This window comes from Haematobia irritans, chromosome 2 (assembly GCF_050003625.1).
Source record: "Haematobia irritans isolate KBUSLIRL chromosome 2, ASM5000362v1, whole genome shotgun sequence".
Taxonomy (NCBI): domain Eukaryota; kingdom Metazoa; phylum Arthropoda; class Insecta; order Diptera; family Muscidae; genus Haematobia; species Haematobia irritans.
This window is the reverse complement of record NC_134398.1, coordinates 89402198-89686499: the sequence shown is the minus strand read 5'-3', so window position 1 is coordinate 89686499 and position 284302 is coordinate 89402198. Positions and strand designations below refer to the sequence as shown.

General features: G+C 34.7%; 4 protein-coding genes, 1 long non-coding RNA gene and 1 pseudogene across 6 annotated transcripts; 4 read left to right on the top strand and 2 right to left on the bottom strand.

Annotated features, from left to right (window-relative positions):
* Window positions 1-45969: 45969 nt before the first annotated feature.
* On the top strand, window positions 45970-46834 carry LOC142224747 (uncharacterized). Its single transcript, XM_075294533.1, has 2 exons — window positions 45970-46645; window positions 46755-46834. The coding sequence occupies exons 1-2, from the start codon at window positions 45970-45972 to the stop codon at window positions 46832-46834; spliced, it is 756 nt and encodes a 251-aa protein (XP_075150648.1).
* An 8949-nt stretch (window positions 46835-55783) lies between these two features.
* LOC142224746 (uncharacterized) lies at window positions 55784-60731 on the bottom strand. The gene is made up of 3 exons (XM_075294532.1): window positions 60002-60731; window positions 58813-59619; window positions 55784-55827 (listed from the first exon to the last, which is right to left on the bottom strand). Exons 1-3 carry the CDS (start codon window positions 60729-60731, stop codon window positions 55784-55786), a joined length of 1581 nt encoding a protein of 526 aa, XP_075150647.1.
* Window positions 60732-63932: 3201 nt separating this feature from the next.
* LOC142225733 (uncharacterized) lies at window positions 63933-65924 on the top strand. Of its 2 annotated transcripts, XR_012719390.1 has the most exons (6): window positions 63933-63989; window positions 64109-64275; window positions 64340-64445; window positions 64511-65033; window positions 65099-65462; window positions 65527-65924. It is a non-coding gene; the product is annotated as an uncharacterized LOC142225733 (long non-coding RNA). The 2 variants fall into 2 exon arrangements; XR_012719389.1 differs by having other exon boundaries at window positions 63940-64275; window positions 65527-65923.
* Window positions 65925-85265: 19341 nt separating this feature from the next.
* LOC142224745 (uncharacterized) lies at window positions 85266-86012 on the top strand. The gene has a single exon (XM_075294531.1). The coding sequence runs from the start codon at window positions 85266-85268 to the stop codon at window positions 86010-86012; it is 747 nt and encodes a 248-aa protein (XP_075150646.1).
* Window positions 86013-142647: 56635 nt separating this feature from the next.
* Window positions 142648-272418, bottom strand: LOC142223207 (uncharacterized). Its single transcript, XM_075293061.1, has 5 exons — window positions 271891-272418; window positions 184406-184620; window positions 184219-184330; window positions 143028-143342; window positions 142648-142961 (listed from the first exon to the last, which is right to left on the bottom strand). Exons 2-5 carry the CDS (start codon window positions 184610-184612, stop codon window positions 142795-142797), a joined length of 801 nt encoding a protein of 266 aa, XP_075149176.1. The 5' UTR covers window positions 184613-184620; window positions 271891-272418; the 3' UTR covers window positions 142648-142794.
* LOC142227581 (uncharacterized) lies at window positions 163188-164227 on the top strand (annotated as a pseudogene).
* Window positions 272419-284302: the final 11884 nt, after the last annotated feature.

The window sequence follows — 284302 nt, the reverse complement described above, 5'->3', positions numbered from 1 at the left end:
CCCGTTCACCGTGAAATACAGGAAGGGGTATGAATGTCGTTGCGGTCGCTCTCACGTCAACCCCGGGAATCCCTACTACGAGCGGTGGAGGAGGTGGAATCAAATTGCCCATGGATTAACGAGATGTCGGGTAAGATCCAGGCCAACCCCGAGCGATACCCAGATTACCAACTCGTCGGTAAGCAATTATACCCACATTTTCAAAGGAATGCCGCCGATGAAGACAATACTCCATGGAAACTCTGTGTTCCCACTTCACTTCGGGATCGAGTCATGCGGGAAATCCACGACCAACGGGAAAACCACGCGACATCTGAGAATAAGGAAAACAATTATCCGGGTGAGCAGCCGCTACTACTGGCCTAAAATGAACCGGGACATATCTAACTACGTTCGGACTTGTGAGTCCTGTCAACGCTACAAGCATAGCCAAACTGCACCGGCTGGGAAAATGCTGGTCACCATTCCTGAGGAAGCATGGGCGACAGTATGCACTGACTTCGTTGGACAATTACCGCGGACAAAACACGGGAATACCATGCTCTTGGTTTCCATTGATCGGTTCACCAAATGGGTGGAACTAGTCCCCAGTCGTAAAGCGACTGCCCAAGGGTTTGATCAAAGCTTTTTGGGAACGGATACTATGTCGCTTCGGTGTACCCAAGGTCTTGATCTCGGACAACGGAAGTCAATTTACCAGTCGAGCGCTTTTTAAGTATCTGCAGGACGTAGGCGTTCATCATCAGTTTACGGCTCCCTACTGCCCGCAGGAAAATCCCACAGAGCGTGCCAACCGCACAGTGAAGACGATGATTGCACAAATTGCGAAGAACCAGCACAACCAGTGGGACGAGCATCTGCCAGAAGTTACTTTGGCCATCAATTCGGCTGTCGTAGAATCCACCGGCTACAGCTCAGCCTACTTGGTGCAGTGTCGCGAACCATGTCTGCCGCAAGCGTTATACGACGAAGTCACGACACGCACTGGAACCAGGTCCAGGAAGCCTGAGGACAGGGCCAAGGAGCTATATGAAGATGGTGCGTACTCAGCTAAGTAGGGCGGCCGAGGATAAACGTAGGCATTACAATCTTCGGAGGAGGCCATGGAAGCCAGTGAAGGTATCGTTGGCTTGGGTTCGACAACACCGTCTGCCATTGCTCCTTGTAATAAGCCTTGGTATCTTCAGGAGTGACGTCAACGGATGAGCCAGTATGGAAGAATCGGGCACGAATCGTCGATACCAGGACACGACCCCCCAGGAAACGTCATAACTCCTTCGTGTCTTCGTTTCGGTCATTTCTGTTATCGCCGCGATATATTCTGGGTCTGTATGGATACCTTCTCCGCTGATAACATGGCCTGGGTATCGAGTCTCGCGCCGGAATAACTCGCATTTTTGCAGGATTGATTTTTAGATTGGCTCGATGTAACCGCTGCAATACTTCGCGTAACTTGTTCAGGTGTTCCTCCAATCTTCAACCAATTATAATAATATCGTCGAGGTAGGCAAACGCGTAAGGTTCCAGATCTGGTCCGATAACACTACCCAAAGCGCGCTGGAAAGTGGCTGGGGCAGAATGCAAACCGAATGGCATCACCCGCCATTGATATAATCCTCGGCCGGCTACCGTAAAAGCGGTATATTTCTTGCTGGCCTCGTCCATCGGTATTTGCCAGTAGCCATCTTTCAAGTTGAGACTGCTAAAAAATTTGGCTTCTCGAAGGCGGTCTACGATGGACGAGATTCGAGGCAATGGGTACGCATCTGGTTCCGACCTGCTGCTCAGATGCCTGAAGTCCATGCAAAGTCTGCAGGTTCCATTCTTCTTCTGGGCCAACGTAATTGGCATACCTCAGCTTAAATGGTCGATCATCTTTCAAGACGATTCGGTGTGTTGCGATTGTCGAGGGACCATGTAGGCTATGGAACTTCTGTAACTCACCTTCCAGGAAATTCCTAATGTGTGTGTCGTCGTGGCTGGGTTGATCTCCTGGAACTGGTGTATGAGTATCGGCGGAGTTTTCCGCAGTAGTCGCCAGCGCCACCTGCGTAGTCGAAATTGGCTGCGTCGTCAAAGACTCTCGTGACTCAGCGAGACACCGGTGGGGAGTCGATCGACACCAAATGTGCACGTTAGACCCGCAACCTCTAGTTGGGTCTGAGAATTGGCTAAAAAGTCCAGTCCTATTAGCACGTCTTCGTTAGATTCGATCATCACCAGAAATCTCGTGTGTATGCGTTTGTTTCCTATTTCAACGGGAAGTTCCACCGCTTCGTTAATGCGGCACTGGGATCCATCTGCTAGCGTCACGTCGGTTACATAGGGAATTAGGGCACGTTAAATATCACTGCAGCCCACGAACGTTCGGTTGACAAAGGTTGCGCCTGTGTCGATCTCCGATCCCGATGGTCGCCACTTATTTATTGGATTCTACGCGAAGCGAAGTTTTTATTGGAGGGTTTCCTGGTAGACCTGCTGACTCGCCCCCATCTCATCCTGGGCGGGTCCTATCCCCGTTTCCGGAATTTTGTCGGCAGCAGTTGATCGTTCGGGCTCCTCGTCCTCCGCATTCCCAGCAGAAAAGGAGTACGTTTCGACACCCAGCGGCGTAATGTCCGTTTTGACCGCAACAGCGGCAGGCTGTGCGTGGGTTGAAGGTCTCGGCCGCCCTCTGGGGTCCCTTGGCTGGATCGAGTCGTCGGTGATGTTCCTTTGTGTGAGTAGCGAGCCGCGGTAAACTCTCCAGATCTTCGGCGAACTCGATCAATTCCTGAAGGTTTAAGAAAGCGCGCCTTCTGATATACCAGAGGTACTCCGGTAGCGCGTTGCGGAAAATGCGCTCGACCTTCTGTTCCTCGGAGAGGTCGCAGTGACGCATAAGGTCTTGCATTGCAAGTGCGAAGTTCTTAAGGGTCAAAAACTCCTCTCGGAAATCGTTCCAGTTCATCCAGTGTTTGATGGCAGTACGGTACCACACCAGTGCTCTTCCAGCCAAAACTTCCGGCATCATTTTGGGTAAGGTGTTGACGTCCATCGCGTACATGAGAGCTAGTTCTTCCAACCTCTCGATGAACTCCAGCGGGCTACGCTTTCCATCGTAGTGGACTCCCCACTTACGTACCTGATCTGCGATCACTCGAATGTCTTGCAGTTGGGTTTTGTCATTGTCGCCACGCTGGGAGTTGGTCCCTACGGGTCCAACGGCCTGACCTGGCGGGGGTAACGAATTCACCGCTTCCTGTTCCGTTGCATCCATGCTCAGAGCCGTCAGTGTCATGCTTGGCTTGTATCCTCTCTGTATATTAATAAAACAAAATGACTTCAGCATTGGCTGTTAATAACAAAAATGAGAAAAAATAAAATAGTGAGGTGAAAACAAGTGCAACGGCCTTCGCCGTTACAAAACTTAAAACAATTAACTGTAGGTATCATTGTCTCCTAATGGAGATGAATTTGTTATATGGGACTACTAATATAATATATTGATATACAATATAGTTATAAGTTTCTATTACATGTACACGGATGAAAAAGACTGTTTTTCATATGTTTGGCTATAAACATTATATGTTTGGAACACAAATTTTTAAACACAATATTTTTGAGTGCAAGCATATAATGTTCATAAACTAGCATAACATGTTTGGGACATATATGTTAATATGTTAGAACATATTATGTTTGGGACATAAAATGTTTGTAAATATAATATGCTTGGATGCAAACATATATTAATTTAGAAATAGCCTATAAACATATATGTGTTTAGTAGCTTGGAGCGCTATTTAACAGGGAGCGATATTGAATTAAGTTGGTGGTTGTTGCTTGTTATTACAAAATTAACATTTTATTTTTCCTTGGGCAATTGATCAGCTACTTCTTTGATCCTTACAAACTGTGTGGTCCGCTGTTCGAATCCCCGTCCGGCAAAAGGTAAAATTAAAATAAAAAAGTCATAAAATTGAATAATTTCTTCTACAATGTTTGTATTACAGAAAAAGGTGCTAAGAACTAAAAAATCTCGTGGAAGTGAGAAAGATGTCGGGGAATATACAATTGGGCAGAAACAAAATTTTGAGCATTCAGGTCGAAAACCTATGTTGTTAGCACCTATATTACCTGTTTATTTTCATAATTCATTATGATTGTGAATATATAAATAAATAAATAAAATTTTGAGCACAATATTGTTTGGGAGAATTTTTTTAAGCATATAATATTTTTGGGTGCAAAATGCTTCCAAACATATTATATGGTCACATAATAACATATTGTTTTTTGGAAGACAACATTATTGAATTTGGATGCAAAAATACAAAATGTTTGGAACTTAGACTACCCAAACATATATTGTTTAGACCAATATGCTTTCAAACATATTATATATAGGTAGAGATCAAACATATAAATGTTTGGGCAATACCCAAAAATGTATATGCTTGAAGCAAAATATGTTTGGGAGTATATGTTACAGAAGCGATTTTTTGTGAGGGTGTATGACATCGGTAAATAAAATTAAATAAAAATAAATAATTTATAGATATAAAAACTGCACTTCTTTCATTTAAAAAAAATGATAAATTACAAATTGGATGTGGGTACCGATATTTATAGCGGGATCAATTTTTTTCTGTAATTCGATTGTAGGTACTCCGAGAGTTGATTGACACAACAGAATGCTGAAAGTACTTACAGCAGAATTTAGAATTTAATCACTGTATCAATAATGGATATTTTCCTTCTGTGTGGAAAGTTGCAAAAATATTGCCGATTAAGAAAAAAACGGATAGTGATGAACCGGCAGACTTCCGTCCGGAATAACTGATAGTCTGTAAAGCGCATAACATTGAGAAACTTTTCGAACATTATCTAAGGGAGAAAATAGAAAATGGTTACATAAGTGATCCAATTCCAATTTTCCAATTTGGCTTCAAAAAATGTTATTCCACCCAACATGCACAATTTCACAATGATATAATTTCAAATCTCAACTATAAAAAATGTACTGTTGCGTTGCGCTAGACATTCAAAAAGCATTTGATTTTGTATGCCATATGGGAATCTTATGCAAACTTGTTGAATTGGAAACTGACCCGTTTATTTTGAAAATGTTTACCAGCTATTTTACGAACCGAAAATTCTCCGTAAATATTCAAGGGATATCCTCCAGCTTAGGCGAAATAATTAGCGGGGTACCTCAGGGCATCGACATGGCCCCATTTCTCTTCAACATTTTCCTGAAAGATTTTCGACACACTCAAGAGGACTCACAGGCGATTCTATATGCAGACGATTGTCTCATTTACGCCAACAGCACTTCTCCGGCAGATGCGCTAGACAAAGCATCACAACACCTCTAGCTTAGAGATTTCTACGTAAAGTGGGGAATAACAATGAATGCATCAACATCTGAAGCGATATGTATAAGAAACGCTTTTGGTAAATGTCCCAGGTTTGTGATTCCTGAGAGCAAAACACTGAATCTCACACTAAATGGCATCGAAATTCCCTTCGAGGCAGAAATAAACTATCTGGGATATCTTACTAAAGTTCAACACTCATGTCCGATTATCACTGAAAACGACAAAACGTATACTTGGGTCATTCTCAAATATAAATACTTACCTAAAAAAACTAAGCTCCTACTATACAAAGTAGCCATAAGACCATAAGCGTAGGAAGGCCTCTGGGGAGGGGGCCTAGACCCCCCAGAAAAATTTTAGCCCCCCCCAGAATTTGAAAACCTATTTACGATTTTACATTTTTATAAAAATTAAACAAGTATATACTCGTACAACGCACAACGTTCCACTAAAGACTTTCATGCACAATCGAATTACATGGGTTTAGTTGAATAAAAAATAGTAATTGATATTAAAACTATTCTTTCATAAATTAATATCTTAATAATGCTGCAAAAAAGCGTCTCCAAAAAAGAAGTGAAAATGTTCTTTTTGGGTCTGGAAGTGGTACAAAATTGGCGGAGAAGCGATGAATGTAATATGAGCTTGTCATAGAACGAATGTCCACCGTTTCAACAAATTCAATGTTTTGAATGTGAATTAAAAATTTTGTGATATTTTCCCAAATAAATAATTTTTATACTTTTTTATGATTTTTAATGCATTCTAACGGTTGTGAAGACCTTTTTGGAAGTGCTTTTAAAGTTGTGCCTTTAGAACAACACCCAATTTTTTGCTGGGAAAAGATCAATGGATCAACCACAGAACTGGTACAGGACTAGTCCCTGGTGTGTATGGACCAGTCCCAGTTCTGATCAAAACGTATGGAAGGGACCGTCCACTTTAACATGGGTTTGTCATTGACGGAGTAAACTTACATTTTAGGACGCGTCTTGTACTCATCCCAAAGGACACGTCCTGGGACAATTTAGCAGGAGCAACCCATAAACAGGTCCTCAGGAACCAGTCTCGGACAAACTCTTAGAAATCTCTTTCAATTTGGGCTCCTAATCGAACACGAAATGAAAAAACCAAAAGGTTATTCTGATAATTTATTTATTTATTAAATTTAACTTAGCTTATATAAATATAAGGCAAGTATAAAGAAAAAAGAAATAGCATTAGCTACAAAGGCTATCAGCTAATATTCTGATAATTTTATTTCACTAAATGTGAAAATTGCAACTAACTGGAGCACAGGTACCAGTTCTGTGATAGGTCCGTCAGTGGCAATTTGCACCAATTTCCCGTAGAGTACTTTTAGTTGCTTTATTATAAATTGATTGTCGAGTTATTTTGATGTCTATGTCTTTATTCAATTTTATGAAATAAAACATTAGTTGAACCTATAAGTTCAGTCTATAATGTTTTAGCTAGGGGGGCTATAGCCCCCCCCCCTAGGAAAATTGTCTAGCTACGCTAATGCATCAGACCAATGTTGATATATGGATTTCCAATCTGTTTCACTATCTCCCCGACAGTGGCAAATGAATTAGAATTCTTTGAACGGAAAATATTAAAAAAAATGCATCAACAAACATTACCAAAGCCGTGAAAAAAATTATCCAACTCCCATATATATGAAACATCTGGAGTCTAACCATTATGTAGGTACGCCCTCGACCTCCAGCGATCATTTATTGAGAGGCTTGCCGCTCATGAAAATGAATTGTTGAGCACAATTTACAACATTGAAGGAAATTCTAATTGCTCTGATTCTTCCAACCGCCGATTGGAAGGTTGGTCGTTTGGATGAGGTGGATGGACCAAGACGACATGCGGTGTTTATATTAAACATATCTTCGGTCTACATGGGACATGATAGGGATATGCCACCCTGTGCCGTTAAGACCTTAGTTGAGGAGTCACTAAAAACAAAGACAAAACTCATTATGGGATGCGATGCAAATGCACATCATAGTATTTGGGGAAGTAGTGATACTAATGCAAGGGGAGAGTCGCTAATAGAGTTTATTTTGCGTACTAACCTGGTAGTTTGCAATAAGGGAGATGCACCAACCTTCGTCACCAGGAACAGACAAGAGGTTTTGGACGTAACGTTGACCTCTCCGGAACTGAATGATAAGATATCTGAGTGGCAAGTTTTGAGGGAACATAGCTTCTCAGATCATCGCTACATCAGTTTCAGATTGGCTGTTCGTACTTCAAAGACCATATTTCCGCCAAATGTTAGGAAAGCTGATTGGAATAGGTATAGGGAATCGTTCAATTTGATGATACCGGAAATGCCGGAGACAAATATGAGCACTGTGCAAGATATCGAACACGCAGTGGAGCGGATTACTAAGGCCTTCAACATTTCACTGAAAGCTGCTTGCCCTAGAGGAAAGCCAAGGAAAAAAATCGGCCGCCATGGTGGACTACGGAGTTAAGTAATATGAGGAAATCCTGCAGGAAGCTCTTTAACAAAGCTAAGTCCACAAGAGCTCCGGAGGATTGGGACACTTACAAGATGAATCTGAGAGAATATAAACGAGAACTGAGAAGGTCTCAACAAAACTCTTGGGATGATTACTGTAGCAGTATTGAGAATACGTCAGAGGCTTCCAGACTACGGAAGGTACTAGCATCCACTAACACCGCTCCAGGTTTCATTAAAACATCGGAGGGAAATTGGACAACGTCCAGTGAGGAGACGTTGGAGGTACTTTTGGACACACACTTCCCTGGAAATCAGACGGTTGAACCCTGTTCCGGCGGTGTAACAGAGGCTCAGCGATCATTTCCTATCGAGGAAATTGTGTCGGAATCTAGAATAAAATGGGCTCTAAATAGCTTTGGACCATTCAAATCCCCCGGACTTGATGGAATTACTCCGGCGGAGTTACAGGCAGTGGCTGAAAGAATTATCCCCTGGTTGACGGTGATATATAAACGATGTGTAAACTTAGCATATATTCCAGAAAAGTGGAGGGAAACAAAAGTCGTCTTCATACCTAAAGCAGGAAAAGCCTCTCACTCGAGTGCGAAGGATTTCCGACCAATCAGCTTATCCTCATTCCTACTTAAGACCCTGGAGAGGATGATAGACATGTATCTTAGAACTAGCGTGGATTCAAGTTTGCTCTCGAAACGACAACATGCATTCTCGAAGGGCAGGTCTACTGAGACCGCATTGCATGAACTGGTCAGCTTTATTGAAAGCTCACTATCTGTCAAAGAATACACAATCGTGGTGTTTCTAGACATCGAAGGGGCGTTCAATAATGTCCATCCGAGCTCGATATTAAATGGACTGACAACTCTGAATGTTGATCCAGGTATACTTAGGCTGTTAGACGAACTTCTAATAAAGAGACGTATTTCAGCCACACTAGGGCAAGCAAACATACAAAGGTATGTGAACAGGGCCACTCCCAAAGGAGGAGTTCCATCACCTCTTCTTTGGAATGTTGCTATAAACAACCTTCTGGTTTCTCTAGAAAAAGAAAGGATAAAAGTGGTGGCATACGCAGATGATGTGGCGCTAGCAGTCAGGGGAAAATTCCCATCCACAATCAGAGATATTATACAGAGAGCTCTCCGGATGACTGAGAAATGGGCGAAAGATAATGGTCTTGGTGTAAATCCAGCAAAGACAGAAATAGTCATGTACTGCAAAGATCGCAAAACTCCCACGGTTAGGCCCATTTCCTTAGGGGGTACTGAAATTCCCTTTGGTGAGTGTGCAAAATACCTTGTGCATTGGCTATACACGGCAGTGGTTAGACCTATAATGCTATATGGTGTTGTAGTCTGGTGGCCGGCACTTCAGAAACCGACTTGTTTAGATAAAGTTCAGCCTATGGCGAGCTTATGTATCTCAGGCGCATTTAGTAAGACAGGAACAGACTCCCTTAATGTCATGCTACATCTATTGCCTTTAGACATTTTGGCCAAACAGTCAGCTGCAACAACGGCTGTGCGGTTGCGCGAGCTATCGCTGTGGTCGGAAAAAATGTACGGTCATAGTTCGGTCCTCAAAGTAATGCCCGATGTGCCTAACGTAGTGGATTACACTCTGGCAAAACCACTTTTCGACAAAAAAGTTTGAAACTCTAATTCCCAACAGTGAGGCGTGGTGTACACAGACCCCGGGGAATAAAAGATATATAGATTTCTATACTGATGGCTCCAAATTGAATGGACAAGTGGGGTTCGGAGTATATTCTAAAGATCTGGAAATTCGAATAGCGAAAATATTACCTAATCACTGTAGTGTTTTTCAGGCTGAAATATTGGCAATAAGAGAGGTGGTGAATTGGCTGAGAAGTAATGTTCCAACAAATATTGGCATTAATATATACTCAGACAGTCAACCTGCAATAAAATCCTTGGACTCTGTGTTCCTTAACTCAAAAACGGTCATAGACTGCCGCAAATCTCTCAACGAGATGGCTGAGCAGTACAATATTCACCTAATATGGGTGCCTGGTCATAGGAACATACCGGGGAACTGTGAAGCAGATGTGTTAGCAAGGCTAGGAACTACCTTACATATTCCAGGGGAACTAGAATCTGTTGGTATGCCACCTGCAAGCTCTTACTGCGTGAGAAGGCTGTTATGATGGCCAATATTCGATGGGAAAATTGCAAGGGTTGTAACGACACCAAGCAAATATGGCCCCATTTAAACTTAAACCGCACACTAGATATGCTAGTGTTCTCAAGGCGTCAGATAGCACTCCTAATATCTGCTATAACGGGTCGCTGCCTGATAGGCGAATTTGCAAAAACTATAGGTGCGAAGTATAATGACTATTGTATAAGCTGTTATGACGTGGAGGAAAAGGAATCAATTAAACACCTCTTGTGTGAGTGTCCTGCTTTTTGTGTAAGGCGTAAGCGAATTTTAGGAGCATATAGCTTTAGATTACTGGCTGACCTGGAAAACGTTAACTTAAGCAGTTTGTTAATGTTTTTGGAGCAATCTGGTTGGTTCCACAAAAGTAAATAATAGAGAAGGTTCAGTGGTTAAGACTAGAAGTGCCCATATGTAATAGGTACTTTTAGTTAAATGTGGTATCACAATGGACTGAATAGTCTAAGTGAGCCTGAAATTTAATCGGGCTGCCACTTTAACCTAACCTAACCTAAATACCTCTCGTCTGTTGCTATCATAAACGAAATACTTGACAATGAATCAGCCAATCTTACCTTCCGCAATTCTTCCAGAAAACAACACCTGGAAAACATAGAGTATAAATGATGATTATAATTAACTCACTTTTATAACCTAGTCTGTTAGAAGAAATATGTGGAATTATTCATTTTAGACCATCAGTCATATTACAATACTTACGTACCTAACCTATGCTCATGTATATTCGTTTCAACTGTGATACTAGTGTTAAAAAAAATACTTACCATTGTACTCTAAAAGTTATTATATTCGCCTTCGTCGCTAACATATAATTTGTTAACTCGTTTTAAGTGTTTGTAGTCGTCGATTTAGTTTTACTTATTTATTTATTTTAACTACAGACACTCGCGCTTTGTAAGAAAGGTTAGGTTAGGTTCAGGAATTATTATATTACTATAAAGCGATATTACTATAAAGCAAGAGCTATTTTTCATTATTTAACACTGTGTATTAGAACTAGAGGTGTGCACGTGACATGCGTGAGTCGTGAGTCGCGACATATTTCGTGAGTCACGATATTTTTCGTGAGTCACGTATTTTTCGTTAGTCGCAACATTTTCGTGCGTGAGTGTGTGTGAGTACAAGTTTTTTTCGTGAGTGTGCGTGAAACCTACCAAACAATATCGTCCGTGAGTGTGCGTGAGCAAGATATTTCCGCCGTGAGTGTGCGTGAGCGTGAGTAAAATATTACTCACGTGCATACCTCTACTGTCGACCCGTCTACAGGTCGACTAATTGGGCTTAACTCTTGGTCATTGCCCAAATTTATAACTCCAGTCGATACCCGTCCACTGGGCCCTGAAGTTAGCAATTCAAATACCTCTAGGTTAGGTTCTATACCCCCAAGAAATAACATCGGGAGATCGGTCTATATGGGGGCTATACCAAAACAAGGACCGAAACAACCAATTTTCGACACACAAATACCTCTAGGTTCCAATTTCAGGCAAATCGGATAGAAAATACGGTATCTAGAAGCCCAAGTCCACAAATCGGGGGATCGGTTTATATTGGAGCTATACCAAAACATGGACCGATATAGCCGAACTTAACCTGCTTGGAGACAAAAAACGTGTTTTTGCAAAAATTCAGCAAGATAGGTTTATTATTGAAGGCTGTAGCGTGATTACAACAGACATGCAGACAGACAGACGGACATCGTTATATCGTCTCAGAATTTCTCCCAGATAAGGAATATATATACTTTATATAGTCGGAAATCGATATTTCGATGTGTTACAAACGGAATGACAAAGTTATTACACAAATAAATAAATAGTATTAAAATTGGAGTTCGGTCGGAGCAGGGATTGAACCCACGACTCTTTGCATGCAAGGCGGACATGCTAACCATTGCTCCACGTGGCAAACATATGCATGTTTCTGTTAAATAATTTTTTGTTTGCATCGGCCCGTCGGCGCCGCAGACTACATAAATATAACTTATAACTATAATTGTCTACTGATTATATGAGGAAATCCAGCTCTTTAACAAAGCAAAGTCCACCAGAGCTCCTGAGAATTGGGACGCTTACAAGAATAATCTGAGAGGATACAAGCGAGAACTGAGAAAGGCACAGCATAACTCTTGGAATGATTGCAGCAGAATTGAGAATACGTCCGAGGCTTCCAGACTACGGAATGTACTAGCATCCACTAACTCTACTCCAAGTTTCATTAAAACATCTGAGGGCAATTGGACAACGTCCAGTGAGGAGACGCTGGAGGTACTATTGGGCACACATTTTCCTGGGAGTCAGACGGTTAAACCATGTTCTGGCGGTGCCACAGTGGCGGTCATTTCCTATCGAGGAAATTCTATCGGAATCTAGAATAAAATGGGCGTTTAATAGCTTTGGACCATTCAAATCCCCCGGACCTGATGGTATTACTCCGGCGGAGTTACAAGCAGTGACTGACATAATTATCCCTTGGTTGTCGGCGATATATACAGCAGTTATCAACTTAGCATATATTCCAGGAAAGTGGAGGGAAACAATCGTCGTTTTCATACCTAAAGCTATGTACTGTGTTCAGTTTTCAAGCTGAAACTCAGCTTGTTTTCACGGTTTCTCTTTTAAATTAATTAAATTATAAATAAAAAAAAAGTGTTCACAATCAATTCCTTAGATCTTTTCCATTCATTATTTCACAAGACTTTATCAAAATATAATCATTTTCAAACATATTTTTGTATTTTTAATTTAGTGTTTTGGTGAAAAATACGAACATAGTACTTACCTTAAAGCGGGAAAAGCCTATCACTCGAGTGCGAAGGATTTTCGATCAATCAGCACTCCCCAAGGAGGAGTTCTATCACCTCTTCTTTGGAATGTTTTTATAAACAAACTTTTGGTTTCCCTAGAAAAAGAAAGGAAAAGTGGTGGCATAGGCAAATAATGCAAGGTGTGCCTAACCTAGTGGATTACACTTTGGCGAGACTATTTTTCGACAAAAAGTTTGAAACTCTAATTCCCAACAGTGTGGCGTGGTGTACACAGGGCCCCGGGGAATAAACAATATATAGGTTTCTACACTGATGGCTCCAAATTGGATGGACTAGTGGGTTTCGGAGTATATTCTAAAGATCTGGAACTTCGAATAGCGAAAAGATTTCCTAATCACTGTAATGTTTTTCAGGCTGAAATATTAGCAATAAGAGAGGTGGCGAATTGGCTGAGAAGTAATGTTCCAAAAAAATGTTGGCATTAATATATACTCAGACAGTCAACCTGCAAAAAAATCCTTGGACTCTGTGTTCCTTCACTCGAAAACGGCCATCGACTGCCGCAAATCTCTCAATGGGATGGCTGAGAAGCACAATATTCACCTAATATGTGTGCCTGGCCATAGGAACAAACCGGGGAACTGCGAAGCGGATGAGTTAGCAAGGCTAGGGACTGCCTTACATATTCCAGGGGTACTAGAATCTGCTGGTATGCCCCTGGATACCTGCAAGCTCACAGTGCGTGAGAATGCTGTTATGATGGCAAATGTTCAATGGGAGAATTGCAAGGGTTGTAACGACACCAAGCATATATGGCTCCATTTAAATTTAAACCAAACACTAAATATGCTAATGTTCTCGAGACGTCAGATATCCTTCCTAATATCTGATATAACGGGTCGCTGCCTGATAGGCGATTTTGCAAAAACTATTGGTGCGAAGTATAATGACAATTGTATGAGCTGTCCGGAACTGAATGATAAGATATCTGAGTGGCAAGGTTTGAGGGAACATAGCTTCTCAGATCATCGCTACATCAGTTTCAGATTGGCTTTTCGTACTTCAAGGACTATATTTCCGCCAAATGTTAGGAAAGCTGATTGGAATAGGTATAGGGAGTCGTTCAATATGAGGATACCAGAGACAAATATGAGCACTGTGCAAGATACCGAACACGCAGTGGAGAGGATTACTAAGGCCTTCAACATCTCACTGAAAGCTGCAGGAATATGAGGAAATCCTGCAGGAAGCTCTTTAACAAAGCAAAGTCCACCAGAGCTCTAGAGGATTGGGACGCTTACAAGAAGAATCTGAGAGGATACAAGCGAGAACTGAGAAAGGCTCAGCATAACTCTTGGAATGTTTACTGCAGCAGTATTGAGAATATGTCCGAGGCTTCCAGACTACGGAAGGTACTAGCATCCACTAACTCCGCTCCAGGTTTCATTAAAACATCGGAGGGCAATTGGACAACGTCCAGTGAGGAGACGCTGGAGGTACTATTGGACACACATTTTCCTGGAAATCAGACGGTTGAACCATGTTCTGGCGGGGCCACAGTGGGTCAGCGGTCATTTCCTATCGAGGAAATTGTATCGTAATCTAGAATAAAATGGACGTTAAATAGCTGTGGACCATTCAAATCCCCCGGACCTGATGAAATTACTCCGGCGGAGTTACAAGCAGTGACTAAAAGAATTATCCTCTGGTTGACGGTGATATATAAAGGATGCTAAACTTAGCGTATATTTCAGAAAAGTGGAGGGAAACAAAAGTCGTTTTCATACCTAAAGCGGGAAAAGCCTCTCACTCGAGTGCGAAGGATTTCCGACCAATCAGCTTATCATCATTCCTACTTAAGACTCTGGAGAGGATGATAGACATTTATCTTAGAACTAGCGTCGATTCAAGTTTGCTCACGAAACGACAGCATGCATACTCGAAGGGCAGGTCTACTGAGACCACAAGCAAACATACAAATGTATGTGAACGGAGGCACTCCCCAAGGAGGGGTTCTTTCACCACTTCTTTGGAATGTTGCTATAAACGACCTTCTTGTTTCCCTTGAAAAAGAAAGGATAAAAGTGGTGGCATACGCAGATGATGTGGCGCTAGCAGCCATCCACAATCACAGATATTATACAGAGAGCCCTCCGGATGACTGAGAAATGTACGAAAGAGAATGGTTGTAACGTGCCAAAATCGACTTAGCGCTTTTTACATACAAAAGTGACTTGGTCCATTTTGCATTACATTATTAAAGCTACCTACGTCACCCAACAGCCAACCAACCAACACTACACACACGCATAACACACCACTATGTCATATGATCAATCATTTATTACGTAAGGGTGATTTTTGGTGATAAGAAATTAATTGTTATTTCATTCAGGCAGTGACAATTCGGAGTCACTTCGTTGTGTGCCCTACTTATATTTTGGCCGTTTTGTCGACCAAAGGCAGACTCGGATAGGCGACTAACTGAGACTTCGGACATCTCCAGCATCTACTGTATACAGATAGGTGCTAATCGTACTACGAGTGGTTCATTGCACATCGTCCCGCTCGAAGTTCGGTAATACTTTCTTTGCGTCGTCTGTGGAATTTATTCCCACACGCGAAATACATATAACACAGAGACCTTCGGGCCTACTGTTCCCCCACAGAGACCTTCGGGCCTACTGTTCGCTCGTAGACTAGCTAGTAGCCGTAGTAGTAGTTTGCATGATAGTCGTCAGTACTACTAAACACCGACCTTGACCGATTACCGACCCGAAGCTGATCCCGACTATCACTCCACTGCCAACACCGAAGCTAGCCCCGCAACCATCATCGGTAGCGAAAGCATCCGAAGCAGAAATCAACTCCCACCAACGAAACCCTACCACGAACACCAAGACACCAGCCAGAACGCCAGTACCTGATCACAAAATCCCAATCATCCAGCGAACCATCAACAGACAACGACCGATATCAATCACCGAACCGAATCCCTCATCAGTCAATATCCAGCGTACCAAAGTCGCCATAATCACCGACCGCCTACAAATCCAATTCTTCAGCATTTGCGGCGAACCAACGAACACCATCACACCAGCGAGTATACCCGACCATCTACAACTCAACGAAGTAACGAATGTCCGTCCCATCATATATCAAATATATTAGAGAGATTATTGAATATCACACAAGTAGATTACAAACAATAAAGCTGAATTAATTTTTCCACTCAAGAGAGTTAACCACTTGTGTTCTTATTCCGAAAGGTTTCGTAGGTCCTTACGGAGACCTTGGAGGCGACTGAGCTTACCTCAGCCAAAGATAAAACCCCGTTACAAATGGCGCCCGAGCAGGGAACACGTTCCGAATCCCACTGCGGAAAACCTATACCAACCGCCAGCGAGGGAGAACTGAGTCCAGCATCCGATAATTCTCTAAATATAGAATCACTTGGATGGATCTACTTGCTGAGAAAGGAGCAGCTCGTGGAGCAATGTCGAAGGGCAGTAAAGACCACCGACGGCTGTACCGTTGAACATCTGAGGAAGCAACTGGCCAGCTTCGTCAAGACAAAGAGGCTAAGGGCATCTTCGAAAAACTTGCTACGAGACATTGAAAACGAGTTAAAAGCCGAGGAAAAAGCATTGGCCACCGCCGAAACGCTGGAAGTCACGGAGAGACCAAGGCGGCACGACCCCCCCGACTATGAGATCATGTCAACAGTCCAAAGGTGGGATCTCAAATTCACCGGTGAGGGGGATCTTCTTCCCAGCGAACGGTTATTCCCTACACTTCCTGTGGTACTACAGGCGAATGCCCTTAAATGGTATCGGGTCAAAAAAGACGACATATTCTCTTGGAAATCGTTTCGAACATAAGCCGAAAAGTTTTTCGTGACCCGGAGATATTTGTCGCAAATTGAACAGTAGTTCTACAATCGACGGCAAAATCGGGAAAGAGCGAAGGATTATATTATCCAAATAGTTACCACAGCAAAACAACACCCGCAGTTGAAAGACATGGATCATTTGGAGAGGATATACGAGGGCCTTCGGCCAGAGTACCGACATTACGTGGGACGCCACGATTTTAACACCATCGACGACCTTATAGCCCTCGTAGATGACTTCGAGCTGCTTAAGCGAGATGAAGCACGTGCCGAGCGGCCTCACACATCACATAGTGACTTAATTGCGAGAAACATATGATCGTCGCCGTCATAGCTGTAAAGGAAAGGGTCACATCCGTCACCTGTGCGTAAGGAAGGGTAATTTATTCTGCTCATTTTGTGGCAAAGAGAACATTTTATCTAAGGACTGTAGTTGTCGCATCACTGACACTACCACGATCGACTGCCATGGCCGATATTTCTTGCGAGTCAATGTCCATGGATTACAAGTCAATGCACGGGTGCCTCGCTCACGTACATTGACGAAACACTAAAACAGCACTTGGAAGACTCTGGAGTGAGACGAAGCTCTGCAAAGACTGAGGTGCAATTCGCCGATCAAAGGACGACCATGTGCCTGAGGAACTATCGGGTCGAGCTTTTATTTGATGGCGTGGCCACAACAGTAACCGCATCTGTCATCCCAAACCTCGCAAAGCCAATAGCCAATAGTCGTCACACAGAATCAAGCCCAAACCTTACATTGCCTCGTTAGTCGAGAGTTTCTATCGCCCGAAGAAAATAAGGAGTTCTCGGACCTCATCCGAAACCACCGACAAATCTTCGACACCCTGAGGGGCTTGTGCACTGTGACCAAGCACACCATCCGGCTCCGACATGACACCCCCATAAATCAACGCTTCCACCCTCGCAACCCTACCATGATGTCGATCATTCACGAGAAGGTGGACAAATTGTTGGCTGAGGACCGAATCGAACCACCATACAGTGCATACAGCTTTCCGATTGTACTTGCACGTAAGAAACAAGGTGGATGGCGAATGTGCATCGACTACCGACAACTCAACGCAGCCAGCCAACCGGATGCCTATCCGCTACCTCAAATTAACGCCATACTCGACCAGCTAAGGGAAGCTAAATTTATAACCTCACTCGATCTGAAAACGGCTACTGGCAGATACCTCTCGAAGACTCGTCAAGATAGTATACAACGTTCACCGTGCCAGGAAGGGGACTGTTTCAATGGAAGGTCATGCCCTTCGGGCTACATTCGGCACCGGCCACCTTCCAACGAACTCTAGACCAAATCGTCGGCGACGATCTTTACCCTTTGGTCTTCGTTTACACTCGACACTGTATTCCGTCGCTTGCAGAAAGCCCACATGGTGGTGAACTTTGAGAAATGCGATTTCGTGCGCACTAGCATTCGTTATCTTGGGCACTTGGTGACGACCGAAGGTATACGAAGCGACAAAGTTATAGCCATACGAAACCTTCCGCCGCCAAGCAATCTGAAGGAACTGAGAAGAATCCTGGGGATAGCGTCATGGTACCGAAGATTCGTACCGAATTTATCTTCCCTATCAGCCCCGCTGAATCGTTTGCTAAAGAAAGAGGTTCGCTGGCATTGGGAGGCTGAACAGAATGATGCATTTGAACAAATAAAACAGGCCTTGACGGAGGCACCCGTCCTCAGCTGCCCCGACTTCACCCATCCTTTCGTGCTGCAGACCGATTCGAGTAAAGAAGGACTAGGCGTTGTTTTGTTCCAGAGACACGGCGAGAATCGCTTACGCCACCCGCACACTAACCGACCCAGAAAGAAAGTACTCGGCGACTGAACAAGAGTGTCTCGCCATTCTCTGGGGAATTCATACGATGAGGTCTTACCTTGAGAGGTACAAATTCACCGTCATTACCGATCACCACTCTTTGAAATGGCTCCACAATTTACAGAATCCCTCGGGACGATTGGCCAGATTGGCACTCGAGTTACAGCAATCCGACTTTGATATCGAATACCGTAAAGGAAGTTTGAATGTCGTGGCCGACGCGCTTTCGCGAGCACCCTTGCCACACATCGAAGATGCTTCCCTATTAGCCGTAACTACTATTGACTGGTACCATAAAATGTTCCGGGCAGTGACTGATAACCCCAAGAAATTTCCCGATCTACAAATAACCGACAACGTGCTCTACAAACACATTCCTCGCCAAAACACACACGATACACAACCAGAGTGGAAACGATGCGTGCCGGAACAACACTATGATGAGATAACAGCTGGGCATCTAGGCGTGTTTAAAACTACAAAACGAATTCAAGAGCATTACTATTGGCCTGGGATGACCCGAGATATAAGGGCATATGTGCGAAGCTGTGAGACTTGCGCTCGCTATAAACCGAACCAGGGAGCGCCCTGCCGGCATATGCAGACTATACAGTGTTTTCCTCCATGGGAAGTCGTCTGCGCTGATTTCATGGGGCCTCTTCCCCGCTCTCCAAAAGGAAACACATCACTGCTGGTTATAATTGACAAATTCAGCAGATGGGTAGAATTGATTCCCACTCGCAATGCCACAGCACATGACTTCGTTAAAGCTATGCAGGAAAAAAATTATTCACAGGTTCGGATGTCCGAATATATTCCTAAGCGACAACGGAGTGCAGTTCACTAGCCGGGTAATGAAGAACTTCCAAGAAAGGGGAATCCAGCACCACACCACGGCATGATACGCCCCCACGAGAACCCCATTGAAAGAACCAATAGGGCAGTGAAAACAATGATGGCACAATACACCGGCAATGATCATCGGCGGTGGGACAGTCATCTGTCAGAGATAAGCTTCGCCATAAATACCGTCGACCAAGTTTTCCCCTGCCGAAGTGTTGTTCGGTCGAAATATTCAGGCATCGAACCTTGCCCAAACTACCCGCGACAACGCAACAAACGACCCTGCAAGACTGACCGAACTATGGTCAGCCGTGGTCGTTAATAATAAGGAAGCTTCCAGAATCCAACAAAGACACTACAACCACGGGCGCTGGAAATGGACTCCGGCGATAGGCTCACAAGTATGGAGAAAGGAACGACCCCAGTCATCAGCCGCCGATAAATTCATCCATAAATTGGCTGAGAAGTATTCGGGGCCCTATATCGTGTCTGGGCATGTGCATCCCAATATTGTTGAGTTAACGGACGGCAAGGTCAAGTCACTAAAAGTCCATGTACAAGATTTCGTATTTACCAGTCGTATCTCGTGAAAACAAATAATAAAAAAAATATACCTAAACATACATATATATATCATAGTAAGATAGTGGGCAAAAATAATAAAATACCGTTACCTTTCTTATAAAAGGAAAGTCAAACTCTGGTCGGAGATCATTCTATCCTGGGCCACCAAAGAGTAAACATGATACGCAAACCAACAGCTCCACGTAAACCTCCTCATAAAAATAATAAGCCGGTAGAGGCTGCACCACCGAAACCCTATATGCCGCCGACGGAAGCGCGCCCTAGGGTGATAAAAAATTTACAGCTGGTGCCCCCTTTACACCCTCTGGCTATAATGAACAGTACTCGGAAAGTTACTCTACAGAGTAATTCATGCGAATTGCCATCATTAGAGCCAACCGACCACCAAGTGCCCCTCCAAACAGAAAAACCGTCATCTGCGAATGCCGTCGGAACCAGTCAACTTGAAACGGCCCACCACCTCTCACCGCATTAAGTGTTACCGATGGACCAAATAAAAAAAAACGACGGAAGAGGGTCCAACGCCGTCTGGGACAACAAACATATCGGCCGCACCAGCGCCAAGCCGACTAGCCAAAAAGGGTAACAATAACTCCCCAACGCCGGGAGAAATTCCAGAAATTACTCACGATCCACCAACCCAAGAAGGCGCAAAAACATCAGCAATATATGCTGACGAAGGGAAAAATGCCGCCCGTAAAAGTGACTGTCCTGAACCTAACCCACGCTCGCCTCCGCTGTCGGGGACAGGAGTGGGTAACCACCATGACAATTAGCAAGTCTAACTAAGCCCCACTCAAGATAGAAATACGTTGGCGGGAATGTAAACTCGATTTACCGCTTTTTACGTACAAAAGTGACATAGTCCATTTTGCATTACATTATTAAAGCTACATACGTCACCCAACAGTTAACCAACCAACACTACACACACGCATAACACACCACTAGGTCATATGAGCAATCATTTATTACGTAAGGGTGATTTTTGGTGATAAGAAATTAATTGTTATTTCATTCAGGCAGTGACAATTCGGAGTCACTTCGTTGTGTGCCCTACTTATATGGTGGCCGTTTTGCCGACCAAAGGCAGACTCGGATAGGCGACTAACTGAGACTTTGGACATCTCCAGCATCTACTGTATACAGATAGGTGCTAATCGTACTACGAGTGTCTCATTGTTCGAAGTTCGGTAATACTTTCTTTGCGTCGTCTGTGGAATTTATTCCCAGACGCGAAATACATATAACACAGAGACCTTCGGGCCTACTGTTCCACCCCAGATACCTTTGTGCCTACTGTTCTACCACAGAGACCTTCGGGCCTACTGTTCCACCACAGAGACCTTCGGGCCTACTGTACCACCACAAAGACCTTCGGGCCTACTGTTCCACCACAGAGTCCTTCGGGCCTACTGTTCCACTACAGAGACCTTCGGGTCTACTGTTCCACCACAGAGATCTTCGGGCCTACTTTTCCACCACAGAGACCTTCGGGCCTACTGTTCGCTCGTAGACTAGCAAGTAGCCGTAGTAGTAGTTCGCATGATAGTCGTCAGTACTACTAAACGCCGACCTTGACCGATTACCGACCCGAAGCTGATCCCGACTATCACTCCACTCACGACACTGAAGCTAGCCCCGCAACGATCAACGGTAGCGAAAGCATCCGAAGCAGAAATCAACTCCCACCAACGAAAACCTACCACGAACAGAATCTGTCACCGAACACCAAGATACCAGCCAGAACGCCAGTACCCGATCACAACATCCCAATCATCCAGCGAACCATCAACAGACAACGACCGACATCAATCACCGAACCGAATCCCTCATCAGCCAATATCCAGCGTACCGAAGTCGCCATATTCACCGACCGCCTACAAATCCAATTCTTCAGCATTTGCGGCGAACCAACGACCACCGAACACCATCACACCAGCGAGTATACCAATTCCCGACCATCTACAACTCAACGAAGTAACGACTGTCAGTCCCATCATATATCAAATATAAAGAGTGATTCTTTTGAGGTTAGGATTTTCATGCATTAGTATTTGACAGATCACGTGGGATTTCAGACATGGTGTCAAAGAGAAAGATGCTCAGTATGCTTTGACATTTCATCATGAATAGACTTACTAACGAGCCACAACGTCGAATTTTCAGTGAATGGGCCCTAGAAAAGTTGGCAGAAAATCCGCTTTTTTATCGACAAATTTTGTTCAGCGATGAGGCTCATTTCTGGTTGAATGGCTACGTAAATAAGCAAAATTGCCGCATTTGGAGTGAAGAGCAACCAGAAGCCGTTCAAGAACTGCCCATGCATCCCGAAAAATGCACTGTTTGGTGTGGTTTGTACGCTGGTGGAATCATTGGACCGTATTTTTTCAAAGATGCTGTTGGACGCAACGTTACGGTGAATGGCGATCGCTATCGTTCGATGCTAACAAACTTTTTGTTGCCAAAAATGGAAGAACTGAACTTGGTTGACATGTGGTTTCAACAAGATGGCGCTACATGCCACACAGCTCGCGATTCTATGGCCATTTTGAGGGAAAACTTCGGAGAACAATTCATCTCAAGAAATGGACCGGTAAGTTGGCCACCAAGATCATGCGATTTGACGCCTTTAGACTATTTTTTGTGGGGCTACGTCAAGTCTAAAGTCTACAGAAATAAGCCAGCAACTATTCCAGCTTTGGAAGACAATATTTCCGAAGAAATTCGGGCTATTCCGGCCGAAATGCTCGAAAAAGTTGCCCAAAATTGGACTTTCCGAATGGACCACCTAAGACGCAGCCGCGGTCAACATTTAAATGAAATTATCTTCAAAAAGTAAATGTCATGGACCAATCTAACGTTTCAAATAAAGAACCGATGAGATTTTGCAAATTTTATGCGTTTTTTTTTTTTAAAAAAGTTATCAAGCTCTTAACAAATCACCCTTTATTAGAGAGATTATCGTATATCACACAAGTAGATTACAAACATTTATCAATAAAGCTGAATTTTTCCACTCAAGAGAGTTAACCACTTGTGTTCTTATTCCGACTGACTGAGCTTACCTCAACCAACGATAAAACCCCGTTACATGGTCTTGGAGTAAATCCTGCAAAGACAGAACTAGTCATGTAATGCAAAGATCGCAAAATTCCCACGGTTAGGCCCATATCCTTAGGTGGTATTGAAATTCCCTTTGGTGAGTGTGCAAAATACCTTGGCGTTATTCTGGACGGGAAGCTGAAGTTTAAGCTTAATATTGAAGAAAGCGAGAAAAGCCACGGTAGCTTTATACTCGTGCAAAAAGGCAATAGAAAAAAGTGGGGACTATAACCGAAAATTGTGCATTGGCTATACACGGCAGTGGTTAGACCACTGCCGTGCAATAACGGCTGTGCGGTGGAATATCTTGTTGAGTTCTTTTTATGAATTTGTATCTTAAATGTTGAATTAAAATTTGAAATACATATGAGCTCTGTTAACTAACATAGTATATTGTAACGTATTTGTGGATTTCATTAGAAGATATATAAACATTGTAATACAACACTGACAGCTATCGGCGAAATGTCAAAATGAAATGAAAGAAGTTAGTTGCTTTTACAACCGAAACCAACAAGACGTGTTTTTCTGATTTCATAACTTTTTAGTTGTCCGCAAATTTTAATTTTTATATTTTTTGAAAACGCCTTAAAATAGCTTAAGGCTCAACATTTTGGCACACGAGCAGGGACAATAAACTAAAAATTATTAAATAATTTTGATAAATTATTTCAAAATTATTATCAACTTGTTAATTTATTGCAAGTCACTTTCAGTTTAAAACACTTGTTGTTGGTATTCGCAAAATCGTGCATTTACCTCGTGTTATTGTACCAATGCCACGTCGCTGTCGTAATTGTTATCCACGAACCCAGGAATGAGATTCGTCAGAAACAGAGGTAAAAGTGTAATAAGGATTATTTGTGTAACAACCCTAAAATCTGTAATTTGATCAGGTTTTGGAGATATTCGAAATATAATCGAAAATTTAATACGCATTAAGCGAGTTGAACAAATAATACTGATTACACTTGAGTGAATTCACATATATTTAACTATATTGGATGAATGCCTTAGAGGAACAAACTCCAAAGAGAAAATCAAAAAGGTTATACACACAAAAATTCAACCGACCAATAGCACATTATTTGTTTTAATACCAATCCTTCTCCTTTGGTATGTATTTGTAAAATCATTTACATTTAACGCACAATTCGTCTGTGAAGATTTGTTAATTTTTTGTTGTTGAAAAGTTAATTTAATTTTCTTTTTTGCTTAGTTATTTTTTTGATAATTTCACAAGTTGTTTTTTGCTGTTGTTATCACTCTTACAGTTTCAATACCGATTCGTTCCTATTGTCATTTGATCGATTGCTTTAGTTGACATATGCACATGAGTGCAACTATCAATGCCGTATCACTCAGATGGTTTTGTACTCATTGTTGAAGTAAATTGAGTATTTACTAAATGTCATTGTCTCGATTGCTTTGAAAGAATTCGGCTTGTAGATAAAGAGATGCAACTTTAACATAACAGCTTAAAGAAATATAATAACAAGCAACTTGTAGTGTAAACGGTATTATATGTATGAATCAGCTGTTAAGTAGTTTGAGAATAATTGCATTTTTAATCAGCTGTTTAGTTATAAGTTTAGATCATATGTTATGTTTAAGGATTGTTGTTTATTTTTAAGGATAAATATGAAAACAGAATTAGAAATTAGAAATACCGTTATTTAAGTATAAAAGATGAACAATTTTCAATAAAGTCAATCATGTCAAAGTCAGTTTTGCAAGCCTAAACCGGCATTTTCTATTTAAATAATTATTTTTGCTGTGGCACCTGGTTGTGCCTGCAAAGGAAAACAAAAACCCTTATTCTGCCCGTGGCGTTATTAAGCGCCGGCAAACCCGATAGGCAGGCAATTTAAATGTAAACACTACAAGAATTCAATACATCTTCATCCACAACACAAAAATATAAACGACGAACATTTCATGGCGATCCTTCTTATTTCAACCGTCGAACGGAACGGACGTGTTTTTTAATAGCGGATAAAATCATCGTAATAAGTACCTACTACGAATTTCAAGTGTGGTGGGATATTAGGCCACCATGCAGAGAAATTCAAAGACATCCACTGGGTTGCTAACTTCAGGGCCCAGTGGACGAGTATCGACTGGAGTTAGAAATTTGGGCAATGACCAAGAGTTAGGCCCAATTAGTCGAGCTGTAGACGGGTCGACAGGTGGCGACAATTTGACAAGTCGGACCTTTTCCAAGGTAACGGCATCAAAAGGAGGTAATCCCTCACGAAAGAGATTCAAAGAACGCAGAAATGCTTTGTTTATCCTAAAGAAATTAGGATCAGTCGACCCAAGCACGTTGTCGGCTAAACAAAGCGATTCCTTAAAATGGGCTCAAGGAATTCTTGAGGCTGGAAAAAGGGAACGATCACCGGATGAGCTGCCATCCTCCAAAAGGGATCAACGATCGTTTGCCTCAGTTGCTAAAGACAGCCTTGTGATGGCTATCATTAATAAAGGAGCATTGGACGGTATGGTTCCAAAGCAAAAATGGGGGGAAATTGAGAATGCTTTGTCTGGCGTCTACTCACAGGTGCTGGAAAAGTTTCCCGGCCCAGATCCTCGACACCAAGAGGCTGGTTGGTATCAAGGACGATTTAAGCTAGTCGCATTTGAGGACCAGAGGTCTATAGAATGTTTTAAAGCTGCTCTGATACTAATTGGTGAAGTTTGGGAAGGAGCTGCTCTAGAGTTAGTCGAGAAGAAAGACATACCGGCTAGACCAAGAGCACATGCGTGGATACCTGCAAACCCTCCTGACCCTGAATCTATTTTAAATAGACTGAAACAATGCAATCCAGATCTTCCAACAGCTGATTGGAAGGTTGGCCGTTTGGATGAAGTGGATGGGCCAAGACGGCATGCAGTGTTTATATTGAACACTCAGTCTTTGCCACATCTAGCAAAGTCCCAGGGCCGTGTATGTTATGGCTTTCATTATATCCAAATGAAGGTGTATAAAAACGATCAGCTAAAGGATTCAGAAATGGACAAGCCACTGTCTGAATCAGAAGTAAGCGGATCCTCTTGCGAAGTCGAGGGGGATACCAAGACATTTGAAGACATGGATAGATACCGTATGCGCGAGGAGGCTTCTACTGCCTCAGAACTCACCAAAGTTGAACCTATGGTTATTGCGAGAGTCACCGATATCTCTGAAGAGGACATTCTTGATGACTCGATTGAAGCGGCTGATGTGACGGTTGTTGAATAAGGCTGCATGTGCTGCCTTAAAAGTTCTCCTGATGAAAGGGGACATAGATATAGTTCTTATTCAAGAACCATATGTTTATAAAAACAAAATATGTGAATTAAGTACTCCGGGGTTCAAACTATTGCAGTATAGTGGTAATGATGTAAATCGAGCCTGTATAATTGCTAAAAACGAGCTCAACTTGTTTCTGCTTCCTTCAATGTGCAATACAGACACTGTCGTTGCCAGTTTAGAAATAGCCAAATGCAAATATTGGGTATCTTCGGTCTACATGGGACCTGACAGGGAGATGCCTCCATATGCCGTTAAGACCTTAGTGGAGGAGTCACGGAAAACAAAGACGAAACTCATTATGGGATGCGATGCGAATGCACATCATAGTATATGGGGAAGTAGTGATACTAATGCAAGGGGAGAGTCGCTAATAGACTTTATTTTGCGTACTAATCTGGTAGTTTGCAACAAGGGAGATGTCCCAACCTTTGTCACTAAAAACAGGCAAGAGGTTTTGGACATCACCTTGGCCTCGCAAGAACTGAATGAAATGATATCTGAGTGGCAGGTTTTAAGTGAACACAGCTTCTCAGATCATCGCTACATCAGTTTCAAATTTGATGTTCATATCACCAAGATCATATTTCCGCCAAATGTTAGGAAAGCTGACTGGAATAGGTATAGGGAATCGTTCAATATGATGATACCGGAAATAACAGAGACAAATATGAGAAATGTGCAAGATATCGAATACGCAGTGGAGCGGATTACTAAGGCCTTCAACATCTCACTGAAAGCTGCATGCCCTAGAGGAAAGCCAAGGGGGAAACATCGACCACCATGGTGGTCTACGGAATTAAGTAATATGAGGAAATCCTGCAGGAAGCTCTTTAACAAGGCAAAGTCCACCAGAGCTTCTGAGGACTGGGACGCTTACAAGAAGATTCTGAGAGGATACAAGCGAGAACTGAGAAAGGCTCAGCATAACTCTTGGAATGATTACTGCAGCAGTATTGAGAATACGTCCGAGGCTTCCAGACTACGGAAGGTTCTAGCATCCACCAACTCCGCTCCAGGTTTCATTAAAACATCGGAGGGCAATTGGACAACGTCCAGTGAGGAGACGCTGGAGGTACTATTGGACACACATTTTCCTGGAAATCAGACGGTTGAACCATGTACTGGCGGTGCCACAGTTGCTCAGCGGTCGTTTCCTGTCGAGGAAATTGTATCGGAAACTAGAATAAGATGGGCGCTAAATAGCTTTGGACCATTCAAATCCCCTGGACCTGATGGAATTACTCCGGCGGAGTTACAAGCTGTAACTGACAAAATTATCCCCTGGTTGTCGGTGATATATAAAGGATGTATCAACTTATCATATATCCCAGGAAAGTGGAGGGAAACAAAAGTCGTCTTCATACCTAAAGCGGGAAAAGCCTCTCACTCGAGGGCGAAGGATTTCCGACCAATCAGCTTATCCTCATTCCTACTTAAGACTCTGGAGAGGATGATAGATATTTATCTTAGAACTAGCATCGATTCAAGTTTGTTCTCGAAACGACAGCATACGTACTCGAAGGGCAGGTCTACTGAGACCGCACTACATGAACTAGTCAGCTTTATTGAAAGCTCACTATCTGTCAAAGAATACACAATCGTGGCGTTTCTAGACATCGAAGGGGCGTTCAATAATGTCCATCCGAGCTCGATATTAAATGGACTGACAACTCTGAATGTTGATCCATGTATACTCAGGCTGTTAGACGAACTGCTAATGAAGAAACGTATTTCAGCCACACTAGGACAAGCAAACATACAAAAGTATGTGAACAGAGGCACTCCAAGGAGGAGTTCTATCACCTCTTCTTTGGAATGTTGCTATAAATAGCCTTCTGGTTACTCTAGAAAAAGAAAGGATAAAAGTGGTGGCATACGCAGATGATGTAGCTCTGGCAGTCAGGGGAAAATTCCCATCCACAATCAGAGATATTATTCAGAGGGCCCTCCGGATGACTGAAAAATGGGCGAAAGACAATGGTCTTGGGGTAAATCCCGCAAAGACAGAATTAGTCATGTACTGCAAAGATCGCAAAACTCCCACGGTTAGGCCTATTTCCTTAGGGGGTATTGACATTCCCTTTGGTGATTGTGCAAAATACCTTGGCGTTATTTTGGACAGGAAGCTGAACTTTAAGCTTAATATTGAAGAAAGGGCGAGGAAGGCAACTGTAGCTTTGTACTCGTGCAAAAAGGCAATAGGAAAAAAGTGGGGACTAAAACCAAAAATTGTGCATTGGCTATACACGGCAGTGGTTAGACCTATAATGCTATATGGTGTTGTAGTCTGGTGGCCGGCACTTCAGAAACCGACTGGTTTAGATAAAGTTCAGCGTATGGCGTGTTTGTGTATTTCAGGCGCATTCAGCAAGACAGGAACAAATTCCCTTAATGTCATGCTGCATCTATTGCCTTTAGACATTTTGGCCAAACAGTCAGCTGCAACAACGGCTGTGCGGTTGCGCGAACTATCGCTGTGGTCGGAAAAAGGTTACGGTCACAGTTCTGTCCTCAAAACAATGTCAGATGTGCCTAACGTAGTGGATTATACTTTGGCGAGTCCACTTTTCGACAAAAAGTTTGAGACTCTAATCCCCAACAGTGAGGCGTGGTGCACACAGACCCCGGGGATAGATTTCTACACTGATGGCTCCAAATTGGATGGACAAGTGGGTTTCGGAGTATATTCTAATGATTTGGAACTTCAAATAGCGAAAAGATTACCTAATCACTGTAGTGTTTTTCAGGCTGAAATATTAGCAATAAGAGAGGTGGCGAATTGGCTGAGAAGTAATGTTCCAAAAAATGTGGGCATTAATATATACTCAGACAGTCAACCTGCAATAAAATCCTTGGACTCTGTGTTCCTCAACTCGAAAACGGCCATCGATTGCCGCAAATCTCTCAATGAGATGGCTGAGCAGTACAATATTCACCTAATATGGGTGCCTGGCCATAGGAACATACCGGGGAACTGCGAAGCCGATGAGTTGGCAAGGCTAGGGACTACCTTACATATTCCAGGGGAACTAGAATTTGTTGGTATGCCCCTAGCTACCTGCAAGCTCATGCTGCGTGAGAAGGCTGTTATGATGGCAAATGTTCGATGGGAGAATTGCAAGGGTTGTAACGACACCAAGCAAATATGGCCCCATTTCCACTTAAACCGCACACTAGATATGCTAATGTTCTCGAGACGTCAGATATCACTCCTGATATCTGCTATAACGGGTCGCTGCCTGATAGGAGATTTTGCAAAAACTATTGGCGCGAAGTATAATGACTATTGTATGAGCTGTCATGATGCGGAGGAAAAAGAATCAATTAAACACCTCTTGTGTGAGTGTCCTGCATTTTGTGTAAAGCGCAAGCAACTTTTAGGAGCATATAGCTTCAGATTACTGGCGGATCTGGAAAACGTTAACTTAAGCAGTCTGCTAATGTTTTTGGAACAATCTGGTTGGTTCAACAAAGAAAAATAATCAAGAAGGTTCAGCGGTTAAAACTAGAAGTGCCCATATGTAATAGGTACTTTTAGTTAATGTGGTATCACAATGGACTGAATAGTCTAAGTGAGCCTGAATCTTAATCGGGCTGCCACTTTAACCTAACCTAACCTAACCTATGGCGATCCTGCCCAACACGGACCAGAAAAAAATACCAAATATCGTTCCAGCTGCGCTGAACGTGGGTCCCAAGAAGTTGACTGTCGAAGATTATTTAAAGAGACAGCAGCGAGCTGCGGAAGAGCGACTGGCCCGTATACCACCGACACAAAAACCCAAACACAGAAGAGGTGGAAGAATTGTGCGATTGCGTCGGGAGCTGGCTGCATTGAGAGAACTGGTGAATGCAGATCCACCACCACCTTGGAATCGTGCATGCGAAATTTGGCAAAGAATTGATGAGCTTGAGACACAGATGCCAAAGAAAAAACCAACAATGAAACAATAAACACCATAAAACTCAACACTGATACACATTTTGTACATATATCATATTCATTTATTTATTGAAAAAATATATATAAATCACAATGAATTGAATTCATTATTGTTATTCTTAAAACTATGATATTGAAAGATTTTTATTATAAAATTAGAAGAAATATTTGCAAAAGCACACGCGAATGTAAAATGATCGTCATCAAAACACGAAAGTAAAAGTAAAACTTCAAATATGATGAATGGTAATCGATTATCGAATACTAAATAATCGATTATAACGTAAAAGAGGGTTTACACTGAATAGGGTTGTAAAATATTTGCTGTTCACACTTAAAGTTTGTCGTTCACAGTGTAAAATTTTGTGTTCACATTTGTGTTTTGCATTCACACTTGAATATAAATTTGCGTTCACACATAAAATCTTGCATTCACATTTTAATGTTCACACTGGAATTACATATATTTGAATTTCTAACATTTTAAAGGAAGTCAGATAGTAGAAAAAGAAAAGTGTACAATATAAAAGAAATAGTATGATAAGAACATTTGTATAGTTGCAAAAAAAAAGTATTGAAAAAAAAATTGATTTAATGGAAAAGTTAAAAGAATATATAAAGGAATTAGAATTATTGAAATCCAATTTAAAGAAAAGTAAAAATAAATTGTTTGCTGCAAATTATAAAGAAACTAAATTAGAAAGATTAAAGACTTTGCAGGATACGGTGAATGATACTGTTTTTGATTGTAAAGAATTAGCTGAATTGAAAGTTGAGTTTTTTGATTTGAAGGAGGAAGTTGAGTTACTGATTGAACAAGTTAAAGTAAAAGATATCAAGGATATAAGGAATTTACCAACTATGGCTCAGTTTGATATATCAATGGTGGGTAAAAACCTACAAGTATTTAAGGGTTCATTCAACTATTTGGAGGATTTTATTGCGCAGTCGGAATTGCTGCATGACCTACTACGAGATGAAGATAAGGAAATATTCGTTAAGTACGTCTACAATTTCAAACTTACGGCTCAGGTAAGGAGCACTTTAGGCCGATCCAATAGACCGACAACGTTCGCGGCTTTGAAAAAGGCATTAGAAGACGCTTACCCTAATCCTAGGTCTATACAACAAATTTTAACAGAGTTAGGAAATACGAAACAGGGCAATTCTATTGGCAATAAGAGAGGTGGCGAATTGGCTGAGAAGTAATGTTCCAAAAAATGTGGGCATTAATATATACTCAGACAGTCAACCTGCAATAAAATCATTGGACTCTATGTTCCTCAACTCGAAAACGGCCATCGATTGCCGCAAATCTCTCAATGAGATGGCTGAGCAGTACAATATTCACCTAATATGGGTGCCTGGCCATAGGAACATACCGGGGAACTGCGAAGCCGATGAGTTGGCAAGGCTAGGGACTACCTTACATATTCCAGGGGAACTAGAATTTGTTGGTATGCCCCTAGCTACCTGCAAGCTCATGCTGCGTGAGAAGGCTGTTATGATGGCAAATGTTCGATGGGAGAATTGCAAGGGTTGTAACGACACCAAGCAAATATGGCCCCATTTCCACTTAAACCGCACACTAGATATGCTAATGTTCTCGAGACGTCAGATATCACTCCTGATATCTGCTATAACGGGTCGCTGCCTGATAGGAGATTTTGCAAAAACTATTGGCGCGAAGTATAATGACTATTGTATGAGCTGTCATGATGCGGAGGAAAAAGAATCAATTAAACACCTCTTGTGTGAGTGTCCTGCATTTTGTGTAAAGCGCAAGCAACTTTTAGGAGCATATAGCTTCAGATTACTGGCGGATCTGGAAAACGTTAACTTAAGCAGTCTGCTAATGTTTTTGGAACAATCTGGTTGGTTCAACAAAGAAAAATAATCAAGAAGGTTCAGCGGTTAAAACTAGAAGTGCCCATATGTAATAGGTACTTTTAGTTAATGTGGTATCACAATGGACTGAATAGTCTAAGTGAGCCTGAATCTTAATCGGGCTGCCACTTTAACCTAACCTAACCTAACCTATGGCGATCCTGCCCAACACGGACCAGAAAAAAATACCAAATATCGTTCCAGCTGCGCTGAACGTGGGTCCCAAGAAGTTGACTGTCGAAGATTATTTAAAGAGACAGCAGCGAGCTGCGGAAGAGCGACTGGCCCGTATACCACCGACACAAAAACCCAAACACAGAAGAGGTGGAAGAATTGTGCGATTGCGTCGGGAGCTGGCTGCATTGAGAGAACTGGTGAATGCAGATCCACCACCACCTTGGAATCGTGCATGCGAAATTTGGCAAAGAATTGATGAGCTTGAGACACAGATGCCAAAGAAAAAACCAACAATGAAACAATAAACACCATAAAACTCAACACTGATACACATTTTGTACATATATCATATTCATTTATTTATTGAAAAAATATATATAAATCACAATGAATTGAATTCATTATTGTTATTCTTAAAACTATGATATTGAAAGATTTTTATTATAAGGCCGGTATGCACCTCTAGCGAAAAATTTCATTCCCATAAGAAATGCATTGCTATTTATGCTAACGAAATTTTCGGTAGCGTTCAATTTCGTAAGCTGGTACGCACTACTAATGAAAATAACAGGGTTGTCAAAAGCATATTTTGGCAGCAAACATTTAATTTATTACAATCATTGTGTGCGTAAGAGTTTTAAAAGGTCTGTAAATAATAAACAATTTATTTGAGAAATATTTGGAACATATATAACCAATTTTTAAAAGCGATTAGCTGCTTTACAATTTGTGTACACAGCCCTGTTTTTTTGTTGTAGACTTAAATAAATTTTTGCTACCGAAAATTTCGCTAGAGGTGCATACCGGCCTATAAAATTAGAAGAAATATTTGCAAAAGCACACGCGAATGTAAAATGATCGTCATCAAAACACGAAAGTAAAAGTAAAACTTCAAATATGATGAATGGTAATCGATTATCGAATACTAAATAATCGATTATAACGTAAAAGAGGGTTTACACTGAATAGGGTTGTAAAATATTTGCTGTTCACACTTAAAGTTTGTCGTTCACAGTGTAAAATTTTGTGTTCACATTTGTGTTTTGCATTCACACTTGAATATAAATTTGCGTTCACACATAAAATCTTGCATTCACATTTTAATGTTCACACTGGAATTACATATATTTGAATTTCTAACATTTTAAAGGAAGTCAGATAGTAGAAAAAGAAAAGTGTACAATATAAAAGAAATAGTATGATAAGAACATTTGTATAGTTGCAAAAAAAAAAGTATTGAAAAAAAAATTGATTTAATGGAAAAGTTAAAAGAATATATAAAGGAATTAGAATTATTGAAATCCAATTTAAAGAAAAGTAAAAATAAATTGTTTGCTGCAAATTATAAAGAAACTAAATTAGAAAGATTAAAGACTTTGCAGGATACGGTGAATGATACTGTTTTTGATTGTAAAGAATTAGCTGAATTGAAAGTAGAGTTTTTTGATTTGAAGGAGGAAGTTGAGTTACTGATTGAACAAGTTAAAGTAAAAGATATCAAGGATATAAGGAATTTACCAACTATGGCTCAGTTTGATATATCAATGGTGGGTAAAAACCTACAAGTATTTAAGGGTTCATTCAACTATTTGGAGGATTTTATTGCGCAGTCGGAATTGCTGCATGACCTACTACGAGATGAAGATAAGGAAATATTCGTTAAGTACGTCTACAATTTCAAACTTACGGCTCAGGTAAGGAGCACTTTAGGCCGATCCAATAGACCGACAACGTTCGCGGCTTTGAAAAAGGCATTAGAAGACGCTTACCCTAATCCTAGGTCTATACAACAAATTTTAACAGAGTTAGGAAATACGAAACAGGGCAATTCTATTGGCAATAAGAGAGGTGGCGAATTGGCTGAGAAGTAATGTTCCAAAAAATGTGGGCATTAATATATACTCAGACAGTCAACCTGCAATAAAATCATTGGACTCTATGTTCCTCAACTCGAAAACGGCCATCGATTGCCGCAAATCTCTCAATGAGATGGCTGAGCAGTACAATATTCACCTAATATGGGTGCCTGGCCATAGGAACATACCGGGGAACTGCGAAGCCGATGAGTTGGCAAGGCTAGGGACTACCTTACATATTCCAGGGGAACTAGAATTTGTTGGTATGCCCCTAGCTACCTGCAAGCTCATGCTGCGTGAGAAGGCTGTTATGATGGCAAATGTTCGATGGGAGAATTGCAAGGGTTGTAACGACACCAAGCAAATATGGCCCCATTTCCACTTAAACCGCACACTAGATATGCTAATGTTCTCGAGACGTCAGATATCACTCCTGATATCTGCTATAACGGGTCGCTGCCTGATAGGAGATTTTGCAAAAACTATTGGCGCGAAGTATAATGACTATTGTATGAGCTGTCATGATGCGGAGGAAAAAGAATCAATTAAACACCTCTTGTGTGAGTGTCCTGCATTTTGTGTAAAGCGCAAGCAACTTTTAGGAGCATATAGCTTCAGATTACTGGCGGATCTGGAAAACGTTAACTTAAGCAGTCTGCTAATGTTTTTGGAACAATCTGGTTGGTTCAACAAAGAAAAATAATCAAGAAGGTTCAGCGGTTAAAACTAGAAGTGCCCATATGTAATAGGTACTTTTAGTTAATGTGGTATCACAATGGACTGAATAGTCTAAGTGAGCCTGAATCTTAATCGGGCTGCCACTTTAACCTAACCTAACCTAACCTATGGCGATCCTGCCCAACACGGACCAGAAAAAAATACCAAATATCGTTCCAGCTGCGCTGAACGTGGGTCCCAAGAAGTTGACTGTCGAAGATTATTTAAAGAGACAGCAGCGAGCTGCGGAAGAGCGACTGGCCCGTATACCACCGACACAAAAACCCAAACACAGAAGAGGTGGAAGAATTGTGCGATTGCGTCGGGAGCTGGCTGCATTGAGAGAACTGGTGAATGCAGATCCACCACCACCTTGGAATCGTGCATGCGAAATTTGGCAAAGAATTGATGAGCTTGAGACACAGATGCCAAAGAAAAAACCAACAATGAAACAATAAACACCATAAAACTCAACACTGATACACATTTTGTACATATATCATATTCATTTATTTATTGAAAAAATATATATAAATCACAATGAATTGAATTCATTATTGTTATTCTTAAAACTATGATATTGAAAGATTTTTATTATAAAATTAGAAGAAATATTTGCAAAAGCACACGCGAATGTAAAATGATCGTCATCAAAACACGAAAGTAAAAGTAAAACTTCAAATATGATGAATGGTAATCGATTATCGAATACTAAATAATCGATTATAACGTAAAAGAGGGTTTACACTGAATAGGGTTGTAAAATATTTGCTGTTCACACTTAAAGTTTGTCGTTCACAGTGTAAAATTTTGTGTTCACATTTGTGTTTTGCATTCACACTTGAATATAAATTTGCGTTCACACATAAAATCTTGCATTCACATTTTAATGTTCACACTGGAATTACATATATTTGAATTTCTAACATTTTAAAGGAAGTCAGATAGTAGAAAAAGAAAAGTGTACAATATAAAAGAAATAGTATGATAAGAACATTTGTATAGTTGCAAAAAAAAAGTATTGAAAAAAAAATTGATTTAATGGAAAAGTTAAAAGAATATATAAAGGAATTAGAATTATTGAAATCCAATTTAAAGAAAAGTAAAAATAAATTGTTTGCTGCAAATTATAAAGAAACTAAATTAGAAAGATTAAAGACTTTGCAGGATACGGTGAATGATACTGTTTTTGATTGTAAAGAATTAGCTGAATTGAAAGTAGAGTTTTTTGATTTGAAGGAGGAAGTTGAGTTACTGATTGAACAAGTTAAAGTAAAAGATATCAAGGATATAAGGAATTTACCAACTATGGCTCAGTTTGATATATCAATGGTGGGTAAAAACCTACAAGTATTTAAGGGTTCATTCAACTATTTGGAGGATTTTATTGCGCAGTCGGAATTGCTGCATGACCTACTACGAGATGAAGATAAGGAAATATTCGTTAAGTACGTCTACAATTTCAAACTTACGGCTCAGGTAAGGAGCACTTTAGGCCGATCCAATAGACCGACAACGTTCGCGGCTTTGAAAAAGGCATTAGAAGACGCTTACCCTAATCCTAGGTCTATACAACAAATTTTAACAGAGTTAGGAAATACGAAACAGGGCAATTCTATTGGCAATAAGAGAGGTGGCGAATTGGCTGAGAAGTAATGTTCCAAAAAATGTGGGCATTAATATATACTCAGACAGTCAACCTGCAATAAAATCATTGGACTCTATGTTCCTCAACTCGAAAACGGCCATCGATTGCCGCAAATCTCTCAATGAGATGGCTGAGCAGTACAATATTCACCTAATATGGGTGCCTGGCCATAGGAACATACCGGGGAACTGCGAAGCCGATGAGTTGGCAAGGCTAGGGACTACCTTACATATTCCAGGGGAACTAGAATTTGTTGGTATGCCCCTAGCTACCTGCAAGCTCATGCTGCGTGAGAAGGCTGTTATGATGGCAAATGTTCGATGGGAGAATTGCAAGGGTTGTAACGACACCAAGCAAATATGGCCCCATTTCCACTTAAACCGCACACTAGATATGCTAATGTTCTCGAGACGTCAGATATCACTCCTGATATCTGCTATAACGGGTCGCTGCCTGATAGGAGATTTTGCAAAAACTATTGGCGCGAAGTATAATGACTATTGTATGAGCTGTCATGATGCGGAGGAAAAAGAATCAATTAAACACCTCTTGTGTGAGTGTCCTGCATTTTGTGTAAAGCGCAAGCAACTTTTAGGAGCATATAGCTTCAGATTACTGGCGGATCTGGAAAACGTTAACTTAAGCAGTCTGCTAATGTTTTTGGAACAATCTGGTTGGTTCAACAAAGAAAAATAATCAAGAAGGTTCAGCGGTTAAAACTAGAAGTGCCCATATGTAATAGGTACTTTTAGTTAATGTGGTATCACAATGGACTGAATAGTCTAAGTGAGCCTGAATCTTAATCGGGCTGCCACTTTAACCTAACCTAACCTAACCTATGGCGATCCTGCCCAACACGGACCAGAAAAAAATACCAAATATCGTTCCAGCTGCGCTGAACGTGGGTCCCAAGAAGTTGACTGTCGAAGATTATTTAAAGAGACAGCAGCGAGCTGCGGAAGAGCGACTGGCCCGTATACCACCGACACAAAAACCCAAACACAGAAGAGGTGGAAGAATTGTGCGATTGCGTCGGGAGCTGGCTGCATTGAGAGAACTGGTGAATGCAGATCCACCACCACCTTGGAATCGTGCATGCGAAATTTGGCAAAGAATTGATGAGCTTGAGACACAGATGCCAAAGAAAAAACCAACAATGAAACAATAAACACCATAAAACTCAACACTGATACACATTTTGTACATATATCATATTCATTTATTTATTGAAAAAATATATATAAATCACAATGAATTGAATTCATTATTGTTATTCTTAAAACTATGATATTGAAAGATTTTTATTATAAGGCCGGTATGCACCTCTAGCGAAAAATTTCATTCCCATAAGAAATGCATTGCTATTTATGCTAACGAAATTTTCGGTAGCGTTCAATTTCGTAAGCTGGTACGCACCTCTAATGAAAATAGCTCCGTTCGAGAACCCGATAATTTTTGATAATTATTACAAATTTTTACTGGAAGTCGTTCGTTTACACCAAAACGCCAACAAAAGAGAGCCGGAGAGAGACAACATTTGACAGTTATGAGATAGAGAAATTGCAAGTTTTTGCTAGAGATTTTTTCCCCAGTAAAATCTTGCAAACCATAGCATAGTTTGTCAGCTGGTTTATGATAACAAACAAAGTACCAATACAATGTACATGTTCGGCAACTACGATTGGAAGTTAAATATACAGGATTTATTTTTTGTTTTCAATGTTTTAGCAGCTGAAATTTTCAATGTGCAAATAGTTACTGGATACCGTTCGTGTACTTTTCAGCAATTTTAAGCAAAGAGTGTAAAATACACTCTTACTCTCTTGCTAGTTTTTACTGGATATTTTTTACTGGAAAAGTACGCGAACAGACCTAATAACAGGGTTGTCAAAAGCATATTTTGGCAGCAAACATTTAATTTATTACAATCATTGTGTGCGTAAGAGTTTTAAAAGGTCTGTAAATAATAAACAATTTATTTGAGAAATATTTGGAACATATATAACCAATTTTTAAAAGCGATTAGCTGCTTTACAATTTGTGTACACAGCCCTGTTTTTTTGTTGTAGACTTAAATAAATTTTTGCTACCGAAAATTTCGCTAGAGGTGCATACCGGCCTATAAAATTAGAAGAAATATTTGCAAAAGCACACGCGAATGTAAAATGATCGTCATCAAAACACGAAAGTAAAAGTAAAACTTAAAATATGATGAATGGTAATCGATTATCGAATACTAAATAATCGATTATAACGTAAAAGAGGGTTTACACTGAATAGGGTTGTAAAATATTTGCTGTTCACACTTAAAGTTTGTCGTTCACAGTGTAAAATTTTGTGTTCACATTTGTGTTTTGCATTCACACTTGAATATAAATTTGCGTTCACACATAAAATCTTGCATTCACATTTTAATGTTCACACTGGAATTACATATATTTGAATTTCTAACATTTTAAAGGAAGTCAGATAGTAGAAAAAGAAAAGTGTACAATATAAAAGAAATAGTATGATAAGAACATTTGTATAGTTGCAAAAAAAAAAGTATTGAAAAAAAAATTGATTTAATGGAAAAGTTAAAAGAATATATAAAGGAATTAGAATTATTGAAATCCAATTTAAAGAAAAGTAAAAATAAATTGTTTGCTGCAAATTATAAAGAAACTAAATTAGAAAGATTAAAGACTTTGCAGGATACGGTGAATGATACTGTTTTTGATTGTAAAGAATTAGCTGAATTGAAAGTAGAGTTTTTTGATTTGAAGGAGGAAGTTGAGTTACTGATTGAACAAGTTAAAGTAAAAGATATCAAGGATATAAGGAATTTACCAACTATGGCTCAGTTTGATATATCAATGGTGGGTAAAAACCTACAAGTATTTAAGGGTTCATTCAACTATTTGGAGGATTTTATTGCGCAGTCGGAATTGCTGCATGACCTACTACGAGATGAAGATAAGGAAATATTCGTTAAGTACGTCTACAATTTCAAACTTACGGCTCAGGTAAGGAGCACTTTAGGCCGATCCAATAGACCGACAACGTTCGCGGCTTTGAAAAAGGCATTAGAAGACGCTTACCCTAATCCTAGGTCTATACAACAAATTTTAACAGAGTTAGGAAATACGAAACAGGGCAATTCTAGCATGACATCATTTAGGGAGAAAATTTCGGAACTTTGTGATGAGCTCAGCAGGTTTGAAATAGGAAATTTAACAAATCCGACTCAGGACACTAAGGATGCCATTTACAAGGCAAATGAAAATATGGCGTTAAATGTTTTTATGAAGGGTGTAAATTCTGAATTTAAACCAATATTATTGGCCAACATGCCGTCTTCACTAGCTGAGGCTACTCAAAGGTGTTTGACAGCTGAGAAAAGCTTAGGCATGGAGACGAGACAAGTTTTTCCGGTTCATAGGTCTAGTGGAGGTCATACCTACTACAGGAATAGATACGAGGAAAATAATACAAACAACACGAGATACGGTAACCGAAACAACAGGTACGATAACACACATTACACTTACAATAATAGACGCAATGACACTAACGATTACCACAGTGGTAACAGACACAATGTGAGCATACATCAAAGAGGAAACTCTCGCCATATTAATCGGCAAAATCATAATAATTATACCACATATGCTAATGGAAATGGCAATAATAGTAATAATAATAATGTTGGAAGTCGCAATTTTGGTGGCAGAGGCCGCACATATACGAACAGTGGTGGAAGAAACTATCGAGCTTTTCCTTGTACGTGTGAACAGGAAAACTCAAATGGCCGGATGACACAGGAAGTCATCCAAGGGGCCCAAAATTAAGGATATTTAATATTGAATAAAAAACAAATGCTTTTGTGACACTGAACTGCTCAGATAAAATGTTAACATTCATGATAGATACTGGTGCAGATATTTCGATATGTAAAGTTCAAGACTTTATGAGGATAAATACACGAGACACAGCAAGGTTAAGTGGGATAACCAGAGAGGCAATTCAATGTATTGGAACATCAAGTTTACGTTTGAAAATGGAGGAAGATATCATTGTGCACAATTTCTATGTTGTTGATTTTCCTATTCCTACTGATGGAATAATAGGAAGAGATATTTTATCAGAGTATTTATGCAGAATCGATTTTGAAACGTACACAATTGCATTCAACGTTAATGACAGAGATGTAGTGTTACCCATGAACTACAGACCAGTGACTCACCGCTGTATAACCATACCATCAAGATCAGAAATCATTTTGCCGCTAAACATTAAAGTTGAAGAAGAAAGTATTGTACACAACAAAGAATTAGCAGAAGGAGTTTATCTAGCTAATTGCATTATACCAGCACACGGGGTTGTTCATGTTAAACTGCTGAACTCCACTGACAAAGATGTAACTATTGATAATATTGATTGTGAAGTGAATCCTTTAAGAGATTATCACGTCTGCCATACAACCACTGATCAATGCGAGAAAAACACCACTAGGTTGAACACTTTATTGGAATCATTGGATATTGGTACAAGTGATCCAGAGGCTAAAGAGTCGATTATAGATATCTTTGCAGAATTTCAAGATATTTTCCATTTACCTGGAGAGAAGCTTACCGTAAACAATTTTTATACTCAACGCATTGAGACTTCAGATTCCATTCCAGTTTACATAAAAAACTACAGACTCCCACAGACACAAATGGGAGAAATTAAGAAACAGGTTGCACAACTTTTGGAAGACGACATAATTGAAGATTCTGTCAGTCCTTACAATTCACCATTATTGGTTGTACCAAAGAAATCCACAGATGGGCAAAAGAAATGGCGTTTGGTTGTTGACTTTAGGAAACTCAACGACAGAATAGTAAATGATAAGTTTCCACTAACCCGGATTGAAGACGTTTTAGACAGACTTGGAAGAGCTAAGTATTTCTCAACACTTGATATGACAAGCTCGTTCCACCAAATAAATCTTCACAGCGAATCACGTCCACTCACAGCTTTCTCAACTGGAAATGGACATTATCAATTCAAACGTTTACCATTTGGTTTGAAAATTTCATCAAATAGTTTTCAAAGAATGCTAACAGTTGCTTTAAGTGGTTTAGATGCATCCGCTTTTCTTTACGTGGATGACATCATCGTTTTTGGATGTAGTCTCAAACATCACAACGAAAATTTGCGGGATGTATTTCGAAGATTGAGAAAATTCAACCTTAAATTAAATGCAAACAAATGCAGTTTTTTGAAACCGGAGGTAGTCTATTTGGGACATCTCATAACGGATAAAGGAGTGAAGACTGATCCAGCCAAAGATGAAGTAATAAGACGATATCCGGTACCAAATAACGCTGATGAAGTCAGACGATTTGTAGCCTTTTGTAATTATTATAGGCGCTTTATACCGAACTTTGCCGATAAAGCAAAATGCTTGAATATGCTTCTGAAAAAGAATCAGAAATTCGAATGGAGTTTACAGTGCCAAAATGCATTTGAAACTTTGAAGACTAGTTTACTTAAACCTCCAGTACTACAATACCCGGATTTTTCACAAACTTTTATATTGACGACAGACGCATCTAACTATGCTCTGGGAGCAGTTCTGTCTCAAGGAGTAATTGGCAGCGATTTGCCAATTTCGTACGCCAGCGCTACTCTATCAAAACATGATTTAAATAAACCGGTATTAGAAAAGGAACTCCTTGCCATTCATTGGGGAATCAATTTTTTTAGACCCTACCTTTATGGCAGAAAATTTATAGTTGTGACTGACCACAGACCACTTGTTTCATTGTTCTCACATAAGAATCCATCTTCTAAGATGACACGTATTCGAATGGATCTATGTGACTATGATTTTGAAATAGTGTACAAGAAAGGGAAGATGAATACAAATGCTGACGCTTTGTCAAGAATAAACATAAATAGCGAAACTTTGAAAGCGATGATTCCCACTTCAATCGAGCGAGACGCTCACGTCCTAGCCATTACTAGAAGCATGCAGAAAGAGTTGCACGCACAAAGACATAACGATGACACCCATAGTGATGAAGTACCAATTTCAAAGCCTGATCAACTTTTAATTTGGGAATGCACATCACCCACAGATATACGAAACATGAGAAAATTCGAGTTTATACCGGATATGCAGAGAAAGAAAACAGTATTTGAGATAAATAATAACAATGTATCTGTGATATATAGCGATAATCCATCGAACACTAAGGTGACTTTGGAGAAACTTATATTGAAGATGCAACAGCAAAGAATAAAAGAATTAGCGATGAACAAAAATGATGCATTGTTCAAATCCATGGCCATGGAAGAATTCAAAACAATCATGAATAACCGAAGAACCGAAAAGAATAAATTGCACACATACACAATTGAAAATAATAGCAGAATACCACGACTCACCACACGGAGGACATTTAGGAGTCCGCAAAACATTACTGAAATTAAAACAGCGATACATATGGAAGAATATGTCAAAAATGGTCAAGAGATATGTCTTAAGTTGCCCACAATGTAAATTGAACAAACAGACTAGACACACAAAAGAAACACTTACGATGATAGATACACCAGGAACAAGTTTTGAAACAATATCAATAGATACAGTAGGTCCATTAAGGGTTTCTAATAATAACAGGTATATTTTAACTATACAATGTGAATTAACAAAGCATGTTGTAGCATATCCAATGGAGACAAAAGACGCGAAAACTGTTGCGAAAACTCTCGTAGAGAAATTAATTTTAATTTATGGGAATTTTAAAGTTCTAAAGTCAGATAAGGGTACAGAGTTTACGAATCAGCTGATGGCGGAAGTATGTCGTTTATTGGATATAAAGCAAATATTTAGTGCCCCATACCACCACGAGACATTGGGTTCAATAGAGCGAAATCATAGAGTTCTTAACGAATTTTTATTAAATTTCACCAAAGATGATGAATGGGACTCTTGGATACCATATTTTACGTTTGCCTATAATACTACACCACATGTTGATACTAATTATTCACCATATGAGCTAGTTTTTGGTAAATTACCTTATTTACCGAACGATGAGATAAGAAAAGCAAATAAATGCTATAATATGGATGATTACGCCAATGAATTGAAACAAAGACTTAAATATTCTCTTGCTAAGTCAAAAGAGTATTTAGAGAAATCAAAAATAAAGAGAGTTCATACTAACCAAACTTCTAATCCACTTATTTTGAAAGAAGGCGATTTTGTACTTTTACGCCAGATGAATAGAAAAAAGAATCAATCACCGTATCTAGGCCCATATGAAATTGTAAATAGAGAGGGCGTAAATAGTTTTATAAATGTCGATGGAAAAATAAAGAAATTCCATAATAATATGTTAAAACCATGGAATTATTTAACAATGAATTCAACCTAATTATATATTATGTATTCTTTAAAGAAATTTTCCACTATGATGATAACACAAATGATTTTTTTTATAACAAAGAATTAAAATGTAACTGAATTTAATAATTTAATATTTGTAAAAATAATTTTTTCATATGAATATTCAAAAATTATTTTTTTTATAGGGTGAGGGTGTAGTGTAAACGGTATTATATGTATGAATCAGCTGTTAAGTAGTTTGAGAATAATTGTATTTTTAATCAGCTGTTTAGTTATAAGTTTAGATCATATGTTATGTTTAAGGATTGTTGTTTATTTTTAAGGATAAATATGAAAAAAGAATTAGAAATTAGAAATACCGTTATTTAAGTATAAAAGATGAACAATTTTCAATAAAGTCAATCATTCAGTTTTGCAAGCCTAAACCGGCATTTTCTATTTAAATAATTATTTTTGCTGTGGCACCTGGTTGTGCCTGCAAAGGAAAACAAAAACCCTTATTCTGCCCGTGGCGTTATTAAGCGCCGGCAAACCCGATAGGCAGGCAATTTAAATGTAAACACTACAAGAATTCAATACATCTTCATCCACAACACAAAAATATAAACGACGAACATTTCAAACTAAAGAATTGCGTTAGATTCTATTGCTAAGATTTTAATGGAGAAGAGAGTATAATATAACTGTTGATTGATTGTTGATTAAAGAGAAATTCATGTTTATTATCTTGTCAATATTTAAATTTGTGTTTGTCAGCTGATTCGGATTATAAAGTGTGTGCCAATATTTATTTCATTATTTCTTTTAACAACATCGTTTATTGTTACAAGTGGTTATTAGATTACATTTGCATTTTTTGGTTTTTATTGTGTTCACCGATTATCAAATATGGCTGGTGGTAAAAAACACCAAACTGCTGCAGGATCAAGCAATTTGATACCGTTGATTCAGAGGAAAGCCAAAATTGTTTAAAATATTACTCGAATAAAAAAATCTATTATGGAGAAAACTATCTCTTTCAATCCCTATGAAATAGATTGTCGTTTGGAAATTCTTAAAGATTATATAGCCAATGCAATGGCTCTTCAGTCAGAGATAGAGATTCTCGACCCTACTAACAACGATAGAGCTGATCTTGAAGATTTATGTGTGTCCATCTCTGTTATTGAGTCTTCAAATACGGAACACTAGATCAAGTTTCGGGGATAATTCCCTTATGCAAATACAACAGCCAAGGCTACCAAATATGATATTGCCTAAATTCAGCGGAAAATATTCCGAATTTAAAAATTGTATGAGCCTTTTTGAGAATTGAATTCATAACGATCCAACCTTAACCGACATTGAAAAATGTAATCACTTAATGTCATGTTTATCTGACGAAGCTTTAGGTACCGTGAAAGCTTTCCAGATCTCTGAAGAAAATTATCCAAAGGCCCTGGCAAGTTTAAAAAAGTCTATGATAACGATTGTTTGATTTTCTTAAAAAATATTTCTAAACTTTTTGATCTGCCAGAGATCAGTAAACCTTCAGCACCAGCTCTCAGAAATATGATTGATACTGTATCAGCTTTATACGACTCACTTTTGTCCATTGGCGACGATGGCGATGGCGACTTCTTCGCTATGAATGCGAATCTCAAGTAGCAAGAGGAAGTGAGAAATCTTCACATGATCTTCCATCAGATCAACCTTCTACATCTCGAGCTTCTGTAAATCATGCTGGCTCAGAATAAAATATAATCCTTGCTACTGCGGTCGTTAAAGTGAAAACATTTTCCGGACAGTATGTTCTAGCTAGAGCACTTTTAGATTCCGGTTCTCAGGCAAACTTGATTACGGAAGACCTTGCCCAGAAAATCAGAATCCGACGAGAGACGGCAAGATTAGATATTAGCTTGGTCGGTGAAATGCCAAGACTTTCGAAATCGCGAGTCGAATTGTCTATTATGTCGAGAGTTAACTCATGTGAAATCACTTCCAAGTTTTGGATAATGAAGTCTATCACAGGTTTCCAACCTGATACTATGATTTCTCGCGATGGTTGGTCTATACCAGAAAATATAATTTTAGCTGACCCACGTTTTGATAAGCCGCAAAGGGTGGATATGTTGATTGGGGGAGGTTATATTTTTGACCTTTTAAGTGTCGGCCAGATACGTGTGGCTTCTGATTCAAACTTTCCAATTTTACAAAAGACCATGTTAGGTTGGATTATGGTAGGAAAGTTGAATGGGTCAAACACGTTCAAATCGTATATTTTCCATTCAGTGGTGCGAAAATTCTGGGAAATGGAATCGCTTCCAAACGAACAAATTGTTACTGAAGAACAAAGAAAATGTGAGGAGGTTTTCATAAAATCGGTTCGCCGACTTCCATCGGGGAGATTTAGCGTCTCATTACCCTTTAAATCGGATCCGAACATTTTGGGTTCGTCATATGAGACTGCTAAACGACGTTTTTTGTCTCTTGAAAGGAAGCTTTCAACTGAAGGTGTAATGAGGGAGATGTATCATGCTTTTATTAATGAATACATAGATCTAGGACACATGTCTTTCGCTGAAAGTTCTATTCCGGACTATCCTCACTATTTCATACCACATCAGCGTGTTTTACGTCCCGAGAGTACGTCGACGAAGCTAAATCAGATCTAATGATAGACTTTAACGCACCAGTATCCAAAGTCAAAGTACGCAATAGTTAAATTGTTATTATTCTGTTGAACTATTGCTAGGTGTCCAGGCTTATCGCGGTTATGTCGTTTTATCCTGTATTTATTTGCATCCTGCTTCATTTCCTGCATTACCTGCTTAACAACTTCTTTCACTGGGTATGTCAAAGTTACCAACCGCTCAACCTCTGTTGCAAAGTCTTGTAGAGAATCGCTTGATTTCTGGACTCTTCCTCTTAACTTCATACTGCAGACGTTATGTTCTCTACCGTACTTGCGTTGAAGTGCCACTATGATGAAAAGTGGAAGTGGTAGAATAAAACAACCGATGCGTACGAGTTTAAAAGAAGAAAAAAGATTATTTTAATGAAAAAATTTCTCTACGAATCACATACAAAATACAGAAATTCAAAGACTACTAGACGAGGAGTAAACAAGTATAAGTATTAAAAAATTCATTTTCAACCGTTCCCCTGAAATTGTAATACCATTAGTTCCGAAAAAATATTTAAAATTAAAAATAAAATTAATTTTAAACTAATAGTTATTTTAAGCCAAATTTATCCGTGAATATTTTCAGTTTGTTCAACACAACACCTTTGGTAAGCATATCAGCTATCATCTCATTTGTAGATAAGTGACGAAGTACAATCAAATTATCTGACAACCGTGCACGAATAAATTTAACATTAACATCTATATGCTTTGTACGTGATGAATATGCATTATTATATGCAACATGAATTGCGCGTTTGTTGTCACAATGTAAAACGTCGACGTTTTGTTGCCCACGAAATTGCTGCATCTTGAAGTGTGAAAATGTACCCAGTTGTTAATCGCCTTTCATCTATATCACTTGCCCAGTACGCATCATAACAATGATTTTTATTAGAGTAAACAAGCCCTTTATCAAAAGTACCCTTAACCCTTTCGACCCTAAAGTTGCCTGTGGGAAACTTTTTGTGTTTTGAGACTCACTGTCAGCGTTGTTTTTGTTTTTGTTCACAAAACTGTAGCGGAATCGAAAGCTACAAGATTTTCTTCAAGTTGAATACAAAAATAGCTATGTTAATTTGGTTGTCCATTAGCATTTTTTTAAATTAGTACGCACGTGCCTCAAGAAAAAATATTTGCGAATTTGGAAAAGGGTTCGAAAATTACAACAAAAATATTGAAAGTTTTTATTAAATCTGTTGTAGTACATATCAAATTACAAAAAACCTACATGTGAGAAATGTTTAAATTTGTAAAGTTGCCTGTGGGCAACTTTGGGCAATTGTGGTAGTAAAATTACATATTTTTGGACCTAGAGAAAACAAGGTTTGAAAAACAATAATATTGAACGAATTTTGAACTACGATTGGGATGTTCCAGGGACGAGGAATGCGGCGTTGATGTGGATGACATTTTTGCAGTGCTGGGGAGGAATTTGGAAGGAATCGTAAAAAGGGAGGAAGCCATATATATCGATCTTCATGGTAACATACTGGTGGATTAACACGAATATTGGGTTTTACTATTATACTTTGGTGAATTACGAGAATTTTATTGAGCTACCATGTTCCGATAATATTCGGGAATCACGAGATTTGTCGTGAATTACGAAAATCTTTGTGAATCGTGCGGGAGCGTGAGGCATAAACGTTGTTATTTCGTGAGTGTGCGCGACTTTTCATTTCGTGAATTTGTGTGGGCGTGAATTCCTACCCACATGGCGTGCGTGAGTACAAATATTTCTTCGTGAATGTGGCGGCGCGTGAGTGATGCGCACTCCCGTGCGCATCCAAGTATATATTTACTGTAAAAATGACAACAAACTTTAAAAAATCCAATAAAACGTAATTCGTCTATCATTACAAAACAAACCATTTTATAGTCACAATTGCCCAAAGTTGCCCACAGGCAACATTCTCTACCGCCCAAACGAATGGGCGTTGAGACCCGAAATTTTGGCTAGACGCTTCTTAAATGATTTCAGCATGATTAAAAGCATAAAAAAAATTAGCGATACCGATAAATATTCGGGGTCGAATGGGTTAAGATAACGCATTACTCTCTTGCCATATCTGCTCAAAACATTGACAATATAACATGTGTGTGAAGTTAAATTCGAATTTAAAATTGCGGCAGAGGCCTTGGCCGAGACACAAACCAGCACCATGTATGTAATTTTAAATTCGAATTTAATTATTTAAATTCGAATTTAATTTTACAAATATATCATTTTATTGAAAACGCTAAGAATTATTAAATGGAATTTGATAGAATTCGTTAATGACGGACCTAAGTATCCTTAATTCGATCAAATTTCTCACAAAAATAATTTAGAAACCGGCAAAATTAAAATTTTGTTTAACAAAAAAAGGGACAACTGTGCCAAAACCGTTCGGGGTTCCAAAACGAAACTACCACCATTGGATAGGTCTTAGTGCGTACTATTCAAATTCGAAATAATTTCATTAGAAAAGTATTTCAGAAAGCGGAAAGCGGAAAATCAACGAGGCCACTGTGCGAAAACCCTTCGGGGTTCCAAAACGAAGCTACCACCATTGGATAGGTACTATTCAAATTAGAAATAATTTCATTAGAAAAGTATTTCAGAAAGCGGAAATTTGAAAAATATTTTCCGGGGGAATTTTCACAAATGAGGCCAGTGTGCCAAAACCCTTCGGGGTTCCAAAACGAAACTACCGTACTATTCAAATTCGAAATAATTTTATTAGAAAAGTATTTCAGAAAGCGGAAAATTGAAAAATATTTTCAGAGGTAATTTACATCAACGAGGCCACTATGCGAAAACCGTTCGGGGTTCCAAATGTTAAAGAAACTTTTCTATATATTGTCAATATTCGTTTTTGTATAAACACAATTTTTTTTTCTGATTCAACCACGAAATTAATTGATACACCTAATTATTTAATTGAAATGTCTTAAATCGCGAAAATGGCATTAAAAAATTGCATTAAAAAAATGAAAAAAAAAATTAATTTATTTCTTTCTTTCAATTAATTTATTAACTAATTCAATTGAAAATTTAATTGATGTTAGTTGCAAAACTCATTAAAAATGTAACTATTTTCATTCATTAAAAATGTAACTCATTAAAAATTTAACTATTTTCAATTACATTCTTAACTGACTGTTTTTAATTTGATTAAAAAATTGTTTGTTTGAAATAAATTTTTAGTTAAAAATTAAACAAAAAATGTCCATCACTTTGTTAATTACTTAGCCTTCTGAGTTTAATTAAAAGGCTATTGCTTCAATTAGTTTTCTATTTTCCATTTTGATTAAAAAGTTAATTGTATCAATTAATTTTTTAATGAAAAACCGTCTTGGTTATATTTTTTTTCTGTGTAGAACTCACACTTTGGGAACAAGTGATATTTATCAATAAACTTTTATGTTGACTGCGTTTGAATGCGAAGAAGTAAAATTTTGCAATACTTTTACAAGAGAAAATATCGCAAAATTATTTGCTCCAATCAATTTTTAATTAATTTTTTTTCTATCACGAAAATGATAATATCAATCATCTATAACAACTACAAAATTAGTCGTTCCAATTAAATTTTGTAATAGATTTTTATTTTACTTAAATAAAAAATGAAATCAAATAAATTGTGGTGAAATAGATTTTAAATTATTTATTGGTTGTATTTTTGCTGTGTGATGAAGATTTTGTTGATTCGTGGTTCCGAATCGCAAATTCAATTAAATCCATTGGTTCAATTAAAAGTGTAATTGAATAAGATCGCAAAACAAAATTTTTCACTGAAGCAAATTTTTTCAATTAAAAGTGTAATTGATTAAGATCGCAAAACAAAATTTTTCACTGAAGCAATTTTTTATTAATTTAATATTTTCCTTATGAAATTTAATATTTTTCTTATGAAATTGCTTACATAAGGAAATAGATAGAATAAATCACAGAATTAATTAGAAATTACAAAAATAAATTAATTAATTCGGAATTTACAATCAATTGTAGTGTTAATTCAACTAATTTTTAAATTAAGCCAATAAACTGCTTATCGTATCATTACTAAAAATTAATTAATTATATATAAAGACTATTTTATCGGAACAACCATTTTTCATATTCAGCATCCGTCTGTGGAACTCCCTACCATCGAATTTGCAAACAATTAGCAAATCCTAACACTTTCGAAATAAACTTAAATATTTTCTTAAACTTTCTGAATTTTTAGTAATTAAATTTTTTTTATATATTATTGTACTTATTTATACATAGACTTTTTCTTTTGTTAATTTAACATTATTTTTCATTGTTTTGTGACAAAATTACATTCTGCATCACAACTTGAAACTAGTACTGTCACTTATAAGATGTAAATCTTGTTGTGCTGGTTTTTCAAATAAAATAAATAAACAAATAATAAAATAAATTACTCATTTATAACTATTTAAACTTTAAAAATAATAGTTCTTTTTAATTGGATCAATTAATTTCGTGATAAAAAATAAACAAAAATGTATGTGCAAAACCCTAAAAATTAAATAATTATATATTGCAAAATTTTCGATTATATTTTGCATTGAAAATACTTTTTATTCAATAAAAATTGTTATTAGTATTTTATGTTTAATCATTTTCTCTTTTTAATTTTGTAATTAATTGGGTCTTCAACTTTTTAATTGGAAATATTTTAGAAATATTTTTTCTGTGCAAGCATTTCACTTTAAGGTTTCTTGTAATTTCATAACAGTGCATACACAGAAAAAATACCATCAAAATATTTCCAATTAAACTTTTACTTGAATTTAAAAAAATATTCAATTAAAAATTTAATTGGTTCAACAAATTTTTAAATTGAAATAAAAATAAATCACAAAAATTAATTGTATAAATTAATTTTTTAATTGGAACAAACAATTTTTTAATTGATACTATCATTTCAATGGTTTAAGAAATTTCAATTAAAAATTAATTGGATCAATTAGTTTTGTGATTGAATACAAAAAATATTTTTTTCTGTGTATGACTGATTCCGATTACAATTGTGGTTGGATTTTTTTCTGGAATTTGTGAATATGAAAATATTTATAAAGAAACTACAATAATTATTTCTACTATATTTTCAATTATAATTTTAATTGCACAGGATTTTTTTTCTGATTCAATCTCGAAATCAATTGATTCAATTAATTTTCTAATTGAAATTGATTCAATCACAGAATTTGAAATAAAAAATATTCTTGGTTAAAAAGTAATCGCTTTCTTGGCACTGTCACTTAATTTTTAATTGATTTAATTAAAAATTTGATAGATTTTGGCCCCGTTGATGTAAATTCACTCGGAAAATATTTTTCAATTTTCCGCTTTCAGAAATACTTCTAATGAAATTATTTCGAATTTTAATAGTACGCACTGACCCCTATCCAATGGTGGTAGTTTCGTTTTGGAACCCCGAACGGTTTTCGCACAGTGGCCCCGTTGATGTAAATTCAGTCGGAAAATATTTTTCAATTTTCCGCTTTCTGAAATACTTCTAATGAAATTATTTCGAATTTGAATAGTACGCACTAAGACCTATCCAATGGTGGTAGTTTCGTTTTGGAACCCCGAACGGGTTTGGCACAGTTGTCCCTTTTTTTGTTAAACAAAATTTTAATTTTGCCGGTTTCTAAATTATTTTTGTGAGAAATTTGTTCGAATTAAGGATACTTAGGTCCGTCTTTAACGAATTCTATCAAATTCCATTTAAAAATTCTTAGCGTTTTCAAGAAAATGATATATTTGTAAAGTTAAATTCGAATTTAAATAATTAAATTCGAATTTTAAATTACATACAAGGTGCTGGTTTGTGTCTCGGCTAAGGCCTCTGCCGCAATTTTAAATTCAAATTTATCTTCACACACATCAATATAACAAATATCTGGACGTGTAACATTCGCAGCAAAAAGTAAATAGCCTATTGCCTCCATGTATGGAACATTCTGAATGTACTCTCTTTCTTCATTGGTTTTTGGACAAAACTCTTTAGATATTTTCTGACTGCAATCAAGGGGTGTACTTATGGGATTACAATCATCCATTCCAAAACGTTTAAGGCTCTTTATATATTGCGATTGGTCCAGTTTAATTGAATTTTCGTATCTTGTGATTTGAATTCCCAATACTGTATTAGCCATTTTCATTTTAAAGTGTTTGGTTAAAGATTTCTTGATATTTTCAATTGATTTTGTCTTATTCGAGAAAATAAGAACATCATCCACATAAATGACAATGTAGGTAATTTTATCATTTAATACACGATAATATATGCATTGATCGACATTACTTCTTGTAAGACCCATGTTCAACAGTATTTCATTCAACATCTCGTTCCAGACACGACTTGCTTGTTTAAGCCCATATATCGATTTTTGAAGCTTACAAACTCTGCCTGAGCCATCGTTCGTACCTTTCGGCTGCTCCATTACGAGGGCGGTTCGGAAACTTCTTAGCCTATCAATGAAAGAGAATAGTTAGTTTTTCAAAAATATTTTTATTTTTCAATATAATCTCTTGAAACTTCAATACACGTAGTCCAACGCTTTTCTAGCAATTCTATCCCTTGATTAAAATAGTTTTCCTCAAGGTCTTCAAAATAGTGGTTTACAACTGTAATTGCATCTTCATTTGCGGTAAAACGCTTCCAGCAAGGAATTTTTTTAGATTTGGGAACAAGTAAAAGTCACTGGGAGCTAAATCAGGAGAATAAGGTGGGTGGTCAAGCAACTCGTACTTTAATTCGTTGATTTTAGCCATTGTTAAAACACTCTTATGCGCTGGTGCGTTGTCTTGATGAAAAATTATATTTTTGTGTTGTAAGCACGTCCTGGCTTACAACACAAAAATATAATTTTTTTTTATAATTTTTATATAATTTTTTCTCGAATTTGTACATTTAATTGATCCAAAAGGTTGCAATAGTACTCTGAATTTATCGTTTTACCCTTTTGCAGATAGTCAATCAATAAAAGTCCCAAAAAACCGTTGCCATAACTTTACCAGCCGATTGAATTGTTTTTGCCTTCATTGGGGCACTTCCTCCAGCTTCAGTCCATTGTTTGGATTGCTTTTTGTCTCTGGAGTATAGTGGTGAATCCATGTCTCATCAACAGTTATGAAAGGACGCTTAAAATCCATTTTATTTCGCTTAAAACGAACCAAACAAACTTGAGAAAAGTTCATTCTTATGCGTTTTTGATTGACTGTTAACAAATGCGGCACCCATCTTGCAGAACGCTTTTTCATCTGTTGTTCTTCATGCCAAATTAAATGGACTCGATCATTTGAGATGCCCATGATATTAGCAATTTCACGCACTTTTATTCGTCGATCGTATAATACCATATCATGCACTTTGGCTACAATTGCTGTTGTTGTTGCTGTTTTTGGACTTCCACTGCGTGGTTCATCTTCAATGCTTGTACGACCACGTTTAAATTCAACAACCCAATTTATTACTGTTGCATATGAAGTAGCACTTTCACCTAACACATTCACCATATCATTATGAATTTCTTGTCCCGATAAACCTTTTTTATGTAAATATTTAATGACAGCACGCATTTCTAATTTTTCCATTGGAAAAAAAATTGCGGATGCGTCGTTTTTGAACACCTGTTTCTATATGAAGGAGTTGCCAGATCGAACCAAAATTTAACATGTGTTCATAACAGAGATGAAAGTTTCCAAAACACTTAACTTTTTCCTGTTTATATCGCACTTTTTGTGCTAGGCTAAGAAGTTTCCGAACTGCCCTCGTATATCTCCTCTTTCAGATTACCATTCAAAAAAAGCAGTAGCTGCATCCATTTGGTGAACCATTAAATTATGCCTTGCTGCTTGTGCCACGAGATATCGTACGGATTCATATCGTACGACAGGGGCGAATGTTTCATTATAGTCGATCCACTTTTCTTGACTATAACCTTTGGCCACTAGTCTTGCCTTTCGTCGTTTTACTTCACTGGTTTTGCCCATTTTGGTTTTAAATACCCACTTTGAAGATATAACATTCTTATTAGGAGGTAAATCGGTTAATATCCAAGTCTTCTTTTCAATAAGTGAACTCAATTCATCATCCATTGCTCGCTTCCATTCATCGGTAAACTGTGATTTCATCACATCTTTTACATTCGTTGGATCATCAGACTCAAAGTCCAAAGCACTGATTGTTGGTAATTCTTTTGGAACGACGAACTTGGTCATGAGTATTTGAATTTCTTGCCTCTTGAATATTTGGTTCCGCACCACTCGATATTTGAGTTTCGATCACATCACTTACATTCGGTTCATATTCAGGCTTTGTGCTATCATAGAAATCTTCTTCGCTTGATGAGGTCTCGCAACTACTGTTTCTTAGTTCCTCCATTTAACTTTCGGTAGGCAATTCTTTTGGATCATTTGATCAGTTGATAATCCGGGTGATGTGGCGATTCGGTGTTGATTGTTGATTCGTTGTTAGGTTAGTAACAAAACTACAAACTACTTGCCGAACCTACTAGTGCAAGCAAGCTAATAGCCGAAGCTATTAGTGCGGAAGCAAGCTAATTGCGGAAGCAAGCTAATTGCTGAAGCAAGCTAATAGCCGGAGCTATTAGTGCGGAAGCAAGCTAATAGTCGGGAAATGATTAGTGCGGAAGAAAACTAATTGCCGAAACAATTAGTGCGGAAGCAAGCTAATAGCCGAAACTATTAGTGCGGAAGCAAGCTAATCGTCGGGAAACGATTAGTGCGGAAGCAAGCTAATTGCCGAAATAATTAGTGCGGAAGCAAGCTAATAGCCGAAGCTATAAGTGAGGAAGCAAGCTAATCGTCGGGAAACGATTAGTGCGGGAGCAAGCTAATAGCCGAAGCTACTAGTACGGAAGCAAGCTAATAGTCGAAGTGCGGAAGCAAGCTAAATGCCGAAACACTTAGTGCGGTGGTAGAGTTCCTGTCGCTTAATGTGAACTGACTGCGGTCGTGTCACTCGTCTAATATGTAATGACTTATTCGTAGATACACCAAAGCTTGCAAAATAGCCACTTATTGTCTCAGGCAACCAAATCTCGAAAATATTGATTTCTATCGCCGATTACAATGGATCAAAGTATGGCGAGTCATGCTGTGATAGGAGAACTACTTGAATAGAAACGAATATTATATAAATAAAGAAAAAATCTAATAAATCATCTAAATAAGATTACATGCAAATTAATTTCACACTTAAAAATAATATAAATGTAGGTTATTTAAGGGAGTTGGATTCGTGAATTACGTTATAATATATCCAATAGCCAATTCACATTAGTTTCGAAATCTACTAAAAGTGAATTTTAAGTCTCTCTTTTTATGAGGCAAATGGCATTTGAAATTTAGTTTAAGTGCATTTTGGAAGTGTAATGTGAATGAGGTATAAGAAAGCATTTGTTTATTTATTGGTTACCTAGTTTTTGCTGGGTATGGGCACAATTTTTTTCTTGGTTCGTTAAAAGAAATCGGAACGTACGAGGAATAAGTCAAAATATGCTGGCAAAGGAAATTAAAAAAATGGTGGAAAATATGCAAAAATTACAAAAGGATCTTCACAAAAATAACGGAAGGGCACTATATTCTTTTTAGAGTTGGGACAGTAAAATGAAAAAAGGAGGAAATAGTGAAAAATTAAACAGTAAAATGTATACAAACAAAGTTAAGTTCCTCTTTATTAATAAGTAGGCCAAGAGGAAATGACGGACACCTTCAAATATAAAACTAGTAAGTAAAGTCTAAAGTCGGGCGGAGCCGACTATATTATACCCTTCACCACTATGTAGACAAACATTTATGTTACCATATCAAATACTTAAAATTTGCTGGGAGCTACACTCAAAAAAAAAAGTGAACTCTCTATTTCACTAAAGCCAATTTAACTTTATTTTAGTTCATAGAAATATTATGTTTGGATAAAGTTTTCTTTACTCTAATACTTTTTTGTGGACGTTAGTTAAATTAACTAAATCCGAGGAAAAAAATATACTCAAATGAAACATAAAGATTAACTAAATTCGTGTCTTCCACAAAATAGTTCAGAATTTCTTTAAATTTGTAAATTTTACCAAAAATGAGTCCATCGTGAACTTCGTATGTCACTAAAGACATTCTTGCAATTTTGAACTCCAAGTTTTTTCTTCAAACTACAAAATTTTCTTTAACAAGTGAAAAAACTTAGTTATGTCTAATAAATTTTCTTGTATTTGTGGAAAAATATTTACTTATTTTTATGACATCGGCGTGATGCCAACGTTTGTAATACTGTTTAGTTAAAATTTTCTACAAATATTCAAAATTTTCTAAAATTAACCGAAAGTTTTCTTCCTGTTGGGTTCACTGTTTTTTCAGTGTATATAAAAGTTTACATTTCCAGATACAAATACTTTTAATGGTAACAATTTTTTGTACTTCTACAAAAACTCTAGAATTAAAATTTAAATCGGCTAACGCGCTGGGATGAAACACAATGTAAGTAAAAAACAAGTAAGGAAAGTCTAAAGTCGGGCGGGGCCGACTATATTATACCCTGCACCACTTTGTAGATCTAAATTTTCCATACCATATCACATCCGTCAAATGTGTTGGGTGCTATATATAATGGTTTGTCCCAAATACATACATTTAAATATCACTCGATTTGGACAGAATTTGATAGACTTTTACAAAACCTATAGACTCAAAATTTAAGTTGGCTAATGCACTACGGTGGAACACAATTTTACTAAAAAAATATGGGAAACATTTAAATCTGACGCAATTTTAAGGAGGAAACATTTAAATCTGACGCAATTTTAAGGAAACTTCGCAAAAGTTTATTTATGATTTATCGCTCGATATATATTTATTGCAAGTTTAGGAAAATTAGAGTCAGTTTTACAACTTTTCGACTAAGCAGTGGCGATTTTACAAGCAAAATGTTGGTATTTTGACCATTTTTGTCGAAATCAGAAAAACATATATATGGGAGCTACATCTAAATCTGAATCGATGTCAACCAAATTTGGCACGCATAGCTACAATGCTAATTCTACTCCCTGTGCAAAATTTATTTATTTATTTATTTATTTATTTATTTAGTTCATTCCTAATACAGCAAGACTAATATCTTATTAACGTAGTACTAGGATAATGTGCGTTATGTGCATTAATAGTTAGTACATTTAACTTATTCAATACTAATTTTAATTTAAATATAAAAATATTCTATAGTTTAGTTCTTAACATAGTAATAATTTAACACAATTTCAATAATAATTTTTTCAATCTACGAAGAATTTTGTAGGAAGTTTTTTAAACACGTTTTAAATTTAGCTGTGTTGGCGATAGTTTGAGTATCGTTTGGTAATTGATTCCAGAGACGGATAGCTCTAACATAGAATTGTCTTTCCGATATTTGACTCCTGTGGAATTGTTGAGTTACATTTCTGCCTCTCCTTGATCTAGAGAAGGTTATCCTTTCATAGAGGTAGCTCGGTTCTTTTGTGTATATTATTTTATGGAAAAAGGAGAGAATTCTATATGTTATATAGCATTGGAACGGCATGTTATATATTTGATACGCATAAACGGAAATTCTATCGAATCTTCTGATTCCATAAACATATCTGGCTATATTGTTGAATGTTTTTGTGAGTTTGTCAGCGTCCCTAACATTACAACCAGCAAAAATTTCGCAGCAGTATGTAAGTGTAGGAGTTAAATATGTTTTTGCCAATAGCATTCTGATTTTGAATGGAGTAAAATATTGTGTTAACCAAAGGTTTCGTAGCTTGGCATATACACTTGCGCACGCCATGGTTATATGGTCAGTCCAACTGAGATGTTCATTAAATACAACTCCCAAATTTTTTGCCTTGGGTACAATTTCAATACGGGTGCCCCCTAGGTGTATATTGACATCTCTAATCTCAACATTCTTTCTACGAACAATCATTGCTTTTGACTTTCTGGGGTTCAATAAAAGTCCGTTTTTACTTGCCCATTGTAATATGTTTGAGAGATCGTGGTTTACCATAGAAATGCAATCATCAAGCATTGAAATTTTGGATGAAATATGTAGTTGTACGTCATCCGCATACATTCTGACGTTACAGTGTTGGATCACATTCGGCAAATCATTAGAATACATTGTGTATAACAGTGGTCCCAATATAGAGCCTTGAGGTACACCTCTTTTTAATGGAAGCGACGATGAAGATTGACCTTGATGTACAGTAAATTGTTGGCGATCTTTTAAGTAGGAAGCTATCAGTCTTGTAGCAGTATCGGAGAAGGCAAACATGTCGGATAGTTTCCGACACAATGTAGGGTAATGCACTGAATCAAATGCCTTGGAGTGATCTAATAAGATAAGTACTGAGACTTCATTATTGTCGAGGCTATAACGCAAAGATTCGGAGACGTCAACCAGGGCCGTAAGACAACTATGATTCGATCTGAAGCCTGACTGGGAATTTGAAAGAAGTTTTCGGTTTTGTAGATGTGTATAAATCTGTTCATGTATTAGTTTTTCAAAGACTTTGGATAAAAAGGGCAGGATGGATATAGGTCTAAACTCTTTAAGGGCCTTTTCTATTGGGATGACTTTGGAGCATTTCCAAATATTTGGAAAAGTGCTAGTTGTTATGGTGAAATTGATGACATGTGTTAATGGTCTTAGAATTTGTGGTGCTATCAGTTTAACAAATTTAGGATTTATGTCATCGTATCCTGTAGCGTTTGACTTAATCGATATTAAGGCACGCAGTACATCTTCTTCCTCCACATTATAAAAAGTTAAAATCTGCTCTGCATCGATATTTAGAGGCTGCTGCACGGTTATATTATCCTCGATTTCCGGAATTGGCAGATTAACAAATTTTTCGTTCAGTTCATCAACATTGATATCATAACTAACAACTGTTCGTTTTTTTTATGCCACATATTTCTTGAATTCCTTTCCATGTCTGCTTACTTCCAATGGCTCCATTGAATTTGTTGTCGTAGTACAATATTTTGTCTTTTTTTACTTTTGCCACTACCTTGTTTCTAGCAATTTTATAAGACTTGTAGAGAGATGGAGTCATATATCGTTTCCATCGCCTATAAGCTTTGTCTCTTTTCTCAATTAACAGTTTAGTGTCTTCCTTGAACCAAGGTCTTAATTTGGATGTTACTGTCTTTATTACTAGTGGAACATGTTGGTTGTATAAATTTATTATTTCATCTGTAAGGTATCTAGTTTTTTCTTCGGATGTTGAGAGGAAATATAATGGGGTCCAACATTTGTTTGATAAATCACATTCCAAAGCTGAGATGTTGATTCTCTTAAAGTCACGATATGTATATGTATTGATTTGTGATGTTATTGAGCAGTCATATGAAAGAAATATAATATCATGTTTTGAGAAACCTGATCCACTCAGTTGATCATAGTGGAGGACTCTCTCATTGTTGTTCACAAATACCAGGTCCAGTAAGGTATTAACTGTGGTAGAGAAATGTGTTGGATTACAGGAATTGACCAAATTCAAATTCAAAGTTTCCATTGCATCAACTAGATTTTTTTCAAGAAGTACATTACTGTTGAAGTCTCCTGTTATAACTATGTCACTGTATTCAACCGATATGGATTCCAATTTTGAAATAATTGGCTCAATAGAAACTTGGCGATTTGGCCTATAGATGCATCCAAGTAAAATTTTGGTGTCATTGCATAACACTTCCAGAAATAAGTGCTCATGAATTTGAAAGCTTTCGGATGAATCTATCAAATTACATCTTAGTGTATCTCGAAGATATATAGCAACTCCCCCTCCGTTAGTTTGCCGGTCAGCTCTAAAAAGTCTGTATCCATTTAGTTTGTATGTTTCATCATTGCAGTCAGGATGAAACCAAGTTTCAGAAACGCATACTGCATCTATCCCTGAATGTTCAAAAAGTATACGAAATTCATTGATTTTGTTATTTAAACTTTGTGTATTAATATGACAAATATTTATGCCCGTTGTATAATTTGCCAGAATTCTCATTATTGTTAAATTACCCTCTCTGGAACCCAAATCTATGTTAGTTTCAAATAAATCGGAGTTAAAAATTGGCCTCTGTGGTCATATGAGTGTAAATCGGGCGAAAGCTATATATGGGAGATATATCCAAATCTGAACCGATTTAAACCAAATTTAGCACGCGTAGTTACAATGCTAATTCTACGCCCTATGCAAAATTTCAACTAAATCGGAGCATAAAAATTGGCCTCTGTGGGCAATTGAGTGTAAATCGGGCGAAAGCTATATATGGGAGCTATATCTAAATCTGAACCGATTTAGCTGATATTTTGCAGGTTTTTCGAGACTCATAAAATATTCGGATGTACGGAATTTGCACGGAATTTGCACCACTTTGTAGATCTAAATTTTCGATACCATATCACATCCGTCAAATGTGTTGGGAGCTATATATAAAGGTTTGTCCCAAATACATACATTTATATATCACTCGATTTGGACAGAATTTGATAGACTTCTACAAAATCTATAGACTCAAAATTTAAGTTGGCTAATGCACTAGGGTGGAACACAATTTTAGTAAAAAAAAAATATGGGAAACATTTAAATCTGAAGCAATTTTAAGGAAACTTCGCAAATGTTTATTTATGATTTATCGCTCGATATATATGTATTAGAAGTTTAGGAAAATTAGATTCATTTTTACAACTTTTCTACTAAGCAGTGGCGATTTTACAAGGCAAATGTTGGTCGAAATCAGAAAAACATATATATGGGAGCTAAATCGAAATCTGAACCGAATTCAACCAAATTTGGCACGCATATCTACAATGCTAATTCTACTCCCTGTGCGAAATTTCAACTAAATCGGGGTTAAAAATTGGCCTCTGTGGTCATATGAGTGTAAATCGGGCGAAAGCTATATATGGGAGATATATCTAAATATGAACCGATTTCAACCAAATTTGGCACGCATAGCTACAATGCTAATTCTACTCCCTGTGCAAAATTTCAACAAAATCGGATCAAAAAATTGGCCTCTGTGGTCATTTGAGTGTAAATCGGGCGAAAGCTATATATGGGAGCTATATCTAAATCTGAACCGATTTCAGCCAAATTTGACACGCATAGCTGCAATGCCAATTCTACTCCCTGTGCAAAATTTCAACTAAATCGGAGCAAAAAACAAAATCTAAATCTGAACCGATTTCAGCCAAATTTGACACGCATAGCTGCAATGTCAATTCTACTCCCTGTGCAAAATTTCAACTAAATCGGAGCAAAAAATTGGCCTCTGTGGGCAAATGAGTGTAACTCGGGCGAAAGCTACATATGGGAGCTATATCTAAATCTGAACCGATTTGGCTTTTTTTGCAAGTTTTTCGAGACTCATAAAATATTCGGATGTACGGAATTTTAGGAAGATCGGTTGATATACACGCCAATTATGACCAGATCGGTGAAAAATATATATGGCAGCTATATCTAAATCTGAACCGATTTTTTCCAAAATCAATAGGGATCGTCTTTGAGCCGAAACAGGACCCTATACTAAATTTTAGGACAATCGGACTAAAACTGTGAGCTGTACTTTGCACACAAAAATACATCAACAGACAGACAGACAGACGGACATCGCTAAATCGACTCAGAATTTAATTCTATGACGATCGGTATACTAAACGATGGGTCTCAGACTTTTCCTTCTTGGCGTTACATACAAATGCACAAACTTATTATACCCTGTACCACAGTAGTGGTGAAGGGTATAAACAGGCATTAAATTCGTGTATTGCAGCTAAAAAATTGAAAAAGTTTATTTTATTTAAAATGAATTATTAATGAAAAGTAAAAGGCAAAACAGGGTTATTTTATAGCGATAAAGCCAACTTAATACCGGCAAACATGGCTTACAAACAGTATGGTCCTCGGTTCGATTCGATGGGTCGGCTTCATTCTTTGCAAAAGAAACGATTGAATAACGTAATTCATTAACTATATCTTTTTGTTGCCTTTTTTGTTTAAATTGTATATTTTATTTATTGTATTTCTATTCTACCAGACGGTATGAAGCGAATTGGGAAAGTGTTGCCCAAAAGAAATAATTATTCTCTGCCCCGGGGCAATTAATAAAAAAAAAGGGTTGATATTGCAGCCGCCAATAACTTTCAATTATCTACACTACCTTTAACAACTTCTACAGTGACAAGCTAGGTGGTCAAGAATTGTGACCAACCTCTGGTAAGTTGGTGAGTGACGACAACACTCATCATCCCAAACCTTTTTGGTTTGTTTAGTTATTCTTTTGGTAGTGCGTCAAAATTGCAGACAGCATTGTGTACTTTCAAAACCGAATGAATCTCATTTAATTCGTCTACATATGGATTTAATGCCTGATCATAATAATAATTTGGTTGGTTGTATTTTGGAGGAGTACACCCAGAAAAAAGTGACAAAACAAAATTTTTAAGAAAGTTGAACTTCGTATAGGGTAAAAGACATTAGTATTTACTTGAACGATGTGATTTTCATAGAAAATAGGAAGAATTCCTTCTATATATTAGTAATTATTTTTCTATATTTATGTACCACTAAATTATAGTATAAATCTTACATATTTGTGGTAAACCTTTTACTTCAAAATTAGAACTGCTTATTTGCGTTTTAAAATACAGTTTTATTTATTTATATAGGCGCATTTCTTCAATAAAAGACATGACTGGCCTTAAAATATTAGTTTATTATTCCACTATTTCCAATTTCCATGTAATGTTTTCTCAACAGAAATAACATGTTTGGACATGTTTACCGCATCCATTTAATGATTATCTACATCAGAGCTTCCCAAATGGGGGGCGCAGCATCATTTTTGGTTGAGCAGGTTTTGTATCATTAAATTTGTTAAAACAACACTAATTGTTAAGTTCAACAAAACATCAATAATATACCACAAAAGAGCATACCATTCGTACATTTCGAAATGTTCATTTATAACCACAGTGAGAAAGTTACATGCAATTCTATAATTTGTTGTAGGTTTTCCATTATTACTAGTTCACTTTATTTGCAACGGCTAAATTTCTTGCTAAAATATCAGAACCAGTACCCAATTTTGTATTCACACATTTTAAAAATTTTGAAACCATTTTCGTCACTTTTAGACATAAAGTCAAAATATCTGTCTTGCCTTCATGTTGAAACTGATTTAAGGCGTACTTTTTCAGCAATCCCAATAAACACAGAATGAGCGTTTTTCAAATGGAACAACTTTTCAGTTTGAGGGTAAATATAATTTTCAACATAAATTCAACTTGACTTGAAATAGCTCATCTGCAATACATCTTCAAATTGTTTGCGAATTACTTCCAATTTGCCAAAATGTTGACGAAATCTTTGAAAAGGTGTTGAAGATGATATGAGAAAACTTTGACAAAACACTACCCTAAAATGCAACGAAAAAACCATGTGGTTTTCAATACTTATTTGTGCAACGAAGTTCGTGGTCAATTGCAAGAAATAAAAAAAATGAAACATTTTAGACAAATAACCAAATAGTATATAAAAATAGGTAAGTGAAAATAAAAAATGAAATAAAACTTTAAGGAAGTCACTAAATGTATATCTCTTTGCAGAAAACTAAAATTATGGATTCTACGTTCTTGAAAACATTAAAAAGCTGAACAATGAAAAAAAGGTGGACAATTAACTGGAACTGCTTCAAATAGTTTATAATAATTGGTACGTCAATACGAAAAATTAAATCAACACTTTAAAGAAGTCACTAAATTTAAATCTCTTTGCAGAAAACTAAAATCTTTGGATGCTACATTCTTGCAAACAATAAGAAGCTGACCAATGAAAATTGAGTGGCTTATCGACAAGAAAAAGTTTCCAGAAACATTACAAATGCAACCAATTAAAATTGTTAAAAACAACAAATTGTTGAAATCAACAACTTCTGGATGAAAATGTGCATCACATCGTCAGTTTAATTCATATGCTATTATCAGTTTAAAATGGATAGTTTGTGAATTCCTTCTGCTGAAAATCAATTCTCACACGCGGTCCAGTACGTTCCTAATTTCAAATTGCTCGCATGTTAATAAAAGGAAGGAACCAAAAGGAAGGAAATCGAATTATCAATGCAAAAGTGTTTACTAATAATGTTTAAGATATTTAAAGTTTTGTTGTTTGTTTTTTTTGTTCTTATTTGTTGACGAAAAAACCACATGGTTTTCAATACTACTTTGGACAACAAAGTTCGTGGAAGAAATAAAAAAATGTGGAAATTTTTTAATAATCAATTGAAATTGCTTATAATAAGTGGTAAGTAAAATTAAAACACGAAATGAAAACTTTAAGGAAGTCACTAAAATCAAATCTCTTTGCAGACAACTAAAATATTTGGATGCTGATTCTTGGACACATTAAGAGACTGGCCGATGAAAAATGATAGTGGCTTATCGAGAAGAAAAAGTTTCCATAAATCAAAGTGCAACCAAAAAAACTTGGTATTTATTCTTTTCCATATCAACAACTACTGGATGATAATTCGCATCACATCGATAGTTTAATTTACATCGCATCATCGGTTTAATTTGTTATTTTGTGAATTGAAATTGCTGGAAATTTATTCCAATTATCTAGTCATCAAGTTCCTGAAAATTGCCAGTATTTTAATAACAACAATTTTGTAAAACCAACGTTCTTGAGGAAAACACGAAGTACGTGGTCAGTTGGAAGAAATACAAATTGGTAAGTCAAAATAAAAAGTGAAATGAAAACATAATGGAAATCACAAAACTCGATTGTTTTGAAGAAAACTAAAATCTTTGGATGGTATATTCTTAGAAGATGTTGGCCGATGAAAAACCGATGAAGGGAACAACAAAGAAAAGTTTTCAGAAAACTTACAAGGTGCAACCAATTAAAACAAAGTGCAACAATTCCTATATCAAGAACTTCTGGATGAAAATGTGCATTACATCAATTTACATCCCGTCATCAGTTTGATATTTTGTGATTTCCTCTTGCTGGAATCTATTCTAACACACAAGCCAGCAAGTTCCTCGACAGTAATTATTTCAAATTGCCAGCATATTAATTAATAGTTATTTGACACCAACATTATGGAGGAAATGGAATTATACATGTAAAAATGTTTAAGATATTTAAAGTTGTATTCATAGTTTTATTTATTAATACGTTTAATAAGATAATTACATTTTGATTGGTATTATATTATTATTTTTATATATTATTAATGTTATTTTTAAGATTATTATATTTGTTAACGAAAAAAATTATAAAATTAACAAAATCTCTAGAAATTTAGTATTGACTTTCAGTTAGAACTAGGATTGACTTTCATACAAATTGTGGTTTGAAAGTATTCGCAACAATGCTAATTTTTTATTTTTATCACATTGAAAACTGTTTGAGAAATTATCGAGTAGCGATGCATTTCAATTTGAGGATTACAATTGAGAAATTATTGCTATTGTGTTGAATTTTACTGTTGAGGGTAATGTCTGTTTTTTGTTGAGAACGCGATTTTCTCAACAATTTCTCAACTTGAATATTACCCTAATCCTTTGAAAAAATGTTTGAAAAATTATTGAATTTTAGTATTTTTCAAACGTTTGTGTTTATTGGGATAGTACCAAATACTAAAAATCTAGCTAATGAAAGGAACAATAGCCAAATTTCCCACTATTTGATAATCCCTTTTATATAATATTCATTTTTATTTTTAATTATTTAATTAATTATTGTTAATATTTATTTCTGCTTGTTTGGGTAAACAAAATTTGTTTTAGGTTGGGGGGGCGCAACGAAATTGATACATTTTTTGGGGGCGCGAAGCAAATTGGGTTGGGAAGCTCTGATCTAGAGCATGTAATTATAGCGAAAACCATGTATTTTGTCTTTGTAAAAATAGTTTTCGAGCAGAGAAAAATGAATGTTGACAATAAGCATTTAAATGGTTCTCAAATGCCGCAAATATGTTCTGTTATTTATATGATAGAATTTGAGACCATTGAATGGTCGGGAAAATCATGTACCTGCCCATTAAATTTTTTGGCTTTTTTGTGGGGAAAAAAGTATTTTTATAGGTTACGTACACTGTTAGAAAAATGTGTTTTTCATATGGACCGATATAAACAAAATGTGTTTCGGGCACAATTTTAAAACACAAAATATTTAAGTGCAAACATGTAATGTTCCTAAACTAACACTAAATGTTTGGGACATCTATGTTAATATGTTAGAACATATTATGTTTGGGGCATGAATGTTTCATAAAAATCATATGTGTGAATGCAAACATATATCAATTTACAAATTTCGACGAAACATACATATGTTGTGATATTTTATTCACAGCGACAGAGAGAGTATAGAGAAAGAAATAGAGATGGAAACCGGGAGAGTTGACGAAAGATATAAGCATAACACAGCGAAAGAATCAAAAGAGAACAATTTCTGTGAAACCGCTTGTATGTTGTTTCGGAAAACTGTTTTATGATACGGCCAAAAATTTGATATGCTTAAGTCTAAATATTACTTAATTTGAATAAAGAGAATAGACATTCGGAACCAAAGAATAGACATTTGAAAAACAAACAGCATATGTTTTCGCCTTGAGAGCAGCATTTTATGTATGTGTGGACATGTGTTTTGTTTATCATTTTGGCATTATGGGCACAATTTTTTCTTGGTTCGTTAAAAGAAATCAGGGGTCATCATAAATATAACGAAAGGGCACTATACTCTTTTTAGAGTTGGGACAGTAAAATGAAATAAGGAGGAAATAGTGAAAAATTACACAGTAAAATGTATAAAAACAAAGTTTAGTTCCTCTTTATTAATAAGTAGTCCACGAGGAGTTGACGGACACCTTCAAATATAAAAACGGGCATTAAGTTCGAGTTTTGCAGCTAAAACAATTTAAAAAGTTTTTTCTTTAAAATGAATTATTAAAGAAAAATAAAACGCCTAACTAAATTTATGTTTATATTATAAATCTATTTATATATGTTTGTAGTCCACTCCACGTTTTTCTTTTGTTAGAGTTTTTGAATTCCTTCCAAATTTTAAAGTTTTGTACCAAAAACAGTTTTTTGTTACAAAATTGTTATTTTTGCAATAAAAAAATAATATTTTATCCAAAAATCAGTCAATTTCGTTTATATCAAGCACTGTTACTGACTGTAAATCTTTAATAACCCACATTTCGAAGTTTCATTATAAAAATTTAATATAGTATAAATATAAATGTGTAAATTAAAAAAAAAGTGTTCGGTCGGAGCAGGGATTGAACCCACGACCCTTTGCATGAAAGGCAGACTTGCTAACCACTGCTCTATGTGGCCAACAAATGTATGTTTCTGTAAAATAATGTTATGTTTGCATGGGCTCGTGGGCGCTGCAAACTATGCTATATAAATGTAACTTATAACGATAATTATCTACTGGTGACTATAACAGCTATGTAGTCCAGTGGATCGTGTGTTGGCTTACAAACTGTATAGTCCTCGGTTCGATTCTCCATGCAGGAGAAAGGTAAAATTTAAACAAATTATAAAAGTGAATAATTTCTTCAACATTATTTGTATTACAGAAAAAGGTGCCAAGAACTAAAATATTTCGTGGAAGTGAAAATTACGAGTATATTAGGCAATGAGCACAATCGTCTTTGGGAAACATTCTTCCAAGCATATAATATTTTTGGGCTCAAAATGCTTCCAAACATATAATATGTTCACATAAAACAAACATATTAATGTTTCGGAAGTATCCAATAATATATGTGCTTCCTGCAAAATATATTTCGAACATATGTTAAAGAAGCGAATTTTTTGAGGGTCTAGTAGTAGTTGACTCGTGGGATATACATAGTCGTAGGTTCTAGCCCAGATTCTAACGGGCTCGCAATTGTTGAAAAGAAGGTTGCTCTTCCTAATTTATGATTTCATATATCTGTAAACCGGCATTCCAATAGCCTGGTAGACTGAGTAAACCTTTATAAAGGTAAAATATCCCGTACATTATGTAAGCCACGTCTGCAATTGCATAATTTCATAATTATTGCAAGGATGTTTTAATGAAATATGAAAATTCTAACCTTTATTAAGATAGTTATTCTAATTTCAAGCTTATACCTCATACACATTAGGCTCGAAATCTATTAAAAATTGATTTTAAATCCCTTATTTATAAGGCAAATGAAAGTTAAAATCTAGTTAAAGTGGATTTTGGAAGTGCAATGTGAATGAGGTATTAGGCGATAGTGTTTCCCTTTTGGCAATATTGACCGAATATGTACATATAGTGACGATGGTGAAATCGAAATAAGTTTCTTTCATTTCGAAACAGTTCTTTAATGTTCAAAAAATCCCTCTATACTAATAGTGTGCTTCCGAAAACTATACCCAAAGAGACTGTCTTAACCATTGTAACAAATTTTTGTATTACAAAATATTTCGTATTTTAGTATGATTTATGGCTGATGTAAGAGATGAACAGAATATATATTGTTAGTTGTCCAGGTAGCGCCTTATAACCATAGCTTTTGGATAAAAGATTATTTTTATTGCAAAAATAACAATTTTGTAACAAAAAACTGCTTTTTGGTATAAAAGTTTGAAATTTTGGAAGGAATTCAAAAACTCTAACAAAAGGAGAACGTGGAGTCGAGTATAAAAATACATAAATAATTTTATAATATACACATAAATTTATTTAGGCGTGAATAGTTTTTTACTAGCATTTAACACCATTTTAAATGCATTTAAAACTCATCGTGTTTTGTACTTAATTTCATTTTTATCTTTAAGGCTGGTATTAAGCTCGCATTATCGCTCTAAAATGACCCTGTTTTGCCTTTCATTCATTTTAAAGAAAATAAACTTTTTCAATTGTTTTATCTGCAAAACTCGAACTTAATGCCCGCTTTTGTATTTGAAGGTGTCCGTGAACTCCTCTTGAACTACTTATTAATAAAGAGGAACTAAACTTTGTTTTTATACATTTTACTGTTTAATTTTTCACTTTGTCCTCCTTTTTTCATTTTACTGTCCCAACTCTAAAAAGAGCATAGTGTCTTTTCGTTATTTTTATGAAGATCCCTTTGTACTTTTTGTATATTTTCCACCGTTTTTTGTTTTTTTTTTTAATTTCCTTTGCCTGAATATTTTGACTTACTCCTCGTACGTTCCGATTTCTTTTAACGAACCAAGAAAAAAATTGTGCCCATAGTGCCAAAATGTTAAACAAAACACATGTCCACACATACATAAAATGTTACTATCAAGGAGAAAATACATGCTGTTTTTTTTTTTCAAATGTCTATTCTCTTTACTCCGAATACTCATTCTACTATTTAAATTAAATAATATTTAGACTTAAGCATATCAAATTTTTGGCCTTATCATAAAGCAGTTTTCCGAAACAATATCCAGGCGGTTTCACAGAAATTGCTCTCGTTTGATTCTCTCGCTGTGTTATGGTCAGTGCTGCCGCTACTACTTCAATCGAAGTATTTTGCTTCATTTTCACAAAATTTACTTCGTCACTCCTTCTTCCAAAAATCTGCTTCACTTTTTGTTCTGCTTCATATTTTAAAATTTTTCCCCATATTACATAATTGTTTTTCCTATTCCTTTAATTACGATGAACATAGCGGTTTTAATCAGCGTACGAAAACAAACAAAACAAAACGTTTCCAATTGTTTCGTTTCGTACAATCCACATGTCCAAAACGAAACGAAAACCTGACATAACGGCATTTGCCTTTCGTTTTGTATTGTTTTTGTTCGTGAGTGGAAACCAAACCTAAACTGAAAAGTACTGTGTTGCTTAGTAAAATGTAGGAAACAAAACGGTACACATTGAATGCAAACGTTTCGCAAACGTTTGCTCATTCATTAAGTCCTTACAAGAAGAAAAATCTTGAATGTTATTTTTATACCCTTCACCACTACTGTGGCATAGGGTATAATAAGTTTGTGCATTTGTATGTAACGCTTTAGTAACGATTGGTTTCAGAAAAGTCTGTATATGTAATTTTGTGTGCAAAGAACAGCTCGCAATTTAAGTCCGATCGTTCTCAAATTTGGCACAGAATTTCACTTTGGCTCAAAACAATCGCTATGGATTTTGAAAAAAAAATTGTTTCAGATTATCAGCTAAATCGGTTCCGATTTAGATATAGCTCCCATATATGTTATATCTTTCGTCCGATTTACACTTATGTAGCCTCAAAAGCCAGAGTTTTGCCCTGATTTGCTTCAAATTTTGCACAAGGCGTACGGTTAATAGTTCCGATTTAGATATAGCTCTCGGGAGCCACCGTGGTGCAATGGTTAGCATACCTGATACATCGGGCTGCCACATAACCTAACCTAACCTAACCTAACCTAGATATAGCTCCCATATATATCTTTCGCCCGATATGGACTTATATGGCCCAGAAGCCAAAGTTTTATTCTAATTTGCTTGAAATGTTGCACTAGGAATACAATTAGTAGTGTAGCCAAGTGTGGTAAATTTTACTTAAATCGATTCAGATTTAGATATAACTCCCATATATAGAATTCGATTTGGATTAATATGACCACAGAGGCAAAAGTTTTACTCCGATTTACGTGAAATTTTGCAGAAGGAGTACAATTAACATTCTAACTACGCTTGCAAAATTCGGTTCAGATTTTGATATATCCCCCGAATATATCTTTCGACCGATTTAGACTCATATACCCACACCCAGAAAAAAGTGACCCCTTCTTTAAGTTAAAATGAACTCATTGTGAAGAAAGTTGAACTTCGTATAGCGCCAAAGACATTTTTATTTGTTTGAACGATGTGATTTTCGTAGAAATTAGGAATAATGCATTCCATATATTAGTTAACATTTTCCTATATTTATATACCACTATACTACAGAATGAAAAAATTTAACTAATTTGAATTCATATATGGAATGATTTTATTGAAATTTTTTCATTCATTTCGACAAATCTTACACATTTGTGGTAAAACTTTTACTTCATAATTAGAACTGCTTACCTTCGTTTTTAAATACAATTTTATTTATTTCTATAAGCAATTTTATCTTCAATACAAGACATGTTTTATTAATATATTGAATATATTTATTAAGAATCAACAGCATCGAATCTCTTTGAAATATTAGTTTATTATTCCACTATTTCCAAATTCCGTGTGATATTATCAACTGTAAAACGCACTTTTTCTTCTTCTTGTACTTTTCACTTTTAATAAGTTGCTGCCTAACGATTTTGTCCTCCTTTTACAATTTCAATACCTACAAATATAAAAAATCATAAAACATTTTGTTGCAAAAGGTTAGCGTCACTGAATATTACCTGAAATGAAATGAAAGGGTTGTTATTCTGCTGGTGTTTTCTTTCTTTATACACTATCACGAACATTGATAGATTTATTAAAAAAAAACGAAAATTTTTCTCACTAATTTAAAATAACAAATATTTTATATATTTTATTTGTTATTTATTATATTATTTTACCATATTATTTTTTAACAATCTCTCCGTATACCAAAACAACGCGATTCCAACTAAAAAAACAACCGACGCGCAAATATATCGATTACACCCACGCGCAAACACATCGATTACGATGACAGGTATCGATTGCAGGTAGACAATAGAAATTTAGGAAAATTTCCTATATTCTAACAAGTGTGTTTCCTTAAGTTTTGAAAGGATTGCATACTTCTTAGTACGAATGAACTAAAATATTTTTCTATGCCAAGTGTTGTTCGTATGTATGAAAAACTTTCTATTATAAAGGAAGTCGCAATTATCATTTTATAAGAAATTTTACTAATTTTGAGGAAACTTGGTTTTAGTTCGGTTTTTGTTTATTTTTACGAATGCTTTGTTATCGGTGAATAAAATTTTCTTTTTCAGTAGTAAATTCTTATACCCAGCGAAGAAAATAGTATGAGTAAAATTCCATGCCTTATTCTAGTTAATGAACTATTCCTAACTGCTTACAGTTTAGGATTTTTTTACTGAAACGAGTAAATTTTATTATTTTCACAAAAATTTACCTTAATGGAAATAAAATGGATAAACTATATTGATGGAAATTTTTTCCTTTAGTTTCGAAGGCACTTTTTTCTGGGTGTACTTGTGCCAAGTTTCAAGATGATAGCTTCTTTCGTTCGGAAGTTAGCGTGATTTCAACAGACGGACGGACATGCTCAGATCGACACAGAATTTTACCACGACCCAGAATATATACTTTATGGGGCCTTAGAGCAATATTTCGATGTGTTACAAACGGAATGACAAAGTTAATATACCCCCATCCTATGGTGGAGGGTATAATAAAATGAATTCTATTGTTTTGTTTTCAAAAATGTATGCTACTTCAATTTTATTCAATCTACTCCACTTTTGTCCAAAATCTACTTCACTCAATTTTTCACTAGCGGCAGCACTGGTTATGGTGATATCTTTGGTCAACTCTCCCGGTTTCCATCTCTATTTCTTTCTCTATACTTTCTCCCTCTCTCTGTCGCTCTCTGAATAAAATACCACAATATATATATGTTTACTCAATATTTGTAAATTTATATATGTATACATTCACACATATTATTTTTATGAAACATTTTTGTCCCAAACATATCTTCTAACATATTAACATGTGTTCCAAATATTTAGTGTTAATTTAGGAACATTACATGTTTGCCCTTAAATATATTGTGTTTAAAAATTGTGCCCGAAACATTTTGTTTATATCGGAACATATGAAAAACATATTTTTCTAACATTGTAGTTATGAATTAAAAGGTTTTATTTTTTGTTTGTAGTCAAGATTTAGAAGTGCAGTGAGCTCCGAGCTTTATGCTGTTTAACAAAATTCTTTTGCAGGTGGTGTTAGAAACGGTTTTACACATTTGTATTTCCAGTGGATTTTCTTTGTTGATTGTTATTGGAAGATTGGTATTTTTGTGGGATCTGCTCTGTTAATTTTTTTCTCCCAATCAGCTCTCAACGGTTTTTAGTTTAGTAGGCCCATAGCAACGCCTGTAATTCTTATGACGCAATTTTATGACCATAAATATCCCAACAAATTATTTTGAGGTTGGATAACCCAGGGGTTAAATGTCAAATTCTTTTTCCAGGGCAACTAAAGTCAATGGGTACTTGCTTTATATATATAAAACTGGCAGATTCCTCGCATGTATACACCAAAATTTTGGAAATCCCAAACATCAAAGTATTATTTCTAATATAGAAAATATAAAAAGGTAATGCTGTTAAGAACGTAAAGTAAAAACTTCATACAAGTTAGTAAAATTATAGCAATTCCCTTGGGAAAGGTAAATTCCTTTAAATGGAAAAATGTGCCGATTTGAGAATTTTTTGACATTGCTGGTTTCAATTTTTTCCCTGTATTAAATTCACTATTCATAAAAACTCAGAATTTTCGAAGTTTTATTTTTGATTGGGAGCGATTTTAACTGTTCACGTGTTGAAAAGAATAGAAAGATCTCGGCGAACAAGTTTTAAGAGGAAGAATCTGAACCACGAGAAAAGGTTTAGTAACTTTGACAGACAGATACTGCACGGACGAAAAAGACTGTTTTTCATATGTTTGGATGTAAACATTATATGTTTGGAACTCAAATTTTTTTAACACAATATTTTTAAGTGCAAGCATAAACTATGTTCATAAATAGCATAACATGTTTGGGACATATATGTTAATATGTTAGAACATATTATGTTTGGGACATAAAATGTTTGTAAATATAATATGCTTAGATGCAAAAATATATTAATTTAGAAATAGCCTATAAACATATATGTGTTTAGAAAGATAGACCTACAAAGTATGCTGCAAATAAAATAATGGAAATAACCAATTGGGGCCTTAAAAATATATCCACACAAAGAATATTTCACTAATTTTTTTTCTACCAGTGTATGCCCTAAGGTGTAACATAATATGTTTGAATAACACAAACAATATTTTGTTTGGACCAAGCCTGAAAATATATATGCTTGAAGCAAAATGTGTTTGGGGTATATGTTACAGAAGCTATTTTTTTGAGTGTGTATGCAGTGTCGCGATCGATATATGATTTAAATTATCGAATTTCGATTCCAATCCTACTAATTGGGTTCAGGAGAAATACGTTAAAATTTTTCCTTTTTTGGAATTAATAAAAAAGTCCATTACAACATGTATGTAAAGGGTGATTTGTTAAGAGCTTGATAACTTTTTTTTTAAAAAAAACGCATAAAATTTGCAAAATCTCATCGGTTCTTTATTTGAAACGTTAGATTGGTCCATGACATTTACTTTTTGAAGATAATTTCATTTAAATGTTGACCGCGGCTGCGTCTTAGGTGGTCCATTCGGAAAGTCCAATTTTGGGCAACTTTTTCGAGCATTTCGGCCGGAATAGCCCGAATTTCTTCGGAAATGTTGTCTTCCAAAGCTGGAATAGTTGCTGGCTTATTTCTGTAGACTTTAGACTTGACGTAGCCCCACAAAAAATAGTCTAAAGGCGTCAAATCGCATGATCTTGGTGGCCAACTTACCGGTCCATTTCTTGAGATGAATTGTTCTCCGAAGTTTTCCCTCAAAATGGCCATAGAATCGCGAGTTGTGTGGCATGTAGCGCCATCTTGTTGAAACCACATGTCAACCAAGTTCAGTTCTTCCATTTTTGGCAACAAAAAGTTTGTTAGCATCGAACGATAGCGATCGCCATTCACCGTAACGTTGCGTCCAACAGCATCTTTGAAAAAATACGGTCCAATGATTCCACCAGCGTACAAACCACACCAAACAGTGCATTTTTCGGGATGCATGGGCAGTTCTTGAACGGCTTCTGGTTGCTCTTCACTCCAAATGCGGCAATTTTGCTTATTTACGTAGCCATTCAACCAGAAATGAGCCTCATCGCTGAACAAAATTTGTCGATAAAAAAGCGGATTTTCTGCCACTGATTTTGGTAATAAAATTCAATGATTTGCAAGCGTTGCTCGTTAGTAAGTGTATTCATGATGAAATGTCAAAGCATACTGAGCATCTTTCTCTTTGACACCATGTCTGAAATCCCACGTGATCTGTCAAATACTAATGCATGAAAATCCTAACCTCAAAAGAATCACCCTTTATTTGTTCGTTTTAGAATTTTTCTTAAACGGTCTAATAGATCGATATAAACAACCTTTATCACATATTTGACTAAAAAGCGTTAATCAAGTTATCGGTTATTAGCTTTTTCCTTATTTATGAATACCTTTTTCCACAAAACGAAAGGTTTGTGTAAAGTGAGTGGATTTGAAATTTCTGTTCGACAAAATACGAACGAATGGAGTTAGAGAAGCCCAATTTTAGTGGTAACGTCACGATTTCATTCGCATTGATTTTAGTCTCTTTTGTCGTTTAGATAGAGCTTAGAGAAACCAAAACCAGCTGATTTTCGTTTTGCATGCGACCAAAGAGTAGAATTCGGATATCAGAAATAGGCTGTTAATAAGTTGCTGCCTAACGATTTTGTCCTCCTTTTACAATTTCAATCAATAAAACCATAGGTTAGGTTAGGTTAGGTGGTAGCCTGATGTATCAGGCTCACTTAGACTATTCAGTCCATTGTGATACCACATTGGTGAACTTCTCTCTTATCACTGAGTGCTGCCCGATTCTATGTTAAGCTCAATGACAAGGGACCTCCTTTTTATAGCCAAGTCCGAACGGCATTCCACATTGCAGTGAAACCACTTAGAGAAACTTTGAAACCCTCAGAAATGTCACCAGCATTACTGAGGTGGGATAATCCACCGCTGAAAAACTGTTTGGTGTTCGGTCGAAGCAGGAATCGAACCCACGACCTTGTGTATGCAAGGCGGGCATGCTAACCATTGCACCACGGTGGTTCCCCTGTATGTTAATCATTGAAGATTCCAATATGAAGACGAATAAAGGGTTTTTTATTATGTTGGCGTTTTCTTTCTAAAAGGTTTCTTTACACCCAGAAAAAAGTGGGCTTCGAAACTGAAGGAAAAAATGTTCATTAATTTAGTCTACCCATTTTATTTTCATTAAGTTAAATTTCTGTGTAAAGGCCGGTACTCTGTTTGTTGGTGCGAAAAAAGTTCCCCTCAATCATTGTTTCGCGTTGAAATATGATAGTCTTGACAATATATTTTGAAGGAAAAAAAGCCATTTTGGGACTTTTGTGTGTTTATTTCATCAAAATGTTATTGACAACATCGCAAAATGTCACGAAATGTTTACATATACATACGCAACTAGTGGCTCGATTTACACACACTCGCATACATAATAATTAATTTGAAAAAGAAGAAGCAGAAGAAGTTATTTTACAAATAACTCTGGTTTAAAAAACTAATTTTACAATGCTGCATTTTATTTTTAGGAACATAGCAATTAATTCTTGTGATTCCATTCGTTGCTACCACGGTACTATACATGTTGGTTGAAACAAATATTATAGAAGAGGAAGATGGGAGATTGGCTTGCGTCATAACAAATGTTGCATTTACCAGATTAGTTTAATACATGTTTGTAAACTTTTAGTTGTTTTTCGTTTTTATTTTTTAAATGAAAAATGTAATTTTCTTAATGAAACAATGTTAAATTTTAGGCAACAACAAAAAAATTATATTTTCCCCTTTATGGAAATTTATTTCGTGCTCTTAATTTCTTTTTATTTGCATTTTAATGCTATGCCAATACTTGTCGTATACAAAGATTATAGATTTGAGGAAGATGGGAGATTGGCTTGCGTCATACCAAATGTTGCATTTACCAGATTAGTTTAAAACATGTTTGTAATCTTTTAGTTGTTTTTAGTTTTTATTTTTTAAATGAAAAATGTAATTTTCTTAATGAAACAATGTTAAATTTTAGGCAACAATAAAAAAAATTACATTTTCCCCTTTATGGAAATTTATTTCGTGCTCTTAATTTCTTTTTATTTGCATTTTAATGTTATGTCAATACTTGTCGTATACACGTTTGGTTCGAGTATTAAACTAATGTGGTAAATGGTTTGATGTGCTCAGCCAATCTCCCATCTTCCTCTTCTATAATCTTTGGGTTGAAGTGCTACCCCTTGTTTTGCAACATCAATTGCTGTGCTCCTTTTGTTTACATCTTGTTTTGTGTTTATTATCCCGGTGCCCAGTACAAATGTTAGGTCATCGTATTAATTTTATGGTTTTCATTTTTATTTATTTCAATTTCAATTTTTAAATTTTCATTTCATACTATTGTACTTTATTTTTTTAGTGTACATCCAGAAAAAAGTGTCTTCGAAACTAAAGGAAAAAATGTTCATCAATTTAGTTTAGCCATTTTATTTCCATTCAGTTAAATTTTTGTGTCAAATAATAAAATTTACTGGTTTCAGTAAAAAAATCCTAAACTGAAAGCAGTTAGGAATAGTTCATTAACTAGAATAAGGCATGTAATTTTACTAATACTGTTTTCTTCGCTGGGTATAAGAATTTACTACTGAACAAGAAAATTTTATTCACTGATAACAAAGCATTCGTAAAAATAAACAAAATCCGAACTAAAACCAAGTTACCTCAAATTTAGTAAAGATTCTTATAAAATGATAAATTTATTTATTTATTTTATTTATGTATATTCCTACTACGAAGTATTCAATCCTTTCACAACTTAAGGAAACACACTTATTAGAATATAGGAAAATTTCCTACATTTCTTTTATCTACCTGTAATCGATACCTGTCATCGATATGTTTGCGCGTGGGTTGTTTTTAGTTGGAATCGCGTTGTTATGGTATACGGAGAGATTGTTAAAAAATATTATAGTAAAATAATATAATAAAAACAAATAAAATATATAAAATATTTGTTATTTTAAATTAGTGAGAAAATTTTTTGAAAATTGGTTTATAAAAAAAGAAAACACCAGCAGAATAACAACCCCTTCATTCGACTTCATTTTGGAATCTTCGATTATCAGGTAATATTCAGTGACGCTAACCTTTTGTGAAAAAATTGGTTTAGGATTTTTTGTTTATATTTGTATGTATTGAAATTGGAAAAAAGTGGACAAAATTGCTAGGCAGCAACTTTTTCAAAGTGAAAGGTACTAGAAGAAGAAAAAATATTTCAAGGCCAGTCGATGCTGTTGATTCTAAATAAATATATTTAATATATTAATAAAACATGTCTTTTATTGAAGAAAAATGGCCTATATAAATAAATAAAATTCTATTTAAAAACGAAGATAAGCAGTTCTAATTTCGAAGTAAAAGGTTTACCACAAATATGTAAGATTTATCCAAATGAATGAAACTTGTTTGTCAATAAAATCATTCCATATATGAATTCAATTCAGTTACATTTTTTCATTCTGTAGTATAGTGGTACATAAATATAGGAAAAGGTTAACTAATATATGGAATGCATTCTATCTAATTTCTACGAAAATCATATCGTTCAAACAAATAAAAATGTCTTTGGCGCTATACGAAGTTCAATTTTCTTCACAATAAGTTCATTTTAACTTAAAGAAGAGGTCACTTTTTTCTGGGTATACTATTTGCTTTTCTCATTGATATTTTATTTGTTTGGTTTCATTTTTATTTATTTGTTTATTACTTTTACTTTTTACATATTTTTTATTTATTTCATGTCGTTTGGTTGTTCTTGTTAATTTGCAATTTACTTCGCGTTATTTATTTGTGCATACCTGTTGTTTTGTTTACCTCTGCCTCTATCGATGCTTTCTCTGCTTAGGTTATTTTAAGCAGAGCAAAAGCATCGATCGAGGTAAGCATACATATTGTCATTGTTGTTGTTGTCTTCTAACTGTCGCTTACAAGACAAACAAATGAAACAACCAATGAAGGGCACAAACATACATATTTATATACTTTTTATTTTTGATTCCCTTTTTTGTCGTCATTCCCGCATAGGTAGAATTTTAAGTAATAAAGTTATTGTAATTTTGTAATCGAACTGTCGACATATCTCGTCTTCTTATTTTATCGTGTTTCCCACTGGCCCTTAAATTAATTTTTGCAAAGTTTTTAAAATTAATAAATAACGACTTTGCCGGTTAGGAAAAAGCTCCTAATCGTACATTTTGGCGACCGTGACAGAACAGTGTGAAAATATTACAAACAATTTATCGTTTTCGTGCGGAAGTTCTCTATTTTCTCGTCGTTTTCGTGGGAAATTTTTTAAACAATTTGGAAATTAAAAACACTTTCTCGTATTATCGCGAACAAAAACCAATCAAATCACCAAGTACAGTGTACATATTTCCCAACAAAGAACAAACCCAAGTGAAATAACTCAAATAAACTTTTCGTTCTAAAACAATCAAATTTATTGAAATATTTGTCTCTATTAATTACAATAAAAAATATCCAAATTATTGTGTACAAAATCAAGTCGCAGTGGGAACAATAAAAATTAAACAAATTTGCTATTACTAATTCTGCTCCAATTCCAATATAAAAAAAGGAAAATTCTTAAACATTCAAATTTGTGAAATATTTTCCAATAAAACTGTTTTGTCTCGCGGGTGTGTTCTTGTGAGCCATTTAAAAAAATTGTTGTTGTGTTTCCATTTAATTGCCATTGCAAAGCCATCAAAAAGCAATAGTTTCAAATTTGTCTCAAGAGTGGTACAAACATAAAACATTGTGATTTATTACAAATAAGGCAAATAAAAGTGTGTTGTCCCAAATTCAAGCCGTTTGATTTATTTAATATTTTTTTTATTGGCCAATAATTGTACTACAAAATAATTTAAATAAAATTTTGTTGTTGTATATTTTGCAAGCTTTGTCTCCCCACTGTTACGTAATAATTTTGTATAAATTTGTGCTGTCATTTCTCCATTTTAAAAAAAAACATGAGTTTGGAAGAATTAAAACAACAACGTACCATAACGAAGAAAAATATTTCTCGTATAAAAACAGTGATTGAGGCAAATGCCAAAAATAAAAATCTTTCTGTCGCGGATTTGAAGTGTCGCCTTGGAATCTTAGAATCATATTTTAAACAAATTCTTTCGACCCAAACAAAAATTGAAAATCTTGACCCTGATGACAATGGTCGTGGAGACATTGAGGACTTGTATTGGTATATCAGTTCTAACATACAACAGCAACTTACTGATGAAGGGCATAACACAAAATTGTCCGAATCATCATTTTCTATACCGGTACCAACAAATAAACTCCCTCGTCTAAAATTACCTAGCTTTAATGGGAAATGCAGTGAGTACAAAAATTTCATTACTTTTAAACAAATTATCGGTCGTGAACATGGGCTCTCCAATATCGAAAAATTCAACCATTTACTAAACTGCCTCCAAGGACATGCTCTGGAAACTGTGAAAGCATTTCAAATCACGAATGAAAATTATCCCAAGGCGTTAGAACGTCTAAAATCTCGCTACGACAACAATACATTGATTTTTATGGAAAATATTTCAACTCTTTTTTAACTTCCTGATGTCTCAAAGTCAAATTCTGGTCAATTAAGAAGCCTTGTGGATAATGTTTCAGCACTTTACAGTTCATTACAATCGCTTGGTTCAGATAATGATATTGTCAACGCAATGCTGATTCACATTGTTATGCAAAAGGTTGATGGCGATACCAAACGCAAATGGAAAGACTCTCTCGACTTTAGCCAATTGCCAACTTGGGATGATTGTTCCAAGGTTCTTGAAAGAAGATGTCAATAGTTAGAATCACTTGACACCAACATAACTTCGTCCGGAATACCATTCTGGAAAATCTTCGCAAAAGCCATCCAAACAAGTGTATTCTTTCTCGTGTACAAAACGTGTTTGTGCCTTTTGTTCTAAATCTGATCATTATATAGCTCAATGCCAACGCTTTAAGGATATGGATGTGCCCCTTCAGTTTGAAAATGTAAAAAAAACTTGGTCTTTGCATTAATTGTCTTGCTAAAGGTCATCAATTGACTAATTGCCCGTCATCGTTTAAATGCAAAACCTGTTCTCGATCGCATCACACCATGCTTCATCGTTCCCAGTTGGGTCCAAGATCGACTACTTCAGAGCCAACGCCATCCACCTCCAGCGCTGTCACTAACAATACATCTGCCTCAGTCCATACACACATGGAAGCGTCGTCTCCTCATATTCTTCTCACAACTGCAATGGTTTCGTTAAAGACGATTCTGGTTTGTATAAGATAGGAAGGGCTCTTCTAGATTCTTGTTCACAAGTAAATTTCGTCACATATGAGTTTGCACATCGTCTGAAACTACAACGAGTTAAAAAATCAGTTGAAGTTTCTAGCATTGGTAGCACTTGTACAAAAATCAAGCATAATTGTTCCACAACTGTTAAATCTCGGATAACTAACTATGAAGTGCCACTTTCCTTTTGTATCACACCACACATATCGTATTAGGTTAGGTTAGGTTAAAGTGGCAGCCCGATTAAGATTCAGGCTCACTTAGACTATTCAGTCCATTGTGATACCACATTAACTAAAAGTACCTATTACATATGGGCACTTCTAGTTTTAACCGCTGAACCTTCTTGATTATTTTTCTTTGTTGAACCAACCAGATTGTTCCAAAAACAGTAGCAGACTGCTTAAGTTAACGTTTTCCAGATCCGCCAGTAATCTGAAGCTATATGCTCCTAAAAGTTGCTTGCGCTTTACACAAAATGCAGGACACTCACACAAGAGGTGTTTAATTGATTCTTTTTCCTCCGCATCATGACAGCTCATACAATAGTCATTATACTTCGCGCCAATAGTTTTTGCAAAATCGCCTATCAGGCAGCGACCCGTTATAGCAGATATCAGGAGTGATATCTGACGTCTCGAGAACATTAGCATATCTAGTGTGCGGTTTAAGTTGAAATGGGGCCATATTTGCTTGGTGTCGTTACAACCCTTGCAATTCTCCCATCGAACATTTGCCATCATAACAGCCTTCTCACGTAGCATGAGCTTGCAGGTAGCTAGGGGCATACCAACAAATTCTAGTTCCCCTGGAATATGTAAGGTAGTCCCTAGCCTTGCCAACTCATCCGCTTCGCAGTTCCCCGGTATGTTCCTATGGCCAGGCACCCATATTAGGTGAATATTGTACTGCTCAGCCATCTCATTGAGAGATTTGCGGCAGTCGATGGCCGTTTTCGAGTTGAGGAACACAGAGTCCAAGGATTTTATTGCAGGTTGACTGTCTGAGTATATATTAATGCCCACATTTTTTGGAACATTACTTCTCAGCCAATTCGCCACCTCTCTTATTGCTAATATTTCAGCCTGAAAAACACTACAGTGATTAGGTAATCTTTTCGCTATTCGAAGTTCCAGATCATTAGAATATACTCCGAACCCCACTTGTCCATCCAATTTGGAGCCATCAGTGTAGAAATCTATATATTCTTTATTCCCCGGGGTCTGTGTGCACCACGCCTCACTGTTGGGGATTAGAGTCTCAAACTTCTTGTCGAAAAGTGGACTCGCCAAAGTGTAATCCACTACGTTAGGCACATCTGGTATTAACCTGATTCGGAACTGGATGTCTCAACATGGAATCTTCCTCCTAATACTCAACGTGCTGATGAAGGTTTTTTTAAATCTAAGAAAATCGATTTGCTTATTGGTACAGAAACATTCTTCGATATTTTGTCCGTTGGTCAAATCAAACTTGGCCCAGATCTACCAAAACTACAAAAAACTTTATTTGGGTGGATTGTCACTGGCAAATATAATGCTTCGTGAAGGAGTACGAAAATTCAGGACACATGAGCCTGGTGGAAAATCCGAAACTACATGAACCACACTATTATATTCCTCATCACTGCGTCTTTAAACCGGACAGTACGTCGACTAAACTTCGTGTCGTTTTTGACGCATCTTGCCCCACATCAAATCACAAATCGTTAAATGAAATGTTAATGGTTGGCCCTACAATTCAAGAAGAATTATTTTTACTGCTTCTACGTTTTCGCTTGTATCGCTTCGCTCTCACTGCCGATATTGTAAAAATGTATAGGCAAGTTTTGATTGACCAGAGAGATCGTAGATTTCAATATATTTTGTGGAGATACTCAAATCAAGATTAAATAAAAACATACCAGTTAAACACTGTCACATGTGGAACTTCAGCTGCCCCTTTTCTCGCGGTTCGCTCATTGCAGTATATTGCTGATGAATTTATGGATATTTTTGAACTTGGCGCAAAGGCTATTAAAACTTCTTTCTACGTTGATGATTTTCTTGGAGGTGCTGAAACTATCGAAGAATTATCCGACCTGAAGTACCAAGTTACTGAAATTTTTGAAAATGGCTTGTTCCCAATTGGATAAATGGCATTCAAATCATAAGAGTTTTCGCAATGATAAAACGGTTAAAGATTTGAATTTGGACGAGTCCTCATTTACAAGTGCATTGGGCATTTCTTGGGACCAACAAACAGATAATTTCTTATTTTCTTTCTCGCCTAAGTCCTACTCTGGATCAGCAACAAAACGCACTATTTTGTCACTCTCGTCTTCGCTTTTCGATCCTCTTGGATTTCTGGCACCTCTTATAATAAAAGCCAAAATTATCCTTCAAGAACTATGGATACTCAACATTGGCTGGGATGAAACTGTTCCAAAAGACTTACATACTGCTTGGATGAATTTAGTTCACGATTTAGAATTATTACCTGCTCTTCAAATTTCTCGCTATTGTTTGTCAACCAATCCAATTTCCATCCAATTGCATCGGTTCTGTGATTCTTCAATTCGAGCTTATGGTTGTTGTCTCTATATCAGAGTCAAAACTATGTCTGGTAAAGTGCATTCACAACTTTACACAGCTAAATCTAGAGTTGCCCCAACCAAACGAAAGTCATTGCCGAATTTAGGACTGTGTAGAGCGCAACTTTTGTCTCGATTATATATGAAAACACAAAATATTCTTAACATTCCAAAAAGTTCCGTATTTTTGTGGACTGACTCGCAGATAGTTCTTCATTGGCTCAAGCAACATTCTTCGACACTTTCTGTATTCGTGGGGAACAGAATTTCTGAAATACAGGTTCTACAAGTGGTTGGAAATGGCGCCATGTACCTTCCAGTTTGAATCCTGCTGATATTGTCTCAAGGGGATCTACTGTTCAAGAACTAAAGTCATCAATTTGGTTTTCTGGCCCAGATTTTCTTACTCAGGAGTCAGAGAAATGGCCTCCAAACAGGTGTGATGAAATTAACCATGAAATCGTGAACAAAGAGAAACGGAAAACTACTCTGAATCTTCAATTACAACCCAACAGAGTTTCACAATTTGTTAAAAATTGCAGCTCATATATAAAAATTATTCGAGTTGTTGTCTGGATATTTCGCTTTTTCTATAAGTTATCGTCTTCAAAATCGACTTTTGCCACTACTGACACTTTACAACTACAAGAACTAGATCGCGCTGTTCTGTCTATTGTATGGAATATTCAACAAACACATTTTAAAGATGATATAAAGCGTGCATGAAACAAGATCCTGAAGGTTCCCTAAAATGTCTCAACCCGTTTATTGACTCTTCAAGTGGCATAGACATTCTGAAGGTTGGAGGTCGATTGGAATTGACTGATATTCCTGAGGCACAAAAACATGCAATTATTTTGCCAAAGAACAACAACTTTGTAATATGTTACGTTCGCCATCTTCATATCAAAAATTATGGTGCTGGTCCAAAGGCCTTGGTTTCGCTGACCCGAATGCGCTACTGGATAATCAACTTACGAAGTCTTTGCCGCAAGATCGTTAACTCATGTCCCCATTGTATTCGCTATCGGCCAAAACTTCTTCAACAAATGATATCAAATTTGCCTGTGGATCGTCTTAACCCATCCACAGGTTTTGCGAGATGTGCCGGGGATTTCTGTGGTCCTGTCAACACTTACTTACGCATTCAATGTAAAATACCTTATAAGACTTACATTGCTGTTTTTGTTTGCCTCGCAACAAAAGCAGTCCACATCGAAGCTGTCTCCGATTTGTCAACAGACGCTTTCATCGAAGCGCTCAAAAGAATGATTGGTCGAAGAGGTTTACCGACGGACATCTATTGCGACAATGGCACTAATTTTGTCGGCGCGAACTCAAAACTGAAGGACCTGAAAATGTTTCTCTTTGATCAAAATCATCAAAATGAAATAGTTAACTATTGTGCCAATGAATTCGTAAATTTTCATTTCATTCCGCCACGTGCGCCCCATTTTGGCGGGCTATGAATCGAACCCTTTCGAACACTCGACTTACTTTTGAAGAACTTGTCACAGCACTAGTCGAAATTCAATCCATTTTAAACTCAAGGCCGATTTCCCCGATGTCACCTGACCCCAGCGAGTTTGAAGCCTTCACTCCAGGCCAGTTCATCACTGGCAGTGCCTTACGCTCTCTACCTGAACGTGAAGTCACATCAAACAATATAAGCAATCTGGAACACTGGTCTCAGATTACAGCAATAAAACAACGATTTGGGAAGAAATGGTCTCATGAGTACATTAACGAACTGCAAGTTAGAAATAAATGGACTGCCTCTGTCTCAAATATTATTGGTTCACTGGGTTTGGTTCACGAATATAACATTCCTCCTCAAAAATGGCTCATGGGAAGAATCATCAACGCTGTTCCTGGCCGAGACGGACGCATTCGAGTAGCCAATGTCAATACCATGAAGGGAGTTATACGCCGACCTATTCACAAACTCGCACTGCTAGTAAATTGAAAGAGTCCTTTCAATGGGGCCGGCATGTTAGGTCATCGTATCAATTTTATGTTTTTCATTTTTATTTATTTCAATTTTAATTTTTAAAATTTAATTTCATACTATTGTACTTTTTTTATACCCTCCACCATAGGATGGGGGTATATTAACTTTGTCATTCCGTTTGTAACACATCGAAATATTGCTCTAAGACCCCATAAAGTATATATATTCTGGGTCGTGGTGAAATTCTGAGTCGATCTGAGCATGTCCGTCCGTCCGTCCGTCTGTTGAAATCACGCTAGGTTAGGTTAGGTTAGGTTAGGTGGCAGCCCGATGTATCAGGCTCACTTAGACTATTCAGTCCATTGTGATACCACAGTGGTGAACTTCTCTCTTATCACTGAGTGCTGCCCGATTCCATGTTAAGCTCAATGACAAGGGACCTCCTTTTTATAGCCGAGTCCGAACGGCTTTCCACATTGCAGTGAAACCACTTAGAGAAGCTTTGAAACCCTCAGAAATGTCACCAGCATTACTGAGGTGGGTAATCCACCGCTGAAAAACTTTTGGTGTTCGGTCGAAGCAGGAATCGAACCCACGACCTTATGTATGCAAGGCGGGCATGCTAAGCATTGCACCACGGTGGCTCCGTGGTGCAATTACTTGGCACAAGTAGTTGTTATTGATGTAGGTCGGATGGTATTGCAAATATCGGATGGTATTGCATATCGGTTGGTATCGGTTGGTCGGATGGTATTGCATATCGGTTCACTTTTACGTATAGCCCCCATATAAACGTACCCCCAAATTTGGCTTGTGAGGCCTATAAGAGAAGCAAATTTCATCCGATCTGGCTGAAATTTGGTACATGGTGTTAGTATATGGTCTCTAACAACCATGCAAAAATTGGGCCACATCGGTCCATAATTATATATAGCCCCCATATAAACCGATCCCCCGATTTGGCTTGTGAGGCCTCTAAGGGAAGCAAATTTCATCCGATCCGGCTGAAATTTGGTACATGGTGTTAGTATATGGTCTGTAATAACCATGCAAAAATTGGTCCACATCGGTCTATAATTATATATAGCCCCCATATAAACCGATCCCCCGATTTGGCTTGCGAGGCCTCTAGAGAAGCAAATTTCATCCGATCCGGCTGAAATTTGGTACGTGGTGTTAATATATGGCCTCAAACTCTCATGCAAAAATTGGTCGATATCGGTCCATAATTATATATAGGCCCCATATAAACCGATCCCCAGATTTGACCTCCAGAACCCCTTGGAAGAGCAAAATTCTTCCCATTCGGTTGAAATTTGGTACGTGATGTTAGTATATGGTATCCAACAACCATGCAGGAATTGGTTCCTATCAGTCCATAATTATATATAACTCCCATATAAACCGATCCCCAGATTTGACCTCCGGTGCCTTTTGGAGAAGCAAAATTCATCCGATCTGCTTGAAATTTGGTACGTGGTGGAAGTATATGATATTTAACAACCATGCCAAAATTGGTCCATATCAGTCCATAATCATACATAGCCTCATATAAACCGATCCCGAGATTTGGTTTTGGAGCCTCTTGGAGGAGCAAATTGCATCCGAGTCAGTTGAAATTTGGTACATTGTGCTAGTATATGGCCGTTAACAAACATTCCTAACTAGGTCCATATCGGTCTATAGTTATATATAGCCCTCAGATAAATCGATCCCCAATCACACAAAAATTGGTCCATATCAAGTTCATAATTGTATATAGCCCCCATATAAGCGAGCCCCATATTTCAATTCTGGCTCTCTACGTACCGTGCAAAAGTCCATATCGATTCGTAATTATTTGTAGACTTACCTATACATACTTTTTTGGTCTAATATATACCACCTGTGGACTAACTCACAATTTAGAAAACGATGTTAAGAAGTTTTAAGATACCACAACCCAAGTAATTCGATTGTGGATGACATTCTTTCGTAGAAGTTTCTACGCAATCCATGGTGGAGGGTACATAAGATTCGGCCTGGCCGAACTTACGGCCGTATATACTTGTTTTAGTTTACTATGTTTGCTTTTCTCATTGATATTTTATTTGTTTGGTTTCATTTTTATTTATTTGTTTATTACTTTTACTTTTTACATATTTTTTATTTATTTCATGCCGTTTGGTTGTTCTTGTTAATTTGCAATTTACTTCGCGTTATTTATTTCTGCATACCTGTTGTTTTGGTTACCTCTGTGAATTAAGTACTCCGAGGTTCAAACTATTGCAGTATACTGGTAATGATGTAAATCGAGCCTGTATAATTGCTAAAAACGAGCTCAACTTGTTTCTGTTTCCTTCAATGTGCAATACAGACACTGTCGTTGCCAGTTTAGAAATAGCCAAATGCAAATATTGGGTTTCTTCGGTCTACATGGGACATGACAGGGAGATGCCTCCATGTGCCGCTAAGACCTTAGTGGAGGAGTCACTGAAAACAAAGACGAAACTCATTATGGGATGCGATGCGAATGCACATCATAGTATATGGGGAAGTAGTGATACTAATGCAAGGGGAGAGTCGCTAATAGAGTTTATTTTGCGTACTAATCTGGTAGTTTGCAACAAGGGAGATGCCCCAACCTTTGTCACTAAAAACAGGCAAGAGGTTTTGGACATCACCTTGGTCTCGCAAGAACTGAATGAAATGATAGCTGAGTGGCAGATATCGAACACGCAGTGGAGCGGATTACAAAGGCCTTCAACATCTCACTGAAAGCTGCATGCCCTAGGGGGAAGCCAAGGGGGAAAAATCGACCACCATGGTGGTCTACGGAATTAAGTAATATGAGGAACTCCTGCAGGAAGCTCTTTAACAAGGCAAAGTCCACCAGAGCCCCTGAGGACTGGGACGCTTACAAGAAGAATCTGAGAGGATACAAGCGAGAACTGAGAAAGGCTCAGCATAACTCTTGGAATGATTACTGCAGCAGTATTGAGAATACGTCCGAGGCTTCCAGACTACGGAAGGTTGTAGCATCCACCAACTCCGCTCCAGGTTTCATTAAAACATCGGAGGGCAATTGGACAACGTCCAGTGAGGAGACGCTGGAGGTACTATTGGGCACACATTTTCCTGGAAATCAGACGGTTGAACCATGTACTGGCGGTGCCACAGTTGCGCGTCGGTCGTTTCCTGTCGAGGAAATTGTATCGGAAACTAGAATAAGATGGGCGCTAAATAGATTTGGACCATTCAAATCCCCCGGACCTGATGGAATTACTCCGGCGGAGTTACAAGCAGTAACTGACAAAATTATCCCCTGGTTGTCGGCGATATATAAAGGGTATATAAAGGATGAAACAAAAGTCGTTTTCATACCTAAAGCGGGAAAAGCCTCTCACTCGAGGGCGAAGGATTTCCGACCAATCAGCTTATCCTCATTCCTACTTAAGACTCTGGAGAGGATGATAGATATTTATCTTAGAACTAGCATCGATTCAAGTTTGTTCTCGAAACGACAGCATGCATACTCGAAGGGCAGGTATACTGAGACCGCACTACATGAACTAGTCTACTGAGACCGCACTACATGAACTAGTCAGCTTTCAATAAGCTCACTATCTTTCAAAGATTACACAATCGTGGCGTTTCTAGACACCGAAGGGGCGTTCAATAATGTCCATCCGAGCTCGATATTGAATGGACTGACAACTCTGAATGTTGATCCATGTATACTCAGGCTGTTAGACGAACTGCTAATGAAGAGACGCATTTCAGCCACAATAGCACAAGCAAACATACAAAGGTATGTGAACAGAGGCACTCCCCAAGGAGGAGTTCTATCACCTCTTCTTCGGAATGTTGCTATAAATAACCTTCTGGTTACTCTAGAAAAAGAAAGGATAAAAGTGGTGGCATACGCAGATGATGTGGCTCTGGCAGTCAGGAAAAATTCCCATCCACAATCAGAGATATTATTCAGAGGGCCCTCCGGATGACTGAGAAATGGGCGAAAGGCAATGGTCTTGAGGTAAATCCTGCAAAGACAGAATTAGTCATGTACTGCAAAGATCGCAAAACTCCCACGGTTAGGCCTATACACTGCAGTGGTTAGACCTATAATGCTATATGGTGTTGCTGGTGGCCGGCACTTCAGAAACCGACTTGTTTAGATAAAGTTCAGCGTATGGCGTGTTTGTGTATTTCAGGCGCATTCAGCAAGACAGGAACAAATTCCCTTAATGTCATGCTGCATCTATTGCCTTTAGACATTTTGGCCAAACAGTCAGCTGCAACAATGGCAGTGCGGTTGCGCGAGCTATCGCTGTGGTCGGAAAAAGGTTACGGTCATAGTTCGGTCCTCAAAATAATGCCAGATGTGCCTAACGTAATGGATTACACTTTGGCGAGTCCACTTTTCGACAAAAAGTTTGAGACTCTAATCCCCAACAGTGAGGCGTGGTGCACACAGACCCCGGGGAATAAAGAATATATAGATTTCTACACTGATGGCTCCAAATTGGATGGACAAGTGGGGTTCGGAGTATATTCTAATGATCTGGAACTTCGAATAGCGAAAGGATTACCTAATCACTGTAGTGTTTTTCAGGCTGAAATATTAGCAATAAGAGAGGTGGCGAATTGGCTGAGAAGTCACTGTTGACTGGTAGGCAGTCTGGGTTTCGCCCGGACCGTAGTTGCATCACTGCCCTGGCGGAGGTTTCAGAATCGTTGAGAGGAGATATTGATGACAACAAAGTTGGATTTCTTGTACTTTTGGACCACTCAAAAGCGTTTGATTCTGTTGATCATCAAAATCTGGCCATGAAATTGAGACGTTTCTTTAAATTCTCATCAACCGCATTGGACCTGATTACGTCGTACCTTAAGGACAGGATTCAAACAGTTTATAGTGGAGGCGATAGATCGGGACCTCTACCTGTATATAGGGGTGTACCACAGGGGTCCATTATAGGTCCGTTATTATTCTCACTATATGCCAACGATCTCCCCCTACAATTAGAGCATTGCAAGACTGTCATGTATGCTGATGACGTCCAAGTTTTCCTGAGCGGCAATGTTGGCAGTATCAGGGACACTGTAGAGAGGCTTAACTATGATCTTAACCGTGTATTTAATTGAGCGAAGGCTAACGGATTATTGCTGAACCCTACTAAATCGAAATGCCTTATAATACACAGGAACAAGCATTTCCACCCACATGCGCCGGATATTATTATAAATGGTCAGAAGGTAGATGTTGTCACCAGAGCGAAGAATTTAGGAGTAATTTTCAATAGTTCACTTAGTTGGACAGATCATGTCAATTCTGCTGCGGGCCAGACTTATGCTTGGTTAAGAGCGCTGTGGTTTAGCCATTCCTATACGCCACTGAACATACGAATTCTCTTGGCGAAAACTTTACTAGTACCAGGACTGATTCATGGCTGTGAACTTTTTGCTAATTGTGACTCGGGGAGTCTACGGAGGTTAAATGTTGCCTTCAATAGCATCATCCGTTATGTGTATGGACTGAATAGGCGACAACGGGTCGCACATCTAGCGAATTCTCTGTATGGATTCAGTTTTCAGACTCTCCTCAATTCAAAGGCTTTGATATTTTTGCAGAAACTTATAGTAAAACGGACACCGGATAACTTGTATTACAAATTGAGATTTGCAAGATCAAGCAGAGGAAGAAAAATAATACCATTTAGGCGTCGATGTCTTGTTTCCGAATGGCATTTCTTTATCAGTACAATACGTCTTTGGAACACATTACCGAGCAACATACAAAGCATCAGCAACCCCCTTATTTTTAAAAAGCGAATACTACAATTGTATCGGAATTAATTTACATCCATCTTGTCCTTCATAAACTTCTATTTACATACTATCACGTCGTTGCATTTAAATGTTAAATTTTTCTTCGATATTATTATAAATACTAAAAACATATTACTTTTCAAAAATTATTTATTATATAAATTATTAATATTTAAAAGAAATGTTTTTCCTCAATTTTTTTTTCTTTTTTTATAAAATTTCCCATAATATGAATTATTGTAATCCTAATTAAGATGGATATTATTTCAACTATTGAAATCTGCACTATAATTATAAGACATTGTCTTGCTGTGTAGAAATATACAAATAAATAAATAAAAAATAAATAATGTTCCAACAAAATGTGGGCATTAATATATACTCAGACAGTCAACCTGCAATAAAATCCTTGGACTATGTGTTCCTCAACTCGAAAACGGCCATTGACTGCCGCAAATCTCTCAATGAAATGGCTGAGCAGTACAATATTCACCTAATATGGGTGCCTGGCAATAGGAACATACCGGGGAACTGCGAAGCGGATGAGTTGGCAAGGCTAGGGACTACCTTACATATTCCAGGGGAACTAGAATTTGTTGGTATGCCCCTAGCTACCTGCAAGCTCATGCTGCGTGAGAAGGCTGTTATGATGGCAAATGTTCGATGGGAGAATTGCAAGGGTTGTAACGACACCAAGCAAATATGGCCCCATTTCAACTTAAACCGCACACTAGATATGCTAATGTTCTCGAGACGTCAGGTATCACTCCTGATATCTGCTATAACGGGTCGCTGCCTGATAGGAGATTTTGCAAAAACTATTGGCGCGAAGTATAATGACTATTGTATGAGCTGTCATGATGCGGAGGAAAAAGAATCAATTAAACACCTCTTGTGTGAGTGTCCTGCATTTTGTGTAAAGCGCAAGCAACTTTTAGGAGCATATACCTTCAGATTACTGGCGGATCTGGAAAACGTTAACTTAAGCAGTCTGCTAATGTTTTCGGAACAATCTGGTTGGTTCAGCGAAGAAAAATAATCGAGAAGGTTCAGCGGTTAAAACTAGAAGTGCCCATATGTAATAGCTACTTTTAGTTAATGTGGTATCACAATGGACTGAATAGTCTAAGTGAGCCTGAATCTTAATCGGGCTGCCACTTTAACCCAACCTAACCTAACCTACCTCTGCCTCTATCGATGCTTTCTCTGCTTAGGTTATTTTAAGCAGAGCAAAAGCATCGATCGAGGCAAGCATACATATTGTCATTGTTGTTGTCTTATAACCTTCGCTTAGAAGACAAACAAACGAAACAACCAATGAAGGGCACAAACATACATATTTATATACTTTTTATTTTTGATTCCCTTTTTTGTCGTCATTCCCGCATAGGTAGAATTTTAAGTAATAAAGTTATTGTAATTTTGTAATCGAACTGTCGACATATCTCGTCTTCTTATTTTATCGTGTTTCACACTGGCCCTTAAATTAATTTTTGCAAAGTTTTTAAAATTAATAAATAACGACGGAAAAAGCTCCTAATCGTAAAACAAATGTAACGTAACAAATGTAATGTAAAATGTAAAATAAAGCTTTTATCTTGTTAACATTTGTGTTTAAATTTCATATTATATACATTATTTATATTCTACCATATAGTATCGAACGGCTAGATTTTGGTTGCTAGTTTATTACGGAAATACAACTCCACGTTATACTTTGTTTTATCGATCGATCTCATTACATTTTTAACTCCACTTTTTTTATTATAAATTCACAAAAATCAGTTTAATAAATATATTATTTATTAATTCACATTACAAATGGCGCCATGTTATGTTATGAAAATACTGACTGCGCGATTTACGTTAGTTTTAACAATTTATTTTTACTTGCACTGAAAACACAGTGAACCCTTTTCCATTGCAAAATGAACTAAACTGTAGTAATATTGACCATAATTTAGCTCTTAAGATTTTTTTCTGATAGTCTAGTTCAAAATTCTCTTAAATTTTAGTTCATCTATGGCATTGTATTTTAGTTAAATTTTACACCACCTTAAGATATATATACCCCTACCAAGTTAAAAAACCTGTATTTTTTTTTTTTGGTTAGCTTTACTATTTCTTGGGAAACCCTATAATAAAATTTGGTTAAAAGTCTTTAAAATGTCGACGACTAAACTATTTTTAAATCAATCATTCCACAGTACAGAGAAATTAAATAATTAAAGGAATAACAAACCGTTATTCTATTTTCATACATTAAAAGTAAACATTCATTCAGCTAAAGTACTTTATTATAAAAACTTATGATGAAAGTTCTTAATACAATGGTTTTTGTCAATAAAAATTACGGCCACGTGGAACATGAAAGTAGTTTTTTTTTTTAACTCGCTGTTTATACATTTTGACTTGTCCTGAGTTTTTTATTCACCGTAAGTATACTCTTCACATATCTTGCTGAAAAAAATGGAAGGAATAATGAAAATTGTTAAAAATTAACACCATATAATAAAATATAATTTTTAAATTCTTTATATTAGCTTATAACTTACCATTTTTGGGTTCAGTTCATAAAACGGTGTAAGGAATTAAACTTTTCTTAGGTAAACGTATCTCATAAAATTTGTACCTGAAATAATTAGAGAAATAATGATGTAAGCTATATTAACTAAAAAAAAAACTGTGTTCGTGTTTTTAGATCCTTCACATCGAGGACATAGAAACGTTAAATATTCTACTTAAAAGAAACTAAAAAATTTAAAAGTAAAAATTTGTCAAAATTCATTTAGGGTTACTCTGAAATTAAATATTTGTTTACATTAAATAAAAACAGTACGAGGGCAGTTCGGAAACTTCTTAGCCTAGCACAAAAAGCGCGGTATAAACTTCCATCTCTGTTATGAACACATGTTAAATTTTGTTCCGATCTGGCAACTCCTTCATATAAAAACCGGTGTTCAAAAAAGTGAAAGTGCTCCTTCATATGCAACAGTAAAAAATTGGGTTGCTGAATTTAAACGTGGTCATTCAAGAATTGAAGATGAACCACGTAGTGGACGTCCAAAAACAGCAACAACAACAGAAATTGTAGCCAAAGTGCATGATATGGTATTAAATGATCGACGAATAAAAGTGCGTGAAATTGCTAATATCATGGGCATCTCAAATGATCGAGTCCATTTAATTTTGCATGAAGAACTACAGATGAAAAAGCTTTCTGCAAGATGGGTGCCGCATTTGTTAACAGTCGATCAAAAACGCATAAGAATGAACATTTCTCAAGTTTGTTTGGATCGTTTTAAGCGAAATAAAATGGATTTTAAGCATCGTTTCATAACTGTTGATGAAACATGGATTCACCACTATACTCCAGAGACAAAAGAACAATCCAAACAATGGACTGAAGCTGGAGGAAGTGCCCCAAAGAAGGCAAAAACAATTCAATCGGCTGGCAAGGTTATGGCAACGGGTTTTTGGGACTTCAAAGGTATTTTATTGATTGACTATCTGCAAAAGGGTAAAACAATAAATTCAGAGTACTATTGCAACCTTTTGGATCAATTAAATGTACAAATTCGAGAAAAACGTCCTGGCTTACAACACAAAAAATAATTTTTCATCAAGACAACGCACCAGCGCACAAGAGTGTTTTAACAATGGCTAAAATCAACGAATTAAAGCACAAGTTGCTTGACCACCCACCTTATTCTCCTGATTTAGCTCCCAGTGACTTTTACTTGTTCCCAAATCTAAAAAATTCCTTGCTGGCAAGCGTTTTATCTCAAATGAAGATGCAATTACAGTTGTAAACCACTATTTTGAAGACCTTGAGGAAAACTAGTTTAATCAAGGGATATAATTGCTATAAAAGCGTTGGACTAAGTGTATTGAAGTTTCAGGAGATTATATTGAAAAACAAGTAAGGAAACAAGAACTTATTATTCAACCGTCGAACTGAACGGACGTGTTTTCTAATAGCGGAGTATTTCATCGTAATAAGTACTTATTACGAATTTCACGTGTGGTGGAAATAATAAACCACCATGCAGCGAAATTCAAAGTCATCCACTGGGTTGCTAACTTCAGGGCCCAGTGGACGGGTAACGACTGAAGTTATAAATTTGGGCAGCGACCAAGAGTCAGGCCCAATTAGTCGACCTGTAGACGGGTCGACTGGCGGTGACACTTTGGCAAGTCGAGCCTTTTCTAACGGACGACATCAAAAGGAGGCAATCCCTCTCGAAAGAGATTCAAGGAACGAAGAAATGCTTTGTTTATGCTAAAGAAATTAGGATCAGTCGACCCAAGCACGTTGTCGGCTAAGCAAAGCGATTCCTTAAAATGGGCTCAAGGAATTCTTGAAGCTGGAAAAAGGGAACGATCACCGGATGAGCTGCCATCTTCTAAACGGGATCAAAGATCGTTTACCTCAGTTGCAAAAGACAGCCTTGTGATGGCTATTATTAATAAAGGAGCATTGGACGGTATGATTCCAAGGCAAAAATGGGGGGAAATTGAGAACGCGATGTCTGGTGTCTACTCAGAGGTGCGAAAAAAATTTCCAGGACCAAGTCCTTGACGGCAAGATGCTGGATGGTATCAAGGACGATATAAGTTAATAGCTTTTGCAGACCAGAGGTCTATGGATTGCTTTAAAGCTGCATTGATGCTAATTGGTGAAGTTTGGGAAGGAGCCGCTTTGGAGTTAGTCGATAAAAAAGACATACCGGCTAAACCTAGAGCACATGCATGGATACCGGCAAACCCTCCTGATCCTGAGTCAATACTAGAGAGACTAAAAGAATGTAACCCAGATCTTCCAACCGCCGATTGGAAGGTTGGTCGTTTGGATGAGGTGGATGGACCAAGACGACATGCGGTGTTTATATTAAACATAGAGTCGCTGCCACATCTAGCCCAGACCCAAGGACGCGTAAGTTATGGCTTTCATGATATCCATATGAAGGTATACAAAAGCGATCAGCCAAAGGATACCGAAACGGACAAGCCTCCGGTAGAGTCAGCAGTGAAAAAATCTCCTAGCGAAGCCGAAGGAGACATAAAACCTGCAGACTATGGCGAAAATCATATGCGGGAAGTTTCTACAGGCTCAAGCCTCACCAAAGCTGAACCGCGGATTGTTGCGAGAGTCACCGAGATCTGTGAAGAGGAAGCCCTTGATGACTCAATTGAAGCGGCTGATGTGACGGTGGTTGAAAATTTGGATGGTTCTACGGTTCCTCCAGATAAATCTTCACCATTGTAAGGCCGCTTGTGCTGCCTGAAAAGTTCTCCTGATGAAAGGAGACATAGATATAGTTCTTATTCAAGAACCATACATATATAAGAACAAGATCTGTGAATTAAGCACTCCGGGTTTCAAACTTTTGCATAATACCGGTAACGATATAAATCGAGCATGTATAATTGCTAAAAACGAACTAAACTTGTTTCTGCTTCCTTCATTGAGCAATGCAGACACTGTCGTAGCCAGTCTAGAGATATCCACATGCAAATATTGGGTATCTTCGGTCTACATGGGACATGATAGGGAGATGCCACCCTGTGCCGTTAAGACCTTAGTTGAGGAGTCACTAAAAACAAAGACAAAACTCATTATGGGATGCGATGCAAATGCACATCATAGTATTTGGGGAAGTAGTGATACTAATGCAAGGGGAGAGTCGCTAATAGAGTTTATTTTGCGTACTAACCTGGTAGTTTGCAATAAGGGAGATGCACCAACCTTCGTCACCAGGAACAGACAAGAGGTTTTGGACGTAACGTTGACCTCTCCGGAACTGAATGATAAGATATCTGAGTGGCAAGTTTTGAGGGAACATAGCTTCTCAGATCATCGCTACATCAGTTTCAGATTGGCTGTTCGTACTTCAAAGACAATATTTCCGCCAAATGTTAGGAAAGCTGATTGGAATAGGTATAGGGAATCGTTCAATTTGATGATACCGGAAATGCCGGAGACAAATATGAGCACTGTGCAAGATATCGAACACGCAGTGGAGCGGATTACTAAGGCCTTCAACATTTCACTGAAAGCTGCTTGCCCTAGAGGAAAGCCAAGGGGAAAAAATCGGCCGCCATGGTGGACTACGGAGTTAAGTAATATGAGGAAATCCTGCAGGAAGCTCTTTAACAAAGCAAAGTCCACAAGAGCTCCGGAGGATTGGGACACTTACAAGATGAATCTGAGAGAATATAAACGAGAACTGAGAAGGTCTCAACAAAACTCTTGGGATGATTACTGTAGCAGTATTGAGAATACATCAGAGGCTTCCAGACTACGGAAGGTACTAGCATCCACTAACACCGCTCCAGGTTTCATTAAAACATCGGAGGGAAATTGGACAACGTCCAGTGAGGAGACGTTGGAGGTACTTTTGGACACACACTTCCCTGGAAATCAGACGGTTGAACCATGTTCCGGCGGTGTAACCGAGGCTCAGCGATCATTTCCTATCGAGGAAATTGTGTCGGAATCTAGAATAAAATGGGCTTTAAATAGCTTTGGACCATTCAAATCCCCCGGACCTGATGGAATTACTCCGGCGGAGTTACAGGCAGTGGCTGAAAGAATTATCCCCTGGTTGACGGTGATATATAAACGATGTGTAAACTTAGCATATATTCCAGAAAAGTGGAGGGAAACAAAAGTCGTCTTCATACCTAAAGCAGGAAAAGCCTCTCACTCGAGTGCGAAGGATTTCCCACCAATCAGCTTATCCTCATTCCTACTTAAGACCCTGGAGAGGATGATAGACATGTATATTAGAACTAGCGTGGATTCAAGTTTGCTCTCGAAACGACAGCATGCATACTCGAAGGGCAGATCTACTGAGACCGCATTGCATGAACTGGTCAGCTTTATTGAAAGCTCACTATCTGTCAAAGAATACACAATCGTGGCGTTTCTAGACATCGCAGGGGCGTTCAATAATGTCCATCCGAGCTCGATATTAAATGGACTGACAACTCTGAATGTTGATCCAGGTATACTTAGGCTGTTAGACGAACTTCTAATAAAGAGACGTATTTCAGCCACACTAGGGCAAGCGAACATACAAAGGTATGTGAACAGAGGCACTCCCCAAGGAGGAGTTTTATCACCTCTTCTTTGGAATGTTGCTATAAACAACCTTCTGGTTTCTCTAGAAAAAGAAAGGATAAAAGTGGTGGCATACGCAGATGATGTGGCGCTAGCAGTCAGGGGAAAATTCCCATCCACAATCAGAGATATTATACAGAGAGCTCTCCGGATGATTGAGAAATGGGTGAAAGATAATGGTCTTGGTGTAAATCCAGCAAAGACAGAAATAGTCATGTACTGCAAAGATCGCAAAACTCCCACGGTTAGGCCCATTTCCTTAGGGGGTACTGAAATTCCCTTTGGTGAGTGTGCAAAATACCTTGGCGTTATTTTGGACAGGAAGCTGAATTTTAGGCTTAATATTGAAGAGAGGGCGAGAAAAGCCACGGTAGCTTTGTACTCGTGCAAAAAGGCAATAGGGAAAAAGTGGGGACTAAGACCAAAAATTGTGCATTGGCTATACACGGCAGTGGTTAGACCTATAATGCTATATGGTGTTGTAGTCTGGTGGCCGGCACTTCAGAAACCGACTTGTTTAGATAAAGTTCAGCGTATGGCGAGCTTATGTATCTCAGGCGCATTTAGTAAGACAGGAACAGACTCCCTTAATGTCATGCTACATCTATTGCCTTTAGACATTTTGGCCAAACAGTCAGCTGCAACAACGGCTGTGCGGTTGCGCGAGCTATCGCTGTGGTCGGAAAAAATGTACGGTCATAGTTCGGTCCTCAAAGTAATGCCAGATGTGCCTAACGTAGTGGATTACACCCTGGCAAAACCACTTTTCGACAAAAAGTTTGAAACTCTAATCCCAACAGTGAGGCGTGGTGTACACAGACCCCGGGGAATAAAAGATATATAGATTTCTATACTGATGGCTCCAAATTGAATGGACAAGTGGGGTTCGGAGTATATTCTAAAGATCTGGAAATTCGAATAGCGAAAAGATTACGTAATCACTGTAGTGTTTTTCAGGCTGAAATATTAGCAATAAGAGAGGTGGTGAATTGGCTGAGAAGTAATGTTCCAACAAATATTGGCATTAATATATACTCAGACAGTCAACCTGCACTAAAATCCTTGGACTCTGTGTTCCTTAACTCAAAAACGGCCATAGACTGCCGCAAATCTCTCAACGAGATGGCTGAGCAGTACAATATTCACCTAATATGGGTGCCTGGTCATAGGAACATACCGGGGAACTGTGAAGCAGATGTGTTAGCAAGGCTAGGAACTACCTTACATATTCCAGGGGAACTAGAATCTGTTGGTTAGGTTAGGTTAGGTTAGGTTATGTGGCAGCCCGATGTATCAAGCTCACTTAGACTATTCAGTCCATTGTGATACCACAGTGGTGAACTTCTCTCTTATCACTGAGTGCTGCCCGATTCCATGTTAAGCTCAATGACAAGGGACCTCCTTTTTATAGCCGAGTCCGAACGGCGTTCCACATTCCAGTGAAACCACTTAGAGAAGCTTTGAAACCCTCAGAAATGTCACCAGCATTACTGAGGTGGGATAATCCACCGCTGAAAAACTTTTTGGTGTTCGGTCGTAGCAGGAATCGAACCCACGACCTTGTGTATGCAAGGCGGGCATGCTAACCATTGCACCACGGTGGCTCAGAATCTGTTGGTATGCCTCTGGCCACCTGCAAGCTCTTACTGCGTGAGAAGGCTGTTATGATGGCCAATATTCGATGGGAAAATTGCAAGGGTTGTAACGACACCAAATATGGCCCCATTTAAACTTAAACCGCACACTAGATATGCTAGTGTTCTCAAGGCGTCAGATAGCACTCCTAATATCTGCTATAACGGGTCGCTGCCTGATAGGCGAATTTGCAAAAACTATAGGTGCGAAGTATAATGACTATTGTATAAGCTGTCATGACGTGGAGGAAAAGGAATCAATTAAACACCTCTTGTGTGAGTGTCCTGCTTTTTGTGTAAGGCGTAGGCGAATTTTAGGAGCATATAGCTTTAGATTACTGGCTGACCTGGAAAACGTTAACTTAAGCAGTTTGTTAATGTTTTTGGAGCAATCTGGTTGGTTCCACAAAAGTAAATAATAGAGAAGGTTCAGTGGTTAAGACTAGAAGTGCCCATATGTAATAGGTACTTTTAGTTAAATGTGGTATCACAATGGACTGAATAGTCTAAGTGAGCTTGAAATTTAATCGGGCTGCCACTTTAACCTAACCTAACCTAAGGAAACAAGTAAGGAAAGACTATATTATACCCTGCACCACTCTGCAGATCTAAATTTTCGATACCATCCGTCAAATGTGTTGGGGGCTATATATAAAGGTTTGTCCCAAATACATACATTTAAATATCACTCGATCTGGACAGAATTTGATAGATTTCTACAAAATCTATAGACTCCAAATTTAAGTCGGCTAATGCACAATTTTAGTAAAAAAATATGGGAAACATTTAAATCTGAAGCAATTTTAAGGAAAAGTTTATTTATGATTTATCGCTCGATATATATGTATTAGAAGTTTAGGAAAATTAGAGTCATTTTTACAACTTTTCGACTAAGCAGTGGCGATTTTACAAGGAAAATGTTGGTATTAGACCATTTTTGTCGAAATCAGAAAAACATATATATGGGAGCTATATCTAAATCTGAACCGATTTCAACCAAATTTGACACGCATAGCTACAATGCTAATTCTACTCCCTGTGCAAAATTTCAACTAAATCGGAGTAAAAGATTGGCCACTATGGTCATATGAGTGTAAATCGGGCGAACGATATATATGGGAGCTATATCTAAATCTGAACAGATTTAAATAAAATTTTGCCCACTTGACTACACTACTAATTGTACACTTAGTGCAATATTACAACCAAATTGTGGTAAAACTCTGGCTTCTGGGACCGTATTAGTCCATATCGGGCGAAAGATATATATGTGAGCCATATCTACATCTGAACAGATTTCAATAAAATTTGGCACACTTGACTATAGTACTAATTGTTCTTCTTGTGCAAAATTTTGAGCAAATTAGGATAAAACTCTGGCATCTGGGGCCATATAAGTCCATATCGGGCGAAATATATATATATGGGAGCTATATCTCAATCTGAACCGATTTCTTCCAAAATCAATAGGGTTCTATTCTGAGCCAAAACACATACTTGTGCCAAATCTGAAGTCGATTGGACTAAAACTGCGACCTAGACTTTGATTACAAAAATGTGTTCACGGACAGACGGATGCGTCATATGGCTATATCGATATGGCTATATCGACTCAGGAGCCCACCCTGAGCATTTTTGCCAAAGACACCATGTGTCTATCTCGTCTCCTTCTGGGTGTTGCAAACATATGCACTAACTTATAATACCCTGTTCCACAATGTGGCGCAGGGTATAATAAAAATATTTTTGAAAAACTAACTATTCTCTTTCATTGATAGGCTAAGAAGTTTCCGAACCGTCCTCGTAAATTGGTTTCCAAAAAATTCTTATTAAATATATAATAAAATAGAAAACTAAATATTTTGGTTAAAAGAAAGTTAAAGAACCTTACCAATTTATTATTAAATTATAAGCAGAGGAGTACCAAAAATTTTTCCAATTGTTCTGGAGTTATTTTGAAATTAAAAATTTATTTTTTACATTAAAAATATTAAATTGGTTTCCAAAAAAAATTGATTAAAGAAATAATAAAATAAGGTATTAAAAATTGTGTGTTTTGGCAATATAAAGGTCATAATAACGTAAATATTTTGGTTAAAAGAAAGCAAATTTTTCAAAAGAAAACTTACCAATTCTTTATTAAATTATACGCCGAAATATAAAAAAAATTGTCTAAATCCATCTGGGGTTGCTCTGAAATTATATATTTATATAATTTCATTAATCTGGTTTCAAAAAAAAAAAAAAAATAATTAACTAATAATAGTATGAATAAAACACCTCTTTAGAAGAAAGCCACATATTTAAAAAGAATACTTACTAATTTACCATTAAACTATAAGCTGAGGTGTAACAAAAAACTTTCCAAATTCATCACAGATTACTCTGAAATTGAATATTTATTTTTTACATGGAATAATATTAAATTAGATTTCTATAAAACGATTTCAATATACTTTCGATTTCAGTACTTTTTCTTAAATATTAAACATTCTTAATGATTTTTTTCTAAGCTTCCGATCACCATCGTTCATCTCATCGCTAAAGTATTAATAACTCACTTACAAGGTTTAATAAGAAAACGCAAATATATCTCAAAATACTAAAATATTTCATACCTTTATATTCCCTTGTTGCAAAGCTGTTAAAAAGATAAAACAGCACACGCCAACGCCAACTATACAACTGAAGCATGCCAAACAAAACCAAGCAAAGGCAAAACATTCCTACAACAACAAAAACACATGTGCCTTCATTGAAAACAACACCTCATCCAGACCAAAGATTATAGATTTGAGGAAGGGAGATTGGCTTGCGTCATACCAAATGTTGCATTTACCAGATTAGTTTAATACATGTTTGTAATCTTTTAGTTGTTTTTAGTTTTTATTTTTTAAATGAAAAATGTAATTTTCTTAATGAAACAATGTTAAATTTTAGGCAACAATAAAAAAATTACTTTTTCCCCTTTATAGAAATTTATTTCGTGCTCTTAATTTCTTTTTATTTGCATTGTACTTGTTTATTCTCCCGTTCTTATTGAACTCTCTATATAGTACCTATAAACAAAATAAAATCAGTAATTACAGGAGACCGAAATGCCTCCTGGGGCAAAGGCTCCATCACGGACTCTGAAAAAGTCCTCAACTTTTAAAAGGCAGAAAAGGGTTCAACCCATTCCTTTAAACCTTTTTAATAATATGTCATCCTCTTCGGGTAATCGCTTCGAAGCACTCTCCGACAATTCAGAGATGGACGACGAACCAGAGTCCAACATTACAGAAACGAGGTTGATTAAACCTCCACCAATCGTGGTCGACAGTACCACACCAATTACAGAACTACAAAAGATGTTCGGAAAAGAATATTTATACAAATCCACTTCTATTGGAACAAAAATTTTTTCACCATGCAACGAAAAGTTTTCAAACTGCTTGAAGTCGTTGTCTGATAAAGGCATACTATATCATATGTTCAGTTCAAAAGAAAATCGTCTATACACAATATTTCTTTATGGGTTGCCAAAAATTGATGTTAATGATATTATTACAGATTTGAAATTGTATAATATTACTCCCTTCTCTGTCAAAGAAGTGGAAACCCAGCATAGCTCGACGAACAATGCTGTTTATCGTGTACAGTTTGTCAGAAAATCGTTTAACCCGAAATCACTTAAGAATGTTAAAAGTTTATGCAGTGTTATTATCACGTGGTAAAAGCCTAAAGAGAGAAAGAGCGAAAATCCAACGCAATGCTGGAATTGCCTTATGTATGGTCATGGTGGAGAGCACTGCCATCGTAAAGCAGCATGCATGATATGCGCTGGCGATCACCATACATCAACTTGCCCTTTGAATAAAAGAGAACGTAAGCCTCCTGCAGCATTCACCTGTTTCAATTGTAAGAAAGAAGGAAAAGAAAGAACAGATCATTCGGCTAATGATTTAAACTGTCCGTTTAGAGCTCTCTATTTACAAAACAGAGCTAGGGCAACATCAAACAATGCTCGCAGAAACGAGTATCGTAAATCTACACTAACAATGCACGCAGGGCCCACGCATGCCATTACCAACTCACAGGTAACCAATCAAAATAACTTAGAAAATAGGAGATCGTACTCAGCAGCATTAAGAGAGAATAATGATCTATTCACCATTGATGAGCTCTTTGAAATATTCACCTCAGCTCTGAATGACTTACAGCAATGTACAAACAAATTGCAACAAATCGAAGTTGTCATGTCAATGGTGAAATACCCCTATGGATTACGATAATTCAAACTCTTTTAAAATACTTCACTGGAATGCTCACGGTATTTCAAATATCTCCAACATAAAACAGTTAGAGTTCTTACTAGAAAAAGAAGAAATAAAAGTCGCGTCATTAAACGAAACCCATTTAAATGATAATCACAAATTGTATATGCAAAATTTTTATGTATACAGGAACGACCGAATTGGTTCGAGAGGGGGCGGCGTTGCTCTCATCGTCCGTAGAGATATTAAACATAGGCTTTTAAATATCAAAAATACTTCATCAATTGAAAACAACAAGCCAGTTATAATCACATCCGCTTATTCTCCAAAGTACACACACGATTTCAGAAATGATATAATTTTGCTTACATCACATGAGAGGGATTTCTTAATTTTAGCCGATCTAAATGCTAAACATCCATCGTGGAATTGTTGTAGTACTAATACTGCTGGAACTGCTCTCTATAATTTACAGCAACAACATAATTTTTTTGTCTACAATACAACAGAGCCTACATATTATCCTTTCCAATAAGATCGAAATCCCTCAGTACTAGACATAGTTCTCACTAACTCTACATTAGAAATGTCGTTAGAAGTCCTTGGGTATGATGTTCCTTCTGACCATAGACCGTTAGTCTGCAAATTCCACCGAGTTACCTGCAATAATATTGACATTAGAAATTTCAACTATAAGTCAGCAAACTGGCAGCGATTTGAAAATTATATTGAAAATCGGTTACCTAATCACATGATTAGGTATACCACAAAAAATTCTATAGATAGAGATATTGAAAAACTCGAAATTATGCTACGTGCTCGAGACATTTCTATACCAATAATTAACCATGCCGATAGTAACGTACTTTCAAAAGCTACCGTTAAGCTTATAAAAACAAGACGTTGTATGGATAGAAAAATGAGAAGAGCAAGAGACCCAAATGTTGCAAACTTCTACAAACAAAATATAAAGCTAATAACAACCATAATAAATAATAAAATATTCAAGGAAAGAAACGAGAAATGGAACAAGTTATTAGTAAGCCTAAGACCTGGCCGATGTTGATAAAACCCAATTATTAGCAAATACCTTCTCAAAAGCAAATGAACTGACTAAGAATTATAAGCACTCTGTGGATAAAATCGTGAACTGTAAAGTAAACCGATTTTTACATGATGATATCCATTCTGGAAACGTAATCTTAACCTCAGTTGAAGAGCTCACCACTTTAATAAAAAACTTAAAGACATCAAAGTCACCTGGATTGGATCAAATACCAAACATGCTAATTAAAAAGTTACCTATGAAAGCAATAAAAATGTTGACAAATCTGTATAACAGTTGCATCAAATTATGCTATTTTCCACGTCATTTTAAAAAAGCTAAAGTTATAGCTATACAAAAACCCAACAAGCCTAAGGGAGATCCATCCAGCTATAGACCAATTAGCCTTCTAAGCAACTTGGGGAAACTCTTCGAAAAGGTTGTATACAAAAGGCTAAACGATTTTGCAATGGAGCACGACGTTATTGCCCACGAACAATTCGGGTTCAAGAAGCAACACAGTTGTTTCCAGCAGGTTAACAGAATAACAAATTTAATTATTAAGAATAAGCGCAAGAGGCATTCGACTGGACTAGTTCTGCTAGATATAGAAAAACCGTTCGATACGGTCTGGCACAATGGACTTATCTATAAAATGTTGCAATCAAATTTTCCCAAATATCTTTGTAAATTAACATCAGAATTTCTCACCGAAAGAACATTCGTTGTTAACATAAAGGATTCATATTCTACACCCAAGCCTATCTCAGCAGGATTCCCACAAGGTTCTATCCTTTCCCCACTGTTATACTCTTTATATACATCAGATTTTCGCCCTCCATCTGGCATAAATACTGCTTATTATGCAGACGATACAGCGTTACTCACAACCAGCAAACTTACTTCTGCTCTACTTAAAAAAATGGAGAAAGGCCTTAGGAGTGTTAATAAGTATTTTTGTAAATGGAAAGTCAAAATAAATCCGGAAAAGACTCAGGCAATAATTTTCCCGTTCAACAAATCACCTAAACGTCTTCCAAACCGCAACATAGTGCTTGGAACTGATGAAATCCCCATCAGCGGATGTGTCAAATACCTTGGAATACAACTGGACAATAAACTAAATTTCAGCAAACATATAGGTGATACTGCACTGAAGAGCTCCAATGTCCTCAAAACACTATGGCCAATATTAAATTACCGTTCACCTTTGGACATACGAAACAAAATCCTAATTTTCAAATCAGTGATAAGGCCGACACTCACATTTGGCTGTCCCATATGGTACAAATCGGCAAAAACACATATAAGGAAGCTGCAAATAATTCAAAATAAATGCCTTAAAATTATCCACAATCTACGATGGAGATTTCCAACAAACCAACTTCACCACACATATGGATATGAAAAGATTGACGACTTCATACACAGACTTAGCGAAGCCTATTTTAACAAAAATATGCAATCAGCTTATCCATTGATAAGGGCTTGCAGCAATGCCTCATTATAAATATTAGCGTATAAAACAGTTATCACCAAATTGAAAAACTATATGTATTAAGAGTTTACAATTAGTAAATTTAATTTATACATATTTGATTTTCTGGCAATGTTTGATTATTAACAAGATTCTATAGAAAGGGTTTTTACCTATTTTACCCTTTGAAATGTTCATTGAAAAGTAAACATCACAAAAACTAAAAACTGATCTCATTTGTTGTAATATCTAGTGTAATGTCCCGAAAAATGTATATAGATGAAAAAGTAAAGTAAATAAAGATGAATTAATAAATTGAAATTGAAATTGTTATGTCAATCAAAGATTATACATTTGAGGAAGATGGGAGATTGGCTTGCCATACCAAATGTTGCATTTACCAGATTAGTTTAATACATGCTTGTAATCTTTTAGTTGTTTTTAGTTTTTATTTTTTAAATGAAAAACGTAATTTTCTTAATGGAACAATGTTAAATTTTAGGCAACAAAAAAAAATACATTTTCCCCTTTATGGAAATTTATTTCGTGCTGTTAATTTCTTATTATTTGCATTTTAATGCTATGTCAATACTTGTCGTATACGCGGACCCTGCCCGACTTTTTTTTAATAAATAACACAGGGGAACAAAATGGAACTTTTTTGTGTTGATTTGAAGTTTATAGCAAATTTTTAGTAATTCGAGGTCGCTGAATCTAAATCTGCACTTGTTTTTTTTGTATCACCTCGATTTTTCGAGATATACCGTTATTTTCAAAATTGAAGCACTCCCGCTACATATATTGGAATAACTTAAAAACGGTTCAACATATTAAATTAAAAAAATATATATTTTCTTATGTAATATGCGATCGTTTTCAAGTTCTTCCAATATATGTAGCGGAAGTGCCTTAAATTTGAACATAACGATATATCTCGAAAAGTCGACCTCATAGAAAAAAACCAAGTGCAGATTTGGATTCAGCGTCCCAAATAACCTTAAAAACCATATTCAGTTCTTAACCAACAGATCCGTAAAAAACTAACTTATTACATATTACCCATTAGAAAATGTTATTTTTGTACTGAAATCGCGATTTATATCAATTCAGTAAATCGTGAACAAAATCAAAAGTTGTGCACCGATTGTAATGAAGTGCAGATTTGGATTCAGCACACAGTGGGCCAAATGACAGGTTTTTGACGTATTAAATCAACGGAAGCACCCAGAGCTCTGAAATTTTGTACATATACCACTGGGGATTAGAATAAAGTGTGAAAAACAAATTGGACCGATCCGCCCACTGCCACGCCCACTTTCAAATGAAGGTCTATTTCAAACCAAAGGAGGCGCCTAGCGCTCTGAAATTTTGTACATGTACCACTGGGGATGAGAATCAAGTATGATAAAAAATTTGGACCGATCCGCCCATTGTCACGCCCACTTTCAAAAGAAGGGCGTATTTCAACCCAAAGGTGGCGCCCTCTGCAATTTCGTATATGTACCACTGGGGATGAGAAGAAAGTATGATCAGCATTTCGGACCGATCCGGCCACTGTCACGCCCACTTTCTAATGGAGGATGTATCTCAACCACTTTTATCATATACCAAATTAGCTAGAGCTCTGCAATTTCGTACATGTACCACTGGGGATGAGAATAAAGTATGATCAGCATTTCGGACCGATCCGGCCACTGCCACGCCCACTTTCTAATGGAGGATGTATCTCAACCACTTTTATCATATACCACATTAAATATATCAATATGTAAAGGGTGATTTGTTAAGAGCTTGATAACTTTTTTTAAAAAAAAACGCATAAAATTTGCAAAATCTCATCGGTTCTTTATTTGAAACGTTAGATTGGTCCATGACATTTACTTTTTGAAGATAATTTCATTTAAATGTTGACCGCGGCTGCGTCTTAGGTGGTCCATTCGGAAAGTCCAATTTTGGGCAACTTTTTCGAGCATTTCGGCCGGAATAGCCCGAATTTCTTCGGAAATGTTGTCTTCCAAAGCTGGAATAGTTGCTGGCTTATTTCTGTAGACTTTAGACTTGACGTAGCCCCACAAAAAATAGTCTAAAGGCGTCAAATCGCATGATCTTGGTGGCCAACTTACCGGTCCATTTCTTGAGATGAATTGTTCTCCGAAGTTTTCCCTCAAAATGGCCATAGAATCGCGAGCTGTGTGGCATGTAGCGCCATCTTGTTGAAACCACATGTCAACCAAGTTCAGTTCTTCCATTTTTGGCAACAAAAAGTTTGTTAGCATCGAACGATAGCGATCGCCATTCACCGTAACGTTGCGTCCAACAGCATCTTTGAAAAAATACGGTCCAATGATTCCACCAGCGTACAAACCACACCAAACAGTGCATTTTTCGGGATGCATGGGCAGTTCTTGAACGGCTTCTGGTTGCTCTTCACTCCAAATGCGGCAATTTTGCTTATTTACGTAGCCATTCAACCAGAAATGAGCCTCATCGCTGAACAAAATTTGTCGATAAAAAAGCGGATTTTCTGCCAACTTTTCTAGGGCCCATTCACTGAAAATTCGACGTTGTGGCAGATCGTTCGGCTTCAGTTCTTGCACGAGCTGTATTTTATACGGTTTTACACCAAGATCTTTGCGTAAAATCTTCCATGTGGTCGAATAACACAAACCCAATTGCTGCGAACGGCGACGAATCGACATTTCACGGTCTTCAGCAACACTCTCAGAAACAGACGCAATATTCTCTTCTGTACGCACTGTACGCATTCGTGTGGTTGGTTTAATGTCCAATAAAGTAAACTGAGTGCGAAACTTGGTCACAATCGCATTAATTGTTTGCTCACTTGGTCGATTATGTAGACCATAAATCGGACGTAAAGCGCGAAACACATTTCGAACCGAACACTGATTTTGGTAATAAAATTCAATGATTTGCAAGCGTTGCTCGTTAGTAAGTCTATTCATGATGAAATGTCAAAGCATACTGAGCATCTTTCTCTTTGACACCATGTCTGAAATCCCACGTGATCTGTCAAATACTAATGCATGAAAATCCTAACCTCAAAAGAATCACCCTTTATATACAACCGCACAAAGTTCCGCTAAAGACTTTCATGCACAATCGAATTACTTGGGTTGTGGTAGCAGTTGCCGATGTCTGATATCTGATATTTATGAAATAGAGCTGTGATTGAACTTATGGTTTAGTTGAATAACTAACAGCCTGTTTCTGTATGTCGAACGAATTCTATCGATCGACTGAAATGCATAGAAACAGCTGTTTTTTTGGTTAGAAATTCAGCTGTTTGTTTCCATTTTAGTCGATCCACAGAGCTCATTCGACATACAAAAACAGGCTGTAAAGCTCCTTTATTATATTGTTTAGTCTGGTTTAGTCATCTTAATTAAAAAATAGTAATTGGTATTAAAACTATTCTTTCATAAATTAATATCTTAATAATGCTGCAAAAAAAGCGTCGCCAAAAAAGAAGTGAAAATGTTCTTTTTGGGTCCGGAAGTGGTGCAAAATTGGCGGAGAAGCGATGAATTTAACATGGGCTTGTCATGGGACGGAAGTCCTCCATTTCAACAGCCGTTGCATTGAATTTGCATCACTTCTTTAGGTGTGATCCGAATTCAATGTTTTGGATGTAAATTAAGAAATTCTGTGAAATTCAAAAATTCACAATTTTTTCAGATTGGATTTAGCATTTTTTCAGATTGGATTTTTAGTTCAATTCAATCTCTTAAATACACTCTCATTTTATACCATTATTTCTGCAACACTATGTAGAAATGGGAACATATTCATTACAAAATGTTCAGATATTGCCAACCTTGTAGAAAAAAAAAAACATTTTTGTGTTCCCAGTTCAAAAATAACATTTTGTCCTTGAAACATGTTTGAAGTGATCATATTACTTCTGTACGTGTCACTACCATAACACTCTGCTATATGTAAGTTTATATTTAAATATTAGCTTTATGATTTAGCAAATTTTGTAACGGAACCTGTGTCGCCGAATCAGTTACAGTAAGACACCCAGGACGACATTTTATTTTATATGTCTATTATTAATGATATGGTAGATATTGCAGATTTACCCAAATTTTTCATTCGTTGTTTTGTCCAGATGTTTCTACTAAACAAAGTAACGCTACTTCATTCTATTTCCCTGCACAATTATTTTACTTTTTCTTCAAGTTGTCATGGAAGACTTCTCTCTTTTTAATGTTTTTGCATTATTATTACAGCACTGGGAGTTGTTTCCTATCCAATATTTAATAATTTCTGCGTTTTGATTGTAACACCATAATAATAATGGGTACCTTCATTAGCACTTATAAGCAGACAAATTTATGTTTGCAAGAAAGTCAACATCTCAACCTTTCTAACGCAGTACTCTACCAATACGTTCCAATATAGTAAGTTCTACTCCAGACAACATGGGACATACATTATATTTAGCAAAGAAAAAATATGTTTTTTTCACACATTTTTCTTAAATAACCAAACAATATTTACAATCGCTGTTAATTTTTGCTAAAAGTACATACCTTGACTTAAATTTTACATTTTAAATTAAGTTTATAACTTTAAAATTTTTTTTACCACAAAAATCTCTAAAGAACCTTGCTAAACTATGAATTTAAAAAAACCAATAACAAAGAGTTACAACTTCGTCGGCCTGAAACCGCCAAACGGGTTGCCATATTGTTTTACCATTTTGGATCTGTTTTTGGTAATGTGTTGTCAACTTTTTCGTACCACCAAATACTTAATTTTCACAAGTTCAAAAATTTTATGCGTGAGATTTCGGTCATTTGGCCCAATGTGCAGCGTCCCAAATAACCTTAAAAACGATACTCAGTTCTTAATCCACAGAACCACAGTTACCCTGTGTAATTTTTTAATAAACTCCGGGACCTCCTCCTACCAAACATTTTGAATAATGGAGAAAATTTCCTCGATTTTCTTGAAAATTCAGGCAAGTTTAAGGTTGTCTCTGAACGACAAACGCCAATTTGATCGGGGAAGGGTTGTCCCTTTTATAAACCAATAGAGCAAAATCTAAACTACTCCGATTTACTTGAAATTTACGGGGAATATTTGTTAAAAAAAACTATTTTTTTTTTGCTTATTAACAAACGAAAACAAATCACATTTTTGTTGAAGACACTAATAAATTTGTTACAGATCACAAATAGATGTTCAACAAACCATATACAAATATTTTCGTTCAAATTGCAAAATATTTGTTGAGGGTTAATCGTAACGTTCAACAACAAATATTTTGTAATGTTTGGTGCTCAACAAATTACTTACATATTTTTCTAACAGTGTAGACATTTTCGTCAAAAATGGGTAGATATCATTTCATGAAGTTTTTGCTAATTTTAAGTTAAACGTTTCATCGTTCTTATACTGATATGCATTTAAGAGTATTGTTTTTAGAGTAAATTGTGAACAGATGCGATGAACTAATGCATAGTACAGAGATCTTTCTCGTCAAAGTGGAATATGTTTAATGTAAAGATGATGTTACTTGAAACTTTTTTGAGAGTGAGAACATGAAATGCAATAATGAGAAATGGTAGCGAGTGATGGGGATGTTGTGTATATCTGAGCGTGGGGTTGTTTTTATTTTTGTTCTTTCAGTGGTTTGTGTGTGTGTTTATTATTCGCGAATGGTTTATTTGTCGGGATGAGGTGTTGTTTTCAATGAAGGCACATGTGTTTTTGTTGTTGTAGAAATGTTTTGGTTTTGCTTGGTTTTGTTTGGCATGCTTCAGTTGTATAGTTGGCGTTGGCGTGGGCGGTTGCACCTTTTTAGCAAGTATGTAACAAGGGAATATAAAGGAATGGAATATTTTGGTTTCTTGAGACATATATTGGTGTTTGTTTATTAAAACTTTTAAATGAAAGTTATTAATACTTTAGCGATGAGGCGAAGTGATGATCGGTACAATGGCGAAGTGATGATCGGTAGCTTAGAAAAAAGTTATTAAGAATGTTCAATATTTAGGAAAAAATGCTGTAATGGAAATTATATTGAAATTGTTTTATCTAATTTAGTTTTTATTATTCAATGTAAAAAATAAATATTCAATTTCAGAGTAACTCCAGATGCATTTGGAAAATTGTTTGTTACACCTCAGCGTATAGTTTAATCATAAATAGGTAAGTGTTCTTTTTCAATGTGGTTTTCTTTTAAAAAATAATATTCTTTATGTATATTATTATTTTTTTTTTAACCAGTTTCATGTTTTTCTTTGTTGTAAAAAAATATTTAATTTAAGAGCAACCCCAGATGGACTCGGGCAAATTTTCACTGTTTTTCAGTGTATGTTGTGATATTTTATTCAAAGCGACAGGGAGAGAGAGTATAGAGAAAGAAATAGAGATGGAAACCGGGAGAGTTGACGAAAGATATCAACATAACACAGCAAAAGAATCAAAAGAGAACAATTTCTGTGAAACCGCTTGTATGTTGTTTCGGAAAACTGTTTTATGATAAGGCCAAAAATTTGATATGCAAGTCTAAATATTATTTAATTTGAATAAATAGACATTCGGAACCAAGAGAATAGACATTTGAAAAACAAACAGCATATGTTTTCGCCTTGAGAGCAGCATTTTATGTATGTGTGGACATGTGTTTTGTTTATCATTTTGGCATTATGGGCACAATTTTTTTCTTGGTTCGTTAGAAGAAATCAGGGGTCTTCATAAAAATAACAAAATGAAATAAGGTTGAAATAGTGAAAAATTACAAAGTAAAATGTATAAAAACAAAGTTTAGTTCCACTTTATTAATATGTAGTCCACGAGGAGTTGACGGACACCATCAAATATAAAAGCGGGCATTAAGTTCGAGTTTTGCAACTAAAACAATTTAAAAAGTTTATTTTCTTTAAAATGAATTATTAAAGAAAAATAAAAGGCATTTTAGAGCGGTGGTGTTAAATGCCAGTAAAAAACTGTTCACGCCTAAATAAATGTATGTTTATATTATAAAATTATTTATGTATGTTTATACTCGACTCCACGTTCTTCTTTTGTTAGAGTTTTTGAATTCCTTCCAAATTTTAAAGTTTTGTACCAAAAACAGGTTTTTGTTAAAAAATTTTTATTTGTGCAATAAAAAAATTAATATTTTATCCAAAAATCAGTTTATACCAAGCACTGTTACTGACTATCAATCTTTAATAACCCACATTTCGAAGTTTCATTATTAAAAGTTAATATAGTATAAATATAAATGTGTAAATAAAAAAGTGTTCGGTTGGAGCAGGGATTGAACCCAAGACCCTTTGCATGCAAGGCAGACATGCTAACCACTGCTCCACGTGGTAAACAAATGAATGTTTCTGTTAAATAATGTTATGTTTGCATGGGCTCGTGGGCGCTGCAAACTATGCTATATAAATGTAACTTATAACGATAACGTAGCCCAGTGGATAATGTGTTGGCTTACAAACTGTATGGTCCTCGGTTCGATTCTCCGTGCAGGCGAAAGATAAAATTTAAAAAATAATAAAAATGAATAATTTCTTCAACATTATTTGTTTTACAGAAAAAGGTGCCACGAACTAAAAAATTTCGTGCAAGTAAAAATTACGAGTATGTTAGGCAATGAGCACACTCGTCTTTGGGAAAAATTCTTCCAAGCATAAATATAATATTTTTGGGCTCAAAATGCTTTCAAACATATAATATGTTCCCATAAAACAAACATATTAATGTTTCGGCAGTATCCAATAATATATGTGGTTCCTGCAAAATATGTTTGGAACATATGTTAAAGAAGCAATTTTTTTTTTTGAGGGTGTACAAATTTAATTACATGTGAACTAAAAATATTACATTGGGAAATGTCCTACCAACTACTATTAACTATAGGAATTGGTAGTAAGAATTTGCTATCCGCTTTCAAGTTCAATATTCGTAAAAAAAAATATTTTCTAATACAAAAACTCTTTATAGTAAACCGCACTTATTATTAAGAAAGTATTTTACATTTCATTAGTAGTATTATGGTATGACGAATGGATTTTTAACTACCAGTTAAGACAATTTTTAAGGAAATTTCCATCGTATTTTGTAGGCCATGAACTAAACGATTGCTACTTATAATTTGTAAAATTTCCTTTCGAGTAGTTAATTTTCGTTGAAGATACGAAAAATGAACTAAAATTCTAGAAAATTCTTGTAATAAATTATTGTAAAAATCTGCTTAAATTTACGAGACACGTTTTTTTCTGTGTGGGCAATTGATCTGCTACTCCTTTGATCCTTTGTATATTTTCGGAACAAAAGTATGATCCGTGTTTGCGTTGTAAACCCACACAAATAGTTTTAATAAATAAATTATTTCTCAATTCACATTGCAAATGGCGCCATGCTATAAACGTCAGATTTTCAACTCGAAAAAAAAACAAAGAACCGCAAATGGAAAAAATTTCACTAGTTTTTCGCATTTTTTGGTTTTGTATGGAGTTTCAACGCGAAAGCCGAACAGAGTACCGGCCTTAAAATAGTAAAATTTACTTGTTTCAGTAAAAATCCTAAACAGAAAGCAGTTAGAAACATTAACTAGAATAAGGTATGGAATTTTACTAACGGCCATTTTCATGTAGCTCCGTTAGGCTTTAACTGCCAGTTAACAGAAAGTAAATTGCAAATATATTTTCTCCAGTTAACTTTAACTGAAAAATTTTCGTCAGTTAAGTTCCTAACTGGCATATGGAATATATATGCAAGATGACAGCTTCGTCCATAATACGGTTTAAAAGTTGGTTAGTTAACGGAACACTAACGGAGCTTTATGAAAATGGGGGTAAGACTGATTTCTTCTTGGGGTATAATAATTTTACAATTCAACAAGAAATGTTTATTCGCTGATAACAACGCATTCATTAAATTGAACAAAAAACGAGCTAAAACTGGCAATAACATTTGTCAACAAGTCGCCCTTTTTAATATTTGACCCGCACGAAGATCGTCATTTACTTTTTTGTAAATATACTTTTTTATTAAACGGACTATACACCCAGAAAAAGTGATCCATTCTTTAAATTAAAATGAACTAATTTTGAAGAAAGATGAACTTCGTATGACCATAGACATTTTTATTTGTTTGGAAGATGTGATTTATGTAGAAATTAGGAAGAATACACTATATACATTTGTTAAGATTTTCCTATATTTATGCACCACTACACTATAGAATAAAAAAAAAATAACTGAATTGGATTCATATATGGAATGCTTTTATTGATCTTTTTCATTCATGTGGGCAAATCTTACACTCAAAAAAAAGTGAACTCTCTATTTCACTAAAGCCAATTTAACTTTATTTTAGTTCATGCAATTATTATGTTTAGAGAAAGTTTTCTTTACTCTAATAATTTTTTGTGTGCGTTAGTTAAATTAACTAAACCCGAGGAAAAAAATATACTCCAATGAAGCATAAAGATGAACTAAATTCGTGTCTTCCACAAAATAGTTCAGAATTTCTTTAAATTTGTAAATTTTACCAAAAATGCGTCCAGCATGAACTTCGTATGTCACTAAAGATATTCTTGCAATTTTGAACACCAAGTTTTTCCTTCAAACTACAAAATTTTCTTTAACAAGTGAAAAAACTTATTTATGTCTAATAAATTTTATTGAATTTGTCGAAAAATATGTACTTATTTTTATGACATCGGCGTGATGCCAACGTTTGTAATTCTGTTTAGTTAAAATTTTCTACAAATATTCAAAATTTTCTAAAATTAACCGAAAGTTTTCTTCCTGGTGGGTTCACTGTTTTTTCAGTGTACATATATTTCAAAAGTAGTAGTAGTTTTATTGATATATTAAATATATTTATTACGAATCGATAGCATTGGCCAGTCGAGTCATTTAAAAATGTGTTAACCATAACTTAAATTTCCACTTTCAGACTCGACTTCAAGTCGAAATTATGGTATGTTTCAAGTAAAAAATATCTTTGAGTATTGAAAAACAACTCCTATTTTTGAAAGTGTGTTTGCTTTGTAATCAAGATACAAAAAGTCAACAAATTTAATCACGATTTCATTAATTTTGAATATTTTTTTCTCAATTTTAAAGCCAAATTAACCTTAGTCAAAAAAAAAATTAATTTATTCTGATAATTGGTTGATAGTTTTGCTGCAAGTAGAGGATGCTGATGAGGAATGTGGTAATTCCGAAACGTGCGTCCATCCAGCCATCTTGCAGTCTATAGGGCTTTGCCCAAATAAATTTGACAAACATTCTTTTTCTCTGTTGGTTAAGCTACACTTGTAGTTTAGTCAATGCATGGTTTTAAGCTGAAATCAAAAAAAACAACAATAATGATCATTCATGTAAAAATGTATAGTTTGAAGTCGAATCAATTAAATATAAGGACAAAACGACTTCATTGAAAAGTTTATCGACTTTTGGATAAGGAAGGAAACTTTATATCATAGAAATGCGTCTTCAGTGCTATGGAAAATTCGGTCTGCAATTTTAAGGACATGAAATCTTTGGCCTCACTTTAATATTTTTTTTCAATGTGATACCAAAAAGGTTTCCTTTTTCTGGGAAGTCGTGTGTTTTGGAAGGACCATCAAATAATTTTCTCAAATAATTACATTGAGTTAAACTGAAGTCATATGGATTTAACTTGAAGTCAATGTACAACCTTTATTGTGACCATAAATAAATAAAAATGCATTGTTTAGTTAGGAATAAAATAATCGTTATTATTTCAAAATCGTTTTCTTATTTAACATGTATGTAAAAATAAGTAAATGGTTGTTGTGCATCATAGGAGAGAAATGTTTAAATTTAATACAATAATGTATGCTTATATATTATGTATGTATACATTTTAATTTTTAAGTATGTGTATATCGGTAGGAAATGCTTTAACAACTTAGGAGGATTTCAGACTTTGGGTAGTGAAGGGCAAATTTAATAAACGTGCTTGGTTGTATGCGAATACTTGTCAGTATGGAATGGTATGTATTTGAATAGGTGTTCAGGACAGTCTTTCAGGCATTTAACTTTTATTAAGAATATATGCATAATTAAATATATACATCATTAAATTGTAATGATATATTTAAAGACATTTCCGATTTTATTGTATTTGAGATTGCGATCATCTATAGATTCAAAAAACAGTGAACCCTTCAGGCACTAAAACCAATTTAACATTACTTTAGTTCATTGCACTTGTTGTGTTTTAGTTAAAATTAGTTAAAATTAGTTGCACAAATGATGCATAAATATTTACTAAATTCGTATTTCCTACAAAATAGTTCAGAATTTCCTACATTTGTTAAAATTTAGTAAAATACCATAATGGACCCAACTTTATATTGCGCAAAAGATATTTTTGCTATTTCTAGCTTCAATTGTATTCTTTAAAATACGAAATTAGCTTTAAGAAGTAAAAACCCATTAATAACTTTTTAGAATTATTATTGTTTGTCTAGCAAAGTTTCATGAATGTCTCGAAAAATATTTACTTATTTTTTGTCATATCAGCGTTTGTAATACAGATTAGTTAAAAATTTCGTAAATTAACCTACATTTCCTTTTCTGGTGGGTTAATTTTTTTAGTGTACCAAAATAAATGTTTAACGGGATATCACAATAAAAGTTAAAGCACTTTTATCATAGAAAGTGGTATTCTTATCTTTTAATGATAATCACATTGTTAATGTTGTCTACGAAAGAAAATGCATTAATATATAACTCATTTTTAACTACTGATTTGTGCTTGTTATGAAAGATGAAAGAAATTAGAGAACACAAAAACAATTTGAAAAATGAGAAAATGTTTAATTGAATAAAATCATAGAATACGATCTTGATGCGGTAGCCCAGTCTGCTGTCCATTTTAAACCACAATGATTAATAAAAGCATCTTCATTAAGCAAGTAAAATAGAATAGTTACAAGGTTTTCCGAAGATCTGTTGAGAGAAAAAACCCGCGACCCGTTGCTGCGAACACACGCTTTACGTAAAATCTGAGAACAATTCTAAGAAAATCGATTTAAAATCTCGAAATGGTGTATCCTGAAACCGAGTATTATACCAGGGAAGATGGAAAGCAATTTCCACTCCCCAGGATCAGGAAATATATCAATCATATGAGGATGTATGAGGTGATCATACAGAGTCATAATGAGAAATCACTGCCACTCATGAAGTTGAGCAAACTTATATACTCTAAATGCGAGAAAGTGGAAATACGAGAAAGTGGAAATATTTCCAACAGGAAATTACGAGTTAAGAGTACGGATATGGCTATTATGAATAATTTGCCCGAAGATCCCATGAGGAAACAGTATAAAATATCAATCCCAGCTGAACAGTGCGAAACGAAGGCAGTTATTCAAATTCCAGCCGATCCTGAGCTGACCGAAAAATATATTTATGACAACATAGAAGTTAAGCATTTCAGCGAATATGGTATGCTATACGATACTCCACAAGTGGTGGAGGTAAAACGCTTTACTAGACCAGATAGTGACATGGGAAGGGTTGATATTGACCTCGTCATGTTGTCGCTAACGGGAAATAAACTTCCTTCACACGTAGCTCTTGACCAGGTGATCTTCCCCATCAAACCATACATTGAACATGTTATACAATGTAAGAAATGTTGGAGACATGGTCACTCTGATAAGGTATGTAGAAGATGTAATAGTCTATGCTCTCGATGCGGTAAGCCGCACACAGATTTTTGCGAACAGGAACCTGTCTGTATTAATTGTGGCAAATTCCACGACGAAAAATTCAATGGATGTTACGTAAAGATAGCCCTTCGTAAGATGGCAAGGGAGGAGGCAAACGAAAGGGCCCCTAAGAAATATAAGATTCCTAAACCCACATTACATACCAACTTAACGAAACGGATTTCCCCTCTATAACAAATGTAAAACTGACACACAGGACAAACCAAAGCGCAAGCGTAAGAACAAAGAACCCTATATGTCAAGCACACCCACGGACGGAGATCAAACTCGGTCGTTGTGGACAACCGATAGTCAGAACGTTGCCACAATGGAGGTTGCGTTGAATGATGTTACCTCTCATGAGATACCAGTAAACCGAAACACAGAGTTACATACCAACTCGATTGCAAAACCTGTGAATACACAGTCCGGCACAGTCAGCCAAAATACTGACGAAAATATTTTGATTGGACAATATGGTGAAGATATCCCACCAGCCACAACAAAAAATAGCCAAGACGATGAGGCGAATAAAAACTATTTACAACTGAGCAGCAACCACTCGATTCTAGAATATATAACCGAGACAAATAAGCAAAAGACCCATGGGGCGAATATGATCATTGGTAATGACGATGAGAGTCATACAAATTAACATAACAAGTGCGCGTAACAAGAAATCACCACCGACACAATTTTTAAGGGATAATAACATTGACGTCGCATTAATTTCGGAGACTTTTTTGAAACCAGATCAAAATTTTTATATATGCACATGGTTATAATATTATCCGTGTCGATCGTGTTACAGAGACGACTGGCGGCGGCGTCGCAATTATTTTAAAGAACTCTATTCCGTACACCATCCCAATAATAGAATCGAGGTTGCAATATGTGAGATTGACTCTCACTTGGGAAAAATAGTTTTTTTTTGTCAATATACATACCGCCTTCGGCCACTTTTAGATCCACAGACTTACAACATATAATTGACCAGATACCACCCGGTGGGAAATCCCACAACCGATGACAAGGGAGACCAGCTTTTGAGTTTTATTGAATACAATGGGTTGGTACTACTAAATTATGGATCCAAGACATTCTTCGGATGTATGAACCCATCGGCGTTGGATGTCTCCATATGTTCACCTTCGGTGGCGCTCATCTCAAATTGGTGTTTCCTAAATGAAAGTCTTGGAAGTTCACATTGTGTTATTTACATGGAATTCCACTTAAACCCGAGAAGCAAAAAAAAAACTTTCTTATGGAATACCTAAGGGCGTTTTCGTTTCGCAAAAAATATGTTGCCTTGGTGTTACACTACTTTTTCCCTCATTGTTTTTTCGCCCAAATGATATTGTCATTCCAAAGTTATTGTTAATTCATAATATTGTGAGAGATACCGGATCCAAAATCTAAGATAGTGTCCTTGACATTTTGCAATCAATTTCGAGAATGTTGCACCTTTTTTCCCAATCGAAATCGGCATATGATAATTAAAGTGGACGCCCTTAATGCCAAAATCAGTGAATTCATGAGGAATGAATCGTTCAGCAACATACACGATTCTAATAAATTTGATATGTTCTCAAGATGCTTTCAGGAAACGTTCATGGCGAGGGCAAGCATTAAGGAGTATTCAGATAATCAGTGGTGGATTATTAATTGTAAAAGGGTGAAATCCACTTGAAATACCGGATGTCATTGCGCAAAAGAATGATTTTACGTGCATCTTCACAGATGGCTCGAAGATGCCTGGGAAAACTAGTGCTGCTTTTTGGATTCCTGATCTTAACATTGAGACATCATTCTCAATATACACCGCTGAGGCCTTAGCAATTTTGGAATCACTCAAGCTTATCAAGATAACCGAACCTGACAAATACCTCATCATATCGGATAGTAAGTGTGTATTACAGGCAATGGACTGATCAATAAACAATGGAACGCATAAGTATATCCTAAGCATCAAGAGCGAGATATATGAACATAACCAGGCGGGAGTTACAATACAATTTCTATGGATACCCGGCCACTCGGGCATCGATGGCAATACACAGGCTGATGCAATTGCAGTAGGCCATTCGGACATTGGCGAATATCCAAACATCTATTTCACTGATTTAAGGGCAAGGGATAAGGAGGTGCAGATCTCAAAGTGGCAGGATAAGTGGAATAATAGTCCAACTAGAAGACATCTTTACGCTTTATCACCAAAAGTAAATACTACGTCATGGTTTAAGGGACTAAAATTGCCACGAAAATTAATAACTATGATCGCAAGGTTAAGATTCAGTCACGTAAGAACTAAACAACACCTTTTTAAAGTGAGCATGGTTGATTCGGAACAATGCAGTTGCGGGATGGTTCATTCCATTTATCCCCTTTTCACTGTAGCAATGTGGATGCGACAAAGCGCAATGCACTGCAAGTTGCCTTAAGGAATGCAGACATATCCACTTACAAGATCTTATGGAAATTTTATAAAGACGCCAAAATTGATATTTGAGATATACTTTGTTGGACACACACGCGAGCTGGCATCAAAATTCATAGAAAACATAAATATGTTAAACACAATTGTCAGGAAGCAACACCTTCGGATGTAAAGACATCGGTTGGGAGACTACATACATCAAAATCCCCACAAAGTTGACATAATAGACTAAGTGTCTCGGCCAACTTTTCAACCCCACTGACACCACATATGTTTGTGTCAGAGAACAAGAAGATTAATAACATAAAAGCACAAGTGGCCCTACCTCCTTATAGAAATTTAAAGAAATACATATACACAAAGGGATAACGAACTTCCAAGAACAGTGTAACCTCTCAACCGTGGACACTCTGAAAATTGGACAGAATGGACAGTTTATAATTACTTGTATTTTTACTTTATTAAAACTTCAACTACAAGAACATAAAATTCGTATAATTATAGTACAAGTGAAACACCATGTGTGAGGACGTTTGCTATATTAATATATTAAAATTAACCTCTCATAACTGGGCACCTCCCAAAAGCGGACAAAATTTAGACGACCGTTAGTGACCACTTCTCAGAGGTTTCTCTGTACATATTTAGTTTGTTATATCCGCAGATTTTTATAAGTGGAGTAAAGACCCGCTGACTCGATATATTTTTTAGTTTATGGAAAAAATTATATGTTTTGTACATATCCATGGGGAGTTAGAAAAATATCCAAGCAAAGATAAATGGAGAACTTTGGATACATTCACACTCCCACACCCATAAAATGTCCCAATTGATGGGTTTTAAACAATCGCTTGCTTGCATTAACCCAACAACAATTTTGAGACCTGTTGTGGAAAAATATAATTCAATTTTGTAAAAATAAAATTGAATTGAATTCCATAGAAATAAAACTTTTACATTCTCTATAGAAGTATAATTTGACAAAATGTTTTATAGAAATAATATTTTGAAAATTTTTAACATTTTAAGGAATCAAATTTTTGACAAAATAAAATTTTTATTCATTATTGTTTTCTTGATTTCGGCTTAAAACGATGCGTTGACTGAGCCAAGCTGAAATCAAAACAATAATGGTTGAACCATAAACCAACAATAACAAAAACAGAACAATTGAAGAAAAGGCAACTGCACTCAAACGGTGATTTTTGTTTGGGTTCATGAATGAATGAACCCTTTCCGGCCCTTTTGCATCTCTAATAGGGACGGTTCTATTTTTAGTTCTATTTTTTCAGTTATATTTTCCCTACATTTGTTCATTTTCTACTAATATCACAAACATTTAAATTGACGTTTCGACGATATGTGTTCAATGGCGTTTGTGGCTGAGTGTGTTAAGGCGTTCTGTTATGGTGCCAGTAAACCCAGGTCGGCGAAAAAGTTTTTCTAAGTATAAATTAGATGACAATTCCATGTTAATTTCACCAGCCACCTAACCGATTAAAGGTTATAAACCGGTTATAAAGGACAAGTGAAACGACCGGTTTGGGACCAGTCCCACGAAGTGAAGGGATCATTATTAAAAGTTCGAGAATTCGATTTAACAAATACTAATAATCCATATGATGGAGGCCATGGAGGAGCTGCCATTTTTGTACAAAATAATATTAAAAAAAAACAGATGATTTAACAAAAAAAAAAAAAACAAACGAGGGATCCACCGTGGTGCAATGGTTAGCATGTCCGCCTTGCACACACAATGTCGTGGGTTCGATTCCTGCTTCGATCGAACACCAAAAAGTTTTTCAGCGGTGGATTATCCCACCTTAGTAATGCTGGTGACATTTCTGAGGGTTTCAAAGCTTCTCTAAGTGGTTTCACTGCAATGTGGAACGCCGTTCGGACTCGGCTATAAAAAGGAGGTCCTTTGCCATTGAGCTTAACATGGAATCGGGCAGCAGTCATTGATAAGAGAGAAGTTCACCAATGTGGTATCACAATGGACTGAATAGTCTAAGTGAGCCTTACACATTGGGCTGCCACCTAACCTAACCTAACTATATTTGGCATATCGAATGCTTGTTTTGATATGCATGATTCTGATGACTTAAGCTCTAACCATAGCCCTATTATCATTAAAGTAGTTTCCGGTAATAGTCCATCGCACATATAGGAGATTTCCACATAGAAATTTACTTTTATAAAATAAATTTCACACATATAGTTTGCTGAATAATCCATTTCACTTATAGGCCGATTTTGCATATATTTCATTTTTCTTTTAAAAAGAAATCGATATAACATATTTAAGATGTAGTCCACATTAAAATAAGATGTTGGCAACATCATAAAAAAACTTCAAATCTGGATTTTACACAGCAAAAAAAGTAAACTGTTGTATAGAAAGAATGAACTACGCATTAGCGTAGCTAGACAATTTTCCTACACGCAAAGAAAAAAAAACGTTTGGAAAACGTGTACCGAAAACGTTTTTCTTTTGTTAGAGTTTTTTGAATTGCTTCGAAAATTTTAAACTTTTATCACCAAAAAAATTCGTTTGTTACAAAATTTTTATTTTTTCAATAAAAAAAGTTATTTTTGAAATAACATCACAGTCCATTTCGTTTATATCAAACACTGTTCTTTTCTGACTTTAGGTCTTTAATAAGACACATTTTACAGTTCAAAATTTAATATAGTACAATGTAATGTTGAACATTTTTTCGGAATCTTCCGAATATATCTGGAATATATGTAAAAAAAAAAACAAAAGCAAAAAAAAAACTTTGGCCGAAGCAGGGATCGAACCCACGACCCTTGGCATGAGAGTCGGACGTAGCTACCACTGCTCCACGGTGCCAAACTAACTGTTTGTTTCTGTTAAATAAACTTTGTTTATTCGGTTCTTGGGCGCCGCAAGCTATGCTATATAAATATAACTTATATGGATATTTATCTATTGATGACCATAACAGGTACATAGCTCAGTGGTTAGTGTGTTGGCTTACAATGTGCATGGTCCGCGGTTCGATTCTCCGTCCAGGCGAAAGGTAAAAAAAATTTTAAAAATTTATAAAATCGTATAATTTCTTCTACATTGTTGGTATTACAGGAAAAGGTGTTAAGAACTAAAAATCCTCATGGTTGTGAGAAAGATGTGAGGGACAATGCAATTAGCAAGAAAATAATGTTTTTTTTTGAGCTAGTCTTTATGAAATTGTTTTTACATCCTGGAAAAGAATAAACGTTTATCACAAAAAGTATATACTTTTCTTCCAAATACACTTCCTTACAGCGAAAAGCAAATGAGAAACGAACTTTGTTTGTCTAAAATTTCGTTTGGGAGGAAAGAATTATTTTTTTGCGTGTAGGGAGGGCTATAGCCCCCCTAGCTAAAAATGTATAGACGGAACTTATAGGTTCAATTATTGTTTTATTTCATAAAAAAAAATAGACATCAAAATAATATATAATAAAGCAACTAAATTTAGTTCCACACTTTTCCCAGCAAAAAAATTGGGATTTGTTTTAAAGGCACAACTTTAAAAGCACTTCCAAAAATGTCCTCACAAAGAAGTTAATTATATTAACTACACAGGAAGTTTTTTACTTCAGTTTTTTCATATTTTAATGCGTAATTTTTATTTTCTTTTTTCAAATAGTTTAAAAAAGAGTAAGAATAAATAAAATGGTAAAAATTATTCAAATTTTGCCACAAAAATGCTAAATCCATTATAGAAAAATAATTTTTAAAAATATTCAAACAAGCGATAGAATGCAATAAAAATCATAAAAAAATATAAAAATTATTATAAATTAATGTTTCTTGAAGCTCGAGGTCTTTATAAATATTTATATAATTCTAACAAAAGGTCGACCAAAAATCAAATAAAAAACGAATAAATAAAAATTATTTATTTGAGAAAATATCACACAATTTTTTAATTCACATTCAAAACTCTGAATTCGGATCACACCGTAAGAAGTGATGTAAATTTATTACAGCGGCTGTTGAAACGGTGGACATTCGTTCTATGACGACTTCCTATTACATCCATCGCTTCTCCGCCAATTTTGCACCACTTCCGGACCCAAAAAGAAGATTTTCACTTCTTTTTTGGCTACGCTTTTTTGCAGCATTATTAAGATATTAATTTATGAAAGAACCAAATAAACACAAGCATTGGAGAAATGCTTATATTCAATACCCTTTCAAACATTTTTTCAAAGAATTAGATTAGAACTCAATTTGAGAAATTGTTGAGAAAATCGGGTTCTCAACAAAAAACAGACATTACCCTCAACAGTAGAATTCAACACCTTAGCAACAATTTCTCAACATATTAGCAACAACTTTTCAAACTAAATTTCATTTTAATGCTTCAAACCTATTGGAAAATTTATTGAACACAAGCAATTTGCAAGGCCGTTTGAATTAATGTTGAAGATGGGATTCACTATCAAATTTATACGGCGTTACCTATGAAAAATGCTCATCCTTGTGTTTGTTGGGAATAGTTTTAATACCAATTACTATTTTTTAATTAAGATGACTAAACCAGACTAAACAATATAATAAAGGAGCTTTACAGCCTGTTTCTGTATGTCGAATGAGCTCTGTCGATCGAATAAAATGGAAACAAACAGCTGAATTTATAACCAAAAAACAGCTGTTTCTATGCATTTCAGTCGATCGATTGAACTCGTTCGACATACAGAAACAGGCTGTTAGTTATTCAACTAAACCATAAGTCCAATCACAGCTCTATTTCATAAATATCAGACTGCAAACATTGCCATCGGCAACTGCTACCACAACCCAAGTAATTCGATTGTTCATGAAAGTCTTTAGCGGAACTTTGTGCGGTTGTATATACTTGTTTAATTTTTATAAAAATGTAAAATCGTAAATAGGTTTTCAAATTATGGGGGGGCTAAATTTTTTCTGGGGGGGTCTAAGCCCCTTCCCCAAAGGCCTTCCTACGCTTATGGAACTACGTCGTGCGAAAATTGAACTAAATTATGCTCCACATTTTGAAATATCCAGAAACGTAATATCTGGTATACTTTTTAACTACAACTCTCATAGACAAAAAAAAATAACTAAAAATAAAGGGCAAAATCGTTTGGTGCTAAATCATGACCATTTTGACCGTACTGTTCATATTGAATTTATTTGTACGGTCTTTGAACTTTATATCCACGTTTAGTTCATAACATGTTTGAGGCATATGTAAAAAAAGGAAATTTCATTGAGTAGTGGAAAAATTCGGAAAAAAACATAATAAAATTTAACTACAAACAAATAACTTTTTTTGCAATAAAAATAAGTTAATAGCTGATGGCCTTAGCAGCCAATGCTACTTTTCCCTTTTCTTTTTTATCATACATTTACTGTATGATTAAAATAAACAATAAATAAATAAATAAATAAAAATAAGTTAAATTTAGCATCTCTGCTTTTGAGAAAATAAATCAAGGCAGAACAGCTGTGGTGAAGCTTGAAATGAATACCACAGAGCAAAAACCAATAAAACAGGCCCCACGAAGTGTTCCCCTGGCAAAACGAGATGAGGTTCATAAGCTCGTAAAGGAAATGGCGGAAAGTGGTGTGCTCGAGCCATCATCAAGTCCTTGGTGCTCACCAGTTGTGCTCAAAGAGAAAGATGCGTGGACTACAGAAAATTCAATGAGGTCACCAAGAAAGACAGTTATCCACTTCCACGCATTGATGACACGTTGGACACACTAGCCGAAACAACATGGTTTTCCACGCTTGACTTGCAGAGCGTATATTGGCAAGTAGATATCGGCGAAAAGGACAAAGAAAAAACAGCTTTTGGCGTTAATGTCGGTCTTTGACAATTCAATGTAATACCATTTAGGCTATGCAATGCTCCAGCTACCTTCAAGCGATTGATGGAGCAGATGCTACCTCGACGATATCTAGTTAGTTTAAAGTTAAGTATCTGGGTCATCATGTTACAGCAGAGTCGATATCCACCGATGAAGACAAAATTCAAACAGTAAAAATCTCCCAAAAATCTCCATGAATTGCGCAGCTTCCTTGGTTTATGCACCTACTACAGGCGATTCGTACCAAACTTCGTCAGCATCGCTGCTAGCCTCCATAAATTAACCCAAAAAGGTCAGAAGTTCCATTGGAACAAGCAACATAAAGAGTCATTCCAATATCTGAAAGAACCTTTATATTCAGCTCCTGTTCTGGCATATCCAATTCCTGGCGAAAATTTTGTTTTGGATACAAATGCTAGCGCGTGCGGAATTGGAGGCAGATTGACGGTAAAGAGAAGGTCATCGAATATTTTAGCCGAATGTTGTTCAAGCCAGAACTATTGCGTAAAATATTACAATAAATACATGTTTGGACAGCATTTCTTGCTCAGAACTGATCACTCAGCTCTACGATGGTTGCTCCAATTCAAGAAACCGGAGGCTCAACTGACACGTTGGGTAGAAAGGTCCCAAAGCTACGATTTTAGTATCGAGCATAGAAAAGGTGGCAAACATGGTAACGCTGACGCCTTGTCACGCAGACCTTGTAATTTCGTGTGCAAATACAGGTCGAAAGCTAAACATAAGGAAGAAAGCGTTGATATCCGGCTGTTACACATCGACTCTGGAGTGGACTGGCCAACAGAAAAGCGTAAAGATCCCATTTTGAGAAAAATTATTTCGGCGAAGGAAGAAGATAAGAAACCTACTAAGAAAGAAATCGCAGCCGAAAGTCCACTTACGAAATCATACTGGGCTCAATGGGATAGTCTACTTCCGGTCATTGGATACCTCCAATGTAAATGGGAAAGCGAAGATGGTAAGAACAGCCGAAACTTGATCATCGTACCAGAGTCCAAAGTAAAGGATGTTTTGACGGAGTTTCACAATGGTCGTAGTGGAGGTCATTTGGGAATGACCAAAACGGCCGAGAGAGTAAAGTAACGATTCTACTGGGTTGGATGCCAGAAAACAATTGCTGAATGGGTAACCAATTTCGAGAAGTACATGAAGGATAAAAGGTCCTACACGAAAAAGTAGAGGTCATATGCAAGATTATAGACCAGGCCCTTTCCCAGTAAGTAATTCTGGAAACCGATATGTCCTGGTCGTCATGGATTACTTCAGCAAATAGCCAGAGGTTAATGCCATTCCAAACCAAGAGTCGAGGACGATTGTGGATGTAGTCGACAAAAACTGTATATGTGGCTACGGTATGCCGTCCGAGATTCACTCAGACCAGGGAAGAAATTTTGAATCGGCCATATTCAAAGAGATGTGGGAATCCCTTGGTATCAAGAAAACTACTACGCCATTGCATCCACAGTCCGATGGCATGGTAGAAAGATTTGATCGCACTCTGGAGAAGCATTTTCGAAAGGTGGTGCACAACGGCCAACGGGTCTAAGACGAGCATATACCAAAGTTCTTGCTGTCCTATAGATCTGCCATTCCTGACTCCACCTCTCGAACACCAGCCAAGGTTCTATTCGGAACTGAATTGAAGTTGCCTGAAGTTTGATATTCGGCGCTAAAAATAATGAGCTCACCATGGAAGAAAACAGTAATGACATACCAAACACATTTGGTGAAGTTCACGAATCAGTGCGCAAAAAATTAATAATGGTCAGCAACAGGATGAAGGCGAGATATGATCGTGCTGCGAATACTGAGGTCTTCCAAGAATGACAATTAGTTCTGCTATTCGATCTGCAAAGAAAGAAAGATTGTGACCTAAACTACAAACACAGAGGGAAGGCCCATATAAAGTCATCAAGAAGATCAATGATGTGGTCAAAGGTCAAAGATGAAAGTTGTACACCTGGAACGTTTGGCTCCTTACGGAACGGATTCTGTGCTTAAGCGCGAGACAGTGTTACGAATTATATATGTCTAGATTTAAGTTTATTTAAATTAGCTTTGGTTTATTTAAAATTTCCAATTGTAACGATAAAATTACATCATCACTTTATAATCATCTATTATTTTCTGGTACTTTCGTAAGCTTCTTTTACGTTCTTAATTTCTCAATCGCTCATTACAAAGTAACCCCTTCTTTATCTTTATCCATCTTGCCAGAATGACAGAGGGGGCTGTCAAGTCAGTCGTAAACTAAAAGTCAAACTAACAACATTGAAGTGTAAACGAATTATACGGCGAACTAGTAAAAAGTGAATAAATTGTAGATTATTGTTTTTGAAAAAAACAGTGCTTTAATTGTCGAGTTAATAAAAACGCCTCAATATAAAAACGTAACAATATTACCGACAATGCAATGAGACCCCTGAGCAATGTAGTAGGGTTATCAAAAATGTATGGGAAAGTTTGGAAAATAAGGAGTATCGAAAAAAAGGCGTCAAGGACTATCATATAAGATCAAGAGTTTGCACCAGGGCTAACAATGTAGATTCTGTGACAGGAGTAGTCAGGGCTGGAATGCCGATTTGTACATCCGATATGCCATCTACTAGTAGTAATGTTACACTAGTAGAAAAATACTTACAGCCTATTTCTGCTATCCGAATTCTAGTCTTCGTTCGCACACAAAACGAAAAACAGCTGATTTTGGTTTCTAGTCTTCGTTCGCACACAAAACGAAAAAGAGCTGATTTTGGTTTCTCTAAGGAGTATCTAAACGAAACCCGAAACGAAAATCAATGCGAACGAAGACGTAACGTAATCTCTACAATTGGGATTCTCTAGCTCGATTCGTTCGCATTTTGTCGAACTGAAATGTCAAAACCACTCACTTGGTAGAGACCTTTCGTTTTGTGGAAAAATGCATTTATAAATAAGGAAAAAACTTAATAATTGATAAATTGATTAAAGGTTTTAATGTAAATATGTGATAAAAGTGATTTATGTCTATACACTCAAAAAAAGGTGAACTCTCTATTTCACTAAAGCGAATTTAACTTTATTTTAGTTCTCGGAATTATTATGTTTGGAGAAAGTTTCCTTTACTCTAATAATTTTTTGTGTACGTTAGTTAAATTAACTAAAACCGAGGAAAAAAATATACACGAATGAAGCATAAAGATTAACTAAATTCGTGTCTTCCACAAAATAGTTCAGAATTTCTTTAAATTGGTAAATTTTACTAAAAATGCGTCCATCATGAACTTCGTATGTCACTAAAGAAATTCTTGCAATTTTGAACTCCAAGTATTTCCTTGAAACTACAAAATTTTCTTTAACAAGTGAAAAAACTTAGTTATGTCTAATAAACTTTCTTGAATTTGTCGAAAAATATTTACTAATTTTTATGACATCGGCATGATGCCAACGTTTGTAATACTGTTTAGTTAAAATTTTCTATAAATATTAAAAATTTTCTAAAATTAACCGAAAGTTTTCTCCCTGGTGGGTTCACTGTTTTTTCAGTGTATATTTTTTCTTTATAAACACCATAGAGACCGTTTAAAGGAACGTCTAACACGAACAAACACATACATTTCGAATGAAACACTCATTAAAAGGAGAACTGAACTGTAATTATTGTAGAAATATGGAAATACAAATAATTATCTCTCTACGCGGGCTAATTTGTTAAAAAAAAATACTGAGCTAGACCAAATATCAGAAGCGGGAAAAGTTTGCCAAATGAACGGCGATGCCAGATTGAATTTTATTGAAAATAATTTTTAAAATGTATGGGCCTTTTTCAGGAAATTGTAATAATTGAGATATGGTAATGCTAGCATTTGACAGTAACGTAAGCCATGCGAACGAACGAAAGGAAGTTAGAGAAACCCAAATTTAAACGAAAGTGAGTGACTACTGTTCGTTCGCAATTGCTTTCGTTCGTATATCAGAAATAGGCTGTTAGTATTAACGAACGGTCTTCGTCGATTAATTTTCGTAAATATAACGAAATTTTTCATTATAAGAACGAAAGTTATCGTTAATATAATAAAATCGATCGCTAAAAGAGAATTTTGTATGTTTTGTTACATTAATGAGACAAGTTTCATTAATACTAAGAATATTAATTTTTTAATTTTTTCAAAAATGTAGAAACGCCCAAAAAGATGCATTCCTGTTTCATAGATTATGAAAAATCGTTCCATAACGCGCTACGTAATAAACTGATATGCATTCTGAACATAATAAATATGGAACAAAAAGAAATACAATGTATAAAGAGTTTATACTGGCACCACACTGCTCAAATCGACATAAACGAAGATATGACCGAAAGTATACCCATGTCCAAAGGAATGAAGCAGGGGTGTATACTGTCTTCATTGATTTTTAATATTTATTCCAAGCAAATATTTAGAGAATTGGCCAACAGAATTCGAAATGGTTTTGTTATACCCTAACGGCACAACATTAATGGCACATAGCATATATGAACTTCAGAATCTTGTGGATACACTCCAACCTTGTAGTGAAAAATATGGCTTAAAAATTAATATCCAAACAAAGTTTACGATTATAAGCAAAAAGCAAGAGCACAAAGACGCGATATTAAAAATACACAATTCAAACGCAGAGAGAGTTAAAAGTTTTAAATATCTCGGAGCTACAATTACTGAACAATCGGATTCCTCCGAAGAGATAAGATGCCGAATAGAATTGACGAGAGATTCATTTACAAGTACAAGAAAGTTTTTACCAGCCATGACATCAATATTGACCTGTCGCAAACAGTGACTTTTGTGATATACATTTAGGACATAATACGTACGTCGCAAAAGTCGTAAACCTAATGTAGAAAACCAAATTTTGAAGAAAAGAAATTATAAAAATGTTTTAATATTATTTAGTTTGGATTACCTATAAAAGGGATGCAAGAAATATGTAGTTGCAGTGTATTTATTGAAAACTCTACTAGTTTTACATCTCTCATTCGCAACTTCAAACTATTCTGGGTTTGAGTGATCAAAAATGTTCTGCCAAACTTTTGTTGCATCAGCGATTGGTTCGGTTGAGTCTTGACAAATTCTAATTAGTATGGAAATTGGCTCTAATAAGTCAAAAAGTGAATTTATTAAATTCTCTCTAAACAGCAGTTTATTTATGCAGGACTTAAACAGTGCTTTTTTCTTCGCTGTTAGTATCTTCCGAAATTTGTGAAAGTATCTTCCGAAATTTGTGAAAGGTTTGTGTCATGGAGTAGGATATAGTAATTTAGGCTTGAAGTCTACCATTGAAATAAGTCTACTCTCTGGTTTACTTTTTTAAATTTGTTAATAATTTTATGAGCCTTCCTGAGAATTGAAACTTCTTCGAGCATATCATCATCTTAGATATCATCGAATTCGCTAACCAGCTGACGAGATTGAAGCATTTTGAGTTTGCGACATAAATAACGTTTACAACTTTGCGACAGTCGCAAACTTAAACAAGTTTGATACAGATCATCTCTGGTCAGTACTACTGTAAGCAATGGAGTGGTCTATAAAATCTACTGATATTAAAAATATGGATATATCGGAGAATATTAAAAATTCCTTGGACTGTCCATGTCGCAAATGCTGAGGTATTAAGGAAAATGCATTGCGAAAGAGAACTCATAGCCATAAAAAAGAGAAAAACTGCGTATTTGGGACATATTATGAGGAATCAAAAATATAAACTATTACAAAACACGCATAAAAATTGAAGGAAACCCTAATAGAGGAAGAAAAGACTTAACATGGCTTGACAGCATCACGGAATGGACTGGTATCCAAGATGTCACTAATCTATTAAGCATGGCGAGAGACAGAGAGGAATTTGTGGATCCGTGCTTGAAATGTAACTAAATAATTGTATTGGTCGCAAATATTAGGAAAACGAATTTGCAAATAAAGACGATTTTTTTAGCGAATTAGAATAAAAAATTTTACTTCTGGAAATTGAAAATTTCATTCAACAACGCATGTAATAGTTAATATAATAATATGGATCATTAAAAATTATATTTAATATATGTATCTTTCGTCATATTAACAGTGTTGCCAGTATTTTCCGGGCTCTTGTCCCCAAAATTGAACGGTTTAATCCCCAATTTAATTTAAAATTCCTCATAAAAATCTCCAATAAATTTTTAGCAGGTTTTTTGAAAAAAAAAGTAAAGGAATAGACTCTGCTATAGAAAATCCGTAAAAAATAAAAATTGGAAAAGTATGGTATTTTCGTTATGCCGATACAAGCCCTCATAAGAGTTAATTATTGGTATAAAAAGCCATCGAATTTTTTTCTTATGCAAATCATCTTCTAAATGCTCGAGAAATAACAAGTATATACGGCCGTAAGTTCGGCCAGGCCGAATCTTATGTACCCTCCACCATGGATTGCGTAGGAACTTCTACTAAAGGCTGTCATCCACAATCGAATTACTTGGGTTGCGATAACACTTGCCGATGGCAAGGTATCGTAAAACTTTTTAACACTGTCTTCTAAATTGTAAGTTAGTCCATAAGGGGTATATATTAAACAAAAAAAGCCGATTAAATACGTATATAACTCAGTTTGACAAAATTTTCTATAGAAATAAAATTTTGACAAAATTTTCTATAGAAATAAAAACTTGACAAAATTTTCTATAGAAATAAAATGTTGACAAAATTTTCTATGGAAGTAAAATGTTGACAAAATTTTCTATAGCAATAAAATTTTGACAAAATTTTCTATAGAAATAAAATGTTGACAAAATTTTCTATAGAAATAAAATGTTGACAAAATGTTCTATAGAAATAAAATGTTGACAAAATTGTCTATAGAAATAAAATGTTGACAAAATTTTCTACAGAAATAAATTTTTTACAAAATTTTCTATAGAAATAAAATTTTGACAAAATTTTCTATGGAAATGAAATGTTGACAAACATTGCTATAGAAATAAACTTTTTACAAAACTTTCTATAGAAATGAAATTTTGACAAAACTTTCTATAGTAATAAAATTTGACAATTTTTACATGGCTGTTAGAGGCCATATACTAACGAAATGTACCAAATTTCAACCGCATCGGATGACTTTTGCTCCTCCAAGAGGCTCCGGAGGTCAAATCTGGGGATCGGTTTATATGGGAGCTATATATAATTATGGACCGATATGGACAAATTTTTGCATGGTTGTTAGAGACCATATACTAACACCACGTACTAAATTTCAATTGGATCGGATGAATTTTGCTCATCCAAGAGGCTCCAGAGTTCAAATCTGGGGATCGGTTTATATGGGAGCTATATATAATTATGGACCGATATGGACCAATTTTTGCATGCTTGTTAGAGACCGTATACTAACATCAGGTACCCAATTTCAAACGGATCGGATGAATTTTGCCCCTCCAAGAGGCTCCGGAGGTCAAATCTGGGGATCGGTTTATATGGGAGCTATATATAATTATGGACCGATATGGACCAGTTTTTGCATGGTTGTTAGAGACCATATACTAACACCACGTACCCAATTTCAAACGGATCGGATGAATTTTGCCCCTCCAAGAGGCTCCGGAGGTCAAATCTGGGGTTCGGTTTATATGGGAGCTATATATATTTATGGACCGATATGGACCAATTTTTGCATGGTTGTTAGAGACCGTATACTAACATCAGGTACCAAATTTCAACCGGATCGGATGAATTTTGCCCCTCCAAGAGGCTCCGGAGGTCTAATCTGGGGATCGGTTTATATGGGGGCTATATATAATTATGGACCGATATGGACCAATTTTTGCATGGTTGTTAGAGACCGAATACTTAGACCACGTACCAAATTTCAACCGGATCGGATGAATTTTGCTGCTCCGGAAGGCTCCGCAAGCCAAATTTGGGGATCGGTTTATATGGGGGCTATACGTAAACGTGGGCCGATGTGGCCCATTTTCAATACCATCTGACCTACATCAATAACAACTACTTGTGCCAAGTTTCAAGTCGATAGCTAGTTTCGTTCGGAAGTTAGCGTGATTTCCACAGACGGACGGACAGCCGGACAGACGGACAGACGGACGGACGGACGGACATGCTTAGATCGACTCAGAATTTCACCACGACCCAGAATATATATACTTTATGGGGTCTTAGAGCAATATTTCGATGTGTTACAAACGGAATGACAAAGTTAATATACCCCCATCCTATGGTGGAGGGTATAAAAATGGGAGTTCGGTTAACATGTGTATTCATGAATCAAAACTTAGTTCTAAATGGTCAAGAAATAAAATTGGGAGATCGATCAAAAGGCGTTGTTGTCCCAATATGAACTCTATTTCATATGTATGTGATATATTTTCCAAATCAGTGATGTACGCAGATGAGTCCTTACGAAATAATTTTACAATAGGAAACAGAGTAAAAGTTCTTGAGCCCCAAATAAATGCCGTGGAATAAAGAGGAGGAAAGTTATTTTTTATATTTTGGAGATTCTCTGTACTTATTTAAGCATGTAGAAGTTAAGAATTTCATATAAAACATAATTCTTAATCTTATTTATTATACAGAACAGATTTCGAAAATTCCCCACAAAAATCCCCAAATTTGTGGAAATTCCCCACCAAATCCCCAACTCAAAAATTTTGTCCCCATCCACAAAAAATATACCCGATTTGGGGAAAAATCCCCAATACTGGCAACACTGCATATTAATGAAATATGTTCGTTAGTAATACGAATTGGTCTTTTAGTATTTCTGTCTCCCCACACTCTCTCTAATACGTCACAATACATTAAATCTATGAATATATACATGTACACAGTCTCACATAAGTTTACATACCCTTGAGGTGTTTACCTTATAACTAAACATGTTTCTTGTTGTTGTTTATAATCCAAACTAAAAACATCTTCTTGAAAATGGACAAATACTTTGTTTTTCAAATTAATTTACAAAATCTAAAGCATATGTATGCATATTTTATTATATTTTAATAATGAAAGAAAATTAAATTCCTTAAACCGTATGTAAACTTGTGTAAGACTGTGTATATATGATAATAAGCACATGTAAAACAAAAAGTTCAACTGATCGTTTGACGTCTGCTTTCTACACTGAAAAAAACATGCTCGTTTCCAAAGATTTTGTCTTTACACTAATGATTGATTGATTGATTCCGAGCCAAAGAAGCGGAGAATTGAAGTAAGGACACATTTAAGACACAATTATCTCTTAAATTTGAGTTTTGCGTACTTGATTCTAGGAAACAAATTTTAATTTATTTGTTTTTTTCATTTTTTTCTTCCGGAACTATTAAAGTCCATTAAAACCGTGCTTATATTAGATTTCCAAATTTAGACTCGACTTCAAGTAGATATTGTACCATGATTCAAGTAAAAAGCGTCTTTAAAATAAAGTGTTGAAAAATATCTATTTTTAAATGCTCTTTAGTTTTGTAGAAAATATGCAAAAAGTCAACAAATTCAAAGACGATTTCATTAATTTTGAAGATTTTTTCTGAAGTATTAAAGCCAAGTTGACCGTAGTAAAACGAAACTTTCTTTCATGTTAGGATACCAAATTTTAAGTTGATTTCAGGAAACAAATTTTAATCTATTCGATTTTTAATATTTTTCGTGCTATCGAAGTCCTTTAAAAACGTCTTAACGGCAACTTAAGTTTCCAAATGCAGACTCGACTTCAAGTAGAAATTATGTTATTTCACATAAAAAAGTCTTTAAAATAAAGTGTTGAAAAACATCCCCTAGTTTTAAACGCTTGGTTGCTTTGTTATCAAGATGCAAAAACACAACGAATTTAAAGACAATTTCTTTAATTTTGAAGATTTTTTCAATTATTAAAGACAAGTTGACCTTCGTATTTTAAGGACATGAAATCTTTGGCCTCAAGATAATATTTTTTTAGTGTATTCCTTCTACGCACGATATACAATCATTTTATAATTAGTCAATATGTTTTATTAATGCCTACTATCACTATTTTGATATTTACATTAATCTGGATGTTATTTTCATATTATAACAGGTTGGCTGATAAGTCCCCGGTCTGACACATAGATGGCGTCGCTAGTATTAAATGCATATTATTTTTATATAGTACCAACCTTCAAATGATTCGTGTCAAAATTTTACGTCTGTAAGTTCGTGAGATAGAGCGTCTTTTGTGAAGCAACTTTTGTTATTGTGAAAAAAAAAAAATGGAAAAAAGGAATGTCGTGTTTTGATAAAATACTGTTTTCTGAAGGGGAAAAATACAGTGGAAGCAAATACTTGACTTGATAATGAGATTCCGGTCTCTGTCCCAGGGAAATCAACAATAATTGATTGGTATGCAAAATTCAAACGTGGTGAAATGAGCACGGAGGACGGTGAACGCAGTGGACGCCCGAAAGAGGTGGTTACAGACGAAAACATCAAAAAAATCCAAAAAATGATTTGAATGACCGTAAAATGAAGTTGATCGAGATAGCAATGTTTGGATGTGCGGAACCTCTGTGCAAAATGGGTGCCGCGCGGGCTTACATTTGACCAAAAACAACAACGTGTTGATGATTCTGAGCGGTGTTTGCAGCTGTTAACTCGTAATACACTCGAGTTTTTCCGTCGATATGTGACAATGGATGAAACATGGCTCCATCACTACACACCTGAGTCCAATCGAGAGTCGGCTGAGTGGACAGCGACCGGTGAACCGTCTCCGAAGCGTGGAAAGACTCAAAAGTCCGCTGGCAAAGTAATGGCCTCTGTTTTTTGGGATGCGCATGGAATAATTTTTATCGATTATCTCGAGAAGGGAAAAACCATCAACAGTGAGTATTATATGGCGTTATTGAAGCGTTTGAAGGTCGAAATCGCGGCAAAACGGCCCCATATGAAGCAGTAAAAAGTGTTGTCCCACCAAGACAACGCACCGTGCCACAAGTCATTGAGAACGATGGCAAAATTTTATGAATTGGGCTTCGAATTGCTTCCCCACCCACCGTATTCTGCAGATCTGGCCCCTCGCAGGATGCTCGCAGGGAAAAATTTTGGCTGCAATGAAGAGGTGATCGCCGAAACTAAGGCCTATTTTGGGAACTATGTTGAATAATAAAAACGAATTTTGAAAAAAAAAAAAATGTGTTTTTCTTTGTTAGACCGGGGACTTATCAGCCAACCTGTTATATACCATGGTTCTCACCCAGTGGTGAGTATTCGAATATCAAGTCAAAACGGAGTTTATGTTTTCAATGTCTCGAGTTAATTTTCGATGCTTTGTTCATTAAAGTAACAAACGAACATTTGAAAATGGAGATGCATTTACACAAAATTCGTATGAACTGCAACTGAATTCTGCAAGTCTATGCAGTAGTTCTCCTTTTTGGGTTTAGTATTTTGGAGAAATCGAAGCAAAACAGGTATTTTATAAGAAAACATCGCCAATTTCATTCGTATTTACATATGTATAATCATAAACGAAATAGCACAAAGCAGTGAAATATTAATTGGTATCGTACAAAAATAAAATTTACAATTTTATCAAAGAGTGAGAGATTATGAGTTTGGTTCGAACCGAATCTGGATCCAAAAATATAATTCTTTAATGTACAACTATCTAGCGCGGCCATTTTGTATATGCCCTACCAGTTGCAAAAGAAGCCATAATTTTTATCATTGATCTGTAGTAATTTAACCGGTACGTGTTAGTACAAAAAATGCATCGTAATGACCTTCGTTGTATTAATTTCAGATCTAGTCCTACACGTTCTGTACAGGCTGAACTTGAGCCTAATAAATAAAAAGCATATCGGTACATTCCATCTATATCTGTTTTCTAAACAATTTAATATCTCTTGCTTATATAGAACTCGTTTGGTTCTAAACAAAAAGTGTTAAAATGACGACGTTTTCGTTGTTCGTACGAAAAATTTCGTTGGCTCAATATTAATGACAAATTTATTTTCATCTCATTAATAAAATTACTTATATCAAGTGAAGAGAACCCAAAAAAGAACAGATTTGACTATTATTGACGGAGAGTATGATGACAATTCGTAGGCGAGTGGAATTATATGTAGGGAATGCGGTGACAATGGCGTGATATTGGAATATTGTGTTTGCCATCGCACAGTGGTTCCAAATCGCCTTTCTTTTTGGAAATAAATCTGCAACTTTTGAACGGATAAAAATATCAACATAAGTGAAAACTCAGGGGTTTTCCTCTAAAGGTGGATATTAAGTTCGAGTTTAGCCGCGAAAATCGAAAATAAATCTGTAAAAGAAGAATAAAATTATACAATTTTATTTTATTTAAAGTGAATTATTAAAGAAAAGTAACCGTGAATAAATGCAAATTTTAGCGGCTAAACACGAACTTAATACTTACCTTAAGTTTGTGGGTTCCTAGTTGGTCACTTCGTGTGTATGAAATTTTGCTGTGAATTATGAACCGATTTCGATGATTTTGCTGGAGAAACCCTATAAAGACTCGCGAGATATGAGCACCACAATTATTTTTTTTTTTTCTTGCAAAAATTTAAACTAATTGGGATCCTTGTTTTTCTTGCATTCTTTACAAAATTATACGCATTTTTGATGAAAAAATTGCGTACCTACATGTATTGAAAGTTGCAGACTTCACAACTTTAATTTAAAAAATACTGAACATTTTTTTCGTAACATGTTTGTTAGTTTTTAGTTGTTTCTTATAGAACACCAAATTTGGTTACCTTTTCAAGGTTCTATCGGCCATGAATGAGTTCTTCTCATCCCAAAATCGCCAAATATTTTTTTTAATTCTCATATGACAAAGTACCGATTTCTAAGCCGACCTTTTCTCCGAAAAACCGATTAATCTGATTCAATTACACAGTAAAAATAGTAAAAAACTTTGCATTTTAAGTTAATCGCGGAAACCGGGTTTTATTCATCGTTTAATCGATTTTCTGAATTGATATCTTTTTCCGTTCAAATGTTGCAGTATTATATCGAATCGGAATCGCATCGATTTGCATTGTAGACATACAGATCTCGCCATTTGTGAAACAATTAATGAGTAACATATAAGAAAAATTATTGGGGAACATGTCGCATAAACTGAATTCCTATATTCCATTTCTGATTGACAGTTTCTTCAATTCGACCTTGGAGATATTATTTCTAACAAATGCATATGATTTTTAGGCTACTTCAATTTTCACTGGGAAATATGAAAATTGGCCTTATGCCATATGATATTTTTAGAATGGATGAAATTAAGGTAGGTAGGTATTTTGTTACGTAAAAAAACTAAACCATTGCATCTTTTTTCTAGTGGGGTGTGTTTGAAAATGAAACTGTGTTGAATTACTAAACAACTGTTTTTTATTGTTAGTTATAGGAAAGTTAAAAAAACGTACTTAAATTTTAGTTATGCGTTCAGAAGATGTTGGTTAAAGCTGATTTAGAATATGTATATTTTATAAGATGTATTGTTATAGTTATTGCTCACTGCGAGAGAAATTGGAAATATTAATTTAATTCCGATTTATTTTATTACCACAAAAGGTCAAGAACTTTTGAATGAAAAGTGTAAAAACAAACAGTTGCTATGTTTTGAATTTAAAGCATTAGAAAGATATATACAAATTATTTTCTAGGTATACGTATAAAATAAAGCTAATAAAAGATGATCTTAAGCTTAGAATTATAAATAGTTCATATATACTTGTAATTGTATTATCTAGATGTATATGTTTTTTTTTCTACAATTAAATATAAGATTGTAGGGTAAGTTGAATTTGTTTATAAAAAGAGATATATATTATTTATTATCTACATTAATTAAAAAAAAAGTAAGTGTTAAACTGCGTAAGGAAAATATTTGGTGACTTGGAGACAAACTTTTCTTATATTCTTGTTATATTGATTGTTTCATTTATTGATTCACTTCGCAACAGTTGCTTTGTATCGTTTTCGATTTCTATAGGTGAAACCCCAACACTACCATTATTAAGATATGAATTATCTTCTTCGACAATTTTTTCTAATAAAATATCACCGGAAGTATTAAGACCTGAAAGTATAAAAAATGTTGGTTATATTTTGAAAAGTGTTGTTATGGTGTTTTTGATTAACATACAAGTTCGTCCATCGATGGAACCGTTCGCTACATTGTCATTCGCTGAACTATTTACCAAAGCTACTTCGCTAGCTAGACCATTTTTTTGGAATGCCACCGCTTTTCTCGCATGTCTTGTGGTTAGAACTCCAGTTTCCACATCACGTTCTAAACGATGACCAGACCTAGATCGTGTTAGCTGCCGTTGAACGTAGTCTTCCAAGTCTTCTTCTTCTTTGCGGCTTATTAAACAATTCAAGACCAGTAAAAATAATCCAAGCCCCAAAGAGAAGAGTCCTGTACACGTGACTTCATTCCACCAGGCTGAACTGGAGCCTAAAAAAATGCATATTACAACAATTATGGAGATTCCATGCATATTTTTTCAAAAATAAATTGAAATCTTTTGCTTATCAACAATTTGACAGTAAACAAAATGCGTTTCGGGCTTAATTTTTTAAACACAATATTTTTAAGAGCAAAAATATAATGCCAAATTAAAATAAAATGTTTATATGTTAATATGCATAGGCATAGCGCGGGGTGGAGGTCAAGAAGAAAGAACAGGAAGCACATATATTTTGGATATTGTATAGTAATTAATTTGGACGTTTGGAGTTTACAGATTTTTTATATCTGTCATAGATCGGGATATATAGAATCGTGCAAAACAACATAACTCGCGTTTTTGCATATTATTTTATTGTTTTTTTTGCACATTATTTTTATGTGATAGCATATAATATGCATAAAGTAGTATAACACGTTTGGAATATACATATTACTTCTTACAACATATTATGTTTGGGACATTACATTTTCTTTAATATAATGTCTTCGGAAGCAAATATAATGTCTTCGGATGAAAAAGATAAAGATGACAACGGAGATAGACAACGATCTACATCAACACAATACAGGGAGAGAATCAAATGAGAGCACATGGTGCTCTACTAGAGAGACATATTTTGTCGTGGATAAATGTGTTTGCATCGATTTTGGTATGCGTCTGGCATATGAACAAGGCACTCAACAAAATTTAAATTTTAAAGGGTAAACAATTTTGAATTTATACAAGAAAATTATATATACAAGAAAATTAATATTTGTGTTTATACCCTGCGCCACACTGTGGAACAGGGTATTATAAGTTAGTGCATATGTTTGTAACACCCAGAAGGAGACGAGATAGACACATGGTGTCTTTGGCAATAATTCCTAGGGTGGATCCCTGAGTCGATATAACCATGTCCGTCCCTCCGTCTGTCTGTGACACATTTTTGTGATCAAAGTCTAGGCCGCAATTGAAGTCCAATCGCTTTCAAATTTGGCACATGTTCCTAATTTGGGTAAGAATAGAACCCTGATTTTGGAAGAAATCGGTTCAGATTTAGATATAACTCCCATATATATCTTTCGCCCGATATGGACTTATATGGCCCCAGAAGCCAGATTTTTGGCCGAATTTGGTTGAAATTTTGCACTAGGAGTACAATTAGTAGTATAGTCAAGTGTGCAAAATTTGATGGAAATCGGTTCAGATTTAGATATAGCTCCCGTATATATCTTTCGCCCGATATAGACTAATATGGTCCTAAAAGCCAGAGTTTTGGCCCAATTTGGTTGAAATTTTGCACAAGGAGTAGATGTAGCATTGTAGCTATGGGTGCCAAATTTGGTGGAAATCGATTCAGATTTAGATATAGCTCCCATATATATCTTTCGCCCGATATGCACTTATATGGACCCAGAAGCCAGAGTTTGACCCCATTAGCTTGAAATTTTGCACAAGGAGTAAAATGGGTAGTATAGTCATGTGTGCCAAATTTGATTGAAATCGGTTCAGATTTAGATATAGCTTCCATATATATTTTTCGCCCGATATGGACTTATATGGCCCCAGAAGCCAGAGTTTTGGCCCAATTTGGTTGAAATTTTGCACTAGGAGTAGAATTACTAATATAGTCATGTGTGCCAAATTTGATTGAAATCGGTTCAGATTTAGATATAGCTCCCATATATATGTTTTTCTGATTTCGACAAAAATGGTCAAAATACCAACATTTTCCTTGTTAAGTCGCCACTGCTTAGTCGAAAAGTTGTAAAAATGACCCTAATTTTCCTAAACTTCTAATACATATATATCGAGCGATAAATCATAAATAAACTTTTGCGAAGTTTCCTTAAAATTGCTTCAGATTTAAATGTTTCCCATATTTTATTTTTTACTAAAATTGTGTTCCACCCTAGTGCATTAGCCAACTTAAATTTTGAGTCTATAGATTTTGTAAAAGTCTATCAAATTCTGTCCAAATCGAGTGATATTTAAATGAATGTATTTGGGACAAACCTTTATATATAGCACCCAACACATTTGACGGATGTGATATGGTATCGAAAATTTAGATCTGCAAAGTGATGCAGGGTATAATATAGTCGGCCCCGCCCGACTTTAGACTTTCCTTACTTGTTTTTATCTAAATTTTTTTCTTCTTGTGGCATCAAAACAAATCGAATCGATCTATGAGTAAGTATACAATTTCCGACTTACATATTTTGCACATAAATACATGTTTAGGTTGTAATATTCAAATAAATTACAAACATGTTTTTATTTGTTTGTATTCTAACACAATTATAAATATGTGACATTTGGCTAGTAAATAAATGTTTAGGACAGCACTTCCCTGGTTGGGCACCACGAGGTTCCAAGTGTGGGGAGCGCTGCGTCATTTAAGTTGAACAGGTTTTGTATTATTAAATTCGTTAAAACAACACAATTTTGTAAGTTCCACGAAATATCAACAATATACATACGTACTATAAAAGAACGTACGAAACATTTCTAAAAGTTAATTTATAACCAAAGTGAGAAAAGAGTGGATGTTACGTGCAATTCCATAATTTGTTATAGGTTTTCCAATATTGATCGTTCACTACCATTATTTGCAACTGCTAAATTTCTGGCTGAAATATCGGAACTTGTATCCACTTTTGTTTTCAAGCATTTTAAACATTTTGATAAAATTTTCGTCAACTATCTATGTAACTGTTGTGAGAAGGCTGTTATTATGGCCAATATTCGATGGGAAAATTGCATTGCAAAATGACTATTGTATAAGCTGTCATGATGTGGAGGAAAAGGAATCAATTAAACACCTCTTGTGTGAGTGTCCTGCTTTTTGTGTAAGGCGTAAGCGAATTTTAGGAGCATATAGCTTTAGATTACTGGCTGACCTGGAAAACGTTAACTTAAGCAGTTTGTTAATGTTTTTGGAGCAATCTGGTTGGTTCCACAAAAGTAAATAATAGAGAAGGTTCAGTGGTTAAGACTAGAAGTGCCCATATGTAATAGGTACTTTTAGATAAATGTGGTATCACAATGGACTGAATAGTCTAAGTGAGCCTGAAATTTAATCGGGCTGCCACTTTAACCTAACCAACCTAACCTATGTAACTGTTTTACTGTTTTTACTTTTCGTCTCTTTTAGATAGAAAGTCAAAATATCGGCCTTGCCTTCATGGTGAAACTGATTTGAGATGTACTTTATCAGTACCAAATATTAAGAACTTGAAGGATGATATCCAGAAATTGTCAGCTGCTGGTCTACGACTGAACGCAAAGAAGTGCTTCATTTTCCAGCGAGAAGTTAAGTACTTGGGTCATCATGTGACGGCAAAGGGCACATCCTCCAATGAAGACAAAGTCCAGGCTGTTAGAGATTGACCACGTCCTTGAAATCTCCATGAATTGTGCAGCTTCCTTTGTTTATGCACCTATGACAGACGATTTGTTCCAAGCTTCGCCAGCATTGACAATAGTCTCCTTAAATTGACGCACAAAGGTCCAAAGTTCCAGGGAAGTGAAGAACAAGAAGAGGCATTCCATCCATCGCCTTGAGCAAAATTATTTCGGCAAAGGAAGAAGATAAAAAACCTAGCAAGAAAGAAATCACAGCCAACTTATGAAATAATACTGGGCTCAATGGGATAGTCTACACTAAAAGAAAAGTACATCAAATAAATGAAAAAGATCTTCATCAAATTGATGAAGAAATTACATTGTTTTTATGAAATCGGTGTTCAATTTGATGTTTTCTATTTTCAGAAATGTTGGTCGTTATTTTTATGAAAATTTGTTATCTATTTAATGAGGAAGTACATTTGATGGGCACGACGTAAATATTAAATGATTAGCTTGCATGACAGTAAAAATACAAATAAACAAGGAATTAGTTAATAAATAGATAAAGTTAATTTTGGGCTTTTTTCTCAAGTGACGTCCTTTTTTCGAAGACTAAAAAGTTTTGTTTTTCATAAAGATCATAACATTTTCGATTGTGACCATGTTTGTTTAAATGGAAGAAAAACACATTTTTGACGAATCATTTTAGATCGTGACCATTGTTTTTCGATTCAAACAATATTATTTTTATCAATATTATAAAACTTTATATTTTTCTTACACTCTTAGAAAAATATGTTTTTCATATGTTCCGATATAAACAAAATGTGTTTTGGGCACAATTTTAAAACACAATATATTTAAGTGCAAACATATAATGTTCCTAAACTAACACTAAATGTTTAGAACATCTATGTTAATATGTTAGAATATATTATGTTTGGGGCATGAATGTTTCATAAAAATCATATGTGTGAATGCAAACATATATAAATTTACAAATTTCGACTAAACATACATATGTTATTTTATTCAAAGCGACAGGGAGAGAGAGAGAGAGAGTATAGAGAAAGAAATAGAGATGGAAACCGGGAGAGTTGACAAAAGATATCAACATAACACAGCGAAAGAATCAAAAGAGAACAATTTATGTATGTTGTTTCGGAAAACTGTTTTATGATAAGGTGAGTATTGAGTTCGAGTTTAGCCGCTAAAATCGTAATTTTTTCACTAAAGTGAAAACTAAATCAGTAAAAAAAGGCATAAAATTATACATATTTGTTGCAGATTTCATTATAACTTGATGGGGAATAGCCCAAAGTAAATTTTCACAAAGTTTGTATTCCATAAAATGGATTATTAACCCTTCTGCTATGTTTGGGTCAATATGACCCAATTTCAAAAGAAATCTCTTAATAATTCTGCTTAGGATTAATGGAATGAGCTGGTGCTTTTTCTATTCATAAAGTTATTTAAAACCAACGTTTTTGCATAGAAACAATACAAACAAATTTTTTCGTTTCAACGGTGACCCGATATTTATGTTTTTGTAACACTTATTATGTTTTGGGTCAATTTGATCCACCAATAGTTTGTGTGCGAATTTAATGAGGTAAAATAGCAAAATGAATATTATGCATGATCGGTATTCACAGAATGTTATTGAGTTATCGATATGTGTATTGCGACTGCCATGATGCTATCAATTAAGATGTATGAAGAGAAGGTGAGAGCGGGAGCACAGCGGTCTACTATTACTTTGCTGTGTTTGTTGTTTTATGCACTGATTCTTGACTTTGAAGGGGTATTTTTGTACAAAAACGTCTCCTGCTATCACCTTGTCAACAGACTTGCAAAGGAATCTGTATTTGTGGTGCGAAAAAGGGGAATCCCCGTTTCTCGCTTAGACACACAAGTCTATTCTCGACCAGTATAAAACTCCTGCAGTTGAATTTTGCTTGTCATAGAGAATAGACGTAAATTACCAGAAATGGCTCAAGGAAACAAAGTAATATTTTTTCGTAATAAATATATGTAACTACGATGTTAGGCAAGTTATTGTATTTTGAGTAGGTTCTCAACAATGATGAATTCTGAATGACGAGGATGACGATATTTTTGACGATAGGGATGATGATGAAGATTTTGTGTCAGTGAGAAAGGAGTTGATGAGTCGGATATATCTTTTAGTAAAAATGTAGAAAGTGTACTTGGAGACTGCACAGCTCAAGAAGCCAATACACAAATTTTTGTTATCAAAAGATGAAACTGTGCTTTGGCAAAATCAACCATCAGTTTCATCGGCAAAATTCCTCGCTATCAAATCTTGTCACATGCGCCTGGTCCTTCTAAACTCGCGATATCCAGGGTTACGGACATAAAATCTAACTGTTGTGTCCTATGTACCCAAGAAGTATAAGTTCGTAATTGCGCTTAGCTCTCTTCATCATTCTGCTGCTGTAAGTGATGAAGATAAGAAAAAGCCCGACATAATACTTCATTACAATAAAACTAAGGCTGGAGTAGATGCACTTCACCAACTTGTAGCTAACTATACGTGCAAACGTCAAACTAAACTTTGGCAGATTGCATTATTTTCAAATATCATAGATGCTTCAGCATACAACGCTTATGTCATATGGACAGAAATAAATCCTTCCTAGAATTCCAACAAGCTTTTTAAGCGCAGGCTTTTTCTGGAAGATCTTGCAAACCAGATGATCAAGCCCCAAATTTTGCGAAGGGAGGAACTACCGTACGGCGCAACGGCTAAAAACGTTGTCAAAAGTATCCAACAGCCCCATCAGTCCTCAGAAGCAACCTCATCTCAGTGTAATATTGAAAGCCCTGGAACTTCACGAAAGAGGCATCGTTGTTTCTTTTGCCAACAAACAAAAAAACGCTAACAAATATTCAACTGTGTGCAACACTTGCAATCACTTTGTTTGCAAAGAACACAGCAATATAGTTTGCAAAAATTTTCAATAAAAGACTGCTATATATTATAATTTCTGATACTTATGTAATGAATTTTTGTATTTATGTACATATTTTGATTTAAAAATACATCGTCAACAATAAAAGTAATTTGAACTAAATAAACATCCATATTTTTTTTTAAATTACGTTGAGATTGTATGGGTGGGTCAAATTGACCCAAAACATAATATGTGTGGTATATTTCGGCTATTTAGCGGCTAAACTCGAACTTAATACCCACTAAATATTATTTAAATTGAATAAAGTAAATGGACATTCGCAACCAAGAGAATAGACATTTGAAAAACAAACAGCATATGTTTTCGCTTTGAGAGCAGCATTTTATGTATGTGTGGACATGTGTTTTGTTTATCATTTTGGCATTATGGGCACAAGTTTTTTTCTTGGTTCGTTAAAAGAAATCAGGGGTCCTCATAACAAGTATATACAGCAGTAAGTTCGGCCGGGCCGAATCTTAAATACCCACCACCATGAACCAAATATTAGGGTTTCCTTTGAAATTTCAGGAGGGCTTGAGGACTTGAGGACACTTCACGAAGATAAATTTAAAGATTTCATCCATGAGGACTATATCAGATTCTGGATTTATAAGAACCATTTTTGTTTGAGTTTTAGAGGAATCATTAACATCTCTTGTAAGTGTGCAAGAAAATTATAAAATAAAGTCTTGATTTGAAATCTTAAATCTGTAGAAGTAAAATCTGGAAATTTTACATTGAGTTTCAAGCAATTTTCATCATCAGTGCGCCTTCTACACCCTCAAGAAGTGAAGTCGGTCTATATGGAGGCATTACCAAATGGACCTATAAAAACCTAATCCGATACACGTTTTTGTGAGCCTAAAATACCAGAATATTTACAATTTCAGGCAAATCAGATAAAAACTACGGTTTCTAGTAACCCAAGGAGTTAAATCAGGAGGTCGTTCTTATGGGGGCTATACTAAAATATGGACCGATACTCACCGTTTTCGGCACACCTCTTTATGACCCGAAAATACCTCTAGATTTCCAATTTCAGGCAAATAGGATAAAAACTTCGGATTCTAGAAGCCCAAGAAGTAAAATCGGGAAATCGGTCTATATGGGGGCTATACCAAAATATGGACCGATCCTCACCATTTTCGGCACACTTCTTTATGGTCCTAAAATACCTCTAGATTTCCAATTTCAGACAAATTGGATAAAAAATAAGGTTTCTATAAGCCCAAGACCCCAAATCGGGAGGTTGTTTTATATGGGGAACATACCAAAACATGGACCGATACTCACAATTTTTGGCACACGTATTTGTGGTCCTACAATACCTCTAGATTTCCAATTTCCGCTAAATTGAATAAAAACTGCGATTTCTATAAGCCAAAGAAGTAAAATCGGGAGATGGGTCTATAGGGGCTATACCAAAATATGGACCAATACTCACAATTTTTGGCACACGTATTTGTGGTCCTACAATACCTCTAGATTTCCAATTTCAGGTAAATTGAATAAAAACTGCGGTTTCTATAAGCCCAAGAAGTAAAATCGGGAGATCGGTCTATATGGGGGCTATGCCAAAACGTGGACCGATACTCACCATTTTTGGCACACCTCTTAACGGTCACAAAATACCTCCAGATTTCAAATTTCAGGCAAATTGGATAAAAACTACGGTTTCTATAAGCCCAAGACCTCAAATCGGGAGGTCGGTTTATATGGGGACTATATCAAAACCTGGACCGATACAGCCCATCTTCGAACTTGACCTGCCTGCAGACAAAAGACGAGTTTGTGCAAAATTTCAGCACGATTGCTTCATTATTGAAGACTGTAGCGTGATTACAACAGACAGACAGACAGACAGACAGACAGACGGACATCGTTATATCGTCTTAGAATTTCTCCCTGATCAAGAATATATATACTTTATATAGTCGGAAATCGATATTTCGATGCGTTACAAACGGAATGACAAACTTATTATACCCCCGTCACCATTCTATGGTGGTGGGTATAAAAATAACGAAAGGGGACACTAAAACGAAATAAGGAGGAAATATTGAAAAATTACACAGTAAAATGTATAAAAACAAAGTTTAGTTCCTCTTTATTAATAAGTAGTCCACGAGGAGTTGACGGACACCTTCAAATATAAAAGCGGGCATTAAGTTCGAGTTTTGCACCTAAAACAATTTAAAAAGTTTATTTTATTTAAAATGAATTAATAAAGAAAAATAAAAGGCATTTTAGAGCGATGGTGTTAAATGCTAGTAAAAAACTGTTCACGCCTAAATAAATTTATATTTATATTATAAAATTATTTATGTATGTTTATACTCGACTCCATGTTCTTCTTTTGTTAGAGTTTTTAATTCCTTCCAAATTTTAAAGTTTTGTACCAAAAACAGGTTTTTGTTACAAAATTGTTATTTTTGCAATAACAAATAATATTTTATTCAAAAATCAGTCAATTTCGTTTATATCAAGCACTGTTACTGACTGTAAATCTTTAATAACCCACATTTCGAAGTTTCATTATAAAAATTTAATATAGTATAAATATAAATGTGTAAATTAAAAAAAAGTGTTCGGTCGGAGCAGGGATTGAACCCACGACCCTTTGCATGCAAGGCAGACTTGCTAACCACTGCTCTACGTGGCCAACAAATGTATCTTTCTGTAAAATAATGTTATGTTTGCATGGGCTCGTGGGCGCTGCAAACTATGCTATATAAATGTAACTTATAACGATAATTATCTACTGGTGACTATAACAGCTATGTAGTCCAGTGGATCGTGTGGTGGCTTACAAACTGTATAGTCCTCGATTCGATTCTCCGTGCAGGAGACAGGTAAAATTTAAACAAATTATAAAAGTGAATAATTTCTTCAACATTATTTGTATTACAGAAAAAGGTGCCAAGAACTAAAATATATCGTGGAAGTGAAAATTACGAGTATATTAGGCAATGAGCACAATCGTCTTTGGGAAACATTCTTCCAAGCATATAATATTTTTGGGCTCAAAATGCTTCCAAACATATAATATGTTCACATAAAACAAACATATTAATGTTTCGGCAGTATCCAATAATATATGTGCTTCCTGCAAAATATGTTTCGAACATATGTTAAAGAAGCGAATTTTTTGAGGGTCTAGTAGTAGTTGACTCGTGGGATATACATAGTCGTAGGTTCTAGCCCAGATTCTAACGGGCTCGCAATTGTTGAAAAGAAGGTTGCTCTTCCTAATTTATGATTTCATATATCTGTAAACCGGCATTCCAATAGACTGGTAGACTGAGTAAACCTTTATAAAGGTAAAATATCCCGTACATTATGTAAGCCACGTTTGCAATTGCATAATTTCATAATTATTGCAAGGATGTTTTAATGAAATATGAAAATTCTAACCTTTATTAAGATAGTTATTCTAATTTCAAGCTTATACCTCATACACATTAGGCTCGAAATCTATTAAAAATTGATTTTAAATCCCTTATTTATAAGGCAAATGAAAGTTAAAATCTAGTTAAAGTGGATTTTGGAAGTGCAATGTGAATGAGGTATTAGGCGATAGTGTTTCCCTTTTGGCAATATTGACCGAATATGTGCATATAGTGATGATGGTGAAATCAAAATAAGTTTCTTTCATTTCGAAACAGTTCTTTAATGTTCAAAAAATCCCTCTATACTAATAGTGTGCTTCCGAAAACTATACCCAAAGAGACTGTCTTAACCATTGTAACAAATTTTTGTATTACAAAATATTTCGTATTTTTTTTATTTATTTTTTATTTATCAAGCACTGTTACTGACTATAAATCTTTAATAACCCACATTTCGAAGATTGATTATAAAAATTTAATATAGTATAAATATAAATTAAAAAAAAAGTGTTCGGTCTTAGCAGTGATTGAACCCACGACATGCTAACCACTGCTCCACGTGGCAAACAAATGTATGTTTCTGTTAAATAATGTTATGTTTGCATGGGCTCGTGGGCGCTGCAAACTATGCTATATAAATGTAACTTATAACGATAATTATCTGCTGGTGACCATAACAGCTACGTAGCCCAGTGGATAGTGTGTTGGCTTACAAACTCTATGGTCCTCGGTTCGATTCTCCGTGCAGGAGAAAGGTAGAATTTAAAAAAATTATAAAAGTGAATAATTTCTTCAACATTTTATTTGTATTACAGAAAAAGGTGACAAGAACAAATATATTTCGTGGAAGTGAAAATAACGAGTATGTTAGGGAATGAGCACAATCGTCTTTGGGAAAAATTCTTCCAAGCATATAATATTTTTAGGCTCAAAATGCTTCCAAACATATAATATGTTCACATAAAACAAACATATTAATGTTTCGGCAGTATCCAATAATATATGTGCTTCCTGCAAAATATGTTTGGAACATATGTTAAAGAAGCGATTTTTTTGAAGGTGTAGAACTGTGTTCACTGAGCCAACATTGTTGCAGGTGAAAATGTTACATGGTCGCCGTAAAAATAGATCCTATCATATTATTTTGCTCTTTGAATATGATCGTGACAATAATGTTTCTTCTCTGCGTGTGCACCCTCAAAAAAATCGCTTCTCTAACATATGTTCCAAACATATTTTGCAGGAAGCACATATATTATTGGATGCTGCCGAAACATTGATATTTTTGTTTTATGTGAACATATTATATGTTTGGAAGCATTTTGAGCCCAAAAATATTATATGCTTGGAAGAACTTTCCCCAAAGAAGATTGTGCTCATTCCCTAACATAATTTTCACTTCCACGAAATTTTTAGTTCTTGGTACCTTTTTCTGTAATACAAATAATGTTGAAGAAATTATTCAATTTTATAAATTTTTTAAATTTTACCTTCGCCTGGACGGAGAATCGAACCGAGGACCATACAGTTTGTAAGCCAACACACTATCCACTGGGCTACGTAGCAGTTATAGTCACCTGTAGACAATTATCGTTATAAGTTACATTTATATAGCATAGTTTGCAGCGCCCACGTGCCCATGCAAACATAACATTATTTAAAAGAAACATACATTTGTTGGCCACGTGGAGCAGTGGTTAGCATGTCTGCCTTGCATGCAAAGGGTCGTGGGTTCAATTCCTGCTCAGACCGAACAATTTTTTTTTTGTAATTTAGACATTTATACTATATTACATTTTTATAATGAAACTTCGAAATGTGGGTTATTAAAGATTTACAGTCAGAAACAGTGCTTGATATAAACGAAATGGCTTTTGAATAAAATATTATTTTTTTTATTACAAAAATAACAATTTTATAACAAAAAACTATTTTTAGTATAAAAGTTTGAAATTTTGGAAGAAAATCAAAAACTCTAACAAAAGAAGAGTATAAACATACATAAATAATTTTTTAATGTACACATAAATTTATTTAGGCGTGACCCGTTTTTTACTAGCATTTAACACCATTTTATGTTAAATGCCTTTAAAACTTATCGTGTTTTGTACTTAATTTCATTTTTACCTTTAAGGACGTTAAAAAATGTGTGTCCATAATACCAAAATGATAAACAAAACACTTGTCCACACATACATAAAATTCTCCTCTAAAGGCGAAAACACATGCTGTTTTTTTCAAATCTCTATGCTCTTGGTTCCGAGTGTCTATTCTCTTTACTTTGAATACTCGTTCTAATATTCAAATTAAATAATATTTAGACTTAAGCATATCAAATTTTTGGCCTTAGCATAAAGCAGTTTTCCGAAACAACATACAACCGTTTCACAGAAATTGTAAACATATATATGTTTACTCGAAATTTGTAAATTTATATATGTTTACATTCAACATATTATTTTTATGAAACATTCATGCCCCAAACAAAATATATTTTAACATATTAACATATGTGTGCCAAACATTTAGTGTTAGTTTAGGAACATTACATGTTGGCACTTAAATATATTGTGTTTAAAAATTGTGCCCGAAACACATTTTGTTTATATCGGAACATATGAAAAACATATTTTTCTAACAGTGTGGGTTGGAAATCAATTGCTGGATGGATACCCAATTGCGAGAAGTACATCAAGACGAAAGGTTCAACACGAAAAAGTCGAAATCATATGCAAGAGTACACCCAGAGAAGGAATATGATCACCTCAAACATGTTTTAAGAGCAAAATGTTATTTCTGGGTGGTGACCATGTAACATGGTTTTCGCAACCATGTTATTTTCTCGGAAATCATGTATCTGATTTCGGCAAGCAGGTTATATTTGACGAGAAAATAACATTTTAGTGACAAACATGTTACATGGTTACCATACAAAAATAACATTTTGCTCTTGAAACATGTTTGAGGTGATCATATTCCTTCTCTGCGTGTATAGACAAAGAGTTCCATTGGAATGTGTAGTAATGGACGTGGCTAGTTAAGCGCATTTCTAACCAGTTAGTTCAAATTTCAAAATTTTTATGAAAATCTCGTAATAATTATTATTTTTAACTCTTTTGCAGTTCAAAATTAGTTAAAAATTTTACTTAAAGTGGTGTACTATGATATAGTTTGAAATTACAAATATTTGGTTAGTTTTTCGTGTCAGTAACGAAATTTTTACTTACACGTATATTACAAAATTTTGTCATACCAGTCAGTTCAATTTTATAAAACTTAATGATATTTATTCTTAAATGGTAGAAAAATTGACCATGATTTGGCCCTTCAGACAACTTTACCGTCAGTAAATTTATTTTTTTTTACTATGGTGCACGAAATTTCTACCAATTTTAAAGAAATTTTCTAAGATTAAGTAAAATCACTTTATATTTGGTCCTAAACAGCAACGACGTTCCAAACACATTTGGCTGCTAAGGCTTTTATGAGGTCAATTGACAGATTAAAGTTGTACGACTCGAACGATTGGCTCTTTACGGCAACGTGTTCTGTGCCCGTTCCTGACGGACAGGTTTAACTGGAGGCAGTGTTACGAATTTGATATTTCTAGATTTAAGTTTAAGTTTAATTAATTGTAGCGACAAAATACGCCATCACTTATTAGAATCATCTATTCATTTTCTAAATTTATTTTGTTCCTTTTCTTTGCTCACCAGGGTTGCCAATAAAATTTTCTAAAAAATCGTTACTTTTTCCCAAAAACTCATGATAATCGGCACTTACATTTTAAAAATCGTCAAAAAATCGCCAATGTAAATATTATTAAAATAAAACATTAAAAACAATAAACGCAACCAGTTTTTATATAATTGCGCTTATTTACTAACCGATCGCTTTAACATTTAGCACAAAATATTTTTTTTAAGCACCGTTAAAGTACGCAACATTTTATCGAAATTGGTTTAGATTTAGATATTGCTTCCATATGTACGTGTCGACTGATTTTCCTATTTTTTTTTTATGAAACTCTTATTTATTAACCGATCTTACACAAATTTGGCAAAATGTAATATTCTATATTTAAAACTATACCTGCACGCAGAGAAGAAACATGATTGTCACAATCATATTCGAAGAGCAAAATAATATGATAGGAGCTATTTTTGCGGCGACAATGTAATATTTTAACCTGCAACCATGTTGGCTCAGTGAACATGGTTCTAAGAAAAATATAATTGTCCTCATCTAAAATGTTATTATATTGATAAAAAGAATTTTGTTTGAATGAAAAGACAATGGTCACAATTTAAAATGTTATGGTATTCATTAAAAATGTTTTTCTCCTAGTTAAAAGAACATGGTCACAACCTAAAATGTTTTGATCTATATGAAAAAACTTTGTCCATCGTCGAAAAAAGGACGCCACTTGAGAAAAGAAAACACAAAATTAACTTTATTTGTTTGTTTTTATTTATTTATAAACTAGTTCATTGTTTATTTGTATTTATAATGCCGTTCAAGCAAACATCATCTATTTTTATACACTCTATTTTATTTCAATTTCAACAATAAGTAATTATTCCATATTTATATCGTGCCCATCAAATGTACAAACGCAGACATCATGTAACTGCAAATAAAAATAAATGATCCATATAGCAAAATGCAGAACACAAAACAGGTACATTTTTTCAATTACACTTTCCTTTTTTGGGTTCACATAAAACCACGTGCCACTTCTGAATAAATAAATTAACACAAAACACAGTAAATCCGTATTCTCCGTCCATTCCAAGAAACAATGAACACACGACTAATGCGTTTTACAGATTATCAGTTATTCCGGACGGAATGTCGGTGTTTGTAAAGAATCTTACAGTGTGTCGGATCGATACGACTTGTCGGCGATGACTAAATAATCGGTAAATGTGTTATCGATCCCATAAACATGCAGCGGTATCGATTATGCCTTCGGACTTAACTTATAATGTGCACAATATATGGGATATGTTCGACACGAGCACTGTCGTCCGGAATAACTGATAGTCTGTAAAGCGCATGACGCGCAAAATGAAAATCGTGTGTACCTGCTCAATGTTTTATAAAACTATTTTCGCTGCAAAAAATTTTAAAAATTAAATGCTCACGAAAACAATTTAAATGGTCTTTATGGCCATGTAATGGTTCTAAACATGTCTATACTTAACCTATAAAAATACTTTTTTCCCTGTAAAAAAGTAAAAAAATTGAATGGTCAGGTACATGATTATCCCGACCATTTAATGGTCTCAAATTCTATCATTTAAATGATATAAATAAATGTTTGTGGTATTTGAGAACCATTCAAATGTTTATTGCCACCATACATTTTTCTCCGCTCGAAAACTATTTTTACAAAGACAAATTACATGGTTTTCGCGGCAATTACTAGATAAGCATTAAATGGATGTGGTAACAATGTCCAAACATGGCTTTTCTGTGCCCATGCCCATGGTCTTTTGACCATGTAATGGTATTAGATGTATCTATACTTAACCGATAAAAATATTTTTTTCGCTGCAAAAATTAAAAAAAAAAAAATTGCATGGTCATGAAAAACAGCTACAATCATGAAATGGTGTCAAATTTTATCATTTATCAATCAAATTGCAAGTCCACGTGGTTTTTAAATTAGCATGTATGGTGTCTGTTGCGAATATATTTTTCTCAGTTAGCAAGCTCTTTAAATAGTATGATTTAAAATAGTTATCAAAATAAAGTATAGGTCGCTAAAAAAGTTCTTTATTTTAAACAAGCCGCATCTTTGGCTCGGAATCAATACCAAAATCCTTAAGGTCAAAATCTTTGGAATAGGATGAGTCCGAACTTTGCCATGGACTCATCCTATACGATTCACTATCGAACACCAAAACATTTGTGATAAGACGGACTCCAGTTTTCGAGATATCAAAGAGTGATTTTTGACATTTCGTTCGTTTCGAGGCGAACGAAAATTCCATGAACAGGCAGTAAGTGGTCGTAGAATATTCTAGCGTTGCCAATGATCATATTTGGTGTATATAAAAAACGTTCACATGATGCTGTCAAGTCAGTATACTGACGGTTTCTCTTCATGGTCGTATAGATGATGCTCTAACGTAAGTAATATGATCAACTAGAAGAAAAACGACCCAAAACTGACAAAGTCATAAGCAATTGAGTGAAAAATTCCGATTTGACATCGGTTTTTCTTCTAGTTGGTCTTATTACTTACGTTATTTAGAGTATCATCTATCTATTACACAGCGCAACACAAAAAATCCAAACAAAAAATCACTTATCCCAGCCGAAAGTATTCAATGAGAGAAGAAAGGTAATTTTTGGATTTTGCAAAATTGGTTGCCGTTCGTCTTTTATGAGCCTCTAAAGTTTTGTCGCCAAATTCGATTTTGAGCATTTTTTGCAATTTTCGTATGAGTTTAGGAGCTGTAGACGAAAAACCGAAAAAATCGGTGATAAAAGTGGTATTTTATCTACATTTTTGCAATTTTGAACATGAACATGAATATTTCTACATGATTTTTTTTTAATTTCCCTTTTTGGATCAATATTTTTTTAACCACTTAACTTATTACATATCCAATTATACACGATTGTTCGTCATCTCAATATCTTTCATTTAAGTACACTGTTAGTAAAATATGCTTTTCATATGTTCCGATATAAACAAAATGTGTTTCGGTCACAATTTTTAAACACAATATATTTAAATGCAAAATTGTAATGTTCCTAAACTAACACTAAATGTCTGGGACACATATATTAATATGTTAGAATATATTATGTTTGGGGCATGAATGTTTCATAAAAATAATATGTGTGAATGTAAACAATTTTAAACAAACGAAAATCTCTTTGTTTTAAAGTATTTTCTTAAATAGAAAATTTTATTTTTTATTTAATTCAAACGAAAAAAAAATTTAGCATCAAAAGAAAACTTAGTTTTTCTAAAATTTCGTTTCTCAGAAAAGAACTCTTCTTTCAGGATATATATTTGTGTTAAATTTAATTTTTAAAGTGTATCACTACAGGATTTTTTTCACGTAATTTTGGGACCAGTTTTTGTACTTTTATATTCTGAAAAATTTTGGGGGTTTTTGAAAAAAGCTAAGATCAATTTAGGGGTTTTTTTTTTCTTAAGATTTGGGGGGAAGAATCAAAAATCACCTGGCAACACTGGAAAGCGGGATGTTGACGAAAGATATCAACATAACACAGCGAGAGAATAAAAAGAGAGCAATTTCTGTGAAACTGTTGTTCCGGAAAACTGTTTTATGATAAGGCCAACAATTTGATATGCTTAAGTCTAAATATTATTTAATTTGAATCAGGGATGGAAAATACAATTTTTAAGAAAGTACAAAAAATGTATTTTTTTTTTTGAGCGAAAAAGTACTTTTCACCAAAATCAACAAAAATTCCATTGGAAGATTATTGACAAAAGCTCCCTTAGACTGAATTTTAAGGAAAATACAATTTTGTTGAGTTGACCCCAATTTTAAATATTTTTTTGTTTTATATCCGCCTACAAAAACTACCGTACCATTGTAATCACGGTCGCTACAGTTGGTAGAATTCTACTGTTTGGTAGATTAGTAGAAATTTTATTTCTATAGAAATAAAATTTTGAGAATTTTTTTATAGAAATAAAATTTTAACAAAATTTTCTATAGAAATACAATTTTTACAAAATTTTTTATAGAAATAAAATTTTGATAAAATTTTCTTAGAAATAAAATTTTGACAAAATTTTCTATAGAAATAAAATTTTTACAAAATTTTCTATAGAAATAAAATTTTGACAAAATTTTCTACCGAAATAAAATTTTGAAAAAAAAATCTATAGATATAAAATTTTGGCAAAAATTCTATAGATATAAAATTTGGCCAAATTTTTTTGTATAAATAAATTTTTGACAAAACTTTCTATAAAAATTTTTTTTACAAATTTTTTTTTTTACAAAAAATAAAAATTTGACAAAAAATCTATAAAAATAATTTTCTATAGAACTAAATTTTGACAAAATTTTCTATAGAAATAAAATCTTGACAGAATTTTCTAAAGAAATAAAATGTTGACAAAATTTTCCACAGAAATAAATTTTTACAAATTTTTCGATAGATATCAAATTTTGACAAAATTTTCTGTAGAAAAAAAGTTTTTGATAAAACTTTCTGAAGAAATATATTTTTGGAATATATTTTTTTGGATATAGAAAGTGTTCGTGTGGAAGCGTAATGTACAATCACATGCTTTTTATACCCTTCACCACTACTGTGGTACAGGGTATAATAAGTTTGTGCATTTGTATGTAACGCCAAGAAGGAAAAGTCTGGGATCCATCGTTTAGTATACCGATCGTCTTAGAATTAAATTCTGAGTCGATTTAGCCATGCCCGTCTGTCTGTCTGTCCGTCCGTCTGTCTGTATATGTAATTTTGTGTGCAAAGTACAGCTCGCAGTTTAAGTCCGATCATCCTCAAATTTGGCACAGAGTTTTACATTGGCTCAAAGACAATCGCTATTGATTTTGTAAAAAATCGGTTCAGATTTAGATATAGCTGCCATATATATTTATCACCGATCTTGTCATAATTGACGTATTTATCAACGTATTTTCTCAAAATTTCGGCCAGTCAAATACTTTGGGACTTCTGTAAGATGTGCAAAATATCAGCCAAATCGGTTCAGATTTAGATATAGCTCCCATATATATCTTTCGTCCGATTTGAACTTATATGGCCTCAAAAGCCAGAGTTTTGTCCTGATTCGCTTCAAATTTTTCACAAAGAGTACATTTAATAGTATCATTAAGTGTACCAAATTTCGTTGAAATCGGTTCAGATTTTGATATAGCTCCCATATTTATTTTTTGTCCGATTTACACTTATATGGCCTTAAAAGCCAGAGTTTTGTCCTGATTTGCTTCAAATTTTGCACAAGGAGTACGTTTAATAGTATTACTAATTGTGCTAAATTTGGTTGAAATCGGTTCAGATTTAGATATAGCTCCCATATATACCTTTCGTCCGATTTCGACTAATATGGCCTCAAAAGCCAGAGTTTTGCCCTGATGTGCTTAAAATTTTGCACAAGCAGTACGTTTAAGAGTATAATTCAGTGTGCTAAATATGGTTAAAATCAGTTCAGATTTAGATATAGCTCCCATATATATCTTTCGCCCGATTTAGACTCATATGGCCTCAAAAGCAAGAGGTTTGCCATGATTTGCTTCAAATTTTGCACAAGGAGTACGTATGAGTAGTATCGTTAAGCGTGCTAATTTTGGTTGAATAGCTCCCGTATATATCTTTCGGCCGATTTACACCCATATGACCACGGAGGCCAAAATTATTTTCCCATTTATGTTTTTTGCTGAGATAGCAGGATTATTATTCTAACTATACATGTCAAATTTGGTCAAAATCGGTTTATCTTTAGATATAGCTCCCATACAGTGTACACTTAGAAAGGTAAAATCACTAGGACAAAAACAACAACTGTCAATGTGTTTGTTTGTAATTGCTTCTGTCACATCCAGATGATTACCGTAGTTGTGAAATTAATTTGTATTTGTATTGTTCTTTGAATGAAAACATCCTGCATTTAAACATTCGATTGCAGAAAATCTTGAAACATTGATTGCTTTATTCCCATATTATGCTTCTCTAAGGATTTCTACCATGAAGGTAATAAAAGGAAGCTAATGTAAAACCTTGATTGCACATTTAGTAATTTTGTTTTCTTTCAAGCTTTGCACTGTGAAGTTATCCAATAAGAAACATAAACGACGTAAAAAATCAAGAATTATAAATCCTGGAGAAGTAACAACGACTGAAATAAATACGGAAATTAAGCTTTAGTTGAAATTGGAAATCGAATCTATTTTAAAAGTCGAAACGATTAAAAGTCTCAACATCATGGAAAATTCTACACCCTCATTTAAGTCCACATCAAATGAACAGAATACTCCAAACGATACTGAAAGACTCGAGAACAGATAAGAGCTGAACATCCGAAACATTTATAGAAACAAGTAAAGTAAACTCCTCTGTGCCTGAGACACAAAATAAGGAATTGACTGCCAGTATGAATACAAATGAGAAATCGAGTGAACAAATGAAGGCTGAACGAGAAGCAAAGAAATTGACGAAACAAGCAGCCGGTTGAAAAGGTTACAGGACAAATAACGAATTCTATAGAAAATTTTGTCAACATTTTATTTCTATAGAAAATTTTGTCAAAATTTTATTTCTATGGAAAATTTGATAATCTAAACCAAGCGTTATTTTGGATAATGGGGTCCTTTCTAGATGTCTGTGGTAGTGGTCTAAGGATTAAGTAGTAAGTTTCTATCGACGTTTATTATTACGATATGATTCAATACATAAATAAAATATGTGCGTGCAAAAATGTTCTCTAACCTATAAGCATTTTGTCTATTTGCAGAAAAAAAACAGCACTATCAAAGGCAGAACGAAGAGCAATACAAGAAGCTCAAAGGGCACCAAAACATCATTCTCAAGCACAAAAAGCATCAGGCAATAAAGTTGGTTCCAACACGCCAAAGACTCCATTATCAAAGACTGCATCGGCTGCCAAGGCAGTATCAGGGTCAGATAAGGTTTCACCCAATGAAAGACCGAAAACAAGTGTTAATCTGTTTGTGAATAATTCACAAATTCATCCCAGCGTTGCTAGGCTCGGAGAGCAATATGCCAAACGTACTGTTGTGGGATCAAATGCAAGATGTATAGCATTTTTGATTGCAATGAAAATGGTAAGATGTGTATAATATTTGTCCATTCAAATTTCTAAGATTTTTTTCTTCACATAGGTTATTCAAGATTTCGAGACACCACCTAAAAAAGGAATTCGCCCGTAGTTTGGAATCACTATTGAGTAATGGTGTGGTTTATGCCCATAAAAATTTAAAACAAGTACTTATGCAACTGCCACATGATCAACCAGAATCTGAGGTAATGTTCATATAAATATTCATAAAATCACAACCAAAGGTCATGTTACCAATGAGCTATTTTTTATTGTAATTGCAGCTAAAGGCAAAACTTTTTATGTTCATCAGTCTCACATTGAGAATCAAATTGGAAAGGCTGTCCAAGCCATAAATTCTATCCCCCCATGTTCTGGTTTATGATTGATTGAGGGCGTTGTGCGTGATAATAAGAAAGCTGGTGTTTTATTAAATTTGTCACAGAAGCCGCCATTACCATTTTGCGTATTGACGATATGATTAAATTGAACCCAGAGGAGAAGGTTGTATTAACTCATCACCAAATAAAATACATATACAAACTCTGTCTAAGAAGGCGTAAGAAGCGTCTTTACATAGAAGATATGAAGTTGCGCCAATATTATACTCAAACACTAAATGTTACCACCGAAAATCCCGTTGATAAGCTCAAGGAATCGGCCTGAACTCATGAAGATGACGATGACGATGAAGACTCGTAAACGTTGTTTTGTTTTATATTCTATTTTTATAACGTTAATAAAATATACTTTTTCCTTTAATTTATGAATCAATAAATTTAATTTCATTTACAACGATATAGACCATTTCACTTCTTGAGGGTATAGCAAGCGCACTGATCATAAAAATTGCTTTAAACTGCAAATAAAATGTCCATATTTTACTCCTCGTAATCATTTGGATAATGGCGGTAAAAATCTACAAAATTCAAATTTCAAATCAAGGCTTTATTTAATCAATTATGATTTATTTATGATTTTTCTAAAACTCAAACCAAATTGCTTCTTATAAGTCCAGAATCTGATCTAGTCTTCATAGGTAGAATCTTTAAATTTATCTTCGGGAAGAGTACTGGTCGAACTTATCTACTTTGGAAAATATTCGCCACAACGAAGAGTTTTCAAAGTAAACTATTATATTTGATATATGGTGGTGGGTATTTAAGATTCGGTTTCCTTTTCTGTCTCATTAGAATGCATAACGTGTTCTAATGATTGGGTGTACGGAACATATCTGCTGCTATTGTTTTCTCCTTCGATGGGTCAATGAATAGAATTGTTCACAAAGATCGCCATCAATGACATTTTTTCCTACAAAGAGGTGGATTTTCGTTTCGCATATGTATTACAAGATGTTGAAAGAACCCACCCGACCAAAGTGCCGAGAAATGGCGAAGGTTCGCTAAAGCGAACATTTTTCGAAATAATTTAAACCGCACATTATTCGAAAAAAGTTCGATAATAGACAAATTTCGAACGTTCGTTGTTTCGAAGTAATAATGAATATTTTTCGGCTTATTTGTTGGTGTTCCGCCATTTTTGTTTTTGACAAAGACAGAGATTAAAAGGTCATTTCAGTTTAAGAAATTGTTAAGTGCGGGTGAAGTGTCTTAGCGAATCTAAAAGAGGTAAGTAATTTATTTATATATCTTTAAAAAAAAACTATCAATTTTCTTTCTTGTTTAATTTGCAGATGTATCCAGGAAAATGTTACTCATTGATTATAGTCCTTTTCAATGGCATAGCCACGACCGGCTTAATAAGAAATTCCGCGCAAAGAAGTCAATGCAGTGCCTTAAATGACTTTAAATATATATTCCAAAATGTAAATATTTTCAGTATTTTGTTCGCAACACTAATATCTATATTATTTTGTATTATAATTATCTATATTGTGTTACAATAAAATAAAAATAAACTTGAAAATTTTCTTTTACTACACAACTTATAATGGGAACAAAATGGGAATAAAACAGTATAGAAACCCTTCGAAAGCGGAATAACATCGAATACGAAAACGAATTCGAAATAGATTCGTTTACGATCAATTATAGATATCGCGAAACCTTCTTTAACGAATCACTAGCAAGCCTTCGAAAACGAAGAGTTTGCTGGCAGTAACAGCACGACAGATGAACGTTTTTCGAAATTTTTCAAAATCTTCACGGCTGGTGAATGGCACAAAAGCTCCAACTGTACCACTAAGAGTTGTACAGATCATAGCCTCCGAACCTCTCGGTATTAGGGTGGCCTTTTGCAATGACATAATAATCTCGCCAACATTGTATGTTGATATATTCTCACTTTTGAGATGCGCCCGATAGTAAACCTCTATCCCACAATGACTTTGTGCCTGATGGATCTTCATCAACGTCGTCGGTAACCGAATATGGTAAGCGTTGTATGCACATGTTGCCAAATTTATCTCCAATTGCTATGGATAAATTTGATACTGAATATGCTCATTGTCACGTTTTCATAGCAGCTTCTTTTTACCAAAGTCGTAAATAAAGGGTGATACGGTCAAAATTTGGTCACTATAAACTATACGTATTTCTTTCAATTTTGCATTTAAAAAACCTGAACACCCCTCATTTTGAAGGTGTGTGTGTGTGTAGAATGTTGCTCCTATTTTGATTCTAGAATTCACTCTTCAGTTGTCAAAATGCCGTCCAAGCAAGAAGAGCAGCGTATCAAAATTTTGCTCGCGCATCGCGAAAATCCGAGCTACTCGCACGCAAAGCTGGCAAAATCGCTAAAAGTTGCCAAATCAACCGTTAAAAATGTAATTAAAGTGTTTGGGGAACGTTTGTCGATAGCCGGACGACAAAGAGAGTTGCCGGTAGTTTCAAGCGAAACCCTAACCTCTCTCTCCGATATGCCGCAAATAAGCTGGGTGTATCGTCTACAACCGTGCATCGAGCCAAAAAACGAGCCGGACTATCGACTTACAAGAAGGTAGTGACTCCAAATCGCGATGATAAACAAAATACGACGGCCAAAGCGCGATCCCGGAGGCTGTACACGACATGCTGACGAAGTTTGACTGCGTGGTAATGGACGACGAAACCTACGTCAAAGCCGACTACAAACAGCTTCCGAGACAGGAGTTTTATACGGAAAAAGGAAGGGGAAATGTAGCAGATATTTTCAAGCACATAAAACTGTCAAAGTTCGCAAAGAAATATCTGGTTTGTCAAGCCATCTGTACCTGTGGCTTGAAAAGCAGCATTTTCATAGCTTCCGGGACTGTCAACCAAGAAATTTACGTGAAAGAGTGTTTGAATAAACGTCTGCTGTCTTTCCTGAAGAAACACGGTTGTTCCGTACTGTTTTGGCCGGATTTGGCATCTTGCCATTACGGTAAAAAGGCCATGGAGTGGTACGCCGCCAACAACGTGCAGGTGGTTCCCAAGGACAAGAACCCTCCCAACACGCCAGAGCTCCGCCCAATTGAGAAATACTGGGCTATTGTCAAGAGGAACCTAAAGAAGACCAAAAAAACTGCTAAGGACGAGCAGCAGTTCAAGGCAAACTGGCTTTCTGCGGCGAAGAAGGTGGACATGGTGGCTGTACAAAATCTGATGGCAGGTGTCAAGCGTGAGGCCCGGCAATTCGGATTTGGAAAAGCGAAAGCCTAACTGAATATTTTTCCTGAATTTTATACAAATTGAACTTGAAAAAGAAATTTAATTTGATTTTTTAAATAAACGAGTTCACCGATTTACACGCGTTTTCCCTTGACCAAATTTTGACCTATTACCCTTTATGCGGCCACATCCAGCTAGTAATCTGCCTTGAAAAGCACACAAAGATCCTGGAACTTCATCCAATTCGGTGCGATACATAAACTCTAACGACGAGCAGGTTGGATCTATGGACATCAATAAAGTCACTATTTGTGATTTGATAATTCAACATACCAAATTACAACAACAAAAGAACAAAAACACTAATGACAGAAATATTCTGTCAAAATAAAAAAAATTGCAATCAGCTGGCTACTAATTCTACCTTTTAAGTGTACACTGGCTCCCATATATATGTACGCCAGAGTAGGGGAAATATGGTAGAATGTTTCATAATTTTAGACCCATTTTCAGTGGGAGTTTCCTCCAATTGATTCGATAGTTTCCACATAGAATACATTTAATATGCTATTTAAGTATGTCATCTTGATCTAATGTGGCCAAAATACCCACATTTTACACAAAATTCTGTGATGATTTCCCCATATCGTAGTCATATCCTACACACTGTAATTCTTTCCACAAAACTTTCCACAGAATGGTCGAATTTTCAATAAACCTCCGACTTGTGGAAATTCGCCCGAATTCGCCAAATAAAGGGTGATAAGGTCAAAATTTGGTCAATATAAACTTGACGTATTTCTTTGCATTTAAAAAACCTGAACACCCCTCATTTTGAAGGTGTGTGTGTAGAATGTTGCTCCTATTTTGATTTTGGAATTCACTCTTCAGTTGTCAAAATGCCGTCCAAGCAAGAAGAGCAGCGTATCAAAATTTTGCTCGCGCATCGCGAAAATCCGAGCTACTCGCACGCAAAGCTGGCAAAATCGCTAAAAGTTGCCAAATCAACCGTTAAAAATGTAATTAAAGTGTTTGGGGAACGTTTGTCGACAGCCAGGAAGTCTGGATCGGGGGGAAATCGAAAACCGGAAGCCGCTGAGACGACAAAGAGAGTTGCCGGTAGTTTCAAGCGAAACCCTAACCTCTCTCTCCGAGATGCCGCAAATAAGCTGGGTGTATCGTCTACAACCGTGCATCGAGCCAAAAAACGAGCCGGACTATCGACTTACAAGAAGGTAGTGACTCCAAATCGCGATGATAAACAAAATTCGACGGCCAAAGCGCGATCCCGGAGGCTGTACACGACGATGCTGACGAAGTTTGACTGCGTGGTAATGGACGACGAAACCTACGTCAAAGCCGACTACAAGCAGCTTCCGGGACAGGAGTTTTATACGGCAAAAGGAAGGGGAAAGGTAGCAGATATTTTCAAGCACATAAAACTGTCAAAGTTCGCAAAGAAATATCTGGTTTGGCAAGCCATCTGTATCTGTGGCTTGAAAAGCAGCATTTTCATAGCTTCCGGGACTGTCAACCAAGAAATTTACGTGAAAGAGTGTTTGAATAAACGTCTGCTGCCTTTCCTGAAGAAACACGGTTGTTCCGTACTGTTTTGGCCGGATTTGGCATCTTGCCATTACGGTAAAAAGGCCATGGAGTGGTACGCCGCCAACAACGTGCAGGTGGTTCCCAACACGCCAGAGCTCCGCCCAATTGAGAAATACTGGACTATTGTCAAGCGGAACCTAAAGAAGACCAAAAAAACTGCTAATGACGAGCAGCAGTTCAAGGCAAACTGGCTTTCTGCGGCGAAGAAGGTGGACAAGGTGGCTGTACAAAATCTGATGGCAGGTGTCAAGCGTGAGGCCCGGCAATTCGGATTTGGAAAAGCGAAAGCCTAACTGAATATTTTTCCTGAATTTTATACTAATTGAACTGAATTTTACACTAAAAGAAATTTAATCAGATTTTTTAAATAAACGATTTCACCGATTAACACGCGTTTTCCCTTGACCAAATTTTGACCGTATCCCCCTTTAATATATCACAACCCACAATTGACCACATATCTTGGCGAGATTTAACCAAAATCCTTGTAAAATCGCCACTGCTCAGTAGCAAAAATTGTAAATATTACTCAAATTGTCCTATATCTCGAATACATATGTATCGCCCGATAAATCATAAATGCTATTTTGTACAATTGCATCAAAATTGCTCTAGCTATATATTTCCCACATTTTTATATCCTCCACCATAGGATGGGGGTATATTAACTTTGTCATTCCGTTTGTAACACATCGAAATATTGCTCTAAGACCCCATAAAGTATATATATTCTGGGTCGTGGTGAAATTCTGAGCCGATCTGAGCATGTCCGTCCGTCCGTCTGTTGAAATTACGCTAACTTCCGAACGAAAGAACCTATCGACTTGAAACTTGGCACAAGTAGTGGTTATTGATGTAGTGATGTCGGATGGTATTGCACATGGGCCATATCGGTCCACTTTTACGTATAGCCCCCATATAAAGGGACTCCCAAATTTGGCTTGCAGACCCTCTGAGAGAAGCAAATTTCATCCGATCCGGTTGAAATTCGGTACATGGTGTTTGTGTATGGTCTCTAACAACCAAAATTGGTCTACATCGGTCCATAATTATATATAGCCCCCATATAAACCGATCCCCAGATTTGACCTCCGGAGCCTCTTGGAAGACCAAAATTCATCTGATTCAGTGGAAATTTGGTACGTGGTGTTAATAAAGGGTGATTCTTTTGAGGTTAGGATTTTCATGCATTAGTATTTGACAGATCACGTGGGATTTCAGACATGGTGTCAAAGAGAAAGATGCTCAGTATGCTTTGACATTTCATCATGAATTGACTTACTAACGAGCCACAACGTCGAATTTTCAGTGAATGGGCCCTAGAAAAGTTGGCAGAAAATCCGCTTTTTTATCGACAAATTTTGTTCAGCGATGAGGCTCATTTCTGGTTGAATGGCTACGTAAATAAGCAAAATTGCCGCATTTGGAGTGAAGAGCAACCAGAAGCCGTTCAAGAACTGCCCATGCATCCCGAAAAATGCACTGTTTGGTGTGGTTTGTACGCTGGTGGAATCATTGGACCGTATTTTTTCAAAGATGCTGTTGGACGCAACGTTACGGTGAATGGCGATCGCTATCGTTCGATGCTAACAAACTTTTTGTTGCCAAAAATGGAAGAACTGAACTTGGTTGACATGTGGTTTCAACAAGATGGCGCTACATGCCACACAACTCGCGATTCTATGGCCATTTTGAGGGAAAACTTCGGAGAACAATTCATCTCAAGAAATGGACCGGTAAGTTGGCCACCAAGATCATGCGATTTGACGCCTTTAGACTATTTTTTGTGGGGCTACGTCAAGTCTAAAGTCTACAGAAATAAGCCAGCAACTATTCCAGCTTTGGAAGACAACATTTCCGAAGAAATTCGGGCTATTCCGGCCGAAATGCTCGAAAAAGTTGCCCAAAATTGGACTTTCCGAATGGACAACCTAAGACGCAGCCGCGGTCAACATTTAAATGAAATTATCTTCAAAAAGTAAATGTCATGGACCAATCTAACGTTTCAAATAAAGAACCGATGAGATTTTGCAAATTTTATGCGTTTTTTTTTTAAAAAAGTTATCAAGCTCTTAACAAATCACCCTTTATATGCCCTCAAACACCCATGTAAAAATTGGTCCAAATCGGTCCATAAATATATATATATATAGCCCCCTATAAATCCATCCTCAGTTTTGACCTCCGGTGGATAAGCAAAATTCATCCGATCTGATTGAAATTTAGTACATGATGTTATTATATGGTATCTAACAAACATGCAGGTATTGGTCCATATCAGTCCATAATTATACATAGCCCCCATATAAACCGATCCCGAAATTTGGTTTTGGTGCCTCTTGAAGGAGCAAATTTCATCCGAGTGAGTTGAAATTTGGTACATTGTGCTAGTATGTGGTCGTTAACAACCATGCCTAACTAGGTCCATATCGGTCTATAGTTATATATAGCCCTCAGATAAATCGATCCCAATCACACATAAATTGGTCCATATCAAGTTCATAATTGTAGCCCCCATATAAGCGACCCGTATATTTCAATTCTGGTTCTCCACGTACCGCGCAAAAGTCCATATCGATTCGTAATTATTTGTAGACTTACTATACATAACTTTTTTGTCTAATATATACCACGTATGGACTAACTCACAATTTAGAAAACGATGTTAAGAAGTTTTAAGATACCTTGCCATCGGTAAGTATTACCACAACGCAAGTAATTCGATTGTGGATGACAATCTTTCGCAGAAGTTTCTACGCATTCCATGGTGGAGGGTACATAAGATTCGGCCTGGCCGAACTTACGGCCGTATATACTAGAGGTGTGCACGTGAGTATTATTTTGTTCACGCTCACGCACACTCACGACGGAGAAATTTTATTCACGCACACTCACGCACGATATTTTTTGGTAGGACTCACGCTCACGAAAAGAAAATTTGTACTCACGCACGAAAATCTTTTAAATGTCGTGACTCACGAAAAATATCGTGACTCACGAAAAATGTCGTGACTCACGAAAAACCTCGCGACTCACGAATAATTTTATGAGTAATTTACCTACAGAACCTGACTGAAAACATGAGTATGATTAAAATCGAGAGCGTTATAAAACTCTTAACACCTAGGATATCACAAAAATTATAAATGAATTCAACTCCTAAGCATTTTATGTTCGTAAGCGGGATTATTTTCGTGAGCGTGCGTGAGTAACGTGTTTTTCCATTACTCACGCACGCTCACGAAGATATTATTTTCGTGAATCACGCTCACGCACGACATTTGGTTGGTTAATCACGATCACGCACAATCACGCCGTTTCCCTTAGCGTGACTCACGCGTGATTTACGAAAATTTTCGTGAGTCACGACAATTTCGTGTCACTAGATATATACTTGTTTTTACTAACATTGTGTTTCATCCCAGGGTATTAGCCGATTTAATTTTTAATTCTACACTCAAAAAAAAAAGTGAACTCTCTATTTCACTAAAGCCAATTTAACTTTATTTAAGTTCATGGAATTATTATGTTTGGAGAAAGTTTCCTCTACTCTAATAATTTTTTGTGTACTTTAGTTAAGTTAACTAGAACCGAGGAAAAAATATACACAAATGAAGGATAAACATTAACTAAATTCGTGTCTTCTACAAAATTGTTCAATATTTCTTTAAATTTCCAAATTTTACTACAAATGCGTTCATCATGAACTTCGTATGTCACTAAAGATATTCTTGCAATTTTGAACTCCAATTTTTTCCTCCAAACTACAAAATTTTCTTTAACAAGTTAAAAAACTTAACTATGTCTAATAAATTTTCTTGAATTTGTCGAAAAATATTTACTTATTTTTATGACATAGGCGTGATGCCAGCGTTTGTTATACTGTTTAGTTAAAATTTTCTAAAAATATTCAAAATTTTCTAAAATTAACCAAAATGTTTCTTCCTGGTGGGTTCACTGTTTTTTCAGTGTAGCGATTTTGTAGAAGTACAAGAAATTGTCTCCAAATCTTTTCAGATATAAATCAGATATGGTAACACAAATTTTGGTCTACATAATGGTGAAGGGTATAATATAGTCGGCCCCGCCCGACTTTCGACTTTACTTACTTGTTTCTACTAAAACATTCTTCAAATTCAAGAAATAGTGTTCTATGGCGTTTACAAAATCGAGATTTTCTTCTCGCATGAACTTGTCTGTTTTGTCAAATTTGTAAGAGACTATTTGCAAATAAGTTTGTTAAAGACTTTCTCAAAATAGTAAAATATTTTGTCAAAACTATTGTACCATAAATCTGACATCGGCTCAAAAATATCTACAAAAGAGGTACTAAATCATTCGCGGGGGTACTACGGTACTGACCAGGGTGAAAATGTATTGAAAATCGTACTATAGTACTGCATTTTCCCATCCCCGATTTGAATATTAGAATGAGTATTCGGAGTAAAGAGACTTCGTAACCAAGAGAATAGACATTTGAAAAATAAAACAGCATGTGTTTTCGCCTTGAGAGCAGCATTTTATGTATGTGTGGACATGTGGTTTGTTTATCATTAGGTCTGTTTTCTTTTTGCACTGGATACCCTAAGCAGTCACGGACTAAAAGAAAACAGAGTACTCGTTTATCCAGGACATCTCCAAAAAATATGCAACACTGTCATCAGCTGTTTAAAAACAATCACAGAAAACAAGTGAAATCTTAAATTTTTAATGTATGAAATGCTCAAATAGTTATAAATATGTACTGCTGCGATTATTTATGACACTGTATCACTTTGAATTTCATGATATTCGATAGATTAGTCACAATAAACTGCTATTGTGAATCTAAAAAGCGTCACTTTATCAAAATGCAATCTGGCAACACCGACTCGACTTGCACTGATGAGATGTTCTGGATAGAACACCAGTGCAACGATGTTCTGGATAGTCCATACAAATGCTGCATCCAGTGTTAAAAGAAAACAGCCCTATTTTGTCATAATGGGCACAATTTTTTTCTTGGTTCATTAAAAGAAATCGGAACGTACGACGAGTAAGTCAAAATATTTAGGCAAAGGAATTAAGAAAGAAAATACGGTGGAAAATATACCAAAATTACAAAGGGATCTCCATAAAAATAACGAAAGGGCACTATGCTCTTTTTAGAGTTGGGACAGTAAAATGAAAAAAGGAGCAAACAGTGAAAAATTAAACAGTAGAAAACAAAGTTTAGTTCCTCTTTATTAATAAGTAGTCCAAGAGGATTTGACCGACACCTTCAAGAATAAAAGCGGGCATTAAGTTCGAGTGTTGCAGATAAAATTATTTTTCATTTTAGTGGCAAAACTCGAATCTCTAAAAACAGAATAACGTTACAACTTTTTTTCGGAAATTGTATTATAACTTGGTGGGGAATGATCCAAGGCAACAATTGAAAAAGTTAATTTTCTTTAAAATTAATTATTAAAGAAAAATGAAAGGCAAAACAGGTTAATTTTAGAGCGATAATGCCAACTTAATACCGGCCTTAAAGATAAAAATGAAATTAAGTACAAAACACGATAAGTTTTAAATGCATTTAAAATGGTGTTAAATGCTAGTAACAAAACTGTTCACGCCTAAATAAATTTATGTGTATATTATAAAATTATTTATATATGTTTTTACTCGACTCTACGTTCTTCTTTTGTTAGAGTTTTTGAATTCCTTCCAAAATTTCAAACTTTTATACCAAAAAAATTTTTTTCTTACAAAATTGTTATTTTTGCATTAAAAAAATAACATTTATCCAAAAGATAAGTCCATTTCGATTATATCAAGCACTGTTTCTCACTGTAAATCTTTAATAAACCATATTTCATTATAAAAATTTAAAAAATATAAAAGTGTAAATTAAAAAAAATTGGTGTTCGGTCGGAGCAGGAAATGAACCCACGACCCTTTGCATGCAAGGCAGACATGGTAACCACTGCTCCACGTGGTTACCATGTATAATATGTTCACATAATATGCATAAGCGTAGGAAGGCCTCTGGGGAGGGGGCTTAGACCCCCCCAGAAAAATTTTAGCCCCCCCCCCAGAATTTGAAACTCTATTTATGATTTTCCATTTTTCAATAAATGTCAATAGTTTTTTTAATTTTTATAAAAATTAAACAAGTATGAACAATCGAATTACTTGGGTTGTGGTAGCAGTTGCCGATGGCAATGTTTGAAGTCAGATATTTATGAAATGAAGTTGTGGTTGAACTTATGATTGATTTAGTTTAGTCAATTTAATTAAAAAAATAGTAATTGATATTTGTGATGTATTTATTTCAGTGCTACTTCAACGACTGACAATTCTCTTTTATTATAATTCGTTCTTATGTGATATGACTATATACGTACATAGGAGAGAATATCATGTGTTTATGTTATCTTATGTTAAGGTATGTTATTAACAGGTAATGGTACATTACCACTACTTAACATGCAATATACCACAATACCCCCCTATAAAATGTTAAATGTATTTACAATTTATTCATTCTTAATTCTATTTTTATTTCTGGGCCTTAAATTATATGTTTTTTGTGGTAAATCACTATTCTGCACCGATTTTTCAGTATTTCTTTCTTTATTACTACATAGTTTTTGTAAAGGATCTAGAAGTACGCTAGGCACATCATTATCCTCTGCACTCATGCATTTAAACATCTGATTTGAATGCCTTTTCCACAGTTTTTTATCTGTTGTTTCGACAAGATAGGTTTGCCTTCCAAGAGATTTAACAATTTCTGCTTTATGCCACGATACTTTTCCCGGTACAGAATAATCTTTTACCATTATTGTGTCTTTAACACTAAAATTGTAATTTTTATTTCCTTTGTAATATTGTTTTTGGTATTTCTTTGAAGACTCTATTTTTTGTACAATTTCTTTATCATCTCTATGGTCAACTTTTCGTTTAGGGTTTATAAGATCTAATCTGGTTCTTAGCTTCCTCTTATTAAACATTAAATATGCTGGAGATACTCCTGTACTTACATGAATAGTATTTCTGTAATCTAACAGAAATCTGCACAAAACTTTATTGAATTCTGACAATGGTGTGTTAGCTAAATTTCTTTTTAAGGCATTTTTCATTGTCTTTACAGCATTTTCTGCTTGCCCATTTGTCGAAGGATTGCCCACTGGTGTTTTTAAGATTTCAATTCCGTTATTATGAGCAAAACTTTTAAATTCGCGAGACACAAAAGCGGTACCATTATCAGAAACTATAATTTTGGGAATTCCAAAACGAGCAAAAAGATCTTTTAAAACTTTAATTACTGCGGCACTCGTTGTGTTTTTTCCCATGTCAATACATTCAAGCCATTTGCTATAGCTGTCCACCACTACCAGACACCAACGATCCAGAAAAGGTCCGAAAAAATCTACATGTATTCTGGACCATACATCATCTGAACTTTTCCATGGAATCAGCACCTGCTTCGGAGGAGATGCCCTAGTACTCAAACAAGCTACACATTCCTTGACAACATTTTCTAAATCGCGTGTTTGATTCGGCCACCAACAACATTCCCGAGCCATAGCCTTCATTTTCACAATACCCATATGGGATTGATGTAAGAAGGAAACTACACCCCGTTTAAGTCGGTGAGGAATTACCAACCGATATCCCCAGAACAAACATTCCGATTCTTCGGACAATTCAAATTTCCTCTGGAAATACGGTTTCAAATCTGGATCAGAACATTTATCTGGCCATCCATTCCGCACCATATGAATAACCTTATTCAACACCTGATCTTGTTTCGTTTCCAATTTCACCGTATGGAAATCTAATACTGTGCCTCCGTCCGTACTATGGTGGACATAATTTATATACACATCATTTGGCAAAGAAGTATCTTTCCTACCGTTGCTTTGCGGCACCCTTGAAAAAAAATCTGCTACATTTCCTGCAGAAGCAACATGTTCTATTTGAAACTGATAGCCGGAAAGGGTTAATGCTATACGTTGTTATCTATTGGAGGCCATTAAGGGTATTCCCTTTTTTGGGCTAAAAATGTGTTGCAAGGGTCTATTGTCCGTGACTAGAATAAACTCCCTACCGTATAAGTATTGATTAAATTTTTTAACACCAAAAAGTATAGCCACTGCCTCCCGATCTAGTTGTGAATATCTCCTTTCTGTTTCTGTTAATTTTCTTGATGCAAATTCAATTGGCCTTTCCGCACCATCGTTATCAATTTGAGACAATACAGCCCCTACCCCTACTGGGCTTGCATCAACCGTTAACTTTGTTCTGAACTGTTCATTAAAATGAGCTAAACAACAGTCAGATACTAACAACTGCTTAAGCTTCCCCATCGCCTCAGCACACTCAGCTGACCAGAAAAATTGTCTCTCCTTCTTTAACAAGGAGTGCAGGGGGCTAAGCAGAGTCGACACATCAGGTAAAAAACGTCTGTAAAAATTAACGACTCCCAAAAAAGATTGAAGCTCCTTTACAGACGAAGGATAAGGAATTTTTTTAATTACAGCAACTTTTTCTGGATCCATATGTAATCCGTTCGCATCAATGATATGCCCCAAATACTTAATTCTTTTGCAAAATAACTCACATTTTTCAGCGGACAATTTGAAACCTGCCTGTAATAATATCTGCAGCACCTTTTCTAGACGTTCTATATGCAATTCCCTGCTGGGGGCGCTAATGAGGATATCATCCAAAAATACCACAACTCCCTCTATACTTGCTAATAGTGAGTCCATAATGCGTTGGAAAATTGCGGGAGCCGAAGCCAACCCATAAATCAACCTCGTATATTGAAACAGTCCTTTCGATGTTGATATCGTTGTGTACTTCCTTGATTCCTCATCGAGTTCAACCTGTTGATAAGCCATACTAAGATCTAACTTCGTAAATTCTTTTCCCCCATGCAACTTAGAAAACATCTCTTCTATTAGAGGAAGTGGATACTTTTCAATATGTATGCACGGATTTAATGTGACCTTAAAGTCACCACATATACGGACGCTACCATCCTTTTTTAATATTGGTACAATTGGCGTACCCCAATCACAATATTCCACAGGTTCTAAAACTTTCAGAGCCACTAACCGATCTAATTCTGACTCCACTTTTCCTTTAATTGCCAATGGAACTGGCCTTGGCCTAAAAAAAACTGGAGCTGAATCCTCTTTTAACTTTAACTTGGCCTGACCTCCCCGGAATAACCCTAAACCTCCATCGAACAGTGTGTGAAACCGCTTTACAATGCTTTCTTTATCAACAAGGGGTTTTAACGATGAGTAATTTAAGTCTGCAAATTGAATTTTAAATGTTTTCAAATATTGTCTACCCAGCAGTGGTGGACCTCCTTTTTTAATTACCATAAAATTCAACTTCTTAATACAATTGTTATATTTAACATTTAACTCACACATTCCAAGTGGACAAATTTGGGCACCATTGTAAGCTTTCAATATAATATTAGTTTTGTCGATATTATATTGCTTAAAATAAGAATAATATGTTTCTTCAGAAATTACATTAAATTCGGAGCCTGTATCTAGTATCATTTCCATAATTCTACCATCAATACTTATTTTTACCTTAATGGGACCATCTGTATCACTTAACATTGAAAATATATTTAAATCGTCCTCTTCCAGATAGTTAACATTCCTTGCCTTGCACATTTTCTTCAAATGGCCGCGCTGTTTGCACTTATTACATTTGTACGACCGATACTTACAGCGCTCACTTTGATGTCCAAAAGAACCACATACAGCACAGCGATGTTCTTTTCTTTCATTGTTGTCTGCTTTCTGTTGCACATGTTCTCGCTGCTGCTGTTCACACTCTTGTCTCTGCTGGCGTCCACGCTGCGACAGCTGACCTAGCTTTTGCTTTTGTGCTTTTACATTTTGATCGCATTGCCTCCAACCACTATTGCTCTGCTTTTTATGCATGTAGTTAAACTCGTTTTCAGACTTAACCTCAACTTCGTATTGGTTTTTAATATATTCGGCACTATTTGCGATTTTAACTGCTCGTGCAAATGTGATCGATAACAATTCCAAGAAAATTTTATCACGGGCCGGACCTTTTCCTAGTCCCAGTACAAACTTATCTCGGACCACAGTGTCTAAAACATTGCCAAAATCACATTTTGCTGCTAGTGATCGGACCCGGACTGCCCACTCATTTGTTGTTTCAGATTCCATCTTACTTGCAGAATAAAATTTATAACGTTCTGCAAATCCGCAAGACACTGGTTGAAAATATGTTTCCATGACTGACATACAATTAGCATATGTCGTTGTCTCGGCATCCAGTTTCGCTGGTCTTAACAAATTTTCTAACAGCATATATGACCCTTCCGTGAGTGATGTCAGAAGAAATGCCTTTTTCTTCTCAGCAGCAGTCACCTCACTTGCAATAAAAAATTGCTCCAACTGAAATTGGAAAACATTCCATGTGTTGGACAAATGGTCAAATCTAGGCACCGTTAATCCGTTCATTTTTGTTGTTTTTTTTATTAATTTCTTCTCCTCGTCGCCACTGTGATGTATTTATTTCAGTGCTACTTCAACGACTGACAATTCTCTTTTATTATAATCCGTTCTTATGTGATATGACTATATACGTACATAGGAGAGAATATCATGTGTTTATGTTATCTTATGTTAAGGTATGTTATTAACAGGTAATGGTACATTACCACTACTTAACATGCAATATACCACAATATTAAAACTATTCTTTCATAAATTAATATCTTAATAATGCTGCGAAAAAGCGTTGCCAAAAAAGTAGTGAAAATGTTGCAATGAATGTAATATGAGCTTGCCATAGGACAAAAAATTTTGTGATATTTTCCCAAATAAATATATTTTATATTGTTTTTCTGATTTTTAATGCATTCTGACGCTTGTTTGAAACGTTTTTCCTCGAATAATTTCCAAAATTATCGATTTTTCTATAATGGATTTAGCAGTTTTGTGGCAAAATTTGAATAATTTGTACCAATTTATTTATTCCTACTCTTTTTTTAAACTATTTGAAAAAAAAGAAAAAAAATTACACATTAAAATATGAAAAAAATTAAGAAAAAAACTTCCTGTGTAGGTAAAATAATTGAGGACATTTTTGGAAGTACTTTTAAAGTTGTGCCTTAACAACAACTCACAATTTTTTTCTTGGGAAAAGTGTGGAACTACTTTTAGTTGCTTTATTATAAATTAATTGTCGAGTTATTTTGATGTCTAATTTTTTATTCAATTTTATGAAATAAAACATTAATTGAACCTATAAGTTCAGTGTATAAATTTTTAGGTAGGGGGGGCTATAGCCCCCCCTAGGAAAATTGTCTAGCTACGCTAATGATAATATGTTCATGTATAATATGTTCACATATAATATGTTCACATAAAACAAACATATTAATGTTTCGGCAGTATTCAATAATAAAGGGTGATTCTTTTGAGGTTAGGATTTTCATGCATTAGTATTTGACAGATCACGTGGGATTTCAGACATGGTGTCAAAGAGAAAGATGCTCAGTATGCTTTGACATTTCATCATGAATAGACTTACTAACGAGCAACGCTTGCAAATCATTGAATTTTATTACCAAAATCAGTGTTCGGTTCGAAATGTGTTTCGCGCTTTACGTCCGATTTATGGTCTACATAATCGACCAAGTGAGCAAACAATTAATGCGATTGTGACCAAGTTTCGCACTCAGTTTACTTTATTGGACATTAAACCAACCACACGAATGCGTACAGTGCGTACAGAAGAGAATATTGCGTCTGTTTCTGAGAGTGTTGCTGAAGACCGTGAAATGTCGATTCGTCGCCGTTCGCAGCAATTGGGTTTGTGTTATTCGACCACATGGAAGATTTTACGCAAAGATCTTGGTGTAAAACCGTATAAAATACAGCTCGTGCAAGAACTGAAGCCGAACGATCTGCCACAACGTCGAATTTTCAGTGAATGGGCCCTAGAAAAGTTGGCAGAAAATCCGCTTTTTTATCGACAAATTTTGTTCAGCGATGAGGCTCATTTCTGGTTGAATGGCTACGTAAATAAGCAAAATTGCCGCATTTGGAGTGAAGAGCAACCAGAAGCCGTTCAAGAACTGCCCATGCATCCCGAAAAATGCACTGTTTGGTGTGGTTTGTACGCTGGTGGAATCATTGGACCGTAGTTTTTCAAAGATGCTGTTGGACGCAACGTTACGGTGAATGGCGATCGCTATCGTTCGATGCTAACAAACTTTTTGTTGCCAAAAATGGAAGAACTGAACTTGGTTGACATGTGGTTTCAACAAGATGGCGCTACATGCCACACAGCTCGCGATTCTATGGCCATTTTGAGGGAAAACTTCGGAGAACAATTCATCTCAAGAAATGGACCGGTAAGTTGGCCACCAAGATCATGCGATTTGACGCCTTTAGACTATTTTTTGTGGGGCTACGTCAAGTCTAAAGTCTACAGAAATAAGCCAGCAACTATTCCAGCTTTGGAAGACAACATTTCCGAAGAAATTCGGGCTATTCCGGCCGAAATGCTCGAAAAAGTTGCCCAAAATTGGACTTTCCGAATGGACCACCTAAGACGCAGCCGCGGTCAACATTTAAATGAAATTATCTTCAAAAAGTAAATGTCATGGACCAATCTAACGTTTCAAATAAAGAACCGATGAGATTTTGCAAATTTTATGCGTTTTTTTTTAAAAAAAGTTATCAAGCTCTTAACAAATCACCCTTTATATGTGTTTCCTGCAAAATATGTTTGGAACATATGTTAGAGAAGCGATTTTTTTGAGGGTGTACCAACAGCAATAAATAAACCAACAATTTTAAGAAGGTCAAAAGTACAAAAAGGGGTCCCAAGGGGTGTAGTGCAGTACACTTTAAAAATTAAATTTAACACAAATATATATACTGAAAGAAGAGTTTTCTTTTCTGAGAAACGAAATTTTAGACAAACTAAATTTTCTTTTGATGCTAAAAAATTTTCTTTTGAAGTAAATATAAAAAATAAAATTTGCTTTTTAAAAAAATACTTTATAACAAAAGCGAAATTCGTTTGTTTAAAATTTCGTCCCTGAGGAAATTATTTTTTCTTTAGATGTAATAATACAATATGTATGTATATCAATTTAAAAAGTAGGCTTATACGGTGTTCTCACCAAGCATGTTTTGGGGTTCGAAATGTTTTCCCTTTATAAGCACTTCAAAACGAGTCGTTTTCGCCATACTAAAAAACAAGTTCAAAACACAATTTTTCCTCCAAAACACGTAAATTTTAGAATGTGAACCCACCTAATTTGGAATATACCCCGAATAACATACCCTATTCAAAATATATGTCAAAATATTGAAATAAGTTCCATAGAAAAAAAGAATAAACAAAGGCTTTTAAGAACATGGACATGTGAAAATAACATAAAAAATTGTTTCCCTTTGCGCTCGCGGTAATTATTTGGACATAGGTTGCATATATGTGAATTTCGAGTAAATGTGAATTTCTAGTTTCCATGGTAACTGTCAAACTAAAACATCTCAACCCGGTGTGAACGGTGAAATGTTTTGGAAAAACGAATGAGGAAAACGAGTCGGTGGGAACATAGCATTACTTTTAAAATGATTTCAGCTGCTAAGTTAAAATATGATTGTATTTAATTGTGTCAAATATTAAAAATGTCCTTTCAACAGAAGCGTTTAAAAAAGATAACGACAATAATGCTATTGCATTCTTGCTTGTATTTAGGACCTTCTTCTTGACTTCCCGCATCTTTTTCTCATAATTCATGCCAGAATTGTTCCGAATTTGCTTGATATTGCTCCACTTTATAAAGTCTAAGAGATTTTTTTGCCCCCAAAAATTCCTCTATATAAATGTTGGCCCTAAAAATCCCCCTAGACGTGAAAACCCCCTAAATTTGGGGGGAAACCCCTTAACCTGGCAACACTGATCAACAGCGATATAATCGGACATTTCTAACTCGAGATATAATTTGTTTAGTGAGAAATAGCGAAAAACAAAAAAAAAACGGGATGTCTCAAAGACGACAAAAAAATTTTTCGAATTCAGCAGACCAAAATGCATAAGAAAAGTCACATTTCATCAAATTTACATGAAAAAAAATATATATAGTGTTATTGGGTAATTAAAAAAGCCTCAATATAAATACGTAACAATATTTTTTTCTTAATCCCTTTATTCATATCGAAAATATTAATCATATTTACAAAGGTAAAAATTATTAATATTTTATATGTGTATATCATAGTGTTACTTAGAATTCATGAAATGTAAAATATTAATGTAGTAACATTCTTTAAATAATTGGAACAAACATTTCGCTCCGAAAGTCAACCATTTTTTATTGAATCAATTAAAAAACAAATTGATTGCGGTACAAAAATAAACAAATTATTAAATTGTTTATTAAAATTCGATTCGTTTTCAACTTAATTGGTAATTGATACTATTAGCGTGATCAAAACCGACACCGATTAACCGGTTAATGGGTTTCCATAACACAAACCGAAAACGGATAGGGAATAATATCGCAAAAACCGGGGCTTGAACCGGTTTTATGTATTTCAATGAAATTTCTATCTACTTTGCATATGTTTCTTCCGAAAGTTGAACTTTTTGTAAAGAGGTACTAAAGATGAAAAACAACCGACTGCTTACAAGGTGTTTTTACTAAGTAGCACGACATATATAATGCACTGATGATGTATAGTCCGATATCTACCACCAATGAACGAGTATTTTCATAAAAATAAACGAAAATGTCAATTGGAAAGGGAGAAAATTTACGGCATTAATTTTTTCTCTCACACTGGAAATACAGCAATTTATCCTTAGTTTGGTTTAAAATGTTCTTTTTATTAGAATGAATCGTTCTTTGTTTAAAAAAAAAAAACTGAGTATTTAAGTTAACCAGGATTAACCAATTAACCGGGATTAACCGGTTAACTGATTTTGAGCAAAATAAAAAACCGAAAACTGTTTTTTTTTAATTGGGATTTTCGAATAAATCGATAGCCGACTTTTCGAAAAACCGCTTTGATACTATCAATAACACAATTTAATTAATAAATTAATTAGTTTGCAAACTTCATATAAAACAATCAGGCTATACTTACTGAAGACGTTCCACGACATTGTTTCATCAGGAATAATACCCGCACCACATAAGAAAACACCAAATACGATGAAAACAATGCCAATGTGTAGCATTCCGATGCTAGTCACAACCTGCAGATTAATTACAAAGTCAATTACTGTAGCTTTTTATTCGAACTAAGTACTGTTTTAATTCGCGCTAATTACCTGGCTGTCTATCATTCCTGGTCCTGCCTTTGCTTTGGCATGGGTGTGGTTATATTTGCGGCGTACGGACCCACTAGGAGAATGAAAGGTTTCACCACTTTCAGAGCTTTGCGTGCTATAACGCCTTTCTCTGGCCCGTTTTTGTTCATCACGCCTCCTTCGTTGGCGCTTTATGGCCATAGCCGAGTGAATGCCAACAGCATGCATTGTTGAAGCTAATTAAATTAAGATTAAAATGAATGGAAGTATTATATTTAGTGTTATATAATAAGTATTCGCATAATGTGGGAATACTACGGTATCCTAACTTCACATTTAAGCTTTTTCATTAAAAATTAATATTTGTAACCCAGAAAAAAGTACCTTCGAAAATAGAGGAAAAATAGTCCATCAGTAAATAAAGTGTAGTGTCATTTGTTCCCATATGGTTAATTTTTTGTTCAAAATAATATAATTCATCCGGATTCAGTAAAAATTTCCTAAACTTTAAACTAAATAGTTAAAAATAGTTTATTAAGTTGTACATGCACTGAAAGAAAAGTGAACCCATCATGCATCTCTCTTTAGTGAGATATGAAATTCATGATGGACGCATTTGTAGTAAAAGTTACAAATTTAAAGAAATAATGAACTATTTTGCAGGGCTGTGGAGTCGGAGTCTGCAGATTTTGCTGGAGTCGGAGTCGTAGAAATTTTGCTCGACTCCGGCGAATCAAAATTTGAAAAACACTTCATATCTTTGTAACAAAATAAATATTTCGACAAATTAGATTCCATTAGGGCTTTTAATCGAACAACGAAAAACGAAGTACTGGATTTCAGGCCACTCAAAGTGTATTTATATGAGTGAAATTTCATGATGATATTTATTTATTTATTACAAGATTTACAATCATAATAAATTATGAAAATAAATATAAAAAAATAGGTGCTGACAACAAAGGTTTTTGACAATTTTAAGGCAATAAGAAGTAGAACCTAACGTTCTTTTTTTTGCAGGCATGTCGAGTTCGAAGATGGGTCAATCCGGACAATAGAGGTATGCATGTGAGTAATATTTTACTCACGTACACTCACGCTGGAAAAATCTTACTAACGCACACTCACGCACGATATTATTTGGTAGGATTCACGCTCACGCACGAAAATGTTGTGACTCCCAAAAAATACCGTGACTCACGAAAAATGTCGTGATACGAATAATTTTTTGAGTAATTTACCTTAGGGACGTGTATAAAAACATGAGCATGATAAAAATCGAGAGCGTTATAAAACTCTTTACATCCCAGGTGTCACTAAAATTGTAAATGAATTCAACTCGTAAGCGTTTTATGGGCGGAATTTTTTTCGTGAGTGCATTTTTCCGAAATTCGTTACTCACGCACACTATCGAAGAAACTAATATCGAGACTCACGAACGACATTTGGTTTGTTAATCACGCTCACGCACACTCACGCCGTTGCCATCAGAATGACTCACGACTCACGCGTGAGTTACGACAATTTCGTGTCACGTGCACACCTCAACGGAACAATGTTGTGATATCGCACCTACATATAAACCCATTTCGATTTGTTTTAAGAAATTTTTCCTAGTCTAAAATTTTTATAAGATTTGTCAGAAATTTTGAATTTAGAGTTATTTGATTTCCATAAATAAATGCATAAATTTTCCGTCGGCCTAGATTTGTATATGCACACAAAAAATTTTTTTCTGATTGAATCACGAAATTAATTGATCCAATTAATTTTTTAATTGAAATGTCTTCAATCACGAAAATGATAGTATCAATCACAGTTTTAATTGGTCATAGAAAAAATTCTTGATTAAAATATTAATTGATTTCATTAGCAAATTTCAATTAATTTTTTAATTGATTCAATTAAAAATTTAATTGATGTTGATAGCCAAACTCAATTAATTTTTTAATTAAGAAATGTAACTATTTTCAATTATTTTCTGAATTGGTTTTTATTTAGATTAACAATTGATTGTTTGAAATACATTTTTAATTAAAAATTAAAAAATATTCATCACTTTCTTTAACTGACTTAGTCTTCCGAATTTGATTAAAAAGTTAATTGTATCAATTAATGTTTTAATTACAAATTTTTAAATTTCCAATTATCGACTTAATTGACTTAATATTTCTATCTTGATTAAAAATTTAATTGTATCAATTAATTTATTAATTGAAATTTTTTTCAACTTCAATTAACTTTTTAATTGGAAATATTTTGGTGATATTTTTTTCTGTGTGGAGATAATTACTTGAGAAATCTCCATATACACCCGATGTCCTTGGAAGCTGTAATTTTAAATTAACCTTCTGCCAACGTGCCATCTGAGCCGGTCTTTTGGGAGAAAATTTGTTTCATCAAAGCCACTCGAAATTCTTTACATTAAATTATTGGCCTCTAATGTCCATACACACAGAAAAAAAAGTGTCTTGTAAATTTAAGGACCATTTTAACTTCCACATAGTTCAACAAATTTTACATTAATATAGTTCATTTTTCGTAACAACAACGAAAATTAACTTAGCTAAAGGAAAACTTATAAAAAGTCAGTAAATGTTTTTTAGTTCACTAACTACGAAATGGGAAGGATTTTTCCTTAAATAAATTTCCAAAACAGTAGTTAATGCATCGTTGATTCTATTATAAAAATACATTGGCAATATAAAAATCTTACTACGAAATGTGGACAATTTACTAAGAAAAAATTTTGTATGGAAAAATTTTTTTGTAGTAAAAATTAACTTAACGACATTACCGATTCGTATGATGGTTACCTACAGATTATTTCCCTTTTTATTATAAGTTGGAGTGTTTTTCCTCACATTGAAATCCTTGACGGGTGCATATCACTTTTTATGGATTCCTCATAAATTTGGTATATATTTTACCCTTAACTTATAAATAGAATTCCAACTAATCAATAAACGTGCTACTGGAAAATGAAGTGAGAAGAGAGTAATGAAATCATTACATCATGTGAAGGAGTTTTAGGAGACATTTTGTGTATATCTCGTATGATTGTTTGTGTATGTTATTGCGTCATTTATGATGTTGTTGGTTGTTTTGATTCTAGAGACAATGGAATGTTCCTTGTGTGTTGTTGGTATCTTTTGTGGTGAGAGTTGTTTTCTTGCAATAGCGAGATCAGAAAGGGATCGTGTGTGTGTGGAGTTGTTTTTCTTTACGGTAGGTATGTATCCTTTATGACTATTTGTGTGTTTGAGTTTTATTGCTGCATTCAGTTCTGTTGATGCATTTATGAAGAGGACACGTGGATTTAATTTTGCAAAATTGTACGTGCGGTATTGGTAGTTATTAAAGAAAATACTTTTATTTCGAAACATTTTAGAAACTGAGAAGTGAATGATGTGATGTTAGCGGAATCAAAAAAATTCTTTATTGATAAAAAAAGAAACAAATAACAGATTAAGGAACTGTATATCTCTTTTAATAGTTTAAAATTAGTGCGGATTTTTAATTGATTTACATAAAAAATATACAACATGAGTGGTAATAGGATGATCTATATTTATTCTACATCTGGATCACAGGTTGGAGATGCAACCATTTTTTTAATCTATATTTTTTTATGTTACATCAATTCCTACAGGTGAGTACTAAGTTCGAGTTTAGCCGCTAAAATTAAAAATAAATCACTAAGAAAAGTATAAAATTATACGTCTGCGATACAAATTTAAATATAACTTGATGAAGAATAGCCCAAACCAAGTTTTTTATAAAGATTATTTTTTTATAATGGATTATTAAAGAAAACTTATTATGAAAATTGCGATTTTAGCTTCTAAACTCGAACTTAATATCCACCTTAAATACTAAATGCTATACTGACAAGTGGAAATTATGTATAATTTTATAATATTTTTTATTTCAAATATATTCTGAGAATAATTTCAAAAACGTCCCATTAGTCCATGGATATGATTCCAATAATGTACCTACTGGATGGATTTTTCAATGTGGTAAGTTTTTCTACAAACGGTATTTTGTCCGTTTTTAATAAAACCAAAATTTCAATTTATTAAAAATAATTATTTTCAATTTCAGGTAGACAGGTCTTGCAATAATATTTTTTGGAATATTCTTACTGTTTAATGCTAACTATACTGATATCCTTATTGGCTCTAGGAAATACTCTTGAAAACCGTAAGTTAAAAATCAATATGAACGATAGAATTTGATAATATTTTTCTTATATTTTGTATAACTTTGCAATTTCAGATGCTTATAAGACAAATCCGCCCCACAAAAGTTTGCCAAAATCGATAAAATTGGACAACAATTCAATGAATATAGCAACTTGTACCACATATATCTTTCATATGGATAGAAAACATGGAAATTTAAATTAATTAGTTTAGTCCTAATAACATAGAATATTACTCTTTTGAAGAAGCAATTACTAACCACCGACAAGTAACTGCATCCAACGTACGAATAAAAATATATCCTTTATTGTATATCATAGGTCATAGCTTTGTGTAATATAATAATAATTTTCTGAAATAAAAAAAAATTCTTAGTTGTATACAGGCTTGTTGTACCTTTGATTCCTCAATTTCTCTACTTTTTTGAAAATTATACTGACAAACAGTTTATTTCAAACCAATTTCTTAATACAGGTTTCCCAAAAAATTGTTCCTTTTTCCGGAATATTTTGAATGAGTTTAAGTATACTCTTCCCACAGCATAGTAATAATGAACTAAAATACGATGCAATACATGAACTAATTTATAAGAAAATCATGAATTTATCTAGATGAAAAAAATCTTTGGCGCCAAATCATGGTCATTCTTACTATGGGTTAGTTCATTTTTCATAAAAAATAGTAAACTTTTTTTTCGGTGCACCGAAAAAAAGTGAACTGTTTTATAGGAAGAATGAACTACCACGCACGAAAATTGAACTAAATTTTACTCCACATTTTGAGATTTCCACAAAGCGTTGTTAAAACCAGGAAATTTTAATGCCCTGTTGTACTTTTTAACTGCAGTTCATGAAATTACATCATTTCATAGAAGAAAAAATTAACTAAAAGTAAAGAAGAAAATCATTGGCGCCAAATCATGACCATTTTAACCATACAGTAGTTCATTCTTACTATTTTTGGGAATCGTACGAAAATTTTCATTTGTTTTAGTTCATATTGAACTCATGTGTACGGCCATGGAACTTTTTACTCACGTTTAGTTCATGACATTTTTGATACATACTTAAAAAAATAAGATTTCATTAAGCTGTGGAACATTTCGATAAAATAATAAAATCTAACTGCAAGCAAATAATTTTTTTCCAATAAAAATAAGTTAAATTTAGCGTTAGTTTAACTACGGACATTTTTTTCTGTGTAACTGATAGACCATTCATAAATCGATGTTTCACCATTTTACTTCTATAGAAACAATATTCGTAACTGTCCAGCTATTCCTGCCATCTGTTGTATGGTAATGGTTATTTAAAATTCCGTCCGTCGTAATTTATGGCAGTTTATGTTTGTTTTATATATCCGATACAATATATTTTTTAACATCTATACTTTCTGTCTGATTAGCCCGACATTTTGATGTTTGTGTATTTTTCTTTTTTATATAGTTTTTTTTTTTCTATAAAATGCTTATATAGATTAATACCATAGATTCTTAAACTTCTGGGAGCCTAATTATTTTTTGAAATTTTGTGTTTTTATAAATTCATATTCTGGAGATTGTTCTTATCTATCCATATTTTGGTGTGATATTGGGCTATCATTAAAATGTAGAGTTCTTTACATTCCTAAAATTCTGAGATTTGTCGTCGAGTCGTATCAAAAATTAGAGTTCTTTTGGACATAAAGGGTGATTCTTTTGAGGTTAGGATTTTCATGCATTAGTATTTGACAGATCACGTGGGATTTCAGACATGGTGTCAAAGAGAAAGATGCTCAGTATGCTTTGACATTTCATCATGAATAGACTTACTAACGAGCTACAACGTCGAATTTTCAGTGAATGGGCCCTAGAAAAGTTGGCAGAAAATCCGCTTTTTTATCGACAAATTTTGTTCAGCAATGAGGCTCATTTCTGGTTGAATGGCTACGTAAATAAGCAAAATTGCCGCATTTGGAGTGAAGAGCAACCAGAAGCCGTTCAAGAACTGCCCATGCATCCCGAAAAATGCACTGTTTGGTGTGGTTTGTACGCTGGTGGAATCATTGGACCGTATTTTTTCAAAGATGCTGTTGGACGCAACGTTACGGTGAATGGCGATCGCTATCGTTCGATGCTAACAAACTTTTTGTTGCCAAAAATGGAAGAACTGAACTTGGTTGACATGTGGTTTCAACAAGATAGCGCTACATGCCACACAGCTCGCGATTCTATGGCCATTTTGCGGGAAAACTTCGGAGAACAATTCATCTCAAGAAATGGACCGGTAAGTTGGCCACCAAGATCATGCGATTTGACGCCTTTAGACTATTTTTTGTGGGGCTACGTCAAGTCTAAAGTCTACAGAAATAAGCCAGCAACTATTCCAGCTTTGGAAGACAACATTTCCGAAGAAATTCGGGCTATTCCGGCCGAAATGCTCGAAAAAGTTGCCCAAAATTGGACTTTCCGAATGGACCACCTAAGACGCAGCCGCGGTCAACATTTAAATGAAATTATCTTCAAAAAGTAAATGTCATGGACCAATCTAACGTTTCAAATAAAGAACCGATGAGATTTTGCAAATTTTATGCGTTTTTTTTTTTTTTTAAAGTTATCAAGCTCTTAACAAATCACCCTTTATATGTTGTTTTTTTTTTTTTTTTTTTTTTTATTAAGTCTATAGATACAAAATCCTTACAGACTAATATGTACAAACAAAGATAAAGATAACTACTGGTTTAAGTGTAAAATAATATTTCTCTTCAGAACAACTCGTTGCTCAGACAGATTTATAATGGCATAATATTTATTGAACTGAAGGCATAACCTTCGTAACGGATCGTTGTTTGCATAATCTGATCTATAATACGGAATTTTTAGCGGTTCAAAATTTCTGCTACATCTAACAGGTATGTTAAATGACAGTTTGTTGAGAAGAAACTCAGAATCAATTTCACCTTGAATTATATTCATTATGAAAGAAATATTTAACATAGTTCTACGACTTTGCAGTGAGGGTAATTTTATAAGATTTAGGCGAAATTGATACGATGGTAAAGACTGGCGGTCCCAACCTCTGTGTCGAAGGCAGAATAGAAGAAATTGCTTCTGGACGGATTCAATCTTATTTGAGTGGATTGTATAATATGGATCCCAAATTATAGAACCGTACTCAAGGTTGCTTCGTACTAATGAAGTGTAAAGTATCTTGGTAATTGAGTAATCTCTAAATTCTTTACTCCAACGTTTCATGAATCCGAGAGTAACAAATGCCTTACTGATGGCCATAGACACATGTTGGCGAAAGTTCAGTCGCTGGTCCATTAGCAATCCAAGATCCTTGAAAGAATCTACTGCTTCCAGCTCGTTAGTCCCAATAGAATAACTCGACTCGAATACAGTTCTTCTCGAAAAGCGCATCAATTTACATTTCGAGATATTTAATTCCATTAAATTTGTCTCACACCAATCGTAAAAGTTATCAAGGTCGAACTGAAGATACCTTCGTTCGTCGGGATTATTATAGGAACGAAATATCTTTACGTCATCCGCAAACATAAGAATATTAGAAAATTTTACAACTGATGGGTGGTCATTGATGAATAGACAAAATAAAACAGGTCCGAGGTGGCTGCCCTGAGGAACACCCGAGGTAACAGTGATAGGTCTAGATCTTGCACTACCGAACTTAACATATTGTGTCCGACCAATTAAATACGAATGAAACCATTTCAATAAAGGTTCGCTGAAGCCAATCATATCCAACTTATGTAAAAGGAGAGCATGATTGGCTTTGTCGAAAGCTTTACTGAAATCAGTGTATATTGTATCTGTTTGAAAGCGATCCCTAAAAGCATCATTAACCAAACAAGTAAATTCCAAAAGGTTGGTTATGGTCGATCGTTTTTTCCTAAAACCATGTTGATTCGCAGATAATAATGAAGAAATCTGATGGGAAATAGAACTTGTTAAGATCTTTTCCATCAACTTCGGAATGGCACAAAGATTCGAAATACCTCGATAGTTGCATGCGTCGTTTCGATTACCTGATTTGAATAAAGGCATTACATATGATTGTTTCCATATATTAGGAAGATTTCCTGACTTTAGTGACTTATTAAACAGTAAAGATAGAGGATATGAAAGTATATCGGCACATTGTTTCAGAATACAGGACGGAATACCATCAGGGCCAGCATTAAATGTAGATTTCAGAGTTCTAAGATTACTTAAAATGGTGCTCTCATCTATGTAAGAGATATCAATTCTGTTACAGTTCCTAGTTCATGTATGGATAGATGTTGTTACCATCATAACACTTATCCGAATATGTCGTAGCAAAGAAATCTGCAAATATATTAGAAATGTCTACATCATTGGCGGCAGTTGAGGACTTATATTTAAGATATGTTGGTAGGCCACATATTGCAAAATATAATGCTTATTTTCTATTTATTTTTTATTTTATTTATTTATTTGTAAAGTCTAACACCTTAAGAAACTAAATTCTTATAATGTTGGTGTTAGTGGTTCAACACAATTTAACTTGTACACAGAAAAAAAGTGTCTCGTAAATTTAAGAAGATTTTTACAATAATTTATTACAAGAATTTTCCAGAATTTTAGTTCATTTTTCGTATCCTTAACGAAAATTAACTACTCGAAAGGAAATTTTACAAATTTTAAGTAGCAATCGTTTAGTTTATAGCCTACAAAATACGATGGAAATTTCCTTAAAAAATTTCTTAACTGGTAGATAAAATTTTTTTCGTTATACTATAAAACTACTTATGAAATGTAAAATACTTTCTAAATAATAAGTGTTATTTACTATAAAGAGTTTTTGTATGAGAAAATATTTTTTTACGAAAATTGAACTTGAAAGCGGATAGCAATTTCTTACTGGCAATTCCTATAGTTAATAATAGTTGGTACAAAATTTCTCAATGAAATATTTTTAGTTCACATGTAATTAAATTTATAGACATTTTCGTCAAAAATGGGTAGATATCATTTCATGAAGTTTTTGCCAATTTTAAGTTAAACGTTTCATCGTTCTTATACTGAAATGCATTTAAGAGTATTGTTTTTAGAGTAAACAATAAAAACATAGTACAGAGATCTGTCTCGTCAAAGTGGAATATGTTTAATGTAAAGATGATGTTACTTGAAATTTTTTTTGAGAGTGAGAGCATGCAATGCAATAATGAGAAATGGTAGCGAGTGATGGGGATGTTGTGTATATCTGAGCGTGGGGTTATTTTTATTTTTGTTCTTTCAGTGGTTTGTGTGTGTGTGTGTTTATTATTCGCGAATAGTTTATTTGTCTGGATGAGGTGTTGTTTTCAATGAAGGCACATGTGTTTTTGTTGTTGTAGAAATGTTTTGGTTTTAGGTTAGGTTAGGTTATGTGGCAGCCCGATGTATCAGGCTCACTTAGACTATTCAGTCCATTGTGATACCACAGTGGTGAACTTCTCTCTTATCACTGAGTGCTGCCCGATTCCATGTTAAGCTCAATGACAAGGGACCTCCTTTTTATAGCCGAGTCCGAACGGCGTTCCACATTCCAGTGAAACCACTTAGAGAAGCTTTGAAACCCTCAGAAATGTCACCAGCATTACTGAGGTGGGATAATCCACCGCCGAAAAACTTTTTGGTGTTCGGTCGTAGCAGGAATCGAACCCACGACCTTGTGTATGCAAGGCGGGCATGCTAACCATTGCACCACGGTGTTTTGGTTTTGCTTGGTTTTGTTTGGCATGCTTCAGTTGTATAGTTGGCGTTGGCGTGGGCTGTTGCATCTTTTAGGCAGGTATGCAACAAGGGAATATAAAAGCATGGAATGCATATGTGTTTTTGTTGTTGTAGAATTGTTTTGGTTTTGCTTGGTTTTGTTTGGCATGCTTCAGTTGTATAGTTGGCGTTGGCGTGGGCTGTTGCATCTTTTAGACAGGTATGCAACAAGGGAATATAAAAGCATGGAATATTTTGGTTTTTTGAGACATATATTGGTGATTGTTTATTAAAACTTTTAAATGAAAGTTATTAATATTTTAGCGATGAAGTGTACAATGGCGAAGTGATGATCGGTAGCTTAGAAAAAAGTGATTAAGAATGTTAAATTTTTAGGAAAAAATGCTGAAATGGAAAGTATATTGAAATTGTTTTATCTAATTTAATTTTTATTATTCAATGTCAAAAATAAATATTCAATTTCAGAGTAACTCCAGATGAATTTGGAAAATTGTTTGTTACACCTCAACGTATAGTTCAGTCATAAATAGGTAAGTGTTCTTTTTCAATGTGGGTTTCTTTTAAAAAATAATATTCTTTATGTATATTATTATTTGCTAAATATTATTATTATTATTATTATTTTTTTACCAGTTTCATGTTTTTCTTTGTTGTAAAAAAATATTTAATTTAAGAGCAACCCCAGATGAATTCGGGCAAATTTTTACATTTCTCCTCAGCGTATAATTTAATAGAGAAGTGGTGAGTTTTCTTTTAAAAATTGGCTTTCTTTTCACTAGAATATTTACGTTTTTATGACCTTTTTATTATCAAAATTAAAGGCTTTTAATACCTTATTTTAGTATTACTTTAATCAAATATTTGTGGAAACCAATTTAATATTTTTAATGTAAAAAACAAATATTTAATTTCAGAATAACAATTTGGAAACATTTTTATGAATTGGTAAGCTTTTTTTAACATTCTTTTAACCAGAATATTTACTTTTTTATGCATATTATTATTATATTAATTAGATTTTTTTGGAAACCAATTTAATGTTTTTTATTTAATGTAAAAAATAAATATTTAATTTCAGAGTAACCCCAAATGAATTTCGATAACTTTTTAACCTCAGCGTACAATGTAATAGAGAATTGGTAAGATTTATATTAAAACTTTGGCTTTCTTTTAACAAGAATATTTATTGTATTATGTCCTTCACATCGATAACAACACAATTTTATGAGTTAATATATTACTTAATTCATTATTTCTCTAATTGTTTCAGGTACAAACTTTATGAGGTACGTTTATCTAAGAAAAGTTGAATTCCTTACACCATTTAATAAAATGCCCCTAAATATAGTAAGTTACAAGCTAATTTAAAGAGCTAAAAAATATATTTTATTACATGTTTTTTTTTTACAATTTTCATAATTTCTTCCATTTTTTTCAGCAAGATATGTGATAAATATACTTACGATGAATAAACAACTAAGGAAAAGTCAAAATGTCCAAAATGCGAGTTAAAATAAACTACTTTCTTGTTCCACGTGGTCGTAATTTTTATTCACAAAAACATTGTATTAAGAACTTTCATCATAAGTTTTTATAATAAAGTACTTGCTTAAAGAAAGTTTAATTTTATTGTATGAACATTTTCATAATAGTAAAACGGTTTGTTGTTCCTTTAATTATTTAATTTCTCTGTACTGTGGAATGATTGATTTAAAAATAGTTTAGTCGTCGACATTTTAAAGAGACTGTTAACCAATGTTTATTATCGGGTTTCCCAAAAAATAAGCAAGTAAACCAAAATAATACTGACTTTTTAACTTGGTAGGGGTATATAAATCTTATGGTGTTGTAAAAATGAACTAAAATACAATGTTATAGATTAGCTAAAATTTAAGAGAATTATAAACTAGACAAGTTGAAAAAAATCTTAAGGGCTAAATCATGGTCAATATTACTACAGTTTAGTTCATTTTGCAATGGAAAAGGGTTCACTGTTTTTTCAGTGTAGTATATAATTTTGTTTTGCATTTATAAATTATTTACTATAATAGATAACAAAATATTTAAATTTGTATAACATGTTCGGTTTTTTTTGGAACACTACACCTTAAAATTACAATTGAAATATTGTTAAAATTAGATTTAGGTACACCACCTGGAGTCGACTCCGGAGTCGGAGTCGAGGCTAATAAGAAATGCTGGAGTCGGAGCCGGAGTCGAGAACAATTGACTCGACTCCACAGTTAAAATTAGATTTAGGTACACCACCTGGAGTCGACTCCGGAGTCGGAGTCGAGGCTAATAAGAAATGCTGGAGTCGGAGCCGGAGTCGAGCACAATTGACTCGACTCCACAGCCCTGCTATTTTGTGAGAAATACGAATTTAGTAAATCTTTATGCTTAATTTGTGTATAATTTTTTCCTGTTTTTTAGTTCATTTAACTAACGTACTCAAAAAATTATTACCGTAAAGGAAACTTTCTCCAAACATAATAATTCCATGAACTAAAATAAATTTAAATAGGCTTTAGTGAAATAGAGAGTTCACTTTTTTTGAGTGTAATTACATCTTATTATATCTCATCATATCTGGTTACACCATCTTTGAGATCTAAGTAGATCCACCAATTTTTTACACGGGAACGTCTAACAAATTAAACTGTTCGAAAAAGGTTTACTTGTTTTTGTGATATAGGGCTGATATCAGTTTAGTAATTATACCCTGCGCCACACTGTGGAACAGGGTATTATAAGTTAGCGCATATGTTTGTAACACCCAGAAGGAGACGAGATAGACTTGAAATTTTGCACAAGGAGTACAATTGGTAGTATAGTCATGTGTGCCAAATTTGATTGAAATCGGTTCAGATTTAGATATAGCTTCCATATATATTTTTCGCCCGATATGGACTTATATGGCCCCAGAAGCCAGAGTTTTGGCCCAATTCGGTTGAAATTTTGCACTAGGAGTACAATTAGTAATATAGTCATGTGTGCCAAATTTGATTGAAATCGGTTCAGATTTAGATATAGCTCCCATATATATGTTTTTCTGATTTTGACAAAAGTGGTCAAAATGCCAACATTTTCCTTGTTAAATCGCCACTGCTTAATCGAAAAGTTGTAAAAATGACTCTAATTTTCCTAAACTTCTAATACATATATATTGAGCGATAAATCATAAATAAACTTTTGCGAAGTTTCCTTAAAATTGCTTCAGATTTAAATGTTTCCCTTATTTTGTTTTTTACTAAAATTGTGTTCCACCCTAGTGCATTAGCCAACTTAAATTTTGAGTCTATATATTTTGTAAAAGTCTATCAAATTCTGTCCAAATCGAGTGATATTTAAATGTATGTATTCACACAAAAAAAAATTTTTTGATTTCAATCACGAAAATCGCGGATTCAATCATTTTTTTAATTGAAATGTCTTCAATCACGAAAATGATAGTATCAATCACCCATTTTGATTGAAAACCAACACGATTTTTAATTAAAAATTTAATTGACTTTTGTCACGGAATCAATTAATTGTGTGATTGAATCAATTAAAAACGTGATTGATTTTTAACATAAAATTCAATCACAGTTTTAATTGAATCAATTAAAATTTTAATTAATTTCGCGACAAAAATCAATCAACTATTTGATTCATTTAATTAAATAATTAATTGAAATTGGCTATAAATTTCGATTAAAAAATGTATATATTGCGACCCCAAAATCGTATTTAGTTTTTTTTCTTTTGAAATCAAAGAAAATATGTGTTTCTTATAAAACATATTTAATATTTTATTATTTTTTGAATTATGCAATAGACAAATAAATTTGGTTCTTGTCATTTGTGTTTTGTTCTAACATAATTTATAAATACAACTACTATCAATAACAACTATAGGGTGAAAAAATAAATTATATAAATCATTATCTTCCTTATAATAATAACCATGTTAGTATGTTCCTTCTAATATGTAGATGTGCCTAGATTTCAATAAATCAGCAGCCTGTAAGCTCAACACAAACACTGGTAATTTCAAATGCGTTCTGTCATATATTTTTTCAAACCTTTACCACGTGGCCGTTTGTTGTTGCACACTTTATTTATTTCAACCCTTTGCTATGATTTGTTGTTGTGTTCAAAATATTTATGCACACATTTTGAATGCAGCAGACAGATGTCGCCAATTATGTTTTTCAATTTACGCGAAAAACAAAAACCCAACCGTTCGTTACGAGTTACTTCCACAGACTGATCTCTCCATCATACATTATTGAATAAATACCCATTCTCTTGTTCTCTTTTCGCTCTTTCCATTGCTCATTCAGTTTCAATCACAAAGGTGATTGGATCAATCACATGTGTAATTGGAAACGGAAAAAATTTCAATCACGTTTGTAATTGAAAATTATTTCCGAATTGATTAACAAATTGATTGAATCAATTAATATTTTAATTGGAAACGTAACAAATATCAATCATTTTTTTAATTGGTTTTTATTCGGATTTGATTAAATAATTAATTGAATCAATTAACATATTAATTGAATCCGTTTCCAAATTCAATTAAGTGTTTAATTGAAAAAATGTTGGTGATAATTTTTTGTGTGTTTGGGACAAATCTTTATATATAGCCCCCAACACATTTGACGGATGTGATATGGTATCGAAAATTTAGATCTACAAAGTGGTGCAGGGTATAATATAGTCGGCCCCGCCCGACTTTAGACTTTCCTTACTTGTTTTTTCTAAAATTAACCTACATCTGCCTCACTTTTTTGAGTGTAGAGACTAAAATCCTAAAAGGAGGACAAAATCTAGACCAAAACTGTGATTTTTGTCCCAGTTTTATTTTGTAGGAATTTTTGAAGAACAAAAATATTTTTTTTGTTAAAAGTTGTAATTATTTTCAAACCTTGAACGTGAAAAGTACTTGGAAAATAGAAAAACAATGTAAGCAAGGCCTAAAGAGAATATTGTTTTGGAGTTTCGGATTTTTTTTTAAATTTAACATGTGAACAGTTATTCCAATAAATGTGGCGGAAGTTCCTTAATTTTGAACATAATGGTATATCTCAAAAAGTCGAGCTGATAGAAAAAAACTAAGTGCAGGTTTGGGTACCAAATAAACTTAAAAACAATATTCAGTTTTTAATCAAAAGAACCATAACAAACTAACTTATTACATACAAACACTTACACATTAGAAAATGTTATGTTTGTGCACTGAACCCTTTTCCATTGCAAAATGAACTAAACTGTAGTAAAATTGACCATGATTTAGCACTTAAGATTTTTTTCTGCTTCTCTAGTTTATAATTCTCTTAAATTTTAGTTCATCTATGGCATTGTATTTTAGTTCAATTTTACACCACCATAAGATATATGTAACCCTACACGGATGAAAAAGACTGTTTTTCATATGTTTGGCTATAAACATTATATGTTTGGAACGCAAATTTTTAAACACAATATTTTTGAGTGCAAGCATATAGTGTTCATAAACTAGCATAACATGTTTGGGACATATATGTTAATATGTTAGAACATATTATGTTTGGGACAAAAAATGTTTGTAAATATAATATGCTTGGATGCAAACATATATTAATTTAGAAATAGCCTATAAACATATATGTGTTTAGTAGCTTGGAGCGCTATTTAAGAGGGAGCGATATTGAATTAAGTTGGTGGTTGTTGCTTGTTACTTGTTATTACAAAATTAACATTTTATTTTTCCTTTGGCAATTGATCAGCTACTTCTTTGATCCTTACAAACTGTGTGGTCCGCTGTTCGAATCCCCGTCCGGCAAAAGGTAAAATTAAAATAAAAAAAATCATACAATTTAATAATTTCTTCTACAATGTTTGTATTACAGAAAAAGGTGCTAAGAACTAAAAAATATCGTGGAATTGAGAAAGATGTGGGGGAATATACAATTGGGCAGAAACAAAATTTTGAGCATTCAGGTCGAAAACCTATGTTGTTAGCACCTATATTACCTGTTTATTTTCATAATTCATTATGATTGTAAATATATAAATAAATAAATAAAATTTTGAGCACAATATTGTTTGGGAGAATTTTTTTAAGCATATAATATTTTTGGGTGCAAAATGCTTCCAAACATATTATATGTTCACATAATAACATATTGTTTTTTGGAAGACAACATTATTGAATTTGGATGCAAAAATACAAAATGTTTGGAACTTAGACTACCCAAACATATATTGTTTAGCCAATATGCTTTCAAACATATTATATATTGGAAGAGATCAAACATATAAATGTTTGGGCAATACCCAAAATATATATGCTTGAAGCAAATTTTTTTGGGAGTATATGTTACAGAAGCGATTTTTTGTGAGCGTGTACCAAGCTAAAAAACCTGTATTAATTTGGTTAACTTGACTATTGTTTGGGAAACCCGATAACAAAATTTGGTTAACAGTCTCCTTAAAATGTCGACGACGAAACTATTTTTAAATAAATCTTTCCACAATACAGAGAAATTAAATACTACAATGGTATTAGTGAATAAAAATTACTGCCACGTGGAAAAAAGTAGGTTATTTGAACTCGGTGTTTGGACATTTTGACTTATCCTTAGTTTTTTATTCATCGTAAATATAATTTCCACACATCTTGCTGAAAAAAATGGAAGGAATAATGAAAATTGTATAAAAATAAAAATAAAACATATTTTTTTTTAATTCGTTATATTAGCTTGTAACTTAACATATTTGGGGGCAATTTATAAAATGGTGTAAGGAATTAAACTTTTCTTAGGATATCTCATAAAATTTGTAGCTGAAATAATGAAGTAAGTTATAGTAACTCAAAAACTGTGTTGTTATCGATGTGACAGACATAATAAAATAAATACAGTCGAAGCTCGGTTTAACGAACGATATATTGTCAGGCTCTTTCGTTATTCAGAAAAATTCGTTAAATCGAACGGGAATATTAAATGTTAACTTTTATTGAAAATCGTAGTTTTTTACCAGATGAGTAAAAATTCATAATCATTTGAAAAAATTAAAGCACAGAGACACTTAAAAAATAATACTTAAAATAATCCTGATTAACTTGATATATCTAGGTTAGGTTAGATTGAAAAGAGGATCCAAGATTCGTTGTCGTATGGGGGCCTATATACACCCATGTCATAATTTGTGTGCTCTTAACTTCTTAGACGAATTGTCTAATTTGTTTCCAGTCCCCGGTTTCAAGATGGGCCAGGCATAGGTAGTGTTCATAGTAATATCTTCCTAAAACGCCCTACATACACCATTACTCTGCTGCTCCTGTCGGCATAGATGTACTCTCAACGCTAGATTGCCGTTTCGACCGAGCACCAAAAAAGTTTTTCAGCGGTAGTTTATCCCTCTCACTAATGATGTTGACATTCCTGTGTATTTTATAGTTTCTCTTCAGCTATAAGACGGAGGTTCCTTGTTATTGAGCTAAATATAGAATCGGGTAGCACTCATTATTAAGAGAAAAATTCACCACGTGTTCAACTGGCAATCCTACGAAATATTGCCACTAACGAACCTATCACAGGACTAGTACCAGTGCTCGAGTTTGTCGTAGTTTTTAAATTTTCATATATTTTATTGATTTCTATACTCTCTTTATTTTAAAATTTTATTTGATCTAGACATTTACCTATGGGCCAACATAGTCCAAAAGTTTTTCTTTCTGGTGCAATTTGGATGATCAAAATAATACCGGTACCTAAGGGTTTGTCCCAGATTGGTTCATGAGGACCTGTCTAGTCCTACTAAGTTCTCCCAGGTAATGTAGTTTGGAATGAGTCCAATCTGTGGCATGCAGTGTAAATTTATCCCCGTCAATGACAAACCCGTGTTGAAGTGACCGGTCCCTTCCATACGTTTCGGCCAGAACTGGGACTGGTCTATTCACACCAGGGAGTAGCCCTGTGCCGGCTCTGTCGTAGATCCATTTCCCGTAGCGAAGCTGGGCCACTCTATCTAACCTAACTTTACCAGTTACCATTGAATATGTGTTTTCAAAAATTTTAATGGAATCTAAATATCTTGGGAATGCCGTACTTTGTGGACATTTCCTAAGGACTTAAGCCATTCTCACAATCGTCAAATAGTGCTGATTTTTTGTTGTTTATTTTCTTAAGATTAAAAGCCTTTTCGTTAAATCGAACGTAAATTTTGTTCAATTGTTCGTTATTTAGAATACTCAATGTTAAGAATTTTGACGTTCGTTAAATTGGATTTTCGCTAAATGGGATATTCGTTAAACAGAGCTTCGACTGTACTCTATTTGAAATAAAGCCAAAGTGTTAATATAAAACTTACCAAATCTCTGTTAAATTATACGCTGAGAGGAAATATAAAAATTTGTACAAATTCACTTAGGGTTACTCTGAAATTAAATATTTATTTTTTACATTAAATTGGTTTTCAAAAAATCTTATTAAAGAAGTAACAATATGCATAAAAAACGAAATATTTTGGTTAAAAGGGAGTTAAAGAAACCTTACCAATTCACTATTAAGCAGAGGAGTAATATTTTTTTTTAAATTTCAGAATAGGGGCTTTTCTGAAACTAAAGATTTGTTTTTAACATTAAAAATATTAAATTGGTTTCCAAAAAATTTGTTTAAAGAAATACTAAAATAAGGTATTAGGTTAGGTTAGGTTAGGTGGCAGCCCGATGTATCAGGCTCACTTAGACTATTCAGTCCATTGTGATACCACATTGGTGAACTTCTCTCTTATCACTGAGTGCTGCCCGATTCCATGTTAAGCTCAATGACAAGGGACCTCCTTTTTATAGCCGAGTCCGAACGGCGTTCCACACTTAGAGAAGCTTTAAAACCCTCGGAAATGTCACCAACATTACTGAGGTGGAATAATCCACCGCTGAAAAACTTTTTGGTGTTCGGTCGAAGCAGGAATCGAACCCACGACCTTGTGTATGCAAGGCGGGCATGCTAACCATTGCACCACGGTGGCAAAGGTATTAAAAACCTTTAATTTTGGTAACAAAAATATCATAAAAACTAAAATATTCTAGTTAAAAGAAAGATAATTTTTAAAAGAAATCTTACCAATTCTCTATTAAATTATACGATGAGGAGAAATATTAAAATTTATCCGAATCTATCTGGGGTTGCTCTGAAATTAAATATTTTTTACAACAAAGAAAAACATTAAACTAGTATCCAAAAAATTAAATAACAAATAATAAATATAGAAAATATTCTTTTTAAAAGAAAGCCATATTTAAAAAGAATACTCACCAATTTATGATTAAACTATAAGCTGAGGTGTAACATAAAATTTTCCAAATTCATCTGGGGTTACTCTGAAATTGAATATTTATTTTTTACATTGAATAATAAAAATTAAATTAGATTTCTATAAAACAATTTCAATATACTTTCCATTTCAGCATTTTTTCCTAAATATTGAACATTCTTAATAACTTTTTTCTAAGCTACCGATCATCACTTCGCCATCGTACATATCATTGCTAAAATATTAATAACTTTCATTTAAAAGGTTTAATAAACAAACACCAATATATGTCTCGAAAACCCAAAATATCCCATACCTTTATATTCCCTTGTTACATACCTGTTAAAAAGATGCAACAGCCCACGCCAACGCCAACTTACAACTGAAGCATGCCAAACAAAACCAAGCAAAATCAAAACATTCCTACAACAACTAAAACACATCCCAATAAACACAGGATGAGCGTTTTTCAAATGTAACAACTTTTCAGTTTGAGGGTAAATATAATTTTCAACATAAATTCAACTTGACTTGAAATAGCTCATCTCAATACATCTTCAAATTGTTTGCGAATTACTTCCAATTTGCCAAAATGTTGACGAAATCTTTGAAAAGGCGTTGAAGATAATATGAGAAAACTTTGACAAAACACTACCCTAAAATGCAATGAAAAAACCATGTGGTTTTCAATACTTATTTGTGCAACGAAGATCGTGGTCAATTGCAAGAAATAAAAAATGGAAAATTTTAGACAAATAACCAAATAGTTTATAAAAATAGGTAAGTGAAAATAAAAAATGAAATAAAACTTTAAGGAAGTCACTAAATGTATATCTCTTTGCAGAAAACTAAAATTATGGATCCTACGTTATTGAAAACATTACACAGAAAAAAAAGTGTCTCGTAAATTTAAGAAAATTTTTACAATAATTTATTACAAGAATTTTCCAGAATTTTAGTTCATTTTTCGCATCTTCAACGAAAATTAACTACTCGGAAGGAAATTTTACAAATTCTAAGTAGCAATCGTTTAGTTCATGGCCTACAAAATACGATGGAAATTTCCTTAAAAATTTTCTTAACTGGTAGTTAAAAATTCGTTTGTCATGCTATAAAACTACTTGTGAAATGTAAAGTATTTTGTAAATAATAAGTGCAATTTACTATAAGATTTTTTTGTATGAGAAAATATTTTTTTACGAAAAATGAACTTGAAAGTGGATAGCAATTTCTTACTGACAATTCCTATAGTTAATAATTGTTGGTAAAAAATTACCCAATGAAATATTTTTAGTTCACATGTAATTAAATTTATAGACATTTTCGTCAAAAATGGTAGATAACATTTCTTGAAAATTTTGCAAATTTTAAGTTAAACGTTTCATTGTTCGTAAACTGGTGTGCCTTTACGAATATTATTACAATTAGAGTAAATTGTCAGCAGATGCGATGAACTAATGCATAGTACAGAGATCTTTATCGGCATAGTGGAATGTGATTAATGTAAAGATGATGTTACTTGAGTTTTGTTGTGTATACATGAGCGTGGGGTTGTTCTTATTTTTGTTCGTTTAGTGGTTTGTGTGTGTGTGTTTTGTTATTCGCGGATGGTTTATTTGGCTGGATGAGGTGTTGTTTTCAATAAAGGCACATGTGGTTTTGTTGTTGTAGGAATGTTGTGGCTTTGCTTGGTTTTGTTTGGCATGCTTCAGTTGTATAGTTGGCGTTGGCGTGGGCTGTTGCATCTTTTAAGTAGGTATGCAACAAGGGCGTATAAAGGCATGGAATATTTTGGATATTGGTGTTTGTTTATTAAACCTTTTAAATGAAAGTTATTAATATTTTATCGGTAGTTTAGAAAAAAGTTATTACGAATATTTAGGAAAATATGTTGAAATTGAAAGTGTATTGAAATTTTTATTATTCAATGTAAAAAATTAATATTCAATTCCAGATTAGTTTGGAAAATTTTTGTTATATCTCAGCGTATAGTTTATTCATAAATTGGTAAGTATTTTTTTAATATGACTTTCTTTTAAAAAGAATATTTTTTATGTATATTATTATTTGTTAATTAATTTTTTTTGGAAACCAGTTTAATGTTTTTCTTTGTTGTAAAAACAATATTTAATTTCAGAGCAACTCCAGATGGATTCGAACAAATAAAAAATAGAGAATTGGTAAGTTTTCTTTTAAAAATTGGCTTTATTTTAACTAGAATATTTACGTATTACATGTTAGCCTGATACCGAAACAGGCAATTGACGTCCAAATGCATTATATCTAATTATACAATTTTTTTTCGAGCTTTATGGACAGATATAGATTAAGGAACATGGTTAATAGAGCCATTGAAAAGAAAACGCTAGATACAAATCTATACACGCCTGGACTGTACATGTTTCGGTTCGGGCGAATGAACCTTTCCACAGCCTTTAGTATAGATCTGGCTGGGAGAGATAACTCAATTTTGGGCCCTTTATGCTAACTCCTTATGGAGAAAACATTTGGGAAATTTCCTCTTACAAATTGAATCATCTTTTCTCCCACTGTACATCATATTTTTATATAACTTACAAGTCCCTTAATCTTATTTTTATTTCGTTTTGTCACATAGTAATGCAACAACACGAAATTTATTTTTAGAAAGCTAATTTGTTAGAATTCACCTAAGTGGTGAACAGTCGAACAATGCTTATTGTTTCTACAGTCAACTACAACATATGACAATTAACAGAAACTGGTTTCCAGGATACAACAACAATTCTAACGCGTACATTAGTCGGTTTTTCCTAGTTTTACGACGGGCTCATCGTTGCTTATTATATTACATGTTAGCCTGATACCGAAACAGGCAATTGACGTCCAAATGCATTATATCTAATTATACAATTTTTTTTTCGAGCTTTATGGACAGATATAGATTAAGGAACATGGTTAATAGAGCCATTGAAAAGAAAACGCCAGATACAAATCTATACACGCCTGGACTGTACATGTTTCGGTTCGGGCGAATGAGCCTTTCCACAGCCTTTAGTATAGATCTGGCTGGGAGAGATAACTCAATTTTGGGCCCTTTATGTTAACTCCTTATGGAGAAAACATTTGGGAAATTTCCTCTTACAAATTGAATCATCTTTTCTCCCATTTTTAACGTTTTTGTGACCTTTTTATCATCAAAATTACAGGGTTTTAATGCCTTATTTTAGTATTTCTTTAATCAAATTTTTTGGAAACCAATGTAATATTTTTAATGTAAAAACAAATATTTAATTTCAGAATAACCCCTTAAACATTTGGACAAATTTTTGGTACTCCTTTGCCTGTAATTTAATAGTGAATTGGTAAGGATTCTTCAACTTTCTTTTAGCCCTGGACAGTCATCCTTATTTTTTGTACATTAACGTCAGCCTTCGTCATTTTCACTACGGCTCATTTCAAGACGCTATAATTTTCATCGTGAGCGAAACTTGAATTTATTTTCTTATTCAATTTGGTTTTAATTAGTATAAAACAAAAATTCATAAAACGGTCGAATTAGTATAACTTAAATTTACCATTTCCCAATAGACTAAAGTGCATTTTAAATCGAAACTGAAATTACGTGTCGTCATTTTGACGAATGATGACTATCTAGGGTTAACCAGAATATTTGGTTTTTATGCATATTATTATTTCTTTCATTAGATTTTTTGGAAACCTATTTAATAATTTTATTTAATATTTAATTTCAGAGTAACCCAAATAAATTTGGACAACTTTTTATATTTCCCCTCAGCGTACAATTTAATATAGAATTGGTAAGTTTTATATTAAAACTTTGGCTTTCTTTCAACTAGAATATTTATTTTTATATCCTTCACATCGATAACAACACAGTTTTATGAGTTTATTTAGAATACTTTATTATTTCTCTAATTGTTTCAGGTACAAATTTTATGAGATACGTTTTCCAAAGAAAAGTTGAATTCCTTGCACTATTTGATAAAATGCCCCCAAATATGGTAAGTTACAAGCTAAAATGAAGAATTAAAAATTATATTTCATTACATGGTGTTAATTTTTAACAATTTTCATTATTGTTTCCATTTTTTTCCAGCAAGATATGTGAAAAAAATACCTACGATGAATAAAAAACTAAGGAAAAGTCAAAATGTCCAAAAAGCGAGTTAAAATAAACTACTTTCTTGTTCCACGTTTTAAACTTTAAAAAATTTATAAAATTGAATAATTTCTTCAACATTATTTGTATTACAGAAAAATGTGCCAAGAATTAAAAATTAGTTGAAGTGAAAATTATGTAAGGGAATGAGCACAATCTTCTTTGGACATATGCTTCTTCCAAGCATATAATATTTTTGGGCTCAAAATGCTTCCAAACATATAGTATGTTCACATAAAACAAACATATTAATGTTTCGGCAGTATCCAATAATATATGTGCTTCCTGCAAAATATGTTCGGAACATATGTTAGAGAAGCGATTTTTGAGGGTGCATATAAACTCTAAAAGCTATGCCAAAATTGGTCCACATCGGTCCATATTATATCTGTGGACTTATGGCAAAAAAAAAAAATTTTATGTGTACACACAAAAAATTATCACCAAAATTTTTTCAATTAAACACTTAATTGAATTTGGAAACGGATTCAATTAATATGTTAATTGATTCAATTAATAATTTAATCCAATCCGAATAAAAACCAATTAAAACAAGTATATACGGCCGTAAGTTCGGCCAGGCCGAATCTTATGTACCCTCCACCATGGATTGCGTAGGAACTTCTACACCCTCAAAAAAAATCGCTTCTTTAACATATGTTTCAAACATATTTTGCAGGAAGCACATATATTATTGGATACTGCCGAAACATTAGTATGTTTGTATTATGTGAACATATCATATGTTTGGAAGCATTTTGAGCCCACAAATATTATATGCTTGGAAGAATTTTTCCAAAAGACGATTGTGCTCATTGCCTAACATACTCGTAATTTTCACTTCCTCGAAATATTTTAGTTCTTGGCACCTTTTTCTGTAATACAAATAATGTTGAAGAAATTATTCACTTTTATAATTTTTTTCAAATTTTACCTTTCGCCTGCACGGAGAATCGAACCGAGGACTATACAGTTTGTAAGCCAACAAACTACCCACTGGACTACGTGGCTGTTATAGTCACCAGTAGATAATTATCGTTATAAGTTACACTTATATAGCATAGTTTGCAGCGCCCACGAGCCCATGCAAACATAACATTATTTAACAGAAACATACATTTGTTTGTTCCATCTCTATTTCTTTCTCTATACTCTCGCTGTCGCTTTGAATAAAATATCACAACATATGTATGTTTAGTCGAAATTTGTAAATTTATATATGTTTGCATTCACACATATGATTTTTATGAAACATTCATGCCCCAAACATAATATATTCTAACATATTAACATAGATGTCCCAAACATTTAGTGTTAGTTTAGGAACATTCCTTGTTTGCACTTAAATATATTGTGTTTTAAAATTGTGCCCGAAACACATTTTGTTTATATCGGAACATATGAAAAACATATTTTTCTAAGAGTGTACTAAAGGCTGTCATCCACAATCGAATTACTTGGGTTGCGATAACACTTGCCGATGGCAAGGTATCGTAAAACTTTTTAGCACTGTCTTCTAAATTGTAAGTTAGCCCATACGGGGTATATATTAAACAAAAAAAAGGCCGATTAAATACGTATATAATCTAGTTTGACAAAATTTTCTATAGAAATAAAATTTTGACAAAATTTTCTATAGAAATAAAAATTTGACAAAATTTTCTATAGAAATAAAAACTTGACAAAATTTTCTATAGAAATAAAATGTTGACAAAATTTTCTATGGAAGTAAAATGTTGACAAAGTTTTCTATAGCAATACAATTTTGACAAAAATTTCTATAGAAATAAAATGTTGATAAAATTTTGTATAGAAATGAAATTTTGACAAAATTTTGTAAAGAAATAAAATGTTGACAAAATTTTCTACAGAAATAAATTTTTTACAAAATTTTCTATAGAAATAAAATTTTGACAAACATTTCTATAGAAATAAACTTTTGACAAAACTTTCTATAGAAATGAAATTTTAACAAAACTTTCTATAGTAATAAAATTTGACAAAATTTTCTATGGAAATAAAATTTGACAAAATTTTCTATGGAAATAAAATTTGACAAAATTTTCTATGGAAATAAAGTTTTGGTAGATTATTTTTGGCGATATGGACCAATTTTTGTGTAATAAGCCATCGGCTATATATAACTAAAGACCGATATGGACCAATTTTTACATGGCTGTTAGAGGCCATATATTGACAAAATGTACCAAATTTCAACCGTATCGGATGACTTTTGCTCCTCCAAGAGGTTCCGGACGTCAAATCTGGGGACGGTTTATATGGGAACTATATATAATTATGGACCTATATGGACCAATTTTTGCACGGTTGTTAGAGACCACATACTAACACCATGTACCAAATTTCAACTGGATCGGATGAATTTTGCTCTTCCAAGAGGCTCCGGAGGTCAAATCTGGGGATCGGTTTATATGGGGGCTATATATAATTATGGACCGATATGGACCAATTTTTGCATGGTTATTAGAGGCCGTAAACTAACATCAGGTACCAAATTTCAACCGGATCGGATGAATTTTGCCCCTCCAAGAGGCTCCGGAGGTCAAATCTGGGGATCGGTTTATATGGGGGCTATATTTAATTATGGACCGATATGGACCAATTTTTGCATGGTTGTTAAAAACCGTATACTAAGACCACGTACTAAATTTCAACCGGATCGGATAAATTTTGCTCCTCCAAAAGGCTCCGGTGGTCAAATCTGGGGATCGGTTTATATGGGAGCTATATATAATTATGGACCGATATGGACCAATTTTTGCATGGTTGTTAGAGGCCGTATACTAACATCAGGTACCAAATTTCAACCGGATCGGATGAATTTTGCCCCTCCAAAAGTCTCCGGAGGTCAAATATGGGGATCGGTTTATATGGGGGCTATATATAATTATGGACCGATATGGACCAATTTTTGCATGGTTGTTAGAGACCATATACTAACATCAGGTACCAAATTTCAATCGGATCGGATGAATTTTGCCCATCCAAGAGGCTCCGGAGGTCAAATCTGGGGATCGGTTTATATGGGGGCTATATATAATTATGGACCGATATGGACCAATTTTTGCATGGTTGTTAGAGACCGTATACTAAGACCACGTACCAAATTTCAACCGGATCGGATGAATTTTGCTGCTCCGGGAGGCTCCCCAAGCCAAATTTGGGGATCGGTTTATATGGGGGCTATACGTAAACGTGGTCCGATATGGCCCATTTTCAATACCATCCGACCTACATCAATAACAACTACTTGTGCCAAGTTTCAAGTCGATAGCTTGTTTCGTTCGGAAGTTAGCGTGATTTCCACAGACGGACGGACAGCCGGACAGACGGACAGACGGACGGACGGACAGACGGACGGACGGACGGACGGACGGACATGCTTAGATCGACTCAGAATTTCACCACGACCCAGAATATATATACTTTATGGGGTCTTAGAGCAATATTTCGATGTGTTACAAACGGAATGACAAAGTTAATATACCCCCATCCTATGGTGGAGGGTATAAAAATGACTGATATTTGTTACGTTTCCAATTAAAATATTAACTGATTCAATCAATTTGTTAATCAATTCGGAAATAATTTTCAATTACAAACGTGATTGAAAATTTTTTCGTTTCCACATGTGATTGATTCAATCACCTTTGTGATTGAAATTGAATAATTTTGAGCAATGGAAAGAGCGAAAAGAGAACAAGAGAATGGGTATTTATTCAACAATGTATGATGGAGAGATCAGTCTGTGGAAGTAACTCGTAACGAACGGTTGGTTTTTGTTTTTCGCGTAAATTGAAAAACGTGATTGGCGACATTCTGTCTGCTGCATTCAAAATGTGTGCATAAATATTTTGAACGCAACAACAAATCATAGCAAAGGGTTGAAATAAATAAAGTGTGCAACAACAAATGGCCACGTGGTAAAGGTGTGAAAAAATATATGAGAGAACGCCTTTGTGTTTTGCGGTATTGTAAAAATGGAAAACAATCTACGTTTATTGAAGGTAACAAATTATGAAATTTGAATACCGTTTTCCATTGAAGCCTGTTTACATTAAACGGAATAAAATAATATATTTTTTATTCATTTCCTTTGGTGACCAATTTTATTTCGTGAAATTGACCATTCAATCCCATCATTTTATCAAATATATAAGAATATGTTTCCAATCAAAAGGTGGGTACCGTATCGATCTTTTAAAATTATATTTTTTTTTTCACTCCTAGTTTTCTTAAAACCAAGAGCGGTATGGGTTTGTTGGAAGACTCACCTTGAAGTTGCGAAGTAGCGTTGGCATTAAATTGCATTTTTGTTTTACATGCCTTTTTCAGTTTGAACCCAAGTAGAGAGCAGTATATCTGATATATAAACTAATGAGCTGAATTATGTAATGGTAAAAAGTTATTTCTTTTGGATTTAAAAATATGAAAAATATCCGAAATAAAAATATGTATTTTCCATTTATATTTTTTCTATTTCCAGAATTTGCAAAGTATCATCATTATATTGATGATACTTTGCAAATACTTTCCAAATATTACATTGCTTTTAAAAGACGATTTCAGTGTGGGGAAATTCTGGAAAGGAATTGTTACTAAAATTAAATTACCGAGCTCCTTCACACACCTTTTTATGCTAAAAGACTACACTGAAAAAACAGTGAACACACCAGGAAAGATAACTTTCGATTAATTTTAGAAAATTTTGAATTTTTTTAGAAAATTTTAACTAAACAGTATTACTAGCGCTGGCATCACTCCGATATGGTAAAAATAAGTAAATATTTTTCGACAAATTCAAGAAAATTTATTAGACATAACTAAGTTTTTGCACTTGTTAAAGAAAATTTTGTAGTTTTAAGAGAAATCTTGGAGTTCAAAATTGCAAGAATGTCTTTAGTGCCATACGAAGTTCATGATGGACACATTTTTGGTAAAATTTACAAATTTAAGGAAATAATGAACTATTTTGTGAGAAATACGAAATTAGGAAACCTTTATGCTTTATTTTTGTATAATTTTTTCCTGTGTTTTAGTTCATTTAACTAACGTACGCAAAAAATTATTTGAGTAAAGTAAACTTTTTCCAAACATAATGATTCTATGAACTAATATAAAGTTAAATTGGCTTTAGTGAAATAGAGAGTTCACTTTTTTTTGAGTGTACAACTGCAAAAGAAGATTATAAATCTGCAACCTGGAACTAAGAATTGAACTTGATATTCTATGCAGGTAATGTTTAACAAAACAAACTTTTAATTGAACAAAATTAAATTCGAATTATTCTGTTTACTTTCAGTAAAACTAATTTAGCTTACAGGCTGCTGATTTATTGGAGATCTAGGCGCATCTGCATAGTAGAAGGAACATGCTGACATGGTTATTATTATAAGGAAGACAATGATTTATATAGTTTATTGTTTCACCCTATAGTTCCCAGCGGCGGAATCGAGAAGGACCTTACAAATTCAGGCATGTTAAATGCCTTAAATTGGAAGGAGTTGTGTTTATAAGACATGCATGTGTACTGATTTTACATTCATCGTAGGCATTCTAAAATCAGACCTGTAATTAAGCATTGGGTTTCATTTACTTTTTCATTTTATACACCCAGACATTCTCTTTGCCTTCTTTATAGAAGTTGTATAGCATGGGTGTTAAAATGATATAGCAAGAGAGTTGTCTTGTGCTCTCGTTTAAAAGAGAGCTTTAAAATTGTTTACATCCCTATTCATTTATAATTAGAATGCATTTGTAATGCCTTTGGAAGTCAAGTGGTTATTTCCAGGGATCCGGAGCGGAGCGGAGCGTGGAGCGGAGCGGAGCAAGCCCTTTTTTTGCCGGAGCGGGAGCGGAGCGGGAGCGGCATTTCTAAAACCCGGAGCGGAGCGGGAGCGGAGCGGTTTCCAAATGAAAAACCGCTCCGCTCCGAATAAAATATTACTTGAATGAAATGTGTAACTTTGAAATTACACTGTGTAGGTAATTTCAAATTTAGCTAGTACTTAGCGTAGTGTGAGTAAACGTTTAAAATGTACGATATGTATTTTTGTACGTACGTACATTGGGGAAAACACAACGTGTTTTTTAGTAATTGTTTTCAAAAACGGCAAATGTCAAAATATATATCTAGTATGTGTTGTAAAAGTAACAACAGTACTTTCGATCAATTTCATCCCGTATTACTACAAAGATGTTTGTAATGAACGTCAAATAAATGCAATTAAACGATCTTATTTATATTTAATTTTTTAGTTTTCTACACTGAAAAAAATATTGTCGTGAAGTCAAAGATTCCATGTCCTTAGAATAAGAATGCAAATTTTGCTTACCATGGAAGACGCATTTCTCTAAAATAAAGTTTTTTATACCCATCACCATAGGGTGACGGGGGTATAATAAGTTTGTCATTCCGTTTGTAACACATCGAAATATCGATTTCCGACTATATAAAGTATATATATTCTTGATCAGGGAGAAATTCTAAGACGATATAACGATGTCCGTCTGTCTGTCTGTCTGTTGTAATCACGCTACAGTCTTCAATAATGAAGCAATCGTGCTGAAATTTTGCACAACCTCGTCTTTTTTCTGCAGGCGGGTCAAGTTCGAAGATGGGTTATATCGGTCCAGGTTTTGATATAGTCCCCATATAAACCGACCTCCCGATTTGGGGTCTTGGGCATATAAATCGTATTTTTTATCCAATTTGCCTGAAATTTGAAATCTGGAGGTATTTTATGACCGTAAAGAGGTGTGCCCAAAAATGGTGAGTATCGGTCCATGTTTTGGTATAGCCCCCATATAGACCGATCTCCCGATTTTACTTCTTGGGCTTATAGAAACCGCAGTTTTTATTCAATTTACCTGAAATTGGAAATCTAGAGGTATTGTAGGACCACAAATACGTGTGCCAAAAATTGTGAGTATCGGTCCATGTTTTGGTATGGTCCCCATATAAAACGACCTCCCGATTTGGGGTCTTGGGCTTATAGAAAGCGTATTTTTTTATCCAATTTGTCTGAAATTGGAAATCTAGGGGTATTTTCGGACCATAAAGAGGTGTGCTGAAAATGGTGAGTATCGGTCCATATTTTGATATAGCCCCCATATAGACCGATTTCCCGATTTTACTTCTTGGGCTTCTAGAATCCGAAGTTTTTATCCTATTTGCCTGAAATTGGAAATCTAGAGGTATTTTCGGGTCATAAAGAGGTGTGCCGAAAACGGTGAGTAGCGGTCCATGTTTTAGTATATCCCCCATAAGAACGATCTCCCGATTTAACTCCTTGGGTTTCTAGAAACCGTAATTTTTATCTGATTTGCCTGAAATTGTAAATATTCTGGTATTTTAGGCTCGGTCCATTTGGTAATGCCTCCATAGAGACCAACTTCACTTGAACTGCTTGAAACTCAATGTAAAATTTCCAGATTTTACTTCTACATATTTAAGATTTCAAATCAAGACGCTATTTTATAATTTTCTTGCACACTTACAAGAGATGTTAATGATTCCTCTAAAACTCAAACAAAAATGGTTCTTATAAATCCAGAATCCGATATAGTCCTCATAGGTGAAATCTTTAAATTTATCTTCGGGAAGTGTCCTCACGCCCTCCTAAAATTTCAAAGGAAACCCTAATATTTGGTTCATGGTGGTGGGTATTTAAGGTTCGGCCCGGCCGAACTTAGTGCTGTATATACTTGTTTTCTTGTCCAAAAGGCAATAAACTTTTGAATGAAGTTGTAATGTCCTTATAATTAAGTGATTTTACTTAAAAATGTGTATCATAACATGAAAGATAAAATTTTTGAGGTAAGGTCAACGTGACTTTAATAATTAAAAAAAATTCTTTAAAATTAATAAAATTGTCTTTAAATTTGTTTCCTTTTTGCATTTTGCCTACAAAGCAAAAAATCGTTAAAAAATAAGACATGTTTTTCAACACTTTATTTTAAAGACGCTTTTTACTTGAAACATAGCATAATTTCTACTGGAAGTCGAGTCTTAATATGGAAAAAAAATAACTCGTTAACTCGTTTTTAAAGGATTTTGATAACAGCTGACGAAAAAAATCTAAAAAAATGAAAAATTAACATATGCTTCCTAGAATGCTTCCTTTAATGAAGTCAAAATAGATTTAATATTTCTGAAAATATCTTCAAAATTAATAAAATATTTCAACACATTGTTTTAAAGTCATTATACCCTAAACCACATAGTGGTTAGGGTATAACAAGTTTGATCTGCCAAAAAATGTGCCTACAAGAAATATTGATTTTAGACCCCATAAAATATATACCAATCGACTCAGAATCACCTCCTTAGTCGATCTAGCGCTTGGCGTCCGTCCGTCTGTCCATGTATTTGTTGTTCACAGGATTTCGGTCGCAATTATTAACCGATTTTGATGAAATTTGGTACAGGGAGTTTTTTTGGGCACAAGGACGAACGTTATTGAATTTGGAAGAAATCGGATCAAATTTAGATATAGCTCCCATATATATGTATTGCCCGATTTCGACAAATGGGGTCACGTTGCACTTTTTTTACTAACCGATCGTCGTCAAATTTAGCACAAAATAATCTTCTGTATCACCCTTTAAGTCTGAAAATTTCATCGAAATCGGTTCAGATTTAGATATAGGTCCCATATATATGTATCGCCCGATTTTGTCAAATTAGGTCATAAAACCCTTATTTATCAACCGATCTTACTCAAAGTTGGCGAAATGTAATCTTCTATAGCACTAACTATATGTGCAAAAAATCATCGAAATCGGTTCAGATTTAGCTATAGCTCCCATATATGTACCGCCCGATTTTTCTAAATAAAATAAAACTCAATTGAACAAATAATACAATGTTTGTACTATAATTTTCTCGAAGAGGAGCGGAGCGGAGCGTGGAGCGGAGCGGAGCGATTTTTTTTTCTCGGAGCGGAGCGAGGAGCGGTGCGGTTTTTTTTTCTCCGGAGCGGGAGCGGAGCGGAGCGAAAAAAATGGACCGCTCCGGATCCCTGGTTATTTCATATTATGACAGAAAATATTTATGTCAGAAAATATTTTCATTAATTGTCTTTGCATATGTTAATAAACGATAAAAAAATTGCATTATAATTTTGCGGACGCCAATTCACGCCATTCGTTCGTTCAGTTTTGATTTTGTGAAGTACAGACGCGTTCCTTGTTTTGTGTTTTTAAATTTGTGAAATTGTGAAAAGTTAAACTTACAGCATGGGTGTTAAAGTTATGCAGCAGGAGATTTGCCTTGGGCTCTCTTTTAAAATATAGTTTTAAAAATTGTTTGTATTGCTATTTAATTATAATTACAATGCATTTTCAATGCCTTTCTAAGTCAATCGCTCGTTTTATAAAATCCCACTTACAAATATAAGTAGACAAGCATCTAACATAATTGGATTGCCTTCAATATCCCAAAAAGGGCCATTATTTTTCTATAATTTCTTGAATTTAAATTCTTCCAGATCTCAACAACAAATGTGGCGAAAGGAGTCCTTACTTAAAAATTTGTATATTTTTTCTTTAATTTTATATTAATTATCTATTTATTTATCTATCTTTGAACTCGAAACTTCTTATTGTAACAATAAATCTGAATTAAAACAATAACTATGTCTAGTAATGATAAAGTCATTCTTTTGGGAACGTATAGGAAAGACCGCCCTGTACTACAGAACACATTCTTGACGTAGCGCTGCAACATGCCTGTAATAAGAAGGAGCGAAGGTGTGGTTTTATTTTCAGTAATTATGTAGGAATTCTTATATACACCCCTGTAGAACTCCTTCTGTTTAGAGGGCTGGTGAACGCCCTTTTATGTAAGCTACAAAGAAGGCCTTGCCCTCCAATCTCACCCTATGTTAAATGGAAAGGAAGGTGTAATGTCCTAAGCAGGCCTCTGTAATGCCTAGACAGGCCTGGAAAAAGGCCTTCCAAGCACATGAACTACGCCGCTGGGATTGTTATTGATAGTAATTGTATGTGTAAGTTATGTTAGAACAAAACACAAATGACAAGAACCAAATTTATTTGTCCATTGCATAATTCAAAAATAATAAAATACACATTCAAAAATAATAATACACACATTTTCTTTTATTTCAAATAAAACTAAATACGTTTTGGGGGCGCAATATATAAATTTTTTGATTGAATTTATAGCCAATTACTATTAATTATTTAATTGAATGATCAATCACACAATTAATTGATTCCGTGACAAAAGTCAATTAAATTTTTAATTGAAAATCGTGTTGGTTTCAATCAAAATGGTTTCAATCAAATGATTTATACTATCATTTTCGTGATTGAAGACATTTCTATTAAAAAAATGATTTAATCCGCGATTTTCGTGATTGAAATCAAAAAAAAAAAAAAATTTTGTTTGTGTGTCGTTTTTGTCAGTACAGATTTTTGATATCTGCCCTAGATCGGGAGATATAGAATCGTGCAAAACAACATAACATGGGAATTTCTAAGTTTAATTTTGACAAAACAACATATCTCATCATATGTTGTAAAATACAATCGAAATACTTGTATGATAGTTTCAACAAAACAATATAAGTCCACATATGGTTTGTGTAATTGACCAATCTTTTTTACAAAACAACATATTTCGAAACATGGTGTTTTGTCGAACAGATCAGAATAAACGCATATTCAACATCAGTTTTGCTGTCTTTTAGTGAGTATATGATCAGGATTCAATGTGACAAAACACTATAAATCGAAATATCACAAAAAAGTTTCTGATTCAATCACGAAATTAATTTTTTAAATGAAATGTCTTTAATCACGAAAATGATAGTATCAATGACAGTTGTAATTGGGTATAAAGAAATATTTGATTAAAATATCAATTGGTTTCGTTGGCAAATTTCAATTAATTTTTAATTGATTCATTTAATTGCATGATTTTCATTATGTAAGTAATGTTCAACATTTTTCTACGACTACCAAGAGCAGAAAGCTTAATCATATTGAGCCTAAACGAATATGAGGGAAGTGTATTGAAATTCCATCCGTGAGAGCTGAAATAAAAGAAATTGTTTTTGAACAGACTCAATTTTGTTCGAATAAATAGTGTATGCTGAACAAAATAATTATAAACTCTTCTATATAAACCGATGAAGAATTAAACTGGCTTATAAAGGCATTTAATTTGTTTTTATACCCTCCACCATAGGATGGGGGTATATTAACTTTGTCATTCCGTTTGTAACACATCGAAATATTGCTCTAAGACCCCATAAAGTATATATATTCTGGGTCGTGGTGAAATTCTGAGTCGATCTAAGCATGTCCGTCCGTCCGTCCGTCTGTCCGTCCGTCCGTCTGTCCGTCTGTCCGGCTGTCCGTCCGTCTGTGGAAATCACGCTAACTTCCGAACGAAACAAGCTATCGACTTGAAACTTGGCACAAGTAGTTGTTATTGATGTAGGTCGGATGGTATTGAAAATGGGCTATATCGGACCTCGTTTACGTATAGCCCCCATATAAACCGATCCCCAAATTTGGCTTGGGGAGCCTCCCGGAGCAGCAAAATTCATCCGATCCGGTTGAAATTTGGTACGTGGTCTTAGTATATGGTCTCTAACAACCATGCAAAAATTGGTCCATATCGGTCCATAATTATATATAGCCCCCATATAAACCGATCCCCAGATTTGACCTCCGGAGCCTCTTGGAGGGGCAAAATTCATCCGATCCGATTGAAATTTGGTACCTGATGTAAGTATATGGTCTCTAACAATCATGCAAAAATTGGTCCATATCGGTCCATAATTATATATAGCCCCCATATAAACCGATCCCCAGATTTGACCTCCGGAGACTTTTGGAGGGGCAAAATTCATCCGATCCGGTTGAAATTTGGTACCTGATGTTAGTATACGGCCTCTAACTACCAAGCAAAAATTGGTCCATATCGGTCCATAATTATATATAGCTCCCATATAAACCGATCCCCAGATTTGACCACCGGAGCCTCTTGGTGGGGCAAAATTCATCCGATCCGGTTGCAATTTGGTACCTGATGTTAGTTTACGGCCTCTAATAACCATGCAAAAATTGGTCCATATCGGTCCATAATTATATATATCCCCCATATAAACCGATCCCCAGATTTGACCTCCGGAGCCTATTGGAAGAGCAAAATTCATCCGATCCAGTTGAAATTTGGTACATGGTGTTAGTATATGGTCTCTAACAACCATGCAAAAATTGGTCCATATCGGTCCATAATTATATATAGTTCCCATATAAACCGTCCCCAGATTTGACGTCCGGAACCTCTTGGAGGAGCAAAAGTCATCCGATACGGTTGAAATTTGGTACATTTTGTCAATATATGGCCTCTAACAGCCATGTAAAAATTGGTCCATATCGGTCTTTAGTTATATATAGCCGATGACTTATTACACAAAAATTGGTCCATATCGCCAAAAATAATCTACCAAAACTTTATTTCCATAGAAAATTTTGTCAAATTTTATTACTATAGAAAGTTTTGTCAAAATTTCATTTCTATAGAAAGTTTTGTCAAAAGTTTATTTCTATACAAATGTTTGTCAAAATTTTATTTCCATAGAAAATTTTGTCAAAATTTTATTTCTATAGAAAATTTTGTAATCTACCAAAACTTTATTTCCATAGAAAATTTTGGTCAAATTTTATTACTATAGAAAGTTTTGTTAAAATTTCATTTCTATAGAAAGTTTTGTCAAAAGTTTATTTCTATAGAAATGTTTGTCAAAATTTTATTTCTATAGAAAATTTTGTAAAAAATTTATTTCTATAGAAATGTTTGTCAAAATTTTATTTCTATACAAAATTTTGTCAAGATTTTATTTCTATACAAAATTTTGTCAAAATTTTATTTCTATAGAAATTTTTGTCAAAATTGTATTGCTATAGAAAATTTTGTCAACATTTTACTTCCATAGAAAATTTTGTCAACATTTTATTTCTATAGAAAATTTTGTCAAGTTTTTATTTCTATAGAAAATTTTGTCAAATTTTTATTTCTATAGAAAATTTTGTCAAAATTTTATTTCTATAGAAATTTTTGTCAAGGTTTCATTTCTATAGAAAATTTTGTCAAAATTTTATTTCTATAGAAAATTTTGTCAAACTAGATTATATACGTATTTAATCGGCCTTTTTTTGTTTAATATATACCCCGTATGGGCTAACTTACAATTTAGAAGACAGTGTTAAAAAGTTTTACGATACCTTGCCATCGGCAAGTGTTATCGCAACCCAAGTAATTCCATTGTGGATGACAGCCTTTAGTAGAAGTTCCTACGCAATCCATGGTGGAGGGTACATAAGATTCGGCCTGGCCGAACTTACGGCCGTATATACTTGTTTTTTTTTATCTACTCCATATTTTGTAGACACAATTTAGTAGACAATTTAAAGAAGGATGAAGATAACATGTCATCGACAACTGTTACACAACAAAATCTGATTCAATCACGAAATTAATTGATCCAATTAATTTTTTAATTGAAATGTCTTCAATCACTAAAATGATAGTATCAATAACAGTTTTAATTGGACATAGAAAAAATTCTTGATTAAAAAAATAATTGATTTCATTAGCAAATTTCATTTATTTTTTAATTGATTCAATTAAAAATTTAATTGATGTTGATTGCAAAACTCAATTAATTTTTTAATTAAAAAAGGTAAATATTTTCAACTACTTTCCGAATTGGCTTAGAGTTTTTATTTGGAAAATTGAATCAATTAAAAAATAAATGAAATTTATTTTTTAATTGATTCAATTTTTAATTGATGTTGATTGCAAAACTCAATTAATTTTTTAATTAAAAAAGGTAAATATTTTCAACTACTTTCCGAATTGGCTTAGAGTTTTTATTTGGAATAACAATTGATTGTTTGAAATACATTTTTAATTATAAAATAAAAAAAATGTTCATCACTTTTTTAACTGACTTAGTCTTCCGAATTTGATTAAAAAATTAATTATATCAATTATTTTTTAATTAAAAATTTTTAAATTTTCAATCATATACTTAATTAACTTAATGGTTCTATCTTGATCAAAAAGTTAATTGTATCAATTAATTTATTAATTGAAAACATTTTCAACTTCAATTAGCTTTTTAATTGGAAATATTTTGGTGATATTTTTTTCTGTGTACCGCAACCCAATTAATACGACTGTGGATGACAGTCTTTAGTGGAATTTAGTGAACAATCCATGATGGAGGGTACATACAATTCGGTTGAACTTTCACTCACGCACGTTCAGGAACAAAATTTGATTTTCATTCACGACTCACGTAATTCACGCGTGTCGAAAAGTGTTTTCCAAGAAAACTATTGTGTGCGTTCCATGGTATTTACACACACAAAAAAAAATAGTTCGAAAACATGTATTGCAAACGTGGTTGTTATGTTACAGATTTTTGAATTTCTTCGAAAAGTTCAAAATTATATTATTATAAATTTTTTTGATATAAACTTAATTCCAGGGAACGGGACCGAAAATAATGGAAAATCCTGGGAATTCCCGGGAAAATCTCTAGTCAAGTTTCAAGTAGGGTTTTTTCCCGGACTTTTTCCATTCCCGAAAAAGCGGGAAACTTGCTTCGATGTGGCATATATTTAAACATTTAAATAAATTAGAAATCGCCTGAAGCTACACGCAAAGGAAAAAAACGTTTGAAAACGTGTACCGAAAACGTTTTTCTTTTGTTAGAGTTTTCTGAATTCCTTCGAAAATTTTAAACTTTTTTCACGAAAAAAATTCGTTTGTTACAAAATTGTTATTTTTTCAATAAAAAAAATTATATTTGAATCAACAACATTTAATTTATATCAAGCACTGTTCTTTTTTGACTTTTATAAGATACATTTTACAGTTTCATAGTAACAATTTAATATAGTAGTATGTGATGTTGAACATCTTTTCGGAATCTTCCGAACATATCTGGAATATATGTAAAAAAAAAAAACAAACAAAAAATTTTTGGTGTTGGTCGAAGCAGGGATCGAACCCAGGACACTTGGCATGCAAGGCGGACGTTCCAACCACTGCTCCACGGTGTCAAACTAAATGTATGTTTCAGTTAAATAAAATGTGTTTAATTGGTTCGCGGACGCCGCAAACTATGCTATATAAATATAACTTATAACGATATTTGTCTATTGATGAAAATAACAGCTACGTAGCCCAGTGGATAGTGTGTTGGCTTACAAATTGCATGGTCCGCGGTTCGATTCTCCATTTAGGCGAAAGGTAAAATTTAAAATATTTATAAAATCGGATAATTTCTTCTACACTGATTGTATTACAGAAATGGTGCTAAGAACTAAAAAAACCTCGTGGAAGTGCGAAACATGGGAGGGAAAATGCAAATAGCGACCAAAGGGGTTTTTTTAGTTAGTATTTATGAAATTGGAAAAGAATAAACGTTTATCAAAAAAAGTGTATACTTTTCTTCCAAATAAACTTCCTTACATAGAAAAACGAATTAGAAACGATCTTTGTTTGTCTAAAATTTCGTTTGGGAGGAAAGAATTATTTTTTTGCGTGTAAATTATGTATATTAGGTTAAAGTGGCAGCCCGATTAAGATTCAGGCTCACTTAGACTATTCAGTCCATTGTGATAAAATTATGTATATTAATTCAATTCAATTTTTATTAATCAATTAGGACCCATTTTGGACTACATACTGATAGGAATACAATTCATGCGACATATATATATATATAGATATCCTATATATTAGGATATATAGATATCCTAAACTAAAAAAATGCAATAAAGTTAAAATTTTTAGCGACGACAATTACGGTAGGTTTAATGTAACTCACAGAAATGCTGAAGAAGCTTTTTATTAAAATTGTGAGGACTCAAAGAAAAGAAACTTATTTCGATGTCACCATCGCAAAATAGACTATATTATACTATATGCACATGCTCGGTCAATATTCCCAGAAGGAATACACCATCTATATTTGAAATTAAAGTAACTATCATAATAAAAGTTGTCATTTTAATATTTCATAAACACATCCTTCCAATTGCAAAAGTGGTTATACAAGGTAAAATGACCCATTGTTCAAAAAGGTATACTCGTACTTAGTCTACCAGTCTATTGGAATGCTGGTTTACACAAATATGACTATAAAAAAATACACCGAAAAAAAAGTTAGCCATTGTTTACGAAAAATGAACCAACCCATAGTAAGAATGACCATGATTTGGCGCCAAAGATGTTTATAATCTAGATAAGTTCATGATTTTCTTATAAATTAGTTTATGTATTGCATCGTATTTCAGTTGATTATTACTACGCTATGGGAGGTATATACTTACACTCATTCAAAATATTCTTGCTATCCGGAAAAAATGAACAAGTTTTTGGGAAACCTATATTAAGAATACAGAATACAGAATAAGTAGACAAATTGAGGAATTAAAGGTACAACAAGCCTGTATACAACTAAGAAATTTTTCCTACAATAAAAGTCAATTTTCTATAACCACCAGTACTTTATTCCAAAAAATTATTATTTATTACACAAAACTATGGCTTATGATATACAATAAAGGAAATATTTTTATTCGTACGTTCGATACAGTTACTTCTCGGTAGTTAGTAATTACTTCTTTAAAATGTTTTCTATGAAAGATATATGGCATAAGTTGCCACTTCGCTAGTTTTTGTTGTGTGGATTTGCTTTATAAGCATTTGAAATTACAAAGTTATACAAAATTTAAAGAAGTAAGGAAAGTCTAAAGTCGGGCGGGGCCGACTATATTATACCCTGCACCACTTGTAGATCTAAATTTTCGATACCATATCACATCCGTCAAATGTGTTGGTGCTATATATAAAGGTTTTTCCCAAATACATACATTTAAATATCACTCGATTTGGACAGAATTTGATAGACTTCTACAAAATCTATAGAATCAAAATTTAAGTCGGCTAATGCACTAGGGTGGAACACAATTTTAGTAAAAAATTATTTAAATCTGAAGCAATTTTAAGGAAACTTCGCAAAAGTTTATTTATGATTTATAGCTCGATATATATGTATTAGAAGTTTAGGAAAATTAGAGTCATTTTTACAATTGGAGTTTTGACCATTTTTGTCGAAATCAGAAAAACCTATATATGGGAGCTATATCTAAATCTGAACCCATTTCAACCAAATTTGGCACGCATAGCTACAATGCTAATTCTACTCCCTGTGCAAAATTTCAACTAAATCGGAGTTAAAAATTGGCCTCTTTGGTCATATGAGTGTAAATCGGGCGAAAGCTATATATGGGAGCTATATCTAAATCTGAATCGATTTCAATCAAATTTTGCACACTTGACTATACTACTAATTGTACTCCTAGTGCAAAATTTCAACCAAATTCAGCCATAAATCTGGCTTCTGGGGCCATATAAGTCCATATCGGGCGAAAAATATATATGGGAGCTATATCTAAATTTGAACCGATTTCAATCAAATTTTGCACAATTGACTGTACTACTAAGTGTTATGGTTGTACAAAATTTCCTTATTAGTGCATATCGGGCGAAAGATATATATGGGAGCTATATCTAAATCTGAACCGATTTCTTCCAAAATCAATAGGGTTCTATTCTGACCCAAATTAGGAACATATGCCAAATTTGAAGGCGATCGGACTTAAATTGCGACCTAGACTTTGATCACAAAAATGTGTTCACAGACAGACGGACGGACAGACGGACATGGTTATATCGACTCCACCCACCCACCCTGAGCATTATTGCCAAAGACACCATGTGTCTATCTCGTCTCCTTCTGGGTGTTATAAACATATGCACTAACTTATAGTACCCTGTTCCACACACGCACAGAAAAACCATGTTTGGACATGGTTGCCGCATCCATTTAATGCTTATCTAGAGCATGTAATTGCCGCGAAAACCATGTATTTTGTCTTTGTAAAAATAGTTTTCGAGCGGAGAAAAATGTATGATGGCAATAAGCATTTGAATGGTTCTCAAATACCGCAAACATGTTCTATCATTTAAATGATAGAATTTGAGACCATTAAATGGTCGAGAAAATCATGTATCTGACCATTCAATTTTTTTACTTTTTTACAGTGAAAAAAGTATTTTTATAGGTTAAGTATAGACATGTCTAGAACCATTACATGGCCATAAAGACCATTTACATTTTTTTCGCGAAAAGAATTTTATAAAAACATTGAGCATTGCGCGTCAGTCGTGTGTTGATTGTTTCTTGGAATGGACGCACGGTTGAAAAAGAGTGTTTTTCATATGTTTGGCTATAAACATTATATGTTTGGAACACAAATTTTTAAACACAATATTTTTGAGTGCAAGCATATAATGTTCATAAACTAGCATAACATGTTTGGGACATATATGTTAATATGTTAGAACATATTATGTTTGGGACATAAAATGTTTGTAAATATAATATGCTTGAATGCAAACATATATTAATTTAGAAATAGCCTATAAACATATATATGTTTAGTAGCTTGGAGCGCTATTTAACAGGGAGCGATATTGAATTAAGTTGGTGGTTGTTGCTTGTTATTACAAAATTAACATTTTATTTTTCCTTGGGCAATTGATCAGCTACTTCTTTGATCCTTACAAACTGTGTGGTCCGCTGTTCGAATCCCCGTCCGGCAAAAGGTAAAATTAAAATAAAATAAAAAATCATAAAATTGAATAATTTCTTCTACAATGTTTGTATTACAGAAAAAGGTGCTAAGAACTAAAAAATCTCGTGGAAGTGAGAAAGATGTCGGGGAATATACAATTGGTCAGAAACAAAATTTTGAGCATTCAGGTCGAAAACATATGTTGTTAGCACCTATATTACCTGTTTATTTTAATAATTCATTATGATTGTAAATATATAAATAAATAAATAAAATTTTGAGCACAATATTGTTTGGGAGAATTTTTTTAAGCATATAATATTTTTGGGTGCAAAATGCTTCCAAACATATTATATGGTCACATAATAACATATTGTTTTTTGGAAGATAACATTATTGAATTTGGATGCAAAAATACAAAATGTTTGGAACTTAGACTACCCAAACATATATTGTTTAGACCAATATGCTTTCAAACATATTATATATTGGTAGAGATCAAACATATAAATGTGTGGGCAATACCCAAAAATGTATATGCTTGAAGCAAAATATGTTTGGGAGTATATGTTACAGAAGCGATTTTTTATGAGGGTGCGGAGAATACGGATTTACTGTGTTTTGTGTTAATTTATTTATTCAGAAATGGCACGTGGTTTTATGTGAACACAAAAAAGGAAAGTGTAATTGAAAAAATGTACCTGTTTTTATACCCTTCACCATAATAAGTTTGTGCATTTGTATGTAACGCCAAGAAATAGTGGTCATAGACCCATCTTTTAGTATACCGATCGGCTTAGAATTAAATTCTGAGTCGATTTAGCGATGTCCGTCTGTCTGTCTGTCTGTCTGTCCGTCTGTCTGTATATGTAATTTTGTGCACAAAGTGCAGCTCGCAATTTAAGTCCGATCGTCCTCAAACTTGGCATTGAGCCGTTTCTTGGGACAGAGACAATCGCTATTGGTTTTGGAAAAAATCGGTTCAGATTTAGATATAGCTGCCATATATATTTATCCCTGATGTGGTCATAGTTAGCGTGTTTATCAACCGATGTTCTTCAAATTCAGTATATCCGAATATTTTATGAGTCTCGAAAAACTTGCAAAATATCAGCCAAATCGGTTCAGATTTAGATATAGCTCCCACATATATCTTTCGTCCGATTTAGACTCATATGACCACAGAGGCCAAAGTTTACTACCGATCTTCGTGAAATTTTGCACAGAGGGTAGTATTGACATTCTACTAATGCTTGTTAAATTTGATTGAAATCGGTTCAAATTTAGATATAGCTCCCATATATATCTTTCGTCCGATTTGAACTTATATGGCCACAAAAGCCAGAGTTTAGTCGTGATTTGCTTCAAATTTTGCACAAGGGGTACGTTTAATAGTATCGTTAAGTTGGGCAAATTTTTTTAAAATCGGTTCAAACTTAGATATAGCTCACATATATATCTTTCGCCCGATTTTGACTTATATGGTCTCAAAAACCAGAGTTTTGACCTGACTTACTCCAAATTTTGCACAAGCGGTACTTTTAACGATACTATTGTATGTGCCAAATATGGTAAAAATCAATTCAGATTTAGATATCGCTCCCATATATATATATTTCGTCTGACTTATATGGCCTCAAAATCCAGGGTTTTGCCGTGATTTGCTTCAAATTTCGCACAAAGAGTACGTTTAGTAGTATAGGTAATTGTGCCAAATTTGGTTGAAATCGGTTCAGATTTAGATATGGCTCCCATATATATCTCCCGTCCGAGATATATATATATATATATGAGCAGGGGGCCAAATTTATACTCCCATTTACGTGAAATTTCGCATAGATAGCAGAATTATTATTCTTACTATCAAATTTAGTCAAAATTGGTTCAGATTGTATATAGCTCCCATATATACGTACACCAGAGTTGGGGAAATATGGTAGACTTTTTCATATTTTAGACCCATTTTCAATAGGATTTTCCTCCAATTGACTGGATAGTTTCCTCAGAGAATACAAATATGGCCAAAATTCTCGCACTTTACACAAAATTCTGTGATGATTTCCCCATGTCTTAGCCATATCCTACACACTGCAATGCCAAAATTTCCACAGAACGGATGAGTTTTAAATAAGGCTCCAAGTCGCCCGACTAGACCGAATAATATATCGCAACCCACACTTGATCACATATCTTGGCGAGATCTAACCAATATCCTTGTAAAATCGCCACTGCTGAGTAGCAAAAATTTTAAATATTACTCTAATTGTCCTATATCTCGAATACAAATGTATCGCCTGAAAAATCATAAATCTCTTTTGTACAATTGCACTAAAATTTCTCTCGCTTCATATTTCCCATATTTTTTTACTAACATTGTGTTTCATCCCAGCGCGTTAGCCGATTTAAATTTTAATTCTAGAGTTTTTGTAGAAGTACAAAAAATTGTTTCCATTAAAAGTATTTGTATCTGGAAATGTAAACTTTTATATAGCTCCCAGCAAATTTTAAGTATTTGAGATTGTAACATAAGTGTTTGTCTACATAGTGGTGAAGGGTATAATATAGTCGGCTCCGCCCGACTTTAGACTTTACTTACTAGTTTTTTACTAACATTGTGTTTCATCCCAGCGCGTTAGCCGATTTAAATTTTAATTCTAGAGTTTTTGTAGAAGTACAAAAAATTCTTTCTATTAAAAGTATTTGTATCTGGAAATGTAAACTTTTATATAGCTCCCAGCAAATTTTAAGTATTTGAGATGGTAACATAAATGTTTGTCTACATAGTGGTGAAGGGTATAATATAGTCGGCTCCGCCCGACTTTAGACTTTACTTACTAGTTTTTTACTAACATTGTGTTTCATCCCAGCGCGTTAGCCGATTTAAATTTTAATTCTAGAGTTTTTGTAGAAGTACAAAGAATTGTTTCCATTAAAAGTATTTGTATCTGGAAATGTTAACTTTTATATAGCTCCCAGCAAATTTTAAGTATTTGAGATTGTAACATAAGTGTTTGTCTACATAGTGGTGAAGGGTATAATATAGTCGGCTCCGCCCGACTTTAGACTTTACTTACTAGTTTTATAATATTAAATTGAGCCGACGGGCTTTTTGGGCAGCAAATAAATCAATTACTTCTTCAGTCGGCACATTTATTCGGCGATGAACCGACATTAATGCCAATCCATTGAGTCTACTCTCGCTAGTCGAATTTCTAAGATACGTCTTTAATCTCTTCATTGTTGAAAATGAAAGTTCGGATGAGTACGTAGTAACTGCAGGGATGGAAAATGCAGTACTATAGTACTTTTTTCAATACTTTTTCACCCCGGTCAGTACCGTAGTACCCCCGCGAATGATTTAGTACCTTTTGTGTAGACATTTTTGAGTCGATATCAGATTTATGGTACAATGGCTTTGACAAAATATTTTAATATTTTGAAAAAGTCTTTATCAACTTTATTTGCTAATAGTCTTTTACAAATATGGCAAAACAAACATGTTCATGTGGGAAGAAAATCTCGATTTTGTAAAAGACATAGTCAAAAACCGGATTTTATTGAACTTCAAGAATGTTTTAGTCGAAAAAAGAATGTGATTCTATATTATCGATTTTTTATTTCGGTAGAAAATGTTGTCAAAATTTTATTTCTATATAGAATTTTTGCAAAATTTTATTTTTATAGAAAATTTTGTCAAAAATTTATTTCAATTGAAAATTTTGTACAAATTTTATTTCTATAGGAAATTTTTGCAAAATTTTATTTCTACAGAAAAAATTTTGCAATATTTTTTTTCTACAGATTTTTTTTGCAAAATTTTATTTCTATAGAAAATTTTTGCAAAATTTTATTTATATAGAAAATTTTGTCAAAATTTTATTTATACAGAAAATTTAGTCTCTTGACAATAATTTTCCATTGAAATTTTTGTTGAAATTTAGTAAAAAGTACCTTTCCGCTCAAAAAATACCTTTTTTGTACTTTCTTAAAAATTGTATTTTCCATCCCTGAGTAACTGGCAAAGTGACCAACATTTTTAAAAGAATATGCACGTTTGGAAATATCTCTTTATTGCACTCTCCAAGTGATTCCATCGCTGAATTAGGCAGGTTCTTTCCGCAGGTTTTGCGCCATTTCATTTACACATGTGTGTTTGGCTGTTTCGTTGTTGTTGCTATGGCCAAACAAAGCGAGTCATGTTCACAAAAAGAACAACAAACACAAATAAAAAGCAGAAAGACATTTTCCAAAAATGAAATTTGTGGTGCGAGAACAAAAACAATTTGTTTTTTTTGATCGTCGTTTGACGGGCTTTTCAACTAGTATTCTATGATTTGTGCAAGTTTTATAGGTAAGCGTTTTTCAAAATAAAACCTCCAGCATTTCTTCAACATCTTCGATAAGATTTTTCTATGCAGCTAAAAATATATATTTATTTATATAAAAATATTCATTCATTTCGGGGGGTTTGATCCCCCTCACACCCCCCCCCCCCCTGAATCAGGCCTTGGTTGTGACCATGTTCTTTTAACTAGGAGAAAAACATTTTTAATGAATACCATAACATTTTAAATCGTGACCATTGTCTTTTCATTCAAACAAAATTCTTTTTATCAATATAATAACATTTTAGATGAGGACAATTACATTTATCTTAGAACCATGTTCACTGGGCCAACATGGTTGCAGGTTAAAATGTTACATGGTCGCCGCAAAAATAGCTCCTATCATATTATTTTGCTATTCGAATATGATTGTGACAATCATGTTTCTTCTCTGCGTGCAGTGTGGCGCAGGGTATAAATATGGGAAGCATTTAAATCTGAAGCAATTTTAAGGAAACTTCGCAAAAGTTTATTTATGATTCATCGCTCGATATATATGTATTAGAAGTTTAGGAAAATTAGAGTCATTTTTAAAACTTTTCGACTAAGCAGTGGCGATTTAACAAGGAAAATGTTGGTATTTTGACCATTTTTGTCAAAATCAGAAAAACATATATATGGGAGCTATATCTAAATCTGAACCGATTTCAATCAAATTTGGCACACATGACTATATTACTAATTGTACTCCTAGTGCAAAATTTCAACCAAATTGGGCCTTGTGCAAAATTTCAAGCTAATCGGGATAAAACTCTGGCTTCTGGGTCCATATAAGTGCATATCGGGCGAAAGATATATATGGGAGCTATATCTAAATCTGAATCGATTTCGATCAAATTTTGCACATTTGACTATACTACCAATTGTACTCCTAGTGCAAAATTTCAACCAAATTCGGCCAAAAATCTGGCTTCTGGGGCCATATAAGTCCATATCGGGCGAAAGATATATATGGGAGCTATATCTAAATCTGAACCGATTTCAATCAAATTTTGCACACTTGACTATACGACTACGTTTTATGTTTGTACAAAACTTCAAGCAAATCGGTATAAAACTCTGGCTGCTGGGTCCATATTAGTGCATATCGGGCGAAAGATATATATGGGAGCTATATCTAAATATGAACCGATTTCTTCCAAAATCAATAGGGTTCTATTCTCACCCAAATTAGGAATATGTGCCAAATTTGAAGACGATTGGACTTAAATTGTGACCTAGACTTTGATCACAAAAATGTGTTCACAGACAGACGGACGGACGGTTATATCGACTCAGGGACCCATCCTGAGCATTATTGCCAAAGACACCATGTGTCTATCTCGTCTCCTTCTGGGTGTTACAAACATATGCACTAACTTATAATACCCTGTTCCACAGAGTGGCGCAGGGTATAAAACTATCAAATTCTATGGTATATTGATTTTTAACTTACAAGAGTATTTTCTGAGAACCAATAAGGATATCAGCTTAGTTAGCATTAAACAGTAAGAGATTCCAAAAAATTACCATTGAATGCCTGTCTTCCTGCAAATGAAAATAATTATTTTTAATATGTTGAAATTTTGGTTTTATTACAAATGGACGAAATACCGTTTTTAGAAAAACTTACCACATTGAAAAATGCATCCAGTAGATACATTAGTGGAATCATATCCATGGACTAACTGGACATTTTTGAAATTCTTCTCGGAATATATTTGAAATAAAAATATAAAATTATACATAATTTCCACTTGTCAGTATATCATTTAGTATTTATGGTGGATATTAAGTTCCAGTTTAGCGGCTAAAATCGCCAATTTTCATGATTAGTTTTCTTTAATAACACAGGGGAACAAAATTGAACTTTTTTGTGTTGATTTAAAATTTATACAAATTTTTAGTAATTTGAGGTCGCTGAATCCAAATTTACACTTATTTTTTTTTTTCAATCAGCTCGACTTTTTGAGATATACGGTTATGTTCAAAATTCAGGCAATTCCGCTACATATATTGGAATAAATTGAAAACGGTTCACCATATTAAATTAAAAAAAATCCTAAACAATATTCTCTTTAAGCCGTGCTTACATTGTTTTTCAATTTTCCAAGTAGTTTTAGAGATATCCTTCAAGTTAAAAAAAAAATTGTTCTTTAAAAATTGAGTAAATATTTAGAGCTGAGAAAAATCAAGTGCAGATGTGGATTCAACCTTATAAACGATTTTTAGTTCTTAATCAACAGAACCACTGTTCCCTTGTGTAATCCATTTTAAAGAATATGAACTTTATAAAAAACTTGTTTTGGGCTATTCTCCATCAAGTTATATTTAAATTTGACATCTAAGACGTATAATTTTATACATCTCTTACTGATTTATTTTTGATTTTAAGGCCGATACTCTGTTCGGTTTTCGCGTTGAAGGTTAGGTTAGGTGGCAGCCCGATATATCAGGCTCGCTTAGACTATTCAGTCCATTGTGATACCACATTGGCGAACTTCTCTCTTATCACAGAGTGCTGCCCGATTTCATGTTAAGCTCAATGACAAGGGACCTTCTTTTTATAGCCGAGTACGAACGGCGTTCCACATTGCAGTGAAACCACTTCAATTCAATTCAATTCAATGTTCTTTATTTATTTTTTCAACTCATTTTAATACATATTATACATTTACTATAATAATTAATATTTTTGGATAAATAAAGATTTTACGACATGGTTTAATTATAAACCGTCAGTCGGAATATTGAGTGATTACTGTTGTTCTAGTACTCGAATTCGTTTACAATGAGTTTTCTGTAAGCCATGGCTTCCTTCATATATTTATATAAATTAAACCAACCTCCGCCACCATTTAAAACGTTTATTACTTCCAAATCGGACAGTACCATCTTGTTTAAATATATTAGCCTTATTTTCTTTAGAAGTGGACATCGTCCAATAAAATGGTATAAAGTTTCTTTGTCTCTCAGGTTGCATAATGAGCATATTTCATCTTCTACGTCTCTGTAGTTATTCCCATTCAACCAAATTAAATCACCTCTGGCTCTTATTATATAAATTATCTGTTCTTGTGTGAAGTTATCATTACAATATGTGGGACCCAGGTTGAAATCCAAGTATTTGTATATACGATGCTCACTTGCTTTTGCTGATTCTGTATACTTATTTAGAGCGCCGCGAGAAATATCAGCCAGTAACTTTTTGGTTGCCTCGTACCAATATATCTTATCGTTAAGGACATTATCTCTCAATGTTGTGGTCTTCCAATTTTCCTATAAAGTCTTTGTACCACGCCAAATTTTTCTCTGCGAGTTTTGCCCCAAGAATATGCGGTAATCTCTGGTTGTTGAGTTCAAATAGTACCTTAGCTAAATATGATAAGTGAAGCGAATACGTGTAGATAAAGCCTGGTTCATAACCAGTTTCCAAGGCTATTACATAATTTGGAGTGCAATCGGGAAGTTTAAGCACTCGTTTTATGAAAAACCGATACAGCTTGTCTATCTCTTCAAAACAAGAGTTTCCCCAAATTTGGGCACCATAACTGTGAATGGATCTGCAAACGGGCAAGAACATGTTCCATTTCGCCTTTAGTGAAACTGTTGGCTTAGAAATAAACGACCTCCAAGTAGAATTGATACACGCTTTTGCGGCCACTTCTTTTTTCATTAGGTGCTTGGTAAATGATAGTCTGGGTGTCAATATTATTCCTAGGTATTTGTATTCATTTACTATTCTTATATATTCCCCCTTATACTTCCACATTTCGTTCGCAGCCGGTCTACCTCCTTTTCTGAAGATCATTACTTCGGATTTAGTAGGATTTACCTCCATCCCCCATTTCAGACAATAAGACTCCAGATTATTTATCATCTGCTGCAGTATCTTTGGTTCATTTGCTAATATGACTATATCATCCGCATACATAAGTAGACGAATATTTATCTCATCTATATAAAGTCCGCCATCAAGATGTTTATGTAGATCGTTCAGATAAATTCCGAACAGAATCGGTGATAATAGGCATCCCTGCTTCACTCCAGCATTAGTACTGAAGTAATCTGATAGTCCAGTCTCTGTCCATATTGCCGATTCAGTATTTTTATATATATTTGCAATGCAGTGTACTACTTTCAAGGATAGACCAATTTCGTACAGTTTATATATTAATAAATCTCTTGGCACTCTGTCAAAAGCTGCTTTAAAATCTACGAAAAATGCGTAGACTTTCTTGTTTTCACTCCATTTCAGGTTTATGATTGCTGTAAGATTGAAGATGTTGTCCACTGTGGAATATCCTTTCCGGAAACCTGCCTGGTATTCGTTTAGTTTTTCATATGCGTTTGCCCATACTGTTATTCTGGAGTTTATCATTCCTATCATTAATTTCCCAATGCAATTCATAAAGGTGATTCCTCTATAATTATTTACGTCGTCGACGCTGCCTTTTTTGTAAATTGGGAAAATAACTCCCACACGGAAAGCGTCAAAATCATCATTGCCATTTAGAATTCTAGAAAAAGCTGAGCACAATGATTTTAAGAAGTCGTCGGTAGCATGCATAAAGAATTCGTAAGGAACCCTGTCTTCCCCAGGTGCTTTATTTGTTTTAACGTGCATGAGTTGATTTTTAAGTTCTTGTAATTCAAAATCTCTATCCAGTTGTTCATTTACTGCTATATTTGGTACATAACTAATGGACATTGCATTTTGTGTTGAGTTTAGAAGACTTTTGAAGTAGTTTTCCAATATGTCTATAGGAATATGGCATCCATAATCATTTTGTTCCTGTTTGATTTCCCTTGCTAGCGCCCACCAAGCTTTACTATCTGAAATTGTATTAAGTTTACTTTCAACCTCTCTATAATACTGCGACTGCTTCCTTTTACAGATTTTGTCGTAATCTTTCTTTTTTTCAAGATATATATTTCTATCCTCCGTATTTCCTGTTTTCCGGAATTTACGTAACCATTTCATAGATAAATTTCTTACTTTTAAGCACTCTCCATCAAACCAATTGTTTTTGTATTTAATTTTTGGTGACATTTGTTCCTTCGGATATGAAGATAAGATAATTTCCAAATAGTCTTCCAATTTTGCACTTTCAACTAAGGTGCATACTTTTTGGTTCAATTCATTTTGATAGCGTACTTTGTTTTTATCCTTCCACCGTAGCCTTCGAGACAGTTTTCGTTCATGCTTGTTCTGATTCATATCAGGCAAATTTAACGTTAAAATAATGGGGAAATGGTCAGACCAGATTTTATTGTCTACTTCAAATCCATCCACCAAGTTGATCATTTCCATCGACACGGAGCATAAATCTATCACAGAGCTACCATTTCTGTTGACAAAAGTGAATTTTCCTTCTTCATCTCCAGGGGCTCTTCCGTTCAAAATTATAAGTCCATTATTGTTACAGAAATCGATAAATCTTCTTCCATGTGCGTTCGTAGTTTTGTCGTTTGAATTTCTGTTACTTTGCCAACCCTTAAGTATTTCTGGAGGTAGCTCCTGTTCTTCCTCGATTCGGATATTATGATCTCCAATAATTATTTTTTGACTTTCGAAATTTTGCACAACGTTCTTCAGGTTTTCAAAATCATTTAGCCAAGTAGCAGCTCTCAAGTATACGGGAATGAGTTCGAATTTATATCTATTCATTTCGCATTGAATTATGTCTAAATTTTCCCGTTGAACGACATGAAGTTTCAACCCATCTTTTTCCAGTTCCTTTTTTACACCATATAATAATCCTCCGATTGCTCTCCCTCTACTGTTAATTCTGGTAGCTGCTTTCCAGTAAATTTTAAAATTAATAAACTTTTTCAAATAGTCTTCTTGTTTCTTAACCTCCACATGCGTTTCTGATAAGATAAATATATCAAAATTTTCTATGTTATGGAAAAAGTTTTGATAAAGGTTTTTGCTAGCCAGCCCATTTACATTATAAGCTAGAATTTTCAAAATGTAGTTTTTCTTTTTTTTGTATTATAGTGTTTTCTGTTTCTTCTATCAATGTTTTGTCTTTTCTATTCTTAATTTTATTTAATAGTTTTTTGAAGAGATCTTATCAACATAATAGCTGTAATTTAGGTTCAAATTTTGTACTGCCTCTCCAAAAACTAAACCCAGATTTTTCGCACCAGGACTTTGTCCGCATCTGAATTCATTTTTATCGTTCCAATAGAAAATCTTTCCTCCAACAATTAATGTTTCGCCCCGTACGTTGACTCTTTTTTCTCTGTCCAACTTATGGAGTTCCTTTCTGATAACCTTTTTCCTTTGCAGACGTGCTCCCCTTAAATCACGCTCTATGAAAATATTTGAGCCCGCTAGCAATTTCGTTTTCTTAAGAACATCTAAAACAGTTCCATACGTTTTTAATTCGACTAATAACGTCATTTTTCCACCTTCTTCGTGTATTTTCTTGACCATTTCTATTTCTTGGTCTATCTTCAATTTTAACTTTTCACGAAAAAGGTTTATTACAGGGCCAACAAGTGCTTTTTGACTTTCGATACCTTTTATAATAATTTTGTTTTTTCCAAGTTGGTCCTCAATGCGCTGTAATCTTTTTTCATCTTCTTCCTTTGCTTCTCGTAACATTTTCATTTCCGCTTTCAGTTCCTCATTTTCCGCTTTTAGTCGCATCATATCTTCTTTTACCCCTTCAAGATTAATTTTGATATCATTTATATCCGCTTTCGTGGGCAGATTTACTAACTTCTCATCCAATAGTTTGGACATAGACTCGTTCATCATTTTCATTAGCTCCATTGTAGATAGGTTACTCACCGTGGCCGAGTTATCCGGGGAAGTTTCCATCAATTTACGTTTAACATTTTGTTCACCTTGGCCCACTGTACCGGTTAAACCGTAAGGCGAGTTTACATTTGGAAACGACATAGTGATGGTTATACGTTAATGATGTGACGTCTGTATTTAGGGCTATTGTCAGCAGAGTTTCAATTTTAGTAGAGTGGCAACGCTGTATAAACCCAATATTTGTCAGAGTGAAATAAACACAGCTGATTCTAAAACATTTGTTAGCGCTCTTTTAGCAATTGAGTGATTCATCAAAAACAAAGACTTCCAGTGAACTTTTGTGATTTTTTGCAAATTTTATTTACTGTTTTTGTGTCAAAAAACTCACGCTATTATCAGTTTAAAATGGATATTTTGTAAATTCCTTCTGCTGGACATCAATTCTAACACGCGGTCCAGTACGTTCCTAATTTCAAATTGCCCGCATGTTAATACATTTTAATGCTGTTTTATGACACCAAAAGGAAGGAAATCGAATTATCAATGCCAGTGAAACCACTTAGAGAAGCTTTGAAACCCTCAGAAATGTCACCAGCATTACTGAGGTGGGATAATCCACCGCTGAAAAAGTTTTTGGTGTTCGGTCGAAGCAGGAATCGAACCCACGACCTTGTGTATGCAAGGCGGGCATGCTAACCATTGCACCACGGTGGCTTTCGCGTTGAAACTCCATACAAAACCAAAAAATGCGAAAAACTAGCGAAATTTTTTCCATTTGTGGTACTTTGTTTTTTCGAGTTGAAAAACTGACGTTTATAGCATGGCGCCATTTGCAATGTTAATTAAGAAATAATTTATTTATTAAAACTATTTTTGTAGATTTATAACGCAAACACGGATCATATTTTACTTCCGAAAATATACAAAGGATCAAAGGAGTAGCAGATTAATTGCCCAAAGAAAATTAATTTTGTAATAGCAAGCAGCAAACACCAACTTAATTCAATATCGCTCCCTATTAAATAGCGCTCCCTGTTACCTAAACAAACACCACTTCCTATGTGCGAAATAATGGTTTCTATAAATTTTTTCGCAAGAATGAACATAGTACCGGCCTTTAGCGGCTAAACTCCAACTTAGTATCACCTTTAGGGCTGTTTTCTTTTTGCACTGGATACCCTAAGCAGTCACGGACTAAAATAAAACAGAGTACTCGTTTACCCAGGACATGTCCAAAAAATATGCAACACTTTCATCAGCTGTTTAAAAACAATCACAGAAAACAAGTGAAATCTTACATTTTTAATGTATGAAATGCTCAAATAGTTATAAATATGTACTGCTGCGATTATTCATGACACTGTATCACTTTGAATTTCATGATATTCGATAAATTAGTCACAATAAACTGCTATTATGAATCTAAAAAGCGTCACTTTAACAAAATGCAATCTAGTAACACCGACTCGACTTGCACTGATGAGATGTTCTGGATAGAACACCAGTGCAACGATATTCTGGATAGCCCATACAAATGCTGCATCCAGTGTTAAAAGAAAACAGCCCTTTTAACATAAAAAATATAGATTAAAAAAATGTAGAGTAAATATAGATCATCTTATTTCCACTCATGATACTTTTTATGTAAATCAACTAATTTTAAACTATTAACAGAAATATACAGTTCCTTAATCTGTGATTTGCTTTTGAGTTATTTATTTTTTATCAATATAAAGCGTGTTGGTTTTCTCTAACATCACACCATTCACTTCTCAGTTTCTAATGCGTTTCGAAATAAATGTATTTTCATTAATAAATAAATTCATAAAGGACACATATCTGTCATAAAGAAAAACAACTCCACATCCCTTTCTGATCTCGCTATCCCTTTCTGATCTCGCTAGTGCAACAAAACAACTATCACCACAAAAGATACCAACAACACACAAGGAACATTCCAGAAATTCATCAAAACAACCAACAGCATAAAAGACTCAATAACAAACACAAAAAACTCCAATAACAAACAGAAACAAAAAAAAAACATGATGCAATGATTTCATTACTCTCTTCTCACTTTATTTTCCAGTGCCACGTTTATTGATTAGTTATCTATAGGATAAGGTAAAATATATTCAACAGCCCTTTTGTACACACTGTTAGAAAAATATGTTTTTCATATGTTCCGATATAAAAAAAATGTGTTTTGTGCACAATTTTTAAACACAATATATTTAAGTGCAAACATGTATGTTCCTAAACTAACACTAAATGTTTGGGACACATATCTTAATACTCGTATGTTAGAATATATAATGTTTGGGGCATAAATGTTTCATAAAAATAATATGTGTGAATGTAAACACATATAAATTTACAAATTTCAAGTAACCATATATATGTTGTGATATTCTATTCAGAGAGCGACAGAGAGAGAATATAGAGAAAGAAATAGAGATGGAAACTGGGAGGGTTGACGAAAGATATCAACATAACACAGCGAGAGAATAAAAAAAAGGGGTAATTTTCTGTGAAACTGCTTGCATGTTGTTTCGAAAAGCTGTTTTATGATAAGGCCAAAAATGTGATATGATATTGATAAGTCTAAATATTTTTTAATTTGAATATTAGAATGAGTATTCGGAGTAAAGAGAATAGACATTCGGTACCAAGAGAATAGACATTTGAAAAAAACAGCATGTGTTTTCGCCTTGAGAGCAGCATTTTACTCGTATGTGTGTGGACATGTGTTTTGTTTATCATTTTGTAATTATGGGAAAATTTTTTATCTTGGTTCGTTAAAAGAAATCGTAACGTACGAGGAGTAAATCAAAATATTCAGGCAAAGGAAATTAAAACACGGTGGAAAATATATAAAAATTATAAAGGGAACTTCATAAAAATAACGAAAAGGCACTATACTCTTTTTAGAGTTGGGACAGTAAAATGAAAAAAGGAGGAAATAGTGAAAAATTAAACAGTAAAATGTATAAAAACAAAGTTTAGTTCCTCTTTATTAATAAGTAGTCCAAGAGGAGTTGACGGACACCTTCAAATATAAAAGCGGGCATTAAGTTCGAGTTTTGCAGCTAAAACAATTGAAAAAGTTTATTTTTTTTAAAATGAATTATTTCAGAAAAGTAAAAGGCAAAACAGGGTCATTTTAGAGAGATAATGCCAACTTCATACCCGCCTTAAAGGTAAAAATGTAATTAAGTACAAAACACGATAATTTTTAAATGCATTTAAAATTTTGTTAAATGCTAGTAAAAAACTATTCACGCCTAAATAAATTTATGTGTAAAATATAAAATTATTTATGTATGCACCCTCAAAAAAATCGCTTCTGTAACATATACTCCCAAACACATTTTGCTTCAAGCATATAAATTTTTGGGTATTGCCCAAACATTTATATATTAGATTTCTTCCAATATATAATATGTTTGAAAGCATATTGGTCTAAACAATATAATATGTTTGGATAGTCTAAGTTCCAAACATTATGTATTTTTCCATCCAAATTCAATAATGTTGTCTTCCAAAAAACTATATGTTATTATGTGAACATATAATATATTTGGAAACATTTTGAACCCAAAAATATTATATGCTTAGTTGTATATTCTGCCTAATTGTATATTCCCTCACATTGTTCTCTCTTCCACGAGTTTTTTTAGTTCTTAGCACCTTTTTCTGTAATACAAACATTGTAGAATAAATAATTCAATTTTATAATTTTTTTAAATTTTACCTTTTGCCGGACAGGGATTCGAATAGAGGACCACACAGTTTGTAAGGCAGCACACTATCCACTGGGCTACGTAGCTGTTATGGTCATCAAGAGATAATTATCGTTATAAGTTATATTTATATAGCATAGCTTGCGGCGCCCACGAGCCGATGCAAACATAACATTGTTTAACAACATAACATTGTTAAACATACATTTGTTGGCGACGTGGATCTGTGGTTGGTACGTCCGCCTTGCATGCCAAGGGTCCTGGGTTCGATCCCTGCTTCGATCGACAATTTTTTTTATTTATTTTTTTTTTTTACATATATTTTTTTAGATATATTCCAGATACGTTCGGAATATCCCGAAAAGGTGTTCAACATTACATACTACTATATTAAATTTTTGCTACGAAACTGTAAAGTGTGTTTTATAAAAGACAAAGTCAGAAAAGAACAGTGCTTGATATAAACGAAATGGACTGAGCTCAAATCATATATTATTTTTTTATTGCAAACATTTTGTAACAAATAAAGGTTTTTGTATACAAGTTTGAAATATTTGAAGAAATTTAAAAACTCTTACAAAAGAAGAACGTGAAGTCGAGTATATATATAAATATTTTTCCATCGAATCCTAAGGTTCATTCAACATTATATTTAAATTCTAAACAGTAATTTTACAACCAGCACATAAATTTATTTTGGTGTGAACAATTGTTTGCTAACATGTAGCACAATTAATTTAGAAATACAAATAAATAAGAATTTTTATTAACGAATAATTTTGTACTTAATTTAATTCTTAAGGCCGGTATAAATTTGGCATTACCGCGTTAAAAAGGCCATGTTTACCCTATTACACACAGAAAACAAATTGTTTGGAAATCAGTTATACTAACGAAAATTTTACACTCAGAATTATATATCAGTTGTGCTGATCTATTTCCTTCAATCACAAACGTTTGGCTGTCTTTAATATCATTTGATTATAATTTCAATAGATTTTCGTTTGTAATTGCAAACAAATGGTTGTAGCAATTAATTGCCCCTCTTTTGAAAAAAATTATTTGAATTCGATAGATATGACCTACCTTAAATAAATTTCGTAACTGTCATTTAGTAGTTCTAACTGATATTTGGTATTCTCAGCCGAATGCCGGTTGATGAATTCTCAAATGTCATTTTTATTTTAACAAATTATTTACTATCAAAGGAAGGCATTTGTAGGCTTCAAATTCGTTTAGAAAAGAAACGCATAACCAACACCATATGTGGTATTGGTTATGTCGACCGAATCAGTCGGGTGACACAACTGCCAACTGGTAGTTGCTACAACTGCCAAAAGGAGGTTGGCAATAAATTCGATTGTCACAACCAATCTGTATTCTCTGTGCACACAGAGAACATATTGGTTGGAAATCGATTGTTGTAATGAAAATTCTGCATTTAGAATAAAATCACAGTTGTGTCAATCTCTTTACTTTATTTACAACCATTATTTGATTCCTTCTACCTTTTGGAGCTTATTATTATAGATTGTTGTTTGAAATACAAGTCAAATGGTTGTCTGAACTAATTCCCTCTCTATTGAAAAATTTTGATCGAATTCGATACGCACAACCTACCTTATAAAACCTTCATAACCGTCATTTAGTATTCAGCCCTTACAATTGATAGTCACAGCCGAATTCCGTTGGAAATATTTTTAAATGTCAATATTGTTATTATCAATTATTCAATGTGGAAGGAAAACGTGTTTTATTTTTAATTTAATCGTCAGGATACTCAATGCTACGAGTCAGATAAACAGTGCGCATCTTCAATTGTTTGGGATCAAATGGAGATCGAGTTATATAAAGTATTATATGTGGAACAATTTTCTTGTGTTAAATGGCTAAAGTATAAATCATGCAACGACTTTAAAGGGCCTCTAATGGAAAAATCCATCTCCACGCCTTTATTTTATTTATGAAACCCCAGAGGAAGTGACCATGTAGAGTAGATTCTTATTAAATTTTTAAAACTCCACACTAATTTTCTAACTTAATTTGTTGTGTTTTTACACTGTTAGAAAAATATGTTTTTCATATGTTCCGATATAAACAAAATGTGTTTCGTGCACAATTTTAAAACACAATATATTTAAGTGCAAACATGTAATGTTCCTAAACTAACACAAAATCTTTGGGACATCTATATTAATATGTTAGAATATATTATGTTTGGGGCATGAATGTTTCATAAAAATCATATGTGTGAATGCAAACATATATAAATTTACAAATTTCGACTAAACATACATATGTTGTGATATTTCAGTCCAAGCGACAGAGAGAGAGAGTATAGAGAAAGAAATAGAGATGGAAATCGGGAGAGTTGACGAAAGATATCAACATAACACAGCAAAAGAATCAAAAGAGAACAATTTCGGTGAAACCGCTTGTATGTTGTTTCGGGAAACTGTTTTATGATAAGGCCAAAAATTTAATATGCTTAAGTCTAAATATTATTTCATTTGAATAAAGAGAATAGACATTCGGAACCAAGAGAATAGCCATTTGACAAACAAATAGCATATGTTTTCGCCTTGAGAGCAGCATTTTATGTATGTGTGGACATGTGTTTTGTTTATCATTTTGGCATTATGGGCACAATTTTTTTCTTGGTTCGTTAAAAGAAATCAGGGGTCTTCATAAAAATAACGAAAGGGCACTATACTCTTTTTAGAGTTGGGAGAGTAAAATGAAATAAGGAGGAAATAGTGCAAAATTACACAGTAAAATGTATAAAAAAAAGTTTAGTTCATCTTTATTAATAAGTAGTCCACGAGGAGTTGACGGACACCTTCAAATATAACAGCGGGCATTAAGTTCGAGTTTTGTAGCTAAAACAATTTAAAAAGTTTATTTTCTTTAAAATGAATTATTAAAGAAAAATAAGGCAATTTAGGCATTTAAATGCTAGTAAAAAACTGTTCACGCCTAAATAAATTTATGTTTGTATTATAAAATTATTTATGTATGTTTATACTCGACTCCACGTTCTTCTTTTGTTAGAGTTTTTGAATTCCTTCCAAATATTAAAGTTTTAAAGTTAAATTAAAAAAAAAAAAAAAAAAAGTTTTCGGTCGGAGCAGGGATTGAACCCACGACCCTTTGCATGCAAGGCAGACATGCTAACCACTGCTCCACGTGGCAAACAAATGTATGTTTCTGTTAAATAATGCTATGTTTGCATGGGCTCGTGGGCGCTGCAAAATATGCTATATAAATGTAATTTATAACGATAATTATCTCCTGGTGACTATAACAGCTACGTAGCCCAGTGGATAGTGTGTTGGCTTACAAACTGTGTGGTCCTCGGTTCGATTCTCCGTGCAGGCGAAAGGTAAAATTTAAAAAAATTTATAAAAGTGAATAATTTCTTCAACATTATTTGTATTACAGAAAAAGGTGCCAAGAACTAAAAAATTTCGTAGAAGTGAAAATTATGAGTATGTTAGGGAATGAGCACAATCGTCTTTGGGAAAAATTCTTCCAAGCATATAATATTTTTGAGCTCCAAATGCTTCCAAACATATAATATGTTCACATAAAACAAACATATTAATGTTTCGGCAGTATCCAATAATATATGTGCTTCCTGCAAAATATGTTTGGAACATATGTTAAAGAAGCGATTTTTTTTGAGGGTGTAGGCAAGCTATGTTGGCCCATTTTTATGCTATGTGCTCAGTTTGGACTCCATTTATAAGTACTAATGTACTAAGAGTCCCAGAGATTTAACTCCCATTGCCTGTCAATTCAACAATCCAAGCTGGCGGTGGGTACTTTTAAAGGTGACAATTTTTGTTAAATTGTTATCAATGTATTGTATTTAGGTATAGTGTGATTTTATGTACCTTTCCATATTTTAAAAATGTGAAATACAATATTTTGCGGAAAAATTTATTTTCAATTCGGTTAAGGTGCTAATAAAGTTGGGTAATACAACCAAATAAAAAGGGAGTAACGATCAATTGCATCGTCTAGTACAACCAACTCCATATATGGTATTGGTTAGATTTCCCATAATTCGATTGAGTCGACCGAATTTTTCGGGTACCACAACTGCCAGAAGATAGTTGATGCAACTGCCAAAAGGAGGTTGGCAATAAATTCGGTCATCACAACCAATATGTATTCTCTGTGTACTTTTCTTTAATAGTTTATTTTAAAGATAATAAACGTATTCAATTGTTGCTTTGGATCATTCCCCACCATGTTATAATACAATTTACTGAAAAAAGTTATAATGTTATTCTGGTTTTACCGATTCGAGTTTTGCCGCTAAAATGAGAAATAATTTTAGCGGTAAAACTCGAACTCAATGCCCGCTTTTATTTTCGAAAGAATCCGTCAACTCCTCTGGGACAACTCATTAATAAAGAAGAACTAATCTTTGTTTTTATAGATCTTCCTGTTTAATTTTTCACTGTTTCCCAATGTTTTCATTTTACTGTCACAACTCTAAAAAGAGTACACTGAAAAAAATATTGTCGTGAGGCCAAAGAGTTCATGTCCTTAAAATAAGAATACAAATTTTGCTTAGCTTAGAAGACGCATTTCTCTAATATAAAGTTTTTTCCATGTTCAAAAGTCGATAAACTTTTCAATGAAGTCGTGTTGTCCTTATAATAAAGTGATTTGACTTGAAAATGGGTATCATAATATGAAAGAAAAAATTTTTGGACAAAGGTCACCTTGACTTTAATAGTTCTGAAAAATTCTTTAAAATTAATGAAATTGTCTTTAAATTTGTTGCATTTTTGCATCTTGACTACAAAGCAAAAATCGTTAAAAATAGGACATGTTTTTCAACCCTTTATTTTGAAGACGTTTTTTACTTGAAACATAGCATAGTTTCTACTGGAAGTCTTGTTTTTAACCGACTTTTTATAGCATATGAAAAAGCGAAAAAATAAAATTTGCTTCATAGAGTCAAATACACAAAACCCACATTTAAAAGAGAGTTGTGTCTTAATAGTATCCTTACTTGAATTCATCGTTTCATTGGCTCGGAATCAATACCAAAATTGTTAAAATAGAGACACAATCTTTGGAACCGGTCATACTTTTTTCAGTGTATAGTGCCCTTTCGTTAGTTTTTATGAAGATCCCATTAATTACCTATGTTTGAATATTTTGACTTACTCGTCCTACGTTCCGATTTGTTTTGACGAAACAAAAAAAATTGTGCCCGTAATGCGAAAGTGATAAACAAAAGTCATGCTCTTTTTTTCAAATATATTTTCTCTTGGTTCCGAATGAATTTTCTCTCCGAAAAAAAAAAAAATATATATATGTATATATATATATATATATATATATATATATATATATATATATATATATATATATATATATATATATATATATATATATATATATATATATATATATATATATATATATATATATATATATATATATATATATATATATATATATATATATATATATATATATATATATATATATATATATATATATATATATATATATATATATATATATATATATATATATATATATATATATATATATATATATATGTGTGTGTGTGTGTGTGTTATGCTAGTTTATGAACATTATATGCTTGCACTGACAAATATTGTGTTTAAAAAATTTGAGTTCCAAACATATAATTTTTACACCCAAACATATGAAAAACAGTCTTTTTCGTCCGTGTGTTTATACTCGACTCCACGTTATTCTTTTGTTAGAATTGTTGAATTCCTTTCAAAATTTCAAACTTTTATACATTTTTTCTTGTTACAAAATTGTTATATTTGCAATAAAAAAATAGTATTTTATCCAAAAGCTCAGTCCATTTCGTTAATATCAAGCACTGTTCTTTTCTGACTGTAAATCTTTAATAACACACATTTCGAAGTTTCATTGTAAAAATTTTATTTATCTATAAATATATAAATTAAATAAAAATTATTTTGGGTTTCGGTCGGAGCAGGGATTGAGCCAGGACCCTTTGCATGCCAGGTGGACATGGTAACCATTGCTTCACGTGGCCAACAAACGTATGTTTCTGTTAAATAGTGTTATGTTTGCATGGGCTCGAGGGCGCTGCAAACTATGCTATATAAATGTAACTTATAACGATAATTGTCTACTGGTGACTATAACAGCTACGTAACCCAGTGGATAGTGTGTTGGCTTACAAACTGTATGGTCCTCGGTTCGATTCTCCGTCCAGACGAAAGGTAAAATTTATAAAATTAAATAATTTCTCCAACATTATTTGTATTACAGAACAAGTAAGTAAAGTAGAAAGTCGGGCGGGGCCGACTATATCATACCCTAAACCACCATTACAGAATTAGTAATCATAAGCATTTGTGGGGTAACATATAGGTCTGGGAGATAAACCGCAGTTGCATATTTAACCCTTTCGACCCTAAAGTTGCCTGTGGGCAACTTTTTGTGTTTTGAGTCTCACTGTCAGCGTTGTTTTTGTTTTTGTTCATAAAACTGTAAAGGTATCGAAAGCTACAAGTGTTTTCTTCAAGTTGATTGAAAAATCAGCTAATTTGGTTGTCAATTAGCAAAAAATTTTTCATTAATACACACGTACCTCAAGAAAAAAATATTTGCGAATTTAAAAAGAGGTTTTTATACATGTGACTTTTTTCAAAAAATACAACTAAAATGTTGAAAGTTTTTATTAAATCTATTGTAGTACATGTCAAATAAAATATTTCTGGCAGTCAAATCTTAGAATTAGAAAAAAAAAACAACAGATGAGAAATTTTTAAAATTGAAAAGTTGCCTGTGGGCAACTTTGGGCAATTGTGGTAGTAAAATTACATATTTTTGAACATATGACCTGGAGAAAAAAGGTTTGAAAAACAATGATTTTGAAAAAATTTTGAACTTCAATTGGGATGTCCCAGTGACGAGAAATGCGGCGATGATGTGGAAAACATATCTGCAGTGCAGTGGGGAATTTGGAAGGAATCGTAAAAAGGGAGGAAGCCACTTCTTGGCAACATACTAGTGGATTAGCACGAATATTGACGCTTTATAATACTTTGGTTTTTTACACCGCCAGTTAAATTGACATGGGTTAAAAACAAAAAAAAAACGTTTACGTGAGTCACGCGTGATTCACGCGAAGCCGTGAATGAAATTTAAATGAAATCTCGTGAATGAAATTTAAACGAACCCTCGTGAATGTGCGTGAACGGGATTAAAGAAAAATGTTTGGCGCGTGAGCGTGAGTAAAAATCAAATTGTGTTCGTGATTGTGAGTGAGTAAACTTTCTCCGAAATCACGCTCCCGATAAAAATTTACTTTCACGATCCAAACCACGCTCACGATCCAACTCACGCTCAAGATAAAATTCACGTTAACAATAAAATTCGTATTCACGATAAAATTCGCACTCACGGTAAAACAGACACAAACAGTCACAGTCACGAACAAATTCACGTTCACGATTAAATTCAAGCTCATGGATTTTAATCACCTTTACATATTTAATCACGCTTAAGATTTCAATAGCGTGAGTCACTAGAAATTTCGTTAATTACCAGAATTTTATTGAGCCACGAAAATTGTCGTGTTCCGAAAATATTCGTGACTTACGAGATTTGTCGTGAATTACGAAAATTGTCGTGAAACGTGCGAAAACGTGAGACATAAACATTGTTCATGTGTGAGCGTGTGCGAGTATGACTTTTCATTTCGTGACCGTGAATTCCTACCCACATGGCATGCGTGAGTACAAATATTTCTTCGTGAATGTGTTTGATCGTGATTGAAATTCCATTCACGCGCGCATCTAAGTATATATTTACTGTAAAATAACAAAAAACTTAACAAAAATCCAATAAAACGTAAAACGTCTATCATTACAAAACAAAATAGTTTGTAGTCACAATTGCCCAAAATTGCCCACAGGCAACATTCTCTACCGCCTAAACGAATGGGCGTGGCGACCCGAAATTTTGGCTAGACATTTCTTAAATGACTTCAACATGATTAAAAGTAAAAAAAAAAATTAGCGATACCTATAAAAATTCGGGGTCGAAAGGGTTAAGAAAATTAAGGGGTACATGTCTATGGGTGCTTTGTGTCAATCTGACTATAGCTCATAGTCAATGTTGCCAGGGAAAATGTTCGGTTTACCCTACAAGGACAAAAAAAAGTTCCCTACTTTCCTATACATCCCCAAACAATTTTCCCTACTATATTTTTCGTTAAATTTTACAAAACAAAAATGGTACTAAGTACTTTATTATCATAAAACATGAATATGCAACGTATATAACATAGAATATAAATTTGTATTACGACCACGGTTGCCACAGTTGGTAGAATTCTACCCAAATTAGTAATCTTTTTTGTTAAATCTTTATAAAAATAAAATTTTGGAAAAAGTTTCTATAAACAAATTTTTGTGAGAAATTTTTCTATAGAAATAAAATTTTTACAGTAAATTCTATAGAAATAAAATTTTGAGACAAAATTCCACAGAAATAAAATTTTGAGAAAAATTTTTATAGAAATAATATTTTGAAAAAAATTTCTATAGAAATACAATTTTGACAAAATGTTCTATAGAAATAAAGGGTGATTCTTTTGAGGTTAGGATTTTCATGCATTAGTATTTGACAGATCACGTGGGATTTCAGACATGGTGTCAAAGAGAAAGATGCTCAGTATGCTTTGACATTTCATCATGAATAGACTTACTAACGAGCCACAACGTCGAATTTTCAGTGAATGGGCCCTAGAAAAGTTGGCAGAAAATCCGCTTTTTTATCGACAAATTTTGTTCAGCGATGAGGCTCATTTCTGGTTGAATGGCTACGTAAATAAGCAAAATTGCCGCATTTGGAGTGAAGAGCAACCAGAAGCCGTTCAAGAACTGCCCATGCATCCCGAAAAATGCACTGTTTGGTGTGGTTTGTACGCTGGTGGAATCATTGGACCGTATTTTTTCAAAGATGCTGTTGGACGCAACGTTACGGTGAATGGCGATCGCTATCGTTCGATGCTAACAAACTTTTTGTTGCCAAAAATGGAAGAACTGAACTTGGTTGACATGTGGTTTCAACAAGATGGCGCTACATGCCACACAGCTCGCGATTCTATGGCCATTTTGAGGGAAAACTTCGGAGAACAATTCATCTCAAGAAATGGACCGGTAAGTTGGCCACCAAGATCATGCGATTTGACGCCTTTAGACTATTTTTTGTGGGGCTACGTCAAGTCTAAAGTCTACAGAAATAAGCCAGCAACTATTCCAGCTTTGGAAGACAATATTTCCGAAGAAATTCGGGCTATTCCGGCCGAAATGCTCGAAAAAGTTGCCCAAAATTGGACTTTCCGAATGGACCACCTAAGACGCAGCCGCGGTCAACATTTAAATGAAATTATCTTCAAAAAGTAAATGTCATGGACCAATCTAACGTTTCAAATAAAGAACCGATGAGATTTTGCAAATTTTATGCGTTTTTTTTTTAAAAAAAGTTATCAAGCTCTTAACAAATCACCCTTTAAAATGTTGACAAAATTTTCTACAGGACTAAAGTTTACCACACATTGTTAAAGATCAAGCCTTGCCGGCTTCTAATTTCCTCCTCTAGAGCCACCAAAATGTAAAAATTATTACAAATTGTGTTGAGTGAAAATATCCTACATTGTGGCCCTACGTCCCTACAAGACGCTAAATATTAGAAAAACCCTACATATAGGGAATTTCCCCTACTTCTAGCAACACTGGCTGTGTTGATATTGCACCTACGGAGTTAGTATGCCACTAATATTGAGCCCATTATTAAAAAAGAGAAAATCGTTAAATTAGTGTGGTAATAAATACAAATTTGTAAAAATCGAGCAATATTCTTATGTAAGAGCTACAAGTACGTATAAGAACGATCGGCTAGTACATCAAAATTTGAAATTTGAGTAACATTGGTTAATAAATAAGAATACTATGGTCAAATTTGGGAAAATCGAGCGATGCATATATATGGAAGCTATATCTAAATCTGAACCAATTTGCATAATATTTTGCTGGTTTGATTAACACCACAAAAGGTTACCTTGTGCAAGATTTGAGTAAGATCAGTTAAGAAATGTGGCCTGTATGGTCACACATAAGGTTATTAGGGCCGAATTTTTCAAAATCGGGTGATACATTTATGGGAGCTATATCTACATCTGGACCGATTTCGATGAAATTTTGCACATATAGTTAGTACTATAGATGACTGGATCTAGCCAACTTTTAGTAAGATCGGTTAATAAATAAGGGTTCTATGGCCAAATTTAGAAAAATCGGGCGATACATATATATGAGAGCTATATCTACATCTGAACCGATTTGGATGAAATTTTGCAGACTTGAAGGGCGTTGGAAAAGATTACCTTTTGCCAAATTTGGTGACGATCCGTTTGAAAAAAGCGCAACGTGACCCCATTTGTCGAAATCTGGCGATACATATATATGGGAGCTATATCTAAATTTGATCCAATTTCTTCCAAATTCAATAGCGTTCATCGGTTAATAATTGTGACCGGAATCCTGTGAACAACAAATACATGGACAGACGGACGGACTGACGGACGGACACCAAGCGCTAGATCGACTCAGGAGGTGATTCTGAGTCGATCGGTATATATTTTATGGGGTCTAAAATCAATATTTCTGGTAGGCACATTTTCTGGCCGATCAAACTTATTATACCCTGACCACTATGTGGTTTAGGGTATAAAAAGGTGCCAAAAACTAAAGAATTTCGTGGAAGTGAAAATTATGTGAGGGAATGAGCACAATCTTCTTTGGGGAAAATTCTTCCAAGCATATAATACTTTTGGGCTCAAAATGCTGCCAAACATATAATATCTTCATATAAAACAAACATATTAATGTTTCGGCAGTATCCAATAATATATGTGCTTCCTGCAAAATATGTTTGGAACATATGTTAGAGAAGCGATTTTTTTTTTCAGGGTGAACCCTTCAACGATTATATTAACTGCATTTTATTCTACTTTAAGTAAAATTTTCAATGTGAGGAAAATACTTCAACTTGGAATAAAAAGGGGGATAAGCTGTAGGTAGCCATCATACGAATCGGTAATATGGTTAAGTTAATTTTTACTACAAAATTTTTTTTCGTTATTGTTGTTTTTGATCTCAGCTTAAAGCCATGCATTGACTAAACTACAAGTGTAGCTTAACCAACAGAGGAAAAGTATGCTTGTCAAATTTATTTAGACAAAGCCCTATAGACTGCAAGATGGTTGGATGTACAGCTGTTTCGGAATTACCAAATTCCTCATCAGCATCCTCTACTTGCAGCAAAACTATCAACCAATTATCAGAATAAATTCGGGTAATTCACTCAACCCAAAGTGAACTGCACCTGAACCTTCCGAAAAAAGGTTTGATAGTCGGCTACTGCCTAAACAAATTTGCAAACATATCTCTTTTCCTTTGCCAAACTCAAATCATCGATTTGAATGTAGTTGGCTGGGTTTGTTTTTGAACGTGCTTCCTCTATCTTCATTCGTTTTGTTTGTTATTGTTGGCTTCTCTTCAATCGTTATTGTTGTTTTTGATCTCAGCTTAAAGCCATGCATTGACTAAACTACAAGTGTAGCTTAACCATACAAAATTTTTCTTAGTAAATTGTCCACATTTCGTAGTAAGATTTTTATATTGCCTATGTATTTTTATAATACAATCAACGATGCATTCACTATTGTATGGGAAATTTATTTAAGGAAAAAATCCTTCCCATTTCGTAGTTAGTGAACTAAAAAACATTTACTGAAATTTTATAAGTTTTCCTTTAGCTAAGTTAATTTTCGTTGTGGTTACGAAAAATGAACTATGTTACAGTAAATTTTTTGAACTATGTGGAAGTTAAACTGGTTCTTAAATTTACAAGACACTTTTTTTCTGTGTAGGAAGAGCAACCTTCTTTTAACCAATTGGTAGGCCGTTAGAACCTGGGCTAGAACTCACGACTATATATGTCGGACAAGGCAACTATTACTACTTGGTAACATTTTTACTTAAATTATTTCATTTATTTTATCTAAACAAAAATACCAAAAACAATTAAATTATAATATATATATTTCTCTCTACACCGAAAAAAGGTTTACTATTGTTTATGAAAAATTAACTAACCCATAGTAAGAATGACCATGATTTGGCGCCAAAATTTTTTCCATCTAGATAAGTTCATGATTTTCTTATAAATTAGTTCATGTATTGCATCGTATTTTAGTTCATTATTACTACGCTGTGGAAAGAATGTACTTACACTCATTCAAAATTGGTTTCAAATAAACTGTTTGTCAGTATAATTTTCAAAAAAATAGAGAAATTGAGGAATCCAAGGTACAACAAGCCCGTATACAACTAAGAAATTTTTCGTACGATAAAAGTCAATTTTCTGTAATCACCAGTACTTTATTTCAAAAAATTGTTTTTATATAACACAAAACCATGACTTATGATATACAATAAAGGAAATATTTTTATTCGTACGTTGGGTGTAGTTACTTTTATGAAAGATATATGGTATAAGTTGCTATATTCATTGCTTACTGTTTAATATGTGTCAAGTAATGATAAATATGTTTGTTTTTCTGCCACCTCAAATAGAAATAAAAATTCTTGGTTCATCGATTCAGCAGCAACTTGTCATATGATATGCAATAAACAATTTTTCACAAAACTGGAGCGAAATTGTGGTCATGAAGTTTTTCTTGCTGATGGTACTCCGATAAAATCTGAAGTTATTGGTGAAGGAAAATTATTTTGTCTGCAAAAGGAAAAAATGGTTAAGAATGTGTTATTTATGCCAACACTTGAAGGAAGCTTGTTATCAGTTCCGAAATTGACAGAAGAAGGTTTCGCTGTAACATTTGAGGGAGATAAGTGCAAGATAACTTTACGCGGTGAGTTATATGCCAGTACAACGTTTCGTGATAACCTTTTTGTAGTTGATGAAAAACATGTTGTATGCTCACTGTGAAGTCAGGTATTAATAAAAACATAATAAACGGAGTTAAATTGGATTCTTGCGAATGTGACAGAATATGTGAGGTATGCTTGAAAGGGAAAATGACTAGAAAACCGTTTCCAAAGGTATCATTCAATCGGGCATCTAATATACTGGATTTGGTACACAGTGATCTGTGCGGCCCAATGCAAAACTGCACTCCCAATAGCAATCGTTACTTTTTAACGCTAATTGACGACAAAAGTCGATATTGCACAGTGTATTTTTTGAGAAACTAAAGTGATGCCCTTGATAAAGTTAAAGAATTTGTTGCCAAAACAGAAACATTATTTGGTAAACACATGAAAGTATTTAGAACAGATAGAGAGGGTGAATTTTGCGGCAACGAAATGCAAAAGTTCCTCAAAAGTAAGGGTATAATGCACCAACTTACTGCTCCATACACCCCGGAGCAAAATGGAGTGTCTGAAAGAAAGAACAGAAGCTTGATGAAGATGGCAAGATACATGCTATTCGATGCAAACATGGACTTGAAATATTGGGCTAAAGCAGTTAATACTGCTAATTATCTTCAAAATCGTCTGCCTTCAAGTGCTACTGAAGTTACCCCATATGCCTGAAGAAATTTCAACAGATCGTACAAATGAGGATGATTCAGCAAGCAATGTCGTAACAAGTGGTGTGTTATCTGGAGATGAACAAGTATATGAAACAGCAAGTGATTCATCCACATCAGATGAGGATGTTTTAGGCACTCAAGTAAGAGTTTCGTCCGCCTAAGAGATATGAGGCGAACATGACAACATCACAGATAGAACCTCAAACATACGAGCAGGCGATAATGCATTCTCAGAAAGACAAGTGGATTTCCGCAATGATAGACGTAATGTAGTCCATGTATAATAACAATACTTGGGATTTGGTTGAGCTACCAAAAGGAAAGAAAGCTATAAGTACCAAATGGATTTATAAACTCAAAACTTTGGCTTGTGGCAAGGGGTTTTTCTCAAAAATTCGGCGAGGATTATGACCACATATTTGCACCTGTTGTCAAGCATACCACTCTAAGAACACTTCTGGCAGTGGCATCATACAAGACGTAAAAACAGCATTTCTAAACGGGTATATTGATAAAGAAATTTTCATAAAGCAACCTAACGGATTTGAACAAAAACGAAAAGATAATCGTGTATGTAAATTAAATAGAAGTATATATGGGCTGAAACAATCCGCAAGATGTTGGAATCAGCGAATTCATCAAGTTCTTGAAAAATTCGGATTCAGAAGGGGAAAGGCGGATAATTGTTTGTATGTGAAAGAAACTGATGGATCACATATATATTTGCTTGTCTATGTTGACGATATTATCGTAGCTGCCAATTCTAAAAAGACTGTGAAAGAAGTAATAATTTACTTATCGGAAAATTTTGAACCTTCCAATTTGGGAGAGATAAATTTCTACCTTGGAATTGATATTCGCAAAGATGCCGATGGTCGATTTTACATGTCTCAAGCTGGATATATTGATAAAATGCTAAAACAATATGAGATTGAAGACGCAAAGACTTCCGCCACGCTCAGTTATGCAAGCCGAAAGCAGAATATTGTTACGCTTTCATCGACCGAAGCGGAATTAGTTTCACTTGCAGAAGCAACTCAAAATGCATTTCGATATATCAACTATTGAGTGACTTTTCAATAGAACTAAAGGAGAAACCAATGTATCAATTATTGAGTGATTTTTCAATAGAACTAAAGGAGAAACCAATGATATACGAAGACAATCAAAGCTGCTTGAAGATGTTGGAGTCAGAGAGAATTAACCCTCGTAGCAAACACATAGACGTAAAATATTTTTATATTAAAGATGTTTAAAATTCTGGTGATGTTAAATATCAGTATTGCCCTACTGGTAACACGGTCGCTGACATGTTAACTAAACCTTTAGGAAACATATAACTAAAGACTCTTCGAGAGCTCGGAGGTTTAGAAACTTAATTTTCACATTGTGTTATTGAGAAGGGGTATTGGAAATATTAATTGTTCAATAACACTTTGTTATTTATATATTTGAATTTCAATTTGCTCGTAGTATGCTATGATTAAATGTATACACAAGTTATGAATATTTTTTCATTCCATAAATTTTTGTCCTGCTTAAATAAAGCTTTTATATTGAAATATTGAATTCTCTTTTCGTGGTTTTATCATGGGCACCTCTAATATAAACAAGCATTAAATGTTTGGGACACATATGTTAATATATAAGAATATATTATGTGTGAATGTAAACATATATAAATTTACAAATTTAGAGTAAACATATATATGTTGTGATATTTTATTCAGGGAGCGACAGAGAGTATAGAGAAAGAAATAGAGATGGAAACCAAGAGGGTTGACGAAAGATATCAACATAGCACAGCGAGAGATTCAAAAGAGAGCAATTTCTGTGAAATTGCTTGTATGTTGTTTCGGAAAACTGTTTTATGTGTTCATTTGTTTTGGCTATGCGCTAGGCATGTTAACAAGGCTTCGCCAAAAATTTGATTTGCTTAAGTCTAAATATTAAAGAGAATACACATTCGGAACTAAGAGAATAGACATTTAAAAGAAACAGCATGTGTTTTTGCCTTGAGAGCAGCAATTTAAGTATGTGTGTACATGTGTTTTGTTTATCATTTTGGTATTATGGGCACAATTTTGTTTCTTGTTTCGTCAAAAGTAATTGGAACGTACGACGAGTAAGTCAATATATTTAGGAAGAAAGGAAATTAAGAAATTATTTTTCATTTTAGCGGCAAAACTCGAATCTCTAAAATTAGAATAACATAACTTTTCTGGCAAATTGTATTATAGCTCAATATGCATTTAATGGTGTTAAATGCTAGTAAAAAATAGTTCACGCCTAAATAAATTTATGTTTATATTGTAAAATTATTTATGTTTATACTCGACTTTCTTCTTTTGGTAAAGTTTTTGAGTTCCTTCGAAAATTTCAAACTTTTATATCAAAAACATTTTTTTGTTACAAAATTGTTATTTTTGCAATAAAAAATATTTTATCCAAAAGCTCAGTCCATTTCGTTTATATCAAGCACTGTTCTTTTCTAACTGTAAATCTTTAATAACGCACATTTTGAATATTCATTGTAAAAATTCAATTTAGTAATATATAAATATAAATATATAGAGTAAAAAAAATGTCGGTGTTCGGTCGGAGCAGGAATTGAACCCAGGACCCTTTGCATGCAAAGCGGACATGCTAACCATTGCTCCACGTGGCCAACAAATGTATGTTTCTGTTGGATAATGTTTTGTTTGCATCGGCTCGTGGGCGTTGCAAACTATGTTATATAAATGTAAATTATAACGATAATTGTCTATTAGTGACTATAACAGCTACGTATCCCAGTGGATAGTGTGTTGGTTTACAAACTGTATGGTCCTCGGTTCGATTTTCCTTCCAATCCAAAGGTAAATTTAACAAATAATAAAATAAAATTGAATAATTTCTTCAGCATTGTTTGTATTACAGAAAAAGGTACTGAGAACTAAAAAATTTCGTGGAAGTGAGAAAGATGTGAGCGAATATGCAATTAGGCAGAAATATTTTTTTTTGAGCACAACCTTCATTGGGAGAAAATTATTCCAAGTATGTAATATTTTTGGGCTCAAAATGCTTCCAAACATATAATATATTCACATAAACAAACATAATAATAATAATAACAATAATAATGTTTCGGCAATATCCAAGAATATATGTTTTTCCTGCAAAATATGTTTGGAACATATGTTAGAGAAGCGATTTTTTTGAGGGTACAACATTCACTGTCCAGTTTCAGTTTGTTTTCAATAAAACCCACGTGTGCACTCCATAAATGCATCAATAGAACTGAATGCCGCAATAAAACTCGAAGACACAAATAGTCATAAAAGGTCACACACCTGCCGTAAAGAAAAACAAAAGCAGCAAGAAAAATAACAATTCCACACACGCGATCCCTTTCTGATCTCGCTATTGCACCAAAACAACTACAGTGCACGAAATAAATATAGGTTCACATAGAAATGTGTTCTCTTTTTAGAAATATATATATATATATATATATATATATATATATATATATATATATATATATATATATATATATATATATATATATATATATATATATATATATATATATATATATATATATATATATATATATATTTATTTCTAAAAAGAGAACACATTTCTATATATATATATATAAATATATATATATATATATATATATATATATATATATATATATATATATATATATATATATATATATATATATATATATATATATATATATATATATATATATATATATATATATATATATATATATATATATATATATATATATATATATATATATATATTTATTTCTAAAAAGAGAACACATTTCTATGCGAACTATGAATTCTATGTTGTTGTTTTTGCTGCATACAACAAAAATCAAACGGTTTTGATGCTTTTGCACGAAATATCAAACGAAATAAATATAGGTTCAGTGTAGTTTACATATTGGTTATGTAACATTTAAGAGCACAAACAGAACAATTTTTTTTAATTACTTCTCGACATTGTTAAATTGTCGTAATCAATGAATTGAGGCTCTGTACCTGTTGTTCTTGCTGAGCAAAAACACACAAATAAAATGGCCCGTGGAAAGCCTTTGTCAGCGGAGGAAAGAGGAAAAATATTGGCTTTTAAAGACCAAAATCTATCCAATCGAGCTATTGCAAAGAAAATTGGAAGATCTCTAAATGTGGTTAAAAATTTTATAAAATTAGGCTCAGAATATGGTACGAAAAAGAGTCCCGGACGAACACCAAAACTCTCGAAACGTCAAAAATCGCAAATTATTCGGACCGCATCCCGAGAAAATGTTTTTGCATCGCAAATAAAGAGTCAACTCGATCTTCCAGTCACCACCAGACGCGTCCAACAAGTTTTAAAGAGCTCAGAAAATCTTGTGTTCACGAAAAGAATGGCGTGCCCCGCGTTAACTATAGTTCATAAGGAGAAACGCATGATTTGGGCAAAAAAACATATGGAATTTGGAGAGAAGTGGAAAAATGTATTGTTCAGCGATGAGAAAAAGTTCAACTTAGACGGTCCCGATGGTTTCCAGTATTACTGGCGTGATATACGTAAAGATAAGCAAATTCGAATGAGTAGAAATTTTGGTGGCGGTACAGTCATGATTTGGGGAGCCTTTTCGTACCATGGAAAGCTTCCTCTGGCTTGGATAACTACAAGAATGACATCTGAAAATTATATTGAAATGCTGGAAATATCGTTGTTGGAGCATGGTGAGGCATTAATGGGTCCGGACTTCATTTTGCAGCAGGACAATGCAGCAATTCACAACTCACGTGTAACAAAAGATTAGTTTTCTGCTAAAAATATCAAACTTTTGGATTGGCCCGCACGTAGTCCAGATCTCAATCCTATCGAAAACCTATGGGGAATTTTAGCAAGAAAGGTTTATGCCAATGGGAAGCAATACGAATCTACTTCTGATCTTAAAAATGCCATAAGATGTGCGTGGTCCGAAATTCCTTTGGAGGTTTTGCAAAACTTGGTTATTAGATGAAAAATCGTATTTTTGATTTTATAAAATATAAAGGATGCAGTACCAGTTACTAAGTTAAAACATTTCTGTATTTCTTTAGAAGATTAGAAGTCTGAACCTATGTTTATTTCGTACCTTGTTTTCGTAAGTTTGATATACGATTTTAGTTTGCTTGAAAATTGAACTAATTTTAAGTTAATTTTATGTATATGTATGAAGTACTAAAATAAAAATAGAAAACATAAAATTCATGTAAACCATTTTTTTAGTTTTCCTTATTTTATGGGTGAACCTATATTAATTTCGTGTACTGTATTACCTCAAAAAACACCAACAACACACAAGGAACATTCCAGAAATTCACCCACACTATCTTTAGAATCAAAACAACCAACAACAGCATAAAACACGCAATAACAAACATTTTGCTTAAAGCATATATATTTTCAGGATTGGTCCAAACAAAATATTGTTTGTATTGTTCAAACATATTATGTTTCACCTTAGGACATACACTGGTAGAAAAAATGTTAATGAAATTTTCTTTGTGTGGATATATTTTTAAGGCGCCAATTGGTTACTTCCAAACATATAATTTTTACACGCAAACATATGAAAAACAGTCTTTTTCGTCCGTGTACACAAAATGTCTCTTCTACTACTCTACTTGTTTAAATATGATACCAATTTCAAATTGCCTTTTAATTTACTCTTATGTTGTTTTTGTTTTTTTTTTTATTAAAAAATTGAATTAAATTAAATTGGTTTAATCTATGTACAACAATTTTTTGGCGATGCATTTAAAGAATCCCGAAAAATATCTCGGAAAATCCCGGGATCCCGGAATTCTATATTTTGAAATCCCGAATCCCGGTATTTATTAAAATCGATCCCGAATGACAGCCCTAGTCTCTACAAACTCCTTCACACGATGCAATGATTTGTAACTGTCTTCTAATTTAATTTCCCAGAAGCGTTGCCAGAATTTACTTCTTGTAAGGAGGAGCAAAAGTTATTGGATGAATTGTGTGATTGATTTGAATATGACTATAACATATGGGTTTTACTACAATTTCTTCTTTTTTATATTTTAAGACTATGATGAATGCGTCAGTGAAACACACATTGCACTATGGGCGGAAATCGCAAAACAGCGGCAAAAAGTCAAATTTTCAAAATGAAAAATTATTGGATATTCCAATTGAAATTACTATAGCACATCTTGGAAAGTAAAAATCGAAAGTTAATTTAAAACTTGGCAACCCTGTTCAGGACAAAAAGGCTGCCAATGTTTACAAAATTTATGCCAGTTGCGTTTAATCAAGGCGAACAAAAATTGGAAAATTTCGTGCTAAATTTTTTTCGCAATAAAAGTGAATAAAGAAAACTTTTAAATGTAGATTCTAAGAGGAGGTTTAGCAGTTCAAAATGTTGTAAAGACTTTACAAAATATTTTTGTTTTTGAACTTGAATTTATGGATTCAAAAGTGCGATTTATATGTGAAAATTGTAACACATACGTATATTTGCGAGGAATAGAACTAGAAATGTTAACGATTGTTAATGACAATTTTTGCTTATTATTGTTCGTGAGTAAGTATACTTTTACGTGCTGTAAAGTTTGTCTGCCCAAACTTGCCCATACTAAAATAAATGTAAGGGTTTTATAGTCAAATTTGGGAAAATCGGGCGATACATATATATGGTAGCTATATCTAAATCTGAACCGAATTTAATGAAATTTTGCACACTTTAAGGGTACTATAAAAAATTACTTTGTGTTAAATTTGAAGACAATCGGGAAGTAAATAATCGCAGTATGGTCTAATTTGTCGAAATCGGGCGATACATATACACAGTCTTACACAAGTTTACATACGGTTTAAGAAATTGTATTTTCTTTAATTATTTAAATATAATAAAATATGCATATATATGCTTTAGATTTTGTAAATTAATTTGAAAAACAAAGTATTTGTCCATTTTCAAGAAGATGTTTTTAGTCTGGATTATAAACAACAACAAGAAACATGTTTAGTTATAAGGTAAAAACCTCAAGGGTATGTAAACTTATGTGAGACTGTGTATATGGGGGCTATATGTAACTTTTATCCATTTTTTCGAAATTCAACCGTGTTTGTCCTTTGACCAAGAAAACGCGTTGTACCAAATTTTATCAAAATCGGTTAATAATTGCGACCGGAATCCTGCGAACAACAAACACAGAGGGACGGAATTAGAGTTAGATACCAAAGAATGTGATTTTGATGGTTAATATTTGTTTAATTTTAATTAATAAAATTAATTTAATAAAATGATAACTGGTTTATACTATTTACATCAAGTTCTGGGGATAAGGCGCTTTCTTAATAAGGTAAATAAGCAAATATATAAATAAATTAAACTCCATCTAAGAGTATATTCTATAGTATTCCAAGTGGAATTACAATTTCGATCCCTCTATAGTAACGCACCTGGAATAAGGGGATTGACTCCCTTTTTGTTGGTAATATTTGATTTTGATAAGATATATCGATATGTTTGGCGATACTAGATTGATTGTAAATAATTTTTGCCGCAAATTTTCAATTTCCGCCCATAGTGTATTGTTTAGTTTGGAGGTAAATAAAAGAAGAAGAAACTTAAAAGCTTTATTTCACATAAAATGCATATTAATTTAATTGTATTCATTTTAATTCTACTTCTGTGAGACGGCAACAATATCAAAGTCATATCATTAGAAAATATCAATATGTTTCGTTATAATTGGCTTAAATCCGCTGAATTAATGATAAACTCGTGAATTCGTTCTTGCTAATTTTACCCACTCTTACTTTCTTGCAAGTTTATACTGAATAACTTTTATTGGAAAATTACCCAAACAAACCTATTGTTATCGAATTTTCGTAAATGTAATTCCATTCCATTAATAAATAACGTTTTGATGCTATCAATATGATATTTTTTATTGTAACAGGTTGGCTGATAAGTCCCCGGTCTGACACATAGATGGCGTTGCTAATATTAATTTCGTGTTTTGATAAAATGCTGTTTTCTGAAGGGAAAAATACGGTGGAAGCAAAAACTTGGCTTGATAATGAGTTTCCGGACTCTACCCCAGAGAAATCAACAATAATTGATTGGTATGCAAAATTCAAGCGTGGTGAAATGAGCACGGAGGACGGTGAACGCAGTGGACGCCCGAAAGAGGTGGTTACCGACGAAAACATCAAAAAATCCACAAAATGATTTTGAATGGCCGTAAAATGAAGTTCATCGAGATAGTAGAGGCCTTAAAGATATAAAAGGAACGTGTTGGTCATATCATTCATCAATATTTGGATATGCGGAACCTCTGTGCAAAATGGGTGCCGCGCGAGCTCACATTTGACCAAAACCAACAAGGTGTTGATGATTCTGAGCGGTGTTTGCAGCTGTTAACTCGTAATACACCCGAGTTTTTCCGTCGATATGTGAAACATGGCTCCATCACTACACTCCTGCGTCTAATCGACCGTCGGCTGAGTGGACAGCGACCGGTGAACCGTCTCCGAAGCGTGGAAAGACTCAAAAGTCCTGTGGCGAAGTAATGGCCTCTGTTTTTTGGGATGCGTATGGAATATTTTTATCGATTATCTTGAGAAGGGAAAAACCATCAAGAATGACTATTATATGGCGTTATTGGAGCGTTTGAAGGTCGAAATCGCGGCAAAACGGCCCCATATGAAGAAGAGAAAAGTGTTGTTCCACCAAGACAACGCACCGTGCCATAAGTCATTGAAAACGATGGCAAAAATTCATGAATTGGGCTTCGAATTGCTTCCCCACCCACCGTATTCTCCAGATCTGGCCCCCAGCGACTTTTTCTTGTTCTCAGACCTCAAAAGGATGCTCGCAGGGAAAAAATTGGCTGCAATGAAGAAGTGATAGCCGTAACTGAGACCGAAGGAGTACTACCAAAATGGTATCAAAAAATTGGAAGGTCGTTATAATCGTTGTATCACTCTTGAAGGGAACTATGTTGAATAACAAAAACTAATTTTGATAAAAAATGTGTTTTTCTTTGTTAGACCGGGGACTTATCAGCCAACCTGTTATTGTTTGATGTTAAAAAAATAATACCACATTCAAAACCAAAATAAGGGTCCTATGGCCAAAATTGGGAAAATTGAGCGATACGTGTAAATGGGACCGATCGAACCGATTCCGATGTTTTTTGCAGGTATAGTTAGTTCTACAGAAGATTACATTCTGCCAAATTTGAGTAAGACTGGTTAATAAATAAGGATTTTATAGTCAAATTCTGGAAAATCGGGCGATACATATATATGGGAGCTATATCTAAATCTGAACCGAATTTGATGATATTTTGCTCACTTTAAGGGTACTACAAAAAATTACTTTGTGTTAAATTTGAAGACAATCGGGTAGTAAATAAGCGCAGTACGATCTCATTTGTCGTAATCGGGCGGTACATATATATGGGGGCTATATCTAACTTTGATCCAATTTTTTTTTTTCCAAATTCAACAGTGTTTGTCCTTTTACTAAGAAAACACGTTGTAAAAAATTTTATCATAATCGGTTAATAATTGCAACCGGAATCCTGTGAACAACAAACACAGACGGACGGAATTAGACTTAGATACCGAAGAACGTGATTTTGATGGTTAATATTTGTTTAATCTTAATAAGATTAATTTAATAAAATGACAACTGGTTTTTACTTTTTACAACACGTTCTGGGGATAAGGCGCTTTCTTAATAAGGAAAATAAGCAGGTATAAATTAAACTTCATCTATGAGTATATGTTACGTATTCCATAGTATTCCAAGTGAAATTAGAATTTCGACCACCTATAGAAACGCACCTGGAATAAGGGGGATTTGTTGGTAACATTTGATTTTGATAAGAAATATCGATATACCATGTTTGAAGATACTAGATTGATTGTAAATAATTTTTGCCGCAAATTTTCAATTTCCGCCCATAGTGCGCTTGTCCGAAATATTTGAATTAAAATATTTTGAAAAATTCGCAATAAACGTTTATCACAAAAAGTATACACTTTTCTCCCAAGTAAACATCCTTACAGCGAAATACATATGAGAAACAATCTTCGTTTGCCTAAAATTTCGTTTGAGAAGAAAGAATTATTTTTTTGCATGTTTATATTTATTTATTTTCGTTTTGTTTGTTAGTGTTGGTCTACTCTTCAATCATTATTGTTGTTTTTGATTTCAGCTTAAACCACAAGTGTTAAGCTACAGAGGAAAAGTATGATTGTCAAATTTATTTGGGCAAAGCCCTATAGACTGCAAGACGGTTGGATGGGCAGCTGTTTCGGAATTACCACATTCCTCATCAGTATCCTCTACTTGCAGCAAAACTATCAACAAATTATCAAAATAAATTCGGGTAGTTCACTAAACCCAAAATGATCTACACTTGAACCACCCGAAAAAAGGTGTTTGATAGTCGGCTATTGCCTAAGCAAATTTGCAAGCATATCTCTTTTTCTTTTTTAATTTTTATGAATAAAATAAAGTTTTTTATTATGTACACGCACATACATACATAATTAAATGGACTTAGGAGTAAGTATGAGCAAATCTCAATTCGGTTTACGTCGTTTCGATTAACGGCGTCAAATTCCGGAACCAATTACTGTATGAATTGATGAATGCAAAGTCTACAATCAAAACTAGGAGTTTTTTACGGGAAGATGTTAATACCACCAAGACCATATTTCCGCCAAATGTTAGGAAAGCTGACTGGAATAGGTATAGGGAATCGTTCAATATGATGGTACCGGAAATAACAGAGACAAATATATGAAATATGCAAGATATCGAACACGCAGTGTAGCGGATTACTAAGGCCTTCAACATCTCACTGAAAGCTGCATGCCCTAGAGGGAAGCCAAGGGGGAAAAATCGGCCACCATGGTGGTCTATGGAATTAAGTAATATGAGGAAATCCTGCAGGAAGCACTTTAACAAGGCAAAGTCCACCAGAGCCCCTGAGGATTGGGACGCTTACAAGAAGAATCTGAGAGGATACAAGCGAGAACTGAGAAAGGCTCAGCATAACTCTTTGAATGATTACTGCAGCAGTATTGAGGTTCTAGTATCCACCAACTCCGCTCCAGGTTTCATTAAAATATCGGAGGGCAATTGGACAACGTCCAGTGAGGAGACGCTGGAGGTACTATTGGACACACATTTTCCTGGAAATCAGACAGTTGAACCAGGTTCTGGTGGTGCCACAGTGGCTCAGCGGTCGTTTCGTATCAATGAAATTGTATCGGATTCTAGAATAAGATGGGCGTTAAATAGCTTTGGACCATTCAAATCCCCCGGATCTGATGGAATTACTCCGGCGGAGTTACAAGCAGTGACTGACAAAATTATCCCCTGGTTGTCGGCGATATATAAAGTATGTATCAACTTATCATATATCCCAGGAAAATGGAGGGAAACAAAAGTTGTTTTCATACCTATTAAAGCGGGAAAAGCCTCTCACTCGAGGGCGAAGGATTTCCGACCAATCAGCTTATCCTCATTCCTACTTAAGACTCTGGAGACGATGATAGATATTAATCTTAGAACTAGCATCGATTCAAGTTTGTTCTCGAAACGACAGCATGCATACTCGAAGGACAGGTCTACTGAGACCGCACTACATGAACTAGTCAGCTTTATTGAAAGTTCACTATCTGTCAAAGATTACACAATCGTGGCGTTTCTAGACATCGAAGGGGCGTTCAAAAATGTCCATCCGAGCTCGATATTGAATGGACTGACAACTCTGAATGTTGATCCATGTATACTTAGGCTGTTAGACGAACTTCTAATGAAGAGACGTATTTCAGTCACACTAGGACAAGCAAACATACAAAGGTATGTGAGCAGAGGCACTCCCCAAGGAGGAGTTCTATCTCCTCTTTTTTGGAATGTTGCTATAAACAACCTTCAGGTTTCCCTAGAAAAAGAAAGGATAAAAGTGGTGGCATACGCAAACGATGTGACTCTAGCAGTCAGGGGAAAATTCCCATCCACAATCAGAGATATTATTCAGAGGGCCCTCCGAATGACTGAGAAATGGGCGAAAGACAATGGTTTTGGGGTAAATCCTGCAAAGACAGAACTAGTCATGTACTGCAAAGATCGCAAAACTCCCACGGTTAGGCCAATTTCCTTAAGGGGTATTGAAATTCCCTTTGGTGAGTGTGCAAAATACTTTGGCGTTATTTTGCACAGGACGTTGAACTTTAAGCTTAATGTTAAAGAAAGGGCGAGAAAAGCAACGGTAGCTTTGTACTCGTGCAAAAAGGCAATTGGAAAAAAGTGGGGACTAAAACCAAATACTGTGCATTGGCTATACACGGCAGTGGTTAGACCTATAATGCTATATGGTGTTGTAGTCTGGTGGCCGGCACTTCAGAAACCGACTTGTTTAGATAAAGTTCAGCGTATGGCGTATTTGTGTATTTCAGGCGCATTCAGCAAGACAGGAACAAATTCCCTTAATGTCATACTGCATCTATTGCCTTTAGACCTTTTGGCCAAACAGTCAGCTGCAACAACGGCTGTGCGGTTGCGCGAGCTATCGCTTTGGTCAGAAAAAACTTACGGTCACAGTTCGGTCCTCAAAATAATGCCAGATGTGCCTAACGTAGTGGATTACGCTTTGGCGAGTCCACTTTTCGACAAAAAGTTAGAGACTCTAATCCCCAACAGTGAGGCGTGGTGCACACAGACCCCGGGGAATAAAGAATATATAGATTTCTACACTGCTAGCTCCAAATTGGATGGACAAGTGGGTTTCGAAGTATATTGTAATGATCTGGAACTTCGAATAGCGAATAGACCTAATCACTGTAGTGTTTTTCAAGCTGAAATATTAGCAATAAGGGAGGTGGCGAATTGGCTGAGAAGTAATGTTCCAAAAAATGTTGGCATTAATATATACCCAGAGAGTCAACTGCAATAAAATCCTTGGACTCTGTGTTCCTCAACTCGAAAACGGCCATCGACTGCCGCAAATCTCTCATTTAGATGGCTGAGCAGTACAATATTCACCTAATGTGGTAGCCTGGCCATAGGAACATACCGGGGAACTGCTAAGCGGATGAGTTGGCAAGGCAAGGGACTGCCTTGCATATTCCAGGGGAACTGGAATCTGTTGGTATGCCCCTGGCTACATACAAGCTCATGCTGCGTGAGAAGGCTGTTATGATGGCAAATGTTCGATGGGAGAATTGCAAGGGTTGTAACGACACCAAGCAAATATGGCCCCATTTAAACTTAAACCGCACACTAGATATGCTAGTGTTCTCGAGACGTCAGATATCACTCCTGATATCTGCTATAACGAGTCGCTGCCTGATACGCGATTTTGCAAAAACTATTGGCGCGAAGTATAATGACTATTGTATGAGCTGTCATGATGCGGAGGAAAAGGAATCGATTAAACACCTCTTGTGCAGGTTCGAGTTTAGTCAGAGATATTATTCAGAGGGCCCTCCGAATGACTGAGAAATGGGCGAAAGACAATGGTTTTGGGGTAAATCCTGCAAAGACAGAACTAGTCATGTACTGCAAAGATCGCAAAACTCCCACGGTTAGGCCCATTTCCTTAGGGGGTATTGAAATTCCCTTTGGTGAGTGTGCAAAATACCTTGGCGTTATTTTGCACAGGAAGCTGAACTTTAAGCTTAATGTTAAAGAAAGGGCGAGAAAAGCAACGGTAGCTTTGTACTCGTGCAAAAAGGCAATTGGAAAAAAGTGGGGACTAAAACCAAATACTGTGCATTGGCTATACACGGCAGTGGTTAGACCTATAATGCTATATGGTGTTGTAGTCTGGTGGCCGGCACTTCAGAAACCGACTTGTTTAGATAAAGTTCAGCGTATGGCGTATTTGTGTATTTCAGGCGCATTCAGCAAGACAGGAACAAATTCCCTTAATGTCATACTGCATCTATTGCCTTTAGACCTTTTGGCCAAACAGTCAGCTGCAACAACGGCTGTGCGGTTGCGCGAGCTATCGCTTTGGTCAGAAAAAACTTACGGTCACAGTTCGGTCCTCAAAATAATGCCAGATGTGCCTAACGTAGTGGATTACGCTTTGGCGAGTCCACTTTTCGACAAAAAGTTAGAGACTCTAATCCCCAACAGTGAGGCGTGGTGCACACAGACCCCGGGGAATAAAGAATATATAGATTTCTACACTGCTAGCTCCAAATTGGATGGACAAGTGGGTTTCGAAGTATATTGTAATGATCTGGAACTTCGAATAGCGAATAGACCTAATCACTGTAGTGTTTTTCAAGCTGAAATATTAGCAATAAGGGAGGTGGCGAATTGGCTGAGAAGTAATGTTCCAAAAAATGTTGGCATTAATATATACCCAGACAGTCAACTGCAATAAAATCCTTGGACTCTGTGTTCCTCAACTCGAAAACGGCCATCGACTGCCGCAAATCTCTCAATTAGATGGCTGAGCAGTACAATATTCACCTAATGTGGTAGCCTGGCCATAGGAACATACCGGGGAACTGCGAAGCGGATGAGTTGGCAAGGCAAGGGACTGCCTTGCATATTCCAGGGGAACTGGAATCTGTTGGTATGCCCCTGGCTACATACAAGCTCATGCTGCGTGAGAAGGCTGTTATGATGGCAAATGTTCGATGGGAGAATTGCAAGGGTTGTAACGACACCTAGCAAATATGGCCCCATTTAAACTTAAACCGCACACTAGATATGCTAGTGTTCTCGAGACGTCAGATATCACTCCTGATATCTGCTATAACGAGTCGCTGCCTGATACGCGATTTTGCAAAAACTATTGGCGCGAAGTATAATGACAATTGTATGAGCTGTCATGATGCGGAGGAAAAGGAATCGATTAAACACCTCTTGTGTGAATGTCCTGCATTTTGTGTAAAGCGCAAGCAACTTTAAGGAGCATATAGCTTCAGATTACTGGCGGATCTGGAAAACATTAACTTAGGAGGTCTGCTAATGTTTTTGCAACAATCTGGTTGGTTCAACAAAGGAAAATAACCGAGAAGGTTCAGCGGTTAAAACTGGAAGTGCCCATATGTAATAGGTACTTTTAGTTAATGTGGTATCACAATGTACTGAATAGTCTAAGTGAGCCTGAATCTTAATCGGGCTGCCACTTTAACCTAACCTAACCTTCACGGGAAGAGGATAATTTCGCTCCCGCTTTTCCAAAATTTGTTTCGCAATACTTTGCATAAAATTTTACTACAATATTAAATATGAGGATCATAATCAATGAATTTAAACCTTTAAAATATGGATGTAAACGAAATAGGGTTTCAACAGTATGGTGCCACCTGTCATACTGACATATAGCGAACAATGGACTTATTGAAAGAAAATTTCAACGACAACATTATATCGAAAAGTGGACCGGTTTACGTGGATAAACCTGCAACGATTGACGCCAATAGTCAACGTGTCATTGCTCAAATACGCCCTCAAATGCTTGAAAAGGTGGTCGAAAATTGGACCTCTAGAATGAGCTTTGACCATTTCATAATTTGGCATGTTTTATTTAAATTTCAAATCAGCTAGCTCTTAGAAAAATCCCCTTTATAAGGACAAAACGACTTCATAGAAAAGTTTATTGTCTTTTGGACTAGGAAAAAACTTTATATCAGAGAAAAGCATAGAACATCGCATTCGTATTTTAAGAACATGAAGTCTTTGGCCTCGCGATAATATATAATTTTTTTTTATTGTAACCATGTCTATGGAGAGAAAAAAATTATGGCTGAAGTAGATTTTTTACTCTTAAGGTGGGTATTAAGTTCGAGTTTAGCCGCTAAAATCGCTAAAGTGAAAACTAAATCAGTAAAAAAAGTCATACAATTATACAAATTTTGTTGCAAATTTTATTATAACTTGATGGGGAATAACCCAAAGCAAATTTTCACAAAGTTTGTATTCCTTAAAGTGGATTAATTAAGAAAAGTAATCGTGAAAAAGTAGCAATTTTAGCGGCTAAACTCGAACTTAATACCCACCTATAAGGTGAGTACTAAGTTCGAGTTTAGCCGCTAATTTTCACTAAAGTGAAAACTAAATCAGTAAAAAAGTTAAGTCATAAAATTATAGATATTTGTTGCAGATTTCATTATAACTTGATGGGGAATATCCCAAAGCAAATTTTCACAAAGTTTGTATTCTTTAAAATGGATTATTAAAGAAAAGTAATCGTGAAAAAATGACGATTTTAGCGGCTAAACTCGAACTTAATACCCACCTTTAAGGTGAGTATTAAGTTCGAGTTTAGCCGCTAAAATCGCTAAAGTGAAAACTAAATCAGTAAGAAAAATGCATGAAATTATACAGATTTGTTGCAAATTTTATTATAACTTGATGGGGAAAAGCCCAAAGCAAATTTTCACAAAGTTTGTATTCCTTAAAATGGATTATTAAAGAAAAGTAATCGTGAAAAAATGACGTTTTTAGCAGCTAAACTCGAACTTAATACCCACCTTTAGGAGAAATACGTTCTTAAATGACGACAGGTAAATTGGAGAATCTTATAAGGACGGTTTTATACGTACTACATTCTTCAACAGGTCAAAAGCATGCTGCTATATATGCTTGTATATGTATTTCTATATATTTTCGTAGTCCCTGTCTACAGAAATTACGAATATGCGTTGCTGTCACACAAATGGCGCATGCGCTCCTAAAAGCCTTCCCAACTAGATGTGGTATGTCCAAATATACACGTTCTCGTGGTTATACATACATATGTACATATTTATAAATGGTAAATGTTTTATTATATTCTCTTACCCTATTTTCTTCTCCAATTGTTTATAAACTATAATGAATATGACTCTTTACATGAAGTGACTCCACCGGCGCACACAAACACATTCCCTTTTATATCACTGTATCACTCTCTTTGCAAATTCACACCTCGATATTAATGTGTGGCAAAGTTTTCCATTTAAGAATCCCACTTAAGGTTGATTTAGTTATTATAAACAATCTAATTATGTATTTGATTAAAATACTTTTATTAAATACGTTAATAAATTACACTATTAATAACTTATTTCACTGTAAAACTCGGCAAGAGTAAATTTTATTGATTTTAAACTATGTCACTTGAGGCATCTATTAGACCCATTTAGGTGTGCAAAATTAAATTGCAAACCAGACGATTAGATAGTCATGTACCAGAACCACAAAATTTAACTTTTTGGATTGTAATATTAACTTTTCTTATAGAATATTAAAAAAGAATTCACTAGTATTAATATTTATATTTTTCTATATTAATTTTTGACCATCCGAAATTGCAATATTGTTTTTATGTAAATGACGTCTTTCACTGTCCTCAATATTCATTATCCTTGTAGTGTATGTCAAGTGAGTACTGTCAATAAACAGCTTTTAAATAAAAGCTTTCCATTAGCAAGGACATGATCCAATTTCTGCGAACAAGCATATGTAGCAGAAAGCTAGCCTCCATATGGAGATGCATAAGGACGAGAAAGCATCCCAAGGCCAAAATATCTACTATATTTTTTCATTATAAGTTTCTCCTTCCACATAATCGATATATGATATTAATTGCGCTAACATTATTATTTTTTCCACAACACTCGAAGAATGTTATAGTTCAACTCAAATGTAAGAATTTTGCTTTAGTTCATGATACAATGATTTATAAGGTACCCTCTCTAGAACAAAAATAGCAACAAAAACATAAAAGCAGCTCACCATAACGTTACATTAAATGTCAGTAAAAAGTAAATAAACAAATAAAAAAAATTTTGTTTTGATTTTATGTTACTCATGAGAAATGTTTCTTATTGGTATGGAAATACATGTGTGAATGAAATATTCAACTGCGTGCAATATTTTTAGAATTTCTGTATCCAGTGATGCCCACTATTTGGGGCATGTATTCGCCCAGTGACGCTGTTGTTGAACTAATTCCCTCCAATTTTGATAACTTTGATAAATTGGTTTTGCAATCTGAAGACGATTGGTTGGTTCGCTCCTTGATGAGGTCATTACAAAAATTTGACCCTTGAATGGGTTAGAGAAGCTACAGAACTAAAGGGTAAAGTTAAACTGCGTACCTAAGATGCTACGGTACATCAAAGCAAGGCTGCCGAATATGGTGCACTGAAAAAACAGTGAACCCTTTTCCATTGCAAAATGAACTGTAGGAAAATTGGCCACATTGTTAGAAAAATATGTTTTTCCTATGTTCCGATATAAACAAAATGTGTTTCGGGCACAATTTTTAAACAGAATATATTTAAGTGCAAAAATGTAATGTTCCTAAACTAGTATTAAATGTTTGGGACACATATGTTAATATGTTAGAATATATTATGTTTAGTGCAAGAATGCTTCATAAAAATAATATGTGTGAATGTAAACATATATAAAGGGTGATTTGTTAAGAGCTTGATAACTTTAAAAAAAAAAAAAAACGCATAAAATTTGCAAAATCTCATCGGTTCTTTATTTGAAACGTTAGATTGGTCCATGACATTTACTTTTTGAAGATAATTTCATTTAAATGTTGATCGCGGCTGCGTCTTAGGTGGTCCATTCGGAAAGTCCAATTTTGGGCAACTTTTTCGAGCATTTCGGCCGGAATAGCCCGAATTTCTTCGGAAATGTTGTCTTCCAAAGCTGGAATAGTTGCTGGCTTATTTCTGTAGACTTTAGACTTGACGTAGCCCCACAAAAAATAGTCTAAAGGCGTCAAATCGCATGATCTTGGTGGCCAACTTACCGGTCCATTTCTTGAGATGAATTGTTCTCCGAAGTTTTCCCTCAAAATGGCCATAGAATCGCGAGCTGTGTGGCATGTAGCGCCATCTTGTTGAAACCACATGTCAACCAAGTTCAGTTCTTCCATTTTTGGCAACAAAAAGTTTGTTAGCATCGAACGATAGCGATCGCCATTCACCGTAACGTTGCGTCCAACAGCATCTTTGAAAAAATACGGTCCAATGATTCCACCAGCGTACAAACCACACCAAACAGTGCATTTTTCGGGATGCATGGGCAGTTCTTGAACGGCTTCTGGTTGCTCTTCACTCCAAATGCGGCAATTTTGCTTATTTACGTAGCCATTCAACCAGAAATGAGCCTCATCGCTGAACAAAATTTGTCGATAAAAAAGCGGATTTTCTGCCAACTTTTCTAGGGCCCATTCACTGAAAATTCGACGTTGTGGCAGATCGTTCGGCTATTCATGATGAAATGTCAAAGCATACTGAGCATCTTTCTCTTTGACACCATGTCTGAAATTCCACGTGATCTGTCAAATACTAATGCATGAAAATCCTAACCTCAAAAGAATCACCCTTTAAATTTACAAATTTCGAGTAAACATATATATGTTGTGATATTTTATTCAGGGAGCGACAGAGAGAGAGCATAGAGAAAGATCCCGGGAGGTTTGACGAAAGATATCAACACAACACAGCGAGAGAATCAAAAGAGAGCAATTTTTGCGAAACTGTTTGTATGTTGTTTCCGAAAACTTTTTTAGGTGTTCATTTGTTTTAGCTATGCGCTTGGCATGTTAATAAGGCTTCGCCAAAAATTGGATATGCTTAAGTCTAAATATTATTTAATTTGAACATTAAATTGCGTGTTCGGAGTAAAGAGAATAGACATTCGGAATCAGGAGAATAGACATTTAAAAAAAACAGCATGTGTTTTTGCCTTGAGAGCAGCAATTTAAGTATGTGTGGACATGTGTTTTGTTTATCATTTTGGCATTATGGGCACAATTTTTTTGTTGGTTCGTCAAAAGAAATCGGAACGTACGACGAGTAAGTCAAAATATTTAGCAAGAAAGGAAATTAAGAAAAAAAAAAAGTGGAAAATATATAAAAAATTACAAAGGGATCTTCAGAAAAAAAAAATAAGTTTAGTTCCTCTTTATTAATAAGTAGTCCAAGATGAGTTGACGTACTCTTTCAAAAATAAAAGCGGGCATTAGGTTCGAGTTTTGCCGCTAAAATTATTTTTCAAAACTCGATCCAAAGCAACAATTCAAAAAGTTTATTTGCTTTAAAGTTTGTTAGATATATGAATTATATTTAGTAATCTGACAACTCCTTGATATTTGTATTGTAACTAATAGACATAAGAACAATGTAAACTTGAAACATGATTAAAATTATCAGTTGCTAATCTGAAGTCAAAGTGTAAATACACAGCATAAATGGCGACGAGTCAAGTTACAGTATTCCAAACGCCAGGCGTACCAGAATTTAGTCCGAAGACTAATTGGAAAATTTGGTATGAGCATCTCGAGATTCATTTTTGTGAGATAAATTGCAAGGAAGAAAATCAAAAAAGGCAATTCTTCTGAAGTCGGTTGGAGCAGAAACGTATGCCGTGCTACACAGCCTTTGCGATCCAGAGTCTCCCGCTAATAAAACGTTCAAAGAATTATGTCAAATTCTTTCCACACATTTCACACTACCTACAATAATATTAATGAAAGGAAAAAGTTTCATAACGCACAAAAGGAAGACGGAGAAACTGTGAGCGATTGGTATGCACGTGTAAAAAAGTTAGCACTAAATTGCAAATTTGGAGAGCATTTGAATATAATGATATTGGATACATTTGTTATTGGATTGCCAAAAGAAATATTTGGAAGATTATGTGAGGAGGACGAAAATCTAAAGTTGTATCAGGCGCTTAAGAAAGCCATGATAATTGAAACAAAACTAACAAAAAGAATAAAGACAGAAGACTTCAGCATTGACTATATTAATCACAGAGCTGCTTCTATGTCAAAGAAGAAAAATAACGGATTCTCCGGTGGCAATGGCTCTTACCAGGGCAGTTCGGAAACTTCTTAGTCTAGCACAAAAAGCGCGGTATAAACAGAACCGAACACCATTTCATAATGATATGGTGTTATGTGAAAGTATATTCATATGCAAAAGTAAAAAATTGGGTTGTGGAATTTAAACGTGGTCGTACAATCATTGAAGATGAACCACGTAGTGGACGTCCAAAAACAGCAACAACAACAGAAATTGTAACCAAAGTGCATGATATGGTATTAAATGATCGGCGAATAAAAGTGCGTGAAATTGCTAATATCACGGCCATCTCAAATAATCGAGTCCATTTAATTTTGCATGAAGAACTACAGATGAAAAAGCTTTCTGCAAGATGGGTGCCGCATTTGTTAACAGTCTATCAAAAACGCATAAGAATGAACATTTCTCAAGCTTGTTTGGATCGTTTTAAGCGAAATAAAATGGATTTTAAGCGTCGTTTCATAACTGTTGATGAGACATGGATCCACCACTATACTCCAGAAACAAAAGAACAATCCAAACAATGGACTGAAGCTGGAGGAAGTGTCCCAAAGAAGGCAAAAAGAATTCAATCGGCTGGTAAGGTTATGGCAACGGTTTTTTGGGATTTCAAAGGTATTTTATTGATTGACTATCTGCAAAAGGGTAAAACAGTAAATTCAGCGTACTATTGCAACATTTTTGATCAATTAAATGTACAAATTCGAGAAAAACGAAAAATAATTTTTAATCAAGAAAACGCACCAGTGCACAAGAGTGTTTTAACAATGGCTAAAATCAATGAATTAAAGTACGAGTTGCTTGACCACCCACCTTATTCTCCTGATTTAGCTTCCAGTGACTTTTACTTGTTCCCAAATCTAAAAAAAATCCCTGCTCGCAAGCGTTTTACCTCAAATAAAGATGCAATTACAGTTGTAAACCACTATTTTGAAGACCTTGAGGAAAACTATTTTAATCAAGGGTTCGAATTGCTAGAAAAGTGTTGGAGTAAATGTATTGAAGTTTCAGGCGATTATATTGAAAAATAAAAATATTTTTGAAAAACTAAATTTTCTCTTTCATTGATAGGCTAAGAAGTTTCCGAGCCGTCCTCGTATAACAAGCGCAGCTACAACGCTAACATCATCGGCGGCAGTGGGTGCAGCCGCCACCAAGGCAGATGCAAACATTGTGGATGGGGGAACCATGAAGAGACAAATTGTAAATACAGAGAAAGCAGATGCTTCTCTTGTAAGAGATATGGTCATATTGCATCGATGTGTCCATCCAGGAGAGATAATGTTGTCAGTTATGTATCAGACTCTGATAGTGATGTAACTCTTAATAACATGTTTGACTATTCTGTTTTCAGGATTAAGAGCAATTTCGCTAGTGGTCTTTACTCCTTGTCAGTAGCAATTGATGGTGTTGTTATTGAAGCAGCATGTGATACTGGATCCCCTTGCACATTGATACCTTCTTCATTCTATGTTTTAGAATAACATTGCGACAGCTTTAAGAGAGTGCAAAATGTCAATTACAGCGGGGACAGAATTGAGATAGTCGGTGAGTACGATGCAGCAATTATACCATGGACAAATAAAAAAAGTTACTGTAGTTGTTTCTGATAATAGCAATCCGCCTTTGCTTGGCCGTACTTTTTTGAGAGCATTTAATTTTGAATTAAACAAGTGAATTCTATTAATTTTTTAAATAAACAGTCTGTCATTGTTGGTCAAATTAAGAACAAATTTTCTGCGGTATTTGGTGGAGGTATTGGTCAGTACAAAGGTTTTAAAATGTCTTTAGAGTTACGTGAGAACGCGAAACTCTTTTTCTTTAAACCTCGTTCGGTACCTTTAGCCTGGAAAGAAAAAATTTAGATGAAATCACACGATATTATTAAGAATGGTCTTTTAGAACAGGTCGTTAATTCTGATTGGAGAACACCACTTGTTCCAATTTTAAAACCCAATGGGGACTTAAGGATTTGTGCCGATTACAAGGTAACACTATACAGATTTTTAGCCGATTTTAAATATCCTCTCCACGTATAGAGGAAATTTTTGCCGCCCTTCAGGGGGGTTAGCTATTTACCAAATTGGATTCAGCTAATGCATATAACCAAATTCAATTAGATGACAAGTCGCAACTCTTATGTTCTTGGAGTACCCATATTGGTACATTCAAAGTCAAAAGATTACCTTTTGGGATCAAAGTAGCTGCTGGCTTATCTCAGAAGACCATGGAGAATCTATTGCGAGGAATACCAAACGTGGTGGTATATCAGGATGATATCACGGTGACAGGGAGACAACGAATCACATTTGAATAATTTGACAGAAGTTTTAACCAAGCTGCAGAGTGTTGGGTTAAAGTTAAATGAGGGTAAATGTAAATTTTTTCAACCCCAAGTTTCTTATTTGGGATTTACAATAGACAAGAATGGTTTAAGTAAGTCTAGTTCCAATGTATCTAGTATTTTGAACGCCCCGATACCGACAAATGTATCTGAGGTGAGGGCTTTCACGGGAATGGTAAATTACTATACAAAATTTATATACAATTTTTCAAAGAAGATGGTCCCTTTATATGGCTTATTACAAAAATGTAATGATTTCAAGTGGTCGAAAGAGTGTCAACTTGCATTCGATACGATTACGGCAGACATAACATCTGACCGAGTTCTTATACACTTTAACCCACAATTACCAATACTCTTAACAATAGATGCTTCTTCCTCAGCTGTTGCAGGGGTCTTATCGCACCAGATAGACAACGATATTAAACCAGTGGCATTTGTTTCTCGGGCGTTAACTAAAAGTGAGAGAAATTATAGTACACCCGAAGAAAAGAGGCATTGGCCATAATATTTAGCGTGACAATACTGAGACAATATTTATTAGGGAATAAGTTTATACTTAAAACTGACCACAAGCCATTGACGACCATTTTCGGTGGGCGCTAATACTCTCAGGTTTTGATTTACTATGAGACATATAAAGAGAGTTTCAAATTGTGCAGATAGTCTGTCTCGCATTCCCCAAAGTGTTATACCGAAATCTTACGAAGAGATGGGTTATGTTAATCTGATTGAGTCTGGAAGTGACACGCTCTTAAACTTTAAGAGCATTGCTCGGGAGACGTTGCGTGATCCTATACTATCCAAAGTTTGTGACGCAGTACAGAGGGGTACTTTGCATAACTTAGAACATGATGATTTCATAGCGTTTCGTAGGAAAGAAGGCGAGCTTTCGGTTGAGTATGATTGTATTTTGTGGGGTTATAAAATAATAATTCCCCCAAAGCTTCCTTCTAATATTTTAAACGAACAACATAAGTCTCACCTGGGAATTGTAGAGATAAAGGCATTGGCTAGGTCATATGTGTGGTGGCCTGGTATTAATAAGGATGTTGAAAATGTAGTAGCTTCTTGTAGTTCGTGCCAGTAATTACAGTCGACACCAGAAAAGAGTTCATTGATTCCTTGGACACCACCGACTCTGTGTGGAGTCGGATTCACTTGGATTACGCTGGTTCTATCAACGACTATTATTTGCTTATAATAATTGATTCCTTCTCAAAGTTTGCTGAGGTGTTCTAGAATAAGGATTTAATGTCACGATTTGCTATTTCAAAAATCAGATAATTGTTTTGCCGTTATGGGCTCGTTGATGTATTTACTAGTTAATGATAACGGAAGGCAGTTCACTTCTAGTGATTTTAAAAACCTTTTAAAGATGAACGGCGTAAATCATATTTTGACCACCCCAGGCCATCCGGCCACAAACGGTCAGGCCGAAATTTTTGTTAAGGTGTTAAAGAAGACAATCAATACTGGAATCTGATAGTAGATGTTCACTAGATACAGCTTTAAATAGGCTTTTAGCAGATTACAAGAATACGATTCATGTAACAACTGGTGAAACTCCGGCTAAGTTGTTTTTCGTTCGCTCTCTGAAAACGCGTTTCTGTAATCTTAGACACCAATGACAAGGCAGAAAATTGTGGAAGGCCAAGCAAAAAGTGTGTTAAAAAGCAAGGGGAAAGAAATGTCGAATTTCAAAACGGGCAAAATTTCTTAATTCGCGATTGCAGTAACCCAAATCAGGCAAGTTGGTCTCAGGCTACAATAAAAAAGAAACTTGGTCCTCGTATGTATACCTGTGTCTTCTCACACAACAATAGAGAAATAAAACGTTATTTAGATCGAATTCGTAATAGAGAAGTAGAACACGAAACAAATGAAGACTAAATCAATATGCAAGGACCCATTACACTCAACAGTGATTCTAATCAAGGTTCGGATGAAAATGTTATTTCTACCCGATCTGGCATGGAGTTAAGACCACGACGTGAGGGAAGAGTTATACAAATACCTGAAATTGATTAACCACCCAGCAAAAAAAGCGTCGCCAAAAAAGTAATGAAAATATTATTTTTGGATCCGGAAGTGGTGCAAAATTGACGCAGAAGCGATGAATTTAACATGGGCTTGTCATAGGACGGAAGTCCTCCATTTCAACAGCCGTTGCATTGAATTTGCATCACTTCTTTAGGTGTGATCCGAATTCAATGTTTTGGATGTAAATTAAGAAATTCTGCAATATTTTGTCAAATAAATAATTTTTATAATTTATTTTTAATGGATTCTAACGCTTGTCGGAAACGTTTGACCTCAAATATTTTCAAAAATTCACAATTTTTTCAGATTGGATTTAGCATTTTTCTCGAAAAAATTTAAATGATTTGTACCATTTTATAAATTCTTACTCTGTTTTTAACCTATTTGAAACAAAAAAAGTTAAAATTACCCATTAAAAGTATGAAAAAACCAAGTTATAAAAAATTTAATTAAAAGAACTTCCTGGGTAGTTAAAATAAAGAACATCATTGGGAGTGCATCTTCTGGAAGTGCTTTTAAAGTTGTGCCTTTGGAAGAACTTCCAAATTTTTTTGCTGGGCATTTATAAAAAAGAGATGTAATGAACTCCTTATTTAAGTTGTGTTGAATTTTAAAACTTTATGGAGGAGCGTGTTAGATATATGAATTATATTTAGTAATCTGGCAACTCCTTGACATTTGTATTGTGACTAATAGACATAAGAACAGTGTAAACTTGAAACATGAATAAACTGATCAGTTGCTAATCTTAAGTTAAAGTGTAAATAAACACAACATATTTAAGTGCAAAAATGTAATGTTCCTAAACTAGCATTAAATGTTTGAGACACATATGTTAATATGTTAGAATATATTATGTTTAGGACAAGAATGTTTCATAAAAATAATATGTGTGAATGTAAACATATACACCCAAAGAAAAGTGGACTTCTAAAATGAAGTTTCAAATTCTTATTTTTAGCCTGAATTCGTACTTAAAATTTTAATTTTTATACTCATATTTTATACTCATATTACACAAAGTGTGCTTGTTTGTGTAATTCAAGTACTTAAAGTTTGAATTAAGCTTGTATTGTATTAAAACAAGAACATTTTTACTTAATATGCCAGTGAGACTTAGCTAATGAGAGCACAAAATAGAGTTTCTCCTCGATGCTCTCATCGATTTTCAACCTCCAAAAACTGTTTTGCTTGTAATGGTAGTGGCTTCCATTTTGTTTGCTATCTTAAGTTGACTATGGCTAAAAATAAGACAAGTTTAACTTGATATTTTTATCGTTATACGTTCAGAGCATCGTGTATGTTTGTTTGTATTTGATTTGCTATCTTAAGCCTAATCTGGCTTAAAATAAGAACACTTTTACTTGATACTCATGTTTTTCGCATGTATGAAACATTGTGGGTGTGTATGTGTGTAAGTTTTGATTTCGAGTTTGTGTTTTTGGCTTCGCTTTCATTTTATTTGCCAAATTATTTTAGTATTATTGTGTGCTTAGACCCTAAGTGACAGCGAAGTAGCTTTATAAATTATGAATAAAAAAAAGTTGAGACAGCATACACATATTTAAAAGGTAAGTAAAAATAAAGTTTAATAGTTTAAAATGGCTACTTGCCAATAAATATGTATTTCGGTATATTTAAATTGATTTTGCATACACAGAAAAAAAGTGTCTCGTAAATTTAAGAAGATTTTTACAATAATTTATTACAAGAATTTTCCAGAATTTTAGTTCATTTTTCGTATCTTTAACGAAAATTAACTACTCGAAAGGAAATTTTACAAATTTTAAGTAGCAAGCGTTTAGTTCATAGCCTACAAAATACGATGGAATTTTCCTTAAAAATGTTCTTAACTGGTAGTTAAAAATTCTTTCGTCATACTATAAAACTACTTATGAAATGTAAAATACTTTCTAAATAATAAGTGTAATTTACTATAAAGTGTTTTTGTATGAGAAAATATTTTTTACGAAAATTGAACTTGAAAGCGGATAGCAATTTCTTACTGGCAATTCCTATAGTTAATAATAGTTGGTACAACATTTCTCAATGAAATATTTTTAGTTCACATGCAATTAAATTTATAGACATTTTCGTCAAAAATGGGTAGATATCATTTCATGAAGTTTTTGCTAATTTTAAGTTAAACGTTTCATCGTTCTTATACTGATATGCATTTGAGAGTATTGCTTTTAGAGTAAATTGTGTACAGATGCGATGAACTAATGCATAGTACATAGATCTTTCTCGTCAAAGTGGAATATGTTTAATGTAAAGATGATGTTACTTGAAATTTTTTTGAAAGTGAAAGCATGCAATGCAATAATGAGAAATGGTACCGAGTGATGGGGATGTTGTGTATATCTGAGCGTGGGGTTGTTTTTATTTTTGTTCTTTCAGTGGTTTGTGTGTATGTGTGTTTATTATACGCGAATGGTTTATTTGTCTGGATGAGGTGTTGTCTTCAATGAAGGCACATGTGTTTTTGTTGTTGTAGGAATGTTTTGGTTTTGCTTGATTTTGTTTGGAATGCTTCAGTTGTATAGTTGGCGTTGGCGTGGGCTGTTGCACCTTTTTAGCAAGTATGTAACAAGGGAATATAAATGTATTGAATATTTTGGTTTTTTGAGACATATATTGGTGTTTGTTTATTAAAACTTTTAAATGAAAGTTATTAATATTTTAGCGATGAGGTGTACGATGGCGCAGTGATGATCGGTAGCTTAGAAAAAAGTTATTAAGGATGTTCAATATTTAGGAAAAAATTGCTGAAATGGAAAGTATATTGAAATTGTTTTATCTAATTTAATTTGTATTACTCAATGTAAAAAATAAATATTCAATTTCAGAGTAACTCCAGATGAATTTGGAAAATTGTTTGTTACACCTCAGCGTATAGTTTAATTATAAATAGGTAAGTGTTCTTTTTTCAATGTGGTTTTCTTTTAAAAAATAATATTCTTTATGTATATTATTATTTGCTAATTATTATTATTTTTTTTAAGCAGTTTCATGTTTTTCTTTGTTGTAAAACAATATTTAATTTAAGAGCAACCCCAGATGGATTCGGGCAAATTTTTATATTTCTCCTCAGCGTATAATTTAATAGAGAAGTGGTAAGTTTTCTTTTAAAAATTGGCTTTCTTTTCACTAGAATATTTACGTTTTTATGACCTTTTTTATTATCAAAATTACATGTTTTTAATACCTTATTTTAGTATTATTTTAATCAAATATTTTTGGAAACCAATTTTATATGTTTAATGTAAAAAACAAATATTTAATTTCAGAATAACAACATTTTTATGTCTTGGTAAACATTCTTTAACATTCTTTTAACCAGATTATTTACTTTTTTTATGCATATTATTTCCTTAATTAGATTTTTTGGAAACCAATTTAATGTTTTTTATTTAATGTAAAAAATATTTAATTTCAGAGTAACCCCAAATGAATTTCGATAACTTTTTAACCTCAGCGTACAATGTAATAGAGAATTGGTAAATTTTATATTAAAACTTTGGCTTTTTTTAACAAGAATATTTATTGTATTATGTCCTTCACATCGATAACAACACAATTTTATGAGTTAATATATTACTTAATTCATTATTTCTCTAATTGTTTCAGGTACAAACTTTATGAGGTACGTTTATCTAATGGCGATTTCGATTGGGAAAAAGGTGCAACATTCTCGAAATTGATTGCAACATATCAAGGACACTGTCATAGATTTTGGATCCTTTACACCTCACAATATTATAAATTAATAATAACTTTAGAATTACACTATCATTTGGGCGAAATGTCAATTAGGGAAAAAGTAGTGTAACACCAAGGCAACATATTTTTTGCGAATCGAAAATGCCCTAAGAAAAGTTGAATTCCTTACACCATTTAATAAAATGTCCCCAAATAAGGTAAGTTACAAGCTAATTTAAAGAGCTAAAAAATTATATTTTATTACATGTTAATTTTTAACAATTTTCATTAT

Bases quoted from the DNA above. Each gene is read 5' to 3' on its own strand.
- LOC142224746 (XM_075294532.1), bottom strand. From the start codon at position 60,731: ATGAGAATTCTGGCAAATTATACAACGGGCATAAATATTTGTCATATT. The intron at 59,620-60,001 runs GTGATTTATCAA...AAAAACGAACAG, and splicing joins CAACATCTCAGCTTTGGAAT to TTGTTAGTTATGATATCAAT. The intron at 55,828-58,812 runs GTAACGTCAGAA...CTATTCAAGTAG, and splicing joins GCCGAATGTGATCCAACACT to TTCTCCTATCACAGCATGAC.
- LOC142223207 (XM_075293061.1), bottom strand. From the start codon at position 184,612: ATGCATGCTGTTGGCATTCACTCGGCTATGGCCATAAAGCGCCAACGA. The intron at 143,343-184,218 runs GTAAGTATAGCC...GCATTTTTTTAG, and splicing joins AATGTCGTGGAACGTCTTCA to GCTCCAGTTCAGCCTGGTGG. The intron at 142,962-143,027 runs GTATGTTAATCA...TTATACTTTCAG, and splicing joins TTCCATCGATGGACGAACTT to GTCTTAATACTTCCGGTGAT.
- LOC142224747 (XM_075294533.1), top strand. From the start codon at position 45,970: ATGTCGAGAGTTAACTCATGTGAAATCACTTCCAAGTTTTGGATAATG. The intron at 46,646-46,754 runs GTACGTCGACGA...AACTATTGCTAG, and splicing joins GCGTGTTTTACGTCCCGAGA to GTGTCCAGGCTTATCGCGGT.
- LOC142224745 (XM_075294531.1), top strand. From the start codon at position 85,266: ATGAAACAAGATCCTGAAGGTTCCCTAAAATGTCTCAACCCGTTTATT.